Raw genomic sequence first — 288,358 nt, forward strand, 5'->3', positions numbered from 1 at the left:
GTGTCTTTGTGTGTCTGTGTGTGGCTGTGTCTCTTTGTGTCTCTTTGTGTCTGTGTGTGTGTGGCTTTGTGTCTTTGTGTCTGTGTGTGTGTGTGTGTCTGGCTGTGTCTCTTTGTGGCTGTGTGTCTTTGTGTCTTTGTGTGTGTGTGGCTGTGTGTCTGTGTGTGTGGCTGTGTCTCTTTGTGTCTTTGTGTGTGTGTGGCTGTGTGTCTGTGTCTGTGTGTGTGTGTGTGTGTGTGTGTGTGTGTGTGGCTGTGTCTCTTTGTGTCTCTTTGTGTCTGTGAGTGTGTGTGGCTGTGTCTCTTTGTGTGTGTCTCTTTGTGTCTCTTTGTGTCTGTGTGCGGCTGTGTCTCTTTGTGTCTCTTTGTGTGTGTGTGGCTGTGTCTCTTTGTGGCTGTGTGTCTTTGTGTCTCTTTGTGTCTGTGTCTCTTTGTGTCTGTGTGTGGCTGTGTGTCTCTGTGTCTGTGTGTGTGTGTGGCTGTGTCCCTTTGTGTCTCTTTGTGTGTGTGTGTGTGTGTGTGTGGCTGTGTCTCTTTGTGTCTGTGTGTGTGTGTGTGTGTGTGTGTGTGTGTGTGGCTGTGTCTCTTTGTGTCTCTTTGTGTCTGTGTGTGGCTGTGTGTCTTTGTGTCTGTGTCTGTGTGTGGCTGTGTGTGTGGCTTTGTGTCTGTGTGTCTGTGCGTCTCTTTGTGTCTGTGTGTCTTTGTGGCTCTTTGTGTCTTTGTCTGTGTGTGTGTGTGTGTGTGTGTGTGGCTGTGTCTGTGTGTGTGTGGCTGTGTCTGTGTGTGTGTGGCTGTGTCTGTGTGTGTGTGTGGCTGTGTCTCTTTGTGTCTCTTTGTGTGTCTTTGTGTGTCTTTGTGTCTCTTTGTGTGTGTGTGTGTGGCTGTGTCTCTTTGTGTGTGTGTGTGTGTGTGTGTGTGTGGCTGTGTGTCTGTGTCTGTGTGTGTGTGGCTGTGTCTCTCTGTGTCTGTGTGTGTGTCTCTTTGTGTCTGTGTGTGTGTGGCTGTGTCTCTTTGTGTCTCTTTGTGTCTGTGTGTGTGTGGCTGTGTGTCTTTGTGTCTCTTTGTGTCTGTGTGTGTGTGTGTGTGTGGCTTTGTGTCTTTGTGTCTCTTTGTGGCTGTGTGTCTTTGTGTCTGTGTGTGTGTGTCTGTGTGTGTGTCTGTGTGTGTGTCTGTGTGTGTATGTCTGTGTGTCTGTGTGTGGCTGTGTGTGTGTGTGTGTCTTTGTGTCTGCGTGTGGCTTTGTGTCTTTGTGTCTGCGTGTGGCTGTGTGTCTTTGTGTCTGTGTGTGGCTGTGTCATTGTGTCTCCTTGTGTCTGTGTGTGTGGCTGTGTGTCTTTGTGTCTCTTTGTGGCTGTGTGTCTGTCTGTGTCTGTGTCTGTGTGTCTGTGTGTGGCTGTGTGTCTTTGTGTCTGTTTGTGGCTGTGTGTCTTTGTGTTTCTTTGTGTCTGTTGGTGTGTGGCTGTGTATCTTTGTGTCTCTTTGTGTCTGTGTGTCTTTGTGTCTGTGTCTCTTTGTGTCTCTTTGTGTCTGTGCGTGGCTGTGTGTCTCTGTGTCTGTGTGTGTGTGGCTATGTTTCTTTGTGTCTGGGTGTGTGTGTGTGTGTGTGTGGCTGTGTGTCTGTGTGTGTCTGTCTGTGTGGCTGTGTCACTTTGCGTCTGTGTGTCTTTGTGTGTCTGTGTGTGGCTGTGTCTCTTTGTGTCTGTGTGTGTGTGGCTGTGTCTCTTTGTGTCTCTTTGTGTCTGTGTGTGTGTGTGTGGCTGTGTGTCTTTGTGTCTCTTTGTGGCTGTGTGTCTTTGTGTCTGTGTGTGTGTGTCTGTGTGTGTGTGTGTGTGTGTGTCTGTGTGTGTATGTCTGTGTGTCTGTGTGTGGCTGTGTGTGTGTGTCTTTGTGTCTGCGTGTGGCTGTGTGTCTTTGTGTCTGCGTGTGGCTGTGTGTCTTTGTGTCTGTGTGTGGCTGTGTCATTGTGTCTCTTTGTGTCTGTGTGTGTGGCTGTGTGTCTTTGTGTCTCTTTATGGCTGTGTGTCTTGGTGTCTGTGTGTGTGGCTGTGTCTCTTTGTGTCTTTGTGTGTGTGTGGCTGTGTGTCTGTGTCTGTGTGTGTGTGTGTGTGTGTGTGTGTGGCTGTGTCTCTTTGTGTCGCTTTGTGTCTGTGTGTGTGTGTGGCTGTGTCTCTTTGTGTCTGTGTGTATGTGTCTCTTTGTGTCTCTTTGTGTCTCTTTGTGTGTGTGTGTGGCTGTGTCTCTTTGTGTTTCTTTGTGTCTGTGTGTGGCTGTGTCTCTTTGTGTTTCTTTGTGTCTGTGTGTGGCTGTGTCTCTTTGTGTGTGGCTGTGTCTCTTTGTGGCTGTGTCTCTTTGTGGCTGTGTCTCTTTGTGGCTGTGTGTCTTTGTCGCTGTGTGTCTTTGTGTTTCTTTGTGGTTGTGTCTCTTTGTGGCTGTGTGTGTGTGTGTGTGGCTGTGTCTCTTTGTGTCTCTTTGTGTCTGTGTGTGGCTGTGTGTCTTTGTGTCTGTGTCTGTGTGTGGCTGTGTCTCTTTGTGTGTGTGTGTGTGTGTGTGTTGTCTCTTTGTGTCTCTTTGTGTCTTTGTGTGTGTGTGGCTGTGTGTCATTGTGTCTCTTTGTGTCTGTGTGTGTGTGGCTGTGTGTCTTTGTGTCTCTTTGTGTCTGTGTGTGTGTGGCTGTGTGTCTTTGTGTCTGTGTCTGTGTCTGTGTGTGTGGCTGTGTCTCTTTGTGTGTCTTTGTGTCTTTGTGGCTGTGTGTCTTTGTGTGTGTGTGGCTGTGTGTCTGTGTGTGTGTGTGTGTGTGTGTGTGTGGCTGTGTGTCTTTGTGTCTCCTTTGTGTCTGTGTGTGTGTGGCTTTGTCTCTTTGTGTCTCTGTGTGTGGCTGTGTGTCTTTGTGTCTCTTTGTGGCTGTGTGTCTTTGTGTCTGTGTGTGTGTGTGTGTCTGTGTGTCTGTGTGTGGCTGTGTGTCTGTGTGGCTGTGTGTCTTTGTGTCTGTGTGTGGCTGTGTGTCTTTGTGTTTCTTTGTGTCTGTGTGTGTGTGGCTGTGTATCTTTGTGTCTCTTGTGTCTGTGTGTGTGGGGCTGTGTGTCTTTGTGTCTCTTTGTGTCTGTATGTGGCTGTGTGTCTTTGTCTTTGTGTCTCTTTGTGTCTCTTTGTGTCTGTGTGTGGCTGTGTGTCTCTGTGTCTGTGTGTGTGTGTGTGTGTGTGCGTGTGGCTGTGTCTCTTTGTGTCTCTTTGTGTGTGTGTGTGGCTGTGTCTCTTTGTGTCTTTGTGTGTGTGTGTGTGTGTGTGTGTGGCTGTGTCTCTTTGTGTCTCTTTGTGTCTGTGTGTGGCTGTGTGTCTTTGTGTCTGTGTGTGTCTGTCTGTGTCTGTGTCTGTGTGTGTGTGTGTCTGTGTGTGGCTGTGTGTGTGTGTCTTTGTGTCTGCGTGTGGCTGTGTGTCTTTGTGTCTGTGTGTGGCTGTGTGTCTTTGTGTCTCTTTGTGTCTGTGTGTGTTTGGCTGTGTGTCTTTGTGTCTCTTTGTGTCTGTGTCTGTGTGTGTGGCTGTGTGTCTTTGTGTCTCTTTGTGTCTGTCTGTGTCTGTGTGTCTGTGTCTGTGTGTCTGTGTGTGGCTGTGTGTCTTTGTTTCTGTGTGTGGCTGTGTGTCTTTGTTTCTGTGTGTGGCTGTGTGTCTTTGTGTCTGTGTCTGTGTGTGGCTGTGTGTGTGGCTGTGTCTCTTTGTGTCTCTTTGCGTCTCTTTGTGTCTGTGTGTCTTTGCGTCTCTTTGTGTCTGTGTGAGTGTGTGTGGCTGTGTCTCTTTGTGTCTCTTTGTGTCTGTGTGTGTGTGGCTGTGTGTCTTTGTATCTGTGTCTGTGTGTGTGTGGTTGTGTGTCTTTGTGTCTCTTTGTGGCTGTGTGTCTTTGTGTCTGTGTCTGTGTGGCTGTGTGTGTGTCTGTGTGTGTGGCTGTCTGTCTTTGTGTCTGTGTGTGTGTGTGTGGCTGTGTGTCTTTGTGTCTGTGTCTGTGTGTGTCTGTGTGTGTGTGTGTGTGTGTGGCTGTCTGTCTTTGTGTCTGTGTGTGGCTGTGTGTCTTTGTGTCTCTTTGTGTCTGTGTGTGTGGCTGTGTGTCTTTGTGTTTCTTTGTGTGTGTGTGTGTCTCTTTGTGTCTCTTTGTGTCTCTTTGTGTCTCTTTGTGTCTCGTTGTGTATGTGTGTGTGGGGCTGTGTGTCTTTGTGTGTCTTTGGGTCTCTGTGTGTGTGTGTGGCTGTGTCTCTGTGTGTCTCTTTGTGTGTGTGTGTGGCTGTGTCTCTTTGTGTCACTTTGTGTGTGTGTGTGTGGCTGTGTCTCTTTGTGTCTCTTTGTGTGTGTGTTTGTGTGTGTGTGGCTGTGTGTCTTTGTGTCTCTTTGTGTCTGTGTGTGGCTGTGTGTCTTTGTGTCTGTGTCTGTGTGTGGCTGTGTGTGTGGCTGTGTCTCTTTGTGTCTCTTTGCGTCTCTTTGTGTCTGTGTGTCTTTGCGTCTCTTTGTGTCTGTGTGTCTTTGCATCTCTTTGTGTCTGTGTGAGTGTGTGTGGCTGTGTCTCTTTGTGTCTCTTTGTGTCTGTGTGTGTGTTGCTGTGTGTCTTTGTGTCTCTTTTTGGCTGTGTGTCTTTGTGTGTGTGGCTGTGTGTCTTTGTGTCTGAGTCTGTGTGTGTGTGTGTGTGTGTGTGTCTGTGTGTGTGGCTGTCTGTCTTTGTGTCTGTGTGTGTGTGTGTGTGTGTGTGTGGCTGTGTGTCTTTGTGTCTGTGTCTGTGTGTGTGTGTCTGTGTGTGTGTGTGTGTGTGTGTGTGTGTGTGGCTGTCTGTCTTTGTGTCTCTGTGTGTCTGTGTGTGTGGCTGTGTGTCTTTGTGTTTCTTTGTGTGTGTGTGTGTGTGTCTCTATGTGTCTCGTTGTGTATGTGTGTGTGGGGCTGTGTGTCTTTGTGTGTCTTTGGGTCTCTGTGTGTGTGTGTGGCTGTGTCTCTGTGTGTCTCTTTGTGTGTGTGTGTGGCTGTGTCTCATTGAGTCTCGTTGTGTATGTGTGTGTGGGGCTGTGTGTCTTTGTGTGTCTTTGGGTCTCTGTGTGTGTGTGTGTGGCTGTGTCTCTGTGTGTCTCTTTGTGTGTGTGTGTGGCTGTGTCTCTTTGTGTCTCTTTGTGTGTGTGTGTGTGGCTGTGTCTCTTTGTGTCTCTGTGTGTGTGTGTGTGTGTGTGTGTGTGTGGCTGTGTGTCTTTGTGTCTCTTTGTGGCTGTGTGTCTTTGTGTCTCTTTGTGTCTGTGTGTGGCTGTGTGTCTTTGCGTCTCTTTGTGTCTGTGTGTCTTTGTGTCTGTGTGTCTTTGCGTCTCTTTGTGTCTGTGTGTGGTTGTGTGTCTTTGTGTCTCTTTGTGTCTGTGTGTGTGTGGCTGTGTGTCTTTGTGTCTCTTTGTGTCTGTGTGTGTGTGGCTGTGTGTCTTTGTGTCTCTTTGTGTCTGTGTGTGTGGCTGTATGTCTTTGTGTCTGTGTCTGTGTGTGTGGCTGTGTGTCTTTGTGTCTCTGTGTGTGTGTGTGTGTATGGCTGTGTGTCTTTGTATCTCTTTGTGTCTGTGTGTGTCTCTTTGTGTCTGTGTGTGTCTCTTTGTGTGGCTGTGTGTCTTTGTGTGTCTGTTTGTGCGTGTGCATGTGCAAATGATTTAGCTAAGCTGGGGAAAGCTTACTAGAGACAGGTTATCTGGGAGGTTTAGGACATGAAAGGATGGAGTTGTTAGGTTTGTGCATTTGTAATATTATGGTGGTTTGAGGTACAAGTAAATAGGTTGGATCTAACATTTGCATTTTTAGATAAGTTGAAAGTTTGTTTGAACATCAAAAGGAAAGTCAGAGGTGACTAAAAACATTTTTGCATCTTACAGGAGTTCCCTGGGTAAACAGAAGAGGGTATATTACATTTTATTGACCCAAAAGCAGAGACAAAATAGAAACTGAAAGGTTTTATATTTGGGAGGATTGAGTTTCAAAGAGGTGTGAGAACAATGGAACCTGAAATGAAAGGGGGGAAAAGGTACTTTAGAGTTACTGTGGAGAGCTTAGGGGTGGTCTGTTGGCTGTGTGCGGAAGTTCTCCTGGAAACAACTCTAGACTGGGGGAATGTGCAGTTCAAATCAGCCATCTAGTCAAGTCAGAAAAGTTTTAGGTGCAAAATCCAGTCTTGTTCTGAAGTCTTGGGCTTCCACAGCAGAGTGGAAGAGAGTTTGAGGTCATGTAGTATGCCTTTATTAAAGCTACAGCAGTTTGCCTTAGGTAATATTGTTGGATTTTTATAGTTAAAAATCTATAAGTGAGTGTTGCCTCGAAGGTAATATATTGGGCCTGTCCAGTTAGGGAGTCTTTTGGGAAAATATTGTGTATGACTAATTTTAGCTGTGTAATTGTAATCTTGCATGCTAAGTTTTCTTTTCTTCTAGTTAATAAAACTTTTACCTTTAATTTTTAAAATCCCAAAAATGTTACTGGACATCTTGCTGCTGAGATCAGTATATTTTCTTCTTGTTTTCAGAATACAAAAAAAAGGTAGGACCCGTAAGCCAACTTTTCCTCTGGGATTTGGTTTGCACAGCAATGAACATCATCTGTGGTCATTGCAGCTGGAGGCAGCCTGCTGAACATTGTGGCCCTGTTGTCTCCGAAGTCTTTGGTGGGCATCCTCTGGAGGTCCGAAGCCTGGAAGGGTCTCCTGCTGTGGGACAGGTGCATCTCTTAGCCTGACCAGCTGGAGTGGATGAGGTCACAGACAGGGGGGGAGTTTGGAGTGACTGGATACCCTTGGAGTATCCTGGGTGAATGTCAGGCTGATACTCCTGCTCCCTTTGGGTGCCTGAGGGCTCCTCCCGACTCTTTGAGAGGAAGGTGCACCTGGAGGTGCCCTGGCCCCCTCTCGCCAAGCCACTGCTGAAATGCACCCATGGCTAGAGCAATGGAATGCAAGTCTGACTGCATATCTGGCAGAAACTGCTGGACCTGTGTCTCCAAGGTGGCCACCACCCTTCCACCAGACTTCAATCATTCGCATGTCGGAGACACGATATCAAAGAGCACACAGATATACTTCTCCATCTCTTGAGCAACCTGCTGAAGGCCTCTGGCAGCTCTGCATAATGTTCCCCTGTGTCTCGTTGGATCTGAGCATTTTACTAGGGCCAATTGCAGAGGCTCGTCATCTGACTCGGACTCTGCAGGGTCCTGTTCTCCAGCAGTCCTCTGAGTGCCAGAGACCTCACCTCTCACTGCCTCCACTTGCTGTGGGTACATATAAAAAGTAATAACCAGTGAGTGAGCCCGAACCTACTCTGGAACAATGACCTACTGATGTGTGTGTCTCTACATTGGTGGAGGTAGAGGTGTGCGCAGTGACAGCCCTACAGGTGAGAAAGCATCTTCTTCCTCCTCTGAAATGACCTGGGGACTGGGGCTTTCTTCCATGGAGAATGTTGGCCTCCCCTCTTCCTGCTGGTACCCAGAATGGAGAAAACAGAGAATGAGCGACTGCCTGGTTGGCTCAGACTTTACACACATCACACACACTCGTTCCCGAAATTGTCTCTACATTGCGGCTGCTTCTTCAGTGGATTGTTGGGAGAGACAAACCTCGCCACTGGTGCAGGCACGGTCTGTGGACCGCCCTGCCAAACTCTGCAGCCTGCTGCTCAAATTGTGCAAGGTTTCGCAGCCCCGGCATACCACCTCCCATCTTCTCTCTGTCCCTCCTGTCATGGGCAACATCGTCCTGCATAAAGACAGATGGATTGAGTGTGAGCATATTGGGTGAAAGAGCAGACCTGAGGCTGGTCATTGTGCAGAGACTCACCTCCTGACTCCCCAAAGCCTGTACAGCAGCTACAAGGCACAAGTCAGGAGTGTGATGGAATACTCTTCAATTGCCAGGATGAGTGCAGCTCTAACAGCAATGAAGAAGCTCAACATCATCCAGGACCAAGCATCCCGCTTGACTGGCACTCCACCCACCACCTTCACCACTGATGCACAGTGGGAGCAATGTGTACCACCTACAGGATACACTGCAGCAACTCACCAAGGATCCTTAGACAGCACCTTCCAAACCCACAAATTCTGTCACCGATAAGGACAAGGGTAGCAGATGCATGGAAGCCCCACCACCTGCAAGTTCCCCTCCAAGTCACTCACCATCCTGACTTGGAAATATATCGCTGTTCCTTCACTGTTGCTGGGTCAAAATCCGGGAACTCCCTCCCTAACAGCACTGTGGGTGTACCTACACCACATGGACTGCAGCGGTTCAAGAAGGCAGCTCACCACCACCTTCTCAAGGGCAATTAGGGATGGGCAATAAATGCTGGCCAAGCCAGCGAAGCCCACATCCCATGAAAAATGAAAGAAATGAATTGTGATGGGAATTTGGAGAATAGAAGGCTCACTTAACTGAGCAGAGTGGACGAGATCATTCATCAAATTCCTGCACTGCAGATCTGTGCTCTTTTGGACCCCACGGGCGCTGATCACCCTGGTGACCTCCTCCCAGGCCGTTTTGGTCAGACGGGTGGCTGCCTTCTCCTGTCCATTGGAAAGAGGAGCTCCTGCCTTTCCTTGATGGCCTCGAGGAGAATCTCCAAGGAGGCATCGCTGAATCATGGGGCTGGAGTTTGCAGCCTCTTTTCCACATGGTCCTGGCGCAGTGTCTGAATGGCTGCCCGGAAGCCTTTTAAAAGGGTGTCCAGACATGACACGTGATACAATGTGATCTTTGCAGCTGCATAACTAATCGGTTCAACCACCCCGCTCTCCAGCAGAAGTCATTCCGACTTCCTGCTCCCACCATCGAACTTAGTCCCGGAGCAGAAAATTCCGACCTCTGTCACTGAAGCTAATGGCTGGGAAAAACATGAAGCGTTTTTCTTCAGTTTTAACATAACAGTGATTCCTTCAAGCCAATCGCAAAACAATGAGAATTTCCTCAGGTCTTCTCCTGATTGACCACCAAAGCGGAAACCACAGAGAGAGGCGTAAATCCTGACGCAGTGTACTTCTGATCTTTCACAAAGCAGGAGAAGTTTCAAAGGAATTCTTGACAAAAGATTTAGCGACTGATTGCATTCAGAATCATTTTCCCAGGCTAAACTGATAGAAATGTTGGGAAGACAGTTGGATGTGACCTCTGAGCAGAAAGCCTGACAGAGGTCTAAGTCACAGTTTAGATAAAAATACTCCGTGATTAATTCTGTTAAGTACATGATTGAATTTTAGTAGAACACTGAAATTTAGCTGATAATTGCTCAAAACAAGAACAACAGCAACTTGTATTTATATAGCACCTTTAACAAAATGAACCATGCCAAGGTATCAGGAAGATATAGGGCTGTAACTTCCTCGGAGTGGCAATCAACGTCAGATTGAGACTCCGTGCCCACTTACCCACGCCCAATTCCTTCCGTGCCTATCTCGCCCAACCTTCCAATTCGGGCTAGGCGAGATCCAGACATTCTAAGATCTAACAAGTGTGAAACGCCTTCAGCATCTAAGGCTCAAGCTGCTGTCTACAGAGAACTGAAGTTAAGGAACCTCACTTTGAGTTGGATTGTTCAGGGTATCATGTTTCTTTGCCTGGGTCTTTTAAAATACATATCTTACTGTTGCCTTAACAAAGGTGTAATTGGGAATTAGATTAATTAGGGGATTTAGAAGTTATCATAGTAGTAATTTGTAGATCTATGTATGTATTTAAGATAATTTCTTCCATTAATAAAGGTTTAATTTAGTTTTGTAAGAAACCTATAAGACTTGGTTGTCTTATCACTACTGAATTCAAGGCATGCATCTCCGCATTTTTACGAATTGCAAAACAAGTTGTGGTAGTTGTTTCAAGTTTCCCTTTGGGATTTGAACAGCTCAGCATTTACCATCGGCTGTGCCATGACATAAGGCACTTTACAGGAGCAATTATCAAATAAGATTTGACACCGAGCCACATCCGGTGATATTGGGAGAGATGACCAAAAGCTTAGTTAAATGGCAGGTTTTAAGGAGAATCTTTAAAGCAGGAAGTAGTAGAGAAGCAGAGAAATTTAAATGGGAATTCTAGAGATTAGGGCAGCTGAAGGCACAGTCACCAGTGGTGGACTGATTAAATTTGTGAATGAACACAAATATTTTGGAGGGTTGTGGAGCTAGGAAGCTGGGCATTGATCTGCATGGTTCGTTTTCTATGGTCACAAGCACTAATATCGTTACTAAGTTGATGTCAGGTACACGAGCATCAGAAGTGTGTGTTAGGATGCGAGCACCATTTTGGTACTCAAGTTACTCATATTGGCCAAAAATTGGTGAATTCCAGAGCTTAGAGCATAGGCAGCTGAAGGCACAGCCACCAATGGTGGAGCATTTCAAATTGGGGATGCTCAAAAGACCGGAATTGAGGAGCACAGAGATCTCATTGGGAATGACTCATCTCCTGGCTGTTATTCCTTTGCTGTGAAAAAATGTATCACTTCAACTTTACACCTGTCCCACGTGGTTTTGTTAAAAACATGCTGTGGGTTAATGCTGGTGCCACATTCTGGCACTTCATGCAGAGCCCTACCAAACAACTACCTCAGCAAGACACCTGCTATAGTACAGTTCACTGTTTTCATCAGAATCAAGCAATTTCTAATTCAGAATGGTACAAATTAAGAACATAAGAACTTAAGAAATGGGAGCAGGAGTCGGACATTTTGACCCTCAAATTCATTCCATCATTCAATAACATTATGGCTGATCTGATTATGACTTTAACTCCACTTTCCTGCCCACCTCCTATATCCCTCGTAGATCAAATATCTGTATAATTCTGCCTTGAATATATCCGATCACCCAGCCTTCACCGCTGAAACTGTGCCCCCTAATTCCAGATTCCCCCATGAAAGGAAACATCTACTCGGCATCCACTCTGCCAAGCCCCCTCAGAATCTTATAGATTTCATTCTTCTAAACTCCAACGAGTACAGGCCTAGCCTGTTCAACCATTCCTCATAAGACAAACCACACATCTCAGAAATCAACCTAGTGAATATTCTCTGAACTTTCTATGATAAATGCATATCCCTCCTTAAATAAGGAGACCAGAATTGAACATAGCACTTTAGCCTCACCAAATCCCTGCTGTACAGCTGTAGCAAGATTTCCTAACTTTTACTCTGTCCCCCTTACCGTTAAGGCCAACATTCCATTGGTATTCCTAACCACTTGCTGTACTTGATGCTAACTTTTTGTGATTCATGTACCAGAACACCCAGATCCCTCTGTACCACCGATTTGCAATCTTTCTCCATTTAAATAATGCTCTGCTTTTCTATTCTTCCTGCCAAAGTGGACCTCATATTTTCCCATATTATACACCACCTGTCAAATTTTAGCCCATTTGCTAAAACTATCTATATCCCTTTGCAGACTCTTTGGGTGGTATTTAATGGAAGCAATGGGGATTCTCACCCTTTGGCTAGAGAGCCGGCAAGAGCCCTTCATCAACTCTTTTTGAGACGGTTCACTACATTAAAGTGCCAATTAGGCATGTCACTGGGCAGCAAAGGACTCCAGGGGCACAAGTCCCACCCACTGAGCTGCCAGCCAATCAGAGGCCACCAACTCTTCAGTACTTGGCAATGCCACTGGGGAGACAGTTGCTGCTGCTCGTATTATGTGCACCTGAGGCCTAGGATTGCTGAGGGACCCAGGCATGGTGCACGACAGCAGAATAGGGATCACGGGGTGGGTGCCACAGGCAAGGGGGCAAAGGGGTCAGCAGCAAGGATAGGGGGGGTGGCTCTCAGCAAGCCCCTCCCTTCCTGGGGCAGTCTCTGGGTCAGGCACTGAATGCCTGACAGCTAAGAAACTGCACCACCTCAGAAAGCCCACAACCAACCCTGAGAGGGTTTGTTTTTTGGGCACCCTGCCCACTGCTGGGTGAATACCAGCAATGAAAGCATGAGGCCCTCAAGCGGGCATTAATTGCCAACTTAAGAGTCTCAACTGACAGTGGGACCAGCAGGAGGTCCATGGTCCTTCCCACCATGGACTGAATCAGGGCAGAGGCAGGAGGACAGCAGCATCCCCACCCACCATTCTCCTGACTGATTAAATGTCACCCCCACCTCCCACACCAGAACTAAACTCATCATGGGGGAGTGTAGGAAATTCCACCCTTTGCGTCCTCCTCATAACTTGCTTCCTAACTATCTTTCTATTGTCAGCAAATTTAGCCACAATCCAGTGGTCCCTTCATCCAAGTCATTAATGTGCTGTACATGTCCACTGATCCCTGTGGCACTCCATTAGCTCGTTTGAGAACATGAAAATGATACTTTCATCCTGACTCTCTGGCTGGGGTTTTGCACGCCCGTCAGTATCAGCACTCATAATCATCAGAGACAGGCGTCTTAGACAGCAACACATCACTTTTATAGGGGGATCACAGGTAGGTCTCTACCTATGAGATCAGCCGTATGTGGGTGGATGCAGGCCAAGGTCTTGCTTGGCGAAGGGGGGGATTTGACCTCAGGCAAGGGAAGAGGCTGCAGGACGAGGACTGTACTGGGGAAGGGGGGTATCCCAGGGTGTGTGTGGGGGCACATGTTGATCTGTGCAAGTGGCCTCAAGATAGTGAGGGCTGAGCAAGCAGTCTCCAGAGGAGATGAGGCAGATGGACATGTCAGGGTATGTATGTCAGAATGGGTGGTGATGTCCCTTGAGCTGGCAATGAATGCCAGTCAAAGTGCGATGGGCCTGAGTGTGTGAGTTTAGAGTGATGAGATGGTTGCCATACCCTGGCTGCACAGATTAGATCATTCATCCTCTATCTGCATTGGGTGGCCAACCTCTTCTGTGCAGCATTGGCACTGATCGCCACTGCCATGCCTGCCATGCTGGATTGGTGGTGCCGCTGCCCATCCTATGGCCAGAGCAGGAGTAGAGCATATTGCAGCAGCCTCCACAGCAGCCAAATGGCATTCCAGTGACGCGTCACTAAACCTGGGGGCTGCAGCCTTTTTGCCTTTCATGGACATCCTCCCTGCAGTAGTTGCGGGCTGGAAGCACTGAGAGGTGTGCACGCAACTGGACTTTAAATATGGTGCCCAGCGTGGTGAAGCGGCGAGGTGATGGCGTGGTGGGGGAATGAGAGCCCGCCCGCTGTGGAATCGACGTGTTTCCCGGGAATGCATAAGCATTGCAGTGGGTTTGGGATGATACAGCATGAAAACCCACCACCGTGGCCAGCAGATAAAACGCCGTTTTCTATCTTCTATCCATGTTAATATATTACACCATGAGCCCTTACCTTGGATAGTAACCTTTTATGTAGCACCTTATCAAATGCCTTTTGGAAATCCAAATACACTAAATCTATTGATTCCCCTTTATCCACTCTGCTTGTGACATCCTCAAATAATTCTAATAAATTTTTCAAACATGATTTTTCTTTCACAAAACCATCTTAACTCTGTCTGATTGTATTATGCTGCTGCTTCTTTAATAATGGATTCTAATATTTTCCCAATGACAGATATTAGGCTAGCTGGCCTATAGTTCCCTACTTTCTGTCTCCCTAAATTCTTAAGTAGTGGTGTTACATTTGCTGTTTTCCAATCCGCTGGGAGCTTTCCAGGATCTAGGGAATTTTAGAAGATCATAATCAATGCATCTAAGATAAAAGCAAAAAACTGCGGATGCTGGAAATCCAAATCGAAAACAAAAATACCTGGAAAAACTCAGCAGGTCTGACAGCATCTGCGGAGAGGAACACAGTTAATGTTTCGCGTCTGACCCTTCAACAGAACTAAAGAAAATAGAAAAGAGGTGAAATATAAGCTGGTTTAAGGGGGGAGGTGGGACAGGTAGAGCTGAATAGAGGGCCAGTGATAGGTTGAGATAGCCAAAAGATGTCATAGACAAAAGGACAAAGAGGTGTTGAAGCTGGTGATATTATCTAAGGAATGTGATAATAAAGGTACAGATAGCCCTAGTGGGGGTGGGGTGGGGGGAAGGGATCGAAATAGGCTAAAAGGTAGAGATAAAACAATGGATGGAAATAAATTTAAAAACAATGGAAATAGGTGGGAAAAGAAAAATCTATATAAATTATTGGAAAAAAGGGGGATCGGAGAGGGGGTGGGGATGGAAGAGAGAGTTCATGATCTAAAATTGTTGAACTCAATATTCAGTCTGGAAGGCTGTAGATGCCTAGTTGGAAGATGAGGTGCTGTTCCTCCAGTTTGCGTTGAGCTTCACTGGAACAATGCAGCAGGCCAAGGACGGACATGTGGGCATGAGAGCAGGGTGGAGTGTTAAAATGGTAAGCGACAGGGAGGTCTGGGTAATGCTTGCGGACAGACCGAAGGTGTTCTGCAAAGTGGTCACCCAGTCTGCGTTTGGTCTCTCCAATGTAGAGGAAACCGCATTGGGAGCAACGAATGCAGTAGACTAAATTGAGGGAAGTGCAAGTGAAATGCTGCTTCACTTGAAAGGAGTGTTTGGACCCTTGGATGGTGAGGAGGGGGGAAGTAAAGGGGCAGGTGTTGCACCTTCTGCAGTTGCACGGGAAGGTGCCGTGGGAGGGGGTTGAGGTGTAGGGGGTGATAGAGGAGTGGACCAGGGTGTCCCGGAGGGAACGATCCCTGCGGAATGCAACCGGGGGTGGGTGAAGGGAAGATGTGCTTAGTGGTGGCATCGTGCTGGAGTTGGCGGAAATGGCAGAGGATGATCCTTTGAATGCGGAGGCTGGTGGGGTGATAAGTGAGGACAAGGGGGACACTATCATGGTTCTGGGAGGGAGAGGAAGGTGTGAGGGCGGATGCGTGGGAGATGGGCTGGACACGGTTGAGGGCCCTGTCAACCATCGTGGGTGGAAAACCTCGGTTAAGGAAGAAGGACGACATGTCAGAGGAACTGTTTTTGAAAGTGGCATCATCACAATCAATGGAATCTACTGTTTCTGCAGTCACTTCTTTTGAGATCCTGGGATGCAGGCCATAAGGTCCAGGGAACTTGTCGGCCTTTAGAACCACAGAACCACAGCAAGGTTAAAGCACAGAAGGAAGCCATTCAGCTCACCTTGTCCATGCCAGCGCAAGGACATCCAGGTGCCCTTTCTAATCCCACCTTCCTGCACCCGGCCCATAGCCCTGCAGCTTACAGCACTTAAGGTGCAGATCCAGGTACTTTAGGCCCATTACTTTTTATAGTAATTTTTCTCTAGTGAAAGTGATTGTTTTAAGTTCCTCCCTCCATTTTGCCTTTGATTTTCTATTATTCTTGGGATGGTTTTTGGGTCTTTTATTGTTACAAAATATTTGTTCAAAGTCTCCACCATTTCCTTGTTTCCCATAATTCCTCAGTCCCACCTTTGAAGGGACCAACATTTACCTTAGCTACTCTCTTCCTTTTCATATACTTGTAGAAGCTCTTACTGTCTGGTTAATATTTCTTGCTAAATTACTCTCATATTCTAACTTCTTCCTCTTTATTTTTTTTAGTAATCCTTTGCTCATTTCTAAAACTGTCCAAATCTTCTGCCAATCTTCATAGTATTGTACATTTTTTCTTTCAACTTGACACCATCCCTAACTTTATTTAGCCATAGATGGTGCATCCTTCTTGTAGAACTTTCTTTCTCAGCAGAATATATCTTTTCAAAGAGCTATGAAATATCTCCGTACATCTGCATTGCTTATATACCATCTTATTTTTTATCCAATTTTCCTAGTCCATTCTGTGTTCATAACTTTGTAATTGCTTTTATTTAAGCTTAAGGCACTAGCTTTACACCCAGGTTTCTCACCCTTAACCTGAATTTGAAACTCTATCATGTTATAATTATTTTTGTCTAGAAGAACCTTTACTGAGATCATTAATTCATTCTGTATCATTATACATTATCATGTCTAAAGTAACCTGTTCTCTGGTTGGTTCTATGATATGTTGTTCTAAAAAACTGTCCAGAGTACACTCAATGAACTCATCCTCAAAGCTACCAATGCCAATTTGATTTGTTCAATCTAAATGAATATTAAAACCACCCACTGTTATAGCAGTACCCTTCTTACAAGCCCTAATTATTTCTCGCTTTGTACTCTGTCCTATAATGTAGCTACTGTTAGGAGGTGTATATGCTACTCCCTCCAGGGAAATATTTCCCTTGATATTTCTTATCTCCACCCAAACGGATTCCACATATTAATCTTGTAAACCAAGATCATTTCTCACTACTGCACTGATCTCATCATTTATTCTCAGAGAAGGCAGGTGCTGAAATTAGACTCTTGGTAAAGATTTTTGTACTGATTTACTACATAAACAGCCCAATACAGAAAGCTATCCTTACATCTGCATAGTAGTATTATCACTGCACTAGTGTTCCAGAGATCTGTAATGCACTCAGCACCTGGGTTTGAATCCCACCATGATAGATGGTGAAATGTGAACTTAACAAAAATCTGAATTGCAAATCTGATCATGACCACAAGATACTGTGTGAATCATGGTAAAAGAGGAGGTAACACAGACCCTTGAAGGATTTAAAATTGATAAAGATATTGGATAGGCTGCCTGGACTTAAAGTTGATAAAGCACAAGGATAGGAGGTGATGCATCTATGGAAAGCGAGAGAGGCAATAGTGGAGGCAGTGACCATAATTTTTTCAGTCTTCTTGAGACCAAGGGTGGTGCCAGAGGACTGAAGAATTGCAATTGTTAAACTCTAGTTCAAAAAATGGTGTAAAGATAAGCCCAGTGACTAGAGGCCAGTCACTTTAATCTCAGTGGAGGGGAAACTTCTAGAAATGATAATTCAGGACAAATTAATAGTCACTTGGACAAATATAGGCTAATTAATGAAAGCCTGCATGGGCTTACTAAGGGCAAATTGTATTAACTAACTAATCTGCTGGAGTTGAGTGAAGAGGTAACAGAGAGGGTTGATTAGGGTAGTGCGGTTGACGTGGTATACTTGGACTTCCAAAAGCCATTTGATACAGTGCCACGCAACAGGCCTGTGAGCAAAGTTAGAGCTCATGGGATAAAAGGGACAGTAACAACAAGGATACAAAATTGGCCGAGTAATAGGAAGCAGAGGGCTGAATTTTACATTCATCAGGCCCGTGTGTGCCCGACTTGATTGGGCGTAAAATCACGCAGGATGACGTTGGGCAAGCGTCCCGATGTCTTTGTGCACTCTCACAAGCTTTAAGGTCGACAGGCGCATGTGAGAATCAGCAGCGCGTCTGCTGACAATGAAGAGGCCTTTTAAGGCCCTTAAGCAATGAATGAATGTGTATTTTTCACTGCCCATTCAACCATTCAGTTGGCCGGTGGGTGAATAGGCCAGGCAGCCTTTGCGGGATGAGGTTTCCAACTATAAATAAAAATCTATTAAATATTCCACCATCATTTTAAACATGTTCCTCTTCATGTGACTGAGTTTATATCATCTTCAAAATCTTTATTTTCTTTTCTCCATTTCTTCAGCTCCCTGAGGCAGCGCTGTGTCCTCAGGGAGTTTTCAGCATGCGCAGACTTCCACACTTGCACTGCTACCGCCCCCACCTGGCCACGCTGAGCGCTTCAGCCTGCCTTTCATGCTGGCTGCCCGGTAATTGGCCAGTCAGCAGGAATTTGCGGCTGGGGGCCGATTACAGGCAGCAGACCTTTTCCTGGCCATTCCTGCCTGCAGCACCCATCCAATGACCTCACAATTCAGTCCAGAGAGTAGTGGCTAATGAATATTTTTATTGAGGGAAGTTTGTAGTGGAGTTCCTCAGGGGTCAGTGTTTGGACCCTTGCTTTTCCTGACATATGTCAAATACTTAGGCCTTGGTGTACAGGGCATCATTTCAAAATTTGTGGATAATACAAAACTTGGAAGTATCGTGAACCATGAGAAGGATAGTGTAGAACTTCAAAAGGGCATAAGAAAGTTGATGGAATGGGTAGACACGTGACAGACAAAACTTAATGCAGGGAAGTGTGAAGTGATTCATTTTGGTAGGAAGAACATGGACAGACAATATAAAATAAGGGGAGAAAGTTTGAAGGGGGTGCAGGAGCAGAAAGACCTGGGTGTATATATGCATAGATCACTGAAGGTAGCAGGACAGGTGGAGAGAGCGGTTAATAAAGCATATCGCATTCTGGGCTTTATTAATGGGGACATAGAGTACAAGTGCAGAGAGGTTATGATGAATTTATTTAAGACACTCATTAGATCTCAGCTGGAGTATTGTGTCCAGTTCTGGGTGCTGCTTTATAGGAAGGATGTGAACACATTGGAGAGAGTGCAGGAGAGGTTTACGAGAATGGTTCCAGGGATGAGAAATTTCAGGTACGAAGATAGATTGGAGAGGTTGGAGGGACTGTTCTCCTTGGAGAGAAGAAGGCTAAGAGGAGATTTGATAGACATGTTCAAAATCATGAGGGGGCTGAACAGAGTAGACAAGGAGAAGCTATTCCCACTCATAAAAGGATCAAAAACAAGAGGGCACAGATTTAAAGTGATTTATAAAAGAAGCAAATGTGATGTGAGAAAAATCTTTTTCACACAATGAGTGGTTTGGGTCTGCAATGCACTGCCTGGGAGTGTAATGGAGACAGGTTCAATCGAGGTACGCAAGAGGGCATTGGTTGATTATTTGAATAGAAACAATGTTTAGGGGTATGAGGAACAGGCAGGGCAATGGCACCAGGTCACAATACTCGTTTGGACAGCCAGTGCAGACACAATGGCCAAGTAGCCTCCTCTGTGCCATTAAAATTCTGTGATTCTGTGATCTTAGTCTTTATAAATAGGGCATAGAGTATAAAAACAAGGAAGTTATGAAAAACCTGTATTAAACACTGTTCAGCCTCAACTAGAGTTTTGCATCCAGTTGTGGGAACCACACTTTAGGAAGGATGTGGAGGCATTGGAGAGAGTGCAGAAAAAAACTCTTGAGAACGGTTCCATGGATGTAGAACTTCAGTTACGTAGGTAGATTGGAGAAGTTGGGACTGATTTATTTGGAGAAGAGAAGGTTAAGAGGAGATGTTAAGAGGTATTCAAAATCATGAGAGGTCTGGACAGAGTAGATAGGGAGAAACTGTTCCCATTGGTGAGACTGAGAGGACACAGATTTAAGGTAATTGACAAAAGCAGCAATGCCGTTATGAGGATAAACTTTTTCATACAACGAGTGATTAAGGACCTGGAATGCACTGTTTGACAGTGTGGCGGAATCAGGTTCAACTGAGGCGTTCAAGGGGAAATTAGATTATTATCTGAAAGGAAAGAATGTGTAGGGTTATAGGGAGAAGACAGGGGAATGGCACTCAGTAAATTGATGCTGTGGAGAGGTGGCACAGACATGAAGGGCTGAATGGCTTCCTTCTGTGCTATAACCATTCTGTGATAAATGGAAGTTGTTCTTGTTGCTGTTGCTTCCCCCTGAATTGGGATCCAATGCAATGTGAAAGGAATTTCTGGCACCTTGTTTAAACTGAGTTTATTGCTTTCATATGGGGACAAACACTTAATTCAGCTTCATGAAACTTCCAGCGTCAGTCCTTTCTACCCTCCAACTTAATGGAGGGAGGTTCTCCTGCCGTCGGGAGGTTGACATGGGGCCTCTCCCATGATTAAGTGAGCTAGGTTGCCATGGTTCCCACTGTGATGGTCTGCATTAAATCCAGCCCCATGACTCTATGAAAGGGAAAGAAAGAAAGTAGATGAATGTTTGGAAAGTAATAAAAGTTTGTTGCAAAAAGTGGGTGTGCATTTTGAAAAGAGGGAAAAAGTACTTATTAGGAAGAATAAGGAATTTGAAAGGAAGATGAAAGAATGGGGAAGAGAGAAAAGAAAAGGATGAAACCAAATCTTTTTCCCCTTTCGGGTTCAGCACTGATTGGCATTAACTGTTCCCTAAAACTTCCTTTCTGTCTCTCCAAAAATGACATTTACTGAAGTACACAAAAACAAAGCTCCCTCCAGTCCCTCAGGTAATTGCTCAGTCTTCATGCAGTGAATCTGAACAATGCATAGTGACTGGCTATTCAACCATCAAATGCATCACACCAGAGCCCAATTCTGTCCTCAATGATGCCCAAGAGTGCAAGAGCCGGAACGCTGGCTGCTTTCCCCAGCCCCTAGTTTTTGTCAGTGAGGCAAATTATAATATAGTCTTTGAATACAGAGCATTGCACTGTCAGACAAACCTGATATGAAAGTCATCCATCCTGTCTCAAATCAGTTGATCCAACACAAAGTGGAGATCAAATCTTGGACTGTCTGGCTACCCACAGTTCAGTTCCATACCGAGCTGTGCATTTTGTCACTATGTTATAATGTCTTTGCCAACTATACTACGGACTATACTACTGAATAGAGACAAATTCTGCTCAGATTCTCCGATAGTGAATTGTTCTGGGTCCAATATATTGTACTGCTGTGCATTCAAAGATATCATGTTGAAAAACAAATGATGTGCTTACAATTATACAAGAAATCAATGCTGAATGTTCTTTGTATTTCAAAAATAAACACTGTTTAAGAATTATGCAGAATGCATGGTTACCAACCAACCATTCAATGCAGTACAAAATACATGATATAATCCATCTGATTCAATTCAATCTGACTGTGAAGAGAAAGATTAACTTTTGAACAAAACAAGTGGACAATCTGTATATGCATGACTAAGCAGCAGTGCTGTAGCAGTCTCATTACACATCATAAACACAGGGTGAGCAAAATTAAAGGGGACAAAATGTATCATAAATACTTTTACAATGAATTTGCTTTTTTCATAAGGATGTGTTCAAACAATTTACAAAATGGAGAAAGTTTTTCTCTAAATGCAGGAGTTGGTAATTAGACAAAAGTGAATAGTGAATGGCAAGTATAATAATAAAAACAGAGTAAATTTTCATTCACTTCATAACAAAGTGAATCTGCTTTGATTTAAAGCAAGATATTTAGCCGAACAATATGTTACTCTGAACTGGATCTTCCACCTTACTTCAAATAATTGTTCATACCAAATAATAGAAGAAGCATACAGATAACCAAGTTCCCTTCCAAGCCACACAACATCCTGACTTGGAAATATATCGCCGTTCCTTCATTGTCGCTGGGTCAAAATCTTGGAACTCCCTCCCTAACAGCACTGTGGGTGCACCCACGCCACATGGGCTGCAGTGGTTCAAGAAGGCAGCTCACCACCGCCTTCTCAAGGGCAATTAGGGATGAGCAATAAATTTTGGCCCAGCCAGCGACGCCCACATCCCATGAATGAATTTTTAAAATTATGCTGATATGAAAATGCCCTTGTTTGACCTGCTTTTTAATAGTGTTGTTTGTGAAGATAATTTAGGATTTATTAAATACAAGGTGTAGCAGTCAATTACATGTCAGGTTTCAAATATGCAGAGTAAATCTTAAAGCCTATCTCCACGTTATAACTTCAAACAATATTTTTTATTGCCATTAACATTAGAAACATTTAGTTTTTACAACACATTTCCTTGGATTAATTTTCCATTTAAACTAAACTTTTTAAGGAATTCAGTGTAATACTTTGATGACATTGCATCCTTGTAATGATTATTTTTGTGATATCTGGATTTCTAGGTAAACACATTTTAAAAGTGCAATACAGTTTGAAAGCCAAGACTCAATTCACGAAATGCAAATACAATAAAGAGTAACATCCTCACCTACATTGTTATGATCTCGGAATATAAAAGTAACCTTCATCGAAGATCTGTTATTCAGGAGAGGAAATTAAGGGCAAACAATATGCTTACCTTTTATCCTGTTGGGGAATGATTCTCAGTTTCAGTTGACTACCTTGCCAGAATCCCAACGAGAAGGTGAAAAAATCTTGTGAATAACTGGACTTGTGATGGTGCCTGAAGCTCATCAGCACCCCACACCCCACAGCTTCGCGGGATTTGTGACTCTTCACTAGAAAACAAATTTTTATCAGCAACATGTGTCATTCTAATGGCACGCTTCTGTCATCTGAGGCTTTCTAATGCTGCCTTTACATCACCGATTACCAGGTAGCATTAGTCATTTTAAAGAATATTTGCAAGACTTGAATGTGGGAGCCTTAGACGGAAATATCTGATGTGGCAGACTTTGTAACTGCATTATAAGGACATCATTAGCCAGATTCATCTGTTTGTCAGCATGTAACCATGGCAATCGATGCGTAGCTGAGTTTCTTCCTCAAAGGATGCTGCAAAGTCTGCAACTACATTTGTGTCTTGCACTGTACCATGAATTTGATTCTGCTGCTTGGTAACATTAAAGCAGTCACTTTCATCATGCAGGTATGAAAACATTACATCATTTATCACTATTAAAAGACAAGAAAATTGTCAAATTCATTTCACAATGTATTGAAATGGCGAGAACAAAGCAACAAGTTATTAATAGAGTATTCAATCTTTCCACTCCGCCCAAAACAAAAGTGCAAACTCTCATCCCTTCATTGTTCCATTTTGTAGGCATAGAGCAATTTCAAATTTCTCAAAGCACAGATAGAGAGATACAGTGATTTAGAATAATTATTTTCAGTGTCTGCAATCTGGATCAAGTACAGTCTGTAGTCTGAGACACATTTCATGTGTCTAATGAATATAAAAGGATTTCAATGAAATTACCTTGGACAGTCCCAGTGGGCCCAAATATATCTCCAAATTAACACTAAATGATCAATCTTACTCACTCCTTCCCATAGTTGTGAAGTACGGTTGCAGATTATGTCATTCAGCTTTATTGGACCAGACTGGGATCTGCAAGAAAGTATCTCTAATTTATAGAAAAATATATATTTTAATGCTCGGTAATGATAGAGGCTGGAATTTTCCGGCCCCACTGACGTTGGGTGTCATGGTGGGGGTGGGAAGGGTGGGGGAACAATGTGGCAAGAAGGCCAAAAATGGTTTTCATACCGTCATGAAACCAGTTTGCGATTGTCCACTCCACCCATCAATGGCAGGCCGCATTTCCTACCACCACGTCAGCAACCTAAATTCAATACTTTAGCATCTAATTATAAACCACATTCGCTGGAATCATCCCCCCACATCAGATTTACCACCTATGTTGGCGTGACTTCAGAATAATTTGCTTCAAGGCTGCTTTTCAAGGGCATGCACCTGGCAACCTGAACTTCGAGGGGAACTCGGAGGTGAGTGCACACAACCTTGCACAGCACTTGCAAGGATCACCCGTAGGACATCAAGGAAGAGGCGCCGCATATTCATTGGAGGCACAGGCAAGTTGCTTTTTCCCAGGTGGCTTTCAGTGCGGTGCCAGGGCCAAGGGCTGCAGAGCGGGTCAGGCTGGGTGGGGGGGAGTGGCGGGGGTGGGGGGGGGGTGGTGCAAGGCAGCACAGGCTGAAGGAAATACATTAGCACATGCAGGGAGGGTGGGGGAAGCGGCCGTGGACTTGGAAAATCTTGTCAGGAGTGAGTATTCTTCCCCAGCTGAGACCGTTCAGCTGCAGCTCCATTGACCTGCTGGGAGTCGGGCCTCTGAAGCTTTCCTGCCCACTCAAGCAACACAAAAGCATGAAAGAGCCACCAAATGCTCCAGAACGTTTCACCCCTCGGGCACAGACTGCAAATTAGTGCGAGTTTCGGGGGGCAGCAGAAAAATTGGCCGACTGGACAAGTTGGTACAATCCCCGTTCAGTCAGTGGTGGAGACGTTCAGAGTCCCTTGCAATGTCTTTGTTCAGGTTTGGACCATTCTCCCCCATGGTTCAAGCTGACAGTGCAGCCTTGCAGTGTGGGTTAGGAGAATGGCTGTGCCTGAGCTGAGAGCACAGCCTGTAGTCCAATGGGAAAAGCTGCTGCCAATCGGTCAGGTGGAGTGGGGCAGAGGTGGGTAGGGTTTCAAACAGCCATGAAACGCTCTACCACTGGCCATCCAAGTGGAGGTCAGCACCCACTGTTTGCATGAAGAGACCTTCAGGCTTAACCAAGAGAGGTTCTTGGGACACTTATGCTAACCCACACATCTTTCTCTTTGATCCTGTGGAAGGAGAACATCAGGATCATGGAGCCTGGTGATTTAGCGGTAAGCCTCATGGCTGACAGGGAGCAGAGAAGAAGAAGAAGAGAGTGGCAGAGGTGCCTGGCTTGGCAAAGGGAGGAGCACCTCCCTCAGGAAGAGGTGGCAGGACTTGCTGCACACGCAGCTGAAGACCCACAGTGAACCATCACTCATAGGTGTCTCGCTAAACCCAGCATCAATAGACGGCATTTGTCATTCCGGCAGATAACAGAGAACCAGTGTTGCTGAAGACTGCACATGTCCAAGGAACTGGTCGCTACATATGCTGCAGGATTTGGCACCACGGGGACATGGCTGACATCCACTACCAGTGGCTGTGAAAGCGACCGCAGTTTTTACGCCAGCGGCTCCTTCCAGGGCTCCACAGGTGATCTGTGCAGTAACTCGCAAGACTCCACCCACAAGTGTATCCAGGAGATCATGGACACCATCTTCATGAAGGCACAGAACTTTGTGTATTTCTGACTCCTCTCTGGCTGAGGGCAGTTTGTTTGTGCTCTGTGATCAGGGTTATATCATGGAGACGCAGCTGTGAAACTTTAAAAACATCTGATCCTTTGTCTGCCTTCAGCAGCTGGCCCTTTCAGGAGCACAGTGTCACTGTCATAGATGCTGAAGAGATGGGGTCCAGCCCCACCTTAAAGGTGCTGAGAGACACACAGAGAGAATGAGGGAACTCTGTGACGCCTGCCCACTACATTCTGGCAGCAATGACCAGCGCTATCGAGGTGCAGGCGTCAGTAATGTGTCAAGAGAGTGTGAGGCTGGACCATCTCTGTGGTCTGAAGGTTACACAGACACAGGGAAGAGGCCCTGGACTGAGACACTTGCCTTTACCTAATGCAGGAACCAAGGTTTCGCATCTGAGTGACACAAACACTGCTCATCAAAACAAGGAGCCACAGGCAGGGAGACATTCTTGGGAGTTTATTTACAATAATGAACATTATGTACAAGTGATTAATGCCCGTGCCCAGGCTGTGCAACTACATCTTCTTAACCTTCCTAACCCTGCCGCATTGTCTCTGTGCACCCCGGACATCCACAGCAGAGGTGGGGGCAGCCTGCTGACTGCTACACCCTGTCTGTGATGATCTTGTTGGGGGTCCTCTGGAGGGCCGAGACCAGGAGGGCACCGGCCTGTTTTCGGGGTCCTGCTGTGGGCCAGCTGCATCCTCCTCGGCCTGTGGAGCTGGAGCTGCGGGGGTCACAGGAAGAGGGGATTCGGATGGGCCCATCACTCCCAGAGTCCCCTGGGTGGATGGCCCGGGGTGTGTACCTGCTGATCCTCCTCCCTATGGGGGCCTGAGGGTCCCTGGCTGACTCCTTGAGGAGAAGGGGAAGCTGGGGTGAGATCAAGCTGCCCCACACCCCTCTCGTGTTGACGCAGTTGAATATCAATACGGCGTCAGTGATGGAGTTGAGCCCGCACGGCAGTGCAAGAGCAACGTCCTGGACCAAGGTCTCCACGGCGACCGCCATCCTGCCAGTGTTGACCTTGGTACATTGGCATGCCGGCGCTATCGTTTCAGACTGAAGGTGGATAGACTCCTTCATCGTTCCTTGCAGTCTGAGGAGTGCTGACATCCCTTCCTGATGTTCCCAACCTTACTTTTGCTCCTCCAACAACTGAGATATGATCGAGTCCAGAGGCTCCTCATTTGACTCAAATTTGGCAGATTTCTGACCTCTAGCAGTCCTCCGAGTGCTGAGGACCTGGGAAGTCTCTGCTGCCGTCTGCTGTGGATCAGACGGTGCGATGTGCTCACCACGTTGTGATCCCAAGGCTACTCTAGAACTAGGTCCCACCGAGGTATGTTTCTCTGTGCTGGTGGAGGGTGTGGGTGAGCGCTGTGGTTTCATTTAAGATTACATCAGATTCTTCTTCCGAGTTGTATTCAGAGCTTGAGTCGAGAATCTGGCTCATGGACCCTCTTGGCTGCTTCCCAGATGTTCCTGTGAAAGCAGAGAGAGATAATTAGTGCAAGGCAGGGGACTGCGGAACAGGGGAAGTGACTCACAGCCTGGTTGTCTGATGGATGTTGCACTGCCGGATGCTTACAAACAGCCGACTTCACCTTCAGCACAGGAATGGTCCAGATCGTTGCCGGCCAGGTGGATGACTCTATTTTCAAAGTCTGTGAGGACCTTGATGTTGGGCATTCCTGAACCAGTCTGCGAACTCTACCTTTTGTTGTGTTCTAGCTTGTCTTGCATGAAAACAGATGGAGAGAGTGTAAAGTGGATGCCTGCCAGGCCAGATGAGAAGGATGCCTGGGATGTGTGGGTGGTGAGTGGTGCCATGGACAGGATGAGGACATGATCTGCAGGACAGATGAAGGTGTGTGTGAGAGAATGAATGGTGATGTCTCTTGAACTGGCAGTGAGTGAGATTCTTGTGGATGTGGGATGGGTTGGTGACTCTGAGTTGAGAGTGATGGCAGAACAGAGGAGATCATTGATCTTGCTTAGGCAGTGGGTGGTTGTCCTTTTCTGTGGGTGTTGATGCTGATACCGCTGTCACTGCCTCCCATGCTGGATTGGTGACCTTGCTTGCTGGTCTTTGCCCAGAGTTGGGGTAGAGGACTTCGCAGTAAACCTGTACTGTGTCCAGTAGGCGCCCTAGCGAGGCATTGCTAAATTTGGGGCAGCAGGTTTCCTCCCTTTGCCAGACATGACTTTACAGCAGCTTTTGATTCCTTAAAGAGTGCTAGCTCTGAGCAGGGGCGCCCGGATTACTGAAGGCCTGAGGTGACAGCGGGCCAGGTGAATCAGAGGCCAGCGATCCAGCATGTTTCCCAGGAATGCATTATTAATGAGGCAGGAATGGGATGATATGGCATGGAAACCCGCCAAAGCGGCTGGTAGGTAAAAATTCTTCTCCCCACTCGCTACCGCACTTTGTGCAAATCTGGGGTGATTCCACCCAGAGTGCGCGTTGTCTGGGCAATTAAATAGCCACATGGAAGCAGTCGGGATTGCTCACTTCATGCTGGGATCAAATGCTTTGTAGAGGCTGTTTGGTTTTTGCTACTGATGAGCAACAATGTGTATTTATATAGTGCCTTTGCTGTAATTAAACATCCCAAAGTGAATCAGAGGAGCGTTATGAAACAAAATTCACGTTGGGCCACATAAGGATTAGCACAGGTTTACCGAAAGCTTAATGAAAGTTAGGTTTTAGGAAATGTCTTAAAGGATAAGGAAGAAATAGAGAAGCAAAGAAATTTAGTAAGGGAAATCCAGCACATAGGACCTAGTCAGCTGAAGGCATATCCATCAGTGGTGGTGCAATTAAAATCAGGGATGTGCATGAGGCCAGAATTGGGAGAGCACGATGGTCTAAGAAGGTCATGGTGTTGGAGGAGGTTACAGAGATGGTGAGGGGTGAGGCCATGGAGAAATTTGAAAACAGGGATGAGAATTTTAAAATTGAGTCATTGGCACTGCGAGCCAATGCAGGTCAGCAGCATTGAGCAGCAGAATATACACTTATACATATAGACAGTATCTACCAAAGCCACGACCACTATCATCTGGAAGGACAAGGGCAGCAGATAGATGGGAACACCACGACCTGGAAGTTCCCCTCCAAGCCACTCACCATCCTGACTTGGAACTATATATTTTTTTATTTATGGGATGTGGGCTTCACTGGCTGGGCCAGCATTTATTGCCCATCCCTAGTTGCCCTTGAGAAGGTGGTGGTGAGCTGCCTTCTTGAACCGCTGCAGTCCATGTGGTGTAGGTACACCCACAGTGCTGTTAGGAAGGGGATTCCATGATTTTGATCCAGTGACAGTGAAGGAACGGCCGATATATTTCCAAATCAGGATGGTGAATGGCTTGGAGGGGAGCTTCCAGGTGGTGGTGTTCCCATCTATCTGCTGCCCTTGTCCTTCTAGACAGTAATGGTTGTGGGTTTGGAAGGTGCTGTCGAAGAAGCCTTGGTGAGTTACTGCAGTGCATTTTATAGATGGTACACACTGCTGCTACTGTGCGTCAGTGGTGGAGGGAGTGAATGTTTGTGAATGTGGTGCCAATCAAGCGGGGCTGCTTTGTCCTGGATGGTGTTGAGCTTCTTGAGTGTTTTGGGAGCTGCACTCATCCAGGCAAGTGGGGAGTATTCCATCACACTCCTGACTTGTGCCTTGTAGATGGTGGACAGTCTTTGGGGAGTCAGGAGGTGAGTTACTCGTCACAGGATTCCCAGCCTCTGACCTGCCCTTGTAGCCACAGTATTTATATGGCTAGTCCAGTTCAGTTTCTGGTCAATGGTAACCCCCAGGATGTTGATAGTTGGGGATAGTGATGGTAATAAACATCAATGGTTAGATTTTCTCTTGTTGGAGATGGTCACGATGGAGGGTACCCTCAATGTGAAGGCGGGATCCTGTCTCCACAGTGACTGTACACTGGTCACTCCTAATAATACTGTCATGGACAGATGCATCTGCGGCAGGCAGGTTGGTGAGGTTAAGGTCAAGTATGTTTCTCCCTCTTGTTAGTTCCCTCACTACCTGCCACAGACCCAGTCTAGCAGCTATGTCCTTTAGGACTCAGTCAGCTCAGTCAGTAGTGGTGCTACCGAGCCACTCTTGGTGATGGACATTGAAGTCCCCCACCCAGAGTACATTCTGCACCCTTGCCACCCTCAGTGCTTCCTCCAGGAGCACTGATTCATCAGTTGAGGGAGGGCAGTACATGGTAATCAACAGGAGTTTTCGTTGCCCCTGTTTGACCTGATGCCATGTGACTTCATGGGGTCTGGAGTCGATGTTGAGGACTCCCAGGGCAACTCCCTCCTGAGTATATACTGCTGTGTCACTACCTCTGTTCTGCCAGTGGGACAGGACATACCCAGGGATGGTGATGGTGGTGTCTGGGACATTATCTGTAAGATATGATTCCATGAGGATGACTATGTCAGGCTGTTGCTTGACTAGTCTGTGAGACAGCTCTCCCAATTTTGGCACTAGCCCCTAGATGTTAGTAAGGAGGGTCGACAGGGCTGCGATTGCCACTGTCGGTGCTTAAGTCGATACCAGGTGGTCTGTCCAGTTTCACTCTTTTTTTGTCACTTTGTAGCAGTTTGAAACAACCAGGGGCATTTACCAGTCAACCACACTGCTGTGGGTCTGAAGTCACATGTAGGCCAGACATGTGGTTAACTGCATTTGGTCTTTACAACAATCAACAATGGTTTCATGGTCATCATTAGACTTTTAATTCCAGATTCTAATTGAGCTCCAATGTTACCATCTGCCATGGCAGGATTCGAACTTGGTTCCCCAGAGCGTTACCCTGGGTCTCTGGGTTATTAGGACAGTGACAATACCAAAACACCATCGCCTCATCGTTCTGTCACAATCCTGGAACTCCCTTCCTAACAGCATTGTGGGTGTATCTACACCACATGGACTGCAGCGGTTCAAGAACCAGCTCACCACCACCTTCTCAAGGGGCAACTAGGGATGGGCATTAAATGCTGGCCCAGCCAGTGGTGCCCACATCCCATGAATGAATTTTAAAAAATAAAAATGTGTCCATCCACAGCACAAAATGAATATGCTGGGCAATGATAGCATTTGGAGGCTGTTGCTAATGAAAATGTGCATAGACACTGGACATTCTGCCATGTTGCTCCAAGTGAACTCCCAGCCTGGGCTCCCAATGCACAGATAAGCTGGTTCAGGATCAATGCATGGCTCTCTTATCCTTCACTAAAGTCTGGCAGAATCAGGCAGGTCCGCATTATGGTAAGACCGTTTTTCTGAACAAAAGCCACCATTTTGTAAATATGTATCTTGACAATGGAAGAGTATTTTGAATAAAAAGGTCTCCCACAATGTCCTTTCCAATGCATTAATAATAGATGACTATTGAAGCAGGAATAGAGGATAGGCTGGTCGACAGAAGAATGAAACCACAGGTCTGATATTTGTGCTCCTTCAACAGTTTCCACACATCTATTATTACTATTCAATTTCAACCTCAATTGTACTTTACCGGTGTAATACAGCCCATGAAAGATCCTGTCCTGTCTCAAGCAGTATTCAAATGACCATTTTTGGACACCCTAGTTTCAAAAGGGCATTGAATTATTCAAGTAGAGGAGGGTGATTAAAATGATTGTAAGATTAAGGGATTCATCTAGGAAGATGGTTCAAAAAACTAACTTTATTTCAATGGAATAAAGATGATCTAGGCATAAAATATTTAGATTATAAACAGGCTCTTTAACTTTAAATGGCTGCTTAGAATCAATAATGATAAAATTATACTGGAAGAGGTTGCTGGAGAAAGAAATTGAAGTTGAGTTGGTTAAAATACAGTCAGGTTGCTAAGTATTTGGTTGGAAATCAGATTAAAGATAATGGGAGAGGCACCAACCAAGGTAACAAAGGCTTCACGCGTCATGACAGTGCAGGACAGGGAGAGTCCCAGTTTGAAATGAGAACTGGATGAGTATCCTGTGCTGCAAAATTGAGCTCAATGGAACCTCTGGCTTTGTGCTATGGGAGCCTAGAAGACATAAAAATGGCAGCGGATCTTCTTCTGGCAGGTCCCATGCCAGCTGCCAATCTAGAAAAGTGCTAGCACAGGCATGCAGACTGGGCAGATTGTGATGCCACTTCGCATGAGGCCTGTCAACTTGGACCTGTTACCAACCTTTATTAAACACTCTCAGCAGAATATGCATTTAGCTACACAAGGGAGAAGCTTCCTTCTAAGCTGACCAGTTGTGTGGCTATACAGAAATCCAGAAGTTCCCTAGCAGCCTGTGCAAGTGGAGGCTGTTATTATCCTAGGCTAAACTTCCCAAGTTGTTGGTGAGATCCAGTTAGGGGACCAGTAATTTTTTTTGTTTAAAGTTGATAAAGTTTGAGATCCAAGACACTTGCTAAGAGAATAAAGCCAGAAGCTTCCATGGGTTTTGAACAAACAAAAATAAACTTTCCTATGCAAGGTCAGAAAGATAAAACAACTTACAATATGTATCTTATACTCTAACATTCAGGATAAGTATGAGGTACATGTGAATTAACAGACAAACTGTGGTCGAGCACACCACATTGCAAAATAGCAACTCAGCAAGGCTCCTTCCGCAGCACCTTCCACACCCGTGACTTCTTCCACTTGGAAGGACAAGGGCAGCAGAGGCCTGGGAACACCCTGGCCTACATGTTTCCCTCCAAGCCACATACCATCCCGACTTGGAACTATGTCACCATTCCTTCACTTTTGCTGGGTGTTAGGAATCCATATCTCCAAGAACTAAATGCTTTTTAAAAATTTGGAAGAGCATTGAATTATTTGGACCCCCTCATGAGATTTTTTTCTTAAGGTTACAAGTTCACTTTGGTCTGTGAGCAAGCTGCTTTCCAAGAAATCACATGACCAGCAAGACACCTGGAGAGATAAGAATTATTTTGTTGACTTGAGTTAAAATTTAAAAACTGCTGTTGTCAGGCTGTGGGCTCCTGCTGATTGGCTGAAAAACACTTGGCCTGGGAGAAGTTCTGCCCGAACATGTTTTTGTAACTCAGTGTGTGACTTGGGAGTAAACTGTGAAGGAAGATTGCTCCTTTCTCTCTCTCTCACTCTCTCTCTCTCTCTCTCAGTCTCTCTGCTTGCAACCCAGAGTAGGTGTGCACTTACAGCCAGTAAATCCTCACCTCAGTATAACTCATCTTTCTCGAAAGCTTGCGACAAGTGAGAGTTAACAAAGACAATGGGCGGAATCATCCCAGATTTGCACTAGGTGCAGTAGTGGGCTGGAAAAGGGATGTTTTACCTGCTGCAATGGCAGCTTTTCACACTTTATCATCTCATTAACCAGGCATTCCCAGGAAAGACGCCATTTTGCTGGCGGGCACCCATCATGCTGTCACCTCACTGCTTTCTCATTCCAAATGCTGTATGTAAAATGCAGCCGCAGGCACACCTCTCAGTGCTTCCAGCCCAGGACTGCTACATACAAGAAATGGCCCCAAAAGGCAAGAGGACTACAGCCCCCAATTCAGTGACCCATCCCTGAGACACCTTCTGGGCACAGTTGGACCCCGCCCCAATGTCCTCTACCCTCCCTCTGGCTGCAGTAGACCCATCAGTCTCACCACTCCAGCTTGGCAGGCAGTGGCAGTGGTGGTCAGTGCCAACGCTGCACAGAAGAGGTCAGCATCCAGTGCAGAAAGAGGATGAATGATCCTATCCGTGCTGCCAGGGTAAGGCAACCATCTCATCACTCTAAACTCACCCACTCACAAGCCCATCACACACTCACTGGTATCTCACTCACTGCCAGCTCAAGGGACATCACCTCTCACTCTCTCACACACCCTCACATCTCCATCTGGCCTCATCTCCTCTGGAGACTGCCTCCTCAGCCCTCACCATCTTGAGGTCACTTGTTCAGATCAACATGTGCCCCCCACACACACCCTGGGATACCCTCCTTCCCCAGTACAGCCCTCACCCTGCAGCCTCTTCCCTTGCTTGAGGCCATTTCTCCCCCTTCCCCAAACAAGCCCTCACCCTGCAGCCTCTTCCCTTGCCTGAGGTCACTTCTCCCCCTTCCCCAAACAAGCCCTCGCCCTGCAGCCTCTTCCCTCGCCTGAGGTCACTTCTCCCCCTTCCCCAAACAAGCCCTAGCCCTGCAGCCATTGAAAAGCCCCCCCTGCCTTGCGGCTGGTCTGGTAGGTAGAGACCTGTCCGTGAGACCCCTAAAAGTGCTGTGGTGCCGCCTGTGAAGCCTGGTGCTGGTGACTGTGAGCGCTGCCTGAAGCAAGGTAGGTAAACAAGCCTCAAATTCTGGAACCAAGTGCAGTTTGCCAGATGTATATTGCTTATGTTCAGTGATGAAACACATATGCCGATATGCCCAGATGATCCAGCGTGGTGGGATGATTCCAGCGAGCTAGAGTGGACAATTGCAAGCTGGTTTCACACCATCATGAAACCGAATTTTGGCCTTCCCACCATATTGTCCGCTCATGCCTGGCATGACGCCCGGCGCCAGTAGGCACAGAAAATTCCGCCCATGGTTTCACTGAAGAGCCTTTGGGAAGGACTTCCAGACCACTACTGGAGCTAGTGGTGTGTGTGTGTGTGGTGCGTGTGTGTGTGGTGTGTGTGTGTGTGTGTCTATCTGTGTGTGTGTGTGTATCTGTGTGTGTGTGGGTGTGTGTTTGTGTGTGTGTCTATCTGTGTGTGTGTGTGTGTGTGTGTGTATCTGTGTGTGTGTGGGTGTGTGTTTCTGTGTGTGTCTATCTGTGTGTGTGTGTGTGTGTGTATCCGTGTGTGTGTGCGTGTGTGTGTGTATGTCTATCTGTGTGGGTGTGTGTGTTTGTGTGTGTGTGTGTGTATCTGTGTGGGTGTGTGTGTATGTGTGTGTGTGTGCGCCTGTGTGTGTGTATGTGTGTGTGTGTGTGTGTTTGTGTGTGCGTGAGTGTGTGTGTGTGTATGTGTGTGTGTGTGCGTCTGTGTGTGTGTGTGTGTTTGTGTGTGCGTGAGTGTGTGTGTGTGTATGTGTGTGTGTGTGCGTCTGTGTGTGTGTGTGTATGTGTGTGTGTGTGTTTGTGTGTGCGTGAGTGTGTGCGTTTGTGTGTGTCTAGTTTTGCAATTTGTTTTAAAAATAAAGTTTCATTTCCTAATAAATCAATCATTCTGAGTTTATTGAAAGAAGCCTGGTTAAAGTCTCTTTTATTCTGGGTCTAACAGTAGCAAACAATTGGCCATTTTGGTGAGCTCATTAAACATTTACACTTATGGTGTGACCTGTCGAGGAGTGGGGCTAGAGAAACTGTGCACCCCTCCCATCACAGTCATAACATTGATCAAAATCCTGGAACTCCCTCCCTAATAACAATGTAGGTGTACCTACACCTCATAGACTGCAGCGGTTCAAGAAGCTAGTTCATCACCACCTTCTCAAGAGCAGTTAGGGATGGGCAATAAAAGTGCTGTCCTAGCCAACAACACTCACACCGTGGGAAAGAATAAAAAATACAATTAATGCCAAATGTGACCAAAACGAATTCCATGGGTGTCTCAGAAAGCAACCCAGACGTTCACAACACTGTGAGTCAACCAATCTCACTGAAACGTCTGTCTCATGAGGGTTTCTAATCTTCACCTTCAAAGATCTTGCCCTGGAATTCTCTCCAAAAGTCACTCCAACTCAGACAGCCTCAATTATGGCCCACCTTGCAGGATTTCAACCTTGTCTTCTGAGATTCAGTCCCCCTGGATTCGCCAGTAAACTCAAACATCAACAACAAGCGCAAATTCAGCTCTTCACCACGTCAAGCAGAACACCACCATTCCAAAGGGACACCACTGGCCAAGCAGTCCACACCACACAGTCACCTAACTTTGGTTGCCTTCTTGAATCTTCAGAGCTTCTCCTAAGTCCACTTCAATTACCAAACTCAAATGGCATAAACAACGGCCCACCTCACAGGGTTTCCTGAGATTCCATTCCCCTGCATTTCCAAGTATACACGCAACCACCAAATTACAGGCATAACTTCAGATCTTCAGTTGTGCTGACAGAATGCTATTGCTTCAAAGGGGTGCCTTTACCTCAACAGCCCACTTCAAATACCAAATTCTCCTGAGCGCTCTTTATTTAAAGAGCCAGCACCACTCAGCTCCAGACCTCATTACAACCTCAATTCAAACATGAACAAAAGAGCTGAAATCCTGAGATGAGGTGACAGTGACATCAAGGCCACATTTGACCGAGTTTGGCATCAAGGAGCCCTAGCAAAACCGGAGTCAATGGGAATCAGGGGGAAAACTCTCCACTGGTTGGAGTCATACCTAGCACAAAGAAAAATGGTTGTGGTTGTTGGAGATCAATTATCTCAGCTCTAGGACCTCACTGCAGGAGTTCCTCAGGGTAGTGTCCTCGGCCCAACCATCTTCAGCTGCTTCATCAATGACCTTCGTTAAAGGTAGTAGGACAGGTTGAGAGCATGGGTAATAAAACATACAGTATCTTCATACAGTATCCTCAGTATGTTCAGTATTTTCAAAAAAGGTTGTAAGGATAAGCCCAGCAATTACAGACCTGTCAGTTTAACTTCAGTGGTGGGCAAGATTATAGAAACAATTATCTGGGATTGAATTAGTAGTCACATGGTAAAATATGGGTTGTTAAGGAACAGCCAGCGTGGATTTCTAAAGGTGAAATCATGTTTAACTTGCTGGAGTTTTTTGGAGAAGTAACAGAAAAGGTCAATGAGGAAAATGCTGTTGATATGGTGTACATGGACTTTCAAAAGGCATTTGACACAGAACAGACTTGTGAGAAATGTTGCTGCTTATGGAATAAAAGGGACAGTAGCAATGTGGATACAAAATTGGCTGAAAAATAGGAGGCAGAGAGTAATGGTCAATGGATATTTTTCGGGCTGGAGGAAGGTTTGTAGTGGAGCTCCCCGGGGTCAGTATTGGGACCCTTGCTTTTCCTGATATATATGAGTGATCTAGATCTTGGTGTGCAGGGGGCAATTTCAAAGTTTGTGGATGATACAAAGCTTGGGATTGTTGTAAACTGTGAGGAGGATGGTGTGGAACTTCAAGAGGACATAGACAAGTTGGTGAAGTGGGCAGATAGGTGGCAGATGAAGTTCAATGTGGAGAAGTGTGAGGTGATGCATTTTGGTGGGAAGCACACGGACAGACAATATAAAATAAGGGGTAAAATTTTGAAGTGGGTGCAGGAGCAGAAAGACCTGGGTGTTTTTGTGCATAGATCATTGAAGGTAGCAGGACAGGTGGAGAGAGCAGTTAATAAAGCGTATTGTATCCTGGGCTTTATTCATACAGGCATAGAATACTGGAGCAGGGAGGCAATGCTGAATTTATATAAGACACCTGTTAGACCTCAGCTGGAGTATTGTGTACAGTTCTGGGCACCACATTATAAGAAGGAGGCGAACACACTCTCCCTATAGAGAGTGCAGAAGAGGTTTACAAGAATGGTTCCAGGGATGAGAGACTTCGGCTATGAGGATAGATTGGAGAGGTTGGGAGTGTTTGCCTTGGATAGAAGAGGAGATTTGATAGAGATGTTCAAAATCATGAGGGGCTGGACAGAGTAGACAAGGAGAAGTTGTTCCTGCTCATAAAAGGATCAAGAACAAGAGGGCACAGATTTAAAGTGATTTATAAACGAAGCAAATTTGACATGGGAAAAAGCTTTTTCACACAGCGGGTGTTTCGGGTCTGGAATGCATTGCCTGGAAGTGTGGTGGAGGCAGGTTCAATCGAGGTATTCAAGTGGGTATTAGATAATTATTTGAATAGAAACAATGTGCAGGGGTACGGGGAAAAGGCAGGAGAATGGCACTAGGTCATAATGCTCATTTGGAGAGCCGGTGCAGACATGATGGGCCGAATGGCCTCCTTCTGTGCAGTTAAAATTCTGTGATTCTGTGAAACATCCTGTCCACATCCACCCTGTCAAAACCCCTCAGGATCTTAAAGGTTTCAGACAAGTTGCCTCTTACTCTTCTCAACTTCAGTGGATACAAGCCTAACCTGTCCAACATTCCTCATTAGACAACCCGCCCAATCCAGGTATTAGGCTAGTAAACATTCTCTGAACTGCTTCCAATGCATTTATATCCTTCCTTAAATAAGCAGACCAGTACTGTACACAATACTGCAGACCTCCTCGCACAACAGCCATGGTTGCCTAATTTCATGATTTGCTGAACAGTCTTCTCTTCAAAGGAACACAGCAGTTAATTGGGATATCTGATCCCAACTATCTGAACTTATCAGAAATACAATTCAAGAGTGAAAAAGCTTTCTTCCCCAATGGACTCTGAAAGTCATGTGGATTGTTAACTATCCCTTTGGTTTAATACTGTAGAAATGCACTACCTCCTTTAATTGTATCTTTCTTGAGTGTGTATAGTGTGACTGATATAGTGTTTAGATCTTTCAGGGTGAGGATTTGAATAAGTGGCCCTTTTTGTTTAAACCCACAGAAGTCTGCTGCCATACTGTTAAATTGACCTCACACTAACAGGAGTTCAGGAACACACACCTCTACCTTTTCAAACATAAATCAAGATGATTACAGACAGAAGGGAAGGGAATTGGAGGTTTCAGCTTATTGTTCCTCCCCTGTCTGTAACATGATGTTCTCTGCAGCTGGCAGAGTGAGTCTGAAGGCCGTGATGCCTGGCAGTGCCAATGACATGGACATCTCTTCAGGACTGCAGACAAACTTGGGGCTGCATTTTGTTGGAACCTGCAGGTGGTGCCAACAGCACCAGAAGCAACACTCCCCAGCCGATCGAACGTGATCATGTGTACGAGGGGGGATCTGATTGAAACTTACTGAAAAGCTTGGATAGAGTGGATGTAGGGAAGATGTTTCCATTAGTAGGAGAGACTAGGACCTGAGGGCACAGCCTCAGAGGAAAGGGAAGAGCTTTAAGAACAGAGATGAAGAGAAACTTCTTTAGCCAGAGAGTGGTGAATCTATGGAATTCATTGCCACAGAAGGCTGTGGAGGCCAGGTCATTGAGTGTATTTAAGACTGAGATAGATAGGTTCTTGATTGGTAAGGGGATCAAAGGTTACAGGGAGAAGGCGGGGAGAATGGGGTTGAGAAACTTATCAGCCATGATTGAATGGCGGAGCAGACTCGATGGGCCGAATGGCCTAATTTCTGCTCCTATGTCTTATGGTCTTATGGTATCGTGGGGGGCATGGGGCTGGTCCAATTAAAGAGTAGATATGGGTAACAAGGCACCAATGGCAGCATCAGCTGACTGATCAACGGGTGCTGCTGCCAGATTTTAAAAGGTTGCCAGTCCTTGATGCATTGTTGGCTATGTGAAAATGCCGATTTACAGTATCAAGACACCACCTACCGATTACAGTGCAGAAACCTCTCCCACCAATTGCAATGCAAAGACCCCCTCCTATCGATTTCAATGCTGAGACCCCTCCTGCCGATTACAATGCTGAGACCCCTTCTATCGATTACAATGCTGAGACCCCTCCTGCCAATTACAATGCTGAGACCCCCTCTATTGATTACAATGCTGAGACCCCTCCTGCCGATTACAATGCAGAGACCCCCTCCTATCGATTACAGTGCAGAGACCCCTCCTATCGATTACAATGCTGAGACCCCTCCTGCCGATTACAATGCTGAGACCCCTCCTATTGATTACAATGCTGAGACCCCTCCTGCCGATTACAATGCTGAGACTCCTCCTGCCGATTACAATGCTGAGACCCCTCCTGCCGATTACAGTGCAGAGACCCCCTCCTATCGATTACAGTGCAGAGATCCCTCCTGCCGATTACAATGCTGAGACCCCTCCTGCCGATTATAGTGCAGAGACCCCTCCTGCCGATTACAGTGCAGAGACCCCTCCTATTGATTACAGTGCTGAGACCCCCTCCTGCCGATTATAGTGCAGAGACCCCTCCTGCCGATTATAGTGCAGAGACCCCCTCCTGCCGATTATAGTGCAGAGACTCCTCCTGCCGATTATAGTGCAGAGACCCCTCCTGCCGATTATAGTGCAGAGACCCCCTCCTGCCGATTACAGTGCAGAGACCCTCTCCTGCCGATTACAGTGCTGAGACCCCCTCCTGCCGATTATAGTGCAGAGACCCCCTCCTGCCGATTACAGTGCAGAGACCCTCTCCTGCCGATTACAGTGCTGAGACCCCCTCCTGCCGATTACAGTGCAGAGACCCCTCCTATTGATTACAGTGCAGAGACCCCTCCTGCCGATTACAGTGCAGAGCCCCGGCTACTGACCCCTCTGTGTTAGAGAAAATTCCATGCTGCTTTGAAGAAGGCACTGAGACTAGGATGCTTTGGTGGAGACCTTTTATTACTTGCCACTGAGCCTACTTTTCCACTGTAAACCCATCCCCCAGTGCTGACTGATTCTTCTTTGTATATACATCTGAATATAATTAACTGATCAATACCCAACACCTCTTCACCTTATTACCATAAACTACTGGGTATTTGGCTTGGTCATAGAAGACAGAGGGTAGCAGTGGAAGGGTGCTTTTCTGAATGGAGAGCTGTGACTAGTGGAGTTCCGCAGGGATCAGTGCTGGGACTTTTGCTGTTTGTAGTATACATAAATGATTTGGAGGAAAATGTAACTGGGCTAATTAGTAATTTTGCAGACGACACTAAGGTTGGAGGAGTTGCAGAGAGTGAAGAGGATTGTCAAAGGATACAACGGGATATAGATTGGTTGGAGACTTGGGCGGAGAAATGGCAAATGGAGTTTAATCTGGACAAATGCGAGGTAATGCATTTTGGAAGGTCTAATACAGGCAGGAATTATACAGTAAATGGCAGAACCCTTAAATGCATCGACGGGCAGAGGGATCTGGGTGTACAGGTCCACAGGTCACTGAAAGTGGCAATGCAGGTGGATAAGGTAGTCAGGAAGACATATGGCATGCTTGTCTTCATTGGCAGGGGTATTGAGTATAAAAGCTGGGAAGTCATGCTGCAGCTGTATAGAACCTTGGTTAGGCCACACTTGGAACATTGTGTGCAATTCTAGTCACCACATTACCAGAAGGATATGGAGGCATTGGAGAGGGTGCAGAGGAGGTTTACCAGGGTGCTGCCTGGTCTGGAGGTTATTAGCTATGAGGAGAGGTTGGAGAAACTTGGATTGTTCTCACTAGAGCGACGGAGATTGAGGGGCGACTTGATAGAAGTTTACAAAATTATGAGTGGCATGGACAGAGTAGATAGTCAGAAGCTTTTTCCCAGGGTGGAAGAGTCAATTACTAGGGGACATAGATTTAAGGTGAGAGGAGAAAACTATAGAGGAGATGTGCGGGGCAAGTTTTCTCGCAGAGGGTAGTGAGTGTCTGCAATTCGCTGCCAGAGGAGGTGGTGGAAGCAGGTACAATAGTGGTGTTTAAGAGGCAACTTGACAAATACATGAATAGGATGGGAATAGAGGGATACGGACCCCGGAAGCGCAAAATGTTTTAGTTGACGGGCAATATGATCGGCGAAAGGCTTGGAGGGCCGAAGGGCCTGTTCCTGTGCTGTACTTTTCTTTGTTCGTTCTTTAACATGCATCAACAGAATCTATTAGATACTAACAGATTCTCCTCTTTTATTTAAATTGAACTGATATAGAAACAAAAAGGATTCATAAGAAAAGGTACAAAATGATAATGTTTTTCTATATTATCTTATTATACAATCTTTTAAAATACTCCATATTCCCCTCGTCTTGAGAAAAAAACATTTTAATAATGTTACAATATGAAAATTTCCCTGTTCTCATAATCCATTATAACGCAAGGTGTCCATCTTCAAGGATATCCAACAATTTCTTTGGACAAGCAGTTCTTTTTGTGAAACAATCTGACAATAAGTGACTTGCGTGGACCATTTTAATTTGGAAATCTTTCTTTCCAACATCTCTTTTCTCCATGCGAGATCAATCCTCAACCTCTTTTCTGTGACACTCTTTGTCAAATGGACATTGTCCCAGAGTGAATAATTATCTACAAAGCATCCTATAGGCACTGTTTTCCCCAGTTGCCCTTTATATGGGAGTTACTTTAAAATACTCGATAAATACATAGCCATATCTACTGCTTCCACCAGCACAAGTGTCTCCACAGCGAAGGTGTTTTTAACTATTCTTTTTTTTGATTCCCAGGCTACATTAATACGAATTAGGAGCAGGAGCAGGCCCCTCGGCCTTTCAAGCCTACTCCACCATTCAATGAGATCATGGATGACCTGATTGTAACCTCAACTCCACATTCCCACCTATCCCTGATAACCTTTCACTCCCTTGCTTATCAACAATCTATCGACCTCCAGCCTTAAAGGTATCAAAAGGCCAGGATTTTCCAGCCCTGTTGTGGCGGGATCCGACACCGGAGATTCGGAGCCCAGCCTCTGCTTCCACCACCTTTTGAGCGAAAGAGTTCCAAAGACTCACTACCCTCTGGGAGAAATAAATTCTCCTCATCTCCGTCCTAAATGAGTAACCCCTTACTTTTAAACAGTGACCCCCAGCTCTAGATTCTCCCACAAGAGGAAACATCCTCTCCATCCACCCTGTCAAGACTCCTCAGGATCTTATAGGTTTCAGTCATCACCTTTTACTCTCCTAAACTCCAGCAGCTACAGGCCTATCCTGTCCAACCTTTCCTCATCAGATAATCCGCCCAATCCAGGTATTAGTTTAGTAAACCTTTTCTGAACTGCTTTGGCATATTTACATCCTTCCTTAAATAAGGAGACCGATACCATACAGAGTACTCCAGATGTGCTCTCACCAACGTCCTCTTTAACTGAAGCATAACCTCCCTACTTTTGCATTCAATTCCCTCTCACAATAAATGATAACATTCTATTAGTTTTCCTAATTATTTGCTCTACATGCATAGTAACCTTTTGTGATACATGCACTAGGACACCCAGATCCCTCTGAATCTCAGAGCTCTGCAATCTCTCACCATTTAGATAATCAGCTTCTTTTTTTACTTTTCCTGCATTTCAGATTTTTCCACATTATACCCCATTTGCCAGATCTTTGCCCACTCACTTATCTATCTATATCCCTTTGTAGCTTCCTCGTGTCCTCTTCATATCTTACTTTCCTACCTATCTTTGTGTCTTCAACAAATTTAGCAACCATACCTTTGGTCCCTTCATCTAAGTCATTTGTATAAATTGAAAAAGGTTGAGGCCCCAACACTGATCCCTGTGGCACACCACTCATCACATCCTGCCAACCAGAAAAATACCTTTTATGCCTACCCTCTGTTTCCTGTTTGCTAGCCAATCTTCTACCAATGCCAATATGTTACCCCCTGCACCATGAGCTTTTATTTTTGGCAATAACTTTTGATGTGGCATCTTATCAAATGCTTTCTGGAAATCCATTGGTTCCCTTTTATCCACGGCATATGTTACTTCTTCAAAGAACTCCAATAAATTAGTTAAACATGATTTCCCTTTTCTAAAACCATGTTGACTCTGCCTGGTTATCCTGATTTTTTCCAAGTGCCCTGCTATAACATCTTTAATAATAGCTTCTAACATTTTCCCTATGACTTTAACTTCCCAGTTAAGCTAACTGGCATGTAGTTTCCCGCTTTCTGTCTCCCTCCCTTTTTGAATAAAGGAGTTATATTTGTTATTTTTCAAACTAATGGAACCTTCCCTGAATCTAGGGAATTTTGGAAAATTAAAACCAACACATTAATTATCTTAATTACCTGGAAAAACTCAGCAGGTCTGGCAGCATCGGCGGAGAAGAAAAGAGTTGACGTTTCGAGTCCTCATGACCCTTCGACAGTTCTGTCGAAGGGTCATGAGGACTCGAAACGTCAACTCTTTTCTTCTCCGCCGATGCTGCCAGACCTGCTGAGTTTTTCCAGGTAATTCTGTTTTTGTTTTGGATTTCCAGCATCCGCAGTTTTTTTGTTTTTATTACATTAATTATCTTACTTGCCACTTTGGTTAAGATCCTAGGATGAAATCCATCAGGACCCGGGGCCTTGTCAGCCCACAGCTCTAACAATTTGCTCAGTACCACTTCCTTGGTGATTGTTATTTTCCTGAGTTCCTCCCTCCCTTCTATTTCCTGATTTACAGCTATTTCTGGGATGTTACTTGTGTCCTCTATAATGAAGACCGATAAAAAAACCTGCTCAATTCATCTGCCATCTCCTTATTTTCATTATAAATTCCCCAGACTCCCTTTCTATGGGGCTAATATTCACTTTGTTAACTCTTCTTTTTAAAATATCTATAGGAACTCTTACTTTGTATTCTGTCTTTGTATTCCTAGCTAGCTGTCTCTCATACTCAATTTTTCCTTCCTTATTAATCTTTTAGTAATACTTTGCTCTATTTTATATTCTGTCCAATATTCTAACCTGCCACCCATCTTTGCACAATTTATGTGCTTTTTCTTTAAGTTTGATACTATCTTTATTTTTTTTAGTTAACCGCAGATGGTCAGTCCTCTCTTTGGAACTTTTTGTTTTTGGTGGAATGCATCTATTCTGTATATTCTGAAATATCCCCTTAAGTGTCCGCCACTGCATTTCTATTGATCTAGCCCTTAACATAATTTGTCAATTCGCTTTGGCTAGCTGTACTTTCATGCCCTCATAATTGCCATTATTTAAGATTAAAGTACTAGTCTTGGACCTACTCTTCTCTCCCACAAACTGAATGTAAAGTTCAATCATATTATGATCGCTGCTACCTGTGGAGCCTCCACTATGAGGTTATTAATTAATGGTATTGAGGAAGAAGATCAACCATGATCTAGTTGAATGGCTGAGCAGGCCCCAAGAGCTGAGTGGCCTACTCCTGCTCTTTTTTCCTTTGTTCCTATGATTGCATTTTCCTTATATTCCCCCTCAAACCTCCCCTCCCCCACTCCAAAGCTGCCTCCATAGTGTTGGGAAATTTCAGTCCAGGGTCTTCGACATTGCAGCTCTTCCTCAGTACTAGACTGGAACGTTTTCTTAAATTTTGTTCTCAAGTCTTTGGAATGGGATTTCAACCCATAATCTTCTGGTTCAGAGGCAAGAGTGTTATCTCCCTACCTCTTTTAAAAAGCTCCTTAAAACCTAACTCTTTGACCAGGCTTTGGGTTAGCTGCCTTAATATTTCTTTCTGTGGCCTCATGTTCAATTTTGTTTGATTATGCTCCTGTGTAGCGCCTTGGGACATTTCACTATGTTAAATATTTGATATAAGTGCAAATTGTTGCATTACTCCTGCTGAGACACAACTGATATTAAAAACCTCAAAGCATTTAGTGTGCCAGAAGGAGATTTAGGGATACCTACAGCTGCTAGAACAATGAAAATCAGGTCATAAATACATTTATAAGGACACATGACCGTAGAATCATGCATTTACTTTCACCAGCATTTGTTGAATTTAAAAGGACCTTCTATGGCTAAGTACACATCATGCAATTCATTTAATTACTAATGTATTGGCGTACTGATTCTTTTAAAATGCTCTACCTCAGGGAGCAATTATGGCATGCCTAAATACACTGAAGAGATGAACTTATCAGCCTTGCTGATAATCCCCAAGCATTGTACTTACACCCTAAAATATAGTTTAAATAACTCTCACACAAGCAAGGCTAGTAAATATTCAACTATCTTGGTACCAGCAAAATACCATAAAATTCAGTATAAAAATGACACACAAGTAACAAATCAGACATAAGTCTTTAAAGGTGAGCAGTTAAAGATAAGCAATTTAATAATCACACATATAGGTCTGCAAGCCATAAAGTTGGTCCAAGTCAAGTGAAATGCCTGAGGTGGGGGTTGTGGCTAAGGGCTAAAGTCACCAAGACGCCGCCCAGGAATGGAGGAAATCTCACAAGCAGAGCTGTTCCACTAAGTGTACAGGGGGCTGACCCAGGTGCATCCTTCCACCAGGATTTCATCCAAGGCCATGAATGATATGAATTCCTTCGTTGTCGATATTTTCGAGCGCATCACCTCTGAGGCTTCGCACCTCATTCACTACAACAAGCGCCACACCATCTTGGCCAGAGAGATCCAGAGCGCTGTCAGCCTCATGCTGCCAGAGGAACTGGCCAAACAGGCCATCTCCGAAGGCACAAAAGTAGCCATTCTAAAGATTATGAAAAGCTGAGTGAAAATGCCCTCATGCATGAGATTTGAGAGCACCAGGTAACCTGATTGAGGAATGTGGTCAGTTTATTATAAAATGACATATTAGGGAAAGCAGTTTACTTTGAAATAATTTGTCACAACTGTTGCATATAGTTATCTCAGCAAGAATCATTGTAGAACATCCAATGAGCAAATGAATGAATTTCCTTGTCCCGCCCACATTTGACACCCTGTTAATAAGATAAATGCTGAAGTATACTCTGACTGATTTCTTGCCTGAGGAGATAGGTGGTTCCTTTGAAGTATTTAAAAAAGCTCTCTGCTAAATACTGTAGTTCAAATTCAATTTTAAAAAGTTAAAGCTACTTCACCGCTTTTGTAAAGTAACTGCAGGTTCATTAAATATGGATTAGACATAGTGTTTGGAATTGAAAACACAACTTAATATAATAAAACAAAAAAGACTGCACAGAAGGAAAAAGAAGATAACTAATTAGAAGAAATGATGAAAGAATGAGACGGCATTCATTTCAGTTGGTCTGCTCATGCTTTAGACACTTGTGACCACATTTCTGATTTTGCCTCAGGTATACCACTCACAACAGAGAACGTGTCTGTGTTGACATATCTAGGTTATGCACAGATTAAAACTAAACAGACCCAAGCCTATACCAAGCTAGCTAATCTGAGTTAGGGCAGAGGCTGAGTTGTTGTAATTAGTGTTCCTGGGTTAGGGAGGGAATTTTTATGTTAAAGATTTTAGGAATAATTGCTTCAATCTTCATTTTCTGGGTGCACAGAAGTTACCTGAGAATTTTGAGGGAACCACAGGAAGAATGTAAACTAGGTGTGCAAATTATAATAGATAATCCAGCTGATAGTTTCACTGGTTGTAGCTTTAGTAGGTGATATAGATCATCATCATCATCTAGTCATAATCCCAAAGGACCATAGGCATCTCTCTCCATTAGAGAGAGGCAGTTTGACTAATCGTAGCTTGAGGGATGTCACCCTGCAAGCGTGGGGCAAGGCGAGGAAGTAGGGCCTCCATGAATTACCAAAGCCAGTACAGGAATTGAACCCATGCCATTAGCATCATTCTACATCATACTCTAGCCATCCAGCCAACTGAGATAACCAGCCCCCAAATGACAAAGATATTCTAAGGTCAGAGGTAAGGCACCCAAAGGAATGGTTCCCAATCAACAAACAGATAGACCCTTCAAATACTTCTATGTTAAAGCAAGCTGTCTTAGAAATAAACTGCTGAGAACTGCAATCCTGTTTAGCATTAGAAAACCTGGATGTTCTATGTGTTACTGAGTCAGGATTCAGGCTTGTACCATCTAATGACTTCCCCTGGATCTTCACATGTGCTAACATCAGGTCAGCAGTTTCAAGCTGGGCTGTACAACCCCCACCAACAGTTTAACAACATTCGTACAAATACCAGCCCAGGCACACAGCAAATTCAAACAGCCTCAAATTCAAATGCACAAAAATTGCAAGTCCTGGTACACAGAGAAACAATGACCTCCCACGTACACAAAAAAGACAAATTCCAATGCATACAAAAATCTAGGTCATCCCCCACATTAACATGAGCAGGAAAAAAAATTTTTTTATTAAATATTCCATTTTAGGTTTAAGATTTCATCTATAGAATGTTAATAGGTCAGCTCAGGTTTCCAAAATTCTTTAATTGTCACCATACGAGATGACTTTGTGTAGTTCTCACCTTTTAATAAAAGACTTGCATTTCTATCACACTATTCACAACCTAAGGACATCCCAAAACATGTTGCAGCCAAGGCAATGTAAGAAACGCTCTGACCAATGTCATCATGGGTGATTGGGGAGACCAAAATCAGGTGGATTTTTCCCTCTTGTTGATTCTTTCACCACTTGCCACAGGCCCAGTCTGGCATATATATCCTTCAGGCTTGGCCAGTTCGGTCAGTAGTGGTGCTATTGAACCTCACTTCGTAATAAACATTGAAGTCCCCACCCAGAATACATGCTGTGTCCTTAAATGTCACCCTAATCTAGGTGGTGTTCAACACGGAGGAGTACTGATTTACCAGCTATGAGATCACAGTAGGTGGTATCAACAGGAGGTTTCCTTGCCTATTTTGACCAGATGCCATGACACTGCATGGGTTCGGAATAAATGTTAAAGACTCCCAGGGTCATTCCCTCCTGACTGCATGCCGTTAGCCGCCACCTCTGGTGATCGACCCTGCTGATGGGATAGGACATACCCAGAGGTGGTGATGGAGGAGCCTGGAACATTGACTGTAAGGTATGATTTGGTGACAATCACAGTGTCAGATTGTTTGTTGACTAATCTGTGGGACAGCTCTCTCACTTTTAACACAGAAGAAAAAAACAGTAAAACTTGGGAAATGACAGGTACTGGTCCGAACTGGTCTTGTATATCTTAAAACGGATCTTCAACTCTGCAGGTAGGCCCCCCAGACGTTGTTGAGGAGGACTTTGCAGGGTAAGGTGTGCCATTGTCATTTCTTGTGCATAGGTTGATGCTGTCAGTCTATCCAGTTTTTTGCTGTTTAATTTTTCTGTGGTGTTTTGATACAACTGAATGCCTTGCTAGGCCATTTCAGAGAGATGTGAAGATCAGGCAACCACATTGCCGTGGGGTTGGAGTCAAATGTGGGCCAAAGCAGGTAAGAATGGTCATTTATCTTCCATAAAGGGGATCACTGAGCCTAGCTTTGAATTCCAGATTTCTTACTTGAGTTTAAATTCCACCAGTTGCCTTGATGAGATTTACACTGTGGGTGGAATTTTCCACTCTTAAGTCTAAGTTCGTTGACAGGTTTGGAATTGGGAGTGATTCCCGTTGGGGTGGGGGGGGTCAGAGGGCAGGACGGTTGAACAAGTGTGATCTTGCATTGTCCAGCTCATTGTTTATGCATCTGTGCCTTGCATGGCAAACCTCACGGTGGGGGTGGGCAGGAAGTCGCCGTCCCTGTCATTACCTCATGAGCTCATACATCCAGGTGTCATATTTAAAGGGCAGCCAGACAGGCATTCACTCACTTCAGGCCAGAAGCTCCATATTCTGCAGCAACCAGAATGTGGAAGAGAAGACAACAATGTGCAGCCCCAGGGTTCAGGTCCCTGGAGGCTCTCCTCCAGGCTGTCCAGGAAAGGCAGGAGCTGCTGTTTCCTCAGGATAGCAGCAGGAGGCCCTCATGTCTGATCACAGCAGCCTGGGAGGAGGTCGCAGTGGAGGTTATTGCCCCTGAGCTTCAGCAAAGACACCCAGCAGTGCTGAAAGAGGAAGAATAATCTGCTGAGTTCCACCAGGCTAAGTGGCAATGTCTACTCACTGCAGACCTACACTCTCATAAGGGCATCAGGCAGTCCAAGAACGTGAGCACACAAGGATGTCACACACAAGTTTGGATTGCAGCACTCAACTGCAGATGGGCCCATGTGCACTGAATGTGAGCCAGCCACTTCATGCCCTCAACCTCATAGCAGTTGCAGGACAGCCTGCTTGTTAATCATGTAATGAGGAGGGCTCAGCAGCTGGCAGAAGCATGCACGCTCCTAAACTGCTCATATACCCATTGGGATGACAATCAATCCTCTGTCTGTCTACAAGAGAACAACAGCCACAACAAGCACAAGCAATCCCAGACCAGAGAAGGAATCCCAGATATTCGAATCCTCACCCTGTATGAGAAGCAGGGCCGCCGAGCTAGCTGGGAAGGAGCAGGACTTTGTCTATGCTGAAGGCGAGACAGGTCTCCCCAGGAAGCCAGTGAGGATGCATCCAGTCTGCAGTTGTCAGCGGGAGCACTGAGCGGGAGATGTATTTAATTAAGGAACCTGCTTAGTCAATCATTAAATCTTTCTTTTCTCTCTGCCAGGTACCAGCAAGAAGCGGGGAAAGGCAGCAAACCAGACCAGCCCCACCCGCAACCCCAAACCCACCTTTGAGGAGAAATGCCTCAGAAGGTATGAGGCGTGAGTTGGCTAAAGTAGATTGGGGAACTTCATTAAAAGGCATGATGGTGGATAGGTAATGGCTAATATTTAATGAACAAATGTATGCATTGCAACAGTTATGTATTGCTTTCTGGCACATAAAGAGAACAGGAAAAGTGCCCCAACCATGGCTAACAAATGAAATTAAGGCTAGTATTAGATCCAAAGAGAAGTCATAAAGTTGCTAGAAAAAGTAGCAAGCCTGGGGATTGGGAGCAGTTTAGAATTCAGCAAAGGAGGAGCAAGAGACTGATTGAGAGAGGAAAAATAGGGTATAAGAATAAACTTGCAAGGGACATAAAAGCAGTCTGTAAAAGCTTCTATAAATACGTAAAAAGATAAGATTAGTGAAGACAAATGTAAGTCCCTTACAGTCTGAAATGGGAGAATTTATAAAAGAGAACAAGGAAATAGCAGAGCAAATTAAACAACTATTTGGTTCTGTCTTCATGGAGGAAGACGCAAACAACTTCCCAGAAATACTAGTAACCAAGGGTCTGGTGAGAAGGAGGAACTGAAGGAAATTAGTATTATTAAAACATTAGTGCTGGAGAAATTAATGGAACTGAAAACTGATAAATCCCCAGGGCCCGATAATCTACATCTCAGGGTACTAAAGCAGGTGGCCATGGAAATAGTGGATGCGTTGGTGGTCATCTTCCAAAATTCTGTAGATTCTGGAATAGTCCCGACAGATTGGAAGGTGGCAAATGTAACCCCACTATTTAAAAAAGGAGGGAGGGAGAAAACAGTGAATTATAGACCAGTTAACCTAACAGTAGAAGGGAAAATGCTAGAGTCTATTATAAAGGATGTGATAACAGGACACTTAGAAAATATCAATGGGATTAGTCAAACTCAACATGGATTTATGAAAAGGAAATCACGTTTGACAAACCTAATGGGAGTTTTTTGAGGATGTAACTAGCAGAATTGATAAGGGAGAACCAGTGGATGTGGTGTATTTGGCTTTTCAGAAAGTTTTTGATAAAGTGCCACATAAGAGGTTAGTGTGTAAAATTAAAGCACATGGGATTGGGGGTAATATATTGGCATGGGTTGAGAATTTGTTAGCAGACAGGAAACAGAGATTAGGAAAAAAGCAGGTCTTTTTTGGTGTGGCAAGTGGTGACTAGTGGGGTACCGCTGGGATCGATGCTTGGGTCCCAGATATTCACAACGAATATCAATGATTTGGATGAGGGAACCAAATGTAATATTTCCAAGTTTGCTGATGACATGAAACTTGGTGGGAATATGAGCGGTGAGGAGGGTGTTAAGAATTAGGAGTATAATGTGGATAAGCGTGAAGTTATCCACTTTGGTAGGAGAAACAGAATTGCAGAGTATTATTTAAATGTTGGTAGATTGGGAAATGTAGATGTTCAAAGGGATCTGAGTGTCCTTATATACCAATCACTGAAAGCAAGCATACAGGCACAGCAAGCAGTTAAGAAGCCAAATGTTATGTTGACCTTTATTGCTAGAGGACTTGAGTACAGGAGCAAGGATGTCTTACTGCAGCTGTACAGGGCCTTTGTGAGACCACATCTGGGGTATTGTATGCAGTTTTGATCTCCTTATCTAAGAAAGGATATACTTGCAGTGAAAGTTCACCAGATTGATTCCTGGGATGGCAAGATTGTCATATGAGGAGAGATTGGGCCTGTATTCACTGGAGTTTTAGAAGAATGAGAGGGCATCTCATTGAAATGTATAAAATTCTGACAGGGCTGGACAGACTGGATGCAGGGATGATGCTTCCTCTGGCTGTGGGGTCTAGAACAAGAGGTCACAGTCTCAGGAGATGCTGTAGACCATTCAGGTCTGAGATAAGGAGAAATTTCTTCACTCAGAGGGTGGTGAACCTGTGGAATTCTCTACCACAGAGCCTGTGGAGGCCAAGTTACTGAATATATTTAAGAAGGAAATAGATAGATTTCTGGACTCTAAAGGCATCAAGGGGTATAGGGAGAGAGTGGGAGTACGGTGTTGAGAAAGAGGATCAGCCATGATTACATTGAATGGTGGAGCAGGCTTGAAGGGCTGAATGACCTACTCCTGCTCCTACTTTCTGTTTTCTAGAAGCCTTAGAGAATGCACTGTCACAGTGTTTACCTGCACCCTACAGCAGTGCAGATACACACACCTTTGGGTCTGTATGTTCTAGACTAGGCTAGGGGTCACAATCTGGTGAACTCATTGCCGACATGGGTCCACAACTGGGGGAGGCAGTGACAGCCAAAAGTCTCTGACACTGTGAGTGTTGCTGAATATCAGACCCCTGCTCAGCCCCATGCAGATGATGAGCCCCTAAGAGACCTGTTGGAAATGCAGAGACAGGCAGGGGAACATCACGCAGAGTTGCCAGAGGCCATACACAGACTGGACTGAAGGCTGGCGGAGGCCATCCACATTCTGTCTGCTGTCATGGCTCCGGCATGCACTTGGCTGCCTCCACGAAAATGGTGGCGGCCTCCTTGGAGACCCAGGTCCAGCAGAACGCACAGTGGCTGCCAGATATGGACTCGGAGCTGCAGGTCGTCACTCTAGTCATTGGTGCACTGCAGTAGTGGCTAGTCGAATGGGGGTGGGCACCTCGACCTCCTTCCAGGTGCCCTTTCTCCTCAGGGAGTCAGGGAGGTCCCATTGCACACCAACATGGAGGAGCTCCAGCAAGGCACCGTGAGGGCCTCATCCCAGGACACTTCAAGGGGAGTTAAATCCGCTATGTGAGTGACAAGGAGCACTGTAGATGCAGCTTCAGGGATGAGAGAGTCAAGCTCTACACTGTCTTCTTAACAGTAGAAAACCAGAGGCTGCGCTACACGTGTGGAGGAAGATGTATTGGGCATGTTCAATTGTGAATGGCCTGATGATTTGTCATTTTGAGCTAATATGCAGTTGAATGAAGCAAGTAAGGAGACAATGGGCACATTAGCCTTAACTGCAGAGATTGAGTGCAGCATGCAAGAGGTGTGCGTGTATTTGGCTGAAGCCTTTGTTAGACCTCATATGGAGATTTGTGTGCCCTGCTTGTCTGCTTATCTAAGGTGACAGTAGACCTCGGATAAAGGGTTTATAACCAAAGTGCATCAACATCATTGAAGGACTGGGGTTTTAGTGCATAAAATGAGACAGTAGAATGGGCCTGTATGCTGGACTGTGAAGCTCTTCATATGAATCATCGGCAACTCTAACAGACCTCTGCAGGGTCCATGTAGGAAAGAATTCTACCTTGGCTGGGGTGTCCACAATGACGAATCATGGTTTCACACTAACATTAAGACCATTTGAGACTGAGACTTGTGGGAGTCTCTGCGATTGGAGGGTCCGGAATGGTCATTACTCAGCAACCCATAGTGCAGGTGAGGCATTCCCAGGAGGGAAAAAACACAGTTCAGACCAGTACCCTTATCTCTCTTTTTTACTGGTGTTCCAGTTTAAGGTATACAAGACCAGTTTTCTTATTTACCAGTTTTTACTATTTTTTCTTCTGGGTTCTCAGTGAGTGGACTCCAAAGTAACTCGAAACTTCTAGGCATGATAAAGATGTCAAGGGATACGGGTTTACTCCGTGTGTGTGGTGATCGGAGAAAGGAACATGATCGTCCCTGATCAATCTGCATGGAGAAGCGATCTCGAGGGGCCCAATGATGTTCTCATGCTGCTCCTCCCCGTGGACCCATCTATCTGGTTCTACCTGAAAGAGCTCCCTGCCTGGTCAGTCCCCACTGGGGGCAGGTGTGGGGTGACATGAACGCACCTTGGCAACTTTAGATTTGAAATAGTTTCCAAGCTGCATGGACTTTGTGAGGAGACGGATGAAATCATTATTCTACTTACAGGTGCCTGAGGTGACAGGAGAACAGAGCGCTGTGTGGGTTCAATGCGCTTAGTGCAAGGGCTCTGTATATTAGCAGTTTGGCACATGCAAAGGATCAAACCAACTGCAGGGCAGACGGTATCTAATGCAATTTAATACATCCATCTTAAAACAAGGTATATTCGAGAAAAAGAATATCTGTAACCAAAAAGATGCTGGGGCCATCCAGTCAGAAGAGGATAGAAAACCAAAGAGTTCAACAAGTACTCTGCCTGGAATCTGGTAGCTATCAGATTTTCACAGGCCTGTCTGCTGCATTGTACCCCTGCTTTGGCCTCTGCATTTGGCTAGGTGATATCCTGGCCCTCGTCAGCTCCATCCCCTTCATCATCCTGCTCGTCGGAGGAGATATCTCCTTCTTCCATGTCTCCCTCAGCCATGACATACCCCTTTGTAGCATGAGGTTGTGCAGGGTGATCTGGGACACTCTGTGGTGAGTATTGGAGTGCACCGCCTGAGCAGTCCAAACATCTGAACCTCATCTTTAGGAAGCCTATTGTTTGCTCAATCGTGGACATTGTGGAGATATGTGCAGCTTTGTAGCTCTTCAGCTGCATTCTGTGAGTGGTGAACTGGTGTCATCTGGGAGTATGCCTTGTCCCCAATGAGCCAGCCCTGCAATGAAGTTGTGAGAGCTCTCTGCAAGCACATATCAGCTGCATGTTCAAAGAGTGGAATCCTTTTCTATTGATGAATATGACTGGCGGTTGCCAGGAAGCTCTCAATGCCACATGTGTGCAGCCAATTTCGCCCTGAACTTGCAGAAAACCTGAGATTGCTGCAAATCCCCACGTTCATGTAGCCTGGCCTTTGGGATCCAGCCAGAATTGGACAAATTGGCATGCTCTCCTGAACAGGGTATCTGTGATCTCCAGTATGCACTTGTGTGTCACTGACTGGGAGATGCTGTCCAGGTCTCCAATGAAGCCCTGGAAAGATCCACTGGCAAAAAAGGTCAAGGCAGTGGTGACCTTTAATGCCACCGGCATGGAATTCCCTCCAAGTCCTTGTGGCCATAGCTCATCCATGGAGAAAGTGACAGACGTGAACAACCACATCCTGGGATATCCAAATATGTCTCCGGCATTGCCTTTCACTCATCTCTGGATAAGAGACTGTCTGCGATACACCCATGGTCAGGCCAATGCTCGCTGTTGCAATGCACGCTGTTCGCCAGCATCTTGACTTTCCTGAGGCCCCACTGCCTCTTGCTGCTCAGGTCCTTGCTCTTTCTGGCCCTGTGCCAACCTGCAATGGGCCCTCCTTCTTCTCAACTGGATGAAACCATCACCAAGGCAGGGTCGCCTGCAGCATCGATGCCTCAGTGGATCTGTGAACACTTCAAATCATAATTGTAGTAAGAATATGCTTTACAAGTTTCCCTCTATCTCAAAGCCACCAAGCTAGCACTAAGCTCTTCACTTAGCCCCTGTCTAGACGTGGCATCCCCACTCCACCCCTTCCAGGTAAAGGACATCCTGGAGGACCAGAGATGGGTGTCCCTGTCTTTCACACATGACTGTGTGTGAGACGTTGGTCTTTGACTGGGCTGATGAGAGCCATGTGCAGGCAGCCTCATGCTGACACTATTCAGCTTGCTTCCACTACTCTAGAGACTCTATAGAGAGACCATTGTCTTGGCAGCATAGAAAGACTAATGACAGAGCTCTTGTCAACCATGACCAGTCATCCATTCATCTGGGAGGTTGGAAACTAGAAGTTGTGAATTAGCTATCATCCAGCCGTGGCCCATGGAAGCATCATACGCCTGCCCCCACCCCCCATCTTTCATTCCTGTCTCTGCAGCCGATGGCAAATCACACAGAATGAATGGCAGCTCTACACCTTGTTAGATCTCGATGTTATGAGACCCCTGAGTCCAGAACAAACCTGCTGCCATATGGACTTCCCCATAGAGAGGAGAACACAACTCAGCATAGGTGACATCCAATTTCCTTATGATTATTAGGCTATCCCTTTAGTCAGACACTTGTGCTGATCTTGAACTTCACCCACATGAAAAGCACTCCCACTTCAAGGGAGCGCACTTACTGACCAACTGATCAAATCAAGGTCAGATTTGAAAAATGGTGCCTGTCACCCTTGAACTTCCCTCCATTCCCCTAGACTTTATGACCATCCATCTCCACAAGCCTTCCCTCCCCTCTGTGCTGACACCCATTACCGTTCCCATGCCCAACCTGACCCTGCCCCTCCCATTATTCCACCTGCCTGTGTAGTCCGCCTCTGTGACTCCCATTGAAATCTTCACTGACCAGGCCATCACCCTGGAACTGCCACCATACCACATGCCACAACTCCTTTGACTTTGACTGTTTCCTGGACCAGTACCCTGAGTTCAACCCCCAGGACCCCACAATCAACACCATTGACCCTGCCTCGAAGACACTCTCTCCCCTCCCCCAGACACTCTTTCCCCGCCATTCCCCAAACAGTCTCTCCCCGTTCTTCCTTAGACAGTCTCAAACTCCTTCCAGCCTTCACCTGCTTCCCCTGTCCAGCCTTGACTCCACCCTAAATGTCCCTCCACCCTTCGTCTGCCCCCTATCTCTAGCCCTGGTGCAGCTTGTGTGACTGGCACCCAATATGAGTGAAGTTGTACACGGTTGCCAAGAAGGCTAAAGCAGCGTCTACTAACCTCAAATTCATGGATGAAGTGAAGCTCGCCAGGTGCTCGCCACTTATAGACAGTGGTAAAAGTGAACACTCTAATTACTTGCAGACTGGGAAATTAATTCTGGCGAGGTGGCCTTTTATGAGAATGCATGACGTACTAATGTGTACAAAACGGCTTCCCCGATATTGTTCATCAGGAAGCTCAAACTGCCTTTAAAGTCCGGAGAACAAAATTCCTACAGTTCATCCCAACATCAGGAAACTGATTTTTGACCTCATGCCAAATTAAGTTCCCCTGTCCACCACACTTCCCACTGCTGGTGGGACCAGCAGATTCTGCCCTGTGCAATAACCTGCTCACTGACAGAGCTTGGGTTCCGCCAGGGTAATTCAGCTTCTGACCTCACTACCTTGGTCTAAACATGGACCAAAGAGCTGAGCCCAAGGCCAGGATGTTACACCCCGCGGTAGGCGTGCATCTGAACCAAACAGACGTGAAATGACGCGGGATGACATTGGGCTTGCAGCTTGTCATCACGCACTCATCCAATATTTTGCTTGGTGGATACGCACAAAGGTTGGAAGAGCGCCTGCCGACAATAAACATAACAATCAAGCACATTAACGGCTCAATTGTCAGGAATCTTTCGTGGCCCCTTCCACCTTACGTTTGATGGACGGGCCAATCGGCCAGGCAGGCTTTACATTTTTGATGAAACCTCATCCAAGGACAGGGTGAAATCTCCGTTAGGATTTAAAATAAAAATAAATATCCGGGGACTGCTTTTTTTTATGACACCTGCTTTCAGGGGCTTGATTGTGCTGCATTGACATTTTTTACAGCATTTTTGGGCTTTTTGTTTTACTAATGAGAGGTCTGCAGCTCCCTGGAGCAACTGTCTGCCTTCAGGGAGCTCACTGGAAGAGTTCACCAGCACCCGTGGTGACACTGGGGCCTGCTCTCTTCCCACCCCCAATGGCAGTGCTGAGCCATTCTCCGGGCGCATTTCACGCTGGCTGGCCGTTAATTGACCGGGCAGCATAAGATCGCGGTCAGGGGGCCGATCGCAGGCAGACACACATTTCACATCCGCTTCCTGACCCGCCGATCATGCATGCCCGACAAGCGCAAAACTCTGACCCTACAGGTGAAGTGAGAGTGATGTGGCCGAGACGGGAGGAGTCCGTGTATGATCCAGCCCCATTACATTAACAGTGTAATTTTCTCACCAAAATAGCCAATCATCTATTTCCCCGACTGGTGCCCAGAATAAAAGTCTTCAACCAGGCTTCTTCCAATAAACTTAGCACAATTGTGATGGCATTTTGATGGCATTACCATCACTGAATCCCCCACTATCAACTTCCTGGGTATTACCATTGACCAGAAGCTGAACTGGACCAGCCATATAAATACTGTGGCTACAAGAGCAGGTCAGAGGCTGGGAATCCTGCAGTGAGTAACTCACCTCCTCACTCCCCAAAGCCTGCCCACCATCTACAAGGCATAAGTCAGGGGTGTGATGGAATACTTCCTACTTGTCTGGATGAGTACAGCTCTGACAATACTGAAGAAGCTTGACACCATACTGGACAAAGCTGCTTCATCAATGGCCATCCCTCCATCATAAAGTCAGAAGTGGGGATGTTTGCTGATGATTGCACAATGTTCAGCACTATTCACAACTCTTCAGATACTGAAGCAGTCCACGCAGCAAGATCTGGACAACATTCAGGCTTGGGCTGATAATTGCCAAATTACATTCATGCTATACTCAGGGGTATTGAGTATAAAAGCTGGGAAGTCATGCTGCAGCTGTATAGAACCTTGGTTAGGCCACACTTGGAATATTGTGTGCAATTCTAGTCACCACATTACCAGAAGGATGTGGAGGCATTGGAGAGGGTGCAGAGGAGGTTTACCAGGATGCTGCCTGGTCTGGAGGTTATTAGCTATGAGGAGAGGTTGGAGAGACTTGGATTGTTCTCACTAGAGCGACGGAGATTGAGGGGCGACTTGATAGAAGTTTACAAAATTGTGAGTGGCATGGACAGAGTAGATAGTCAGAAGCTTTTTCCCAGGGTGGAAGAGTCAATTACTAGGGGACATAGATTTAAGGTGAGAGGAGGAAACTTTAGAGGAGATGTGCAGGGCAAGTTTTTTACGCAGAGGGTAGTGAGTGTCTGGAATTCGCTGCTAGAGGAGGTGGTGGAAGCAGGTACGATAGTGGTGTTTAAGAGGCAGCTTGACAAATACATGAATAGGATGGGAATAGAGGGATACGGACTCCGGAAGTGCAACATGTTTTAGTTTGACGGGCAATATGATCGGCGCAGGCTTGGAGGGCCGAAGGGCCTGTTCCTGTGCTGTACTTTTCTTTGAAAACAAGTACCAGGCAAGGCCCACCTCCTGCAAGAGAGAATCCAAACATTTCCCCTTGACATTCAATGGCATTATCATCACTGAATCCCCCACTATCAACATCCTGGGGGGTTACCATTGACCAGAAACTGAACTGGACTAGCCGTATAAATACTGTGGCTACAAGAGCAGGTCAGAAGCTGGAAAATAAATGGCTCATGTCCTGATTCCCCAAAGCCTGTTCACCAACTACAAGGTATAAGTCTGCAGTGTGGTGGAATATTCTCCACTTGCCTGTAGGAGTGCAGCTCCAACAACACTCAACAACATCAAGAAGCTCACCGCCATCCAGGACAAAGCAGCGTGCTTGATTGGCACCCCCTCCACCACCTAAAACAGTCACTCCCTCCACCACTTTAGAGATTGTGGGTGAAACCTTTCCTACAGCTTTTAGGGTCACGTGATTGTACTGATGAATCAGCCCTAAGCATGGGTAATCTTAGGGGTGGAGCTTTCTAGGCATGGACCTGCTTCAAGCATGTAGCCTCTACAAGTTATAAAGTAATAAAGTTATCTGCTTCAAGTAAGAAACCTGTCTGGACATCAAGTTTATTATAATTGGTGATGAGGATAAATAACCCCCATGCTGCACCTCGCCTTTTGAATGTGAGTACATTAATTCTTAGGGAAAGAAAAATATACTGAGCCAGAACATACAGTGCCTAAGTTTTTATTTCATGGCGAAAGAAATATCAGCAGAGGAGAAGCAGAAAGAAATTCTTTTAAGAGTCTGCGGGAGCAAGATATAACCTCACTCATAGTCTGATGGCCCAAATGCGCCCAATTCTAAATCTTTTAATGAGCTATTGATCTCGTGAAGAAGCATTTTCAGCCGAAGCCATCGGTAATTATGCCGAGGTTTAAGTTCAATTTCAGAGTAAGGGCCCCTTCAATCGCAATGTATATTGTAAAGTTGAAATAGTTCCCTGAGCACTGCAATTTCGGAGATACCCCCAATGACATGTTGTGGGACCAGTTGTGGCATACATGACAACACCATTCAGCGCCATTTAATTGCAGAAGTTAATATTGATTTGTAGCACACCATGAAAGTAGAGCCAGCAATGGAAAGTGCTGAGAAGGACTCACAGGCTTTGCAGTGTGCAACATGGTGCTGTCCTTCAGTTGGGGTGGGAACCTACCACTGGGCGTGGTGCGAAAACCAGAGAGGCAGCCGTGAAACTGGAGACAGTCTCTACTGCTCGAGAAATGAAAAGGCATAGTGGAAACATTTCACCAGCGATTCAGAACTTAGTTTGTTACCAATGTGAGGGTAACCATGTACCAGAAACCTGCAGATTTAAAGAGGCAGAATGTCACTACTGCCACAAAAAAGGGTATGTAATAAAGCAATGCAGGGCAAGATCGAGACAGCCACTCAGACAGCAGACCAAGATGATTGAAGTGCACAATATAACTGAAGCAGAAGCTGCTGATATTGATATCTATTCCCTACACAATGTCAAAGTAGTAAAAACTGAACTAATAACCGTCACCCTTCAAGTGAATGGGAAGGCTCCAGTCATGGGGGTAGATATGGGAGCCTTGACCACAGTGGCAGGAGAACACATGTTTAAATACCTAATGAAGGTGCCCAGCCACTGAATCTGGAGCAAACCACAGCTCAGCTGAAGATATACACTGGAGAGTCAATATAGGTGAAAGACATTGCCACAGTACCTGTGTCCTATTGGCAACAGAAAGCCCAGCTCCCAGTCATCATAGTGACAGGTGAAGGACCTAGTCTTCTCGGCTGCAATTGGTTATGAAAAATTCAGCTCAACTGGTAAGAAATTTTTCCAGTGAGAACAGGAGAAATTCCTGAACTGTTAAGGAAGTACAACAGTGTATTTCCTGATGAATTGGGAAAGATAAACAGTGTACAAGCAAAAATATATGAAGATTTGGAGGCGACACCCCAGTTCTTTAAGGCCAGACCTGTGCCTTATGCCCTAAAGGAGAAGGTGGGTGCAGAATTGTGCCACTTAGGGAAGCTGGGCATCATCCAGCCAGTCCAGTTTTTGAAATGGGCAGCACCCATAGTCCCTGCGATGAAACCAGATCAAACTATTCGCACTTGCAGAGGCTACAAATTAACTGTGAACAAGGCTGCTAAATTAGACAAATATCCTATCCTGAGGATTGAAGATTTGTACGCTAAGCTAGCTGGAGGAAAATCCTACACCAAACTGAACATGAGCCATGCAGAACAACAGCTAGAGCTGGACAGCATGTTTAGAGGGTCGGTAACAATCAACATGCACAAGGATCCGTACCAATATACACACCTACCCTTTGGTGTATCATCTGTATCTGCTGTCATGGAAATATAATAATTTTCATAACATTATAGTGATTTATTGTAAAAGTAAGATAATAGTGGGGTTTGGATTAGTTTCTCTGTGTGAGGTTGAGTGTGTGGAGGGGATTTAATTAAATTAGAGACAGCTAGTTTGGAACTTTTGAGTGTTCAGAAGAGAAGCTAGGTTTGAAATGCTAAATACGTAAACATAGCTGAAGTTTAGAATGTGAGGTGCAAGGAATATTTTCATTTTTAAATAAACCAGAATAGTGAATTTCAAAGAGATGGTGAGGTGTTACACCTAGCCATAAGAGACTAAGCCAAACAGTGTGTTTATTTTTCCCAAAGGTTACTGATAATACGAGTACTATGAAAGATTTGTATTATGGAAAAAGTAAAGTTGCAAGACATATTGGAACAATGGGATTTACATGAAAAGGGGAGAAACATGTATAAAGGAGATGAGGTTACATGTAAGATGAAGGCATTCTAAGATAACAAATGTGAAAAGCCTCCAGCCTCTAGGTATCAAGTTGCTGTCTACAGGAACCAAAGCTAAGAAAGCGCACTGTAAATATCACTGTCCAGGGTATTGTGTGCTTTGCCTGGGTCTGTTAAAATGTATTTGTTTTTACTGTTGCCTTAATGGAGGTGTAACTGGGAATCAGGTTAATTAGGGGAGCTAGGAGTAATCATAGTAGTAATTTGTAGACCTATGTATGTGCTTAAAATCATTTCTTTTATTAATAAATGTTTAATTTATTTTTGTAAAAAAACCTCTAAGACTTGGTGGACTTATTACTACTGAATTCAAGGCACATATCTCAAAATAAAAATACAAATTGCCAAACAGTTTCAGGACTGTCACTGACCTCATCTCCTCTGGAGAACTTCCCTCCACAGCTTCTAACCTCATAGTCTCCCAACCTCGGACTGCCTGCTTCTACCTCCTACCCAAACAGGTCTGTCCCGGTAGACTGATCGTGTCAGCCTGTTCCTGCCCTACGGAACTCATTTCTTGCTATCTTGACACCATTCTCCCTCCCCTTGTCCAGTCTCTTCCTACCTACATCCGCGATTCCTCTGACACCCTACATCATATCGACAATTTCCAGTTCCCTGGTCCCAACGCCTCCTCTTCACCATGGACGTCCAATCCCTCTACACCACCATCCCCCACCGGGATGATCTGAGGGCTCTCCACTTCTTCCTCGAACAGAGGCCCGAACAATCCCCAACCACCACTACTCTCCTCTGTCTGGCTGAACTTGTTCTCACACTGAACAATTTCTCCTTAAACCCGTCTCATTTCTTCCAAATAAAAGGTGTTGCTATGAGTACCCGCATGGGCCCCAGCTATGCCTGTCTCTTTATGGGGTATGTGGAACATTCCTTGTTCCAGTCCTAATCCGGCCCCCTTCCACAACTCTTTCTCCAGTACATCGATGATTGCTTCGGTGCTGCTTCATGCTCTCGTCTGGACCTGGAAAAATTTATTTATTTTACTTCCAATTTCCACCCCTCCATCATTTTCACATGGTCTATCACTGACACTTCCCTTCCCTTCCTTGACCTCACTGTCTCAATTTCTGGTGACAGATTGTCCACCAATATCCGTTACAAGTCTACCGACTCCCACAGCTACCTCGACTACAGCTCCTCACACCCCGCTTCCTGTAAGGACTCCGTCCCATTCTCTCCATTCCTTCGCCTCCTTTGCATCTGTTCTGATGATGCCACTTTCAAAAACAGTTCCTCTGACATGTCTTCCTTCTTCCTTAACCGATGTTTTCCACCCACGGTCGTTGACAGGGCCCTCAACCGTGTCTGGCCCATCTCCCGCGCATCCGCCCTCACATCTTCCTCTCCCTCTTAGAACCATGATAGGGTCCCCCTTGTCCTCACTTATCACCCCACCAGCCTCCGAATTCAAAGGATCATCCTCCGCCATTTCCACCAACTCCAGCATGATGCCACCACCAAACACATCTTCCCTTCACCCTCCCTGTTGGCATTCCATAGGGACCATTCCCTCCGGGACATCCTGGTCCATTCCTCCATCACCCCCTTACACTTCAACCCCCTCCCACGGCACCTTCCCATGCAACTTCAGAAGGTGCAACACCTGCCCCTTTACTTGCCCCCTCCTCACCGTCCAAGGGCCCAAATACTCCTATCAAGTGAAGCAGCATTTCACTTGCACTTCTCTCAATTTAGTCTACTGCATTCGTTGTTCCCAATGCAGTCTCCTCTACATTGGAGAGACCAAACGCAGACTGGGTGACCGCTTTGATGAACACCTTCGGTCTGTCCGCAAGCATGACCCAGACCTCCCTATCGCTTGCCATTTCAACACTCCGCCCTGCTCTCACGTGAAGCTCAATGTAAACTGGAGGAACAGCACCTCATCTTCTGATTAGGCACTTTACAGCCTTCCGGACTTAACATTGAGTTCAACAACTTCAGATCATGAACTCTCTCCTCCATCTCCACCCCCTTTTTGATCCCGCTTTTTTCTATTTTTTTTAATATATATTTTTTCTTTTCCTACCTATTTCTTTTATTTTTAAATTTATTTCCATCCATTGTTTTATCTCCAACTTTAAGGCTATTTCGATCCCTTCCCCCCACCCCACCCCACCCCCACTAGGGCCATCTAACATTAGCTTGTCTTGCTTGCTACCCTTAGTGTCCCCATTAGCACATTCCTTAGCTAATATCACCACCGTCAACACCTCTTTGTCCTCTTGTCTATGGCATCTTTGGCAATCTCTTCTTTGCCTCCACCTATCACTGGCCCTCTATCCAGCTCTACCTGTCCCACCCCCCTCAAACAGCTTATATTTCACCTCATTTCTATTTTTTCTTTAGTTCTAATGAAGAGTCATACGGACTCGAAATGTTAACTGTGTTCCTCTCCACAGATGCTGTCAGACCTGCTGAGTTTTTCCAGCTATTTTTGTTTATGTTTGAAACAGTTGCGATGGTTGTTTCAAGTTTCCCTCTGTGATTTGAGCAGCTCAGCATTTACCAACAGCCATAACAAATTCTTTGTGGGATATATTTGAGATTCCTTAATTGGTTTGGAATTGGTGAAGCTTAAGATTATGAGTACAAGAAGCATTTTGAATTCAGGAGTTGGTGTGAGGTATTTTTTTGAAAGTAGTGAGATTGCAATATAGCTTTGACAGTTGCTAAGGCTTGTCTGAGAGTTGACATGACTTTGGTTGCTTTACAAAAGGCAACTAAAGCTAGGTTAAGGGAATTGGCAGATAAGATACAATTAGAATTATCTGCAGGGTTAAGGAAATCAGACATTATTGAAGGTATAGCACAGCATTTGAAATTGGAAGGAATACCTAAGAGACCAAGTTCTCGAAGGGGTGGTTCATTGGATTGGGCTCAAATTCTGTTGCAAATTAAAAACTTGGAACTAGAGGCAGCAGGAAAAGAAAAGGAAATAGAAAGAGCATTTCAAAGGGAATTAAAAATGACGAGGTCAGAAAGGCAGGAAAGAGAAAACGAGAGAGAAAGAGAATTCTAGCTTAAGATGCTGGCAGTTAAACAAATGAGACATCAGAAGGTGCGGAAGAACTTACTTCCAGATCAGTGGGGAGATGTTTAAATTTGTTTGAATAAAGAGATGTGGAAGTATTCTTTCTTTTATTTGAGAAGACAGGTAAACAGATGAAATGGCCCTGGCAGCATAATCTAGGTTGTTAGGATAGAGCACATGAGGTCTATACTTCACTGTCAAATAAAATGTCAGTGAACTATGATGTGCTCAAAAAAGGGCTACTTTGAGTGCACATGAATTAGTTCCTGAGGCACACCAGAAGAAATTTAGAAATATGAGACAACAGCCTAGGCAAACTTACATTGAGTTTGAGAGAGTAAGACAAAGTCATTAGAGAAGTCATTGTTTTGGAAGAATTCAAAGATTCAATTCCTTTGGTATTGAGAACTCATGTGGAGGAACAGAGGGTTGAAATACTAAAAGAAGCAGCAGGGATACCTGATGATTATGAGTTAGTTCATAGAGCTAAATCCTTTTCTCGTCACACTTTTAAATCAGAGAAGGATAGAAAATGGGAATGTGAAAGGAAGGTAGATAGTTAGGGAAGAGGAGTAGCTGGAAATTCCCAGTAAGTTTTCTCTCAAAATAAAAAGGAGGGTGCTGAGAGTAGAAGTGACACTGAAAAATTGAGGTGTCTTCATCGTAATAAAGTTGGACACACAAAGTCAGTGTGTTGGAAATTACAGGGGAAATCTGTTGGGATTATTGGGGTGCAGAGAAGTTCTGGAAGTAAAAGTATTGTGGGTTCTGGGGATCGGAACAGGAAAAACCAGTGGTTTGTGGACAGGTAAGGCAAGAAGAATCAGTGATAGCTAAGGAACTGGGAATGTGTTCACAATTTACCCAAGGGAGTTCTGAGGAGCAGGTTGCAGAAATGTTTAAAGCTTTTGTATGTGAAGGGGAGCTCTTTCCATGTCTACAGGGTGGAGTAGCTAAAGATATTTAAATTTTAAGAGATACCAGAGCTAGTCAATCCTTAATGTTGTGGGATAGTGATATTTGTTGTTCAGAGGGAGAATTTCAGGAACAGGTGACAACAAGTGGACTTAATGGAGATGCTAAACCTATTCCATTTTGGAATTTTTTCAACATAAGTGTTGCAGAAAGCATCCTCGATTGTTTGCAGATTGTATGGTGACAAGATCATAAGCTCACAGGTTGAAACAGAAAGGAGATGAAGTTAAAAGGCAGGGAGAAGTTGTTGAAATTCAATTAGCTGACACTGTCTTTGATAAGATTGTTCAAGAAGGAAAATGGAAGGTCTTTCTGGTGAGGCATTTAGCACAAGGCAGTTGGTAGAGTTACAGAAAAAGGATCCACAAATAAAACAGTTATATCAGACAGCTTACTCAGAAACAGAGGCAGAATATATTCCAGAATGTTATTACCTTAAGGATAATGTGTTAATGAGAAAGTGGTGGCCATATCAAGTTTCAACAGATGAAAGCTGGAAGGAAGTGCATCAGATTGTTATATCATTTGGATATAGAAATGAGATCCTGAGAATAGCTCATGAAATTCCAATGAAGGGACATTTAGGAATTAGAACTACACAGGCGAAAATACAAAAACATTTTTATTGGCCTGGATGGCATAGAGATGTAGTTAAATTCTGTAGAACATGTCACACATAGGGAAACTACAAGCAATGATTAAGCCGGCACCTTTGATTCCAATTCAAGTATTTGAAGAACCTTTTACCAGGGTCATGATTGATTGTGTAGGACCTCCCCCTAAGACTAAAGTGGAAATCAGTACTTACTGACAATATTGGATGTGTCTGCAAGGTTTCCTGAAGCGATATCTTTGAGAAATATTACAACGAAGAGAATTGTGGAAGAGTTTTCTAAATTTTTTACAAGACATGGTTTTCCAAAAGAAATACAATCAGAAAAGGGTTCAGATTTCATGTCACAGCTGTTTAAGGAAGTGATGAACAGTTTGGGGATAAAACAATTTAAGTCAACAGCTTACCGTCCTGAATCACAAGGGGCTTTGGAAAGATGGCAACAGACTTTAAAAACTATGATGAGGGCGTATAGTCAGGACTGTCCACAGGATTGGGTGATGGAGTTCCATTCCTGTTATTTGCTATTAAGGAATTGTTAAATTACCTGACCCTGAACTGCCATCGTCTACGGATGTCCCTGATGCTGCAGTTCCTGATCATGTCGATCCAGTGCATTAGGGTTAGGGTTGGATCCTCCCAGCGGGAGACAATCTCAAGTCCTAGAACTACGGTGCTCTAACTGACTTAGAAAACCACTTCAGAGAATTAATCTATAGTCACGTGACCTGTGTATATTTGTATATCACGTGGATGAAGATATTCTTTGTAATTAAGAAATGTAAAAAAAAAAAACTAAAGGGGGAGGAAATGTAGTGATTATAGGTAAAACCTTTCCTATTGCCTTTTGGGAGGGGGAGGGGGGGAGGGGGAGAGGGGGAGTCATGTGATTGTCCTGATGAACCAGCCTTTCGCACGGGTAATCCTGGGGCTGGAGCTGGTTCAAGCATGTAGCTTGGAAATGAGCTCTGTAATAAAGTTATCTGTTTCAAGTAAGCGCGCCTGCCTGGTTTATGAAGTTGATTAGAACCACCAAAGCCCTCCCCTCCGAACAGCACTGTGGGTGCAGCAGCACAGGCTCCAGTGCTTCAAGACAGCGGCTGGTCAAGGGTACTTTGGGATGGGTAATAAATGTTGGCCTAGCCAGGGATGCCCACACCCCATGAAGTAACTGAAATAAGATGAGCTTGAGCCTCTGAATTGCTAATCCACCGGATCCCATTTTGTCACTGTTCACGAACTCCACCCCCCACATGGGATTGGGATCTGTCTCAGTTTCTGTCAATGTTACCTAGCCTAATATTTATTTTATTTTTCACCGGACTAACCTGGTCCCACGCGAGTCCTTTGTTTTTTTTTCAGGGTCGGCTGAAAGGAGGGGCGGAACTTCAGTTCGGGGCCGCGGAAGCAGCCCGGAGCTGAGAAAGGGAGGACGGCGGCTCCGCGCCTGCGCACTCCGCATTTCACCTTGGCGGAAAATCATGGCGACGGACTCGTGGGCGCTGGCGGTGGATCTGCAGGAATCGGCGGCCGAGTCGGTGAGTGTCCGGCCCGAGCCTCCTACCCCGAAACCCCCAACTCAACCTGGGCTCAGGCGCCAATTCAAGACCGGAGAGGAGCCCAAGGCCTTTGCGAACAACTGAAACCGGATTTCCCCTCCCCCACCCCTTCCCCCACTACCCCCCTCCCCCCACCCCCACTACCCTCCCCACCTCCACTACCCTCCACCCCCCACCCCCACTACCCTCCTCCCCCCCACTACCCTCCTCCCCCCACCCCCACTACCCTCCCCACCTCCACTACCCTCCACCCCCCACCCCCACTACCCTCCACCCCCCCCACTACCCCCCTCCCCCCACCCCCACTACCCTCCCCACCTCCACTACCCTCCACCCCCCACCCCCACTACCCTCCACCCCCCCCACTACCCCCCTCCCCCCACCCCCACTACCCTCCCCACCTCCACTACCCCCCTCCCCCCCACCCCCACTACCCTCCCCACCTCCACTACCCTCCACCCCCACTACCCTCCACCCCCACTACCCTCCACCCCCCCCACTACCCCCCCTCCCCCCACCCCCCCCCACTACCCCCCTCCCCCCACCCCCACTACCCTCCCCACCTCCACTACCCTCCACCCCCCACCCCCACTACCCTCCACCCCCCCCCACTACCCCCCTCCCCCCACCCCCACTACCCCCCTCCCCCCTCATCTCCCACCCCCCCCCCCCCCCCCCCGCACTTCTCCCTTCCCTTGCACCATCTCGTCCTTTCTAAAGTGTTCCTTTTCTTATTGCAGCTGGGCAATCTAAAACTGAAAGAAGATAGTTCAAATGCTGAACCTAAAGAAGGTATGAACTTTTCACTAATTCTTTACTATAATGTAAACACACAAATGGTCTGTCAGCACCAGTAAGTGATTATAATGTTGACCTGTTATATGCAGCAGTTGTGCAAGGATTTAACTATCACTCGCTAAGCAGGGTTGTTAACAAATGCAATAAAAGATTGCTGCCCTTTTTGACAGCTGCTCCTGACAAATGTGGAAGTAAAAGGCTTTGTTCAAACAAAATTGAATTCCTCACTTCTGAACACTATAGGCGGTAAAGGACACAGTATGGGGAATGGAGCGATTCAGTTAGGAAATCAGAGGCACCATCATAAAGGAACTTTTAGGTTTGCAAAAGCAGAGAGAGATATAATATGGAGGGAATTGAAGCAGAGAATTCAGCATTAGAAGACAAGAAATTCTACACAACAATAGTAGACATGAATGCTGAGTAGGAGGGGGGGGCACTAGAAAGATTGGAAAAGAAGGTTTGGAATTTTGGAATTGATGCCAGTGGAGCTTGGAGAGAATGGAGAGTACAGGATGTGGAACTTGGGATGTGAGCCATGGATAAGTGATGTCAGGCAGCCAGCTAGAAAAGTGTTGGATATACGAGAAGGACATTACTGGTTTAATAATAAATTACAAATTCCTTGGTCAAGGCTCACTTTTTAGAAGAAAAATTCTCAAATTTTAATGAATGAGAATATCAGTTTTTCATGCAATAGTTTACCAGATTACATCTGCAAGCTGCACACCATATGTGTTACCTATGGTTTCCAATGGGTCAGATTGTTTTTGAAGATGTAGATTTTTACCTCCAGTTTAATAGAGTTGGCTGAATCATTGTGAACAGAGCATGTGCAGTATACAAATTATTTTAGTCAGTTTGGAAGTTTTTGTTTTCATTTTACTAATTAATTGTATTTCAGCAACTGTAAAGCAGGATCAATCAGACAAACTGGACAAAACTGATAAATCCGATAAAACCGCTCAACTTGACAAAAGTGGTGATAATCTGGAAGTCAAGCAAGACGATGATGATAAAGGTACAGTTTAACTTAAATTTTAAGGCAAAATCCAATGCAAGGCTTTTTTTGTAAACTTGGCGTTAGTTGATCTATTCATGACTGGAACACACTTTGAACTCTTTGCCAATGAGAGGTTTTATGTAATAACTAGTACTTGGGCCACATAGCATGCCTTTTGCCTTACTGCCAGGTCTGCTGGAAGCAACATGAAACAAATGGTGTTTTTTTCCCTTCAAAATTCTTCCTTTGTGGAGGAAATGGGGGTGAATTTTCTTGCTGTTTTTGGTATTAACATATTCATATGAAAAGAGAGAACTTGCATTGTTTAAGGAGTTGCTCATAGTTGCAGGACATGCACTCTATATTTGGTGTTCTTTCCTTTTCAGTCTCTTCTGTCTTTTTGTGTGGATCTTGCTCATGCTGTCATGGGAAGTTTGGATCATGATCAGGAAAACTTTGTTCAGGGTTGTAAATTTAGTTCATCTTTTTGTTGGTCATAGGTAGGGAATGTGGGGGAATAATATCAAGTCAGGAGGATGCCAGACTAGTCAGGAGGACTATGAATATTTGTGGAAACTGGCTTCCGCATTGAAAACAGGGTTGTTATGTGGCATTAAAGTTTCCTCAAATTCCTGTCACATTTTTATTATTTAATTTGGCTTTGCCCTTCCATCCTCCAACTTTTGAAGTACTTTTTGGCACAAGAGCAGATCAGAGGCTAGGAATCCTGTGACAAGGAACTCACCTCCTGACTCCCCAAAGCCTGTCCACTGTCTACAAGGCACAAGTCAGGAGTGTGATGGAATACTGTCCATTTGCCTGAAGTGCAGCTCCCACAACACTCAAGCTTGACACCATCCAGGACAAAACAGCCTATTTGATTGGCACCCCATCCACAAATATTCACTCCCTCCTGCAAAGATGTACAGTGGCAGCATTGTGTACCAAACCCAAACCGCTACCATCTAGAAGGACAAGGGTAGCAGATAGATGGGAACACCACCACCTGGAAGTTCCCTTCCGAGCCACTCACCATCTTGACTTGGAAATATATTGCTGTTCCTTCAATAGAGTCAAAATCCTAGAATCCAGGGGAACTTTTTTAGCCAAAAGAAAGCCCAACAAGGGAGGAGGCAGTTCTGGATTTAATATTCAGAAATGAACCTGGGCAGGTGGGAGGCCTATCAGTAGGGGAACATTTTGGAGATAGTGACCATAACTCAGTTAGATTTAGGATAGTTATGGAAAAGGATAAGGTTGGGCCGGGAATAAAAGTTGTAAACTGGGGAAAGACTAATTTTACTAAAATGAGATGCGATTTGGCCCAGGTGGACTGCGAGCAGCTACTTGCAGACAAAACTATGTCAGTGCAGTGGAAGGCTTTCAAGGAGGAAATAGCAAGAGTACAGGGCAAATATGTTTTCCTAAAGACAAAGGGGAGGGGGACCAATTTGGAGAATCCTGGATGTCAAAGGAAATAAAAGGTTAGGATTAAGAGAAAAAGAGAAGCTTATGACAGATACCAAGCGCTCAATATGGCAGAGCCTCTGGAGGAGTATAAAAGAGCAGGGGGAACTTAAAAAGGAAATTAGGAAGCTTAAGAGTGCGCATGAGAAAGCATTGCTGGGTGGAATAAAGGGTTTTTTTTTAAATGTATAAAGAGCAAGAAAATAGCTAGAGAGAGAGTAAGGCCAATTAGGGACCATAGAGGTAATGTGTGAGGACCCGGAAGACATGGGTGCAGTCCTCAATGAATACTTTGCATTGGCCTTCACAATGGAAAAGGATGACACAGGTCTGTGGAGGACTGTGAAATTGAGGAAATTGACAGAGAGAGAGAGGAGGGACTGGTGGGTTTAGCAGCCTTAAAAGTGAATAAATCCACAGGCCCGGAAGGGATGTATCCCAGACTGTTGAGGGAGGCAAGGGAAGAGATATCAGGGGACCTGGCAGTAATTTTCAAATCCTCTATGGCCACAGGTGAGGTGCTGGAGGACTGCTAACGTTGTCCCATTATTAAAAAAGGGAGAAAGGGGTAGACCAGGAAATTTCGGGCCAGTCAGCCTAACCTTGGTGTTGGCGAAGTTACTAGAAAGAATTGAGGGGCAGAATATATCTGCACTTGCAGAGACACAGATTAATCAGGGTTAATCAGCGTGGATTTGTTAAGGGAAGGCCATGTTTGACAAATTTGATCAAAATTTTTGAGGATGTAACCAGGAGTGTTGATGAGGGTAATGCATTTGATGTGGTCTACATGGACTTTAGCAAGGCTTTTGATAAGGCCCCTCATGGCAGACTGGTCAAGAAGTAAGAGCCCATGGGATCCAAGGCAAAGTGGCATGTTGGATCCAAGATTGGCTGAGAGGCAGAAAGCAGAGGGTGATGGTAGAGGGATGTTTCTGTGACTGGAAGTCTGTTTCCAGTGGGGTTCCACAGGCTTGGTGCTGGAGCCCTTGCTGTTTGTGGTGTACATAAATGATTTGGACTTAAATGTAGAGGGTATGATCAAGAAATTTGTGGATGACACGAAAATCGTTAGGGTGGTAAATTGTGAAGAGGATAGCCGTAAACTGCAGGAGGATATCAATGGACTGGTCAGGTGGGCAGAGCAGTGGCAAATGGAACTCAAGCTGGAAAAGTGTGAGGTGATGCACTTGGGGAGAGATAACAAGGCAAGGGATTACACTATGAATAGTAGGACCCTGGAAAGTACTGAAGCTCAGAGGGACCTTGGTGTGCATATCCACAGATCCCTGAAGATAGCAGGGCAGGTAGATAAGATGGTTAAGAAGGCATATGGGAATCTTGCCTTTATTTGCCAAGGCATAGAATACAAGAACAGAGAAGTTGTGCTGGAACTGTATAAAACGCTGGTTAGGCCACAACTGGAGTATTGCGTGCAGTTCCGGTCACCACATTATAGAAAGGATGTGATTGCACTGGAGAGGGTGCAGTGGAGATTTACCAGGATGCTGCCTGGGCTGGAGAGTATGAGCTGTGAGGAAAGATTGAATAGGTTGGGGTTGTTTTCCTTGGAGCAGTGAAGGTTAAGAGGGGAGCTGGTTGAGGTGTATAAGATTATGAGGGCATGGATAGGAAGGCACTTTTTCCATTGATAGGGGGGGGTCAATAACCAGGGGGCATGGATTTAAGGTAAGAGGTAGGAGGCTAAGAGAGGAGTTGAGGAAAAATGTTTTCACCCAGAGGGTGGCGAGAGTCTGGAACTCTCTGCCTGAAAGGGTGGCTGAGTCAGAAACTCTCGTGACATTTAAGCATTTAGACATTCGCTTGTGTTGCCATAGCCTCCAGGGCTATTGGCCAAGTGCTGGAAAATGGGATTAGCGTAGTCAGACCTTTGTTGACCGGCGCGGACATGACAGGCTGAATGGCCTCATTCTGTGCTGTAAATGTCTGAGTCTACATCTGTCCATGCCATATCGGTAGAAGTGACCACCACACAGTCCTTGTGGAGACAAAATCCTGTTTTCTCACTGACGCTACCCACCATCGTGTTGTGTGGTACCACCACCGTTCTAAATGGAATAGATTTCAAGCAAATCTAGCAACTCAAGCCTGGGCAACCATGAAATGCTGTCAGCCATCAGCCGCAGCAGAATTGAACTCAACCATAATCTGTAACCTCATGGCCTGGCATCTCCCCACTCTACCATTACTGTCAAGCCAGGGGATCAACCACTGGTTCAATGAAGAGTGTAGGAGGGCATGCCAGCAGTGGCACCAGGCATACCTAGAAATGAGTTGTCAACCTGGTGAAGCTACAACACAGAACCACTAGTATGCCAAACAACATAAACAGTAAGTGATGGACCGAGCTTACCAATTCCACAGCCAACGGATCAGGTCTGAGCTCTGCAGTCCTGCCACATTGAGCCGTGAATGGCGGTGGACAATTAAACAACTCACTGGAGGAGGAGGCTCCACAAATATCCCCATCTTCAATGATGGGGGAGCCCAGCACCTCTCTTCAAAAGATAAGGCTGAAGCATTTGCAACAATTGTCAACCAGAAGTGCTGAGTGGATGATCCATCTCAGCCTCCTCTGGAGGCCCCCAGCATCACAGATGCCAGTCTTCAGCCAATTCCATTCACTCCACGTGATGCCAAGAAATGGCTGAAAGCACTGGATACTGCAAAAGTGATAGGCCCTGACAATATTCCAGCAATTGTACTGAAGGCTTGTGCTCCAGATGTAGCCACGCTCCTAGCCAAGCTTTTCCAGTTCCGCTACAACACCAGCATCTACCTGGCAATTTGGAAAATTACCCAGGTATGTCCTGTAAGCAAAAAGCAGGACAAACCCAACCTGGACAGTTACCACCCCATCATTCTACTGTCTATCATCAGTAAAGTGATGGAAGGGTCACCAACAGTGCTACCAAGCGATGCTTACTTAGCAGTAACCAGCTCACCGACGTTCAGTTTGGTTCCGTCTGGGTTCACTCAGCTCCTGACCTCATTACAGCCTTGGTTCAGACATGGGTAAAAGGGCAGAATTCCAGAGGTGAGTTGAGAGTGACTGCCCTAGACATCAAGGCAGCATTTGACTTGTGTGGCATCGAGGAGCTCTAGCAAAACTGGTCATTGGGAATCAGAGGGAAAACTCTCCAATGGTTGGAGTCATAACTAACACAAAGAAATATGGTTGTGGTTGTTGGAGGTCAATCATCTCAGCTCCAGGACACAACTGCAGGAGTTCCTCAGGGTAGTGTCCTCAGCCCAACCATCTTCAGCTGCTTCATCAATGACCTTCCTTCCATCATAAGGTTAGAAGTGGGGATGTTCACTGATGATTGCACAATGTTCACCATTCACATCTCCTCCGATATTGAAGCAGTCCATGTCCAAATGCAGCAAGACCTGTACAAGATCCAGGCTTGGGCTGACAAGTGTCAAGTAACATTCACATCACACTAGTGCCAGACAATAACCATCTGTCTTCTGAAGAAGAGTCATACGGACCCGAAACATTAACTGTTTCTCTTTCCACAGATGCTGCCAGACCTGCTGAATTTTTCCAGCATTTTGTGTTTTTATTAAAGAAAAATGTTGTCTGCTGTGGAGTTCTTGATTTCTGTAGTGGTGACTGTGATGTGAACAATGTTAAAGAAACACTGAGCACAGACAAACAAATAAATCCATGCAAAGAACAGGGCATAACCCATAAAAGCATGGATATATGGCACTGGGAAAGCCCAGATAACATGACATGCATCATATAGGAGATGGAAAAACAAGATCCCAAACTACCATCATTGCACCTGTATAAAGAAAAAGTTCTTTGCGTACAAATTTTTGATGGCAGAGGAAGCATTGCTTTTAACTTTGTTCATTGCCGCAAAATTATTGTCCACCTCTTAGGTTTCATCTTCTAATAAACAGTTCAGTTGATCCTAAGAAATGGGATTTAGTCCATCGCAACTGTTCTGCCAGTCAATAAGATTACGACTGATCTAATTGCGGCTTTAACTCCACTCCCCTGCTTTTCCCCAATAATCCTTGACTTCTTGTCAAATGGGGTTACACCAAGGCTCTACAACTGAAGCATCTCTTCCTTTGCTGTCACCTTTTGCCATTATTGTTGACAACCTCTGGCATTTGCACATGCACAGTTAAATGTACTACAGGTTCTACTATTGCAGTGTTTGCTGATGGTATCTACGCAATTCACTGTAATGGTGTAAACCTGGGCTGATTACCCACTAATAGCACACAAAGACAGATGAACAAGTTAGTGCTTGTGCAATCAGGAGTAACTGAGTTTTTAACATCATAATATGAACATAAGAAATTTGAGCAAGAGTAGCCATTCAGCCCTTTGAATCTGCTTTGCCATTCAGTAAGATCATGGCTGATCTGATTGTGGCCTTAACTCCACTTTCCTGTCTGTCCGCATAACTTGACACCCTTGCCAATCAAAAATCAGTCTAACTCAGCCTTGAATATGTTCAATAACCCACCCTTCACTGCGCTCTATGGAAGAGAATTCTAAACACTTAACGGTTCTCTGAGGGAAGAAATTCCTTCTCCTCAGTGTTAAATAGGAGACCCTTATTTTGAAATTGTGCCCCTTCGTTCTAAGTTTCCCCACAAGAGGAAACATCCCCTCAGCCTCTGCCTTGTTAAGCCCACTCAGGAGCTTTTATGTTTCAATAAGATCACCACTCGTTCTTCTAAACTCCCATTGGCACAACCTATTCAAAATTTCCTCATAAAACAAATGCCTCCTTCCATGAATCAGCCTAGTGAACCTTCTCTGAACTGCTTCCAATACAATTGTGTCCCTCCTTAAGTAAGGTAGCCAAAACTGCACACAGTACTCTAGATGTGCTCTCACAGATGCCATTGTTATGATCCACAGCTGAGGTTACCCCTGGACAAGCCTGGTCCCAGAGTAGAACCCAACTTGATGAATCCTAACTTTTTTATTTTTGTTTGTTTAGATATGTGGAGAGTAGCTACTGAAAAGAGGCACAAGAGTCAGCTGATGAATTTTTAACAAAAGAATAAAACATTTATTCAACAAGAAAAGATGAACTATATTACAATACTCCTTCACTCACAACTATGCCTTTACAGATGTATACAGATTTGTAAGGATAACACAAGTTACAAAAGCTATCTTATACTCTAATGTTCACAGTAAGTTCACATTTCATGTAAACCTATGGCACCCTGTGGCCAGACACACACCATTCTGAAACCAAGTGACAGATTCTACCTCAAACAGATGCTCTGGATCTCTTCTCAACTCCCCCCAGACACATGTCACACCCTGAACCAACCAGTCTCACTGAGTTCCGTCTTTCACATGAGCGATTCCAATCTCCACACTCCGAGGACCCCACCTTGGAATCTTCTCCCAAACTGATGTTTTCTTTCAGACACTATCCAAAAGGATTCACCTCCATGGTTTTGAACTCACCTTCTGATGTTCCTCTTCCCTGGTTGGTCACGTGCATTCAAGCTGTCTTCCATGCACTCTCTCACCAACTCAGCCTTAACAGTACAGCACTGTTTTACGTTTTTTTTAATATATATATATTCATGGGATGTAGGCTTCGCTGGCTGGGCCAGTATTTATTCCCCATCCCTAGTTGCCCTTGAGAAGGTGGTGGTGAGCAGCCTTCTTGAACCGCTGCAGTCTATGTGGTGTAGGTACACCCACAGTGCTGTTAGGAAGGGAGTTCTAGTATTTTAACCCAGACAGTTGTCAGGATGTTGAGTGATTTGGAGGGGAACTTCCAGGTGGTGGTGTTCCCATCTATCTGCTGCACTTGTCCTTCTAGACAGTAATGGTTGTGGGTTTGGAAGGTGCTGTCGAAGAAGCCTTGATGAGTTACTGCAGTGCATCTTGTAAATGGTACGTATTGCTGCCACTGTGCATCGGTGGTGGAGAGAGTGAATGTTTGTGGATGTGGTGCCAATCAAGCGGGCTGCTTTGTCTTGGATGGTATCAAGCTCCTTGAGTGTTGTGGGAGCTGCACCCATCCAGGCAAGTGGGGAGTATCCTGACTTGTGCCTTGTAGATGGTGGACAGGCTTTGGGGAGTTAAGAGGTGAGTTCCTTGTCACAGGATTCCCAGCCTCTGACCTCTTGTTTCCACAGTATTTATATGGCCAGTTCAGTTTCTGGTCAGTGGTAACCCCTAGGATGTTGATAGTGGGGGATTCAGTGACTCTGTTGCTTGGTAATTGCCAGTCTCATAGTTGCACTGGAACACATTGGCTAGGCGATTGGCAATCTATGGAGCACAAGTCTTCAGCGCTATTGCCGAAATATTGTCAAGGCCCATAGCCTTTGCAGTATCCAGTGCCTTCAGCTGTTTCCTGATATCATGTGGAGTGAATTGAATTGGCTGAAGTTTGGCACCTGTGATACTGGGGACCTCCAGAGGAGGCCAAGATGGATCATCCACTCAGCACTTGTGGCTGAAGATTGTTGCAAATGCTTCAGCCTTACTTGTTGCACTGATGTGCTGGGCTCCTTCATCTTTGAGGATGGGGATATTTGTGGAACCGTCTCCTCCAGTGAGTTCAGTTGTCCACTATTCATGACTGGATGTGGCAGGACTACAGACTTAGATCTGATCAATTGGTTGTGGTATCACTTAGCTCTATCTATTGCTTGCTGTTTATGCTGTTTGGCATGCAAGTAATCCTGTGTTGTAGCTTCACCAGTTGACACCTGAATTTTAGGTATGCCTGGTGCTGCTCCTGTCATGCCCTCCTGCACTCTATTGGACCAGGGTGGAGCCCCTGGCTTAGTGGTAATGGTAGAGTGGGGCATATGCCCGGTCATGAGGTTACACATTATGGTTGAGTGCAATTCTGCAGCTGCTGATGGCCCACAGCGTCTCTTGGTTACACAGCCTTGAGTTACCAGATCTATAAGAAATCTATCCCACTTAGCACTGTGATAGTGCCATATGTGAATGGTGGGTATCCTCAATGTGAATATAGGATTTCGCCTCCACAAGGAATGTGCAGTGGTCACTCCTACTGATACTGTCATGGGGAGATGCACCTGTGGCAGGTAGGTTGGTGAGGATGAGGTCAAGTATGGTTTTCCCTCTTGTTGACTCCCTCACCATCTGTTGCAAACCCAGTCCAGCAGCTATGTCCTTTGGGACTCAGCCAGCTTGGTCAGTCGTAGTGCTACTGAGCCACTCTTGATGATGGACATTGAAGCCCCCTTACCAGAGTATATTTAGCGCCCTTGCCACCCTCAGTGTTTCCTCCAAGTTCTGTTCAACGTGGGAGAAAGTTGAGTACTGATTTATCAGCTGAGCTGGGGGGGGGGAGAGGATGTGCTAATCAGCAGGAAGTTTCCTTGCCCATTTTTGACTTGATGCTATGAGACTTCATTGGGCCTGGAGTCGATGTTGAGGACTCCCAGGGTGTCTCCCTTAATTCCATGTGTATGTCCCAATCTTTATTTTTCTTGCTGTATGCATTGTTCACTTATATAAATGTGGTCCTTATTAAGCCCTTCATCTTCACACAAGAACCACCTTCCAAGAATATTCTCTTTTATAACTGGGAGAGAGAGACACACATTCAGAAAATCACAGGTATTTATACACACAAAGAAACCAAAAAATAGACATCTCATTTTCTGTTGTCATTTAAATAGAGATAGTTATCATCAAAGTTACTCAACTTGACAGCATTCGAAGATTTCTGTTCATTTATAGAAGTATGTTTCATATCAGTGTTTTCAACAATTCCATTTCACAGTAAGCTAGCATTCATAAGACCAACTTGAGACTGAATAATGCTTGCAGAAAAGCACTGAGTGCCTTTAAAAAAATGTGGACATCCAAAGGATGAAATTTAATGTTGGCATGGATGTAAAGTGGTCAGTAGTGGATCATTGTTTGTTCTGCACTCTACCTAGTTTCTATTCCATTCACATCAATAAAAAGTAAAATTGTGTGGATGTATGTAGGCAGTCAATCCATTCCTACCTGTCTTGCACTCTGCCAAAAATGCTGTATTTTTAATGTGTTCTTGGGATGTGGATGTCGCTGGCTAGGCCAGCATTTCCTGCCCATCCCTAATTGACGTTGAGAAGGTGGTGGTGAGCTGCTGCCTTGAATCGCTACAGTCCATGTGGTATAGGTTCAACTACAGTTGCTGTTAGGGAGTGAGTTACAGAATTTTGACCCAGCGACTGTGAAGAAATGACAATATATGTCCAAGTCAGGATGGGTATGTCTTGGAGGGAACTTCCAGGTTGTTGCATTCCCCTGTGTCTGCTGTCCTTCTCCTAGATGGTAGTGGTCGTGGGTTTGGGAGATGTTGTCTTAGGAGGCTTGGTGAGTTTTTGCAGTGCATCTTGTAGATGGCACACACTGCTGCTGCTGTGTTGGTGGCTGATGGAGTGAATATTTGTAGATTCTGCCCCTCTTACAGAAAAAGAAAAATGTAAAGAGAAATGCTCATATTGAAACTTAGAGACACATTGTTTGGACCCATCTTGAAATGCATGCATTGTTAACATCAGTGGTGTTAAACTTCATAACAATTCAGGAGTTTGATATGCTCTGTATAAAGCTCTTATCTGTATCAGTATGATTTGTATATACTGTCTTTTCTGTATAGCTGTCTCACATTTTGCATCCTTATGAAAGGGAATTCACGTTCTCCTTAAAAGGTTGCACTTTCTAAAAAGTGTTTTTTGTTTGTCTTCAAAAATTATTTCATCTTCAGTAGTGCAGCTCATTCTGTGGAGCAGCAGAGCGTTAAAATATATTGTGTGTAGCCTAGTTTTGATATGATGTAATGTACAGTCTATCTTTGTGTAAGATCGATGTACACAGTTATCATTTCTAAAGAAGCAGTAATGCAAGTATGAAAGCGAGGGATAGATATTAATATAACATAATAGAAAAATAAAGATCCTGTTGAAATGCCTGTGATTGCCACATAGCTGCAGTTTGCTGTTAACTGCGCTTTTTTTTTGCATTCTCATTGTATGAAATTCTCATTAATCTTCACACAAGGCTGAACTTTCTGAGCATATCCTCTTTCATGCCAGAAACTAATGATTCTTATTATCGCTATGTATTCCAAGCCCCTCACTTTGCTCTAAGCAATATCACAGACAAATATATCATAGATGAAAATTAATTAAGGGGGACTTGGCAGTATAGTACCAGATTGTTATTAGATACTGGCCTATGACCTCCAGAACCTGGGTTCAAATCCATTCTGGACTAAAGGGTTGGTTGCCTTTAAAGGTCCAGTTTGAAATAAGTTTGGACAGTCTCAACCCAGATTGTAATGGGCATGGACATAAAGAACATGGTCCTTGTCAATAAATTGACAATCCTACTTTGAGAACAATCTGTTTGAAAAGTAAAATGGTCTCACTGGTGGATTAAGGTTGCTTTTCTAATGTTGGGTGATGTTAACCTGTGCTTCCTACTGACAGTGGGTTCTGAGAGCAAAAAACATCCAGTCTCATGCCTAAACATTTTTGCTAAAGGAAACAGGTGGTGCATATTCTGTGTTTTTTCTCCCCCTATCCATTTTCTGTACTACTGTAGGAGATGGCTCTTCCATGGGTACATTTCCACAAATGCTGATGTTTCTCAGTATCTCAGCATATGAGTGAACTTTGAGTGTCAGAAACCTATCCGATAACGGGGACATCACAGTTGAGCCCTATTCTGTTTCCTTATCCTGTTTATCTTGTAACATCAGGGTCACTTAAGTAGCCGTCTTTGTCCCTTTCCCCAAACTAATTTGTTGTGTGTTGGGCAGTTTTAGTAGCTGTACATTTATTTCAGACACCTTCAAAAGCATTCTCCAGCTTCCTGAGACTTGTTTGTAACATTCTATGCTGAGTTTGCTCTTTGTACAAAACATTTTGCTGTTGCAGTAGTTGAAATGTGCATCTGCTTTTTCATCAATTCTTTTATGTTTAGTGCAATGTTGTGATAGATGAGCAAAGAAAAGAAAATGCTGCAATTGATTTTAGTATGCATTCAACCCATCATTGCAATAGGCATATTTATAGCATTTATAGTTTTTGTGAAAGGTAAATCGTGTTTGACTAATTTATTAGAATTATTTGAGGAAATAACAAGCAGTGTTGATAAAGGAGAACCTGTAGATGTGATGTAGTTGGATTCGCAGAAGGCATTGACAATGTGCCACTCAAAATAAGAGCTCATGGTGAAGGGGTAACGTTATCATGGTTAGACGATTGGTTAGCTAACAGGAAACAGTGTAGGAATAAATGGGTCGTTCTCAGGTTGGCAAGATGTAACAAGTGGAATGCCACAGGGATCAGTGTTGAGGTCTCATATCAATGACTTGGATGAAGAGACTGGATGTGTGGTTGCTAAATTTTCTGATTACACAAAGATAGGTAGGAGAGTAAGTTGTGAAGACATAAGGAGTCTGCAAATGGGTATAGGTTACCCTCCATATACCTAGCAGCCCACCGCCACCTCCTCGAGGGGAATTAGGGATGGGCTGTAAATGCTGGCCTAGCCAGCGATGCCCACATCCCATGAATGAATTTAAACAAGTGGTCAAAAATTTGGCAGATTGAGTATAATGTGGGAAAATGTGAACTTGTTCACTTTGGCAAGAAGAATAGAAAACGGCACATTATCTAAGTGGAGAGGGATTGCAGAGCTCTGTGGTACAGGGGGAAATCTGGGTGCCCTGGTCCATGAATCACAACAAGTTAGTATGCAGGTACAGCAAGTAATTAGAAAGGCAAATGAAATGATGTTGTTTATTGCAAGGTGAATGGAATATAAAAGTAAGGTTTTGCTATAGTTGTACAGGGTGTTGGTGAGAGCATATCTGAAGTACTGTCTACAGTTTTGGTCTCCTTATTTAAGAAAGGACATAATTGCATTAAAGGTAGAGCAAAGAATGTTCACTTGACTGAATCTTGGAAAGAAAGGGTTATCTCATGAGGAAGGGTTGGACAGGCTGGGCCTGTATCCAGTTGAGTTTAGAAGAATGAGAGGTGATCTTTTTCAAACACATAAGTTCCTGTGGGGACTTAACAGGGTGGATGCTGAAAGGATGTTTCCCCTTGTGGGAGAGACTAGAACTAGGGGACACCGTCTAAGAGTAAAGGGTCTCCCATTTAAGACAGTGATGAGGAGAATTTTTTTCTGAGGGTGGTGAGCCTGTGGAACTCTCTTTCCCCATAGAGAAGTGAAGCAGGGAGATTTTTAAGGTAGAGTTAGATTCTAGATTGACAGTGGAGTCAAAGGGTATAGTGGGTTGACAGGAAAGTAGGGGCCACAATTAGAGCAGCCATGACCTTATCGAATGTTGGCACAGGCTTGAGGGGTTGAATAGCCTATTCCTGTTCCTGATTTGTATGTTGATATTTCGCATAGTGATGATATTATTGGATTAGTAATCCAGAGACCTGGATGACTGCCCTGGAGACATGAGTTGAAATCCCACTGCAGCAGTTTGAGGAATTTAAATTTAATTAATTAATTAAATCTGGAATAAAATGCTAGTCTCATTAATAATGATTGAAACTACCAGATTATTGTAAAAAATTAATCAGATTCAGTAACGTCTTTTGGGGGTGGAAATTTGTCATCTTTACGTGCCCTGGCCTACATATGACTCCAGACCCACAGCAATGTGGTTGACTCTTAACTGCTCTCTGAAATGGCCCAGCAAGCCCTCAATTGCAGGTGGCTCACCACCACCTGCTCAAGGACAATTAGGAATGGATAAGAATTGCTGCCTGGTCAGTGATGCTCACTTCCCAAGAACATTTTTAAAAAATATATAATTGCAGGAAATTTAGTGAAATTTACCACATGCTGTTAGTATTTGTATAATTTGGATTTAAGCTTTCCATTTCTTTTTCTGTATGAAAAAGGATCTACTGCTGTAATAATTGTCCTGTGTTGATTGTGTGGTGACTGGTGTGTTTTTATTTCTGTAGAGGATAAGGCTGCCCAGTCCCTATTGAATAAATTAATCCGCAGTAACCTGGTTCAATCGACGCATCAAGTTGAAGTACTCCAGAGAGATCCAAATTCCCCTCTGTACTCTGTGAAGTCCTTTGAAGAGCTACATTTGTAAGCATTTTTCTCTTATTTTGCTGTTTAAGTTTCTGTCAGTACCATCAGATGTGGATAAAAATGCCTGTTTGATAAGCCTGCAACTCCAATGTACCAAAAACTCCCCATTCTTTCTTACTGTACTGATTGAGGTGCAGCCCTTCAATGTCTAGCTCTTATGGAAGTGTAAAATGTATTTTCCAAACAGCTGCCTTTTAAACTCTCTTGATAAGCAGTAGCACCTTTGGATGCAAGTTAAGGTTTTTTCTCCCTTGTGCTCAAGGATGAGATTGCGTAGGGGAAGATTTGAGCTCCAAAGAGCCAGACAGTTGGTCACATTTACGCTATAACTGAAAAATTCCCTCAATTTATACAGTTTAATACCATTGAAGATTTAGAGTTGGCCACACATCGCAAAAGGTACAACCTGGGAGGGCAATTACATGGAAATCCAATGAGTTGTTCAACACATCTCTTGAGACCAAATGCAACTTGCTGCTTGATCAAAAAACACCTTTTTCTTAATTAATTTGAGGATCAACGTCTTTGTTAGGTTCCCGCAGACCAAATGTCTCCTGTAAAAGCAAAATACTGTGGATGCTGGAAATCTGAAACAAAACAGAAAATGCTGGAAAAACTCAGGTCTAGCAGCGTCTGTGGAGAGAGAAACAGAGTTAATGTTTCGTGTCCATGTGACCCTTCTTCAGAGCTGAAGGGAAGTGGAAACGTGATGAAATTTATACTGTTTAAGAGGGATGGGGCAGGTGGAGCTGGATAGAACGCCTGTGATAGAGGGGGACAAATGAGTGATTGTCAAAGATGTCATGACCCAAAGGACAAACGGAGTGTAATGGTAGTGGTAAGTGCTAAAAAGGTGCTGATAGTGGCATAAAGGTAAGAAAGCAGAATGTGATAATAGCAGAACAAGGGTAGCATTGTGTAAAAGAACAACATGGAACAAGTAACAGACAGCCCTGTAGGGGAATGGGCGGGGGGGAGGGGAGCACAGTGGTGGGGAAATAAAAGATAGAAAATGGGATAGAAGGGGGGAAAGAAAAAGGGTTAAAACCATGGAAAAATGAATAAAAATATAAATAAGTGGATAAAAAATGAAAATGCATGTAGAAAAAAGGGGATTAAAAAAAAATAGGTGGGGTTGGAGGAGAGAGTTCATGGTTCTAAGTTATTGAACTCAATATTCAGTCCGGAAGGCTGTAAAGTGCCTAGTCGGAAGATGAAGTGCTGTTCCTCCAGTTTGTGTTGAACTTCACTGGAACAATGCAGCAGGCCAAGGACAGACATGTGGGCATGAGAGCAGGGTGGAGTGTTGAAATGACAAGCGACAGGGAGGTCTGGGTCATGCTTGCGGACAGACCGAAGGTGTTCTGCAAAGCAGTCACCCAATCTGCGTTTGATCTCCCCGTCCTTGGCCAGCTGCAGTGTTCCAGTGAAGCCCAATGCAAATTGGAGGAACAGCACCTCATCTTCTGACAACTTCAGACCATGAACTCTCTCCTCCATCATCACCCCCTTTTTAATCCCCTTTTTTCTACATTCATTTTCACTTTTAACCGCTTATTTTTATTTATATTTTTATTCGTTTATCTGTTGCTTCATCCCCTTTTTATCCCCCTTCTATCCCATTTTTTATTTTATTTCCCACCAGTGTGCTCCCTCCCCCCCCACCCATTCCCCTACAGGGCCGTCTGTTACTTGTTCCATGTTGTTCTTTCACACAATGCTACCCTTGTTCTGCTATTATCACATTCTGCTTTCTTACCTTTATGCCACTATCAGCACCTTTTTAGCACTAACCACTATCATTACACTCCGTTTGACCTTTAGTTCATGACATCTTTTTCAATCATTCCTTTGTTCACCCCCTATTGCTGGCCGTCTATCCAGCTCCACCTGCCCCACCCCTCTTAAACAGTATAAATTTCATCACATTTCCACTTCCCTTCAGCTCTGAAGAAGGGCCATATGGACATGAAGCATTAACTCTGTTTCTCTCTCCACAGGAAACATTAGTATGCAGAGACTGCAAGTGATTAGGAAGGCATATGAAATGTTGTCATTTATCGTAAGAGGAATGGAATTTAGAAGTAGTAAAGTGTTGCTACAGCTGCACAGGTCCTTAATGAAGCCACATCTGGAGTATGGTTTAGGTCTCCTTACTTAAAGGATATAATTACATTAGAAGCAGTTCAGAGAAGGTGCACTTGACCAATTTCTTGGGTTGTTTTATGAGGAAAGATTGGATGGATTGGGCCTGTATTGGGAGTTTAGAAGAATGAGAGGTGATCTTGAAACACGTAAGGCCCTGAGGGATCTTGACAGGATGGATGCTGGGAAGATGTTTCCCCTTAAGGAAGGGGCTAGAACCAGGAGAGACAGTTTAAAGAAAAGGAATGGTCCATTTAAGATGCAGATGGTGAGAATTTTTTTTCTGAGGGCTGAGAGTCTGCAGAATTCTCTTCCTCAGAGAGCATTAGATGTAGAGGGTCCTTACATTTTTTAAGGCTGTTTGACTCCCTTGTCAATCAAGAATCTAAGGTGAAAGTGGGTGAACAGGAAAGTAGGGTTGAGGCCACAATCAAATCAGCCATGATCTTATCAAATGGTGGAGCGGGCTCGAGAGGCTGGATGGCCTTTTCCTAATGCGTGTGTGCATATGTAGAGCTTCACTCATCTATGTAAAGCAATCAAATCTAAGTTGCAATCAAATCCAGCTCCATGAGTAAAGTCTGTTGCTACATTACAGTCGGTTAGAGAGTCAATTCAAGAGAGCTGTTTCATGCATTTGTGGTGGTAGAGACCAAGGAGTATGTTATCCAGTCAGGAGATTGGGCAGAAAATACCCTTGCGCAAAAACAAATTCCTTGTTCAGAATATATACCAGGTATAAATAATGAAAAGCAACTAATTGAAATATATATGCTGTAATTTCCTACAGAAAGAAGAGGAATAAGCAAAAATAATTCTGTTCCAGCTTGAACTGGGTTTACTGTTTTCCGAGTCATCAATAATTATATAAATCATATAACTTCACCAAAGCTTAACTCATTTAAACACATCCTAAATGCTGTGTAATTACAGAGAAATTCTAATTTTACTATTTTATCTCCCCTTTGGACAAGCTTTTGGTCATCTGGCCTAATATCTTCTTAGGTGGCCCAGTGCCTAGTTTTGTTTTGATAACAAAATTTGTACAGCACTCTGGGATGCTTTACTATGTTAAAGATGCTATTTAAATACAAGTTCTTGTTTCAAATAGAAGCTAAAAGGAATAGGAATAAAACCTAAACTTGATTTAAACATAAAGCAATTAATTTATTTGCTGAAGAAATTCTGTTGTTAAAGTTTATATCACCCGAGAATGGGGTGAAACTCAATTCCCATTATACAGTTCTGAAGAAGAATCATACGGAGCCACAATGTAAACTCTGTTGCTCTCTCCCTAGCATCTGCCAGACCTGAGTTGTTCCAGCATTTTCTGATTCTGCATCAGATTTCCAGCATCTGTAATATTTTGCTTTTATTTTAATTCCTATACATTAGGTCACTATGTGTATGTTACTAAATTTCAAAATACTTTAATGGCATTTTGTGAGCTTCCATTTTGAGCACCACTTGGAGTAAGCACTGAGGGTAGTAAGGGTGTGGAATGTACTCTGGATGGGGGACTTAAATGTCCATCACCAAGAGTGGCCCAGTTACACCCGACAGAATGAACTGGCCAAGTCCTAAAGGACATAGCTGCTAGCTTGGGTCTACAGCAGGTGGCGAGGGAACCAACAAGAGGGAGAAACCTACATGACCTTGTCGTCACCAACCTGCCTGCCAGAGATGCATCTGATCATGACAGTATTTGTAGGAATGACCACCTCACAGTCCTTGTGGAGACAAAGTTCTGCCTTCATGTACCCTCAATGGTAGTGCCATGCAACACGACTGTGATAAATGGGATAGATTTTGAACAGATCGAGCAATTCAAAACTGGGCATCCACAAAGCGCTATGTGCCATCAGCAGCAACAGAAATGCACTCAACCACAGTCTTCAACCTCATGGCCTGGCATATCCCCCACTCTATCATTACCACCAAGCCAGGGGATCAACTCTGGTTCAATGAGGAGTGCAGGAGGGCATGTGGGAGCAGCACCAGGCATACCTAAAGATGAGGTGTCAACCTGGTGAAACTATCACACAGGACTGCTTGCATGCCAAACAGCATAAGCAGCAAGCGATAGACAAAGCCAAGCGATTCCACAACCAGTGGCTTAGTTCTAAGATCTGCAGTCCTGCCACATCCAGTAATGATTGGTGGTGAACAATAAAGCAACTCACTGGCGGAGGAGGCTCTACAAATATCCCCGTCCTTGATGAAGAGGGGCCCTGCACATCACTGCAAAAGATAAGGCCGAAGCATTTGCTGCAATCTTCAGCCAGAAGTTCCAAGTGGATGATCCAGCTCAGCCTCCTCTGGAGCTCCCCAGCATCACAGATGCCAGTCTTCAGGCAATTCTATTCACTCCACATGATTTCAAGAAATGGAAGACACTGGATACTGCAAAGGCTATGGGCCCTGACAATACTCTGGCAATAATGCTGCAGACTTGTGCTCCAGAACTAGCCATACTCCGAGCCAAGCTGTTCCAGTACAGCTGCAACACTGGCATCTACCCAACAATGTACAAAATTGCCCAAGTATATTTTGTACACAGGGATCAAACCCGGCCATTTACCGTCCCATCAATCTACTCGCGATCATTAGTAAAGTGATGGAAGGGGTCATTAATGGTGCTATCACATGGCACTTGCCTAGCAATAACCTGTTCACTGATGTTCAGTTTGGGCTCTTGCCAGGGCCACTCACCACCTGACCTCATTGCAGCCTTGGTTCAAACGTGGCCAAAAAAGCAGAACTCCCTAGGTGAGGTGAGAGTGACTGCCCTTGACATCAAACCAGCATTTGACAAAGTGTGACATCAAGGAGCCCTAGCAAAACTGGAGTTAATGGGAATCGGAGCAGGTGGTGGTGGTGATGAGATCTCTGCTGGTTGCTGTCTTACCTAGTGCAAAGGAAGATGGTTGTGTTGTTGGAGGTCAGCCAGCTCAATTCCAGGACATCACTGCAGAAGTTCCTCAGGGTAGTGTCCTTGGCCCAACCATCTTTAGCTGCTTCAATGACCTTCCTTCCATTGTAAGGTCAGAAGTGGGGATGTTCGCTGATGATTGTGCAATGTTCACTATTCACGACTTCTTAGATACTGAAGCAGCCTATGTCCAAATGCAGCAAGACCTGTACAAGATCCAGGCTTGGGCTGACAAGTGGCAAGTAACATTTGCGTCACACAAGTGCTAGGCAATGACCATGTCCAACAAGAGAGAATCTAACTATCGCACCTTGACATTCAATGCATTACTAGTACTGAATCCCCCACTATCAACATTCTAGGGGTTGCCATTGACCAGAAACGTGAATTGGACTAGCCATATAAATACTGTGGCTACAAGAGCAGGTCAGGGGCTAGGAATTCTGCGGCGAGTAACTCACCAACTGACTCCCAAACCGTGCCCGCCACCTACAATCAACAAGTCAGGAGTGTGATGGAATACTCTCCACTCGCCTGGATGAGTGCAGCTCCCACAACACTTGAGAAGCTTGACACCATCCAGGACAAAGCCTGCTTCATTGGCACCCCATTCACGTTCACTTCCTCTACCATTGATGCACAGTGGCAGCTGTTTGTATCATCAACAAGATGCACTGTAGCAATTCACCAAGGCTCCTTAGCACCTTCCGAATCCATGACCACCTGCATCTAGAAGGACAAGGGCAGCAGACACATTGGAACACCACCATCTGGAAGTTCCCCTCCAAGCCACACACCATCCTGACTTGGAAATATATCGCCATTGCTTCACTGTCGCTGGGTCAAAATCCTGGAACTCCCTTCCTAACCGCACTGAGGGTGTACCTACACCAAATGGGCTGCAGCGGTTCAAGAAGGCATCTCACCATCACCTTCTCAAGGGCAACTAGGGATGGACAATAAATGCTGGCCCAGCCACCGAAGCCCATATCCCATGAATTAATGAAACAACTTAACAAATTTACTTCAGATGTTTATATTCACAATACAAATCTTCACCTCAAATATGTCTGTCTATTCCATTTTGTAGTAGAAGGTGCTTATAACTTCTTCTAAACGTCAAAGGGTTTTGAACTTCAGTACACAAAAAGCACCCAATAAATAAGAGTGCTCGGAATGAAATTTAGTTGCCAGCAGAGATTCTCAAATGCTGTTTATTAGGTGAAAAAGCAAAGAGGGGGTCTTAAGCACTCCAAAAAAAGTATGTGGGGGGGAAGAATTGGGGGAAAGATGATTGTCATGTTTTAGTTTTTTCCAAAGACTGTTCTTTCAGCCAATTTTATTGCATAAGTCTGTAAAACTTGATGCTCATTGGTGCTGAGGTTCTAGATCTCTCAAAGTCGATTTCATTCAGAAGGACAAGCTAGTCCACTTTTAACCAGGGCTGGAGGATGTCACCAAATCAAAGTTACTTAAAAAAAGAAGGGATCTGACTTTGTTCTGTTGTTGCTTTTGTGGTATTTTATGCTTTTCAAAGAAGGTAACTTGGACTTAAGTAGCTTTGATCGCATCACTGAGAACGAACAGGGTGGATTGGAATGGTTGAACATGTGAAAAGGCTGAATTAATATTGGCAAGTGGTTTGCTGATTGCCTTCCCTTCTAATCAAAACTGTTCAAGGATTTTTTTGGAAGCAGAACATGTAAATATCTAGTGCATGTTGATAGTAATATTTTGAAGGTAATTTTTAGTCCTGGGAAGATTATAATTGAACAGTAGAAATGGGATAAATGCAATGAAAGCAGCCTGTTGATCCCAGGGGTTAACAGCTGGAAAGGTAAGATTAAAAACAGTAGCTGGGCTTACTTAGCTGGGGAATTGGAGACAAGGTGTCTACACTGCTTGCAAAGAATTTCAGCCCAGAGTGTTGTTTATTTTTGGGAGTTAGAGCTACAATTAGTTTTAAAAGTATTCAGTGAGCTCTGGAAGGCTGAGTCATTGTGGAGATGGGTGGAAGTTAAGATTCTAGGGTTTTGCTGTGTCTGTGTGTTTGCTGGGGGGAATGAGTGTTCTGCAACAGGGGAAAAGGCCAGGGTGAAAAGATGCTGCTGCTAGCAGGCTCCACGCAGAAAAAAATGTTGCTGTTTACTGGCTCTGTGTAGTCGGGGCTCAGGAAAAGTCCTGGGGTGCTTGAGAAGGTGGCAGAAGGTCACTGGGTCTGTGCTGGAAAGAGAGAGTCAGAGCAAGCCCCGAGAGCTATTTATTGCTTGGTGTAGCTGGGGAGCTTGGAGAAATCCATGGGCAATGTCAGCACAGTGAAGCTAGCCAGCTATTAAAGAGCTGACATTGCACCAGTAAGTAGAGGCTGGCGTGCAGACTTGGAAACCCAGGGGAATAGAGTCTTGGGAGATGAGATTGAAACCCTGAGAGGTGTGCTGTCATTGAGGTAGCCCAAGTTGGAGTGGTTTTGAGTGAATTCAGAAGCTTGACCTTCGAGAGTGAAAAGTTTGGAGACCCTCATGAGTGAGACACAGCTTCAGTGAGATTGGTTGACTCAGTTTTTGCTGATGCTGAGAAATCCATGGGATCTGTCTTGGTCGCATTTGCCATTTATAGTGTAATGTGGTGTGTTTGACCACTGTTTGCCTGTTAATTCACATATACCTGATATTAACCCTGAATGTTTGAATATAAGAAGATAGATGTTGTAAATGGTTTCATCTTTTTGACCTGATATAGTAAAATTTATTTTTGCTCAACACCCATGGAATCCTTGTGGCTTTATTCAGTTAGTAAGTGCCTTGAATCCCAATCTTTGTCTACTTTGAACAAAATGTTATTGGTCCCTAACTGGAATGTACCAAAAGTTTGGGGGTCTGATCAAGGATCATAACAGCATCTACAATGGAGTTATTACCACATCACTTATTTTCATCTGAAATTACTGGTGCCATATTACTCTTGCATCTGTTTCTCATGGACCTGTGATAGCATCATTTTCATTCAGCCTCATGTCCACAAAGCGTCTCAGCGTCATTTCACGTGCAAGGATCTGTCAAGTCCTTGTTTTCCCCCCTTAGTGTGTTGCGAGAGAAAGTCAGTTGAATTTTTTTTGCTACAGCGTCGACAAAATGATATAATTCTACTATTTCTTTGATATAGTTAATGCCAGGGCATTTTCCAGAACAATACTAAAAGGTTTGTTGAGCTTTTTCTTTTATGAAGGCAGGGTCTTGGATTGATTAATACCCTGGCTCTATTTTCAAAGCATTAATCATGATTGTGTAATTTGTGAATCAGCATTTTTCTAACTAACGTATTTCTGAATGGCCTGAGTTCTATACACACATGACTGCATTATATCATGACTAACCTGAGGCTACACATCACTCTGTGAAGCATGATTTCTCACAGTTCGACAGCAATTTACATGTAGTTCTCCAGCACAGCATGCAGTATCCACTGCTCACGGTTCGGTCTCCTGTACATTGGGAAGATTAGCTGATCACAATATTCTGTCCACAAGTGTTCAGCACAGTGTTTGGCATAATTTGCGGTGATTGTTTCTAGTGATACTTTCATCCATAATGGTTTTCCAGTCAAAATGTTTGCATAGGAACAGGAGTAGGCCATTCAGCCCATCGAGCCTTCCACGCTATTCAGTTAGATCATGGGTAATCGCCTACTTCAACACTACTTTCCTGTGCTATCTCCATATCCCTTGATGGTATTAGTCTCCAGAAATCTGTCAATTTCTGTTTTGAACATGGTCAATGATTGAGCTTCCACTGCCCTCTGGGGTAGAGAATTCCAAAGATTCACCACCATCTGAGTGAAGAAATTCTTCCTCATCCCAGTTATAAATGGCCTACTCATAACCCTGTGGTTATGTCCCCTGGTTTTAGACACACCAGCCAGAGGAAATATCCTACCTACATCCACCCTGTCACACCCTGTAAGAATTTTAAAAGTTTCAATGAGGTCACCCCTCATTCTTTGAAACTCTAGCGAATGCAGATCCAGTCTCCCGTAATAAGACAATCCAGCCATCCCAGGGATTATTCTGGTGAACCCCCATTGCATTTGCTCTATGGCAAGTATACCCCTGCTTAGATAAAGGGGCCAAAACTATATGTAATACTTCAGGTCACATCAAGGCTCTATACAACTGCAGCAAGACCTCTTCACTCCTGTACTCAAATCCCCTTGTGATCGAGGCCATCATACCATTTGCCTTCCTAATTGCTTGCTGCACCTGCATGCTAACTATTAGTGACTCATGAATAAGGACACCCAGGTTCCTTTGGACACCTGCACTTCCCAACCTCTCACCATTTAAAAAATATTCTGCCTTTCTGGTTTTTCTACCAAAGTGAATAACTTCACACTTATTCACATTATATTCCATCTGCCATGTTCTATCCCATTCACTTAACCTGTCCAAGTTCTCTTGAAGTCTCTTTGCGTCCTCCTCGCAACTTAAGTTCCCACCCAGTTGGTGTCATCAGCAAATTTGGAAATATTACAACTGGTCCCCACATCCAAATCATTTATATAGATTGTGAACAGCTGTGGACCTAGCACTGATCCTTGTAACAACCTGCCATCCTGTGAATGATCAATTTATTCTGACTTTCTGCATGTAAATAATTCTGAATCCATGCTAGCATGTTTCCCCTGATCCCATGCGCTCTAATTTTATTTACTAACCCCCTGTGTGGGACTTTATCAAAAGCCTTTTGAAAATCTAACTACTGGTCCCCCTTTATCTATGCTACAAGTAATATCCTCAAAAGACTCCAAGTTTGTCAAACATGATTTCCCTTTCATAAATCCATGTTGACTCTCCCCAATTTTACCATTACTTTCTAAATGTCCAATTATCACATCCTTTGTAATAGATTCTAGTATTTTCCCTACTACTAACGCCAAACAAACAGGCCTGTAGTTCTCCCTTTTCTCTTTTCCCCCACTTCTTAAATAGTGAAGTCACATTTGCTACTTTCCAGTCCGCAGGAACATTTCCAAAATCTATAGAATTTTGAAAGATAACCACCAATGCATCCAGTATCTCTCCAGCCACCTCTTTCAACACTGGGGTGAAGCTTATCTGGTCCATGGGATTTATCAACTTTCAGTCCAATTAACTTTTCCGGTACTGCCTCTTTGCTAATAATTTCTTTTAGTTCCTCAGTTTCACAAATCACTTGGTCGCTTAGTATTTCTGGGAGATTTTCTATATCTTCTTTCATGAAGACAGATGCAAAGTAACTGTGTAGTTTCTCCTCCATTTCCCTGCCCCCACCTATAATGCACCCACATTTGCCTTAACTAATCTTTTCCTTTTTGACATACCTAAAGAAGTTTTTTTTACAGTCTTTTATGTTCTTCGCAAGTTTACATTCATCTTTACATTCTCTTTTCTCTTTCTTAATTAGTTTCTTGGCCCTCTGTTGGACTCTAAATTTCTCCAAACCACTTTTTCTGCATCCTTATAAGCCACTTCCTTTGATCTAATGCAATCTTTAACTTTTGTTAACCACAGTTGATTTACCTTTCCTTTTGGGTGCCTTAGAGGAATGTATATCTGTTGTAGACTATGTACTATTTCTTTAAATACTAGCCATTACCTGTCTACCGTCAAATCTTGGTATATTTTCCCAATCCACCGTAGCCAACTTGCCCCTCATATCTTCATAATTTCCTTTCTTCAGATTTAAGCCCTAATTTCAGAATTAACTATATTGCATTAAAACTGAAAGCAAAATTCAGTCATATTATGGGCACTATTTCCCAAAGGCTCCTTTACAGCGAGGTTATTAATTAGCCCTTTCTCATTACACAGCACTAAATCTAAATAGCCTGATGCCTCGTTGGCTCCTCAATGCACTGCTCCAGAAACTCATCTCATACACAATCCAGGAATTCCTTCTGCAGAGTATTCTTGCTGATTTGGTTAAGCCAATCTGTGGAAATTGAAGTTGCCCATCATTACTTGAATTTCCCGACCGATACCACGCCAACATTAGTACTATAGTTTGGCGGCCTATAAACAGCAACTACCAATGTTTGCTGCCCTTGCTGTTTCTTAGCTCCACCCAAACTGATTCTACACTTTGATCCTTCAATCGAAGATCCTCTCTTAGTAATGTACTGATCTGATCCCACATTAAGAGTGCTACCCCACCTCCTTTTTGTTTTTGACTTTTCCTCTTAAATGCCTAACATCCTTGGATATTCAGTTCCCAATCTTGGTCATCCTGTAGCCACGGCTCCATAATGGCAATTAAATCATTACTCATTTACCTCAATTTGTGCATTCAAATCATCAATCTTGTTGTGAATGCTTCGTGCATTCAGAGTGCCTTTAATTCTGTTTTTTTAACTCTATTCTTACTCTATTTGATGCTCCTGCTTTGTCTGTCTTCTATTTTTGTTCTCTATACTTTTCTACTTCCTTTTACCAGTTTTGCTTCCCTTGAATCTGAGCTCCCTCTTGTGTTCCCATCCCCTTGCCAGCCTCGTTTAAACCCTCCCCAACAGCACTAATGGATTTTCCTGTGAGGATGTTAGTCCTGATCCTGCTAAGATGCAGCCCGTCCATTTTGTACAGGCCCCGCCCGCTCCAGAACCAGTCCCAGTGTCTCAGAAATCTGATACCGTCCCTCCTACACTAGTTCTGTAGCATGTGTTCGATCGCTTGATTCTCCTATTTCTATGCTCATTAGCAAGTGGGACTGGAAGTAACTGAGATAACCACATTAGTGGTCCTGCTTTTCAGTCTCCTTCCTAGCTCCCTGAAGTCTGCTTTCAGGTCCACATTCCCCCTTCCTACCTAAGTCATTGGTACCGACATGGACCATGACCTCTGGCTGTTCACCCTCTCCCGGAGGAATGTCCTGCAGCTGTTGCAAGACATCCTCAACCCTGGCATCAGGGAGGCAACAAACTATCCTGGAGTTGCATCTGCAGCCACAAACGCCTGCCTGTTCCTCTAACTAATGAATCCCCTATCACTATTGCTCTTCCCCTCTCCTTCCTCCCCTCCTATATAGCTGAGCCACCTGTGGTGCCACGAACTTGGCTCTGACTGCACTCCTCCGAGGAACCAACGCCCTCAGTAGTATCCAAAATGGAAAACTGTTTAGCGAGCTCCTGCGATGACTTGCCTGGTTTTCCTTGGACTGCCTGGCAGTCACCCATTCCCTTTTTTGCCTCCAGACTCCTAACCTGCAGCGTGGCCACCTGTCTGAATGTGCTGGCCACATAGCTCTTAGCCTGCTGGAGGTGCCACAGTAAACACGAGTTGTCGCTCAAGCTACAAAAACTGGAGCTAAGGTTTCTGCAGCTGGTGACACTTGCTGCACATTTGGTCATCTAGGTCACCGGTAGCGTTCCTGAATTCCCACAAACTAGAGGGCACTGATTCCACACGGGCAAGCCATGCTGCCATGCCATAACTTTTCTTCACCTTCGTTAACTTTATTTTACTCTGCTTTACTAATTTTAATTTAACTTGTCCTTAACTTATTAAAACCTTCCAACTGTTGATAATTCTTACTATCACTAATAAATCCGACTAATACTTAACACACTTTACGAGTTGCAATAGATCTTATTTATAGCACCTCTTTCCTCTGTGCACCAGCTTACCATGTGAGCCTCATTCGCTACTCACTCAGTCTCTGTCCAACTTAGGCATAGTCTCCCGACTGCACGCCCCTTACTGCGTATTAAAGACATGCTGTTCCCATCACAGAGGCGCCACATCTTTATTTTTTAAGTATGATGATTTAAAACTAAGCCACCAGGCACTGAAGAAAAATTCTAATATAAAGTTTTTTTTTCTGTGCAGTATCTGTTTTACTAACTCTGTCATTTAGCTGAGCAAAACTGGAGACCATCAATATAAGATAGACACCAAGAAGTTAAAAAGGAATTCAGGAGGATATTCTTTACCCAGAGTGTGGTGAGAATGTGGAACTTGCTGCGATGTGGAGTGGTTCAGGTGAATAGAATAGATGCATTTAAGGGGAAGCTAGATAAACTGTGGGGTTTGGGGGGAGGGATTGGAGGGTTATACTCAATTAGATGTGGAAGAATGGGAGGCAGCTCGAGTGAAGCATAAATCCCGGCATGGACATATTGGACTAAATGGTCTGTTTCTGTCCTGAATGTTCTCTGTAAATGGTTTATTGTGCAATATTGATTTCAAAGGCAACGGAGTTTAGCTTTGAGGCTGAGCATTTGAATTGCAAACGTGAAAAAGGCCTTCTTAGAAACCTGTTTCCATTTCCTCATTACATGAATTGTATTAATTTGTATGGCGTGTATTGATTTTAGGTTTTTTTAATAAACAGTAGTAAGGGATGTTGAAGCTCAGTTAAATGCTATTCAATCTCTCGATGGATGATTTGGAGTGATCCTGTTTGACAGGTCATCTCATTGTTTATGTACCCTGGACGATAGGGGTGATAGCACCATTTAGTTTTGGAACTGATCTGTTAAATTTATTTTTGCGTAAGAAATTATTTGTTCATTGTAAGATATTGTTATAAAACTGTAAATGAGTGATATGAATATGATTGAACAGTATTTTGAGAGAAATGCAATTGAGGATTCATGAATGAGATACTGTCAGTTACTCAGATGAAAGGATTTGTTACACCAGGTGACAATCTTTACAACACTTAGCTGAACTATAGAAACATAAAAAACACAGAAGGAGGCCATTCAGCCCATCATGATATTGCCCCATGAAAAAGAGCTATACAGCACCTGTCCATGACCATATCAGTAAGAGTGACCATCACACAGGTCTTGTGGAGACGAAGTCCTGACTTCATATTGAGGATACCCTCCATTGTGTTGTGTGGCACTATCACAGTGCTAAATGGGATAAATTTCAAACAGCTCAAGACTGGGCACCCAGGAGGCGCTGAGGGCCATCAGCAGCAGCAGAATTGTACTCAACCACAATCTGTAACCTCATGGCCCTGCATATCCCCCACTCTACCATTACCACCAAGCTAGCTACCTTCCTGGTTCAATGAAGAGTGCAGGATGGCATGCACCAAGCGTACCTAAAAATGAGGTGTCAATCTGGTGAAGCTACAACACAGGACGACTTGCATGGTAAACAGTGTAAACAGCAGGTGATAGACAAAGTTAAGCAATCCCGAAAACAACAGATCACATCTAAGCTCTGCAGTCCTGCTGCATCCAGTGGTGGACAATTAAACAACTAACTGCAGGAGGCGGCTCCACAAATATCCCCATCCTCGATGATGGGGGAGTCCAGCACATCACTGCAAAAGGTAAGGCTGAAGCAGTTGTAACAATCTTCAGCCAGAAGTGTTGAGTGGATGATTCGTCTCAGCCTCCTCTGGAGGTCCCCAGCATCACAGATGCCAGTCTTCAGCCAATTTGATTCACTCCACATGATATCAAGTAATGGCTGAAGGCACAGGATATTGCAAAAGCTATGGGGCCTGACAAAAATCCGGCAATAGGACTGAAGACTTGTGCTGCATAACTTGCCACACCCCTAGCCAAGCTGTTCCAGTACAGCTACAACACTGACATCTACCCAACAATGTGGAAAATTGCCCAGGTGTGTTGCAGGACAAATCCAATCCGGCCAATTATCGCCCCATCATTCTACTCTCGATAATCAGTAAACGATGGAAGGGGTCATCAATGGTGCTATCAAGTGGCACTTGCTTAGCAAATAACCTGTTCACTGATGCTCAGTTTTGGCTTTGCCAGGGCCATTCAGCTGCTGACCTTATTACAGCCTGGTTCAAACATGGACAAAGCTGACCTCCACAGGTGAGGTGAGGGTAACTGCCCTTGACATCAAGGCAGCATTTGTCTAAATCTGGCATCAAGGAACCCTAGCAAGACTGGAGTCAGTGGGAATCGGGGGAAACCTACCTGTTGGGCTGGAATCATACCTAGCACAAAAGAAGATGGTTGGAGGCCGGTCATCTCAGCTCTGCAGAAACTCCTCAGGGTAGTGTCCTAGGCCCAACCGTCTTCAGCTGCTTCATCAGTGACCTTCCTTTCATCATAAGGTCAGAAGTGGGGATGTTTGCTGATTGCACAATGTTCACCATTCGCGGCAACTGGTAATGAAGTAGCCCATGTCCAAATACAACAAGACACGGACAGTATCCAGGCTTGGGCTGGCAAGTAACATTCATACCACACGAGTGATAGGCAATGACCATCTCCCTAAAGCCTGTTCATAACCTACAAGGCATTTAACCCACAAGGCATAAGTCAGGAGCGTGATGGAATACTCTCCACTTGCCTGGATGAGAGCAGCTCCAACAACACTCGAAGCTTGACACCAACCACAACAAAGCAGCCCGCTTGATTGGCACCCCATCCACAAGCATTCATTCCCTCCACCACCGACGCACAGTTTGTACCATCTACAAGGCGCACTGCAGGAACTCACCAAGCCTCTTTAGACAACACCTTCCAAACCGTGACCACTACCATCTAGAAGGACAAGGTAGCAGACACATTCATACCACACGAGTGATAGGCAATGACCATCTCCCTAAAGCCTGTTCATAACCTACAAGGCATTTAACCCACAAGGCATAAGTCAGGAGCGTGATGGAATACTCTCCACTTGCCTGGATGAGAGCAGCTCCAACAACACTCGAAGCTTGACACCAACCACCTGGTAGTGGAACGCCACCACCTGGAAGATCCTCTCCAAGCCACTCATCATCCTGACTTAGAAATATATTGCCATTCCTTCAATGTTGCTGGGTAGAAATCCTGGAACTCCCTCCCTAACAGCACTGTGGGTGTACCTACACCACATGGACTGCAGCAGTTCAGGAAGGCAGCTCATTATCACCTTCTCAAGGGCAGTAAGGGCTGGACAATAAATGCTGGCCTTGCTAATGGCGCCCACATTCCATGAAAGAATAATAAGCCTAATTTCACTTTCTAGTTCTTGGTCCATAGCCCTGTAGTTGACAGCACTTCAAGTGCTTTTTAAATACAGAGGGGGTCTGTGCCTCCTTCTGTCTTTCAGACAGTGAGTTACAGACTCTCCCACTCTCTGGATGAAAAAGTTCTCCTTAACTATCCTCTAATTCTTCCACCAATTGCTTTCAATCCATGCTCCCTGGCTATTGTCCTCTCTGCTAAGGGAAATAGGTGTTTTGTATCTGCTCTATCTTGTCTCTTCATAATTTAATGCATCTCAAATAAATCTCCCCTTCAGCCCAGCCTACGCTTTCTTTCCTCATAACTAAAATGTCATAGTCCTGGCAACATTCTTGTAAATTTCCTGTGTCCGCTATCTTGAGATCATATCCTTCCTTAATGTAACCAGAACCGTACGCAGTGCTCTAGCAGTGGCCTAACTAATGTTTTATCCTATGTTAGCTTAACCTCCCTGCTCTAATTCTATGCCTTGGCTAATAAAGGGCAGTGTCCCATCTGTCTTTTAACTACCTTATCTTACCTGCCTTGCTACCATCAATGATCATACACTCAATGTCCCTCTGTTCCTCTACACTTCTCAGTGTTTACCATTTATTGTGTATCCCTTCATCTTGTCTGCCCGCTCCAGATGCATAGCCTCACACTTCTCACGGTTTAATTTGATTTTGCTATTTTTCTGCCCACCCGACCAGTCAATTGATATCATCCTGTAGTCTACAGCTTCCTCCTTCACTATCAATCTCATTACCAAGTTTTGTATCTTCTGCAAACTTCTTAATCATGGCCCTTACATTTAAACTATATCCTTAATATGTACCATGACAAACACAGGACCCAATACCAGTCCTGCAAAACCCCACTGGAAGCAGTATTCCAGTCATAAAAACACCCATCAGCTTTCCCTTTGCCTCCTGTCAATTTTGGTTCCAACTTGCCGTTAGATTGCACCCCATGGACTTTTCCTTCTCTGACCAGTCTGCCATATGATACCTTCTCAAAAGCTTTCCTAAAATCCATATAGATTACATTAAATATGCTACCCTCAATGACCTTGCTTGTTACCTTTGTAAAAAAAATTCAATCAAGTTGGTCACACACAACCTTCCTGTAACAAATCCACATTGACTATATTCTTGATTAATCTGTACCTTTCTAAATTGCAATTAATACTGCCCCTCAGAACATTTTCCAATAATTTGCCTACCACTGAGGTTAGCTGACTGGCCTGCAATTAGTCAGTCAATTCCTTTCTCCCTTTTTAAATAACAATACAACATTAACAATCCTCCAATCTGTCATGCCTATAGCCATTGAGAATTGGAAAATGATGGTCAGATCCCCTTTTATTTCCTCTCTTCTTTCCTTAATAACCTCAGATACATTTCATCCTGCCTAAAGATTTATCTACTTCCAAAGAAGATAAAGCGAATTTTTCCCCTTTCGCTGTTTATCCAATCCAATACTTCACACTCCTCCTTAACCAGGTCTGCTTCATCTCCCTTTTTTTGTGAAGAAAGATGCAAAGTTTTCATCAAGAACCTTACCTACATCCTTTGCCTCCATGGACCGGTTATATTTTTCACCTCTAATAGGCCTCACATCCTTTAAAAAGTACCTGGATGAGCACTTGGCACGTCATAACATTCAAGGCTATGGGCCAAGTGCTGGTAAATGGGATTAGGGAGGTAGGTCAGGTGTTTCTCGTGTCGGTGCAGACTCGATGGGCCGAAGGGCCTCTTCTGCATTAGATTCTGTAATTCTGATTAAATATGTAAATTAGAAATAAAATGAAGGAAAATTGCCATCACACTGCGAATTGATCTGCCAATGTGGTATGCAAGTTAACATTGAGGGTATGCAAACAAACTTCTGTATTCTTATTACTCTGCATCATTGGAATGGTGAGATTGGAGTAATTGGGAATTGATATAATTTCGCCATAGAAGGAGGGCAATTGAGTGAGTCTTCCCATTAGTTAACCAACTTAAGTGAGAGAGAAAGCAATAGAAAAGATTTTATAAATAAACATGATTTTTCTTTTAATTTCTAGGAAAAAAGAGCTTCTGCAAGGCGTATATGGAATGGGATTTAACAGACCTTCAAAGATCCAGGAGACAGCCTTACCCATGATGCTTGCGGAACCGTATGTTTATTACACTTAATATATATTGGCCAGATATGCAGTTTGTCATGTGGAAATATTGCTGTATATTTTTCTTGATGTATGTCTTCACAACGTGATGTTTCATATTTGAATTGTCTTTCCAGCCCTCAGAATTTGATTGCACAGTCTCAGTCAGGTACTGGTAAGACAGCTGCCTTTGTTTTGGCTATGCTCAGCCGTGTAGATCTCTCCCAAAGACACCCACAGGTAAAGTGGTACAATTTGCAAAATAATCCATTCATAAACTGTAGAATTGTGTGAACGTTTTTTATTTATGCTTTTGAAATAACAGCAATTATAAATACAATGATCTGGTTTATAAAGGGGTGTACAAAGGACCTGGGTGCCCTTGTCCATAACTGTTTGAAAGCTAACATGCAGGTGCAGCAGGCAATTAGAAAAAAATGGAATGGTAGCCTTTATCACAAGAGGATTTGAGTACTGGAGTGGTGAAGTCTTGTTTCAATTGTATAGAAGCTTGGTTAGACCGCATCTGGAGTACTGTGTGCAGTTTTGGTCCCCTCAGGATATTATTGCCATAAAGGGAGTGCAATGAAGGTTCACCAGCTTTGTTCCATGGTGTCCTATGAAGAGAAATTGAGGAAACTGGGCCTGTGTTTTCTAGAGTTTCGAAAAATGAGAGGTGATCTCATTGAAACCTACAAAATCCTTAAAGGAATAGACAATGTAGATGCAGGTAAGATGTTTCCCCTGGTTGGGGAGTCTAGAATCAGGGGACACTATTTCAAAATAAGGGGGAAGCCACTTAGGACCAAGATGAGAAACTTCTTTACTCAGAGGGTTGTGAATCTTTGGAATTCTCTACCCCAAAGGGCCGTGGAAGCTCAGTTATTGAGTATATTTAAGGTTGAGATTGATAGATTTCTGATTAACAATAACGTAAAGGGTTATGGGGATAGTGTGGGTAAAAGGCATTGAAGTGTTTGATCAGCCACAGTCATATTGAATGGCGGAGCAGGCTCAATGGGCTGAATGGCCTTCTCCTGTTTCTATGTTCCTATAAAGTGAAACAGCTTTTTAAATGCACTTGAGTGCAGTTTTTCAAGGTTGTTAGCTGTTCTGTCTCATCGCTGATTACCCAATTTTCACACCTATTAAAGTAGGTTTCCTAAATATCAGTGTTAACCAGTTTTGATCTTCAAATTTCAATATTGTTTTGATGCTTTAGCGGCTGACAGAGTAATTTATGGCAATTTTACTAACTGCTCATCTGGCAGATTTGTTTCGCAGCTAGACACAACTGCAGTGTAATACCCCTATACCAAGGGTGCAACTTAGTGCACTTCCAGGGGGCGAGTTTGGTGGTGGGAGGCATCTCACCGCCTTTCTGCCTCTGCCCTGATTAAGCCTAAAGCAGGAAGGCTCTTGGACGGCTTCCTGCCCCACCACCCATTGAGGCCCTTAAGTGAGGGGGGCCCTGCTGAGAACCAACCTTTGCCCTTGTTGCTGACCTGCCATCCTGCCATCACTCATCAGTGGCCTGAGTATCTTGGCGATCCTGGGCCTTGGGTGGGTGCATTGTCGGCAGCTGCCACCACTACCCCAGTAATGCTGCTGGACAGCGCGTAGCTGCCAGGCTCTGATTGGCCGGCAGCTGTCGAAGGGCAGCTTCCTTGATCCCGGAAAGGCCTGCTACTGCCCAGCTAAGTGCCTGATTGGCACTTAATTTGGTGGGCCTTCCTGAAAGGTGGTGACACAGGGTCTCCCCAGCCAGCAGGCGAGACCCTCATCGCCTTCATCAAATACCACACAACGGATGGTGATTACATGTAAACAGGAACTGGCATATCTAGTTGACCTGTAAGAATTACCAGTTTAAATACGGCCCCACAAGTGTGCTGAAATGGAGATTGATAATAGAAATTGATCTTAATGTGAAAAGCTTTATGCTTAAAAGTAGGACTTTTCAACTTTAAATTTATGGAAATTTTGCAATTTGAAATGAGACCGAATAACCTACTTAGAAATGCAAGGCCACCTTCCAAGGTGTAGGTGGAAGAACAAACGAACCAGAGACCCATCAAAACTCGTCACTGTTTAAGAAAGGGACATTAAAATGCAAAGTGTTGAATGTTGAAACTATGGCTGCCACAGACAGACTCACCCAAAACCCCTTGAACTAACATAATGGGGGAAATATAACAGGCCAGTTAACAGACACTCCTGAAAGATTGCAAGTGACACAGTGCGTGTCAAGAAAGTTTTCAGCAGAGGAATTCGGCTGAACAGCTGCACTGTCTCCCTCTCTTTCTTTTGGAAAAAGTTCATGTCACCTGTTCAAGAAGTCAATTATCAGGAACCTACTAGTGAACCAAGATCTCATAATAATTGCAGCATCTATATCTGACAGCATCCACAAAACCAGCTAACCTAAATCGGCCACACTGTTTAACAATCTACGCCTTGAGGGCAAGCACAGGACGTTTAACCATATATTCTTTTACTGTTTTTTTTAATTGGTCTCCAACTTCCCTTCTGATAGCTGTATGTGTGAGACATCGCATTTTTTTTTTCTCTAGTTTAGTGGTTAATAAATTTGCTCATTCTTTAACTGGAGAAAACCTTGTTTCATTGGCTCATTTTTGCTCACAGCTTAAATAGTCAAATACATTCTGATTTGGAAAAGGCATATCCTTGTGAAAAAGAAACAAATCTTTGTTGTGACCAATCGCGAGGTTGAATAGAGGGGAGCCATTTCACCCCTTCTCACCTGGTAAAATTGTACAAAAGCAAAATACTGAGGATGCTGGAAATCTAGAACAAAAACAAAAATACCTGGAAAATCTCAGTGGGTCTGACAGCATCTGCGGAGAGGGATACAGTTGACATTTCGAATCCATGTGACCCTTCATCAGAACTAAGACATAGAAATGAGATGAATTATAAGCTGGTAGAGGGGGGTGGGTGGGACAGGTAGAGCTCGATAGGGGGCCAGTGATAGGTGGAGGCCAAGAAGAGACTGCCAAAGATGTCTCAGACAAAAGGACAAAGGAGTGTTGACGGTGGTGATATTATTTAAAGGATGTGCTAATGGGGACATTAAGTTGAAAGCAGGATGAGCAAGTGGGAGATGGCCCTAGTGCGGGTGGGGGGAAGGGATTGAAATGGGCTAAAAGGTGGAGATGAAACAATAGATCAAAATAAATTTAAAAATAGGAGGGAAAAGAAAAATATATTTGTAAAAAAAAATTAAAAATTATTGGAAAAGGGATCGGCGAGGGGGTGGGGATGGAGGAGAGAGTTCATGATCTGAAATTGTTGAACTCAATATTAAGGCCGGAAGGCTGTAAAGTGCCTAATCGGAAGATGAGGTGCTGTTCCTCCAGTTTGCGTTGAGCTTCACTGGAACATTGCAGCAGGCCAAGGATAGACATGTGGGCATGAGAGCAGGGTGGTGTGTTGAAATGGTAAGCGACAGGAAGGTCTGGGTCATGCTTGCGGACAGTCCAAAGGTGTTCTGCAAAGCAGTCACCCAGTCTGCGTTTGGTCTCTCCAATGTAGAGGAAACTGCATTGGGAGCAATGAATGCAGTAGACTAAATTGAGGGAAGTGCAAGTGAAGTGCTTCATTTGAAAGGAATGTTTGAGCCTTTGGACGGTGAGGAGGGGGGAAGTAAAGGGACAGGTGTTGAACCTTCTGCGGTTGCATGGGAAGGTGCCGTGGGAGGGGGTTGAGGAGTAGGGGGTGATGGAGGAGTGGACCAGGGTAACCCGGAGGGAACGATCCCTGTGGAAAGCTGAAGGGAAGATGTGTTTGGTGGTGGCATCATGCTGGATTGGCAGAAATGGCAGCGAATGATCCTTTGAATGCGAAGGCTGGTGGGGTGACAAGGGGGACACTATCATGGTTCTGGGAGGGAGACGAAGTTGTGAGGTGTAAAGTTGTATACTTCAGTAGGAGGAAGTACTGGCCAGTTCCATTATTGTGTACCAGTGGAGTTACCCCTCAGATGAGAGGTACGTCACTGTTGCTGAAATGGGCCTCTTGGCATCAATCAATAAATTGTTGCTTCCAGTTTGAGCCCAGAGCTGGATATACAGTTTGTAACTAAGCATGTTGCTATCCAAATGTTATTTCTGATTTACCCTGTTATAATTCCTAATGAATTGTTGTCCTTTTTCCTCCCCAGTGTTTATGCCTTTCTCCAACTTATGAACTGGCTTTACAGACTGGACAGGTTATTGAACAAATGGGAAAATGCTGCCCTGATATCAAGCTAGCATATGCAGTGCGAGGCAACAGACGTGAGTAATATTGTAACATTGATGCCTGCCTACAATTTTAATGAGAATATGTATGCAGCCTAGAGAACATATTGATAACATTCCTATCATTCATCAAGTCTCAAGAAAGATCTCATAGAATCATAGTTATTATAAACATGCTAGCTATCTGCAGAGCAATCCAGTCAGTGCCATTCCTCCTCCCTATCCCATTGGCCCTGTAAATTTCTCTCCCTTAAGTGCCCATTTAATCTCTGGGATGTTGTGGTAAAACTGAAAGGTAAAAAATACTAGAAGTTCTAATTATAGAGATTATTACTTTACTGTTAAAGCAGATGTATATACAAAATGTTCCCCACTGGGTGTTCTGAAAGAGTTGTTGTTCATTCCTTTACATATTTAACCATTTCATATTTTAACCTTCGCTGAAAATATTCAAGAAAGTATGGCTTGCAAAGGCAATTATCCAGTCAGAAGGGATTTGATAAGGTGTTAAATTACTAGAGCAAAACTTGTTTGGGTTATTCTAAGTATGGGTGAAATAATCTTGTAGCTTTTATAATTATTTTTAATTAAAGATACATTTATATATTACAAATATGTCAGTACATGTATATGAGACAGTTATAAACCTGCATGTTATGACAGGGCAGATGATGTGCGCCAGGAGGACCAATCCCACAAAGGAAACTTGGTCGCATTATCACAACGGTTTTGCAATTTCTATTTATTATGAGAAGATGTGTGCATTGAATTCAGAAGTAATGAGTCCATCAAGACCTTTTGAGATTTTTCAAAAAATGTCTTAAAATATTTATTAACAAACCATTTCAGGCACATACATATGATACAATTGCTTGCTACTGTAACAAATCCTAAAATTCCTAATTAACCCGATTCCTAGTTACACACCCCCTTAACCCGATTCCCAGTTACACACCCGATTAACCCGATTAACACACCTAATTAACCCGATTCCCAGTTACACACCCCCTTAACCCGATTCCCAGTTACACACCCGATTAACCCGATTAACACACCTAATTAACCCGATTCCCAGTTACACACCCCCTTAACCCGATTCCCAGTTACACACCCGATTAACCCGATTAACACACCTAATTAACCCGATTCCCAGTTACACACCCCCTTAACCCGATTCCCAGTTACACACCCGATTAACCCGATTAACACACCTAATTAACCCGATTCCCAGTTACACACCCCCTTAAGGCAACAGTCCAAAATAGATTTTAGATTTAAAACCGAACCAGCAAATTAACACAATACCCACTTGACAAGGAATTCCAAGTGGCTTTTCTCCAGCTTCAGTTCCTTTATGTAGCAAACTTGTGCACAAATGATTGCAGGCTTCTAGAAGGCTGTTTCTCACACTACTGTTAGATCTTACATGGCATTACATTCTCCTTGATATATGTTTCTCTCTTTTTAATATGTAAAGTGTCTTGTTCCATATGTCTTTGAAACTGTATCTTCCTCATAATATGAAAATTTTCATGTTCTCAATATTGTCAGTAACCTTTGGGAAAAATAAACACTCCTTAAACAAAAGCAGAAAATGCTGGAAAAACTCAGCAAGTCTGACAGCATCTGTGGAGAGAGAAACAGAGTTAACGTTTCTAGTCCGAATGACTCTTCTTCAGAGAAGTGGAAATGTGATGAAATTTATACTGTTTAAGGGGGTGGAGCAGGTGAAGCTGAATGAGGGCAAAGGAGAGATTGACAAAGATGTCCTGAATAAAAGGACAAAGGGAGTGTCAATGGAGAGGTAAGGGCTAAAAAAGGTGATGATAGTGGCTTAAAGGTAAGAAAAGCAGAATGTGAAAGCAGAACAAGATGAGCACTCTGAAAGAACAACATGGAACAAGTAACAGATGGCCCTTTTGTGGATAGGGTGGAGGGCAGAGAAAGGATAGAAAGTGGGATAAAAAGGGGGTATAATAAAGGGAATAAAATAATTTTTAAAAATGAGTGAATGAATAAAACATGGACAAAAGAGCTGAACTCTGGAGGTGAGGTGAGTGTGACTGCCCTTGACATCAAGGCAGCATTTGACCGAGTGTGGCATCATGGAGCCCTGGCAAAACTGGAGTCAATGGGAATCGGGGGAAAGCTCTCTGCTGGTTGGAGTCATACCTAGCACAAAGGAAGATGGTTGTGGTTGTTGGAGTTCGGTCATCTCAACTGCAGGAGTTCCTCAGGGTAGTGTCCTCGGCCCAACCATCTTCAGCTGCTTCAGCAATGACCTTTCTTCTATCATAAGGTCAGAAGTGGGGATGTTCGCTGATGATTGCACAATGTTCAGCACCATCCCTGCCTCCTCAGATACTGAAGTATTCAATGTCCAAATGCAGCAAGACCTGGACAAATCCAGGCTTGGTTGACAAGTGGCAAGTAACATTTGCACTACACAAGTGTCAGGCAATGACCATCTCCAACAAGAGAGAATCTAACCATCACCCCTTGATGGTCAACGGCATTACCATCACTGAATCCCAACTATCAACATCCTGGGGATTGCCATTGACCAGAAACTGAACTGGACTAAGCCATATAAATACTGTGGCTACAAGAGCAGGTCAGAGGCTAGGAATCATACGACAAATAACTCACTTCCTGACTCCCCAAAGCCTGTCCACCATCTATAAGGCACAAGTCAGGAGTGTGGTGGAATACTCCCCTCTTGCCTGGATGAGTGCAGCTTCCACAACACTCAAGAAGCTTGACACCATCCAGGACAAAGCAGCCCGCTTGATTGGCACCTAATCCACAAACATTCACTCCCTCCATCATCGACACACAGTAGCAGCAGTGTGTACCATCTACAAGATGCACTGCAGGAATTCACCAAGGCTTCTTCGACAGTACCTTTCAAACTCACGGCGACTCCCATCTAGAAGGACAATAGCATAGATAGATGGGAACACCAACACCACCTGGAAGTTCCCCCAATTCACTCACCATTGGAAATATATCTCCGTCCCTTCACTGTCACTGGTCAAAATCGTGGAACTCCCTTCCTAACAGCACTGTGGATATGCCTACACCACATGGACTGCAGTGGTTCAAGAAGGCAGCTCACCACCAATTTCTCAGGGACAACTACGGATGGACAATAAATGCTGGCCCAGCCAGCGAAGCCCATATTCCATGAATGAATTTTTAAAAAAAGAAAATAAATAAAAAATAAGTAGATAAAAAATAATGTTTTAAATTGAAAAAGGGGCGAAGATAGAGGAGAGAGTTCATGGTCTGAAGTTGTTAAACTCAACGTTAAGCCTGGAAGGCTGTAAAGTGCCTAATCGAAAGATGAGGTGCTGTCCCTCCAGTTTGTGTTGCGCTTCACTGGAACAAGGCAGCAAGCCAAGGATGGACTTGTGGTGGTGTGTTGAAATGGCAAGGAACAGGAAGGTCTGGGTCATGCTTGCAGACAGACCGAAGGTGTTCTGCAAAGCGATCACCCAGCCTGCGTTTGGTCTCCCCAGTGTAGTAGAGACCGCATTAGGAGCAACGAATGCAGTAGGCTAAATTGAAGAGGTGTAAGTGAAATGCTGCTTCACCTGAAAGGAATGTTTGGGCCCTTGGAAGGTGAGGTGTGAGGAGGTAAATGGGCAGGTGTTGTGTCCCAGAGGGAACAGTTAAGGAAGAAGGAAGACATATCAGAAGCGCCATTTTGGAAAGTGGCATCATCGGAACAGATGCGACGAAGGTGAAGGAACTGAGAGAATGGGATGGAGTCCTTACAGGAAGCGGGGTGTGAGGAGATGTAGCTGTGGGAGTCAATGGGCTTATAATGAATATTGGCGGACAGTCTATCACCAGAAATGGAGACAGAGGTCAAGGAAGGGAAGGGAAGTGTCAGAGATGGACCATATGAAGGTGTTAGAAGGGTGGAAACTGAAAGCAAAATTGATAAATTTTTCCAGGTCCAAACGGGAGCATGAAACGGCACCAAAACCATAATCGATGTACCAGAGAAAAGAGTTGTGGGAGGGGGCCTAAGTAGGACTGGAACAAGGAATGTTCCACATGCCCCATAAAGAGACAGGCATAACTGGGGCCCATGCGGGTACCCATAGCCACAGCTTTTATTTGGAGGAAGTGAGACAAGTTGAAGGAAAATTTGTTCAGTGAGAACAAGTTCAGCCAGATGGAGGAGAGTAGCGGTGGATGAGGATTGTTCAGGCCTCTGTTCGAGGAAGAAGCGGAGAGCCCTCAGACAATCCCGGTGGGGGATGGAGGTGTGGAGAAATTGGACGTCCATGCTGAAGAGCAGGCAGTTAGGACCAGGGAACTGGAAATTGTTGATATGACATAGGGCATCAGAGGAATCGTGAATATAGGTGGGTAGAGACTGGACAAGGAGAGAGAGCGGAGTCAAGATAGGAATAAATGAGTTCCGTGGGGCAGGAACAGGCTGACACGATCAGCCTACCGGGACAGTCCTGTTTGTGTATTTTGGGAAGGAGGTAGAAGCGGGCTGCCTGGGGTTGGGAGACTGAGGTTGGAAGCTGGGGAGGGAAGATCTCCAGAGGAGATGAGGCTAGTGACGGTTCTGGAAGCAATGGCTTGATGTTTGGTGGTGGGGTCATGGTCCAGGGGGAGGTAGGAGGAAGTCTGAGAATTGGCACTCAGCCTTTGTGAGATGGAGGTCTGCATGCCACTCCTTAGCCTTGCTTATCTGGCTAGTTGTAAACGGATGAAGATCCCTTTGAAATCCAAACAATCCCTTCATTATCTAAAAATGCAACTTCCCTTCATGCCTTCCATGCTAAACTAGCATCCATGTTTACTCAGCATGTCAAGCACATTTCTTCAAGCTTCATTTGATGATTTCAAGCCCGCAGTTAACTTGACTCCAAATGTAATTAAATCTGTGTGACAGTTCCAACTGTAATCACACTCATAAAGCTACTTCACAATAAATCCCCAGAAAAATATTATGAAAGTTATTATACTTTGGTCACGGTGCGACAACCTTTTTTTAGTAAGCGAAGAAAAGCTTGTTACTTCAGTTTGGATGTTTATGAGCTGGAACTAATCCTGGTGAGGGCTTTATAATTTGAAAATTCCTTGACCAAGCAAATAATCCCTGAATGACTTTAATTTGTGCTTATTTAAAGGGACACACAAGACTTAGGGAGCTTTGGGGCCTAGACAGCTGCAGCTACCAGTGATGAGGTGAAGCACATCGATCGTGCTGAAGAGATCTTAGAAGCTTGTATGACTGGAATTAGTTATAGGGATAGAGAGAGGCATGGCCATGGAGGTATTTGAACACAAGAATGAGAATTTTAAAATTCACATGTTGCTGGACTAGGAAGCACCAATCAAGTTTTGTTTGGGTAATTTATGACCTTTTCTAATCCTTTCTGATTGGATAATTGCCTTATCACCAGTTCCAGCCATTATTTTCTTGAATATTTTCAGCAACGAGCAAGGGGTAATGGGAAAACAAACAATATAGGTGTTTGCAAAAATAATAGAGGTACCATTGGGTGTTTTCTGTAGGCCACCAACTCCCAGTGGGAAAGGTACAGAGGGGAAAAATTTGCACGAAAATTTCAGAGGGGCGCAGGAGCAATGGTGTAAAGATAGATAATGGGGGACAATTATTCTTATATGGACTGGAATAGTAATAGTGTGAAGGCAGAGAGAGAAGAGTTTCCGAAGTGTGTCCAGAGAACTTCCTTCGTTCCAGTTTCAGCCCAACTTGGGAGGAGGCATGTTGGTTCTGGGAATTGGGTGGGTCTAGTGGATCAATTGTCAGTTGGGGAACATTGAGGAAACAGTGACCATAATTTCATAAGGTTTTGGTTAGCTATAGGAAAGGTCAAGAATCAATCTGGAATAAAAATTAATTGGAGTAAGGCCAATTTCAGTAGGTGGGGAATGGATCTGTCCACAGGTAAATTGGAATCAAAGATTGGTATACAAAACTGTAATCGAGTAGGCTGCCTTTAAAGAGCAGACAGTTCAGGTACAGTCAAGGTACGTTCCCACAATGGAAAAAGGTAAGGCAAAAAAATCCAGAGCTCCCTGGATGATGAGCTAGATAGAGGTCAAGATGAAGAAGAAAAGGGGTGTTAGGTTGATAATACAATTGAGAACCAAGCCGAATATAGGAAATTTAGTGTGAAAGCGTATAAGGAAATAAGAGGGGCAAAGAGAGAGTATGAGAGGAGACTGGCAGCTAACATGAAAGGGAATCCAAAACATTTTATTTACGTACAAATAGTGAAAGTGTAGTAAGAGGAGGGTGTGGGGCTGGTTAAGGATCAAAAAAAGACCTACACGTGGAAGCAGAGAGCCTGATTGAGGTACTAAATGAGCATTTTGCATCTGTGTCCTTACTAAGGAAGACCATGCAACCAAAAGCATAGTGAATGAGGCAATAGATGAAATAACAGATGGGTATGTAAATGGATAAAGTGGAACTACTGGAAAATCTGGTTGTACTTCGTTAATAAGTTACTAAGACTGATTGAGTTGCTGAAGGAACTAAAGGTGGACATTGTAGAGGTGCTGGCCACAATCTTCCTTAAATACTGAATGGTACCAGAGGACTGGAGAATTGAAAATCTTACATCACTGTTCAAAAAAAGAATAACTCCAAGCTAGTCAGTTTACCCTCGGTGACGGGAAAGCTTTTATAAATAATGATGATACACAACAAAATTAATAACCATTTGAAAAAGGTTTAGTGTGGTTTAATTAGGGAATGGTAGTATAGATTTGTTAGAGGCAAATTATGTTTAACCAACTTCATTGAGTATTGGTTGATGAGGGTAATGTGGTTTAAGTTTGATAAAATTGTAACTAGAGTGAGCTGTGAGAAGTGTAGTGATGAACTTCGAGAGCAGAGGCAGGCTGGTGGAATGATGAGATATGTGGTGAATGTAATTAGGGAAGTTATAAATGATGCGTTTTGGTGGAAAGAGCAAAGAGAGGCAATATAAAATAAAGGACACAGTTCTAAAGGAGGTGAAGGAACAGAGAGACCTGGGGGTATATGTGCACAAATGGTTGAAGTTGGCAGGGCAGGTTGAAATAGTGGTTAATAAGGCATCGGGATCCTGAGCTTTATGAATTAAGGTATAGAGTATAAAAACAAGGAAGTTGAGGTTTTATAAAACACTGGTTTGGCTTCAGTTGAAGTAGTGTGTCCAATTTTAGACGCCAGACTTTAGGAAGGATGTGACGGTTTTGGAGAGTGTGCAGGAAAGTTTTATGAGAATGGCAATAGGGATGAGAGACTTCAGTTACAAGGATGATTGGTGGAGTTGGGGTGGCCCTCTTTAAAGAAGGGGAGATTTGGTAGAGGTTTTTTCACAATCATAAGGGGTCTAGACAAAGTAAATAAAAACAGTTCCCATTAGCAGGAATGTTGAGAATCAGAGGGCAGGAATTTAGAGAGATTGGCAAAAGGTCTAAAGGCAGCACAAGGAAAACATTTTTTATACAGCAAGTGGTCGTGACCTGGAGCACACTGCCTGAAAGGCTGGTAGAGGCAAACTCAGTCATAGCTTTCAAAAGGGAATGGGATAAACACCTGGAGGGAAAGATTTGCAGGACCAGAGAATGGGTCAAGCTAAATTGTTCTTGCAGAGACCTGTATGGATTCAGTGGGCTGAATCATCACCTTCTGTGCTGTAACCATTCCATGATTCTAAGTTGGGATAAAGAAAACTTATATTTATGTAGCACCTTTCAAAGCCACCTGATGTCTCAAAGTGCTTTTCTGCTAATGAAGTATTTTTTCTTTGAAGCATATTCACTGTTATAATGTAGGAAAAATGGCAGCCAGTTTGCACACAGCAAGCTTCCACAAATTGCAATCTGATAATGACATAATTTTTTTAATGGTAATTGAGGGATGAATATTGTCCAGGACACTAGAAAGAACTCTCTGGCTTTCTTTGAGATGCTGCCACAGGATCTTTTATGTCCACCTGAGGAGGCAGGTGCTTAACACCCTGTCCAAAAGACAACACCTCCGACTGACAGCCTTGTCAGCCTTAATATTTGTGCCAAGTCCTGGGATTTGAACACACAACCATTTGGTACAGAGGCAAGAGTGCTAGTGACTGAGCGCTGGCTGATGCGACACAAGATACGGTCATGGAGTTTTGAATGAGCTCAAGTTTAATATCTCAGAAGTCAAATTCTGTAGCGAGTAACCCACTACCTGACTCCTCGAAACCTGTCTACCATCTACAAGGCACAACTCAGGACTATGAACAACAAATGCTGGCCTTGCCAGCGAGGCTCACATCCCATGAAAAAATATCTGAAATGTTTTGCTTAATGTAGTTCTTGTCAGTATTAAATCTGCCAAAGACAATACTGGATATAAGCATCTTACGCACCAGTGAATGAAGCACTGAAATGTATCCATTTGCAATCAGAATCTGGTTGTTAGCCAGTGTACTGTTAGAATCATATCTCTCAGACTGAATTTTTCTTTTACAAAATGGAAGGAAGTGTCATTCTCTGGACATTTGGATGCTAAACTGGGATTTTTTTTTAAAGAATGCCATAATTTCACCTTGGAACTGTCAGCAAACAGGCCTCTTCCAAGAAATCATCTGACCTTTATGGTACTTGAGGAAGATCTGATTGTTTTGAACTGCAATCACTTTAATTAATGGGGAATTAAAAGGGAAGATTGGTAACTTGCTGGAAATCACATGGGAGAGAGAGAAAAAGAACTTAAGTTGTGAACCTGCTGGTTTTGAAGGCAGTCTTGTTGGGGAACAAGCTGAAAAAGGAAGGCTACCCTAACTGCTTCTCTCTCTCTACCTTACCTAAAATTGTGTGTAGCTATCAACTTATAGCCAGAGAGCCCACAACTGAGTATAACTACTCTGCATTTGGGCATGCAAAGCTGAGTCCAATTGGTGAAAACTTCAGACGTCGTCCAGGACCACCAGCCCTTCTTCACACGTGAGAACTCCAGGTCAACAGCATCGAGACCCTGCAGGGTCACTGGGTTGGTATTCCAGAGACCCCTGGTACCGCTCTGGGGACCTAGGTTCGAATCCCACCATGACAGATGGTGAAATTTGAATTCAGTAAAAATAATCTGGTATTAAAAGTCTGATGGTGACCATGGAAACCATTGTTGATTGTTGTGAAAACCCATCTGATTCATGAATGTCCTTTTAGGGAAGGAAATCTGCTGACCTACATGTGACTCCAGACCCACAGCAATGTGGTTGACTCTTAACTGCCCACTGAACAAGGGTAATTAGGATGGGCAATAAATGCTGGCCATCTGCCATCTCATTATTTTCCATTATTAATTTCCCAGACACACACTATATGACAAACACTCACTACTTTAACTCTCTTATTCACATATCTGTGGAAACACTTACTGTCTTTATATTTCTAGCTAGCCTCCTCTTATACTCTAATTTTTCCTTGCTTATTAATTTTTTTGTCATTCTTTGCTGTTCTTTATATTCTGACCTGCCATCCATCTTTGCGCAATTATATGCTTTTTCTTCAAGTTTGACACTATCTTTAATTTTTTTCATTAACCACGGATGGTGGGTCCTCTTCTTGGAATTATTCTTTCGCATTGGAATGTATCTATTCTGTGTATTTTGAAATATCCCTTTAAAGGTCTGCGACTGCATCTCTGTTGACCTAGCCCTTAATCTATTTGCCAGTTCCGCTCTGCTTTCATGCCGTCATAATTGGCCTTATTTAAGTTTAAAATACTAGCCTCAATCATGTTATGATCATTGCCTTCACTATGCGGTTATCAATTAATCCTATCTCGTTGCTCAATACCAGGACTATACCAGGCCTGCTCTCTGGCTCCAGAACATGCTGTTCTAAGAAATTATCCTGAAAACATTCTGTGAACTCCTCATCTACACTACCTTCACCCATCTGATTTTTCAAGTCTATATATAGATTAAAATCCCCCATGGTTATCGCCGTACCTTTCTGACAAGCTCCCATTATCTTTTTTCTTATCCATTCATGGGATGTTGGCGTCGCTGGCTAGTTCAGCATTTATTGTCCATCCCTAATTGCCCTGGAGAACGTGGCGGTTAGCTTCTGCCTTGAACTGCTGCAGTCCATGTGGTGTATGCACACCCACAGTGCTGTTCCAGGATTTTGACCCAGCAACAGTGAAGGAACAGCAAAACATTTCTAAGTCAGGATGGTAAGAGGCTTGGAGGGGAACTTTCAGGTGGTGGTATTCCCATGTATCTGCTGCCCTTGTCCTGGTTGGTAGTGGTAATGGGTTTGCAAGAGGCGCCTTGGTGAGTTCCTGCAGCGCATCTTGTAGGTGGTAAACACCGCTGGCACTTTGTGTCAGTGGTGGGAGGGAGTGAATGTTTGTGGATGGGTTACCAATCAAGTGAGCTGCTTTCTGCTGGATGATATTGAGCTTCTTGAGTGTCGTTGAAGCTGTACTCATCCAGGCAAGTGGGGAGCATTCCATCACACCCCTGACTTGTGCCTTGTAGATGGTGGACAGGCTTTGGGGAGTCAAGAGGTGAGTTACTCGCAGCAAACTTCCTAGCCTCTGACCTGCGCTTGTAGTCACAGTATTTATATGGCTAGTCCAGTTCAGTTTCTGGTCAGTGGTAACCCCCAAGATGTTGATAGTGGGGCATTCAGCGATGGTAATGCTATTGAATGTCAAGGAGTGATGGTTAGTTTCTCTCTTGTTGGAGATGGTCATTGCTTGGCACTTGTGTAGTGTGGATGTCACTTTCCACTTGTCAGCCCAATCCTGGATATTGTCCTGGTCTTGCTGCATTTGGACATGGATTGCTTCAGTATCTGAGGAGTCGGGAATGGTGCTGAATATTGTGCAATCATCAGCGAACATCCCTACTACTGACCTTATGATGGAAGGAAGTTCATGTCTCTTCCTTTATACGTTGTCCCACCCTGTAGTTACAATTAGGAGGACTGTACACCACTCCCTCAAGTGTCTTGTTGCCTTTATCATTTATCATCTGAACCCAAAGCACTTCTAAGTTCAGGAAACCAGGATGTAGGTCACCCCCCATCTCTAATGTGCTAATATCATTAATTAACAGAGCCACCCCTTCACCTTTTCTTAACATCCTGTCCTTCCTAAATGTCACGTACCCTTCAACATTCAGGTCCCAGCCTATGTCATCCCATAGCCATGCCTTTGTAATGGCTATCAGAATATACATTATTATTTCTGTTTGTGCTAACAGTTCATCTGTTCTGTTTCGAATGCTATGTGCGTTGAGATACAGAGCCTTTAGTTTTGTCCTTTTAGTATTTTTGTAACGTCTAGCCTTATCTGCTTATTTATTCTTGGATTTGTACCCTTTGTCCCTTCTGTTATGATGCCAGCTCAGGTTACCCCTGGACGAGCCTGATCCCAGAATGGAACCCAGCTTGATAGATCCTAACTTTTACTTGTTTAGATACATGGAGAGTATCTACTGAACAGAGTCACAGGAGTCAGCTGATGAACTTTTAACAAAAGAATAAAACATTTATTCAACAAGAAAAAATGAAATATATTACATTACTCCTTCGCCCACAACTGTACCTTTACAGATAGATACATATTTGTAAGGATAACACAAGTTTTAAAAGCTGTCTTATACTCTAATGTTCTCAGTAAGTACATGCTCCATGTAACCAATAGACACCCTATGTTTAGATTCAGCACACTCTGGAACCAAGTGACAGATGCCACCTCAATCAGATGCTATGGATCTCTCATTAACTACCCCCCAGATGCTTGTCCTGCCGCAAGCCATCTGGGCTCACTGAACTCCATCTTTCACACGAGGGTTTCCGATCTCCACTCTCCAAGAACTAGCTTTGGAATCTTCTCCCAAACCAACACTTTCAATCAGACGCCTTTCACAAGTGTTCACCTTCAGGGTTTCAAACTCTCCTTCCGATGTTCCTTTTCCCTGGGTCACCACATGCATTCAAGATGTCATCCATGCACGCTGTCTCACCAACTCAGCCGACCACAGTACAACACTGTGTCACATGCCCATAGCAAAGAATTGCAGATCTTCAGTCATCTCTTTAGATCTTCTTGCCTCTTGCAAGCTGTTCTTGCTTTAAATCTGCTTTCTGCAGCTTTTGTCTCTTTAAATCTGAAGCTGGGAGCCTTTCTCTCTGCCCTTCACACTTAACTTCACATATTAGGGCCTTTTCCAGGTTCCTGTCCTTCTTTTGACTAGAAGATCTGTTTGGGGCTTCTTCCTGTTCCACTCCCCTGGAATTTTGGGTTTTTTCTTTAGCTTGGGACTAGCTCTCTGTCCCCTCTGCCCTCATTATTTAGTTTAAAACCCCCCTCTACTTCCCTAGTTATGTGGCTCGCTAGAAATCAGCCCCAGCACAGTTCAGGTATAGACTACCTCAACAGTACAGCTCCCACATTCCCCAGTACAGATGCTAGTGCCCCACAAACTGGAACCCACTTCTCCCTCACCAGTCTTTGAGCCACACATTCAATTGTCTAATCTTATTTGCCTTATACCAATTTGTTTGTGGCTCAGCTAATGATCCAGAGATGATTACTTTTGTGGTTCTGCTTCTTAATTTGGTGCTTAACTCCTCATATTGACAATGCAGAACCTCCTTCTTTGTCCTGCTTATATCATTGGTACCTAAATGGACCACGATTCCCCTCCCAATGTGAGTTTCTCTCCAAGTGTCCTGAACCCTGGCTCCGGGCAGGTAACATAGTCTTCTGGACTCTCGCTCTTTGCTACAGAGAACAGTGTCAATCCCTCCTTACTATACTGTCCCCTACTCCCACTGCATTCCTTTTTGTTCTCTTTCCCCCCCCCCACCTTCTACTTGAATGGCTTCCTGTACCACTGTGCCATGGTCATTCAGCTCATCCACCCCGCAGTCACCATTCCCTTCCAAACAAACGGAAGGAACCTCAGACCTGTTGGACAGTTGCAGGGCCTGACACTCCTATGCCCTGGATGCTCCTATCTATCCCATTTGCAATTACATCCTTCTGTCCCTGACTGCCTTCCAGATCAGAAGACCCTATCCTAAGGAGTGTGACCACTTCCTGGTACAAAGCATCCAGGTACTTTTCCCCTTCCTGATGTGTTGCTGTGTCTGCAGCTCAGCCTCCAGCTCGATGACTCTGAGCCAAAGCTCCTCAAGCCGCAGACATTTACTGCAGACATGTTTGCCCTGATAACATTGGCATTCAGGAGCTCCCACATGCTGCAGCCTTGACATATCACCTGTCCTACCATCCTTATGTTGCTTTTATTAATTATGTTCTATTATTTATTTTATGATCTATTACTCTTACCACACATTCCTGTACTATTTGAACCTTAGAATAGAGTAGACCATAACCACGTACTGGATACTCGCCAAACAGCTCGCTTCTTCTCTTTAGTAGAGCTAGAACTAATTCCTACAGAGTGGAAAAGTTAGAAAAAGCAAAGGAGTACCTCCCTCCCCCACACCAAACTCATTCCACTGAGGTCGCACTCCAGTGCTGGTCGCTTTGAGAATGTCTGGATTGAAATGTTCTGAATCAAAGGACTGAACTGAATTACAGAAGTAAACCAATTCTAGCTAGTTCCTTAATTAACTATTTCATCTGGTGTCAATGGGTAACTTCTATCTCCCTGCTTAGACCATGGATGAGACTTGGAATTTAAACAGCACTTGTAGTTAAATGTTAAATACAAACAATATTAGATTTTTAGAAAGAGATTTAAGATTTTACAGCTCACCAAACCCCCACACTCCACTGAGGTCGCATTAAGAATCCTTCCTCCTCTGCCCTTTACATTATCACTTTCCCAGTCTATTTTTGGATAATTAAAGTCTCCCATTATAACTACTCTATTATTTTTGTGCTTTTCTATCATTTCCTGGCAGATTTGTTCCTCTACACCCTCCCCACTGGTTGGTGGCCAGTGGACTACACTAAGCAATGCACCTTCTTTGATCCTTAGCTCGAGCCAAGTAAATTCTGTCCTTGACCTGTTTGGGACATCCTCTTTCTCCAGCACTGCAAAGCTCTCCTTAATCAATACTGCCACCCTCCCCCTTTTCTTCTTTTCTTATCTTTCCTGAACACCTTGTCTCCAGGAATATTTAACACCCAGTCCATCTGTTAAAACACATCGTAATTCCACATGGCAATCTATGCCTGTAACTCACCAGTCTTATTTACTACACTCCATGCATTCTTTTGTACTTGTAATCTCTGTCGGAACCTTCCAGAACAGCTAATCTTGAGTCATGTGACCTATAGTCATTCTGTGGTTCAGCGGAAGTCCATTTTAAAATAGCAAAAGGAATAAAGTTTTGATTATGCAGTTTTGATTTCTTTTCATGTCCTATTTATATAACACTTTCTTAACTAAGACCAATGGTAGAACCCACTGTTGCTCTTACAGCTGTGCACTAACCAAGCATCAACTTTAAGATCTTCATGGCCTGCATTACTCAATGGATAAACTTTTATCAACATATGTGCTTTGCCTATATATCACTAGGACTACTCAGGTAGAGGAGATTTAATTTTTATGTGCAAATTGAGAGGGGGAAATCAGAGGGGAAATGTTGGTGTTATATTGAGATTTTGTGCTGTTTGAAGAGTGAGTTTTTGGGCGGAAACTAAACCACATGTTCTTCGTATATTTGAGTCCCTATATAAAAGAGTGTATATGGTGATAGGAACTGAATTTGATAGTCTGTGACCCATGTTGTGAAATGTAATTGATTTAATGAAGTAGCCAAGAAAAGGTCCTAATTCCATAAGTACAGCAAGAGTAAAAGTGTTCTTTGGGGTAAAAGGTTCTTTGGGCTTTGCACTGTCACATAAAGGGTTAAATGCATTTTCAGCAACAAAATTGCAGTGGCTTCAGGACTGAACTCTCAAACATTTATCTTGCCAATTTAGTTTAAGTTAAAAGTACTGTAGCTACCTACTCATTATTATTAACAGTAGGTCACATTTTCTGCACTCTAATGATATTCAGTATCTTCAATGTGTTATAAAAATAAAATTGAGATACCTGAATGATGGAGTACTTTCCTTCTAACCAATGACTGAGTTCCAGACTTCACTTTCACTCTGATTTACCTGCTGTAGTTGGGGGAATTTTATCATTGCTTGTTGCTGAGACAGAGTCCAGCATTGAAGTGTGATATTTCATATGGTGAAGTTGGGAGGTACAGCAGCATTAACTGGCTTGAATTGCAGTTGCTGCCAGCGGATTAGAGAGAAGCATTGAAAGAAGATTGTGGGGAACCTACAGACTATAAACCATTCTGCCCTCTGCTGGAGGAAAGTGTATAATGGTCAGTGGCTTGCAACATAAGCAAAAAAGCCCAACCCCAAGGCAAATTAAATGTCCTTTATAGTATTCTTTTTATATCTTACATTATATCATAAAATGGGGTTTTCATTTTTTTGGCAAGGCCAGTATTTATTGCCCATCCCTAATTGCCTTTGTACTGAGTATCTTGCTTGGCCAGTTCAAAAGTCAGTTAAAAGTTGACCACATTGCTATGGGTCTGGAGACTCATGTAGGCCAGACCAGTTAAGGACGGCAGATTTCCTTCCCTAAAGGACATTAGTGAACCAGATGGGTTTTTACAACAATCGATGATAGCTGTCATGGTCACCATTACTGAGATTAGCTTTACATTCAAGATTTATTAACTGAATTCAAATTCCACCAGCTGCCCCAGAGCATAAGCCTCAGTTTCTGGATCACCAGCCTAGAGACATTAGCACTATGCCACATCCTGCCCTTATAGCATAGGTAAGAAATTATGACATCCTTTCAGAATTTGAGTGATCTATGCATTTGTTAGCTTTAATACAAAATGCAGAAGGACTTTGATTATTCAAATAAAGTTACAAATACCTCGGTGGTTGCAGTACTCCCAGGTGCTGGTGCACCATACTATTTTGCTTGTTTTATTCCCTTTTAAGTTTCTCTATATACTGAATTGAAAATATGGAAAATCTAAATAGTGCTACGTTTTACTGGTGGAGTTTGGACTTGCTCATGATGCCACAAGCTTGACAAAAGAGGGAAGATGACCTTGTCTGAGCGATGGAGTCTCACCTCGGGCTAAGCTCACGCACCTCCTTAGCATCTGATATATATGACATTGGCAGGGGCTCAAGAGACTGACCACATTACTGGTGCTTTGGAGCAAGGAGACCTAAAGAGATAGGAGAACACTGATATCAGTAGACTTCAGCAAGAGTATCACAAAGCTACAACTAGGGCACATTAACCTTTAAGAAGTGAAATGCTGAATATCTTATAAATTTAAATTTTTAAACAATTTTAAAATGATCCCTTTGAGAGGTTCTCCTCATATAATCCTCCAGGCAACTTTAGGCAGATCTGAAATCCTCCTGAATAGAATTAGCCCCTGACCCCCAACAACCCCACCTCTGTCTAAGGAGCATTGCAAGCTTGTGGCCAGTATCTCGACAATTCCCAATATTAGTTGACATTCGATAGACTAGCAGATCTGATGTACTTGAGCTTGCTACTGCTCAGATCACCTATTTTTAAAAAGAAATTCAGCACGTGCACCCTGAAATGCAGTAGTGTAGTTAATTTTAATTGCAGCTATTCATTTTACACTTCCCTGGCTTGGTCGCTTTCTTCTGTTTTATTTAGGGTGGCTATATTGTGTGGGGCTACGGTTGTATTGCTAGTAGTATGACACAATGTTAGAGTAAAGCAATTTTTCTTCCAGTGGTTGATAAAGAAAATGACAACTTGCATTTGGTGCTTTTCATGATTCTGGATGTTCCAAATCTCTTTTTGGTCAGTGAAGCACTTTTAAAGTGTGGTAATGTTGGGAAATTCAACAGCTAACTTGCACACAGCAAGACCCCACAAACAACATTGAAGTAAGTGACCAGTTAATTTGTCTATCTACTGACTGCTATCCAAAAGGATTTCAAATCTGACTAAATTTGTGTGGAGGGTAGGGCCAGGACTTTGGGAGAACCCTTCCTATTCTACAGAGCATTATGGGATCTTTTCTGTTCACCTGTATACAGTTTCAGTGCTGTCTGAAAGACTGCACCTCCAACAGTATTGCATTGAAGTCTCAGCCTAGTTTGTGTTCAAGTCTCTGGGAGTGGGTCTTGAACCCAGAATATTCTAATTCAGAAGCAAGAGTTTGATGAAATGTGTGGGAAAAGCTTGTATTTTTTAAGACAGACCTCAATTGAAAAAGGAAACTGAAAGAAGGGAATTGACTATCCCAGGTGCTAAGGAAACTAAGATTGAAACTGAGAATTGGCAACAAAATATTCTGGTTGATTCTATATGAAAGGACATGGCCCTCAGAGCTCAGCAGTAGTTGAGGAGTCCAGTGGTGCAGTACAAGCAAGCTGAAGAATTCACTAAATACAGAAGCTGAGAATAAGTTGCTACAGCTGCCTCTGTTACTTGAAGATAGCATTAATGGATCTATGCCATCCAGACCCCGAATTGAGGAGGTTCTGTGGACGTGTGCCATTTTTGAAGACTCCACATGAAACTGGGGCTGGTTGTGTGCTGCTTTCAGCTGGGAATCAGGCTACATCTTAGAAAAAGAGAAAGTGAAATTCTTTACGAGGAAAACCGAGTTTTAAAGAACTCTGTGACTGAGTTTGATGAACCATTTGCTGAATGGGCTGCTGAGCTAATTTGAAAATGTATCTTAGTTGTATCTACTATTTAATGTGTAATTTATAGTTTATAACCGACTGCAATTTGCCTGTTAATTCATGTTTAACTTGCATTGATTCTGTGTTTTAGAGTATAGGGGGTTAACTAAGATGGCATTTAGTGTTTGCTTTGTTTGATTCTTGTATAGCAAAACCTGTTTTGTTTAAACTGTGGAATCTTGTGGCTTCGTCCTTGAACCAAGGCTGACAGCACTTGAATTATACAGCAGAATTAAGCATATATTAAATAGCTATAGTATACAATTTATTAGCTGAGAAAATTAAAGTTTTATCATATACATTACATTCTGACAGCTACTGAGTATCAACCAAATATAGATAATGGCTACTGCCAGCTGATAGGTTTGCAAGTTCAGCTCATGTATATTCAAGCAGATTTGGAAATCTTGGACTTCATTATTTTTTGCAAATAAATTGCAAGCTTAATCCAAGAAATAATGGAACTTTTAGTGCAAAGACATTGTAGGGCTTTGCGCATCACCTGGCAGAGATTTGCTAAATCAGCAAAGACCAGGATTGAACCTGGGATTTTTCCAGTACTGGTACTACACACCTGAGAGAATTTCTCTCGGCTATCCTGCTAGCACTGAGTCTTGTTAAATGTGACGCTTCTCAAAGATGGCTTTAGCTATCCCAGCTCACTCACTGCTCGTGACACTTCATGCTAGCAACAGAGCCTGGTGAGATCACACCTACTGTGTTTATATATTGAATAACTGTTGGAAGAGACAATAACAATTTTACAAATTATAACTTAAATCATGAAAATATAACCTTTTTTAGGATCCCTCGGCATGCTGTCTGAATTCCCAGTGGTAGGCAGTTGTGACAATTAACAAATTAACTCATTAAATTGCTTTTGAATTGTACTCCAGTATATTGTGAACAAATGTTTTCTGCATTTCGTATTTTACCTTTAAACTCCTAAACACCTGTCCAGTAATTTTATTGATATCCTTGTTGTACTCCTGTTCAGTACTCCTCCTGTTCAGTAATAATGTCCTCTCCTCTCTCATTCATACATCTTGTTTCATTCACACTTTCCCTCCTCCTGCTATGCTAAAAGTAGTTACAACTGCTACAGTAACTCTCTGAAGTGCGATATATCAGCTTAAGCAGTGATAGTGTTGGCTAGTTATTTCAACAATGGAAACCATCATAATGTACCCCAAGAAGTCCATCCATGCACATTTTCAACAAATCTTGATGGATATTGACCAAGATCAGGAATTTATACCTCTCTACTGATTAACCTGTGGCTACTGAGATCAATTGTTATGCTGTAACTTATGCCATCACAGATCAATAGACAAATCAACATAGACCAGTGATTAAACCTGATATCTTGCTGGCCTGAATGGCACAGTGGCATTTAACAAGAATAGAGATTGAAAATAAATTTGCAGGAGTATGAATATTTGCATTGTGTAAAAAGATTTCCTACTGAAAGGCAGTGTTTTGTTGCTTGGTACATTCAACTTACTGTATTATTGTAGATTGTGTAGTTACAAGGTGGGGAAGATAGTAATCCAGAGACTGGGCTAAAAATCTACCAGTTGAAGAATAAATCTAGAATAATAACTTGTTCTCAGTCAAATTTGAATAACAAATTAGTTCACTAATGCTCTTTAAGGAAAAGAAACTTAGTGTCCTTACATAGCCTGGCCTACACAAGAATGTAGTCCCACACCAAAATGGTTGAGCCTTAACTGCCCTCTGAGTGGCTGGCTACACAATTTCACTTATTACAAGCCACTATAAACAAGAATAAGGCCATTGCCACCTTCTGAGGGCAACCAAGGATGGGCAATAAATGAGGCCTTTCCAGTGACACCCACATTCCCAGAATTAATTAAAGCATTTTTGCAGTTTTTGGAATTTGACTGAGATGATTGTAGATTTAAAATTTATAGACTCATAGATGTTTACAGCACAGAAGGAGGCCATTCGGCCTATCGTGTCCATGCTGGTCAACAAAGATCTGACTACACTAATCCCATTTTCCAGTGCTTGGCCCATAGCCCTGGAGGCTATGGCAACACAAGTGAATATCTAAATACTTTGTAAATGTTATGAGAGTTTCTGACTCAACCACCCTTTCAGGCAGTGAGTTCCAGACTCCCACCACCCTCGGGGTGAAAACGTTTCTCCTCAGCACTTCTCTTCGCCTTCTAGCTCTTACCTTAAATCTATGCTCCCAGGTTATTGACCCCTTTACTAATGGAAAAAAGTGCCTTCCTATCCACCCTATCTATGCCCCTTATAATCTTATGCACCTCTATCAGCTCCCCTCTCAATCTTCGCTGCTCCAAGGAAAACAACTCCAGCTTATCCAATTTTTCCTCATAGCTCAGACCCTCCAGCCCAGGTAGCGTCCTGGTAGGTGTCCTCCGCACCCTCTCCAGTGCAATCACATCCTTCCTATAATGTGGTGACCAGAATTGCACGCAGTGCTCCAGTTGTGGCCTAACCAGTTTTTAATACAGTTCCAGCATACGGCCTGCTCTTGTATCCTATGCCTCAGCTAATGAAAGCAGGTATCCCAAATGCCTTCTTAACCTTACCATTTAACATAAGAAATTTGAGAAATTAACCATAGTTAAGTTTATATTTTTTTGACAATCAGAACACTGAGGTAACTCTTGCATTATAGTTTTCCTTCAATATTTCTATAACTGCCCAAATTGACTATTGACAGTTAGTGGACTGGATGCAGTTTTACTAATTTGCATATTTTAGATTGTATAATATATTTTGTGTTTTCAGTTGAGAAGGGTCAGAAGATTTCAGAACAAATTGTTATTGGCACCCCTGGAACAGTTATGGACTGGTGCACAAAGCTCAGATTCATAGATACTAAGAAAATTAAAGTTTTTGTCCTAGATGAAGCTGATGTCATGATTGCAACTCAAGGACACCAAGACCAGAGCATTAGAATTCAGAGGTAGGTTATCTAATTATGGGACTAAAGCATTCTTCTGTGTGGCTTAAACTGGAAAACAAATATTATTTATAAATGGGGGACTTGCAATTACTTCCACCTTCTACTGCCCCAGTAATGTTGTTGACTGGCACCCCTGAGTGCCTGCTCTCTGTACCTGTGTAAAGTTTTGATTCTCCTTAACAACCACCTTCATGGCCTTCAATTAGTGACTAGTTATGATTAATTTTTGTTGTAGAACATATATTCAATATGAACTCTGTTAAGATTTTCCAAATCACTTTCTTATATGTATGTTAAGGAAAGATATATTTGCCATAGAGGGAGTGTGAATGTTCACTAAATTAATTCCCGGGGTGAGGGGATTGACCGCTGAGGGAAGAGTAAAAAGACTGGGCCTTTATTCTCTTGAGGTTAGAAGAATGAGAGGTGACCTCATTTAAACATAGAAAATTCTTATTGGGTTCGACAGGGTAGCTGCTGATAGGATGTTCCCCTTGGCTAGGGTTCTAGAACCATACAAGCATATGAATTAGGAGCAGGAGCGAGCCACTCAGCCTCTCGAGTCTGCTCTGCCATTAAATATGATCATGGCTGATCTGATTGTAACCACAACCCACATTCCTGCCTACCCCCAATAACCTTTCATCCCCTTGGTTATCAAGACTCCATCTACCTCTGCCTTAAAGACCCTGATCCCTTTGTTTTTTGAGGAAGAGAGTTCCAAAGGCACTCTACCCTCTGAGAGAAAAAATTCTCATCTGACTTGAATGAGCGACCCCTTATTTTTAAACAGTGACCCCGAGTTCTAGATTCTCCCACAAGAGGAAACATCCTTTCCACATCTACCCTGTCAAGACCCCAATCATAAAGGTTTCAATCAAGCTGCCTCTTAGTCTTCTCTAAGTTCCAGTGGATACAAGTCTAACCTGTCCAAACTTTCCTCATAAGATAACCTACCCATTCCTGGCATTGGTCTCATAAACTTTCTCTCAACTGCTAACGCATTTACATCTTTATTTAAATAAGGAGACCAGTACTATACACAGTACTCCAGATGTGGTCGCACCAATGCCTTGTATAACTGAAGCATAACCTCTCTACTTTTGTAATCAATTCCCCCTCACAATAAATGATAACATTCTATTAGTTTTCCTAATTACTTGCGGTACCTGCATGCTAGCCATTTCTGATTCATGCACTAGGACACCCAGATCCCTCTGCAATCTCTCACCATTTAGATAAACTTCATTTTATTCTTCATGCCAAAATAAAGAATTTCACATTTTTCCACATTATACTCCATTTGCCAGATCTTTGCACACTCACTTAATCTATGTCCCTTTGTAGCCTCCTATGTCCTCTTCAAATTTACGTTCCTACCTATCTTTGTGTCGTCAGCAAATTTACCAGCCATTCCTTCAGTCCCTTCATCCAAGATATTTGTATAAATTGTAGAAAGTTGAGGCCCCAACACTGAACCCTGTGGCACACCACTCATCGCATCCTGCCAAACAGAAAAAGAGCCATTTATGCCAACTCTGTTAGCTAACCAATCTCCTCTCCATGCCTATATGTTACTCCCTACACCATGAGCTTTTATTTTTCACAATAACTTTGATGTGACACAATATCAAATGCCTTCTGGAAATCTAAGTACAGCACATCCACCGGGTCGCCCTTTATTCACCACACATGCGACTCCTTCAAAGAATTCCAATAAATTGGTTAAACATGATTTTCCCTTTCACAAAACCATGTTGACTCTACCAGATTGCCTTGAATTTTTCTAAGTGCCCTGCCATAATATCTTTGGGGACACGGTCTCGGAATAAGGGTCAGGCCATTTAAGACTGAGATTAGGAGGAATTTCTTCACTCAGAGGATGGTGAATCTTTGGAATTCTCTGCACCCGAGACTGTGGAAGCTCTGATGTTGAGTATGTCCAAGACTGAGATCAATAGATTTCTACATATTAAAAACATCCAGGGATATGGGAATAGTGCAGGAAAATGGGGTTGAGATAGAAGATCAGTTGTGATCTCATTGGATGGCAGACTGAGCTCGAAGGGCTGAATGGCCTCATTATTAATTATCCTCATTTCTTATGTTATTATTGACACTTTAATTTCCTCTTTTGCTGCTGGGTTTGAATTAAGGTAAATATGTGGATTCTGAGAATAGTTTGATGCAAATAAGTAAGGAATGAAATTAGCCGGATTATAATATCTTCTTTCCCATTTCCAGGATGTTGCCTAAATTCTGTCAGATGCTGCTGTTCTCAGCTACATTTGAAGAATCTGTGTGGAAATTTGCCCAAAAGGTTGTTCCAGATCCTAATATTATCAAATTGAAGCGAGAGGAAGAAACCTTGGATACAATTAAACAGTATTATGTGCTGTGTGACAACAAGGAAGAGAAATACCAGGCTCTGTGCAACATTTATGGAGCAATTACCATAGCACAGGCCATGATCTTCTGTCATGTGAGTAGCTGGCAATACTAATCCTTGAACCTGCTTACCAGTCTTGTCCACAAACTCGGTGCAGTCCTCCAGTCACTTTCTGCTCTTTCTAAAAACAACTGAGATTTGTAAACTTCACCTGAGTATAGATATTCAAATCACAAGTGCCCATTAACAATGTTATTTTTTCTGACTTCTGATGGCTAGCTTGCATTAAAAAGGTTTCTTGATTTCCACACAAATTGATTGTAGCTTGCCATTTTACTTGCAGACTCGCAAGACTGCCGGTTGGCTGGCAGCAGAATTGTCTAAGGAAGGTCATCAAGTAGCACTGCTGAGTGGAGAGATGATGGTGGAGCAGCGAGCTGCTGTGATCCAGCGTTTCCGGGATGGCAAAGAAAAAGTACTTGTCACCACTAATGTTTGTGCAAGAGGTAAGTTATGAGGCACAGCTCAAACAGAATTTGAGACCTGGATGTTACTGGGAGCAGGTTACAACAGAAGGGTGTGGTCAGCATTTTGGATGAGAGTTTTAACTCCGTTGCGAGTGTCTCTGTCGACGACAGGTTCCCAGCCCAGATTGCAGCCAGGCTGACAGACTTGGCTTCCAGTCAGGTAGAGTTGAGCCTGGAGCATGCAGCAGGAGCAGATAATTCTGCTCCCTGACTCTCTGGTTGAGGGGGGACTGATTTTTGACCCTGGGGGTCTTTGGATTGGAGGGAGTTTAGGGGATATCAGGGTGGGGGAAGCATTGCTGTTGCTTCTGCCCCACAAGCATGGCTGAAAGGGCACATCTCTTATTGAACCAACCCCTGCCTTCCTTCATCACCAGGCTTTCCAGGACCTGAAAAACTTGGCCACTCGCTGTTGAATCTGCAAGACAGGTTAAATCACAGACCTGCCGTCTCATTAAAATATTTAAATTTCCACCCTGCCCCCCCGGAAGTGGATTGATTGTCTCTTCCTGCCCCACCTCCATTAAGCACAGAAATGGATAGATTCGAGCTGGCTGAGGTGTGGGGGTCAGATTTTTAAGAAGTTAACATCTGACCCGAACTCATCCAACCTGTTTCTGTCTGCTAAAGTTCAGCTCTCAGCCCTAATTAAAAACATTCTTCCTTATGCATTTTTCACACACCATAGGTTGTCGATTGCAAGGAAGATCATAAGTAGAAAAAGTTGCTGTGGCACAAAAACAGAAAATGCTGGAAAAGCTCACTCTTTTACAGAGCTGAAGAGAAGTAAAAATGTGATGAAATTTATACTGTTTAAAGGGGCATGGAGCAGGTGAAGCTGGATAGAAGGCCAGCGAGAGGTGGAGGCAAAGGAGAGATTGACAAAGATTTCATGAACAGAAGGATAAAGGGGCATTAATGTTAGTGGTAAGGGCTAAAGGAGGTGCTGATAGTGGCATTAAGGTAAGAAAGCAGAATGTGATAATAGCAGGACAAGGGTAAGTATTCTGAAAAGAACAACATGAATAAGCGACAGATGGCCTTGTTGGGGGAGGGGATGGTGGTGGGGGAAAAAAGATCGAAAATAGGATAAAAGGTGGGCATAAAACAATGAATAAAAATGAAAATAAATAAAAATAAAAAGTGGATAAAAATTTAGAAATAAAAATGAATATTTAAAAAGGGGCGAAGATAGAGGAGAGTGTTTGTGGTCTGAAGTTGTTGAACTGAAAGTTGTCTGGAAGGCTCTACAGTGCCTGATTGGAAGAAGAGGTGCTGTTCCTCCAGCTTGCGTTGAGCTTCACTGGAACAATGCAGCAGGCCGAGGACAGATGTAGGCATGAGAGCAGGGTGGAGTGTTGAAATGGCAAGCGACAGGGAGGTCTGGGTCATGCTTGCGGACAGACCAAAGGTGTTCTGCAAAGTGGTCACCAGTCTGCGTTTGGTCTCTCCAATGTAGAGGAAACCGCATTGGGAGCAGCGAGAGCAGTAGACCAAACTGTAGGAGGTACAAGTGAAGTGCTGCTTCACCTGAAAGGAGTGTTTGGGCCCTTGGGTGGTGAGGAGGTAAGGGGGCAGCACTTCTGCGATTGCATGGGAAGTGCCATGGGAGGGAAATGAGGTGCAGGGGGTGATGGAGGTGTGGACCAGGGTGTCCTGGAGAGAATGGTCCCTATGGAATTCCGACAGGGTGGGCGAAGGGAAGATGAGTTTGGTGACATCATGCTGAAGTTGGTGGAAATGGCGGAGGATGATCCTTTGAATGCGGAGGCTGGTGGGGTGAAAAGTGAGGTCAAGGGGGACCCTATCATGGTTTTGGGAGGGAAAGGAAGGTGTGAGGGCAGAGGCACGGGAGATGGGTCAGACACGGTTGAGGGCCCTGTCAACCACTGTGGGTGGGAAACTTCGGTTAAGGAAGAAGGAAAACATATCAGAAATGCCATTTTGGAAAGTGGCATCATCAGAACAGATGTGACGGAGGCGAAGGAACTGAGAGAATGGGATGGAATCCTTACTGGAAGCGGGGTGTGAAGAGCTGTAGTCGAGGTAGCTGTGGGAGTCGGGATTGTAATGAATATTGGTGGACAATCTATCACCAGAAATTGAGACGGAGGTCAAGGAAGGGAAGTGTTGGAGATGAACGATGTGAAGATGATGGAGGGGTGGAAATTGGGAGCAAAATTGATAAATTTTTCTAGGCCCAGATGAGAGCATGAAGCGGCATCGAAACAGTCATCAATGTACCGAAAAAGGAGTTGTGGTAGGATGCCTGAGTAGGACTGGAACAAGGAATGTTCCACATGCCCCATAAAGAGACAGGCATAACTGGGGCCCATGCGGGTACCCATAGCCACACCTTTTATTTGGAGGAAGTGAGGCGGTCTAAGTTGAAGGAGAAATTGTTCAGTGAAAGAACAAGTTCAGCCACATGGAGGAGAGTGGTGGTGGATGGGGATTGTTCTAGCCTCTGTTCGAAGAAGAAGCAGAGAGCCCTCAGCCCATCCTGGTGGGGGATGGAGGTGTAGAGGGATTGGATGTCTGTGGTGAAGAGGAGGCAGCTGGGGCCAGGGAACTGGAAATTGTTGATATGACGTAGGGCATCAGAGGAATCTCAGATGTAGGTGGGAAGAGACTGGACATGGGGGGAGAGAACGGAGTCAAGGTAGGAAGAAATTAGCTCCGTGGGGCAGGAACAGACTGACATGATCGGTCTACCAGGACAGACCTGTTTGGGTAGGAGGTAGAAACAGGCAGTCCGAGGTTGGGAGATTATGAGGTTGGAAGCAGTGGAGGGAAGATCTCTAGAGGAGATGAGGTCAGTGATAGCCCTGGAAACAGTGGCTTGACGGGGTCATGGTTGTGATGTTTGGTTACATCGTGCCTCCAATTCTCACTTTCACATCAGACTCCAACTCCAGGAGCTTTGTTTTTTTTCTCAGCTGATTCTTCTTTGCTACTCATATTGGCCTTTTCATCACCTATGCTTGTGACAAAAAAAAACATTTATTTTCTGTGGCTCAAAAAGCAAAAGCAGACAGTAATTAAGAATGAATGCAGCCTACTCTGCTAGCACCTTGGCAGAGTAAGGATTATTCCCATTGTACAGCTACTTCCTGGAGAACCAGTTGATAGCAAAAGTGCTGCTACCACATGTAGCATACTTACACATTTACTCAGTATTACTGCAGCCCATTGTAATGCTTTTGACAGGTAGCCCTGATAGTTTATAGCTTCTTCTCACGAGCTTCAACTTGCTAATTCTTTTTCTCTACTTTGGCATTGTGCTATATTGTGGGGCAAATTCAGAACGAATAATATATAGAATATCAATGTAGGCTCGTGTCTTGGGTTGATATGTTTCTTCCACAAGTATTCCTACCCATTCCATTTCTAATAAGATTGTGGTAAGTGGCTGGTTAGTTTCATGCCAGAGTAGTTGGTATCATGGCAGGTCCTAATTCTTTATTTGACATACATTTTGGGAAGGCGATGGCGTAGTGGTATTGTTGCTGGACTAGTAATCCAGAGACTAGTAATGCTCTGGGGACCCGGGTTCGAATCCCACCACAGCAGATAGTGGAATTTGAATTCAGTAATCCTGGAATTAACAAATTAATGATTACTATGAAATCATTATCGATTGTTGTAAAAACCCATCTAGTTCACTAATGTCCTTTAGTTCTACATATGACTCCAGACGCACAGCAATGTGATTGACTCTGAAATGCCTTCTGAACTAGGGCAATTAGGGGTGGGTAATAAACGCTGGCTGGGTCAGCAACACCTACATCCATCAACAAATTTTTAAAAAACATGATAAGAGAGAATTTGCCACAGCACGCGAGGAGTGGAGAACCCCGAGGCAGGCAGTCAGCAGCACCTAGAAGACTGGAGTGCGACTGTTAACAAGAGTATTGGGAGTTTGGTGAGTTGAGGGAGTTAGATGAAGAGGGAAAGTAGATGCTCCTTTGCTTTTTCTAATGCTTTCACCATGTAGGAAGCAGTTCTTCTACTGCAGGGGAAGAAGCTAGCTGCTTGGTGAGTAAGTGATTGAGGTCTATTCTATTCCAAAGGTTGCTTTTGCTAATTAAATAGTGTACAAACTGGTGGTAAGGTATACAAAATTTATCAAAACTGAATATAAATAATGAAATAAAATAAATTAATGGTTAATTACAATGCTTTAAGGATGGCAGGACAGGTGATGTGTCACAGCTGAAGTATGTGGAGGCTTCTGGATGCCATTGTGATCCAGGACAAATCTTCTACATCAGCTGTAGGTGTTTATGGCTCGAGGAGCTTCGGCTCAGAGTCATTGAGCTGGAGGCCAAGCTGCAGATGCTGCGATACATCAGGAAGGGGGAACGTTACCTGGGCACTTTGTACCAGGAGGTGGGCACACCCCTTAGGATAGGATCTTCTGATTTGGTCAGTGGTCAGGGACAGGAGGGTGTGACTGCAAGTGAGGCAGGTAAGGGGACCCAAAGTGCAGGAGTGTCAGCCCTTGCAATTGTCCAACAGGCTTGAGGTTCTTTCAGCTTTTTTGGATGAGAGTGGGGGCTGCAGGGTGGATGAGCTAACTGGTTATGGCACCGTAGCACAGAAAGCCATTCAAGTGGGGGGAGCAAAAGGAACATCATGGTAGTAACAAACAGTATAGTGAGGGGGATTGACACTGTTCTCTGCAGCAAAGACCAGTAGTCCAGAAGGCTGTGTTGCCTGCCCAATGCCAGGGCTCGGGACACCTGCTCAGGGCTGGAGAGGCACTTGGAATGGAAGCGAGAGGATCCTTTGTTGTGGTCCATGTAGGTACCAACAACATAGGCAGGACAAGGAGAAAGGTTCTGCATAGTCAGTGTGAGGAGCTAGACACCAAATTAAGAAGCAGAACCTCAAAGTTGATAATCTCTGGATAATTACCTGAGCCATGTGAAAATTGGCATAAAGCAAATATATATTAGAGAAATGAATGCGTGGCTCAAAGACTGGTGTGGTACAAGTGGGTTCTAGCTCATGGGGCACTGGCACCAATACTGGGGAAAGTGGGGCTTTACCATTAGGATGTTCTACACCTGAAACTGTGCTGGGACCAGTGTTCCAGTGAGTCGCATAACTAGGGAAGTAGAGAGGACTTGAAACTAAATAACGAGAGTAAGGGATCAAATTTGGGAAGATGTGGTAGATCAAAGAGTAGAACAAGGCAAGAGAGAAAGGTACTGATATGGGAAATGATAAGCAGACCATGACAGGAAGGGATAGAGAGTATAATTCCAGGAGTAAATCAGCAGGTAAGGCTGGAGGTTACAAAAATAATTTTAAAAGGACAAAACCAAAGGCTCTGAATGTATGTAGCATTTGAAATAAAACAGATGAACTGATAGCTCAAGTAGAAATGAATAAGTATCTGGTAGTCATTAACAGAGAGATGGCTGCAGGAGGACATAGATTGGGACCTGAATATTGAAGGGTACATGACATTTAGGAAGGACAGGAAGCTAGGAAAAGGTGGAGGGGTTGCTCTGTTAATTAATGATGGTATTAGTACACTGAAGAGCATGACCCAAGTTCTTTTTTTTTCTTTATTCTTTCATGGATTGTGGGTGTCACTGGCAAGGCCAGCATTTGTTGCCATCTCTAATTGCCCTTGAACTGAGTGGCTTGATAGGCCATTTCAGAGGGCAGTTGAGAGACAACCACATTGCTGAGGGTCTGGAGTCACATGTAGGCCAGACCAGGTAAGGATGGTAGATTCCTTTCCCCAAAGGGTGTTTCGTGAACCAAATGGCTTTTTACAACAATTGATAGTTTCATGGTCCAAATTTATTAATTGAATTTAAATTCCACCAGCTGCCATCATGGGATTTGAACTCATGGTCCCAGGGAATCAGCCTGAGCTGAGTAGAGTGGGTCCAAGACTAATATTTTAAACTTGAATAAGGGCAAATATGAGGGCATGAAAGCAGAGCTGGGTAAAGTGAACTGGCAAATTAGGTTAAGGGATAGATCAATAGCAATGCAATGGCGGACATATAAAGGGATACTTCAGAATACACCATAAATACATTCCAACAAAAAAGAAAAATTCCAACAGGAGAGGACCCACCATCCATGATTAACTAAAAAAGTTAAAGATAGTATCAAACTTAAAAAGCATATAAATACACAAGGATGGGTGCAGGTCAGAAGATTGGACAGAAAATAAAAACAGTAAAGAATGACTGAAAGATTAATAAGGAGGGAAAAATTATAGTACGAACTAAAGCTAGCTAAAAACATAAAAACAGTAAGAGTTCTATATATATTAAAAACAGAGTTAACAAAGTGAGCATTGGTCCTGTAGAAAGTGAGCCTAGAGAATTAAAATTGGAAAATAGGAGATGGCAGATGAATTGAACTGTTTTGCATCTGTCTTCACCATGGAGGATACAAATAACATCCCAGAAGTAGCTGCAAATCAGGAAATGGAAGGGAATGAGGAACTCTGGGAAAATGGCAATCACCAAGGAAGTGGTACTAAGCAAATTGTTGGAGTTGTGGGCTGACAAGTCCCCAGGTCTTGACAGACTTCATCCTAAGACCTTGAAAGAGATAGTTGTTACATTGGTTTTAATTTTCCAAATTTCCCTAGATTTGGGGAAGGTTCCATTAGATTGGGAGGGAGACAGAAAGCAGGAAATTACAGGACAGTTAGCTCAACATCTGTTTTAGGGAAAATGTTAGAAACTATTATTAAAGACGTTATAGCAGGGCACTTCAAAAAATTCAAGGTAATTGGAGAGAGTCACCATAATTTTGAGAGGGAGAAATCATGTTTAACCAATTTATTGGAGTTCTTTGAAATAGTAATATGTGCTGTGGGTAAAGGGGAACTGGTGGAAGTGCTGTACTTTGATTTCCACAAGGCATTTGATAAGGTGCCACATCAAAGGTTATTGCGGAAAAATTGGCTAGCTAACGGGAAACAGTAGGCATAAGTGGGTCATTTACTTGTTGGCAAGATATAACATGTGATGTACCACAGGTATCAGTGCTGGTGCCTTAGCTTCTTACAATTTATAAAAAATGACTTGGACGGATGAAGGGACAGGAGGTATGGTTGCTAAATTTGCTGATGACACAAATAGGTAGGAAGGTACGTTTTCTTAATAGTATAGAAAATAGGTAGGAAAGAAGGGGACTTGAGGCTACAAAAGGGCATAGGTTAAGTTAGTGGGCAAAGATCTGACAAATGGAGTATAATGTGGGAAATGTGAAGTCCATTTTGGCAGGAAGAATAAAAAAGCATATTCTATAAATGGTGAGAGATTGCAGAGCTCTGAGATGCAGAAGGATCTGGGTGTCCTTGTGCATGAACCTCAAAAGGTTAATATGCAGGTACATCAAGTAATTAGGGAAAGTAGTAGAACGTTATCGTTTATTGTGAGGGGAATTGAATACAAAAGTAGGGAGGTTATGCTTGTTATACAGGGCATTGGTGAGACCACATCTGGAGTACTGTGTACAGTATTGGTCTCTTTATTTAAGGAAGATGTAAGTAAATGCATTGGAAGCAGTTTAGAGAAGATTTACTGGACTGATACCTGGAATGGGCAGGTTGTCTAATGAGGAAAGGTTGGACAGGTTAGGCTTGTATCCACTGGAGTTTAGAAGAGTAAGAGGCAACTTGATTGAAACATAAGATCCTGAGGGGTCTTGACAGGGTCGATATGGAAAGGACGTTTCCTCTTTTGGGAGAATCTAGAATTGGGGTCACTGTTTTAAAAAAAAATAAGGGTTCGCCCATTTAGGACAGAGATAAGGAGAAATTTTTTCTGAGGGTCTTGAGTCTTTGGAACACTTCCTCAAAAGGCAGTGGAAGCAGAATCTTTGAATATTTTTAAGGCAGAGGTGGATAGATTCTTGATTAGCAAGGGGTAGAAAGGTTATCGGGGGTAGGTGTGAATGTGGAATTGAGATTACAATCATACTGGCCATGATCTTATTGCATGGCAGAGCAGGCTCGAGGGGCCAAATGGCCAACTCCTTCTACAAACGTACGCTTATATATACAGCAGCAGTGCCATGACAGTATCTACTTGTACCTACTCAGAACATGGCACTGCTAGAACCTAGCAAACTAAGATGTGTTATTGCATACGGAAATTACATATCATTCAAGGGTGAAGAAAACGCTACTCAATAAATAGTAATCTATGATTTCCTGATCAAACTCAATTATATTAACTATCGGCAGCATACCTAGAATTCTGTAAGTTAGAAGACGTTGATATATTTCTGGATTTTGACTTAAGCGTACTCAAGCTGCTGTGACTTTCAAATAATCTTGTCTGAAATTGTGTTGCTATTGGATGAGTCAATTTTTTTCTCCAGTTGAATAATGGGAAGACCAAAGCCATTGTATTCTGGGCCTGCTTTAAACCCTGCTTCAGTAGTTTGAATTTCATCTCTGTTCTCAACCTTTTGTTCAGGCTCAGTTTGATCATGCAAATCCTTGGCATCCTGTCCAAAGCAGAGCTGTGCTTCAAACACACTATCCATTATCAAGACCCCATATTTCTGCCTGCACAATTTTACCTGCCTTAACCTCTTTGCCCCAAGACTCTTATTCATGCCTTTGAGATCTTGGTTCCACTTTCCTAATGTCTGCTTTGCTGGTCACTCAAGTGCCAACCTACGTAAGTAAAAAGTTGCCCAAAAACTCATCTGTCCATCACCCACCCTCCCCTCTTTCCCCCCATCCTCACTAACTTGCTCTAGTTTCCCATCCCTCAATGTACCTATTTCAGTTCTATATCCCTCCTGTAATGTGTCGTCTTGACTCCAGAATCTCAGCCCCACCAAAGGTGGCCAAGCCCATAGGCCTGAAATTCCTGCCCTGAGCTTGAGCTCCTCTGCCTCCACATTTCTCCTTCACCTTTAAAAACTTTAAGACCCATTTTTTTGACCATGCTGTTAATCATTCCTTCCTGATTCTCTCCAGAACTCCTTGTCCATTTCCTTAATCTATGGATTTTTTTAAAAATGTAAAGCTACTACACAAGTGCAATTTTTTTTATGGAAGCTAATGGAGGTGGGTCCTCATTCGTTCATATGTTCACACACAATCAATTCAATAGTCTGGTATCATGACTCAAACCAGAAGGGTAGCCAGAGTACTGGCAGGCACATGGAACAGTGTCCCAGCCTGAATTGCTACCTTCAAAAAGAGAAGAGAATGGAGTGAAGAAATAAATGTTTACAGACTTCCATAATAGAGATATATTTATAAAATAATAAAGCCTTTGAGTATGAGAGAGGTGTTGGCTTATTGGTACTGTCACTTGACCAGTAATCGAGAGACACAGGTTAATGGTCTGGGGATCTGGGTCAGTGGGAATCAGGGGTGGGAGGAGGGCTAGCTCCGCTGGTTGGAGTCATACCCAGCACAAAGGAAGATGGTTGTGGTTGTTGGAGGTCAATCATCTCAGCTGCAGGACATCACTGCAGGTGTTCCTCAGGATGGTGTCCTAGGCCCAACCATCTTTTAAAAAAAAGTATATACTTAGGAAATATGTGATTTTGTTTTTCCCCTCACCACTTACATTTTATTAAATTACTTTGTAATCTCCAGATAAGCAACTGGCTGTTTGGTAAAACTTTGTGATCAATTTCAAACCAGGTATTGATGTTGAGCAGGTCTCCGTCGTCATAAACTTTGACCTTCCAGTGGATAAAGATGGTAACCCAGATTGCGAGACATACCTTCATAGAATTGGACGAACAGGTCGTTTTGGCAAACGTGGCTTGGCTATTAACATGGTAGACAGCAAATACAGCATGAATATCCTCAACCGAATCCAGGACCATTTCAGTAAGTCATTTAGGTTCTGTTATTAAGATTTCTGACACCTTGTAGCAAAGAGGAAGATAAATCACATTTTACAGAACCTGAGATGCATTAGTGGTGAATTATCCAGTTAAACTGAACAAATTCCGATTTCTCCATGTAGACTAGCTTTGGATTGTTCTATTTATTCAATTCAAATTCCATGGTCATACTCTAAACTGTGTCCTGCAATATTAGACTGTTGGACCTTTCAGATATGCATTATGTTATAAAATGATTGCTATTCCTCCCCACTTCTGTAAGTTTTCTGATCTACCAAAATGTCTTAAAAATAACATTTTTCCACAGAGTCCAGTTTGTTTGTATGCAAATTTCAGCTGCTTAAAGCTTTGTAATCCACACCTATTATTATGAGGTGTAACATATGTGAATGTTACTTGTCTGCCACATCACATTTCTCTACATCATGTTTAAACAGGAAAATTACTTGCAGCCAGTAGCTCATTCAAATTTCTTCCAGAAATCCTTTTGTAGAAATCAATGAAGAAACTCTTGATCTAGAGAAAATCAAGAGTTAAAAGTTTACCTTTTCCAACTGGATTAACACGGGTGTTAAAATAGCAGTAACCATGAAATCCAGACTGTACATATGCAGGTTATTACTTATATAAAAGAAAATCCTAGATTGGACATCCTAGGCTCAACCATCTTCAGCTGCTTCACCAATAACCTTCCCTCTATCATAATGTCAGAAATGAGGATGTTTGCTGATGAGTGCACAATGTTCAGCGTCATTCACGATTCTTCTGATACTGAAGCAGTCCATGTATAAATGCAGCAAGACCTGGACAATATCCAGGCTTGGGCTGACAAGTGGCAAGTAACATTCACGCCACACAAGTGCCAGGCAATGACCATTCCCAACAAGAGAGAATCTAACTATCACCCCTAATCTTTATTTTAAAAAAGGCCTAAGGGTATGCTGGATGATGGGATGAAGAGATGTTAAGCTGAGTAGGGATGTCAAATGCTCAGAAAGGAAAGCTACTGAGCAGCATTCTGAAGCCAGCTGAAGAGGGTAGGTGTTTGCTCTGATTAACCAATGAGGAGGAATGGAGACATTTGCAAAAAATAAGCTGCCAGGGAAAGGCAAATTGAGCTCTGAACAAGTAATCTAAATTAAATCCCAGGCTTACAACGCAGGAACAAGCCACTAGAACTTCCCTCCCACCAAGGCCCTAGATTATCATTAAAGCAGCCATTGTCCAACTTACTTAACATCACGTCACCTCTTCTGAGTTCATATTCATAAAAAGCAACAAAATAGAATTCTGCAGGTAATGTACAAGTTAAAAGCAAGCAAGGATGGCATTACCATCATTGAATTCTCCCACTATCAACATCCTGGGAGTTACCACTGACCAGAAATTGAACAGGACTAGCCATATAAATACTGTGGCTACAAGAGCAGGTAAGAGGCCAGGAATCCTGTGTCAAGTAACTCACCCCCTAACTCCCCAAAGCCTGTCCACTATCTACAAGGAACAAATCAGGAGTGTGATGGAATACTCTCCACTTGCCTGGATGAGTACAGCTCCAACAACACTCAAGAAGTGTTATGACGTGGCAGATGATGTGTGCTAGGTGGGTCAAATCCACAAGGGATTTGTGGATCCCTCACAACGGTTTTACAATTTGTATTTAATTCAAGATGCGTGCTCTAAATTCAGAAGTAATAAGACTGCCAAGACTTTAAGATTTTTTTAAAAACTAAATTAAAATATTTGTTAACAAAAGAGAAGATTTCAAGCACATATACAGAACTACAAATTACTCCTATAATAACTCTCAAAATCCCTAACTAACCTGACTCTCAGCTACACCCCCTTTAAGGCAATGGTCCAAAAATAGATTCTAGATTTTAAAACAGATCCAGCAAGTTAACACAATACCCTAGACAGTGGAATTCAAAATGACTTTCTCCAGCTTCGGTTTCTGTAGACAGCAGGCTTATGCACAAAAATTGGAAGCTTCATTAAGGCTAATCCACACATGGGAGCACCAGCACCTGCAAGCTCTCCCCAAGCTACTTACCATCCTGACTTGGAAATATATCGCCGTTCCTTCACTGTCACTGGGTCAAAATCCTGGAACTCCCTCCCTAACAGCACTGTGGGTGTACCTACACCACATGGGCTGCAACAGTTCAAGCAGGCAGCTGACCACCACCTTCTCAAGAGCAATTAGGGATGGACAATAAATGCTGGCCTAGCCAGTGATGCCCGCATCCCATCAACAAATAAAAAAAATTCCAACTTGCAGCGAGAAGAATAATTAAACTGGATTAATTTGAGATTTGATTTACCTATTAGAACTTATGGCTCTGAAGAGATAAAGCTCCACCTTCGAACCAGAATAATAATTATCCATTAAAACAGCCATCATCAAACTCAGTTAACACCACATCACATCTCCTGAGTTTCATGTTCATTAAAAGCAACAAAAGAGAACTCTGCAGGTAATAAGCAAGCAAAGAACCTTGACTGGCGGGTTTCAATCAGTGTTCACTTGATCCACACAAGGCTGGTGAAGTTAAGGCTAAGACACAGCAGCCGCCTTTGCTGGCGAGAGTTTATTGATTTAGTTCACAAGTCAACACCACTCCAATCCACCAGTGTCCCAGCTATCTCCATTTATAGGTGTACCACCAGCTGTTTAACAATGTAATTAATAAGATATTGACAGTCAGTATTGAGCATGTAGGAAGAGGAATGAGCAAAATATAAAAAGGCTCCAAACCTTGCTTGAGCTAGTATCTTGAATTGTTATTCCATCTGAAAATTTACAGTAACTAATACTTAATAGATGCAAAATCCATGCAAAATGAATTCTAAATAAAATATGGAGTATGTATGAAGCTCTGACATTCCAAGGCCTTGGTGGGAGGGAAGTTTTTGAGCAGCTTGTTCCTGTGTTGTAAGCCTGGGATTTAATTTGGATTACTTGTTCAGAGCTCAATTTGCCTTTTCCGGGCAGCTTATTTTTGCAAATCTCCGTTCCTCCTCATTGGTTAATCAGAGTAAACGCCTACCCTCTTCAGCTGGCTTCAGAATGCTGCTCAGTAGCTTTCCTTTCTGAGCATTTGACAGTCCTAACAGCTACTCTCCATCCCTACTTAGCTTAACATCTCTTCATCCCATCATCCTGCATACATTTAGGCCTTTATTTTTTAAAAATGATGAGTTAAATGAACACATTAGTAAAGAATCACATGTGGCAGCTACACAGATATTGGGGTTATGGGAAAGAAGACAGAAGGATTTATAGGAACAATAAGAACTGCTGAGACAGAACAATACAGATAGCACAGTAACAAAGCAAAAGACAGCAACAGGAAGAGATAAAAATTAAAATATAACATTTTTAAAATACTCTCAGGCATCTGTGGAGAGTTAATGGTTCAGGTTAATGACCTTTCATCAGAACTGGAAGCTTAGAGGTTAACAATTTTTAAGCAACTATAGAGGCAAGAAATGGGGGCAGGAAAGAACAATGGCAAAGGTCTGTGATAGGGTGGAAAGCAGGAGAGATTAAGTGACAAAAAGGGTGATGGTGCATGGTAAAGTGGAGTTCGAATGGGACAGGTCAAATACAAAAGATAGGTCTAGAGAAGGAGTGTTCAAGTGTGAAAGTTGCAGTGAGCCTGTTGTAGGAAGAAAGATCATTCTTTGTTTATAAACAACAGGAAATCAATGATATGATGCACAGTATTGCTCAGTATGAATGCCATAATGTTCTTGCCATTATAAAATGGTATATCTTCTGTTTCATTGTGAACATGGTCACTATACATTAATTTTAAAAATCATCCAAACTGATCAATGAGAGTTTTAGAAATCAATAGCTTACAGAAGATATAACATACCATCTTTTTGGAAATGTATGCTTGAAAGGTGAGTAAGGAAGTGTTATGATTTGTAGGTTCTGTAGGAAATATTACAAAATTGCCAGTCAGTGGTGACATTCTATCAGCATGCTCTCTCAAACTGTTGGAGCATTAATCATTCTGGAGAATGCTGTATAGCAGACTGGCTGCAGGCCTCAGAAACCCCTGCTGTGGCTCTTCGATTCACGGCAGCCCATGTTTGCTGCTGTATTTCTGTTACTGCTATTAATACTTATTCTTTATAAGAGATACGACAACTCCTTGTTTGAAAAAAGAACACCAGGTGCTTAATACTGCCTGTACATGCTCAGTTACTGGCTGATCAAAAATCGAGCCGGTTCATCCTTTTGTGCTGTGAAAATTCTATGCTTATGTCTGTTGTTCAGCAGGGGGAAATATAACATTGGTCTGATACTGTGTAAAGCATACAGGCGAAGTGTTATTGAATCAGGAGGGTAAAGGCACTTATCGAAAAAAAATGTTGTTTGTGCACCCAGGAGGGCAGTATGAAGTGGAGACCTCTGATCTCCAGGCTCTCTTGTTTGTATGACTGCTCCTCAAAAAAATACATTGAAAGGTAATAGAACCCAACAGCTTTCAGGACACACAATAATGTGCATCATGACATGACCTATCCAGAGGTTGGCAGCTGAAGATGGCAGAGCCCACACACCCACTGTCATTCTGCCATAAATACCATTAAGGGATATAATTGGCACTCGGCTTTACAAAATGTGAAACATCTGGGTAGGCAGATATAAACAGTATACAATTACTAAATGTGTTTATTGATATGTGAGTATAATTTGTTTAAAAAAAAAATTCCTTGATACGCTGGTGAATGGATGACTCACATACCAGATCCATTTATACTGAGAAGATTCCATCTTCAATCTTTGACCTGTGATTTAATGTTATCATTTCAACATTGACAGAAGATGCTTGGCAAGAATTTGCTTTCAAGTGGAATATTTTTCTTTCAGACAAAAGGATTGAAAAGCTTGATACAGATGACCTTGATGAGATTGAGAGGATCACTAACTGAAGTACAACAGGCTGAACTAGTTTAAACCCTTCTCAACCCTGTGACAACATGCACTGCCCAGCTGCAATTGGACTTTTGGACTTGGAATCCAATTGGGTTATTCTGCAGCCAATTTTGAGAATAGACTGCCAGAATCAAATTATATTCAATTTACCTCATTTAAAACTTTGCAGTTGGACTGTAAAATTTTGTATTTTTCCTTCAAGGAGTGAATAAAAAAATGCCAGGAAAATGTTTACACTTGAAACATTCAACATGCTTTCTAAAGTTTGTCTTAGTTAACCTAAAAAACAAAAAATAAAAACACAATTTGAATTGCCAAACAGTAGAGGAAGGTGGGAGTTGTAAAAATGTTAAGTAAGAATGGCCCTTTCAGTTTAGGTACACTGCATTTTTAATAGGTTACAAACAGATGTCAATCTGCTCTGAAGTGAAATGGTTACTGAAATTAATCAAAACAATTGGTCTGAAACAGAAATGTTATTACCCTTGATTATTTGGTGCTTGGATTACAAAATGTATTGGACTTGAATTGGCACCTCAACGATGGTAGTTTTGGTTTTAATTAATAGTTTATTTAATTAGGTTCAGTGTTGCTGAAAAAATCAATTTTTTTTGTCGAAGTTTTTGTCTTGCATTCATTAGGACATTTCACAAGAATACAAATCCAAGGAAAATGTCCTGATGAAAAGCTTTAACAAAAAAGTATTCTTTTCAGCAATATTGAAATTCTGTACTACCAAATAACTAATTAGGTCTATTTCAGACAGACGATTTATTGATGGCTCGTTTTCTCCTGGATCAGTAAAGTTCTTTTTTAAATCTGGTTGCCCAGGTTGTCCACACTTCTGAATAAAAGATATCTTCTGCACCATAGTTAGACTCAGCCTGATATACAGACTGATGTAAACAACAGGAAAATAAACATCCCTCTCTCTGCCACATTCACCTTTCCAAAACTTCTAACAACTCACTTTATTGTAGCAAATCAAGGAGTCACTAACAGTTATCTCAGTTTCTTAAATAAATAAAAATATCAATTGCTTACTACAGTAGTTCCTTTAATTAACATCAAAATGGTGACAGAGCAGAAATTTCTTGAAGTTTTTTAATGAATTGAGAATCTGGTTTGATTTTCACCTAATATTTCCATGGGGTTAGGGAAAGAGTAACATTGCTGGGCTGAAATAATTTATGTTGAACAGTGAGAAATTTGGAAATAAATCTGAATAAAACTTCTCTCTGAATAAGTAGTATTATATCAGCATGTAAAATGCTTCGCCCAGTTTCTTAAGAGCTAACAGGTGATTTCTGGATAACTGCACTGAATGAACATATTCTGTATAATGGGCTGTGACTATCAACTTGTATAAGTTATGTATCTGCACAAATGATATGAATCATTGTCAGCCCTTAGATTTGGATCAACTTTATGCTGAAAATGCTTGTGTGCGCTCCAATGAGTGAGTATTCACAAAATTTTATAGTTAAATATAGCTGTGCCCTTACATTAAACATGAGCTTTTTACATTCTGTGCTTAGGTATCAATTGACTTGTGAAACTATCTTTGTCATACACTATGCTACAAGGAAGGTGGCTAGAAAAATCAATGAGATTTATAGACGTATGACACAATAACCTAGTCAGACTTCTGCAGTGAACATTAACTCACCATTGTATTATTCCCCATTCATACAAGGTCCACATCTAGTGAATGGTTAGCATTCCTATCAAATACATTTACACAAAGACCAACTACTTTAAAACCATTTCACAAAAAGTAAAAAAAAATGTATTGTTCCTTAAACATGAATTGAGAAATGTACATTTTTTAATTTCAATTTGAAAGCTAGCAACCAGAGTTTGGGTCATTTCTTGTGCTTGTGAATGGAGTCCCTTCCTTGAATCTTGATGTGCTTTGTGTGTTGCATATGTTCAGTTACTTTGAGGTGGCTGCCATTGCAATATACCAGCTTTATTGGCTTTTTTTTAATTAGTGTTAAGAAATAACATGGCGATTCTATTTAAAAAGGGAATTCCTGGTGTGGCAAAAGATTATTTGCAATTTATGGCCAACTGTTGAAAATGTTACTGTTTATATTTCTCAAGTAATGTCATCAATTGGTGACTGTTACAGCTTTGCATAGAGTGAAAACTGGTTAACAATCACTCCTCACATTTGAAACTCTTAAAAATTTGTTGGGGTAAAGAACTAAAAACAGTCTGAGAAAATGAAATACTTATTCTTATGCAACATATTGGCTGTAAAATTCTGTTCAAATACAGGAACAAATTAACCTTTTACCAAGTAAAAAATGAAACTAATTTGAGATTGTACCTAAAATTTTAGGAGAATTTGACAAATGCCCTCTCTTCAAATATTTGTATAAAAGCTTTACCTTGAAATGACTGTGCAGCTTAAATTACTGTGTATTAAATTTTGTACAATAGGGTGTATGCATTTGTACGCAGTGCATTTTTATTTGGTTGTGAACTGGATTGTAATTGGAAATATTTAAACTGCAGAAGTGAATGAGTGCTTTGAGTGTCATGGATAATTTGAGAATGAAATGCCTATAATTTTACAAATTATAAAATATCTGTCAGCAGCCCTTACAATGGAGAAAACTAATGTTGCTGCAGATTGGTTTCCATATTATTCTTGCGTACTAATTGGAATAAAGAGTAAGTACGTCAACTGGTTTGTAATTTTTTTTTTAACTGTCATGAATTTATGGATTATTATCTGTCCAGAAAGTTGCCTTGAGTTTACCTTATCTCATTACTACTTCCCCGTGGGGAACATTAAGTGCTTTAATGGTATATTTTTATATTGTTTTGTATCTTACTTTAAAAATCAGCAATAATTGTTGGATTTGATTTGCAGTCCTATGCCTCAGTTTTGTTCACCTTTACCTACCTATTCAACAAGTCTCTAATAGTATGATTATATATGCATTCTCTTAATCTGTATCTTATTGAAAATCACATTTAATGAATTTCATGTCTGCAAAACTTATTTCCTGTTGTCACATTTTTGTGCCAACTTCCACCCATTATAAGCTCCTGTGTTCACATTTATAATAGAAATATCCCATGTAAACTGGCTATAGTCACTGTAATTAGAGGCTGTCCCACCAGATAATGGCCCAAATCTGTGAAGTGAAAGTTGCTATAGGACCTGGAGGACCATAGGCTGATCTCTCATTAGAGAGAGATGACTGATGCTGAGTTTAATCTGAGGGTCACCAGACCTCAGGTGAGTATGGGAAGGCTCATGGATGAACCTCAGCCAGTACAGGAATTGAACCTGTGCTGTTGGCATCACTCACCAGCCGCCCAGCCAACTGAGCTAACGGACCCCCAAATCTGTATAGGAATGGCAGTCACTGCCAGGCTGTTACCCTGCTCCAACTTTTCTGCGCCTCACCAGAGCTCCGCATTTCTGGCCAGGAATTCCGAACCTGGTTTCTCCAGTAAGGCGGAGCATACCTGAAATGGAACCTCTTCTTTGTAGCACTGGATCATCGGGGGAAGAAAAGTTTCACCTTTTACAGTACTAGCTGCCGTATTCTGGTAAGTGAAGTGTTTCAATAGCCCAAAACTACTCTGAAAAGCAATGGAGAAGAAAGAACAGGAGTAAGGGTGGGTAAGGCAGTCTGGTGGGTAAGGTAAGGGGGTAGGGTGGCAGCTGGGTAGAGTGGTAGGTGGGTCATGGAGAAGTTGGGTTGTATCGGGGTTGGGTGATGTGGGCTAGTTGGTTCGGGCTAGTCAGGTCAGGTTATGGGGGGGTCAGGGATGTAGTCAGGTTAGATCAGGGGCTAGTCAAATTGGGTCGGGGCAGATGGGGAAATCAGTGATAGGTGGTGGGTGCTAGTCAGGTTGTGTCAGGGGAGATTGAGGTCAGGTTGGGGGTTATGGGGAGCCACGTGGCTAGCAGGTTGGATTGCTGGCTAGTTCAGGGGGTCAGTTGTATAGTTACCCAGGATTTAGACTAGGTTTTTTTCTGTCTAATATTTCCTGGGTGACTATCCAGTTAAGTAACTCGGAATTGTCCAAAGTCTCTGACTCTAACTCAGAATTGGAGACTTGTTTGGAAGGTCCCGGGGAAGGGGAATTGCCCGTCAGAAGTTCAAACTTGCTGTATATTTTCCACGGAGTCCTTGTGTTGGATCCTCTGCACAGCCCCCAGCGCATTACGGGTTATGTCCAGTCTCCGACTATTCGAAGGCTGGAAGATCTGGGCCAACGTTGTATTACCTTTTCCTCACCATTTGCTCAATGTTTTCTGAAAAAATTCAGTTCCCATTTGAAACAGAATCTCAGAATTTTTACAGTACAGCAGGAAGCCATTCAGCCAATCGTGTCTGTACCAGCTGTTCACATGATATGCCACTTAGTCCAATTCCCCCAACCTCTTCCTGTAAGCCTGCACATTCTTTCTTTTGAAATAACAGTCTAATTCTTTTTGAATGCCTCAATCAAACCTGCCTCTACCACACTCAAGAAGTGCATTCCAGACCATAACCACTCGCTGCACAAAAAAAATCTTATTGTATCACTTTTGTTTCTTTTCTATATTATTCTAAAGCTGTGCACTCTCGTTCTTGATCCTTTCACAAATGGGAACAGTTTCTCCCTACTTACTCTGTCCCAACCCCTCGTAATTTTGAATACCTCGATTGAATTTCCTTCCAGTCGTCTTTTCTCCAAGGGAAATCTTGTCAAATCTATCATCATAACTGTCGGCGTGACATTAGTGTTATCAATTTCTCTGCTCGTCTCACCCACTCTAACCTGACTCTCTCTCAACTTGTTGCACTCCGTTCTCTCAGGTCCAACCCTGACATTGTCATCAAACCTGACAAGGGTGGTGCTGTTGTCGTCTGGCGCACTGACCTCTACATTGCAGAGGCTGAGTGTCAACTCGCAGGCAGTTCCTCCTACCTCTCCCTGGACCATGACCCCACCACCGAACATCAAGCCATTGTTTCCAGGACTGTTACAGATCTCATCTCATCTCTAGAGATCTTCCTTCCACAGCTTCCAACCTGATAGTCTCCCAACCTCGGACGGCCCGCTTCTACCTCCTACCCAAAATCCACAAACAGGTCTGTCCCGTCAGACCGATCGTGTCAGCCTGTTCCTGCCCCACGGAACTCATTTCTTGCTATCTTGACTCCGTTCTCTCCCCCCATGTCCAGTCCCTTCCCACCTACATCCGTGATTCCTCTGACGCCTTACATCATATCAACAATTTCCAATTCCCTGGCCCCAACCACCTCCTCTTCACCATGGACGTCCAATCCCTCTACACCTCCAACCCCCAACGGGATGGTCTGATAGCTCTTCACTTCTTCCTCGAACAGAGGCCCGAACAATCCCCATCCACCACTACTCTCCTCCGTCTGGCTGAACTTGTTCTCACACTGAACAATTTCTCCTTAAACTCCTCTCACTTCCTCCAAATAAAAGGTGTGGCTATGGGTACCCGCATGGGCCCCAGCTATGCCTGTCTCTTTATGGGGTATGTGGAACATTCCTTGTTCCAGTCCTACTCCGGCCCCCTCCCACAACTCTTTCTCTGGTACATCGCTGATTACTTCGGTGCTGCTTCATGCGCTCGTCTAGACCTGGAAAAATTTATTAATTTTGCTTCCAATTTCCACCCCTCCATCATTTTCACGTGGTCCATCTCTGACACTTACCTTCCCTTCCTTGACCTCTCTGTCTTAATCTCTGGTGATAGACTGTCCACCAATATCCATTACAAGCCTACCGACTCCCACAGCTATCTCGACTACAGCTCCTCACACCCCGCTTCCTGTAAGGACTCCATCCCATTCTCTCAGTTCCTTCGCCTCCGTCGCATCTGTTCTGATGATGCCACTTTCAAAAACAGTTCCTCTGACATGTCCTCCTCCTTCCTTAACCGAGGTTTTCCACCCACGATGGTTGACAGGGCCCTCAACCGTGTCGGCCCATCTGCGCATCAGCCCTCACACCTTCTCCCTCCCAGAAACATGATAGGGTCCCCCTTGTCCTCACTTATCACACCACTAGCCTCCGCATTCAAAGGATCATCCTCCGCCATTTCCGCCAACTCCAGCATGATGCCACCACCAAACACATCTTCCCTTCACCCCCCTGGCACCATTCTGCAGGGATCGTTCCCTCCGGGACACCCTGGTCCACTCCTCTATCACCCCCTACATCTCAACCCTCTCCCACGGCACCTTCCCATGCAACCACAGAAGGTGTAACACCTGCCCCTTTACTTCCCCCCTCCTCACCATCCAAGGGCCCAAACACTCCTTTCAAGTGAAGCAGCATTTCACTTGCGTTTCCCTCAATTTAGTCTACTGCATTTGTTGCTCCCAATGCGGTCTCCTCTACATTGGAGAGACCAAACGCAGACTGGGTGACCACTTTGCAGAACACCTTCAGTCTGTCCACAAGCATTACCCAGACCTCCGTCGCTTGCCATTTTAACACATCACCCTGCTCTCATGCCCACATGTCTGTCCTTGGATTGCTGCATTGTTCCAGTGAAGCTCAACGCAAACTGGAGGAACAGCACCTCATCTTCCGACTAGGCACTTTACAGCCTTCCGGACTGAATATTGAGTTCATCAATTTTAGATCATGAGCTCGGTCCTCCATCGCCACCCCCTTTCCGATTTTCCCCCTCCTTTTTGTTTTTTCCAATAATTTATATAGATTTTTCTTTTCCCACCTACTTCCGTTATTTTGAGTGTATTTCCATTCATTGTTTTATCTCTACCTTTTAGCCTATTTTGATTCCTTCTCCCCCACCCCACCCCCACTAGGACTATCTAGACAGAAAAAGCAGAGCACCCCTGTGGCCATTCCCATCAACAATAGGTATACCGTTTTGGATACTGTTGGTGGGGACGACCTATCAGGGACAAGTTGTAGTGGTCGTGTCTCTGTTACTGAGACTGGACCCTCATCTCAGAAAGGAGGGAGGGAAAAGAGGAGAGCAGTAGTGATAGGTGATTCGATAGTTAGGGGGACAGATAGGAGGTTCTGTGGGAGAGATAGAGAATCCCGGATGGTCTGTTACCTCCCTGGTGCCAGGGTCCGCAATATCTCGGATCGAGTTCTCAGTATTCTCAGGAGGGAGGGTGAGCAGCCAGATGTCATGGTCCATGTAGGGACCAATGAGGTGGATAGGAAGGAGGAGGAGGTCCTGCAAAGAGAGTTTAGGGAGTTAGGTGCAAAGTTGAAGGACAGGAGCTCCAGGGTTGCGATCTCAGGAGTGCTACCCGTGCCACGTGCTAGTGAGGCTAGAAATAGGAGGATAATGCAGCTAAATACGTGGCTAAGGAGATGGTGCAGGAGGGAGGGCTTCATGTTTCTTGACAATTGGGCTCTGTTCCAGGGAAGGTGGGACCTGTTCCAACGGGACGGTTTGCACCTGAACTGGAGGGGGACTAACATCCTTGTGCGTAGGTTTGCTAGTGCTGCACTGGGGCGTTGAAACTAGATTTGCAGGGGGAGCGGAACCAGAGTGTTAGAGCAGATAGTGAGTTGGAGGAGGATAAAGGTCAAGCGAGGAATGCATGTATAGACAGAAATCAAGGGTCCTTACATGATAGAAACGTTCTCAGGTGCATCAATTTCAATGCAAGGAGTATTGTCAGAAAGGCAGATGAGCTTCGAGCGTGGATTAGCACGTGGGATTACGACATTATTGCTATTAGGGAGACTTGGTTGCAGGAGGGGCAGGACTGGCAGCTCAATGTTCTGGGGTTCCGTTGTTTCAGACGTGATAGAGGGGGAGGGATGAAAGGGGGAGGAGTGGCATTACTAGTCAGGGAAACTATCACAGCTGTGTGTAGACAGGACAGCCAGGAGGGCTTGTCTACAGAGGCCATTTGGTTGGAGCTGAGGAATGGGAAAGGTGTGACCACACTATTGGGTTGTATTATAGACCACCCAGTAGTCAGAATTGGGGGAGCAAATCTGTAGAGAGATAGCAGACCGATGTAAGAAACAGAAAGTTGTGATAGTAGGAGATTTTAACTTTCCACATATTGACTGGGATTCCCATACTGTAAAAGGGCTGGATGGCTTGGAGTTTGTCAAATGTGTTCAGGAAAGTTTTCTAAATCAATATATTGAGATACCAACGAGAGAGGATGCAATACTTGATCTCTTATTAGGGAAACAGACAGGTCAGGTGACAGAAGTATGTGTAGGCGAACATTTTGGGTCCAGTGACCACAATGTCATTAGTTTTAAGCTAATTATGGATAAGGATAGGTCTGGTCCTTGAGTTGAGATTCTAAATTGGAGAAAGGCCAATTTTGTGGAAATGAGAAAGGATTTAAGAAGAGTGGATTGGGACAAGTTGTTTTCTGGCAAGGATGTGTTCAGTAAGTGGAAGGCATTCAAAGGCGGAATTTTGAGAGTGCAGAGTTTGCATGTTCCTGTCAGGATTAAAGGCAAAGTTAACAGGCATAGGGAACCTTGGTTTTCAAGGGATATTGGCAATCTGGTTAAGAAGAGGAGAGAGGTGTATAGCAGGTATAGGCAACAAGGAGCAAGTGAGGTACTTGTAGAGTATAGAAAATGTAAGAAAATACTAAAGGAAATCAGGAAGGCAAAAATAAGACATGAGGTTGCTTTGGCAGATAATGTGAAGGTAAACCTGAAGGGTTTCTACAAGTATATTAAGAGAAAAAGAATAATAATGGACACAGTTGGTCCCCTTGAAGATCAGAGTGGTTGTCTATGTGTAGAGCCTCATGAGATGGGGGAGATCTTAAACAGCTTTTTTGAGTCAGTATTTACTCAGGATACTGGCATAGTGTATAAGGAAGGAAGGGAAACAAGCAGTAGTTCCATGGAACATATAGAGATTAAAGAGGAGGAGGTGCTTGCTGCCTTACAGCGAATAAAGGTAGATAAATCCCCCAGGCCTGACATGATATTCCCTCGGACCTTGAGGGAGACTAGTGTAGAAATTGCAGGGGCCCTGGCAGAAATATTTAGCCACGGGTGAGGTGCCGGAGGATTGGAGGGTAGCTCATGTTGTTCCGTTGTTTAAAAAAGGCTCCAAAAGTAAACCAGGTAATTACAGGCCACTGAGCCTGACGTCAGTAGTAGGTAAGTTATTGGAAGGTGTTCTGAGAGATCGGATATATAATTATTTGGACAGCCAAGGGCTGATTAAGGATAGTCAGCATGGCTTTGTGCGTGGTAGGTCGTGTTTAACGAACCTTGTAAAGTTTTTTGAGGAGGTTACCAAGAAAGTAGATGAAGGAAAGGCTGTGGATGTTATCTACATGGACTTTAGTAAGGCCTTTGACAAGGTCCCACATGGGAGGTTAGTTCAGAAGGTTCAGACACTTGGTATCCATGGAGAGGTTGTAAACTGGATTTGAAATTGGCTGTGTGGGAGAAGACAGAGAGTGGTAGTGGCTGATTGCTTCTCAGACTGGAGGTCTGTGACTAGTGGTGTGCCTCAGGGATTTGTGCTGGGACCATTGTTGTTTGGCAGCATTGGCGGAGAAGAAAAGAGTTGACGTTTCGAGTCCTCATGACCCATCAACAGAACGAGTTCTGTTGATGGGTCATGAGGACTCAGTCAACTCTTTTCTTCTCCGCCGATGCTGCCAGACCTGAGTTTTTCCAGGTAATTCTGTTTTTGTTTTGGATTTCCAGCATCCGCAGTTCTTTGCTTTTATTACCATTGTTGTTTGTTGTCTATATCAATGATTTGGATGATAACGTGGTAAATTGGATCAGCAAGTTTGCTGATGACACTAAGATTGGAGGCGTTGTGGACAGCGAGGAAGGCTTTCAAAGCTTGCAGAGAGATCTGGACCAACTGGAAAAATGGGCCAGAAAATGGCAGATGGAATTTAATGCGGAAAAGTGTGAGGTGTTACATTTTGGAAGGTCAAACCAAGGTAGGACATACATAGTAAATGGTAGGGCACTGAGGAGTGCGGAGGAACAAAGGGATCTGGGAGTTCAGATACATAATTCCCTGAAAATGGCGTCACAGACAAGGTTGTAAAGAAAGCTTTTGGCATACTGGCCTTCATAAATCAAAGTATTGAGTATAGGAGTTGGGATGTTATGGGTGAGGTTGTATAAGACATTGGTGAGGCCAACTTTGGAGTACTGTGTGCAGTTCTGGTCGCCTAACTACAGGAAGGATATCAGTAAGATTGAGAGAGTGCCGAGAAGATTTACTAGGATGTTGCCAGGTCTTAAGGAGTTGAGTTACAGGGAAAGATTAAACAGGTTAGGACTTTATTCCTTGGAGCATAGAAGAATGAGGGGAGATATGATAGAAGTTTACAAAATTATGAGGGGTATAGACAGAGTAAATGCGAGTAGGCTCTTTCCACTTAGATTAAGAGAAATAAACACGAGAGGACAGGGCTTTAGGGTAGAAGGGGAAAGGTTTAGGGGGAACATTAGGGGGAACGTCTCCACTCAGAGAGTGCTGAGAGTGTGGAACGAGCTACCATCTGATGTGGTAAATGCAGAATAAATGAGATACATGGATGGGAGAGGTCTGGAGGGTTATGGACTAGGTGCAGGTCAATGGGACTAGCAGAATAATATTTCGGCACAGACTAGAAGGGCCGAATGGCCTGTTTTCTGTGCATTAGTGTTCTATGGTTCTACCTGTACCTTGCTCGTCCTGCTTTCTACCCTTAATTAGCACATTTTATATAATATCATCACCTTCAACACCTCTTTGTCCTTTTGTCTGTGACACCTTTTGGTTATCTCCACCTATCACTGGCCCTCTATCTAGCTCTTCTTGTCCCACCACCCCCCCCCCACCCCCAACCCCAAACCAACTTATATTTCACCTCTTTTCTATTTTTACTTAGTTCTGTTGATGGGTTGTTCGGACTCGAAACGTCAACTGTGTTCCTCTCCGCAGATGCTACTAGACCTGCTGAGTTTTTCCAGGTATTTTTGTTTTTGTTTTGGATTTCCAGCATCCGCAGTTTTTTGCTTTTATCATAACTGTAGTTCCTCATGCCTGGAACCATTCTCATGAATCTTTTCTACACTCTGTCCAATGCTTTCACATCTGTCCTAAAGTGCAACACCCAGAACTGGACACGAAACTCCAGCTAAGGCTGAACCTAGTGTCTTACACAAATTCAACATAACCTCTTTGCTCTTGCACTCTATGCCCCTATTAACAAAGCCTAGAATACTATACGCTGTCACCTCTTCAAAAAAGCTCGAGCAAGCTAGTTAAATCTGATTTTTGCTTAAGATATCCATGCTGGTTTTCCTTGATTAATCTATATTTGTCCATGTGACTATAGATTTTGTCTCAAATTATTGTTTCTTGAAGTTTCCCACCACTGAAGTTAAACTGACTGGCCTGTAGTTGCTAGACTTATCTTTACAACCTTTTTTGAACAAGGATATAACATTTCCAATTCTCCAGTCTTCTGGCACACCTCTGAGTCTAAGGAAGACTGCAAAATTATGGCCAATGCTTCCACACTTTCCACACTCACTTCCCTCAGTATCCTTGGATGCATCTCATCTGGTCCCTTATCAACTTTAAGTAGTGACAACCTATCCAATATCATCTCCTTACCAATTTTAAACCTTTCTAGTGTCTGAATTTCCTCCTCTTTCACCATGGCCTGGTAGACATTCTTCCTTGATAAAGACTAGATGCAAAATAATCATTTTATATCTCAACTATGCCCCTTGCCTTCATGTGTAAAACCCTTTTTGGTCTCTAATTGGCTCTACTCCTTTTGCCATCCTTTTAATATTTATATGCCTACAAAAGACTTGGGGATTCCCTTTTATGTTAGCTCCCAGTTGCTTTTCATACTTCCTCATTGCCTCTTATTTGCTTTTTCACCTCCCCTCTGAAACTTCTACATGCAACCTGGTTCTAAATTATATTTTCTACCTGACACCTATCATAAGCACACTTTCTCTTCCTAACTTAATTCCTATATCTTTGGTCATCCACGGAGCTCTGGATTTGTTTGCCTTACCTTTCCCTTTCGAAGGAACATAACCTGACTGTGTCTAGGAACATAGAAAATAGGAGTATGTCATTCTGCCCTTCGAGACTGCTCCACCATTCAATATGATTATGGCTGATCCTCTTTCTCAATGCCGTACTCCCGCTCTTTCCCCATACCCCTTGATGCCTTTACAGTCTAAAAGCCTGCCTATTTCCCAATATATTCAATGACTTGGCCTCCACAGTCTCTGTGGTAGAGAATTCCACAGGTTCACCACCCTCTGAGTGAAGAAGTTTCTCCTCATCACAGCCCTAAATGGTTTACCCCATATCCTGAGACTGTGACCCCTTGTTCTAGACCTCTCCAGCCAGAGGAAATATCATCCCTGCATCCAGTCTTCCCAGCCCTGTAAATTGTATGTTTCGATGAGATCCCCCCTCATTCTTCTAAACTCCGGTGAATACAGGCCTAATTGGCCCAATCTTTCCTCACACGACAACCCTGCCATCCCAGGAAGCAGTCTGGTGAACCTTCACTGCACTCCCTTTATGGCAAGTTTCTTCCACCTTTCTTAGGTAGGGAGACCAAAACTGCACACAGGTGTGGTCTCACCAAGGCCCCGCCATCCCTGATCCCTGTAGTACCCTACTAGTCACCACCTGCCACTCCAAGAAAGACCCATTCTTGCTCTCTGTTTCCTGTTTGTTAACCAATTCTCCATCCGTGTCAAGGCCCCCACCTGTACAGCTGCAGTAAGACACCTTGCTCCTGTACTCAAGTTGTTATTTGTTCATGGGCCAGTATTTACTGCCCAGCCCATAAGAGCCAACCACATTGTTTGGGTCTGGAGCCACATATAGGCCAGACCAAGTAAGGATGGCAGATTTCCTTCCCTAAAAGGGCATTAGTGAACCAGATGGGTTTTTACAACAATTGGCAATGGTTTTATGGTCATCATCAGATTTATAATTCCAGATTTTTATTGAATTCTCCTGTGGTGAAATTTGAACCCAGGTCCCCAGAGCATTACCCTGGGCCTCTGGAATACTAGTCCACTGACAATACCACAATGCCATTGCAATGTCCTCTCACAACAAAGGCCAATGTACTGCTTGCTGCACCAGCATGCTTGCTTTCAGTGATTTGTGTACAAGGGCACCCAGTTCCCTTTGTACATCATTTCCCAATCTATCACCATTTCAATAATACTCTGTCATTCTGTTTTTCCTACCTAAGTGGATAACATCACACCACATTAAACTGTATCTGCCATGCATTTGCCCACTCACTGAACTTGTCTAAATTGCCTTGAAGCCTCTGAACACCCTCCTCATTGCTCACATTCCCATCAAGTTTCGTGTTGTCAACAAACTTGAAAATATTACATTTGGTTCCCTCATCCAAAGCATTGATATATATTGTGAATAGCTGGGGCTCAAGCACTGATCCCTGCAGTACCCCACTAGTCACTCCAAAAAAGACCCATTTATTCTTGCTCTCTGTTTCCTGTTTGTTATCCAATTCTCCATCCATGTCAATATATTACCCCCAATCCCTCTTATGTGGAACTTTATCAGAAGCTTTCTGAAAATCCAAATACACCACATCCACTGGTTCTCCCTAATCTATTCTGCTAGTTACATCCTCAAAGAACTCCAGTAGGTTTGTCAAACATGATTTTCCTTTCATATATCCATGTTGACTTTGTCTAATCCTGTTAGTTTCTAAGTGTCCTGTTATCACGTCCTTTATAATAGACTCTAGCATTTTCCCTACTACCGATGTTAGGGTAACCAGTCTGTAATTTTCTGTTTTCTCCCTCCCTTTTTTAAATAGTAGAGTTACATTTGGCACCCTCCAATCTACTGGGACTGTTCCAAAATCTACAGAATTTTGGAAGATGACAACCAATGCATCCAGTATGTCCATGGCCGCCTCCTTTAGTACCCTGAGATGTAGATTATCAGGCCCTGGGGGTTTATTGGCTTTCAATCCTGAACTATTTTTCTTTGAAGGTAGCCCACTGTTCAGCTACGATTTTTCCTGCTAACCTTTGACTCCAGTTTATTAGCACCAGGTCCGTTCTTACCCCTTTGAAGTTTGTTTTCCCCCAGTTGAATATTTTTACACTGGATTGTTCTTTGTCCTTTTCCATAGCCAGCCTAAGCACCATCCCCCAAATCTTCTCCTATTGACACTATTCCCAAGAACCAATGTCTAACAGTACTTCTTTTCACAGATTCGAAACAAAATGCTGCAGAAAATTTACCTGAACACATTCTAAACACCTCTGCCTGAAAATATTCAAAGACTCTGCTTCCACTGGTTTTTGAGGAAGAGAGTTCCAAAGGCTCATGACCTCAAGAGAAAAAAATTCTCCTCAACTCTATCTTTCATGGGCAATCCCTTATTTTTAAACAGTGACCCCCAGTTCTAGATTCTCCCCCAAGGGAAACATTCTTTCCATGTCAACCATGTCAAGACTCCTCAGGATCTTGTGTTTCAATCAAGCCACCTCTTACTCTTCTAAACTCCAGCAGATACAAGCATAGCCTGTCAAACCTTTCCTCATGAGACAACCCCCCCATTCCAGGTATTAGTCTGGCAAACCTCCTTTGAACTGCTTCCAACACATTTACATCCTTCCTTAAATAAGAAAATCAGTACGGTACAATGTACACTAGATGTGGTCTCACCAATGGCCTCTATAAGTGAAGCATAACCCTACTTTTGTATTCAATTCCCCTAATGATAAATGGTAACATTGTATTTGCTTTCCTAATTACTTGCTGTGGCTGCATGCAGGTATTTATAAACGTATCTATATATACCGATATTCAGAGAATTAAAGTTCCCCATTATAAGTATTCTATAATTTTTGCATCTTGCTGTAAATTCCTTGCAAATTTGTTCCTCTACATCCTTCCCCTAGTTGGTGTCCTATACACCATAAGCAATGTGACTGCACTGTTTTTTATTTGAGTTCTAGCCAAATGGATTCAGTCCTTGATCCCCTGGGACATCCTCTTTCTCCAGCAATGCTCTCTTTAATTAATTCTGACAACCTGTCCCCTTTTCTTCCTTCCCTATCTTTCCTGAACACCTTGTATCCAGGAATAATTAACATCCAGTCCTGCACTTCTTTGAGCCAGGTCTATTATAGTGAGAACATCATATTTCCACGTGTCAATCTGCCTGTAACTCATCGATCTTATTAACCACCCTCCCTCCATTTACATACATGCATTGGAATACTGATTTAGGTGTTATTACTTTCTCCTCGACTCTGATCCCACCTATTATTATTCCCTACCCCAGTGCTATTTACCAGCATACTATACGCCTTGGTATTCCTTTCTGATTTTTTTGGTTCCCAAACCCCTGGCAAGTTAATTTAAATCCTCCCCAGTAGCACTGGCGAAACTCCCCACAAGAAGCTCAGTCCCAGCTCTATTTAGGTGCAATCTGTCCGGCTTGTACAGGTCCCATCTCTGGTACTGGTACCAATAGCCCAAGAATCTAAATCCCTCCCTCCAGCACCATCTTTCCATACATTCATCTGTTTTACCCTCTTATTTCTATACTCACTGGCGCATGCCACTGGGATTAATCCAGAGATTACATGGGCTGTAAATTCCGATGGAGTGGCAATTGAGTTGGATTGCCACTCTGCTCAAAGGTTCATACCTTGGAATCTAGGTGATCCCATTTTACCCAACCTTACGAATCAGACCAGATGAGACCTGGGAAGTGCAGCGCATCCCCAGGATCTAGAGTCAAGGGCTGTAGAGTCACAGGTAAGTAAGCCACGTCCCACATTTTATGGCATTAGCTGCTGTAAACCAGGTGAGTTTAAAGATCCAGCCAGGCTTAAATGTCCTTGACAAGGCAGGGAGCATGTAAGCATATAAGCTAAGTGGGTAGGATTGCTGGGTTGGAGCGAGTCTCTGATCGGGTCGGCTCAGACCTTGGGCGAGCAGTGGTGGGTGTCAGGTCAGGATGGGCCTTTGGTGGGGATGGGGTCAGACCAGGTCTTCGGGAGGGTCACATCAGGCCTTGGGGGTGACGGGGGATCAGGCTTTGAGGGACAGGGGTTAGTCAGGATGGTCCTTGGTGAGTGGGGTTGGTGTCAGGTTGGGTTGGAATCTTGGTGGTGTTGTCAGGTCAGATCAGGCTCTTTGGAGGTGTTGTCCAGGTGGGGCTCCAGGTCAGGTTGAGGCCTTGGGGGTTGGACTGTCGGGTTGGACATTGGGGCTGGGGAGGTGTCTAGTCCAGTCAATCCTTGGGAGTGTGTACAGGTCAGGTTGGGCCTCGGGGAGGGGTGGGGTTGTCGAGTTGGGCCTTGGGTGGTTGGGTGATGTCGGGTCGGGTTGGGCCTTGGAGGGACGGTGCAGACGTGATGGGCCAAATGGCCTCCTGTGCTGTTAAGATTCTGTGAACTAGTGTATAATACAAGTTCAATGTAACCACCTTGTTTTTGTGCTCTATGCCCCTATTAAAGCCTAGGATAATGTGTGTTTTATTAACTGCTCACTCAATGTGTCCTGAGACCTGGAATGAGTTTTGCACATACACACCCAGGTCCTTCTGACCCTGCACCTGCTTTAGAGTGGTACCCTTTATTTTATACTATCTTTCCATGTTCTTCCTACCAAATCCTCTCTCATCTTTGCATTGAGCTTCATCTGCCACTGGTCCATTCCACCAACTTGTCTACGTCCTTTTAAAGTTCTACACTGTCGTTCTCAGAATTTACAATGTTTCCGAGCTTTGTACCGTCTGCAAATTTTGAAATTGTTCCCTGTACACCAAGGTCTCCACTACAAACCTTTCTCCAGCCCAAAAACATCTATTAATCAATTACTCTGTTTCCAGTCACTCAGCCAATTTTGTATCCATGTTGCTACTGGCCCTTTTATTCCATGAGCTATAACTTTTCTCAAGTCTGTTGTGTGGCACAGTATCAAATGCCTTTTGGAAGCCCATGTACACCACATCGATAGCATTGCCCTTATGAACCCTCTCTGTTACCTCCTTGAAAAACTGCAGCAAGTTCGTTAAACTTAATTTTTCCTTAAATCATAACTCGAATTTGTCCATGTGACTGTTAATTGTGTCCTGAATTATAGTCTCTAAACATTTCCCTACCATTGAAGTTAAACCGACTGTTCTGTAGTTGCTGGGCTTATCCTTACCCCCTTTTTTTGAACAAGGGCAAAATGTTTGCAATTCTCCAGACCCCTTACACCACCCCTGAATCTATGGAAAACTGAAAAATTATGGCCAGTGCCTCCACAACTTCCACACTCACTTCCCTCAGTATCCTTGGATGCATCTCATCTGGTCCTGGTGCCTCAATGACATTAAGTACAGGCAGCCTTCCCAATTGGTCCTCCTCAGCAATTTTAAACCTTTCAAGTCACTGAATTTTCTCCTCTCTCATCATCGTTTTCTTTGGTACAGACAGATGCAAAGTATTCATTTAATACCTTAACCATGCTCCCTGCCAGCATGTGTAACCCCCCTTTTTGATCCCTAACTCCACACTTATATCGATTTTGAGATTCCCTTTATTAGCTGCCGGGATCTCTTCATAGCCTCTCTTTGCTTCTCTTATTTGTTTTTTTTTCACCTGCCCTCTGAACATTTTGTATTCTGATTCTCGACTGTATTTTCTACCGGACACTCTCATCTGCACACTTTTTCTTCTTTATCTTAATTTCTACCTCCTTTGTCATCCACGGAGCTCTGGATTTGTTTGTCCTATCTTTTCTCTTTTGAGGGAATATACCTTGACCGTGCAAGAATCATCTCTTCTTTGAAGGTAGCATATTGTTCAGCTCTCATTATTCCTGCCAAGCCCTGACTGCAGTTTATTCAGCCCAGATCTGTTCTTACCCCGTTGAAGGTGGTTTTCTCTCAGTTAATTATTCATATTCTGGTTTGTTCATTGGTCTTTTTCATATTCATCCTAAACCATATGATACATAGAAACTAGGAGCAGGAGTAGGCCATTCGGCTCTTTGAGTCTGCTCCGCCATTCATTGTTCTTATCTCTGTGTTTAATTGACTGCCACTCATTTGCAAGAAATGCCTACCTTGAAGAAGTACTGCTCCTCTCTCTGACAAGATTTCCGTATCTCTCTTTTGCCTTGTTCACCTTCATTGCTTTCCATTTCTCTCCTGGTGTTTGATTATCTGCTCCTATCACTGCTTGCTTGTCCCTACAACATCCCCCCACCCCACTTCTCTCCCTCCACCAACCACCCCCCACCTTAAACCAGCTTATATTTCACCCCTCTCCTAATATTACTCAGTTCTAATGAAGGGTCAGAGGACTCGAAACGTCAACTCTTATCTTCTCCGCCGATGCTGCCAGACCTGCTGAGTTTTTCCAGGTAATTCTGTTTTTGTTTTAACTATATCTAACACCTTCTTGAAAGCATACAATGTTTTGGTCTCAACTATTTTCTGTGGTAATACAATGACCATTCTCCCTGAATGGTCTCCCGCTGACACTTGAAATACTTGGCACAGGTCTAGCTGTGCCTCCTTTCTCGTTGGACACTACTGCTGCAGAAAATTCTCATGAATACACTCTGAAAACATACATATGATCTTTCAAATTAGGAGCAGGAGAAGACCACGTGATGTCTCGATCATGGGCGATCTGATTGTAACCTCCACTGCACATTGGTGCTTACCCCTGATAACCTTTCAACCCCTTGTTTATCAAGAATCTATCTTGCTCTACTTCGAAAAAATTCAAAGACTGCTTCCATTGCCTTTTGAGGAAGGGAGTTCCAAAGCTACTCATCTGTCTTAAATGGGCAACCCCTGATTTTTAAACCGTGACTTCCAGCTCTAGATTCTCCCACAGGAGGAAACATCCTCTCCACATCCACTCTGTCGAGAACCCTTAGGATCTTAAAAGTTTCAATCAAGTTGCCTCTTCCTTCTAAACTCCAGTGGATACAAGCCTAATCTGTCCAACCTTGAATTTTTCTAAGCATCCTGCTATAACATCTTTAATAATAACTTCCAACATTTTCCCTGTGGCAGATGTTAAGCTACCTGGCCTGTAGCTTCCTGCTTTCTATCTTACCCCCACACCCCATTATTGAATAAAGAAGTTATATTTGCTTTTTTCCAATCTAATGGAACCTTCTCCGAATCCAGTGAATTTAGAAAATTAAAACCAACGCATCAACTATCTCACTTCTTTCAAGACCCTTGGATGAAATCCATCAGGGTCCAGGGATTTCTCAGCCCAAAGCTCCGGCAATTTGCTCAGTACCATTTACTTCTCTAGTGATTGCGATTTTCCTGACTTCCTCCCTCCCTTCCATTTCCTGATTTACAGCTATTTCTGGGATGTTACTTATATTCTCTATAGTGAAGACCGATGTAAAATACCAGCTCAATTCATCCGTCATCTCATTATTTTCCATTATTAATTTCTCAGATTCTCTCTATATGACCAACACCCACTACTTTAACTCTTCTTATTTAAATATCTATTGAAACTCTTACTGTCTTTATATTTCTAGCTAGCCTCTTGTACTCTAATTTTTCTTTCCTTATTAATTTTTTTGTCATCCTTTGCTGTTCTTTATATTCTGACCTGCCATCCATCTTTGCACAATTATATGCTTTTTCTTCAAGTTTGACAGTATTTTTAACTTTTTTCATTAACCACGAATTAACCACGGTCCTCTCCTTGGAATTATTCTTTCTCATTGGAAAGTATCTATTCTGTGTATTCTGAAATATCCCTTTAAATGTCTGCTTCCTGTCTCCCTCCCTATTTGAATAAAATAATTACATTTGCTTTTTTCCAATCTAATGGAACCTTCCCTGAGTCCAGGGAGTTTTGGAAAATTAAAACCATTGCATCAACTGTCTCATTAGCCACTTCATTTAAGACCATAGCATGAAGTCCATCTGCACCAGGGGGTTGATAAGGTGGATTCAAAATTGGCTTAGTTGTAGGAGACAGAGGGTGATGACAGAAGGATGCTTTAGTGACTGGAAGCCAGTGTCCAGTGGTGTACCACAGGGATCTGTGCTGGGTCCCCTATTATTCGTCATTTATATAAACAACATAGTCACCTATGTGGGGGTAGGATTAGTAAGTTTGCGGATGACAAAAAGATTGGCTGGGTGGTTAACAGTGAGGTTGAGTGTCTTGGGCTACAGGAAGATATAGACGGGATGGTCAAATGGGCAGATAAGTGGCAGATGGAATTTAACCCTGAAAAGTGTGAGGTGATACACTTTGGAAGGAGTAATTTGACAAGGAAATATTCAATAAACGGCATGACACTAGGAAATTCTGAGGAACAAAGGGACCTTGGCGTGTGTGTCCATAGATCTCTGAAGGCGGAGGAGCATGTTAGTGGGGTGGTGAAAAAGGCATATGGGACACTTGCCTTTATCAATCGAGGCATAGATTACAAAAGTAGGGAGGTCATGTTGGAGTTGTATAGAACCTTGGTGAGGCCACAGCTAGAGTACCGTGTGCAGTTCTGGTCACCACATTATAGGAAGGATGTGATTGCACTGGAGGGGGTGCAGAGGAGATTCACCAGGATATTGCCTGGAATTAAACATTTAAGTTATGAAGAGAGGTTGGATAGACTTGGATTGTTTTCATTGGAGCAGAGAAGACTGAGGGGCAACCTGATCGAGGTGTACAAGATTATGAGGGGCATGGACAGGGTGGATAGGGAGCAGCTGTTCCCCTTAGTTGAAGGGTCAGTCACAAGGGGACATAAGTTCAAGGTGAGGGGCAGGAGGTTTAGGGGGGATGTGAGGAAAAACTTGTTTACCCAGAGGGTGGTGACGGTCTGGAATGCGCTGCCTGGGAGGGTGGTGGAGGCGGGTTGCCTCACATCCTTTAAAAAGTACCTGGATGAGCACTTGGCACATCATAACATTCAAGGCTATGGGCCAAGTGCTGGTAAATGGGATTAGGTAGGTAGGTCAGGTGTTTCTCATGTGTCGGTGCAGACTCGATGGGCCGAAGGGCCTCTTCTGCACTGTGATTCCGTGATTTGTCAGCCCACAGCTCCAACAGTTTACTCAGTACCACTTCCCTGGTGACTGCGATTTTCTTGAGTTCCTTCTTCCCTTCCATTCCCTGATTTACAGCTGTTTCTGGGATATTTGTATCCTCTATCATGGAGAAAGATGCAAAATACTTGTTCAATTCATCTTCCATCTCATTTCTTCCTATTATTAATTCCCCAGACTCACTTTGTTACTTCTTTTTGCTACCACTTCCACTCACTTCCTCTCCCACTTGCCCCCTCTTTCTCTCGTTGCCCCCCTCCCACTTGCCACACCTCCCACTCGTCGTTTTTCCTCTCGTTGTCTCTCCCAATTGCCGCCTCTTTCTCTTGGATCTGCCACTCCCGCTTGCAGCCCCCCTCCCCCTCACCGCCCCCTCATTCTTGCCGTCCCTCCCACTCACTGCCTCTTCCTCTTGCCCCCTCTCCCACTCACCACCTATCAGATTCGCCAGTATTCCCACCTGAAGACTTACACAGATGTTCAGTAAGGATGCAAACCAAAGAGAGAATTGCTCCTTGCTCTTTTCCAGAGCTACTTATACCATTTGATACTATTAGCACACCATAAGACTAGTAACACTGTTCCTTAAATGTTCCTCGATTAACACTGGACCCACTTGTGCTACCCTCATTTTCCTCAGAACCAGATTCAACAATGCCTCCTTCCTTCTTGGACTGGAAATGTACTAATCTAGAAAATTCTCATGAACACACTTCAGAAGCTCTTTCCCCTCTCTACCTTTACAATAGTGCTATCTCAGTGTGGTGCCCAGAACTGGGTGCAAAACTCCTGTTGAGGCTGAACCAATGTTTTATACATATGTGCACAGTAAACCCAATTTAGGCTTTATTGCATTTCCTCCTACTCTGATCCACCTAACACCTGACCATTTTTACTCTAGTACTATCTGTCTCCCCAAGTTCATTATTTTACCCCTCTAACATGAGTCATCGTGGCATCAAATTTTCCGGTACCTGCTCTGATGGAGATGAAGAGAGATTTGAGAGGGAATTGGCAATTCTCGATGGCAGAATTATCAGATTGCCATCAAGTTGAACAAGAAACCTGAACAAACAAGAGTAGCAACTCTGGTTTCAGTGATGGGGAAGAAATGCTCCAAGCTGTATTGTACCTTAGCCTTTACTGCAGCTCCACCACACAGACCTTCTGCAGACCAAATCCTGTCTTTACACTCCGTGTGTTGTGTGGCACTACCAGGCATCAGAATTGTATTGCACTATAATCTCTAACCTCATGACCCAGAATATCCCACTCTACCATTACCATGATTGATAATAGAGAACAGAGAAATGGCAGATAATTTAAGTCAATATTTTGCATCAGTCTTCATGATGGAGGGCACCATAAACATTCCAAAGATATCAGATAAGCAAGGAGCTGATGGGAGGAAAGATCTTGTAACAGTCTCTATCACAAGGGACAAAGTATTTGCGAAACCAATGGGACTAAAGACAGACAAGTCACCAGGACCTGATGACCTGCATCCAAGCGTTTTAAAGGAAGTGGCTGCAGAGATAGTAGAGGCATTGGTCGAAATATTCCAGAACTCACTGGATTCTGGGAGAGTCCCAGCAGATTGGAAAACCATTAATGTGACATCCCTGTTGGAGAAGGGAGGTAGAGAAAAAGGAAACTATAAGCCAGTCAAGCCTAATGTCTGTCATTGGAAAAATGCTAGAGTCCATTATCAAGGAAGAAATAGCAGGAAATTTAGAAAAGCTTAACACAATCAAACAGAGTCAACATGGTTTTGTGAAAGGGAAATCATGTTTTACAAATTTGCTAGAGTTCTTTGAGGATATAACAAACAGAGTTGATAAAAGGGAACCAGTAGATGTAGTGTATTTGGATTTCCAGAAGGCATTCGATAAAGTGCCACATAAAAGGTTATTGCACAAGATAGGGGCTCACGGAATTGGGGCTAATGTGTTAGCATGTATTGAGGGTTGGTTGACACAGAAGACAGAGTCGGGATTAATGGGTCTTTTTCAGGTTGGAAAGATGTAATTAGTGGAGTGCCACAAGGATCAATCCTAGGGCCTCAATTATTTACTATCTATATAATGACTTGGAGGAGGGGGCAGAGTGTAATGTATCCAAATTTGCTGATAGTACAAAAGTAGAGGCAAGGCATGTTGTGATGGGGACATAAGGAATCTGCAAGCAGATATAGACAGGTTGAGTGAGTGGGCAAAAACTTGGCAGATAGGTTCAATGTAAGAAATTGTGAGGTCATGCACTTTGTTAGGAAGAATCAAAAGGCAGACTATTATTTAAATGGAGAGAGACTCCAAAAAAGTGCAGCACAGAGGGATCTGGGTGTTCTTGTGCATGAAACATAAAAAGTTAGCATGCAAGTGCAGCAAGTAATTAAGAAGGCAAATGGAACTTTGGCCTGTATTGCTAGGTGGTTGGAGTTTAAAAATAGGGAAGTCTTGTTACAACTGTACAGGTGTTGGTGAGGTCACACCTGGAGTACTGTGTACAGTTTTGCATGTATTGACATTGGAGGCAGTGCAAAAGAGATTCACTGGGCTGATTCCTGGGATAAAGGGGTTGACTTATCATGAACGGCTAAACAGGTTAGACCTTTATTCATTAGAGTTTAGAAGAATGAGGGATGATCTTATTGAAACGTACAAGATTCTGAGGGGGCATTGACAGGGTAGATGTTGAGAAGATGTTTCCACTAGTGCGGGAATCTCGAACTAGGGACATAGTTACAGAATAAGGGGATACTCATTTAAAACTGAGATGCAAAAGAATTTCTTCTCTCAGGGTAGTGAATGTCTAGAATTCTCTACCTCAGAGAGTTATGGAGGCTCGATCACTGAAAGTACTTAAAAGAGGAAGTAGATAGATTTTTGAAATACCAGGGAGTTGAGGGCTAAGAGGGGCTGACACGAAAGAGGAGTTGAAACCCGGGGCAGATCAGCCATGATCTAATGGAATAGCGGGGCAGGTTTGAGGGGCTGAATGGCCTACTCCTGCTCCTGTTTCTTCTGTTCTTATAACCATCAAATGAGAAGATAAACTCTGTTTCAGTGAGAAGTGCAGGAGGGTATGCCAGGAGCAGCACCAGGCATACCTAAATATAAGGCACAAACCTGCTGGAGATACAACACAGGATTAGATCAAAGTTCCGCAGTTCTGTCACTTGCAGTTGTGAATGGTGGTGGACAATTAAGCAAGTAATGGGAGGACGAAGCTGTACAAATATCCCCATCCTCAATGATGGGAGAGCCCAGCACCTCAATGAAAAAGACAAGGTTGAAGCATTTGCAATCTTCAGCCAAAAGTGCTGAGTGGATGATCTATCTCGGCCTCCTCTTGAGTTCCTCAGCATCACAGATGTTAATTTCAGCCAATTTGGATGACTCCACAAGATTTGAAGAAACAGTAGAGTGGAATTGATGCACCAGAAGCTTTGGACTTTGTCAGCATCTGGGCTGTAGTACAGAAGACTTGTGCTCCAGAACTAACTGCGTCCCTAGCCAAACTGTTTCAGTCCAGCAAAATTACTGGGTCTCTACCTGACACAAGAACACGAGGATTAGGATCAGGAGAAGGCCATTTGGCCCTTCAAGCCTGCTCCATCATTTGATAAGATCATGGTTGATCTGATCATGGCCTCAACTCCACTTTCCTGTCTATCCCCTTTACCCTTTGACTCCCTTGTCAATCACAATTCTATCTAATTTAGCCCTGAATATGTTCAATGACCCAGCCTCTGTTACTGTCTGGGAAAGAGCATTCCACAAGCCAACAACCCACTGAGAAAAAACATTCTCCTTATCTCAGTCCTAAATGGGAGGCCCCTAATTTTTATATGATGTCCCTAATTCTAGACTCCCCTACAAGGGGAAACATCCTCTCAACATCCACTCTGTCAAGTCCCCTCAGGATCTTATATCTTTCAATAAGATTACCTCTCATTCTTCTAAACACCAATGGATACAGGCCTGACCTGCCCAACCCAACCTTTCCTCAACTTAGCCCCTTCATCCCAGGTATCAGTTGAGTGTACCTTGTCTGAATTGCTTTTAATGCAATTATATCCTTTCTTAAGTAAGGAGTCCAAAACTGTACAGTACTCCAGATGTTGTCTCACCTACACCCTGTACAGCTGTAGCAACCCTTCCCTAATGTTATACTCAATTCCCCATGCAATAAACACCAATGATCCATTTGCCTTCCTAAATTACTTGCTGTACCTACATACTAACTTTATGTGACTCATGTACAAGGACACTTAATGCCTCTATATGACAGAGTTCCACTGTCTCTCTCTCTCTCTCTCTTTAAATGAGATGCTGCTTTTCTATTCTTCCTGCCAGAATGGACAAGTTCACATTTTCCCACATTATACTCTATCTGCCAAATTGTTCCCACTCAGCTAATATAAGTACCTTCATAGACTCCTTATGCCCTTGACAACTTGCTTTCCACCTATCTTTTTGTCATCAGTAAATTTAACCACCATACATTATGTTGCTTCTTATAAGTCATTAACGTAGATCATAAATAGTTGAGGCCCCAGCTGTTTCAACAAGCTTAATGGATGTCTGGGCTCTCAGCCAAGTCTCATTATGTATGCTTGGCTGAGAGCCAAACATCATTGGATTACTAAAATGTCTGTGCTTCAAAGGAATTGTTGTTTGATTGACAGCTTAGGCACTCTGATCTCTGCTGTCAATTTCACACTGTTTGTTTACACAATTTAGAGGATTTCAAGGGTTTGTGATTTTTGTTACTGATACTTTAAAAGTCTGGACAATTGACACTTGTATTAGCTTCTCATGAAATTACTTTTTTCAACATAGGAGAAAGTTATGAATAAATTACTTTTTATCAAAGCTTTTTTTAAAACACATCCCACTGACACTGCAGGGATCATTGGTTCAAGGCAATGTATAGTGGGTCAATGGGTATGGAAGTGCCATAGCTTGGCATAGGGAGCATGAAGGGCCATAAGAGGTGAGTGAAAGGGCAGAGCTTTGTATAATGGGAATGAGGGGATATAGGGGGTGTTTGGGGGGGCATGAGGTGGCATGGAGGGGTTATGGAAAGTGTTTGGATGATGAGGGGTTGTGAGGGGTGAAGGCTGGATCAAGGATTGGTTGGTTAACAGGAACATAAGAACATAAGAAATAGGAACAGGAGTAGACCATTCGGCCCCTTGAGCCTCCTCCGCCATTCAATAAGATCATGGGTGATTTTCTTGTGTTTCAATTTCCACATTACTATCTACCTCTGCCTTAAAAATATTCAATGACCTCGCTCCCACAACCTTCTAAGGCAGAGAGTTCCAAAGTCCCACAACAATTTGAGAGAAAAAATTTCTACGCATCTCTGTCCTAAAAGGGCAACCCCTAATTTTAAAACAGTGCCCCCTAGAACTGGATTTACCCACAAGAGAAAAGATCCTTTCGATGTCCATCTTGTCAAGGCCATTCAGGATCTTGTATACTTCAATCAAAACACCCCGAGTGATTATCCAGTGGAAACAAGCCCAGTCTGTCCAACCTTTCCTCATAAGACAACCCACTCATTCCGGGTATCAATCTAGTGAACCCCCTTTGCATTGTTGGCCAGGGGCTGCATCCGAACTGCTGACACATAGGCAAAAGCAATTTTTGACCTGAAGTAACCTGAGTACAGTCACTGGCCTGAGCTGGCTGGAACTGGTTTGAAGTAGCTGAGTTTCATGAAGAACAAAGGGAATGTGATAAGACACAAGTCCTTATTTTAAAAAGAGGAGGTGTTAGGCATCTTGAAGAATATTAAGGTGGATAAGCCCCAGCACCAGATGGGAGCTACCCCAGAGTACTGAGGGTGGCAAGGGAGGAGATTGCTGGGGCCTTGACAGAAATCTTTGTATCCTCACTGGCTACAGGTGAGGTCCCAGAGGACTGGAGAATGTTGTTCCATTGTTTAAGAAGGGTAGCAAGGATAATCCAGGAAATTACAGGCCGCTGAGCCTTACATCAGTGGTAGGGAAATTATTGGAGAAGATTCTTCGTGAAAGGATTTACTACCATTTGGAAGCAAATGGGTGTATTAGTGAGAGGCAGCATGGTTTTGTGAAGGGGAGGTCGTGTCTCACTAACTTGATCGAGTTTTTTGGGGAAGTGACAAAGATGATCGACGATGGAAGGGCAGTGGATGTTATATACATGGATTTCAGTAAGGCCTTTGACAAGGTCCCTCATGCAGACTGGTACAGAAGGTAAAGTCGCAAGGGATCAGAGGTGAGCTAGCAAGATGGATACAGAATTGGCTTGGTCATAGAAGACAGATGGTAGCAGTGGAAGGATGCTTTTCTGAATGGAGAGCTGTGACTAGTGGAGTTCCGCAGGGATCAGTGCTGGGACTTTTGCTGTTTGTAGTATACATAAATGATTTGGAGGAAAATGTAACTGGGCTAATTAGTAAGTTTGCAGACGACACTAAGGTTGGAGGAGTTACAGAGAGTGAAGAGGATTGTCAAAGGATACAACGGGATATAGATCAGTTGGAGACTTGGGCGGAGAAATGGCAAATGGAGTTTAATCTGGACAAATGCGAGGTAATGCATTTTGGAAGGTCTAATACAGGCAGAAATTATACAGTAAATGGCAGAACCCTTAAGTGCATCGACAGGCAGAGGGATCTGGGTGTACAGGTCCACAGGTCACTGAAAGTGGCAATGCAGGTGGATAATGTAGTCAGGAAGGCATATGGCATGCTTGTCTTCATCGGCAGGGGTATTGAGTATAAAAGCTGGGAAGTCATGCTGCAGCTGTATAGAACCTTGGTTAGGCCACACTTGGAACACTGTGTGCAATTCTAGTCACCACATTACCAGAAGGATATGGAGGCATTGGAGAGGGTGCAGAGGAGGTTTACCAGGGTGCTGCCTGGTCTGGAGGTTATTAGCTATGAGGAGAGGTTGGAGAAACTTGGATTGTTCTCACTAGAGCGACGGAGATTGAGGGGCGACTTGATAGAAGTTTACAAAATTATGAGTGGCATGGACAGAGTAGATAGTCAGAAGCTTTTTCCCAGGGTAGAAGAGTCAATTACTAGGGGACATAGATTTAAGGTGAGAGGAGAAAACTATAGAGGAGATGTGCGGGGCAATTTTTTACGCAGAGGGTAGTGTGTCTGGAATTCGCTGCCAGAGGAGGTGGTGGAAGCAGGTACGATAGTGGTGTTTAAGAGGCAGCTTGACAAATACATAAATAGGATGGGAATAGAGGGATACAGACCCCGGAAGCGCAAAATGTTTTAGCTGACAGGCAATATGATCAGCGCAGGCTTGGAGGACCAAAGGGCCTGTTCCTGTGCTGTACTTTTCTTTGTTTTTTGTAATGCTACCTAAGTCCTTGAGACAGAACCAATGAGCAGACGCCACTGACTAGGCAAGCAAGCCTAAACCAACGGCAGAGAGACAGCATAGCTTGAAGAGATGAGATTCAGTATAAGAATAGAGGATCTTGGGTGTGGTCCCAGTAAAGACTCCGGAGAACAACCATTGCGGAAATGGAAGAACCTACATCAGCAACGTAGAAATCATGTCGAGAGAGAGAGAACGGAACACCTGGCCAGCATCAGCTCTCCTTTTCAGGTATTAGCTTTCATATTCTGTGACCACTCAGGGAGTGTCAGAGAAACCTAGTGGGTGTGCGTTTAGATCCTAGTTTGGGTATAAGACTGTATAACCTGGTGCAACCTGCATGTCTATATCTAACCAGACATATAAGCTATATGTATATGATCTAACAATGTGAATAAAGCGAATTTAGAGTTAAGAGAGAATTGACTCTTCTCCTCTTTGTACTAAGCCAATAACCATTACCGGTGACCTCCGGTCAACAGCATTTACATCCTTCCTTAAATAAGGAGACCAAAACTGTTCACTGTATTCAAGTCTGGTCTCACCAATGCCCTGTAGAACTGAAGCATGTTCAATCCCTTTCGTAACAAAGGGTAGCATTCAATTAGCTTTCTTAATTACTTGCTGTACCTGCATACTAACATTCTGTGACTCATGTACAAGAACACTTCAATCCCTCTGCACCTTAGAATTATGCAGCCATTCTCCATTTAAGTAATACTCTGCTTTTTTGTTCTTCCTGCCAAAGTGAACATTTTCCAACATTAAACTCCATTTGCCAGATCTTTGACCACTCACTCAACCTATCTATATCCATCTGCAACCTCCTCATGTCCTCTTCACAACATACTTTCCTACCTATCTTTGTATCATCTGCAAATGTAGCCATCATGTCTTCACTCCCCTCATCTAAGTCATTGATCTAAATCATAAATAGTTGAGGCCCCAGCACAGACCCCAGTGGGACTCCACTCATCACATCCTGCCAATCAGAAAAAGACCCATTTTTGCATACTCTCTGCTTTGTTCCAGCCACAAATCTTCTATCCATGCTAATATGTTACCACCTACACCATGCACTTTTATTTTCCGTAATAATCTTTGATGTGGCATCTTATCAAATGCCTCCTGGAAATCCAAGTACAGTACGTCTTTATCCACTGCACATGTTACTCCTGCAAAAAACTCCAATAAATTGGTTGAACATGATTTTCCCTTCACAAAACCATGCTGATTCTTTCAATTGTTTTGAGCTCTTCTAAGTGCCCAGCTATAACCTCCTTAATGATCGATTGTAACAACTTCCCCCACAACAGGCATCAAGCTAACTGGCCTAGAGTTTCCTGTTTTCTGCGTCCCTTCCTTCTTGAATAGAAGGGTTTTATTTACTATTTTCCAATCTGACTTTCCAGAATCTAGCGAATTTTGGAATATTAACACCAGCACATCGACTACCTCATTAGTCACCTCTTTTAAGACCCTAGGGTGTAGTCCATTGGGACCCGGAGACTTGCCAGCCCACAGCTCCATCAATTTGCTTAGTAGCATTTCCCTAGTGATTTCAATTTCACCAAGTTCCTTTCTCCTGTTCACCACCTGCAGCTATTACTGGAATGTTTTTTGTATCCTCTATAGTGAAGCTAGAAGCAAAATATCTGTTATTTCTTCCGCCATTTCCTTATTATCTACTATTAACTCCCCACTGTCACTCTAGCAGCTCAACATTTATTTTACTTATTTCCTTTTTAAATACCTGTAGAAACTCTTGCTATCCATTTTTATGTTTCTAGCCAGCTTCCTCTTATACTCTAATTTCTTTCTCCTGATTAACCTTTTAGTCATTCCCTACCATTTTTTATATTCTATCCAATCATCTGTCCTGCTACTCATCTTTTTGGAGTTGTATGCTTTTTCCTTAAGTTTGATGCTTTCCTTAACTTCTTTAGTTAAATACGGATGGTGGGTCCTCCCCTTATAATTTTACTTTATGATAGGAATGCACTTATTCTGAATAATCTGAAATATCCCCTTAAATGTTTGCCACTGCTCCTCTATTGATCTATCCTCTTGCCCAGTTCACTTCAGCTAGCTCAGCTTCCATCCCCGCATAGTTGCCCTTATTTAAGTTTAATATACTAGCCTTTGACCCACTCTTCTCCCTTTAAAACTGGATGTAAAATTCAATCATATTGTGGTCGCTGCTACCTAGGGGTGCCTTTATTCTGAAGTCATTAATTAATCCTGTCATGTTACACAATACCAAGTTCAATATAAACTACTCTCTGGTTCGTTCCAGAACATGCTACTCTAAGAAACTATCTTGAAAGCATTCTAAAAACTCTTCATCCAGGCTACTACTGCTAATCTGATTTTTTCAGTTTATGTGTAGATTAAAATCACCTCTGATTATTGCCATCCCTTTATCACAAGCACACAATATTTCCTCTTGAATACTTTGTCCTGCACTGTGGCTACTGTTCGTGGACCTGTACACCACTCCCAGCAATGACCTTCTCCCCCCTACTATTCCTCATATAGACCCAACTGATTCTATATCCTGATCTCCTGAGCCAAGGTCATCTCTAACTATTGCACCAATGCCCTCTTTGATTAACAGTGCTGCCCCTCTATATTTACTTAGTTTCCTATTCTTCTTGAATATCATGCACCCCTCAATATTAAGGACCCAATCTTTGTCGTCCTGCAGCCACATCTCCGTAATCGCTATCAGATCATATTTATTTACTTCAATGTGGGCCATCAATTCATTTATTTTATTATGAATGCTATGTGCATTCAGATAGAGAGCCTTCAGTTTTGTCTTTTTGTTCCCTTTGTAACATCTGGTCTTGACTGTTGATGTATTCTTAGGTTTTTTTCTCTCTGTCCCTTCCTGCCATTCTCTGGCTCTCATTTCTCATTTTACTATTTTGCTCCCCTGTCTTGACTCTACACCTTGAATTGCTACCTCTACCCAAGCTTGATCCCTCACCCCTCTTGTTTAGTTTAAAGCCCTCTCTACTTCCTAGTTATGCGATTTACACGGTTCAGGTGTAAACCGACCCAACCGTACAGCCCCCACTTTTTCTAGCACTGATGCCAGTGCCCCACAAACCAGAACCTCCTTCTCCCACACCCGTCTTTGAGCCATGCATTTGTCTCTCTAATCTTATTTGTCCTACGCCAATTTGCACGTGGCTCAGGTAATGATCCAGAGGTTATTACCTTTGAGGTTCTGCTTCTTAATTTGGTACCTAGCTCCTCATATTGGCTTTGCAGAACCTCTTTCCTAGTTCTACTTAAGTCATTGGTACCTACATGGACCACAACAACTGAAACCTCCCCCTCCCACTGCAAGTCCCTCTCCAGTCCTGAACAGATGTCCCAAACCCTGGCATTGGGCAGGCAACACATCTGTCTGGACTCTCGCTCTTTGTTGCAGAGAACAGTGTCTATCCCCCTCACAATACTATCCCCTACAACCACTACATTCCTTTTTGCTCTCCCTTGAACGGCCTCCTGTATCACAGTGCCATGGCCAGCCAGCTCATCCACCTTGCAGAATTTGCTTTCATCCACACAAGTTGTGAGCACCTCAAACCTGTTTGACAATTGCAAAGTCTGAGGCTCCTCCCCCGCTGTCTGCTCGGTCCCCTTACCTGCCTCACTGACAGTCACATCCTCCTGTCCCTCACTACTGACCAAAACAGATGACCTTCTTCCAAGAGGTGTGACTGTCTGCTGGAACAAAGTATCCAGGTATTCCTCCCTCTCCCTTATGGTGCACAGTGTCTGCATTTCAGCTCCCAGATCAATAATCCTGACCCAAAATTCCTCAAACTGCTTACACTTCCTGCAGATGTGTTTGTCGTGGATCATCTTGGCGTCCAAAAACCCCCACATCTCACAGTTGCAACATAACACCTGTCCCGTCATTCTAACTTATGTTATTTAGTTAATTTACTTTAATTACTTTCTTCCTATGTATGCTACAATTTACTGTATTTTTTGAATGCTAGTACCACTGACAACTGAAGGTTATATGCTTCTTAACTACAAGGTATTTGAGGACTCGAAACGTCAACTCTTTTCTTCTCCGCCGATGCTGCCAGACCTGCTGAGTTTTTCCAGGTAATTCTGTTTTTGTATTTGCTTTAAATGTTTGTTTCAATTATTTTTATTGCTTTTTTATATTTATTGTTTTATTTTAATTTTAAAGTTTTCAAATTTTGTTTTAAAGTATTAGTTCTTTTTATTTATAGATCCACCTGACCTCACCTGTCCTAAGCTGGTTTCTCACACACTGTCCCTTAGACTGAGCACTTACCAGCCAATCAACTTACCAGCTTCCTGTGATGTCAAGTTTTTTTTTCTCCTTTCCCCAGGCTGTAGCCTCACAGCAGCTGAAGCAGTGAAATAGCGGCTTCCTCAGATCCTGACTGTCTCCCACAGATCCACTCCACTCTGATTCCCAGCAAGCTGTGCCCAAGGTAGGAAGAGAGCAGGGAGAAATGGATCTTTTTCGGGTTGACAAGCTGTGCCAAGTGGGGTGCCACAGTGATCAGTGCTGGGGCCTCAACTATTTATCATCTGCATCAATGATTTGGACGAAGGCACAGAATGTAAGGTTGCTAAATTTGCCAATGACACCTCGATAGTAAGTTGTCAAGAGGAGGTAGAGAGTCTGCAAAGGGATATAGACAGGTTAAGTTAGTGGACAAAAATTTGGCAGATGGAGTATAATGTGGGAAAATGTGAACTTGCCTATTTTGGCAGGAAGAAGAGAAAAGCAGCAAATTATTTAAATGGAGAGAGATTATAGAACTCAGTGGTACAGAGGGATCTGGGTGTCCTGGTGCATGAATCACAAAAAGTTAGTCTGTAAGTACAGCAAATGTTTAGAAGGCAAATGGAATGTTGGCATTTATTGCAAGGGGATGGAATATAGAAACATAGAAACTAGGAGCAGGAGAAGGCCATTCAGCCCATCGATCATCCAACTCAATAGCCTGCTCCTGATTTCTCCCCATATCCTCTGATCCCTTTCACCCCAAGAGCTATATCTAACTCCTTCTAGAAAACACACAATCATAGAATCACAGAATCACACAATGCAGAAGAGGCCCTTTGGCCGATCGAGTCTGCACTGACACGTGAGAAACACCTGACCTACCTACCTAATCCCATTTACCAGCACTTGGCCCATAGCCTTGAATGTTATGATGTGCCAAGTGCTCATCCAGGTACTTTTTAAAGGATGTGAGGCAACCCGCCTCCACCACCCTCCCAGGCAGCGCATTCCAGACCGTCACCACCCTCTGGGTAAAAATGTTTTTTCTCACATCCCCCCTAAACCTCTTGCCCCTCACCTTGAACTTACGTCCCCTCGTGACTGACCTTTCAACTAAGGGGAATAGCTGCTCCCTATCCACCCTGTCCCTACCCCCATAATCTTGTACACCTCCATCAGGTCACCCCTCAGTCTTCTCTGCTCCAATGAAAACAATCCAAGTCTATCCAATCTCTCTTCATAACTTAAATGTTTCATCCCAGGCAACATCCTGGTGAATCTCCTCTGCAACTCCTCCAGTGCAATCACATCCTTCCTATAATGTGGTGACCAGAACTGCACACAGTACTCCAGCTGTGGCCTCACCAAGGTTCTATACAACTCCAACATGACCTCCCTACTTTTGTAATCTATGCCTCGATTGATAAAGGTAAGTGTCCCATATGCCTTTTTCACCACCCCACTAACATGCCCCTCCACCTTCAGAGATCTATGGACACACACGCCAAGGTCCCTTTGTTCCTCAGAACTTCCTAGTGCCATGCTGTTCATTGAATACTTCCTTGTCAAATTACTCCTTCCAAAGTGTATCACCTCACACTTTTCAGGGTTAAATTCCATCTGCCACTTATCTGCCCATTTGACCATCCCGTCTATATCTTCTTGTAGCCCAAGACACTCAACCTCACTGTTAACCACCCAGCCAATGTTTGTGTCATCCGCAAACTTACTAATCCTGCCCCTCACATAATCATCTATGTCGTTTATATAAATGACGTACATTAGGGGACCCAGCACAGATCCCTGTGGTACGCCACTGGACACTGGCGCCACTGGACACTCCTACAACTAAGCCAATTTTGAATCCACCTTATCAAATTACCCTGTATCCCATGTGCATTTGCCTTCTTTATAAGCCTCCCATGTGGGGCCTTGTCAAAGGCTTTGCTGAAAACCATATCAATGACTATGTCAGCCTGTTGCTTGACTAGTCTGTGAGACAGCTCTCCCAATGTTGACACGAGCTCCCAGATGTTAATAAGGAGGACTTTGCAGGGGTCTGCAGGACTAATTTTGCTGTTGTGTTCTCCTGTGCCTAGGTCGATGCCGGATGGTCCCTCCAGTTTATTCCTTTTTATTGACTTATTAGCAGCTTGTTACAGCTGTGTGGCTTGCACGGCCATTTCAGAGGGCATCACTTTCCTGTGGCTCTGGAGCTACATGTAGGCCAGACCAGGTAAGGATGACTGATTTCCTTCTCTAAAGGACCAAGATACCAATTGCAGCACAAGAAGCCAGGAATAATTGCATTGAGTCGTCCATGACTTACAATAGATGTTTGGATGACATGGAAGATAAAAGCCTTATCCATCGTGTACAGTAACATGCCGACTGGTGCAGTTCCATCATGTGCATACTGAATAAAGACGGCACAATCCAAGTATGCTTAGACCCAAGACATATAAATTTCACTCTAATGAGGTGCCCACACAAGATTCCAGCACTAGAGGAATTGAATCCCAAATTCAGAGGAGCAAGGTTTTGCTCCAAGTTAAACAGTAAACATGAATATTGGCCAGTTCACTTGGCAGAGGGATCTCAAAAAAATCTCAACTTTCAGGACACCATTCAGAAGATACTGCTTCCAGAGATTACCCTTTGGTTTATCCATCAGTTAGGATTTGTTCCAGCAGCACATGGACAGAATCACAGAAGATATCCCTGGATGCCAATGCATTGCTGATGATGGGCAAAAACCAAAGAAGAAGATAACTGAAATCCACACTCACTGAAGGCAGTGGCTCAGCGTGAAGGACTCGTCTTCAACAGCAAGAAATGCCAGATGAATGTGGCTCAGATTAACTTTTTCAGTTCTTACCCACTTAAGTTCCAGGATCCATCCCCTCAGCCAGGAAAACGCAAAGATGAATGAGACATGCCTACTCCCAAGGACAAAGAGGAGATGCCTCAGATTTTTCAACTTCTTAGCGCCATTGATACCCAACTTTGCTGATAAAGCATCATCACATAGAGAGCTGCTGAGGAAGGATGCTCCATATCTAAGGCAGGAGGACCATCAACACATGTTCGAGTCACTTAAACAGACATTGTCAGGAGAGACATGTGTTCTATAATACTATGACCCCAAGAAAGAAGACAATCTTAGAGGCTGATGTATCTCAAGATGGGTTAGGAGCATGCATTATGCATTTGGTCCAAAAGTCTCTCACAAGCCCAATCAACTTATTCGAGCAGAGAGAGTGAGACACTCGCTCTAGCATTTGGTATCACAAGGTCCCACACATATCTATTTGGTAAATGATTCATTGTGGAAACTGACCACAAACCACTGGAAATGATTTAGTGCAAGCCACTGACCAGTGCGCCATTCAGACTACAATGTCTTCTGATACAAACACTGAGCTATGACTTTGAAGTCCATTACAAACCCGATAACAAAATGTTTACTTCAGACACACTGAGCAGATTATCCAGTCCAAAAAAACCACTGTAGATGTCTCACTAGGCCTATCAGTAGATGGTCCAGAATCGATGTAGGGCATGTACTCAAGGTCAATCTGATGAATTTTGGTCAATACAACTGCAACCAACTTCAAGAGGGAACAGCAAATGATCCACAACAGAAGGCACTACAGACAATCATTGTACAAGGTTGGCCTGATCGGATACAAGAAGTGCCAGATACCCTCAGATGTTTTTTTGGCTGAACAGAGATGAACTAGGTATTTCGAGAGGCATGATTTTCAAAGGAAAACAGGTGCTTGTACCCGAAGCTCTTCGCCAGGATATATTGTCACAGTTACACCAGGGGCATATTGACATTGAGTGAACAAGATACTTGGCAAGGTATACTGTGTATTGGCCAGGGATCAATATCAGGAAGACAGCAAAGATGTGTGAAGCATGACAAAGCAAAGAACCTTAACACTCTCATGAAGTTCCATTGTACCCTTGGCCTAAAGTCTCAACAGATTAATTCACTATCCATGATGACTACTTCTCCTAACCAATGACTTCTTATCCAAGTTTCCAATCATAGAAGTGCGTCCGTGACAGACGCAATGAGTTCAGGTTTCAGCTTGTTCGGTATGCCTTAAAAGATCATTTCGGACAATAGGCCAAGGCATACTGGCAGAACTTTTAGGGACATGTGTGCTAAATGGGGCATAAACTACATGACATCCTTGCTACACTATCCCAGATCCGATGGTGTTGCTGAGTGAATGGTTCGCACTGATATATCATTAATCATAAAGTGCAGGGAAACAAAACAAGATCTCTGTATCGTCATGTTATATTTAAGAGCAACACTTCTAAAGGTAGGTGTTGTGACTTGTGAGTCTCAATTGCACACTTTAGTACTTTAGATAGAGTAGTTCTGCAGACACTTCTTAGGTGGAACTCATTCTGTTTATTTACAAGATACTAAGTAGATACATGTGTGTTTCTACACCAAACTCTATCTACAAACTTCTGCTACTCACTTGCAGATTACTGATTTCCAACTAACTAAAGAGTTAGCCCACGCTACTCTGCTATTGGTTACACAAGATCATGTGATCTTCCTTTATAACGTTCTTCTTAAAGGTATACTTCACACTTCTCGAGTAGAGAATGCAGGGGTGCCAGTGTTGTAGACAAATTGGGTACGAACCACCCATAATAATTGATCATTCCCAAAAATGATTTGAGCTCTGAGTCGTTCCTTGGAGCAGGTGCCTCTTTTCTGGCTCTCACTTTCTCCTCAGCCAGGTGGAGGCACTGTGAATCTACCCAGTGATCCAAATAGATTACCTCCCTTGCTTGGAAGAATTAAACACACTCCAGCCTGTAAGAAACATTTTACAACTTCTTCTAAGTTCACCAAATGCTTCTTTTCAGTGAGTCTTGTCACCAAAACAATGTGGAGCAGTTCCTGCAGTAAACTTTCCATTGTTCTCTGGGGGATGGTGCAAGCTGAGGAGATGCTGAAGGGTAATCAAGGATATTGGCACAACCTCTTGGGGCATTAATTGTGGTAAATTCCCAGGAGGTCCTTTCTAACTCTAATGGCTGATAAGCATGACTCATATCAAGCTTCATGTAGGTGGTTCCACCTGCCAGCTTGGTATACAGGTCTTTGATTTTTTGTACGGGGTATCTGACCAGTTTAGCCACTCTAAATACAGGGACTATTGGCACTGCCCACTCCGAGAACTGCACAGGTTGTATAACGACCAGTTCCTCTAATCTGTCCACTTTGGTGTCGACATTTTCCTGCAATGCATAAGATACTGGTCTTGCCTTCATGAATCGTGGGGTTGCCTCTGGGTCCATATGCATTTTTGCTTGCAGCCACTGGATCTTCCCAAGTTCATCCTTGAATACTGAGGCATATGTTTGTAGCAGCTCTGGTATCCCCAATGCTCTTAGCTGGAAAATTTCAGCCCACTCTAGCTTAATCTCCTTGATCCAGTTTCATCCAGGAGACTTGGCCCTTCACCTGCTACCACCATCAAGGGTAGCTTTGCTAATTGGTTTCTGTAATAGACAGTTACTCTACTTATACCTTTGACTTGGATGTCTTCACCCGTGTAAGGTTTTAATTCAGTTTCTTCCAAATTTAATTTATGTTCACCATAATTCAGGTATTTGAAGGTGTGTTCACTAATCACTGTAGTGAAAGCTCCTGTGCCCATTTCCATCCGAATAGGTCTGCCTTTCACTTTTACTGTTACATAAGTTGGTTCTGTTTTCCTTATCTTCAAATTCAATAATGAATAAATATCTGAATTTGTTGCTTCAGGTTCTTCTACATTGTAAATCTCACGGGGTTTTCTCTTTTGTTTGAAAGTCTGCCTGATTCTTTCTTTGCTCTGTCTCATTTTGTGTTCATTTTGATGACAATAAAAACATTCAACTTTTTTAAACTACTAATTGTTACTAGTCTGCTTATTTCCACCTCTGTTGCCATTAATCCTCATATTTTGCTACTGAGTCAATTCTTTTTATTTTTCTGCTAGCGATGGCTGTTTCCAGCTTCTTGGCAGTCTTGCATTGTTGCGCTCTTTTTGTCTGGGGCTTCCTGCCCAATGTGGATGATGATGCCATTTTGCACTCCCTGTATGGCTTATGAATCCCTTATTGCACTTTCCATGGCCAGTGCTGTCTCTAGCGCCTTCTTAAAATCCAGAGTTGTTTCAGACAGCAATCTCTTCTGAATCATGTCCTCATTCACACTGCACACTAAATGAACTCTGAGCATATTGTTTAAAGATGCACCAAACTCGCAATGTTCTGTTAACTGTTTCAAACTTGCCATAAAACAAGCAATTGTCTCCCTGGGGGATCTATTCCTTGGATTAAACTTGAAACCTTGCATCATTACCGAGGGTTTTGGCTGGTAATCACTCTTCACGAGGCCTACCAATTCATCAATAGTTTTTGAATCTGGGGCACTGAGTGCCATCAGACTTCGAATTAAGCTGTAGGTTTTATTCCCACGTGTAGATAAGAGGATCACCTGCCTCTTCTCTTTCCCGATAATGTTGTTCGCTTGGAAATAGAACATTCAATATAATGAGACCAATCACCCATGGTTGGAGCGAATGGATCAATTCTCCCGAATTGTGACATGTTTTATAGGTATTGCGCCAACAATTTGAATGAAAACTTTTTACCCGGACTGTGTGAGGTATAGCCCGATTTGGATTCTTTTGATTTCCTCCATGATTTTACTCTCGACGTTAGTCTGTTGTATGTTTCTTCTAGTTTTGCTTTTTCCTTGTTGCCGGTTTGTTGGGTCTCTGCTTCATCCTCATTTTATCCTCGCCTTATCCTTGTCGCCAGTTAGTTGTGTCTTGTGAGTCCCAATTGCCTGCTTGTGCAGGGTGACTGAGTTGGTACTTTAGATAGAGTAATTCAGCAGACACTCCTTAGGTGGAGCACATTCTGTTTGTTTACAAGGAACTCAGCAGCTAAACGCAATCTACAAACTTTTGCTGTTCACTTGCAGACAACTGACTTCCAACTAGCTACTAACTACAGTTAGCCTGTGCTACTCCACTACTGGTTACACAAGATCATATGATCTTCCTTTATAACATTCTTCATAAAAGGTATACTACTACATTAGATAAAACCATAGTTACCACAGTGGGCTTACCGTCACTAACAGAAATCATGTTTGGAAAGTAGATTAGTACAACCTTGCGAAGCTATCACCTGTCCTATTTCTCAGAAGTACACGAACAACTTCTTGAAAAACAAAGGAGAAGGAAGTGGTGTATGACTGACATGCAGGTACAGAACTGCCTAGACTGCATGTAGGGCAAAAGGTTTGAGTCATACATCCTACCCAGAAAACTTGGTTACATACAGCAGTATTCAAAGTGCACCATGAGCCTCGGTCCTATGAAGTCACAACACGAAATGGAGTAATGTGAAGAAGGAACAGAAGCTAGCTAAGGGAATTGGAAAACTGTATAACATCTAACAATCCAATAATGTGTCTTTGACACATCCAAAAAGGACTTGCAGAGATGACCACCATGAAAACAATCAGCACTCCGACAATGCACAAGATACCAACACACCTAGAAGTCAAGAACACCCAAATGATAAATCTAGATCTCAGGAAAGTCATACCATCACGAGAACCACCTATACATTACACAGACTCTTACATTCTTAACTTCTTAAACGCTTGAACAGAGATTTATTTTTATTGTAAATAGTTTTCACAACAATCCTAGTGTATATGTATTTTTACTCTTAAGGCATGGAATGCTATCTTGGAAAAAAAGGATGTTGTGATATCGCTTTAAGATAATGTGTAATGAATAAGTAGCCAGGATATAAACCATGTGACTAGCAGACATTGTACAGAGTAACTTTTAGTTTAGTTAGCAGCATCTGGTGAGAAGGAATTGAAGGAGTACTTTCCTGTTAACAATAGCTGTTGAATCTTTATAGTAAACCTGTCTGCTGAGCAATCTTTTACTATTTCATCAAATAAACTGAACCTAGGTTTAGTTTACAAGTCCTGTGTGAGATTGGTAATTCTGTACTAAGCAAACATAGAACTACAACAGTGGCCATGACACGATTGTCATAAAAACCCATCTGGTTCACTAATGTCCTTCAGGGAAGGAAATCTGCTGTCCTTACATGGACTGGCCTACATGTGACTCCAGACCCGCAGCAATGTGGTTGACTCTTAAATGCCCTCTGAAATGGCCTAGTTGTACCAGTTGCTATGAAGCCAAAAAGGAATGGAAGTTCCTCCCTAACAGCACTGTGGGTGTACCAACATCTTGTTGACTGCAGCAGTTCAAGATGGCAGCTCACCAAGAGCAATTAGGGATGGGCAACACGCTGGCCTAGCCAGTGAGGGTCATATCCTGAGAAAGAATTTTTAAAAATTAACTGACCTAATGGATTTCACATTGGACTCTTGGCAAGTAGAGGAAAGAGAATTTTATCCTATTACTTGGCAGAAAGAAGTCATAGAGTTTTGCCTGTTGTGCCTTTTGGTGCAATCACTTTGTTTTTAGAAATTTTACCATTTTATTTCATTTCTTTGGCTGATACATTGAAACAGATCCCAAAAATAAAATTAAAAAATTATGCATGCTGTAATGCATGGTTCCTGAACAGTGAATTTTAAAGGTAAGACAGAAAAAGTCAAATCATGTGTGCTTTTATTTTTTTGAAAAATGATTGGTTAAACCACAAACATCATTAAACCACTAGAAAAATAGCTGTACCAAATAGAAGTGTATCAGTTGAAACATGAGCTTAATTCTCAGTGACTTTTAGTTAGATTTCAATAAAATTTGACGATTAATAAACAGGTGCTCAGATAATGGAGAATTCCTCTTGTTTTAGTAAATAAACTATATTACACAAATATGCAAATACAGCAGAAAGAAATTAAATGCAAAGCAACCAGGAAAGTTGCAGTAGATGCAGCATTAATCTTTAGTGTAATATTAAAAAAAAAAAGGTGATTTGCTGTCAAAACTGTTTCTCTAATGCAAATACAATGAGAGAGAGAGCCACGAGGAATAAATGGTTCTAATTAGCACTCCTGAGACCTTTTTTATTAAACAGGAGTTGAACTTAGCCAGAAATTATGGCTTGTCCACTCATATTTTGCCATCCCTAAGGACACAAATGCACAGATCATGAAGTGAGTGTGCTGATCTCCACTGCAAATCCCAATAAACATTTGTGATGTAAATCTCAGCAGTGGGATGTTAAATTGTAAAACCTAGATCTGTGATACAGCCTCTGACTTGTGTTTGTTTTGTTAAAATCTTAAGGCAAAGCTCGTCCATACAAGTGTATTCATAGAGGCTAATGCTGAAACACACGTGCCTAACTATAGGCAAGCTGGGGTTGGCTACCCTTGGCAAGAAAATAAAGCAGTGTAATCATAACCACTGCTTCAATTTTTCGACAGCACATGCTGGTAACTGTTCTATTGTTCCAAATTACAGCTTCTCTGGACCCATCTTTTGTTTTCTTATCTCAGTTACAACCCCAACTCCACATTTGCTTCATCGCTTTTGGTCAATAAATCTCTCTGGTCTTCCATACTATCACAGACCTACACTTTCTTCCCTTTGCTTCCACTGCCCCCTGCCCCCTCACCCCCTCTCCCATTCCCCTTTCTCTGTACTTGCTTAAAACCACATACCTGTCTAAATTTTTCCAGTTCCGATGAACGTTATCAATTTGGAACATTAACTCTATTTCTCTTGCTGCTGTCTGACCTGCAGAGTACTTCCAATACGTTACTGTTTATATTTCAATGTGATAAGTAAATTGGTTTCATTGTATACAGTTAGTCAGTATTTTATATGCATGCATAGTGCCTACATTAATGAAATCCAGAACCAGTATTCTGAATGGATCAACATTTTCAGTGGTATCACTATTTCTTGAGATGATACAACAGCTTCTAAAAATAGCTGCATACAAAAACATCACAAATAAAAATACCATAAAAGTGGAAAATAACTTTTAGTTCAATCAGGAGCAGACATGGAGAGTTTAATGAAAGTCTCTGAATTCAGGAAGTAGAAGGTCAAGATCTCACTTGGTAAACATATCATTCGCTATGCTAGTGAGTGAAGGGTTTTAAAAGCTATTATGGGTTTGACCAGAAACTCCATCTAAATCAACACAACAAATGGAATTATTCAAAGTACAACCATTTTCCTAGTTCTGTTGTGTATTATGTATAACTCAGTGTTACTAGTAACACAAGCCATGGAAACGTGAAGAGGTCACAATATAACCATGCTGTCACCGTATGATGAGTAGATTCAAAATATTGGCCAGGGTTTTCCAGCCCTGACGAGGTGGGTCATGCGGCAGTGGATGTGACAAGTCATTCAAATGTCCATTCACTGTGGCAGCACCAGAAGATCCTGCTGGCAACAGGGGCTGGAAAATTCTGGCCATAGTCTTCTTTCCTTCATTAAAAAATGTATTTTAAAAATCTATAAATATTTAATTTGAAAGAATTAGAAATGCCATCCTTTAATTGTATACTTTTATAGTTTAAAAGCATTAAATACTCATTTGTCCATCTACATACTGACAAGGCCGAAGAAAAACCTTAAAACAATGAGGCACAGTCACCTGTCTGCATTAAATTAAAATCTACCTTTTTATTAATGCTGGTCCCTTTAAATGATGGTGGGTGGGGGAATCGGGCATGTGAGGTTGGGGGATTGGTGGGGAAAGAAGCAAGTGAGCCTATCCCAAAGTTTAAATGCCCCCCTCTGTCACAGACCCTTGCTGCAGCTGATCAAATCACATGTTTTGATCACGATTTCATTTAGTACCAATAATATGATCAGGTTGGACTTTAACTGCACCGCGATTTGGTTAGAGCAAACATCAAAAATAATAAAAAGGGAGTAGCTAATAAAATCATTGGTCCCTTAGAGGATTTGGGCTGAGGAATTAATAATGGAAACAAGGAATAAGCAGAGACTTTGAACAAGTATTTTGCATCTGTCTTCACAGAAGAAGATTAATCCCATTAATGGTAGAAGTTCAAGGAGCAAAAGGAAGGGAGGAACTTAAAGCAATCACTATCACTAGAAATAAAGTACTAGGAAAACTAATGGGACTAAAGGTTGACAAATCCCCTGCACCTAATGGCCTGTATCCTAGGGTCTCTAAACAAGTGGTTAAGGAAACAGTGGACATATTGGTTATAATCTTCCAAAATTCCCTAGATTCTGGAAAGATTCCAGTGGATTAGAAAACAAATTTAACCTCTCTTTTCAAGAAAAGAGGGAGACAGAAATCAGGAAACTATAGGCCAGTTAGCCTAACATCTGACATTGGGAAATCCTGGAATCCAGTATTAAGGAAGTAGTAGCAGGACATTTAGAAAATCACAATCAGGCAGAGTCAATATGGCTTTGTGAAAGGGAAATGGTGTTTGAGAAAATTATTAGACTCCTTTAAGGATGCAACAAGCAGGATGGATAAAGGTCAACCTGTAGATGTAGTGTCTTTGGATTTCCAAAAGGCAATCGATAAGATGTCACACAAAAGGTTTCTATACAAGATAATAGCTCATGTTGTTGGGGTAACACTGTGACTTAGTATGGATACAGGATTGGCTAACGAACACCTTGAATGACAAGGGAGTCAAAGGGTATAGAGGGTTGACAAAAAAATGGAGTTGAGGCCACAATCAATGGGAGGCTATGGGGTAGTGGTATTGTTGCTAGGCTAGTAATTCAGAGACCCAGGGTAATACTCTGGTGGACCTGGGTTCAAATCCTGCCATGGCAGATGATGAAATTTGAATTCAATAAAAATCTGGAATTAAAAGTCTAATGATGACCATGAAACCATTGTTGTTGTAAAATCCCATCTGATTCACTAATGTCATCTGCTGTCTTCTGGCCGACATGTGACTCCAGATCCACAGCAATGAAGTTGACTCTTAAATGTCGCCACAACTAGCGATGGGTAATAAGGAGGACATGAACAAATAAAAAAAAAATCAGATCAGCCCTGATCTCATCAAATGACGGAGAAAGCTCAAGGGGCCTACTCCTACTCCTATCTTGTATGTTTGTAACAGAAATTTGGGATAATGGTTCATTTTCAAGGTGACAAACAGCAACTAGTGGGGTGCTGGGGCCTTAACTATTTACTGTTTACAATCCATGTTTATGACTTGGATGTGAATTTAGCCAAATTTGCTGATGATACAAAATAGGTGGGAAACCAAGTTGTGAGGAGGACACAAAGTCTGCAAAAGGATAGAGACAGGTTAAATGAGTAGGCAAAAATTTGGCACTCGGCATATAATGTGGGAACATGTGTGGTTATGCATTTTGGTAGGAAGAATGGAAAAGCAAAATGTTATTTACATGGAGAGAAACTACAGAATGCTGCCATACATAGGGATTTGGATGCCTTTGTACATAAATCACAAATTATTAGTATGCAGATACAGCAAGTCATTATGAAAGCAAAAGGAAGATTGGTGTTGCAAGCCAATGGAGTATAAAAGTAGGGAACTCTTGCTACAGTTGTACAGGGCATTGGTGAGAGCACACCTAGACTATATATAGTCTTGGTCTCTTATTTAAGGAGGTATATACTTGCATTGCAGGTAGTTCAGAAAATGTATGCTAGGTTGATTCCTGGTGGTGTAGTAGTATTGTCACTGGACTAGTAATTCAAAGACCCAGAGTAATGCTCTGGGGATCCAGGTTCAAATCCCATCATGGCAGATAGTGAAATTTGAATTCAATAAAGAAAATCTGCTGTTTAAAAAGTCCATCTGGTTCACTAATGCCCTTTAGGGAAGGAAATCTGCTGTCCTTACCTGGTCTGGCCTACATGTGACTTCAGACCCACAGCAATGTGGCTAACTCTTAAATGCCCTCTGAAATGGCCTAGCAAGCACTCAGTCCTAGCCAGTGATGCCCCATCCCATGCATACATTTTAGAAAAAGGTACTGTCTTATGAGGCAAGTTTGAGCAGGTTCAACCTGTACTCATTGGAGTTTTGAAGAGGTGATCTTATTGAAACATAAGATTCTGAGAGGTCTTGATGGGAGATGCTGAGGAGATTCTTCCAATCATGTGGAATGGGGGCAAAGTTTCTGGATAAGGGGTTGCCTGTTCAAGACAGAGATGAGGAGGAATTCTTTTCTCAGAAGATTATGCATTTTTTTACCCAAAAAAAGCTGTGGATTCTGAATAATTGAATATGTGTTAAATATATATTTATAAGGCTGAGTTAGACAGTTTTATTTAACTTTGGAGGAATCAAGGGGCTACTCTGAAGCTCTCCATTACGTTCATATTCAGCATTTGGGGTTGTAAATTATCTATGAGTTTTTCTTTTATTTGGGATTTCTTCACTCTCTCAATGAGTGTATAATTATTTTGCACCTATTGCACCTAAACACAAGTTATTAGGAAAGATTCAGGTTATAATCCTGTGTGTTATGTAACTCTTAACTATCCTTTTCTTTAGAATGTAAGAAAAGGCCATTTAAATCATTTAGCTTGGGTTCCTGCTCAGGAATCTTTAGTAATTAAACTGGAATTTTGAGAAAAATGTGCAGTGGAATATATTTTTGACATCCTTTTTCGCTTCGCAATAGAGAAAAAGGATGAGTTGCTAACATGCATTAAGTACTAATCATCATCTTGTAGGATACAAAGAACTGATTTATTTTGAATTCCACATTCCTCCAATGTCTTTGACAGGTCACTAAAGCTTCTCCTAGGCACATCCATGGTTTCAACCACGGAGTTAGCATAGTTGGCATTGCTCTTCCATTCAGCCACTGACAGGATTGTTTGTAGTGTGTCTGAAGGCCTGAAGCAGCGTTCAAATCTCTGGCCTGACGGGTACCTCACAGCAAGTTGCAATCTTGGCTCGGATTCTGATGGTTCATCAGGTAAAGTGGTTGCTCGACTCTGGGACAATTGTATTTTTAAGGTTGCAGCGCTGGATTTAGAGAGTGGCGGCTTCTGCTGCTTGCTTGATTTGAATTTTTGTTGAAGGTCAGTTTGCAGATTAAGTTTATTGGTTTGTTGTGCTATAGTCCTTATTCCACCATCACTGGATTCTCTCCTTCCAATGGATGGTAGAACTCTGTACCTATTTAAGGATGAGGATGGCCGAGATGGAATTTGATGGAGAAGTTCTGGAACATTCTCATTAGTCACTCGAGTGATCCTGGTGGGTGGATGTAACATAGAAGGTGAAGATGGAGGACTGTTGCCTGGGTTACTAAAAGCAGATGGAACTGGAATGGAATATGAACAAGTCTCTGGACTGTGAATATAAGCAGAGTTGGGACGGCTACGACCTTTTGCAGATTTAGGCCTTGGAATATTCATGGTGCTTGTGTTGGGCTCTACAATGGGATGTACAGGAAGTTCAAAAGAAGAAATGCTTTTGAATCCTGAGGATGGCCGACTAGTTGGTTCTGCAGCTGCCATTTCATCCTTTTGTAACTGTAAAAAAATGCAAGAATGGATTAAGTATGGTACTTGCAACTATTCAGTACTTTATCATATTCAAATGAACATGTAGATAAAATTCAAACCAATTAAATATAAAGTGAAACATTTTTGTAGGAAAAATAGGGAGAGATATTACATCCTAATTGGTACAATTTTAAAGGGATGCGAAAAGCAACAGCCAAGCCGGCCAGCAGAGCAAGCATGCCAATGCTGTGGAGCGAAGAGCCCCCACAGGTGAGATCTGTGTACTGCAATTTCAGCCCAATGCTTTCAGTGCAACAGGATTGAACACTGGCAAACTGCGCAAGACAAATACTCTGAAATACACAGAAGGCTCAAAGATCATCCACACAGTCAAGACTGCAAGCCTGGATGACACACACCCATGTTTCTTGGGTGAGGTCAGTGATCTTGGTTTCTCATTTTGGAATGTGGACATTTCAGTCAATGGCCAATTAACAAATTTTAAATTAGACACAGGAGCCAGCGTAACAGTCCTGTCGGACAACCTCTGCTGGCCAGTTCGAGTGTTTGGGCTAAAATCTTTGTATGTGGAAGCAGGTTACAAAGCAGATAGAATGTTAAGCTTTATAAATAGAGGCATAGATTTGATGAGCTGACAGGTCTCCATCTGTGCTGTACCATTCCATCATTGCAAAGCACTTCACTCAAATGTAATTATGTTTAGAATAATGACAATCGTTATTTAAGCAAAGCCCCATAAATGTTCTGAAAATGGTTTAAATGAAGTTTTAATGTCAAATTTGAAAAATGGCATTTTTAACTACAAGACACTCCCTCAGTATTGAGGCTGAACTGATCACAACCTTGGTGTCATGCTTGATCTAGCAAGAAGCCTCTAACCACATATCTGCACCATCACTAAGACTGCCTATTTCCACCTCCATAACATTGCGTGATTCCAACGCTGCCTCAGCTCAACCATTGTTGAGACCCTCATCTTTGCATCTGTTATTTCTTGACTGTTCCAGTGCATTCCTGGTTAGACACCCATTTCCATCCTCCATAAACTCTGCTGATCATCTATGCTTATCCAAAACTCTGCTTTCCATATCCTAACTCACACCAAACTTTGTTCATCTATCATCCCTCACTAGCTAACTAACATTGGTTCCCAGTTAAGCAATGCTTCAATTTTAATATTTTCTTTCTTGTTTTCAAATCCCTCCATGACCCTTCCCTATCTTTGTAAACTTCCCCAGCTCCACAACCCTTTCAGATAACTGCACTCCCCTAATGCTGGCCTCCTGCACGTTCCCAGTTTTTATCATTCTACCCATTGATGGCTGTGCCTTCAGCTGTCAAGGACCTAAGATCTTGGAATTCCCTTCCTCAGCCCCTCCACTTCTCCATTCCTCTTTCCTCTTTTAAGACACTCAAAAAAATCTACCCCATTCATCCACCCTAAATCTTCCTTATATGGCTCTATGTTAAATTTTGACAACGCTCCTGTGAAATGCCTTAGGGTGTTTTACTAGTTTAAAGGTGTTGCATAAATGCAAGTTGTTATTGCATTTGAATGTCAACCAGTGTACTCAAGTATACATCCTTCCAAAGTTAAACTATGATCCTAATTGAGGCAGTGATACTCTAACAGTAAACAGGAACAACCCAAACTACACTCCGCCTCAATGAAAAAGGGAAGTATCTGTTAGATTATTATTTAATGTGTATGATGTTGTAGGCTGTTAGTTACAGTTCAGTAGGTCTGAAGAAGCCTTTGCAGTCGTACTTGAGAAAAACGTAGGTTTAATAAGTAGTTTGTAGTATGCCTATTGTAATGGTCAAGTAATTGAAATATATTAATCAACTAACTCAACATGATAATTTGCTGAGTACAAAGCTTGTCAATATAGGACACTAGTATGTCACATGACTAGGCCCCTGTTAAAATTGTGTAAAGTAAAACAACTACAAGATTTTATACAATTAGTCAGAACTTAGCTTAGTCTTTTTAACTTATACTATTGTAAATACATAACCACCTTTGAGAGTTCTGTCATCAGTTTTCATAACTATATAGCTTTTGTGACTTGTATTCTTTATCTGTAAAGTATTATTTTATATCTTGTATCTGTGGCTTGTCACCTTAGATTTAACATACCAGTCATCTCTAGGCACTGATTTTTATATTTATTTAGGTAGGCTTTATATAGCCTCTGTAAGTTTGTAATTTTTGTAAGACTATGCACCACTCTGTACTCCTTTACTATATTCTAATTAACTTGTACAAAGCACAGGCAGACAAGAATTCTACAAGACACAAGAAATCAATTAAACATTTGGGTTACGCCTAAATGTTAAACAGTAGTGCTAGACACCATATTCTCTTATCTCAAATAAGCAAACATCGGGTCGCAGTTTGGAAAGAGTCAAAAAGCACCAGCTTTGAACTATCAGGTATGCCAAATTTGAAGTTTGAACTGAAGACTGCTTTCCAGCTGGGAGCAGAAGCTCAGAAGACTACACAACTTGAGAGACAGAGAAAGTGAGAACACCACGAGTTGCTTCGAACCCTAGGCTGAATTGGGAAGCAAGAACCACGTTAAGCCAGTAAAGTCACTGCATAGGCTTTGCTATGTATTAATTTTGTTGCTTAATAAATGTTTCCTGAGTTACATCACTAGATTGTCCCCCCTTTGCCCGAATGGTCAAAGTCTTAAAAGAATAAATTAATATTAAGTAGATTTGGAGGTTAAGCATCCCCAAAAACTTACAATACCTAGGGGCTTAGAAACAATTATACATGGCCTGGTTTAGGTTTCATACTCATGCCTTAAAAGAATAATATTTTAAGGAAAATAATCACAATCGTAAATGACTGGATCCTGTTCAGAACTCTTATGTAGCTAAGGACAGGGTGAAGACACTGTCTGACTTGGTCTGCTATAAATTTTTATAACATATATAAATAGGCAATGAAACAATACTACTATATTGTGCTCAGGGTGACTTTAACAGGCACAATATTAAAATACTTTTGCTGTTTCACAATGACATGCTACACTGGTTAGTTATCTGTCTAAACAGAGGTTTCAAACTAATATACTGACAGCACTGGGTGGGAAGAGTTAATATATTTCATATCTGATAAAGGATTACACCCAAAAAGTGAACTTGTCTTTCTCCTTTGCAGATGCTGACTAATTTGCTTGTGTTAAATATTCTTGGTGTCCCACTATAAAGCATTATTGTTAATTAGCTGCAACAAAAACAAATACAAAATCTTGGCCTTCTGTCAAGCCTGTGAGCTGAACTATGGAGACATCTGATATATAAAGCACATCTGATAAGCCAGCAGTCAGCATGTACGTGCAAGCCCCAACAATAAAAATTTCAGTGAAAGAGGAAAAAGAGTACTTGGACAATAATGGTTAACCATCCCATTGAAAAATGCTAAGAATAAGGTGGTGCATTAAAAGTGAAAAAACAAAAACAGAATTACCTGGAAAAACTCAGCAGGTCTGGCAGCATCGGCAGAGAAGAAAAGAGTTGACGTTTCGAGTCCTCATGACCCTTCAACAGAAGTTCTGTTGAAGGGTCATGAGGACTCGAAACGTCAACTCTTTTCTTCTCCGCCGATGCTGCCAGACCTGCTGAGTTTTTCCAGATAATTCTGTTTTTGTTTTGGATTTCCAGCATCCGCAGTTTTTTGTTTTTATCTCTTTCATTAAAAGTGAATACTGGTCAAGATGAAGACTGGGCTAGTTGCAATGTTTCTTCCCATCAGTCAATAAACAAAGAAAATAAGTAAATTACAAAACTGAAAAATTACTTTTAAATAAAATTCTTTTTGTGAGAAATTGTTTATAATAAACAAATGTTATAAAAACAAAAATTGGTTAAACAATAGCAAAGACAAAGGTGGATTTAGATATGGCAGAAACATGGCTTGAAGAGGGCCAGGAATGTCAGCTCAACATTCCTAAATACAGGTTTTCAGGTAAGATAGAGAGGGGGCTGAAAGTGGAGGGGGTGGCAATTTTGATCAAAAAAAATTACAGCTATGCAGAGGGATGATATTTTGGAAGGATCATCAGTTGAGGTCATATGGATTAAGCTAAGGAACAAAAAAGGGACAAACACACTGCTAGGGATGTACTATAGACCCCAAACCGCCAGAAGGAGATAGAAGAGAAAATATGTGGGTGAATCTCTCAGAAATGCAAAATCAATAGCACAGTAGTAGTAGGGGATTTTAACTACCCTAATATTAACTGGAATAGTTTTAGTTTGAAAGGAATAGAGGGAATAGAATTATTGCATTGCATTAAGGAGGACTTTCTTGCAAGTATGTAGCAAGTCCAATGAGAGAGGGCTGGAAAGAGTGGTAGTGGGGGAGTATTTTGGTGGTAGTGATCATAACTCAGTTAGTTTTAACATAATTCTGGAAAAGAACAAAGATAAAACAGGAGTTAAAATTATAAATTAGGATAAGGGCAATTTTATTAAACAGGGTTGTAGTTTAGCAGAAGTGGACTGCAAACAGCTATTTGAAGGTAAATCAGTGTTAGGTGGGAGGTAATCAAAGGGAGATCCAAGGAGTTCAGAGGAAACATTCCCACAAAGAATGAATGAGATGGCCAAATCTAGAGCCTCCTGGAGATCAAGGAGCATATAGGGCAGAAAAGGAAAGATGTGTCAGATACTCGGAACTCAATACTACAGAAAGCAAAGAGGAGTATAGAAAGTGTGGGGTAAAATCTAAAAGAAAATTAAGAAAACAAAGAGCGGGCATGAAAGAGTATTGGCACGTAACATCAAGGAAAACCCAAAGATGTTTTATCAATACGTTATGAGGGACTAAGACCTCGCACTGCATATTTTTATAAAATGCATATAGATATGCTCATTGTCATTTCTAAAATTTTAAAACTGAATGAAGTCCTTTAAAATGGCTAAAACTGTGTTTGTGATTCCTGAGCAATAGAAGCCATGTTGCAGTGTCAGGGAAATTCACATCTTGTTATCTCTGAGGAGCTACTAATGACCACCTGCAGACTGCACAGCCCAACTTCAAAGGGAGCTGCACGAAGGTCATTTGTATTTGACAACCCCGGCTGGCCGGTGGAGATGGAACGTCTACTAGGACAATGACCTCTCAAATATTCCTTTTAACCTATAATGGTTGAGACATTTTCAAACTGGAGCACAAAGCCAACTTCCAAACACTGGATTAACATCATTGTTGAAGACCTTATGGAGAGGTAAAGCCATATGACATGGGCCTATGGCTTGCGGAATAAGTAATATTGCTATGCTGAACAAAAAAGTTCAGTCTGCTGTTTAACATCTGACTAGCAAGTCACAGAGAAGGAGCTCTGGCCCAGGTTTGACACCTGGTCTCATTATCCTGCTTCTGCTGGAAGTCTGTACCATTGCTTACAAGACTGATTCATCGTATGAAGTCAACACCAACAGAAAGTGAATTATCCGGTATCGATTAGCAGCTCACTGACTCAGTAAAGGACAAAACAAAAACAGAAATACCTGGAAAAACTCAGCAGGTCTGGCAGCATCGAAAAAATTTTCACCCCTTTCCTATTTCTACTTAGTTCTGTTGCAGGGTCATGAGGACTTGAAACATCAACTTTGCTCTTCTCCGCCGATGCTGCCAGACCTGCTGAGTTTTTCCAGGTATTTGTTTTTGTTTTGGATTTCCAGCATCCGCAGTTTTTTGTTTTTAACTCCATAAAGGACTTTGATTCTGGCCTCTGGAACACACGTGAAACAATATTTCTTTTCTCAGTGGTCTCTGTACTGTAAATCTTTTCTTTATCCCTTTTTTATTATCTGAATATGAGGGGCCTTTGTGAACCTTCTTCCACGATTTGAGTGTGTGTAAATAAACTAATCTTTTGAGTTCATCCTATCTTGCGTTTTCAGTGGGATTATTAATATAAAATTGGATCACACAAAAATCAAGGGGTTGGGAAATACGCCACCACTAATAAAGAGAGAACAAAATCAAAACACCTTTCTGTTTACGGATGGGTGGTGAGAGGAGAAACTAGTGCTGTTTAAATTAACCACACACCTCCCCTAATCACAGCCCCCCCCACACCCAGCTGTCTGTAGCAACATTAAGAGGATAACTAAGGAAAGCATAGGGCCCATAAAAGGCCTATAAGGTAACCTATGTGTAGAGGTGGAAGATGTTGGTAAGGATCTTAATGAATGCTTTGCCTCTGTCTTCACAAATGAGGGCAATAATGCAGACATTGTCATTAAGGGAGAGGAGTGTGGAATATTGGAGGTGTTAAACATAGGAAGAGAGGAAATATTAAGAGGAATAGCGTCCTTGAAAGTAGATAAGTCACCAAGTCAGGATGAAATGTACCCCAGGCTATTAAAAGAAGCCAGGGAGGAAACAGTGGCTGCTCTGACCATCAGTTTCTAATCCGCATTGGATGCAGGGGTGGTGTTGTAGGGTTTGGAGGACTGCTAACATCATACCTTTGTTTAAAACTGGAGCAAACACAGATAGTCAGAACAATTATAGGCCAGTCAGTCTAACCTCAGTAGTGGGCAAATTATTGGCATCAATTCTGAGAGACAGGAAAACCACGGTTTTTGTGTGATCCAATTTTCTATTAATAATCCCACAGAAAACTCGAGATAGGATGGACTCAAAAGGTTAGTTTATTTGCACACACTCAAAACATGGAAAAGAGTTCACAGCGGTACCCTTATATTCAGATAGTAAAGGGAAAGATAAAGAAAAGAAAGATTTACAGTACAGAGACCACAGAGAAAAGAAATATTGTTTCATGTGTGTTCCAGAGGCCAGAATCAAAGTCCTTTATGGAGTTCAATGAGCTGCAAACTGATGCTGGATAATTCACTTTCCATTGGTGCTTACTTCATACAATGAATCAGTCTTGTAGTCACTTAGAAAGGCACGGATTAATCAAGAACAGTCAGTATGGATTTGTTTAGGAAAGATTGTGTCAAACTTGATTGAATTTTTTGAGGCAATAACGAGGAGAATACTTTTTATTCTTTCACAGGATGTGGGCGTCGCTGACTAGGCATTTTATGGCCTACCTCTAATTTCCCTCGAGAAGGTGGCAATGAGCTGTCTTCTAGAACCGCTGCAGCCCATGTGGTGTAGGTGCACCCACAGTTCTATTAGAGAGGGAATTCCAGGATTTTGACCCAGTGACAGTGAAGGAATGGCGATATATTTCCAAGTCAGGATGACGAGTGGCTTAGAGGGGAGCTTGCAGGTGGTGATGTTCCCACACATCTGCTCTCCTTATCCTTCTACGTGGTACAGTTCACAAGTTTGCTATTGAAGGAGCCTTGGTGAGTTACAGCAGTGCGTCTTGTAGATGGTACACACTGCTGCTACTGTGCGTTGGCGGTGGAAAGAGTGGATGTTGGAGATGGTGAATGGGATGCCAATAAAGTGGGCTGCTTTGTCCTGAATGGTGTCAAACTTCTTGAGTGTTGTTGGAGCTGTATTCATCTAGGCAAATTGACAGTATTCCATCACAGTTCTGACTTGTGCATTGTGGATGGTGAGCAGGCTTTGGGGAGTCAGGAGGTGAGTCACTCCCCACAGGATTCACAGCTTCTGACCTGCTCTTGCAGCTACAATATTTATATCCCTGGTCCAGTTCAGTTTCTGATCAATGGTAAACCCCAGGATGTTGATAGTAGGGGATTCAGTGATGGTAATGCCATTGAATGTCAAGGGGTGCTAGTTGAATTCTTTCTTGTTGGTCATTTGTGTGGCGTAAATGTTACTTGCCACTTAATCAGCCCAAACCTGACGGTTGTTCAGATCTTGCTTCGTATGGGCACAGACTGCTTCAGTATCTGAGTCTTGAATGGTGCTGAACATTGTGCAATCATCAGCAAACATCCCCACTTCTGACATTAGGATGGAGGGAAGGTCATTAGTGAAGCAGCTGAAGATGATTGGGCCTAGGACACTTCTCAGGAACTCCTGCAGTGATGTCCTGGGACTGAGATGAACAATGACCCTTGTACTAGGTATGACTCCAACCAGTGGAGAGTTTTCCACCAGATTCCCATTGATGCCAGTTTCGCTAGGGCTCCTTGATGCTACACTTGGTCAGATGCTGCCTTGATGTCAAGGACAGTCACTCTCACCTCACCGTCTGAATTCAACTCTTTTGTCCATGTATGGACCAAGGCTGTAATGAGTTCAGGAGCTGAATGGCACTTGTGCAGTTGATGTGGTCTACATGGATTTTAACAAGGCTATTGGCAAGGTCCCATATGGCTGACTGGCTAAAAAAATAAAAGCCCATGGGGTCCAGGGGAATGTAGCAAGCTTGATACAAAATTGGCTCAGTGACAGGAAACAAAAGGTAATTGTTGATGGGTGTTTTTGTGTCTGGAAGACTGTTTCCAGTAGAGTTCCATTGGCATTCCACAAGGTTCAATACTAGGTCCCCTGCTTTTCTGGTATATAACAGAATCTTTACAGTGCAAAAAGAAGCCATTCGGCCCATCGAGTCTGCACTGGCTCACTGAACGAGCATTCTACCTAATCCCACTCCCCTGCCTTATCCCTGTAACCTTGCACAATCTTTCTTTTCAGATAGCAATCCATTTCCCTTTTGAATACTTTGATCAAACCTGCCTCCATCACCCTCTCAGGAAGGGAACTCTAACCCAACCTCTCCAATCTATCCATATAGTTATAGTTGTTTATCCCAGGAATAATTCTTGCAAATCTCCTCTGTACTCTCTCCAATGCCTTCATATCCTTCCTCAAGTATGGTGCCCAGAACTGGATGCAGCACTCCAGATGAAGCCTAATTAGTGTCTTATACAAGTTTAACATGATCTCCTTAGTTTTGTACTCAATGCCCCTATTAATAAAACCTAGGATACCATATGCTTTATTAATTGCTCTCTCAACATGCCCTGCCACCTTCAATGAGTTATGTACATATACACCAACGTCCCTTTGTTCCTGTACCTCAGTTAGAGTTTCTTCCTTTATTTTATACTGTCTCACCATATTCTTCCCACCAAAATGAATCACCTCACACTTCTCTGCACTGAACCTCATTTGCCATTTGTTTGCCCAATCCACCAATATGGGCATATGGGCAGAATTTAGCCCTTGTCGTGTGGGCTGGCCAGGGAAGGTCAGGAAGCCGATGTCCACCCATGATCGAGGCCGGAAGGTGATTTCACGCTGGCGAGCCAATTGAGGGCCCACCCAGCGTGATACGTGAGCAGCAGCGCTCAGCGCTGCCCGTGTGGGCTGATGGGGGTGGAGGGGGGGAGGAGTGTGAGTGGGGTGAACGCAAAATTTGTGCATACGTGCAAACATGCACTTGAGAATCTCCTTGATGTACAGAGCTGCCTCTGGCGGATGAAGAGTTTTAAAAAAAAATAATAATGAATAGAAAAATGTTTTAAAACATGTCTCCTCATGAGTAGGGACATGTTATAAGTGAAATCTGAAAAAAAATATTTCTTTTTTATTTGATGTTGGAAACCTCATCCCATCTGTGGATGACGTTTCCAAAAAAATGCAAAGGCCGCTTGGCCTTTTTGCCTGCCCGCCAACTGTAGGGTTGAATGCGCAGCGAGAATTTCCATTTTCATTGATCCTTTAAAGACTTTAATAGGCCTTTTAATTGTTGGCGGGCATGCTGCCGACTCCAGTGCGCGCCTGCCGAAATATTGCACAACTGCGCGTTGACATTGGGACGATCGCCTGACATCAACTTGCGTCATTTTCCGTTTGAGTGGGTCCGCGTCCGCCTGTTGAGGTAAAAATTTTGCCCTATGTCTATGTCCTTTTAAAATTCAAGACTATCCTCATCACAGAATCACAGAATTTTAACAGCACTGGAGGCCATTCAGCCCATCATGTCGGCACCAGTTCTCCAAATGAACATCATGACCTAGAGCCAATGCCCTGTCTTTTCCCTGTACCCCTGCACATTGTTTCTAACTAAATAATCATTTTATGCTCTCTTCAATGCCTCAATTGCACCTGCCTCCACCACACTTCTAGGCAGTGCATTGTAGACCTGAACCATTCGTTGTGTGAAAAAGTTTTTTCTCGTGTCACATTTGCTTCTTTTGCATGTCACTTTAAATCTGTGCCCTCTCGTTCTTGATCCTTTTACGAGTGGGAAAAGCTTCTCCCTATCTACTCTGTCCAACCCCCTCATGATTCTGAACATCTCTATCAAATCTCCTCTTAGCCTCCTTCTCTCCAAGGAGAACAGTCCCAATCTCTCCAACCTTAGTTTTTATTCATCCATGGGATGTGGGCTTTGCTGGCTGGGCCAGCATTTATTGCCCATCCCTACTTGCCCTTGAGAAGGTGGTGGTGAGCTGCCTTCTTGAACCGCTGCAGTTCATGTGGTGTAGGTACGCCCACAGTGCTGTTAGGGAGGGAGTTCCAGGATTTTGACCCAGCGACAGTGAAGGAACGGCGATATATTTCCAAGTCAGGATGGTGAGTGACTTGGGGGGAACTTCAAGGCGGTGGTGTTCCCATCTATCTGCTGCCCTTGTCCTTCTAAATGGTAGTGGTCGTGGGTTTGGAAGGTGCTGTCAAAGGAGCCTTGGTGAATTCCTGCAGTGCATCTTGTAGATGGTACACATTGCTACTACTGTGTATTGGTAGTGGAGGAAATGAATGTTTGTGGATTTGATGCCAATCAAGTGGACGGCTTTGTCCTGAATGGTGTCAAGCTTCTTGAGTGTTGTGAGAGCTGCACTCATCCAGGCAAGTGGGGAGTATTGCATTGCACTCCTGACTTGTGCCTTGTAGATGGTGGACAGGCTTTGGGGAGTCAGGAGATGGGTTACTCGTCATACTATTCCGAGCCTCTGACTTGCTCTTGAATCCACAGTATTTATATGGTTAGTCCAGTTCAGTTTCTGGTCAATGGTAACCCCCAGGATGTTGATAGTGGGGGATTCAGTGATGGTAATGCAATTGAATGTCAAGGGGTGATGGTTGGATTCGCTCTTGTTGGAAATGGTCATTGCCTGACAACTGTGTGGTGTGAATGTTACTTGCCACTTGTCAGCCCAAGGCTGGATATTGTCCAGGTCTTGCTGCATTTAGACATGGATTTGAAAATGGTGCTGAACATTGTGCAATCATCAGCGAACATCCCCACCTTATGTTGGAAGGAAGGTCATTGATGAAGCAGCTGAAGATGGTTGGGCCGAGGACACTACCCTGAGGAACTCCTGCAGTGATGTCCTGGAGCTGAGATGACTGGCCTCCAACAACCACAACCATCTTCCTTTGTGCTAGGTATGACTCTGCCACACTCTGTCAAATGCTGTCTTGATGTCAAGGCAGTTACTCTCACTCCACCTCCGGTGTTCAGCTCTTTTGTCCATGTTTTAACCAAGGCTGTAATGAGGTCAGGAGCTGAGTGGCCCTGGCGGAACCCAAACTGGATGTCAGTGAGCAGGTTATTGCTAAGCAAATGCCACTTAATAGCACTGTTGATGACCCCTTTCATTACTTGGCTGATAATCGAGAGTAGACTGATGGGGTAGTAATTGGCCGGATTGGATTAGTTGTGCTTTGTGTGTACAGGAAGTACCTGGGCAATTTTCCACATTGCTGGGTAGATGCCAGTGTTGTGCTATACTGGAACAGCTTGGCTAGTGGTGTGGCAAGTTCTGGAGCACAAGTCTTCAGTTCTATTGCCAGAATATTGTCAGGGCCCATAGCCTTTGCAGTATCCAGTGCCTTCAGCCATTTCTTGATATCACGTGGAGTGAAGGCTGCCATCTGTGATGCTGGGGACCTCCGGAGGAGGCCGAGATGAATCATCCAGTCAGCACTTGTGGCTGAAGATTATAGCAAATGCTTTTGCACTGATGTGCTGGGCTCCTTCAGGATTGAGGATTGGGATATTTGTGGAGCCTCCTCCTCCAGTGAGCTGTTTAATTGTCCACCGCCATTCACGACTGGATGTGGCAGGACTGTAGAGCTTAGATCTGATCCGTTGGTTGTGGGATCGCTTAGCCTCATCTATCACTTGCTGCTTATGCTGTTTGGCATGCAAGTAATCCTGTGTTATAATTTAACCAGGCTGATTCCTCATTTTCAGGTATCCTTGGTGCTGCTCCTGGTATGCCCTCTTGCACTCTTCATTGAGCCAGGGTTGATTCCCTGACTTGATGCTAATGGTAGAGTGGGCCATAAGGTTACAGATTGTGTTCAAGTACAATTCTGCTGCTGCTGATAGTCTGCAGCGCCTCATGGATGCCCAATTTCTGTTCGAAATCTATCCCAAATCGATGGAGGGTATCCTCAACATGAAGGTGTGACTTTGTCTCCACAATGACTATGCGGTAGTCACTCCTCCTCATGGAGGGATGCATTTGTAGGTTGGTGAGGATGAGGTCAAGTATGTTTTTCCCTCTTGTTGGTTCCCTCACCATCTGCCCAGGCTATCAGCTATGTCCTTTAGGACACGGCCAGCTTGGTCATTGAAGAGAGTACATTCTGTGCCCTTGCCACCTTCAGTGCTTCCTCCAAGTGATGTTCACCTTGGAGGAGCACCGATTCATCAGCTGAGGGAGGGCGGTATGTGGTAATCAGCAGGAGGTTTCCTTGCCCATGTTTGACCTGATGCCATGAAACTTCATGGGGTCCAGAGTCGATGTTGAGGACTCCCAGGTCAACTCCCTCCCAGCTGTGTACTATTGTGTCACCACCTCTGCCGGGTCTGTCCTGCCAATGGGACAGGTGATGATGGTGTCTGGGGCATTATCTGTAAGGTATGATTCCATGGGGATGACTATTGGGCTGTTGTTTCACTAGTATGTGAGACAGCCCTCCCAATTCTAGCCCAGATGTTAGTAAGGAGGACTTTGTTGAGGTTGCCATTCTTTCCAGTCGATGCCAGGTGGTCCATCCAGTTTCATTCCTTTTTTTTGTGACTTTGTAGCGGTTTGTTACAACTGAGTGTCTTGCTAGACCATTTCAGAGTTAACCACATTGCTGTGGGGGTCTGGTGTCATGTGTAGGCCAGAGAAGGATGACAGGTTTCCTTTTTAGGACAATCGACAATGGTTTCAGGGTCATCATTAGACTTTTAATTCAAATCCCACCATCTGGCGTGACAGGATTTGAAGCCGAGTCCCCCACGGATTATTTGGATCTGGGTCACCAGCCCAGCGACAATACCACTACACTATCACCTCACTCCCATCTATCCTCATAGCTGAAGTTTCTCAACCCTGGAACCATTCTTGTAAACCGCTTCTGCACTCTCTCCAATATGTTCACATCCTTCCTATAATGTAGCACCCAGAACTGGACACAATACTCCAGCTGAGTTCTTATATAAATTCAGCATAAACTTCCTGCTCCAGTATTCTATGCCCCTATTAATAAAGCCCAGGATACAATACGCTTTATTAATTACTCTCTCCACCTGTCCTGCCACCTTCAATGATCTATGCACATATACACCCAAATCTTTCTGGTCCTGCAGCCCCTTCAAAATTTTACCCCTTATTTTATATTGTCTGTTAATGTTCTTCCGACCAAAATGCATCACCTCACACTTCTCCGCATTGAACTTCATCTGCCACCTATCTACCCACTCCACGAACTTGTCGATATCCTCTTGAAGTCCTACACTATCCTCCTCACAGTTCACAATACTCCCAAGCTTTGTATCATCTGCAAACTTTGAAATTGTCCCCTGCACACCAAGATCTAGATCATTAATATATATCAGGAAAAGTAAGGGTCCCAATACTGACCCCTGGGGAACTCCACTACAAACCTTCCTTCAGCCCGAAAAATATCCATTGACCATTACTCTCTGCTTCCTATTTTTCAGCCAATTTTGTATCCATGTTGCTACTGTCCCTTTTATTCCATGAGCAATAACTTTTCTCACAAGTCTGTTGTGAGGCACTATGTCAAGTGCCTTTTGAAAGTCCATGTACACCACATCAACAGCATTACCCTATACAACCTTTTCTGTTACCGCTTCAAAAGACTCCAGCAAGTTAGTTAAACATGATTTCCCCTTTATAAATCCAGACTGGCTCTTCCTTATCAACCTGCATTTTTCCATGTCACTACTAATTCTATCCCAAATAATTGTTTCTAGAATCCTCCCTACCACTGAAGTTATACTGACTGGTCAGTATTTGCTGGGCTTATCCTTACAACCTTTTTTGAACAAGGGCATAATGTTTGCAATTCTCCAGTCCTCTGGCACCTTCCCTGAGTTGCGGGAAGACTGAAAGATTATGGCCAGTGCCCCTGCAATTTCTACTCTCACTTCCTTCAACATCCTTGGACACGTCTCATCCGGTCCCAGTGCCTTGTCAATTTTAAATACCAACAGTCTATTCAACACTTCCTCCTCATCAATTTCGAACCCTTCCAGTGACAGGGTTTCGTCGTTTGTCACCATGGCCTGGGTAGTATCTAACTCCTTGGTAAAGATGGAAGCAAAGTATTCATTTAATACCTCAGATATGGCCCCTTTCTTCATTTGTAGATTCCCTTTTAGGTCCCTAATCGGCCCTACTCCTTTTATCACCCTTTTGCTATTTATATGTCTATAGAAGACTTTGGGATTCCCCTTTACGCTGGCTGCCAGTCTTTTGTCATAATCCTTCTTTGCTACTCTAATATGCTTTTTCATGTCCCCTCTGAACCTTCTGTATTCCTCCTGGTTCTCAATTGTATTTTCTACCTGACACCTGTCATAAGCACACTTTTTCTTCTTTATCTTAATTTCAATCTCCTTTTTCATCCACGGAGCTCTGGGTTTGTTTGCCCTACATTTCCCTTTTGATAGAATGTACCTTGGTTGTGCCCAAACTAATTCTTTTTTGAAGGCAGCCCATTGTTCAGCTATAGTTTTTCCTGCCAATGTTTCGTTCTACCCAGCTATGTCCTGCCCCATGAAAGTTGGCTCTTTTCCAGCTAATTATTCTTACTCTGGATGCCTATCGTCCTTTTCTATCATCATCCTAAAACATACAATACTATGATTGCTGCCTTCTAAATGTTCCCCCATTGACACTTCATCAACTCGGCCTACCTCATTTCCAAGAACCAGGTCAATTGGACACATACTCTGTGGAAAATTCTCCTGAACACAATCTAGGAACTTTGGCCTCTCTCCACCCTTAATTAAAGTCCCCCATTATAACTACTCTATAATACTTGCATCTCTCCGTAATTCCCCTGCAGATTGGTTCTTCAACCATTTGGCAACCTATAGACTACACTGAGCAATGTAATCACAGTTGACAGTGTTTCCAATCTTCATATCATCCAGAAATTTTGAAATCATGCCCGGCACACGACAGTCAAGATCATTAATACATATCAAGAAGACCAAGGGTCCCAACACTGACTTCTGGGGAACTCCACTACAGATCTTCCTCCAATCTTTATCATTACTCTCTGTTTCCTGTCACTCAGCCAATTTCTTATCCAAGTGCCTACTTTCCCTTTTATTCCACGAGCTAGAATTTTGCTCACAAGTCTATTGTGTGGCACTGTATCAAATGCCTTTTGAAAATCCATATACAGCATCAGCATTGCCCTGATCAACCTTCTCTGTTACCTCCTCAAAAACCTCCAGCAAGTTAGTTAAATGAATCCATGCTGGCTTTCCTTAATTATCTGGCACCTGTCTAAGTGACTATTGATTTTGTCCAGAACTATAGTTTCCAGGTCAGAATTTTTCCCTCGTCAGGCGGGCTCGGCAGGGGCAAGTTGGAGCGGTCAGGAAGCCAACCACCACCCGTGACCCTGGTTTCGTGCTGGCAGGCCAATTAAGGCCTGCCCAGCTCTGCAGTGCTCAGTGCTGCCTTTGTGGGGGCAGGAGGAGGGCGAGTGGGGAAGTTCACACATATGCGCAGGTGCACACAAAGAAAGCTCCCCGAGGCACAGAGCTGTCTCAAGGAGCTGAAGATTTAAAAAATTAAAAATGAAGAATTTTGAAATGTTAAAAAACATGTCCCCTCATGTGACTCTGTCCCATGAGCAAAGGCATGATATGAATGAAATTTAAACATTTTTATTTGCTGTTGGAAACCTCATCCTGCCCTGTGGATGAGGTTTCCTAAAAAATCCAAAGGCCGCAGAACGAAATATCGTGCGATTGTGTGATGATGTCAATGCGCTCACCTGATGTCATCATGCGTCATTTTACGCACATTCGGGCCTGATGAGTGAAAAATTCTGACCCAGAAGTTTCCCTACTACTGAAGTGAAACCGAGTGGTCTGTAGTTGCTGGCATTATCCTTGCAGCCCTTTTTGAACGTAGGTGTAATATTTGCAATTCTCCAGTCCTCCAGCACCACCCCGTGTCTAAGGAAGACTGGAAGATTATCACCAGTGCCTCTGAAATTTCCACTCTCACCTCCCTCAGTATCCTTGGAAGCATCTCATCCAGTCCTGGTACCTTATCAATTTTAAGCAAAGATAGCCTTTCTAATACCCCCTTCTTCTCAATTGCAAATTCCTTCACTGTACCAGTTACCTTCTCTCTCACCTTGGCCTGGGTAGCATTTTCTTCCTTTGTAAAGACAGATACAAAGTATTAGTTTAATATTTCCACTGCTTCTCTTGGGCTGCAGGAAGATATTAATGGACTGGTCAAGTTGGCAGAAAAGTGGCAAATGGAATTCAGCCTAGAGAAGTGTGAGTTTTGCATTTGGGAAGGTAAAACAAGGCTGTTGAATACACAATAAATGGGAGGATGCAGAAAGGTGTAAAGGAAGTGAGGGACCTTGGGCTACAAGTCCTGAAATAAGCAAAACAATTAAGAAGGCATGTGGAATATTTTCCTTCATTGGCTGAGGCAAGGAGGTTTTGCTGGAATGATACAAAACACTAGTTAGGCCACAACTTGAGTAGTGTGTGCAGTTCTGGTTACCTCATTAAAGGAAGGAGGTAATTGAAGGAGGAGATTTACGAGGATGTTGCTAGGACTGGAAAAATTGCATCATTAAGCTTGGAACATAGGAGTCTGAGGGGAGATTTGATTGAGCTGTACAAGGTTGTGAGGGGCCTGGATAGGGCCCTAGCAGAGTGTTTCCCCTAGCAGAGTGGTCAGTGACTAGAGGGCATTGATTTAAAGTGATTGGTGGAAGTTTTAGAGGGGAGATGATGAAAACTTTTTTCACCGGGAGGGTGGTAGAGGTCTGGAACTCACTGCCTGAAAGGGTAGTAGTGGCAGAAGCCCTCAACTCATTTAAAAGATGTCTGAATGTGCATCCGAAGTCCTGCAATCTCCAGATATAGATCAAGTACTGCAAAATGGGATTAGGTTGGGTGGTTTTTTTTTTTCAGTTGGTGCAGACATGATGAGCAGGGTGGCCTTCTTATCTACTGTAAATTTTTCTACCTTTTCTGAATTTTCTAAATATCTGAAAGGGAGGAATGTGCCATAATCTCACTTGTGATCCAATATGCATTGCAAGTAAAAACAAAAAATCCTGGAAATACTCAGAATACATTAGATAGATCATCAGTCTGAAACAATAATTGTTTCTCTTGCCAAAGATGCTGCATAGCAGCTGAATATTTTCAGCATTTCCTGTTTTTATTTCAGGTTTCCAACATTCACGTATTTTGCTTTTACATTGCAATTATGTTGGAGGATGACAGATTGTCTTTGCTTGTTCTGTAATTTTTCATTACAAAATGGTTGCATGCAATAATTCCATTCCTTCTACAGATCATGTACACCCTACCCCAGCAAGAACTCTATTCCACTTTTTTAACATTGAGTGCAAGTTTTACAATTTTTTTGTCACATGAAGATGAACAAAATTTCTGAATACCCTTTATCTCCGTTATTCAAGCCTGATTGTTTACCATCGATAACAAATATTTGATTGCATTTTCCATGCCTCTCTATATTTAGAACTTAGTCGTGTAACCTGCCAAAAAATTATTTTCTCTAAATACAAAGGAGTTCAACAGTGAGTGTTTATTTTCCAATAGCTTGAACTTGATTGCCTGCAATCATCATTGTTCCTGGAATGAATGACAGTGAGGTCTGAACACAATTCAAAATGTCTCCAAAGTCCTTAAGAATATTTTATAATGTGCTTTATTAATGTTGTCCCAAATATTTATTTCAACTTTACAACATATTACATTTCCTCACTATATTTGGCAAACTGTAGCTTGTGCCATATGAATCAGCCCTATAAAGAATTATGGTGGCATTTTCCTTCTCCAGGCCTCCAAACTGAATTGCACCAAAAAAAGGAAAAGGAAAAGGAATCAACAAAATGCTCTCTTTTCTTCTCCTGATAGCTAATGAGAGAACCTCAAGAAATGTTACCAATCAAGCACTACAGATTTGAAAGAGTATAGCTCATAGTCGCATCTGTTCCGATGATGCCACCTTCAAAAACAGTTCCTCTGACATGTCCTCCTTCTTCCTTAACCGAGGTTTTCCACCCACGGTGGTTAACAGGGCCCTCAACCGTGTCCGGCCCATCTCCCGCGCATCCGCCCTCACGCCTTCTCCTCCCTCCCAGAACCATGATAGGGTCCCCCTTGTCCTCACTTATCACCCCACCAGCCTCCGCATTCAAAGGATCATCCTCCGCCATTTCCGCCAACTCCAGCATGATGCCACCACCAAACACATCTTCCCTTCACCCCCCCTATCGGCATTCCATAGGGATCGCTCCCTCCGAGACACCCTGGTTCATTCCTTCATCATCTCCTCCTCCTCAACTCCCTCCTATGGCACCTCCCCATGTCCACGCGAAAGATGCAACACCTGCTCCTTCACTTCCTCTCTCCTCACCGTCCAAGGGCCCAAACACTCCTTTCAAGTGAAGCAGCATTTCACTTGCATTTCCCTCAACTTAGTCTACTGCATTCGTTGCTCCTAATGTGGTCTCCTCTACATTGGAGACACCAAACGTAAACTGGGCGACCGCTTTGCAGAACACCTGTGGTCTGACCGCAAGAATGACCCAAACCTCCCTGTCGCTTGCCATTTCAACACTCCACCCTGCTCTCTTGCCCACGTCTGTCCTTGGCTTGCTGCATTGTTCCAGTGAAGCCCAACGCAAACTGGAGGAACAACACCTCATCTTCCGACTAGGCACTTTACAGCCTTCCGGACTGAATATTGAATTCAACAACTTTAGGTCGTGAGCTCCCTCCCCCATCCCCAACCCCTTTCTGTTTCCCCCTTCCTTTTTTTTCCAATAAATTATATAGATTTTTCTTTTCCCACCAATTTCCATTATTTTTAAATATCTTAAAATCTTTTATGCTCTCCCCACCCCCACTACAGCTATACCTTGAGTGCCCTACCATCCATTCTTAATTAGCACATTCGTTTAGATAATATCACCAACTTTAACACCTATGTGTTCTTTTGTTCTATTGTTGTTGACATCTTTTGATGATCTGCTTCTATTACTGCTTGTTTGTCCCTACAACCACACCCCCCCTCCACTTCTCTCTCTCTCTCCGCCCCCCCACCCCCCACACACCTTAAACCAGCTTATATTTCAACTCTTTCTTGGACTCGAACTCAAGTTCTGTCGAAGGGTCATGAGGACTCGAAACGTCAACTCTTTTCTTCTCTGCCGATGCTGCCAGACCTGCTGAGTTTTTCCATATAATTCTGTTTTTGTTTTGGATTTCCAGCATCTGCAGTTTTTTTGTTTTTAGCTCATAGAATATTGTTTCAGCAATGACTGACATTGAATGAAAAACATATGAATCCATTTACCTTGGTTGATCAGCACATATTTATTAAAAATAGCCCCCGGCTGAAATGTTATGTCTTTACTACTAGTTTCAGAGACACCATTCATCACACTTCTGCTTGATTGGTTCTTTCTGTACAAATATTTACTCATTTCATACTGTTTACAAATCCAAGTTGCATATTGATACAAACCTGAGCTATTTATTCATTCTGCTCCATTGTTCTAAATGGCAAACACAACAGCCTGAATCCTGGAAACGCTTATTAAACATTCTTTTGTGTCACCAGTGATTGAGTGCCTCTTGTTTAATGCTGTAAATGTATTGCAGCATGCATTATTTAATTTTAAAATCTTAGTTTTACTACTTGATGACCTTTCTGCTGCTTGCCTTCCGTCCCACCTCAAGTTGATAAAAAAGAGGTGGATAGGAGTTGTAGATTTAGCGATAGTCCTCATTTGCACCACTTTTCAGTGGCCAATAAAAGATGTTTTCATACAGGCCCATCAAGGTCCAGATAGAGTCTGTTGGAGCAGCAGTGGGTGTGGAGCGGAGTGAACCTTGGGGCGAACAGCGCCAGCAGAGCTTCTTGATAAAAGCCTGAGGATCGAGGTCCAGATAGAGTCAGTCAGAGCATCAGCGGAGGTGGAGCAGTGAGAACCTGGGGGTGAACGGCGCCGGCAGAGCTTCTTGATAAAAGCCTGAGGATTGAAGTCCAGATGGAGCTAATCGGGGCAGTAGCTAACTCCAACAGGAACCTCACCAGAATTCGAAAAAGCTGATGAAAGTGTCATCAGCGCAAAGCAGAGAGTTGATTGCTAGGTAGCGGCTAAGTTGTTTTTCTCCACTTTAAAGCTACATTAAGGAAAGGTAAGAGTTCTAGCTTTTTTTTAAAAACTTGGCTTAAATTTAGGGTAAGAACATTTTAACGAAAGGTATGGCAGGGGAACTCAGTCCCATGTGTTGCACAGCCTGAAGTATGTGGGGAGTCTTAGATGCTCTTGGCAGTCTGGATGACTACATCTGCAGGAAGTGCCACCAGTTTGACCAGCTGCAGTGTCAGCTGCAGGCACAGCAGTGTATCTGCGAGGCTGAGAGTTACAAGGATAGCACGTTCTTAGACATGGTCACCCCACAGCTTAAGGGGGTACAGTCAGAGAGGGAATGGGTGACCACCAGTCAGATGAAGGGTGGCAGGCAGGCAGTCAGGAGAGCCCCACAGTGCATCTCACTCAAGAACAATTTTTCTGTGTTGGAAAATGGTGAGATTGATGGTTCCTCTGGGGAGTGCAGTCAGGACCCAGCTGCACAAGGCTGGAGGAGAAAGAGAGGAAGTGCAATAGTGATAGGAGACTCAACAGTGAGAGGTACAGACAGGTGTTTCTGAGGCTGTAGATGTGACTCCAGGGTGGTGTGTTGTCTCTCTGGGGCCAAGGTCAAGGATGTCACTGAATGGCTGCAGGACATTCTGAAGGGGGAAGGCAAACAGTCAGAGATCGTGATTCACATTGGTACCAACAACATCGGCAGAAAGAGGGACGAGGTCCTGCAAGAAGAATTTAGGGAGCTAGGTAGCAGATTGAAAATCAGGACCTCAAAGGATGTAATCTCTGGGGCTGAATCTTTGGCTTGGTGAGTGGGGGGTGGGACCCGCTTGCCGAGGCGTAAAATGATGGGGGATGACGTTGGGCATGTGTCCTGACGTCACCCCGCGTCATTTAGATTTTCAGTTTGGCATGTGTGCAGCTGAATCGGCTGTGCGCCGCCAAACTGTCAAAGGCCTGTTAAGGCCATTAATGAACTAACTAAGCTGAGTGAGAAAGCTGCCCATCTAACCTTATGGATGGTAGCAGCTGAAGAGCCTGGTGGCCTTCACATTTTTCATGGAGCCTCATCCACGGGTGGGATGAGGTTTCATGAAGTGTTTATAAATGAAATAATTTTTTTCATTAAAGTTCATTGACATGTCCCAGCTTATATGACACTTTCACATGAGGGGACATGTCTTAAATTTTTTTTTTTCTTTATTAACAGTTTTGGAACTTAAACTAATTAGCTGCCTCAGGGAAATTTCTGCGCTTTTTCATGAGCATGTGTGAAAGAGCACAGGCCCTGATTCAGGGAACCCCACCACCCCACCCCGCCCACACAGGGAGCACACAGTATTTCTGAGTGCACGTCATGCTGGGCAGGCTTTAATTGGCCCACCCATGTAAAATGGCAGCGTGGACCTGATCAGGGGTGCCAATTGGGTCCACGCCCACCCCCACACAACCCCCCCAACAGGGGAAAATTCTATCCATGGATTGCCACGTGTTAGTGAGTATAGGAATTGATGGGTGGAGCAGATGAATGTGTGGCTGAAGAGTTGGTGAGGGGGGAGGGCTTTAGATTTCTGGATTACTGGGTCCATTTCTGGGGAAATGGATTGCACCTGAACTGGAAGTGGACCAACATCCTTACGGGAGGGGGTTTGAACGAATATGGCAGGGTGATGGGGTGATGAGGTATAGCGGGTGTGATGTGCAGACAAGGATAGAAGAAAAACCACGTCAGTCTGGAAAGCGGACTATATATAGTGTTATGACACAACAGTTTGTAAAGGTGGAGTTATTTAAAATCACAGGGGGAAACTTTAAACAATTGTCATAACCTAGATTTTCAACTGGTATGTTCTGAGTTGCAGCTCTAAATTCAGGAATAAGACCACCAGTTCTCAAGAGGTTTTTATATAAGACTAAGTGAAACATTTATTAAATTATAACAAATTAAACACATACACATGGCTACAAATGACTATCATAACTTTTTAACAAATTCCCAAATTAATCTCCATTAAGACAACAATAACCAATAGACTTAACCAGACACCAGGCAAAGCATTTTCACCTTACAAATTCAAAATGAGTTTCTTTTTAATTTGGTTCCTTTGCAGGCAGTTATAGGTGTCTGGGCTTTGATCTTACATGCCTCTGTTGCACACACACAAACTCCCTTCTGTTATACCCAGCACTCCCCTTTGAATGTAAATTTTTATTATATCACCAGGCCCTTTAGTACCAATTTCATTAGTAATATAAACATTGCTTGGAGTCTCCTAGCTAGGTGCAAGATTTCACCCCCAGTCTTGAATTCTTTATTCAACAAAATGCAAATGTCCCCTCTACCTACTGTTTATATCTCAAAACTACTATACCTCAAAGCACCCAGGCTAGCTGGCTTTAATCCAATTAACACACACAGAGACTAAACCTCTATTTAAAAAAGTCAATAACATTATATATATTAATATCTCTTCCTGACAATAGTCAAGTTAAGGCACAAGGGAGCATGGTAAGGCTGGATGGCATTTATTTTAATGCAAGGGCTCTTGTGAGCAAGGCAAGATGAGTTGAGGGTGTTGATTAACACATGAGGATATGATATCATTGCTATCATGAAGACATGGTTGTGGGAGGGGCAGGACTGGCAGCTTAATATTCTGGGGTATAGAATGTGCAGGGGGAGTTGGGAGTGTGTAAAAGAGGAGGTGGTGTTGCAATATTGATCAAGGAATCAATTACTGCAATAAGGAGGGTGGTATCTTTGAAAGATCCTCAAATGAGGCCATATGGATAGAACTTAAAAACAAAAAGGGGGCAATCACATTGCTGGGAGTGTACTAAAGGTCCCCAAACAGTCAGGGAGAGATAGGGGGCAGATATGTAGGCAAATCTCAGAGAAGTGTAAAAGTAATAGGGTAATAATTGTAGGGGATTTCAACTTCCCCAATATTAACTGGGATAGACAAAGTGTGAAAGACTTAGAGGGAGGCTGGGATTCTTAAAGTGTTTCCAGGAGAGCTTTTTAAGCAAGCACGTAGAAAGTCCTACAAGAGAAGGAGCAGTGCTGGACCTAGTTTTAGGAAACAAAGCTGGGCAAGTGATAGAAGTGTCAGTGGGGGAGCATTTCAGTGATAGTGACCATAACTCAGTAAGATTTTAGGTAATTATGGAAAAGGACAAAGATGGACTAGAAATGAAGGTTCTGAATTGAGGGAAGGTGGATTTTAATATGATAATACATGATCTGGCCAAAGTGGACTGGGAGCAGCTACACGTAGGAAAATCTACATCAGAGCTGTGGGAGTCATTCAAAAAGGAAATAGCAAGAGTGCAGAGCCAACATATTCCCGTAAAGGTGAAGGGTGGGGCCAACAAGTTCAGAGAACCCTGGATGTCAAGGAATGTACAGGATTGGATAAGGAAAAAAAGGGAAGCTTATGGTAGATACTGAGGGCTCAAAACAGCAGAAGCCCGACAGGAGTACAGAAAGTGCAGGGGGTTACTTGAAAAAGAAATTAGGAGAGCAAAGAGGGGGCATAAAAAACACTGGCAGGTAAAATAAGGGTAAATCCAAAGGCCTTTTCTAAGTGTATTAGGGGCAAGAGGATAACCAGGGTAAGTGTAGGGCCCGTTAGAGACCAGAGTGGCAATCTGTGTGAGGAGCCAGAAGACGTAGGTAAGGTTTTAAAAGACTACTTTGCATCTGTATTCACGATAGAGAAGGATGATGTAGCTATAGAAATCAGGGTTGGGGACTGTGATATACTTGAACAAATTAGCATTGAGAGGGAGGAGCTATTAGCAATTTTTAGCAGGCTTAAAAGTGGAGAAATCCCCAGGCCCAGATGTGATGTATCCCAGGCAAACGAGGAGATTGCAGGGGCCCTGGCATTAATTTTCAAATCCTCTCTGGCCACAGGAGAGGTGCAAGAGGACTGGAGGACAGCTAATGTGGTACCATTATTCAAGAAGGGTGGTAGGGATAAACAAGGGCACCATAGGCCAGTAGGTCTAACATCAGTGGTAGGGAAACTTTTGGAAAAAATTCTGAGGGACAGGATTAACCTCCATTTGGAGAGGCAAGGATTGATCAAGGATAGACAGCATGGCTTTGTCAGGGGGAGATCATGTTTAACAAAATTTGATTAAATTTTTCGAAGAGGTGACTAGGCATGTAGATGAGGGTAGTGTAGTTGATGTAGTCTACATGGACTTCTGCAAGGCTTTTGACAAGGTCTCACATGGGAGACTGGTCAAGAAGGTAAGAGTCCATGGGATCCAGGGCAATTTGGCAAACTGGATCCAAAATTGGCTTAGTGGCAGGAAGCAGAGGGTGATGGTCGAAGGTTGTTTTTGTGACTGGAAGCCTCTGTCCAGTTGTGTATTGCAAGATTTGGTGCTGCATCCCTTGCTGTTTGTAGTGCACGTTAATGATCTAGACTTAAATGTAGGAGGTATGATCAGTAAGTTCACAGATGACACAAAAATTGGTGGTGTGGTAAAAAGCGAGTGTTATGACCGAGCAGTTGGTAAAGCTGAGTTATTTTAAAATTCCAGAGAGAATCTTTAAACAACTGTCATAACCTAGTTTTTAAGTGTTATGTTTGAGATGCAGCTCTAAATTCAAGAATCAGACTACCAGTTCTCGGGAGGATTTATATGAAACTAAATGAAACATTTTATTAAGTTACAACACATTAACCACATATATATGGCTACAAACTACTACTACTATAACTTTTAACAAATTCCCAACATAATCTCCATAAAGGCAACAGCAACCCATAGACTTAACCAAACACCAGGCAAAGCATTTTCACCTTACAAATTCAAAATGAGGTTCTTTTTACTTTGGTTCCTGTACAGACAGTGGTAGGTTCACAGCTGCTTTGATCTTACATTGCCTCTGCTCTGCACACACAAAATTGCTGAAGTTATACCTAGCACCACTCACTGAATGCAAATTCTCATTGATTCACCAGCATCTTTGAATGCCACCTTTTAATAATAAAACCCCGCTCATAGTACCAATTTTATCAGTAATATAAACATATTACTTGGTATCTGCTAGGTAGGTGTCAGTTTTCATCCTACTTCTTGAATGTTCCAAACAAAAAATGCAAATACACTCTCTCTCTCTTACATATCAAAACTAGTACACATCAAAGCACCCAGACTAGATAGCTTTAATCCAAGTAAGACACACCCACAGGCTAAACCTCTATTTTAAAAGAAAAAATATTTTCCCATAATATTATATACATTCATAGCTGTACGGAGGAAAGCCTTAGACTACAGGATCAAAAACAAAAATAGCTGGAAAAACTCAGCAGGTTTGACAGCATCTGCGAAGAGGAACACAGTGAACATTTCGAGTCTGTACGACTCTTCATCAGAACTAAGAAATATAGAAATGAGGTGAAATATAAGCTGGTTGAGGGGGGTGGGACAGGTAGAGCTGGATAGAGGGTGAGTGATAGGTGGAGGCAAAGAAGAGATTGCCAAAGTTGTCATAGACAAAAGGACAAAGAGGTGTTGACGGTGGTGATATTAGCTGAGGAATGTGCCAATATCACCACCGTTAACACCCCTTTGTCCTTTTGTCTATGACAACTTTGGCAATCTCTTCTTTGCCTCCACCTATCACTCACCCTCTATCCAGCTCTACCTGTCCCACCCACCTCAAACAGCTTATATTTCAAGAGCAAAAAACTGCGGATGCTGGAAATCCAAAACAAAAATAAAAATACCTGGAAAAACTCAGCAGGTCTGAAAACAGAACTGTTGAAGAGTCATACAGATTCGAAATGTTCACTGTGTTCCTCTCCGCAGATGCTGTCAGACCTGCTGAGTTTTTCCAGGTATTTTTATTTTTGTTTCAGCTTATATTTCACCTAATTTCTATATTAGTTCTGATGAAGAGTCATACGGACTCGAAACATTAACTGTATTCCTCTCCGCAGATGCTGTCAGACCTGCTGAGTTTTTCCAGCTATTTTTGTTTTTGTTTCAGATCTCCAGCATCCACAGTATTTTGCTTTTATCTTAGACTTCAGGATTATATAGACAGGCTGGTCAGACAGGCAGAACAGTGGTAAATGGAATTAATCCTGAAAAGTGTGAGGTGATGCACTTTGAGAGGATGAACAAGGCAAGGGAGTACACGGTGAATGGTAGGACCCAAGGAAGTACAGACGATCAGAGGGACCTTGGTGTGCATGTCCATAGATCCTTGAAGGCAGCGGGATAGGTAGATAAGGTTAAGAAGGCATATGGGATATTTGCCTTTATTAGTTGAGGCACAGAATATAAGAGCAGGGAGGTTATGTTGGAGCTGTATAAAGCACTACTTAGGCCAAATCTGGAGTACTATGTGCATTTCTGGTTACCACACTATAAGAATAATGTGATTGCAATAGAGAGGGTGCAGAGGAGATTCACCAGGATGTTGACTGGACTGGAGCGTTTCAGCTATGAAGAGAGACTAGATAGGCTGGGGTTGTTTTCCTTAGAGCAGAAAAGACTGAGGGGGGACCTGATTGAGGTGTTCAAAATTATGAGGGGTGTAGATAGGAAAAACCTTTTCCCCTTAGTGGAGGGGTCAATAACTAGGAGGCATAGATTTAAGGTAGGGGGCAGGAGGTTTAGAGGGGGTTTGAGGAAAACCTTTTTCACCCTGAGGGTGGAAATCACTGCCTGAAAGGGTGGTAGAGGCAGGAACCCTCACAAAATTTCAGAATTATTTAGATGGACATTTGAAACGTCATAGCATACAAGGCCACGGGCTAAGTGCAGAAGAATGGGATTAGAGTAGATAGGGGCTTGATGACCAGCCCAGACACGATGGGCTGAAGGGCCTCTTTCCATGCTGTAAAACTTTATGACTACAGGAACATACGACTTAGGAGCAAGGGTAGGCCATTCATCCCTTCAAGCCTGCTCTACCATTCATTAAGATCATGGCTGATCTGGTTGTGGTCTCAAGTCCAATTTCCTGTCTGCTTCCCATAACCCTTGACTCCCTTGTCTATCCAAATTTTATCTAATTCTGCTTCGAATAAATTCAATTACCCAGCCTCCACTGCTTTCTACGGAAGAGAATTCGACAAAATAATGATCCTGAGAGATAAACAAAATTCTGTTCATCTCAAGGGAGACCTCTTATTCTTAACCTTTGTGTCCTCGCTCTAGTTTCCCTCACAAGTGGAAACGTCCTCCCGGTATCTATGTCATCATGTCGCCTCAGGATCAGCTCTCATTCTTCTAAGCTCCAGTGGGTATAGGCCCAAACTGTTCAACCAGTCTTCATTAGGTAAGCCCCTCTTCCCAGGAATTACTGGAGCAAACCATTGCTGAGCTGCTTCTAATGCAATTATATCTTTATTCACGTAAGGAGACCAAAACTGTACACATTATTCCAGATGTGGTCTCACCAAGGTAAAACTTCCCTACTTTTATATTTTGTTCCTCTTCAACATTCCATTTACTTTCCTAATCACTTGCTGTACCTGCATAGTAACTTTTTGTGATTCATGTACCAGTACACCTAGATCCCTCTGTACCACTGAATTCTGCAAGCTTTCTCCATTTAAGCAGTATATTGCTTTCTATTCTTCTTGCCAAAGGGACAAGTTCACATTTCCCACATTATACTCCATCTGCCGATTTTTGCCCACTCATTTAACATTTCTATATCCCTTTGCAGACTCTCTACTTCCTCTTGACAACTTCGTTTCCAATCTAAGTGTCATCAACAAATTTAGCTACCATATCTTCGGACACTTCATCCATTCATTCATGTAAATAGCTGAGGCCTCAGAACTGATCTCTGTGGCATTCCACTAGTTACAGCTTGCCAACCTGAAAAAGACCCATTTATCCCTAATCTCAGCTTCCTGTTAGCTAACCACTCTTTTAGTAATAAAAACAAAAAAACTGCGGATGCTGGAAATCCAAAACAAAAACAGAATTACCTGGAAAAACTCAGCAGGTCTGGCAGCATCGGCGGAGAAGAAAAGAGTTGACGTTTCGAGTCCTCATGACCCTTCGACAGAACTTGCGTTCGAGTCCAAGAAAGAGTTGAAATATAAGCTGGTTTAAGGTGTGTGTGTGGGGGGCGGAGAGATAGAGAGACAAAGAGGTGGAGGGGGGGGTGGGGGTGTGTGGTTGTAGGGACAAACAAGCAGTGATAGAAGCAGATCATCAAAAGATGTCAACGACAATAGTACAATAGAACACATAGGTGTTAAAATTAAAGTTGGTGATATTATCTAAACGAATGTGCTAATTAAGAATGGATGGTAGGGCACTCAAGGTATAGCTCTAGTGGGTTTTTTTTTATATATAATGGAAATAGGTGGGAAAAGGAAAATCTTTATAATTTATTGGAAAAAAAAAGGGAAGGGGGAAACAGAAAGGGGGTGGGGATGGGGGAGGGAGCTTACGACCTAAAGTTGTTGAATTCAATATTCAGTCCAGAAGGCTGTAAAGTCCCTAGTCGGAAGATGAGGTGTTGTTCCTCCAGTTTGCGTTGGGCTTCACTGGAACAATGCAGCAAGCCAAGGACAGACATGTGGGCAAGAGAGCAGGGTGGAGTGTTGAAATGGCAAGCGACAGGGAGGTTTGGGTCATTCTTGCGGACAGACCGCAGGTGTTCTGCAAAGCGGTCACCCAGTTTACGTTTGGTCTCTCCAATGTAGAGGAGACCACATTGGGAGCAACGGATGCAGTAGACTAAGTTGGGGGAAATGCAAGTGAAATGCTGCTTCACTTGAAAGGAGTGTTTGGGTCCTTGGACGGTGAGGAGAGAGGAAGTGAAGGGGCAGGTATTGCATTTTTTGCGTGGGCATGGGGTGGTGCCATAGGAGGGGGTTGAGGAGTAGGGGGTGATGGAGGAGTGGACCAGGGTGTCCCGGAGGGAGCGATCCCTACGGAATGCCGATAAGGGGGGTGAAGGGAAGATGTGTTTGGTGGTGGCATCATGCTGGAGTTGGCGGAAATGGCGGAGGATGATCCTTTGAATGCGGAGGCTGGTGGGGTGATAAGTGAGGACAAGGGGGACCCTACCATGTTTCTGGGAGGGAGGAGAAGGCGTGAGGGCGGATGCGCGGGAGATGGGCCGGACACGGTTGAGGGCCCTGTCAACGACCGTGGGTGGAAAACCTCGGTTAAGGAAGAAGGAGGACATGTCAGAGGAACTGTTTTTGAATGTAGCATCATCGGAACAGATGCGACGGAGGCGAAGGAATTGAGAGAATGGGATGGAGTCCTTACAGGAAGCAGGGTGTGAGGAGCTGTAGTCGAGATAGCTGTGGGAGTCGGTGGGTTTGTAATGGATATTGGTGGACAGTCTATCATCAGAGATTGAGACAGAGAGGTCAAGGAAGGGAAGGGAAGTGTCAGAGATGGACCACGTGAAAATGATGGAGGGGTGGAGATTGGAAGCAAAATTAATAAATTTTTCCAAGTCCTGACGAGAGCATGAAGCGGCACCGAAATAATCATCGATGTACCGGAGAAAGAGTTGTTTCTCCGGTACATCGATGATTACTTCGGTGCCGCTTCATGCTCTCGTCAGGACTTGGAAAAATTTATTAATTTTGCTTCCAATCTCCACCCCTCCATCATTTTCACGTGGTCCATCTCTGACACTTCCCTTCCCTTCCTTGACCTCTCTGTCTCAATCTCTGATGATAGACTGTCCACCAATATCCATTACAAACCCACCGACTCCCACAGCTATCTCGACTACAGCTCCTCACACCCTGCTTCCTGTAAGGACTCCATCCCATTCTCTCAATTCCTTCGCCTCCGTCGCATCTGTTCCGATGATGCTACATTCAAAAACAGTTCCTCTGACATGTCCTCCTTCTTCCTTAACCGAGGTTTTCCACCCACGGTCGTTGACAGGGCCCTCAACCGTGTCCGGCCCATCTCCCGCGCATCCGCCCTCACGCCTTCTCCTCCCTCCCAGAAACATGATAGGGTCCCCCTTGCCCTCACTTATCACCCCACCAGCCTCCGCATTCAAAGGATCATCCTCCGCCATTTCCGCCAACTCCAGCATGATGCCACCACCAAACACATCTTCCCTTCACCCCCCTTATCGGCATTCCGTAGGGATCGCTCCCTCCGGGACACCCTGGTCCACTCCTCCATCACCCCCTACTCCTCAACCCCCTCCTATGGCACCACCCCATGCCCACGCAAAAAATGCAATACCTGCCCCTTCACTTCCTCTCTCCTCACCGTCCAAGGACCCAAACACTCCTTTCAACTGAAGCAGCATTTCACTTGCATTTCCCCCAACTTAGTCTACTGCATCCGTTGCTCCCAATGTGGTCTCCTCTACATTGGAGAGACCAAACGTAAACTGGGTGACCGCTTTGCAGAACACCTGCGGTCTGTCCGCAAGAATGACCCAAACCTCCCTGTTGCTTGCCATTTCAACACTCCACCCTGCTCTCTTGCCCACATGTCTGTCCTTGGCTTGCTGCATTGTTCCAGTGAAGCCCAACGCAAACTGGAGGAACAGCACCTCATCTTCCGACTAGGCACTTTACAGCCTTCCGGACTGAATATTGAATTCAACAACTTTAGGTCGTAAGCTCCCTCCCCCATCCCCACCCCCTTTCTGTTTCCCCCTTCCCTTTTTTTTTCCAATAAATTATAAAGATTTTCCTTTTCCCACCTATTTCCATTATATATAAAAAAAACCCACTAGAGCTATACCTTGAGTGCCCTACCATCCATTCTTAATTAGCACATTCGTTTAGATAATATCACCAACTTTAATTTTAACACCTATGTGTTCTATTGTACTATTGTCGTTGACATCTTTTGATGATCTGCTTCTATCACTGCTTGTTTGTCCCTACAACCACACACCCCCACCCCCCCCTCCACCTCTTTGTCTCTCTATCTCTCCGCCCCCCACACACACACCTTAAACCAGCTTATATTTCAACTCTTTCTTGGACTCGAACGCAAGTTCTGTCGAAGGGTCATGAGGACTCGAAACGTCAACTCTTTTCTTCTCCGCCGATGCTGCCACTCTTTTAGTAATGCTGATATGTTATGCATGACACCATGTTGTCTGAAACAAAAACGAAAATACCTGGAGAAACTCAGCAGGTCTGGCAGCATCTGCGGAGAGGAACACAGTTAACGTTTCAAGTCCGAATGACCCTTCAACAGAACCCTTCGGACTCGAAACGTTAACTGTGTTCCTCTCCGCAGATGCTGCCAGACCTGCTGAGTTTTTCCAGGTATTTTCGTTTTTGTTTTGGATTTCCAGTATCCGCAGTTTTTTGCTTTTATCACCATGTTGTCTGATCTTGTGTAATAATCTTCAATGTGGCGCCTTATCAAATGCCTTTTGGAAATCCAAATACACCACATCTGCAGGCTCCCACCTTGTTTGTTACTTCCTCAAAGATCTCCAATAAGTTTGTCAAACACAATTTCCCTTTCACACATTGACTCTGCCTGATCATATTATGGTTTTCTAAATATCCTGCTATAACCACCTTAATAATAGATTCCAGCATTTTTCCTATGACAGATGATAAGCTAACTGGCCTGCAGTTTCCTGCTTTCTGTCTCCCCCCTTTCTTGAATAAAGTTTTTACATTTGCTATTTTCCAATCCACTGGGACACTTCCAGAACCTAAGGAGTTTTAGAAGATTATAGCTAATGTATTTACCGTCTGATCCTAGGATGCAGGTCATGTGGTCCTCGGGAATTATCAGGCTTTAGGGCTAATAGTTTTCCCAGCACCTATGCTCTAGTGATGGTGATTGTTTTAAGTTCATTCCACCCCTTCACATCTTGATTTTCAAGTATCTTTGGAAAGTTTCCTAAGTCTTCTACAGTGAAGACAGCCAACTGTTCAACGCCTCTTCTATTTCCTTGTTTTTCATTATCAGTTCCCCAGACTCACCTTCGAAAGGGCCAATGCTTTAGTTACTATTTCTTCCTGTGTACTCCATCCTACAATGTAACTACTGTTAAGGGCCAATAAACTACTACCACAAGTGACATCTCTACTCCAATTGATTTTACCTCTTGTGTGAGAATGGATTTTGAAAAAAATATTTTTGGGGAATAATGTGTTATTCTGTAAAGAAGGCTGAGTGTCTGTGTATGTGACTTAATTAAGCTAAGCAAGAAATTTATAGGACTCAGGGTGTCTGGGTGGTTTAAAACATAAAGAGGATAGAAGTGTTAAGGTTTTAGGTATAAATAAGTAAGTTACATCTAACATTTACATTTTTAGATAAGTTGAAAGTTTGTTGAATATCAAAGGGAGTCAGAGGTAACAAGAAACATGCTTGCATCTTGCAGGAGTTCCATAGGTAAACAAGTAGTGGGGATATTATAGTTTATTGACCTGAAAGCAAAGACAAGATAAAGACATAAAAGATTTTATATTTGGAAGGATTTGAATTTCAAGGAGGTGTGAGAACAATGGAACAGGAGATGAAAGGAAAAATGTATTTTAAAGTTGCTGGGGAGAGCTCAGCGAGAGATAGTTAGCGTTCTTTGAGCTGTTGAGCTATTGTTGGAGCTCTGGGATGGGCGAGAATGCGATTTGAACCAGTCATCCAGTCAAGCCAGAAAAGTCTTGGGCTGCAACAAGCAGTTTTATTCTGAAATAGATTCCACCACAGAGTGGAAGAGGATAGAAATCACGTGGTATGCCTTTATTGCAGCTACAGCAGTTTGCCTTGTGCAATATTACTTAATTTTAGTTATAGCTAACATCTATAAGGGCGTATTGCCTGGAGATGTTACTTGTGGGTCTGAGCAAGTAGAGTGTCTTTTTGGGGAATGTTTTGTAAGACTAACCTTAATTGTGCAACTGTAATCTTGTGTGCTTAAGTCTTCTTTTATTCTGGTTAATAAAACTTTTACTTTTAATTTTTAAAATCCCAAGTGCTACTGGACCTCTTACTTCTGAGATCGGTACATCGTCTTCTCGTTTCCAAAATACAAAAGAAAGGGTACAGCCTGTAAGCCAAGTTACCCTCTGGGATTTGGTTTGCACAGAAATTAACACTGGTTATGGTCATAACATGTGCTTTCTCGAGGTAAGGTCATCTCTCACTACTGTACTAATGGCATCCTTACAACAGAGCTACCCTACCTCCTTTCCAAGCTTCCCACCTTTTGAAAATGTTAAATACCCTTCAATATTCAGGTCCCAGCCTTGGTCACCATACACCCATGTTTCTGTGGTGGCTATCAGGTCATACATATTTGTTTCTACCTGTGTTAACAATTTATCCATTTCATTACGAATGTTGCGTACATTCAGATACAAAGCATTTAACTCTGTCTTTTTACAATTTTTGGCCTTATCTGCTGGTGTAATCTTAAGTTTGCATTTTCTGTCCCTTCCTGAAACACTCTGGTTATCATTACCTAAATTGCTACCCAGCTCTACTACCTTGTTGTTTCCCTTTGGTTTACTACATCTCCTCTTGCATGATCCCTTCTCCCCACTCTCTTCCACCCTCTCTTAGAGACATAAAAGATTTTATATTTGGAAGGATCTGAATTTCAAAGAGGTGTGAGAACAATGGAACAGGAGATAAAAGGAAAAATGTATTTTAAAGTTGCTGGGGAGAGCTCAGCGAGAGATAGTTAGCGTTCTTTGAGCTGTTGAGCTATTGTTGGAGCTCTGGGATGGGCGAGAATGCGATTTGAACCAGTCTCTTCCACCCTAGTTACACAACTGGATAGAACACTGGTTCCAGCACGGTTCGGGTGAAGCCCATTCCAAAGGTACAGCTCCTACTTTCCCCAGTACTGCTACCAATGCCCCATGAATCAAAACCCATTTCTCCCACAGCAGTCTTTGAGCCATGTATTCATCTCTCTATTTTATTTACCTATGCCAATTTGCTCATGGCTCAGGGAATAATCCAGAGGTTATGACCTATGAGGTTCTGCTTTTTAATTTAGCCCTTAGCTGCTCATAATCCACAAGCAGAGCCACTTTCCTGGTCCTGCAATAATTGGATCCGCTCCCTCCCACTGCAAGTTCTTCCCCAACCCTGAGCATATGTCCCAAACCCTGGCACCGGGCAGGCAATACAGCTGGCTGGACTCATGCTCTCAGCTGCTTTGTCTATTTCGCTGACTATATTGTCTGCTACTACCACTACATTCCTTTTTTACTCTCCCTGTTTGAATGGTGTCCTGTACCATGGTGCCATGGTCAATTTTCTCATCCAACTTGCAGCCCCTGCTTTCATCCACACAAGCTGCAAGAACCTTGCTGGATAAATGCAAAGGCTGAGGCTCCTCCATTTCTACATTCTTGATCCCCTTACCTGCCTCACTTGCAGTCACACCCGCCTGTCTCTGACCCATGGATGAAGTCAGATGACACTAGCATAAGAGGTGTGGCCGCCTCTCAATAAAGTGTCCTAACAACTTCCCCACTACCCCCCACCCCCCCACCGCCCCCAATACATTGTAGTGTCCACAGCTCAGCTACCTGCTCAATGAATCTGAGCCACAGCTCCTTACTGCAGACGTGTTTGTCCTGGATCATACTGGCATCCAGAGCACCCACATTCTGCAGTCGCAACACATCAAATGCCCTGCCATCTTTGTTATGTATTAATTAATTTATTATTCTTAATTTGCAATGAATAAACCCAGCAACTAATAGCTTTACTGCAAATAGGAGCCCTCTACCACTAATAAAGCTTTACAATTAGTTCAGGAAGCAGCAGCAGCAGCAGGGCTTTAGGAGCAGGAAGTGAGAGTTTACCACGGGATCAGCGAGAGCTGCAGGGCTTCAAAAGGAGGAGCAGAGAGCGAGAGTTCACCTTGAGAAACAGTGAGAGCAGCAGGGCTATTGCAACTAGTTTTTAGTCAGAACCAGCATTTAAAAAGAAAAATTGAGGTGTGATACCAGAAGGAGGCAGGTGGGTGATTGATTGGTAAGTATACATTGGGTTTATTCATTTATCTTTCAAAACTGGTAAGTTATTAGTCATTGAAAGATTTTATTAGTGGTAGTAAGGATAACAAATAGTAGTAAAGGTTATTGAGAACAGTGGAGCTCATTAATAATAAATTGATTAAGGTAAATAATAGCAATAACAAGGTTATTAATCAATAAATATCAGAATACCAGGGTTGCTTCAGCCTCAAGTGTGCACATACTGTGCAAAGTGGGAACTCCAAGTCATTTCCCATGTCCTGGATAACCATTTGTACAGCAAGTGTCATCAGTTGCAACAGCTGGAGCTCCAGGTTTCAGAGCTTGAGCAGCAGCTATTGGCACTCCGTGAGGTTGCGAGCTTTGTGGATAGCACATTTATAGATGTGGTCACCTCGCAGTTTAAGAGTACACAGGGTGACAGGGAAGGGTCACCACGTGATAGTCAAAAAAGAACAGGTAGGAGAGTACAGGTGTCCTGAGTGCATCCCACTCTCTGCCCAGTATTCAGTTATAAATACTGATAAGAGTGATGGTTTCTCTTGGCAAGTGCAGCCAGGGGCCAAGTCCATGGCACCAAAGGTGGCTCAACTGTACAGGGAGGGGTATAAGGATGTCTGGAAGAGTAATAATGTGATTTGATGGTTAGGGGAATAGATTGGCTTTTCTGTGGCCATTGACGTGAATCTAGAATGGTGGGTTGCCTCCCTGATGCCAAGGTCAAGGATGTCACTGAGCAGCTGCAAAGCACCCTGAGAGGGGAATGTGAACAGCCAGCAGTCTTGGCCCATATTGGTACGAATGACATAAGTAGAACGAGGGATGTGGTCCTACAGTCAGAATTTAGGAAGCTAGGTTTGGAATTAGCAAGCAGGGCCTCAAAGCTAGTCATTTCTGGATTACTCCCAGTGCCATGCACTAGTGAGCATAGAAATAGCAGGTTGGAGCAGATGAATATGTGGCTGGAGAGATGGTGCAGGAAGGAGGGTTCCTGGGGTATTGGAACCAGTTCTGGGGGAGGTGTGGTCTGTACAAGCCAGATGGTTTGCACCTCAAAAGGAATAGGAGGCATGTTCTTGCTAGGGGGTTTGTTAGTGCTGTTGGGCAGGGCTTAAGCTAGTTTGGCTGGGGGGTGGGGTGGGGGGGGTAGTGGTAGGATGAGGGTGAATTCAGATGAGACAAAATCAGAAGTGGAAATGGAAGGCAGAAGGTAAGTGAATGAGTCTGGAAGGCAGAGGGAACAAAGGTTAGAAAACTTAAAAGAAAGCTTGGCAACGCTCAAGGATATATGCTTCAATGCAACGAGTATAGCAAATAAAACAGATGAGCTGAGAGCACAGATGGAAATGTGGCAGTATGGTATCATGGCTTAAAGAGTTATGGAGAGGAGAGTTACAGTGATTCACTAGAACAGATCAGATCTAAGTTCAGCAGTCCTGCCACATACAGCTATGAATGGTGGTGGACAATTAAACAACTCACTGAAGGAGGTGGCTCCACAAATATTCCATTCCTAAATGATGGAGGAGCCCAGCATATTAGTGCAAAAGATAAGGCTGAAGCATTCACAACAATCTTCAGCCAGAAGTGCTGAGTGGATGATCCATCTCGGCCTCCTCCGGAGGTCCTCAGTATCACAGATGCCAGTCTTCAGCCAGTTCAACTCACTTCACATGATATCAAGAAAAGGCTGAGGGCCCTGACAATATTCTGACAATAGTGCTGAAGACGTGCTCCAGAGCTTGCTGTGCCTCTAGCCAAGCTGTTCCAGTACAGCTACAACACTGGCATCTACCGGCTATGTGGAAAATTGCCCAGGTATGTCCTGTACACAAAAAGCAGGACAAGTTCAACATGGCCAGTTATTGTCCCATTGATCTACTCTTAATCATCAGTAAAATGATAGAAAGGGTCATCAACAGTGCTATCAAGCGGCACTTGTTTAGCAATAACCTGCTCACTGATGCACAGTTTGGGTTTCATCTGGGTCACTCAGCTCCTGACCGCATTACAGCCTTGGTTCAAAAATGGACAAAAGAGCTGAACTCCAGAGGCGAGATGAGAATTACTGCCCTTGACATCAAGGCAGCATTTGACCGAGTGTGGCATCAAGGAGCCCTAGCAAAACTGGAGTCAATGGGAGTCAGGTGGAAAACTCTCCACTGGTTAGAGTCATATCTAGCACAAAGGAAGACAGTTGTGGTTGGAGGTCAATCATCTCAGCTCCAGGACATTACTGCTGGTGTTCCTCAGGGTAATGTGCGTGGCCCAACCATATTCAGCTGTTTCATTATGACCTTCCTTCCATCATAAGGTCAGAAGTGGAGATATTCGCCGCTGATTGCAGTGCTCAGCCACATTCATGACTCCTCAGATACTGCAGCAGTCCATATCCAAATGCAGCAAGACATGGACCATATCCAGGTTTGGGCTGACAAACGGCAAGTAACACTCATGCCACACAAGTGTCAGGCAATGACCATCTCCAAGAAGAGAGAAACCAACCATTGCCCCTTGATGTTCAATGGCATTACCATCACTGAATACCCCACTATCAACATCCTGAGGGTTACCATTGACCAGAAACTGAACTGGACTAGCCATATAAGTACTGTGGCTACAAAAGCAGGTCAGAGGCTAGGGATCCTGCGGCAAGTAACTCATCTCCTGACCCCCCAAAGCCTGTCCGCCATCTACAAGTCACAAGTCAGGAGTGTGATGGAATATGAGGGTTTCTCATACAAACCTATAAAATTCTAACAGGACTAGACAAGGTAGATGCAGGAAGGATGTTCCCGATGGTGGGGGAGTTCAGAACCAGGGGTCACAGTCTGAGGATATGGGGTAGACTATTTAGGATTGAGATGAAGAGAAATTTCTTCACCCAGTGGTGAGCCTGTGGAATTCGTTACTACAGAAAATAGTTGAGACCAAAACATTGTATGTTTTCAAGAAGGAGTTAGATATAGCTCTTGGCGTGAAAGAGATCAAAGGATGTGGGGAGAAAGCGGGAGCAGGCTACTGAGTTGGATGATCAGCCATGATCATAATGAATGGAGGAGTAGGCTCGAAGGCCTACACCTGCTCCTAGTTTCTATGTTTCTAATGTACTCCACCTGCCTGGATGAGTGCAGCTCCAACAACACCCAAGAAGCTTGACACCATCCAGGACAAAGCAGCTGCTTGATTGGCATCCCTTGCACAAGCATTCACTCCCTGCACCACTGACTCACAGTAGCTGCAGTGTGTACTATCTACAAGGTGCACTGCAGGAACTCACCAAGGTTCTATGTCAGCATCTTCCAAACCCAAGACCGCCTGCACCTAGAAGGACAAGGCAGTAGATACATAGGGACACCATCACCTGAAAGTTGTCCTTTAAGGCACTCACCACCCTGACTTGGAAATATATCACCGTTCCTTCACTGTCGCTGGGTCAAAATCCTGGAACTCCCTCCCTAACAGCACTGTGGGTGTACCTACACCACATGGACTGCAGCGGTTCAAGAAGGCAGCTCACCACCACCTTCTCAAGGGCAACTAGGGATGGGCAATAAATGCTGGCCCAGCCAGCAAAACCACATCACATAAAATAATTTAAAAAACATCCGCAAACGCACATTTTCTGCTTTATCTTACTCTCTTTGTTTCAACTTCCAGTCAACTCCAGCTGTGATGTATCGTGTCAATATTTTTTTCATACTCGCTCTTTGCTTTCCTAATTTCCTTTTTAATTCCACCTCTGCGCTTTAAATACTCCTGTTGGCTCTCTGCACTATTGAGTTCTCTGACATTAGCTTGCCTTCTTTGACTTACTCTACTCTATATGCTTTTTGAGATCCTGATTTGGGTGTTCCATACTTGGGAGCATATTTGTTCTGAACTCTTCCTATTCTTTCTTTGAATTTCTCCCATTGCTCTGACATTGGCTATGGAAATAGTGATGTAATGGTTGTCATCTTCCAAAATTCTGTAGATTTTGGAACAGTCCCGACAGATTGGAGGGTGGCAAATGTAACCCCACTATTTAAAAAAGGAGGGAGGGAGGAAACAGCGAATGACAGACTGGTTAGCCTAACATCAGTAGTAGGAAAAATGCTAGAGCCTATTATAAAGGATGTGATAACAGGACACTGAGAAAATATCACTGGGATTAGACAAAGTCAACATGGATATATGAAAGGGAAACCATGTTTGACAAACCTAATAGAGTTTTTTTGAGGACGTAACTAGCAGAATAGATAAGAGAGAACCAGTGGATGAGGTGTATTTCGATTTTCAGAAAGTTTTTGATAAAGTCCACATTAGAGCTTAGTGTGTAAAATTAAAGCACATGGGATTGGGGGTAATATATTGGCATGGATTGAGAATTGGTTAGCAGACAGGAAACAGAGAGTAGGAATAAATAGGTCTATTTCAGAGTGGCAGGGACTAGTGAGGTACATCAGAGATCAGTACTTGGGTCCCAGTTATTTACAATATATATCAATGATTTGGATGAAGGAACCAAATGTAATATTTCCAAGTTTTCTGGTGACAGCAAACTTGAAGGAAATGTGAACGATGGGGAGGACATTAAGCGGCTGAAGGCGACTTAGACAAGTTGAGCGAGTGGGCAAATACATGGCAGATGCAGAATAATGTGGATAAGTGTGAAGTTATCCACTTTGGTAGAAAAAACAGAACGGCAGTGTATTATTTAAATGGTGATAGATTGGGAAATGTTGATGTACAAAGGGACCTGCGTGTCCTTGTACAGCAATCACTAAAAGCAAGTATGCAGATGCAACAAGCAGTTAAGGTGGCAAATGTTGGCCTTAATTGCAAGAGGACTTGATTACAGGAGCAAGGACGTCTTACTGCAGCTGTACAGGGCCTTGGTGACACCATACCTGGAGTATGGTGTGCAGTTTAGGTCTCCTTACCTCAAAAAGGATATACTTGCCATAGAGGGAGTGCAGCGAAGGTTCACCAGACTGTGTCATTGGATGGCAAGTTTGTCGTAAAAGGAGAGATTGGGTTGACGAGGCCTGTATTCATTGTAGTTTAGAAAAATGAAAGGGGATCTCATTGAAACATATAAAATTCTGACAGGGCTGGATTGGCTGGATGCAGGAGTGATGTTTCGTCTGGCTGGGGGATCTAGAACAAGGGATCACAGTCTGAAGATACAGGGTAGGCCATTTAGGAGAGATGAGGACAAACCTTTTTACTCAGAGGTGGTGAATCTGTGGAATTCTCTACCAGAAGGCTGTGGAGGCCAAGTCACTGAATATATTAAAGAAGGAAATAGATAGATTTCTAAACTCTAAAGGGTTACGGAGAGAGAGAGGGAGTATGACGTTGAGATAGCGGATCAGCCATGATCACATTGAATGGTGGTGCAGGATCGAAGGGCCGAATGGCCTACTCCTGCTCAAATTTTTTATGTTTCTATCTTTTGTTGGGATTGGTACGTAGCAGCTAAAAAACATTCTCGCCAATGCATTCTAAGAATTTTGCAGACTTTATACCTTTTCCACTGATTTTATTCCAGCTAATATTAGGTCGTTGAAATCCCCTACTATTGCATTCCTTTTGTTTCCCCATTTCTGTCTCCCTTTCACTGTTTGGGTGTCTTTTGTACACTCTCAGCAATGACTGCCCCCTCTTTATTCCTTAGTTCGACACATTTGGTTGGTTCAAATGAAATATTAACTCTGCTTCTTCTTCCAGAGATACTGCCACACCTGCTGAGTATTTCCAGCATTTTCTACTTGTATTTCAACCCTTATAGCCGCACTTGATAATCCTTCTAGTAAATTGTTCACCCTCAACTGTGACTGTTACACTGCACAAAGAGCTGCACTTCGACCCATGAGACTGCGATGGACATCCATAACATAGCTGCCCCAGCTGCTGGATTTAGTAGAAAGATCATCACCTTGTCTGCTGAGGGAGGGGGAGAGGGGGCTGACCCTCACTCTGTCCACTCAGGGGATGGGGCTGACACTCACTCTGTCTACTCAAAGGATCAGGGCTGACCCTCACGCTGTCCATTCAGAAGAAGGGGGTTAACCCTCAATCAGTCCACTCAAAGGATGGGGGCTGATCCTCACTCTGTCCACTCAGGGGATGGGGGCTGACCCACACTCTATCAACTCAGGGGATGGGGGCTGACCCTCACTCTGTCCACTCAGCGGATGGGGGCTGACTCTCACTTTGTCCACTCAGCGGATGGGTGTTGATCCTGACTCTGTCCACTCAGGGGATGGGGGCTGACCCTCACTGTGTCCACTCAGGGAATGGGGACTGACCCTCACTGTGTCCAAGCAGGGGATGGGGGCTGACCCTCACTGTGTCCACTCAGGGAATGGGGGCTGACCCTCACTGTGTCCACTCAGAGGATGGGCTCTGACACTCACTCTGTCCATGCAGGGGATGAGGCTGATCCTCAGTCTGTCCACTCAGGGGATGAGGCTGACCCTCACCATGTCCACTCACAGGATGGGGGCTGACCATCACTCTGTCCACTCAGGGGATGGGGGCTGACCCTCACTCTGTCCAATCAGGGGATGGGGGCTGACCCTCACTCTGTCCACTAAGAGAATGGGGTATGACTCTCACTCTGTCCACTCAGGAGATGGGGACTGACCATCACTCTGTCCACTTAAGGGATGGGGGCTGACCCTTACTGTGTCCACTCAGGGGATGGGGTTTGAACCTCACTCTGTCCACTCAGGGGAAGAGGTCAGACCCTCACTCTGTCCACTCAGGGGATGGGGGATGACCCTTACTCAGTCCACCCAAAGGTTGGGGGCTGACTCTCACTCTGTCCACTCAGGGGATGGGGGCTGACATTTACTGTGTCCACTCAGGGGATGGGAGCTGACCCTCATGCTGTCCACTCAGGGGATGAGTGCTGACTCACACTCTGTCCACTGTGGGGAAGGGTGCTGACCCTCACTCTGTCCACTCAGGGGAAGGGGCTGACCCTCACTCTGTCCACTCAGGGGAAGGGGGCTGACCCTCACTCTGTCCACTCAAAGGATGGGGGTGACTCTCACTCTGTCCACTCAGGGGATGGGGGCTGACATTTACTGTGTCCACTCAGGGGATGGGTGCTGACCCTCACTCTGTCCACTCAGAGGATGGGGCTGACCCTCACTCTGTCCACTCAGGGGATGGGGCTGACCCTCACTCTGTCCACTCAGGGGATGGGGCTGACCCTCACTCTGTCCACTATGGGGAAGGGGCTGACCCTCACTATGTCCACTAAGGGGATGGGGGCTGACCCTCACTCTGTCCACTCAGGCGATGGGGGCTGACTCTAACTCTGTCCACTCAGGGGTGGGGGCTGACCATCACTGTGTCCACTCAGGGGTTGGGGGCTGACCCCCACTGTGTCCACTCAGGGGATGGGGCTGACCCGTACTCTGTCCACTCAAGGGATGGGGGTGACGCTCGCTCTGTCCAGTCAAGGGATGGTGGTGATCCTCACTCTGTCCACCCAGGGGATGGGGTGACCCTCACTCTGTCTACCCAGGGGATGGGGGTGACCCTCACTCTGTTTACCCAGGGGATTGGGGTGACCCTTACTCTTCCCACTCAGGGGATGGGGGCTGACCCTCACTCTTTCCACTCAGGGGATGGGGGCTGACCCCCACTCAGTCCACTCAGGGGATGGGGGCTGACTCTCAATTTGTCCACTCAGGGGATGGGGGCTGACCCTCACTCTGTCTACTCAGGGGATGGGGGCTGACCCTCACTCTGTCCACTCAGGGTATGGGGCTGACCCTCACTCTGTCAACTCAGGGGATGGGTGCTGACCCTCACTCTGTCAACTCAGGGGATGGGTGCTGACCCTCACTCTGTCCACTCAGGGGATGGGGGCTGACCCTCAATCTGTGCACTCAGGGGATGGTGGCTGACCCTCACTCTGTCTACTCAGGGGATGGGGGCTGACCCTCACTCTATCCACCCAGGGGATGGGGCTGACCCTCACTCTGTCCACCCAGGGGATGGGGGCTGACCCTCACTCTGTCCACTCAGGGGATGGTGACTGACCCTCACTCTGTCCACTCAGGGGATGGTGACTGACCCTCACTCTGTCCACTCAGTGGATGGAATTGACTCTCATTCTGTCCAATCAGGGGATGAGGGCTGACCCTCATTCTGTCCATGCATGGATCGGGGCTGGCCCTCACTCTGTCCACGCAGGGGGATGAGGGCTGGCGCTCACTCTGTCCACTCAATGGATGGGGGCTGACCCTCATTCTGTCCACGCAGGGAATGGGGTGATCCTCACTCTGCCCACGCAGGGTTCGGGGTCTGACTCTCACCCTGTCCACTCAGGGGATGTGGGCTGACTCACACTCTGTCCACTCAGGGGATGGGAGGTGACCCTCACTCTGTCCACTCAGTGGATGAGGGCTGACCCTGACTCTGTCCATTCAGGGGATGGTGACTGACCATCATTCTGTCCACTCAGGGGATGGGGGCTGACCCTCAATCTGTCCACCCAGGAGATGGGACAGACTTCAATCTGTCCATCCAGGGGATGGGGGCTGACCCTCACTCTGTCCATGCAGGGGATGGTGACTGACCCTCACTCGGTCCACTCAGGGGATGGGGGCTGATCCTCACTCTGGTAACTCAGGGGATGGGGGTTGACCCTCACTCTGCCCACTCAGGGGATGGGGGCTGACCCTCACTCTGGTAACTCAGGGGATGGGGGTTGACCCACACTCTGTCCACCCAGGGGATGGGGGCTGACCCTCACTCTGCCAACTCAGGGGATGGTGACTGACCCTCACATTGTCCACTCAGGGGATGGGGGCTGACTCTCACTCTGTCCACCCAAGGGATGGTCACTGACCATCACTCTGTCAACCCAGGGGATGGAGCTGACCCTCACTCTGTGCCCCCAGGGGATGGAGCTGACCCTCACTCTGTGCCCCCAGGGGATGGGGGTTGACCCTCACTCTGTCCACCCAGCGGATGGGGGTTGACCCTAACTCTGTCCACCCAGGGGATGGGGGTTGACCCGCACTCTGTCCACCCAGGGGATGGGGGTTGACCCGCACTCTGTCCACCCAGGGGATGGGAGTTGACACTCACTCTGTCCACCCAGGGGATGGGGGTTGACACTCACTCAGTTCACCCAGGGGATGGGGGTTGACACTCACTCTGTCCACCCAGGGGATGGGGGTGACCCTCACTCTGTCCACCCAGGGGATGGGGGTGAGCCTCATTCTGTCCACCCCGGGGATAGGGGTGATCCTCACTCTGTCCACCCAGGGGATGGGGGTGACCCTCACTCTGTCTACCCAGGGGATGGGGGTGACCCTCACTCTGTCCACCCAGGGGATGGGGCTGACCCTCACCCTGTCCACTCAGGGGATGGGGGCTGACCCGCACTCTGTCCAATCAGGGGATGTGGGCTGACCCGCACTCTGTCCACTCAGGGGATGGGGGCTGACCCTCACTCTGTCAACTAAGGGGATGGGGGCTGACCCTCACTCTGTCAACTAAGGGGATGGGTCTGACCTTCACTCTGTCCACTCAGGGGATGGGTGCTGACCCTCACTCTGTCCACTCAGGGGATGGAGGCTGACCCTCACTCTGTCCACTCAGGGGATGGGGCTGACCCTCAATCTGTCCACTCAGGGGATGGGGGCTGACCCACACTCTGTCCACTCAGGGGATTGGGGCAGAACCTCACTCTGTCCACTCAGGGGATGGGGGCTGACCCACACTCTGTCCACTCAAGGGATGGTGACTGACACTCACTCTGCCCAGTCAAGGGATGGTGGTGACCCTCACTCTGTCCACTCAGGGATCGGGATCTGACCCTCACACTGTCCACTCAGGGGATGGTGACTGACCCTCACACTGTCCACTCAGGGGATGGTGACTGACCCTCACACTGTCCACTCAGGGGATGGGGGCTGACCCTCACTCTGTCCACTAAGGGGATGGGGCTGACCCTCACTCTGTCCACTCAGGGGATGGGGGCTGACCCTCACTCTGTCCACTCAGGGGATGGGGCTGAAACTCACTCTGTCCACTAAGGGGATGGGGTCTGACCCTCTATCCACTCAGGGGATGGGGGCTGACCCTCACTCTGTCATCTCAGGGGATGGGGTCTGACCCTCACTCTGTCATCTCAGGGGATGGGGGCTGACCCTCACTCTGTCATCTCAGGGGATGGGGTCTGACCCTCACTCTGTCATCTCAGGGGATGGGGTCTGACCCTCACTCTATCCACTCAGGGGATGGGGGCTGACCATCACTCTGTCCACTCAGGGGATGGGGGCTGACCCTCACTATGTCCACTCAAGGGATGGGGTTGACCCTCACTCTGTCCAGTCAAGAGATGTGGCTGACCCTCACTCTGTCCACTCAGGGTTCGGGATCTGACCCTCACACTGTCCACTCATGGGATGGGACTGACCCTCACTCTGTCCACTCAGGGGATGGGGGCTGACCCTCATGCTGTCCACTATGGGAATGGGGGCTGACCCTCACTCTGTACACCCAGGGGATGGGGCTGACCGTCACTCTGTACACCCAGGAGATCGGGCTGACCCTCACTTTGTCCACCCAGGGGATGGGGCTGATCCTCATTCTGTCCACCCAGGGGATGGGGCTGACCCTCACTCTATCCACCCAGGGGATGGGGCTGACCGTCACTCTGTCCACCCAGGGGATGGGGGCTGACCCTCACTCTGTCCACTCAGGGGATGGTGACTGACCCTCACTCTGTCCACTCAGGGGATGGTGACTGACCCTCACTCTGTCCACTCAGTGGATGGAATTGACTCTCATTCTGTCCAATCAGGGGATGAGGGCTGACCCTCATTCTGTCCATGCATGGATCGGGGCTGGCCCTCACTCTGTCCACGCAGGGGGATGAGGGCTGGCGCTCACTCTGTCCACTCAATGGATGGGGGCTGACCCTCATTCTGTCCACTCAGGGAATGGGGTGATCCTCACTCTGCCCACGCAGGGTTCGGGGTCTGACTCTCACCCTGTCCACTCAGGGGATGTGGGCTGACTCACACTCTGTCCACTCAGGGGATGGGAGGTGACCCTCACTCTGTCCACTCAGTGGATGAGGGCTGACCCTGACTCTGTCCATTCAGGGGATGGTGACTGACCATCATTCGGTCCACTCAGGGGATGGGGGCTGACCCTCAATCTGTCCACCCAGGAGATGGGACAGACTTCAATCTGTCCATCCAGGGGATGGGGGCTGACCCTCACTCTGTCCATGCAGGGGATGGTGACTGACCCTCACTCGGTCCACTCAGGGGATGGGGGCTGATCCTCACTCTGGTAACTCAGGGGATGGGGGTTGACCCTCACTCTGCCCACTCAGGGGATGGGGGCTGACCCTCACTCTGGTAACTCAGGGGATGGGGGCTGACCCTCACTCTGCCAACTCAGGGGATGGTGACTGACCCTCACATTGTCCACTCAGGGGATGGGGGCTGACTCTCACTCTGTCCACCCAAGGGATGGTCACTGACCATCACTCTGTCAACCCAGGGGATGGAGCTGACCCTCACTCTGTGCCCCCAGGGGATGGAGCTGACCCTCACTCTGTGCCCCCAGGGGATGGGGGTTGACCCTCACTCTGTCCACCCAGCGGATGGGGGTTGACCCTAACTCTGTCCACCCAGGGGATGGGGGTTGACCCGCACTCTGTCCACCCAGGGGATGGGGGTTGACCCGCACTCTGTCCACCCAGGGGATGGGAGTTGACACTCACTCTGTCCACCCAGGGGATGGGGGTTGACACTCACTCAGTTCACCCAGGGGATGGGGGTTGACACTCACTCTGTCCACCCAGGGGATGGGGGTGACCCTCACTCTGTCCACTCAGGGGATGGGGGTGAGCCTCATTCTGTCCACCCCGGGGATAGGGGTGATCCTCACTCTGTCCACCCAGGGGATGGGGGTGACCCTCACTCTGTCTACCCAGGGGATGGGGGTGACCCTCACTCTGTCCACCCAGGGGATGGGGCTGACCATCACCCTGTCCACTCAGGGGATGGGGGCTGACCCGCACTCTGTCCAATCAGGGGATGTGGGCTGACCCGCACTCTGTCCACTCAGGGGATGGGGGCTGACCCTCACTCTGTCAACTAAGGGGATGGGGGCTGACCCTCACTCTGTCAACTAAGGGGATGGGTCTGACCTTCACTCTGTCCACTCAGGGGATGGGTGCTGACCCTCACTCTGTCCACTCAGGGGATGGAGGCTGACCCTCACTCTGTCCACTCAGGGGATGGGGGCTGACCCTCAATCTGTCCACTCAGGGGATGGGGGCTGACCCACACTCTGTCCACTCAGGGGATTGGGGCAGAACCTCACTCTGTCCACTCAGGGGATGGGGGCTGACCCACACTCTGTCCACTCAAGGGATGGTGACTGACACTCACTCTGCCCAGTCAAGGGATGGTGGTGACCCTCACTCTGTCCACTCAGGGATCGGGATCTGACCCTCACACTGTCCACTCAGGGGATGGTGACTGACCCTCACACTGTCGACTCAGGGGATGGTGACTGACCCTCACACTGTCCACTCAGGGGATGGGGGCTGACTCTCACTCTGTCCACCCTGGGGATGTGGGCTGACTCACACTCTGTCCACTCAGAGGACAGGTCTGACCCTCACTGTGTCCACTCAGGGGACGATGGCTGACCCTTACTCTGTCCACTCAGGGTTCGGGATCTGATCCTTACACTGTCCACTCAGGGGATGGTGACTGACCCTCACCCTGTCCACTCAGGGGATGGGGGCTGACCCTCACTCTGTCCACTCAGGGGATGGGGGCTGACCCTCACTCTGTCCACCCTGGGGATGTGGGCTGACTCACACTCTGTCCACTCAGAGGACAGGTCTGACCCTCACTGTGTCCACTCAGGGGATGAGGGCTGACCCTTTGTCCACTCAGGGTTCGGGATCTGATCCTTACACTGTCCACTCAGGGGATGGTGACTGACCCTCACCCTGTCCACTCAGGGGATGGGGTTGACCCTCACTATGTCCACCCAGGGGATGGGGGTGACCCTCACTCTGTCCACCCAGGGAATGGGGGTGACCCTCATTCTGTCCACCCAGGGGATGGGGGTGATCCTCACTCTGTCCACCCAGGGGATGGGGTGACCCTCACTCTGTCTACCCAGGGGATGGGGGTGACCCTCACTCTGTTTACCCAGGGGATTGGGGTGACCCTTACTCTTCCCACTCAGGGGATGGGGGCTGACCCTCACTCTGTCCACTCAGGGGATGGGGGCTGACCCCCACTCAGTCCACTCAGGGGATGGGGGCTGACTCTCAATTTGTCCACTCAGGGGATGGGGGCTGACCCTCACTCTGTCTACTCAGGGGATGGGGGCTGACCCTCACTCTGTCCACTCAGGGTATGGGGCTGACCCTCACTCTGTCAACTCAGGGGATGGGTGCTGACCCTCACTCTGTCCACTCAGGGGATGGGGGCTGACCCTCACTCTGTGCACTCAGGGGATGGGGGCTGACCCTCACTCTGTCTACTCAGGGGATGGGGGCTGACCCTCACTCTGTCCACTCAGGGTATGGGGCTGACCCTCACTCTGTCAACTCAGGGGATGGGTGCTGACCCTCACTCTGTCCACTCAGGGGATGGGGGCTGACCCTCAATCTGTGCACTCAGGGGATGGGGGCTGACCCTCACTCTGTCCACTCAGGGGATGGGGGCTGACCCTCACTCTGTCCACTCAGGGGACGGGGGCTGACCCACACTCTCTCCACTAAGGGGATGGGGGCTGACCCTCACTCTCTCCACTCAGGGGATGGCGGCTCACCCACACTCTGTCCACTCAAGGGATGGGGTGAACCTCACTCTGTCCAGTCAAGGGATGGTGGTGACCCTCACTCTGTCCACTCAGGGGATGGGGGCTGACCCACACTCTGTCCACTCAAGGGATGGTGACTGACACTCACTCTGCTCAGTCAAGGGATGGTGGTGACCCTCACACTGTCCACTCAGGGATCGGGATCTGACCCTCACACTGTCCACTCAGGGGATGGTGACTGACCCTCACACTGTCGACTCAGAGGATGGTGACTGACCCTCACACTGTCCACTCAGGGGATGGGGGCTGACTCTCACTCTGTCCACCCTGGGGATGTGGGCTGACTCACACTCTGTCCACTCAGAGGACAGGTCTGACCCTCACTGTGTCCACTCAGGGGACGAGGGCTGACCCTTACTCTGTCCACTCAGGGTTCGGGATCTGATCCTTACACTGTCCACTCAGGGGATGGTGTCTGACCCTCACCCTGTCCACTCAGGGGATGGGGGCTGACCCTCACTCTGTCCACTCAGGGGATGGGGGCTGACCCTCACTCTGTCCACCCTGGGGATGTGGGCTGACTCACACTCTGTCCACTCAGAGGACAGGTCTGACCCTCACTGTGTCCACTCAGGGGATGAGGGCTGACCCTTTGTCCACTCAGGGTTCGGGATCTGATCCTTACACTGTCCACTCAGGGGATGGTGACTGACCCTCACCCTGTCCACTCAGGGGATGGGGTTGACCCTCACTATGTCCACCCAGGGGATGGGGGTGACCCTCACTCTGTCCACCCAGGGAATGGGGGTGACCCTCATTCTGTCCACCCAGGGGATGGGGGTGATCCTCACTCTGTCCACCCAGGGGATGGGGTGACCCTCACTCTGTCTACCCAGGGGATGGGGGTGACCCTCACTCTGTTTACCCAGGGGATTGGGGTGACCCTTACTCTTCCCACTCAGGGGATGGGGGCTGACCCTCACTCTTTCCACTCAGGGGATGGGGGCTGACCCCCACTCAGTCCACTCAGGGGATGGGGGCTGACTCTCAATGTGTCCACTCAGGGGATGGGGGCTGACCCTCACTCTGTCTACTCAGGGGATGGGGGCTGACCCTCACTCTGTCCACTCAGGGTATGGGGCTGACCCTCACTCTGTCAACTCAGGGGATGGGTGCTGACCCTCACTCTGTCCACTCAGGGGATGGGGGCTGACCCTCAATCTGTGCACTCAGGGGATGGGGGCTGACCCTCACTCTGTCTACTCAGGGGATGGGGGCTGACCCTCACTCTGTCCACTCAGGGTATGGGGCTGACCCTCACTCTGTCAACTCAGGGGATGGGTGCTGACCCTCACTCTGTCCACTCAGGGGATGGGGGCTGACCCTCAATCTGTGCACTCAGGGGATGGGGGCTGACCCTCACTCTGTCCACTCAGGGGATGGGGGCTGACCCTCACTCTGTCCACTCAGGGGACGGGGGCTGACCCACACTCTCTCCACTAAGGGGATGGGGGCTGACCCTCACTCTCTCCACTCAGGGGATGGCGGCTCACCCACACTCTGTCCACTCAAGGGATGGGGTGAACCTCACTCTGTCCAATCAAGGGATGGTGATGACCCTCACTCTGTCCACTCAGGGGATGGGGGCTGACCCGCACTCTGTCCACTCAGGGGATGTGGGCTGAATCTCACTCTGTCCACTCAGGGGATGGGGGCTGACACTCACTGTCCACTCAGGGGATGTGGGCTGACTCACACTCTGTCCACTCAGGAGAAGGGGGCTGACCCTCACTCTGTCCACCCAGGGGATGGTGGCTGACCCTCACTCTGTCCACCCAGGGGATGGGTCTGACCTTACTCTGTCCACTCAGCGGACGGTGACTGACCCTCACTCTGTCCACCCAGGGGATGGGGGCTGACCCTCACTCTGTCCACCCAGGGGATGGGGGTGAACCTTCACTCTGTCCTCCCAGGGGATGGGGGTGACCCTCACTCTGTCCACTCAGGGTTCGGGGTCTGACTCTCACTCTGTCCACTCAGAGGATGTGGGCTGACTCACACTCTGTCCACTCAGAGGATGGGGGCTGACTCTCACTCTGTCCCCACAGGGGATGGGGGCTGATCCTCACTCTGTCCAATCAGGGGATGGGGGCTGACCCTCACTCTGCCACTCAGGGGATGGGGGCTGACCGTCACTCTGTCCACTCAAGGGATGGGGGTGACTCTCACTCTGTCCAGTCAGGGGATGGTGGCTGACCCTCACTCTGTCTACTCAGGGGATGGGGGCTGACCCTCACTCTATCCACCCAGGGGATGGGGCTGACCCTCACTCTGTCCACCCAGGGGATGGGGGCTGACCCTCACTCTGTCCACTCAGGGGATGGTGACTGACCCTCACTCTGTCCACTCAGGGGATGGTGACTGACCCTCACTCTGTCCACTCAGTGGATGGAATTGACTCTCATTCTGTCCAATCAGGGGATGAGGGCTGACCCTCATTCTGTCCATGCATGGATCGGGGCTGGCCCTCACTCTGTCCACGCAGGGGGATGAGGGCTGGCGCTCACTCTGTCCACTCAATGGATGGGGGCTGACCCTCATTCTGTCCACTCAGGGAATGGGGTGATCCTCACTCTGCCCACGCAGGGTTCGGGGTCTGACTCTCACCCTGTCCACTCAGGGGATGTGGGCTGACTCACACTCTGTCCACTCAGGGGATGGGAGGTGACCCTCACTCTGTCCACTCAGTGGATGAGGGCTGACCCTGACTCTGTCCATTCAGGGGATGGTGACTGACCATCATTCTGTCCACTCAGGGGATGGGGGCTGACCCTCAATCTGTCCACCCAGGAGATGGGACAGACTTCAATCTGTCCATCCAGGGGATGGGGGCTGACCCTCACTCTGTCCATGCAGGGGATGGTGGCTGACCCTCACTCTGTCTACTCAGGGGATGGGGGCTGACCCTCACTCTATCCACCCAGGGGATGGGGCTGACCCTCACTCTGTCCACCCAGGGGATGGGGGCTGACCCTCACTCTGTCCACTCAGGGGATGGTGACTGACCCTCACTCTGTCCACTCAGGGGATGGTGACTGACCCTCACTCTGTCCACTCAGGGGATGGTGACTGACCATCATTCTGTCCACTCAGGGGATGGGGGCTGACCCTCAATCTGTCCACCCAGGAGATGGGACAGACTTCAATCTGTCCATCCAGGGGATGGGGGCTGACCCTCACTCTGTCCATGCAGGGGATGGTGACTGACCCTCACTCGGTCCACTCAGGGGATGGGGGCTGATCCTCACTCTGGTAACTCAGGGGATGGGGGTTGACCCTCACTCTGCCCACTCAGGGGATGGGGGCTGACCCTCACTCTGGTAACTCAGGGGATGGGGGTTGACCCACACTCTGTCCACCCAGGGGATGGGGGCTGACCCTCACTCTGCCAACTCAGGGGATGGTGACTGACCCTCACATTGTCCACTCAGGGGATGGGGGCTGACTCTCACTCTGTCCACCCAAGGGATGGTCACTGACCATCACTCTGTCAACCCAGGGGATGGAGCTGACCCTCACTCTGTGCCCCCAGGGGATGGAGCTGACCCTCACTCTGTGCCCCCAGGGGATGGGGGTTGACCCTCACTCTGTCCACCCAGCGGATGGGGGTTGACCCTAACTCTGTCCACCCAGGGGATGGGGGTTGACCCGCACTCTGTCCACCCAGGGGATGGGGGTTGACCCGCACTCTGTCCACCCAGGGGATGGGGGTTGACCCGCACTCTGTCCACCCAGGGGATGGGAGTTGACACTCACTCTGTCCACCCAGGGGATGGGGGTTGACACTCACTCAGTTCACCCAGGGGATGGGGGTTGACACTCACTCTGTCCACCCAGGGGATGGGGGTGACCCTCACTCTGTCCACCCAGGGGATGGGGGTGAGCCTCATTCTGTCCACCCCGGGGATAGGGGTGATCCTCACTCTGTCCACCCAGGGGATGGGGGTGACCCTCACTCTGTCTACCCAGGGGATGGGGGTGACCCTCACTCTGTCCACCCAGGGGATGGGGCTGACCCTCACCCTGTCCACTCAGGGGATGGGGGCTGACCCGCACTCTGTCCAATCAGGGGATGTGGGCTGACCCGCACTCTGTCCACTCAGGGGATGGGGGCTGACCCTCACTCTGTCAACTAAGGGGATGGGGGCTGACCCTCACTCTGTCAACTAAGGGGATGGGTCTGACCTTCACTCTGTCCACTCAGGGGATGGGTGCTGACCCTCACTCTGTCCACTCAGGGGATGGAGGCTGACCCTCACTCTGTCCACTCAGGGGATGGGGCTGACCCTCAATCTGTCCACTCAGGGGATGGGGGCTGACCCACACTCTGTCCACTCAGGGGATTGGGGCAGAACCTCACTCTGTCCACTCAGGGGATGGGGGTTGACCCTAACTCTGTCCACCCAGGGGATGGGGGTTGACCCGCACTCTGTCATCTCAGGGGATGGGGTCTGACCCTCACTCTATCCACTCAGGGGATGGGGGCTGACCATCACTCTGTCCACTCAGGGGATGGGGGCTGACCCTCACTATGTCCACTCAAGGGATGGGGTTGACCCTCACTCTGTCCAGTCAAGAGATGTGGCTGACCCTCACTCTGTCCACTCAGGGTTCGGGATCTGACCCTCACACTGTCCACTCATGGGATGGGACTGACCCTCACTCTGTCCACTCAGGGGATGGGGGCTGACCCTCATGCTGTCCACTATGGGAATGGGGGCTGACCCTCACTCTGTACACCCAGGGGATGGGGCTGACCGTCACTCTGTACACCCAGGAGATCGGGCTGACCCTCACTTTGTCCACCCAGGGGATGGGGCTGATCCTCATTCTGTCCACCCAGGGGATGGGGCTGACCCTCACTCTATCCACCCAGGGGATGGGGCTGACCGTCACTCTGTCCACCCAGGGGATGGGGGCTGACCCTCACTCTGTCCACTCAGGGGATGGTGACTGACCCTCACTCTGTCCACTCAGGGGATGGTGACTGACCCTCACTCTGTCCACTCAGTGGATGGAATTGACTCTCATTCTGTCCAATCAGGGGATGAGGGCTGACCCTCATTCTGTCCATGCATGGATCGGGGCTGGCCCTCACTCTGTCCACGCAGGGGGATGAGGGCTGGCGCTCACTCTGTCCACTCAATGGATGGGGGCTGACCCTCATTCTGTCCACTCAGGGAATGGGGTGATCCTCACTCTGCCCACGCAGGGTTCGGGGTCTGACTCTCACCCTGTCCACTCAGGGGATGTGGGCTGACTCACACTCTGTCCACTCAGGGGATGGGAGGTGACCCTCACTCTGTCCACTCAGTGGATGAGGGCTGACCCTGACTCTGTCCATTCAGGGGATGGTGACTGACCATCATTCGGTCCACTCAGGGGATGGGGGCTGACCCTCAATCTGTCCACCCAGGAGATGGGACAGACTTCAATCTGTCCATCCAGGGGATGGGGGCTGACCCTCACTCTGTCCATGCAGGGGATGGTGACTGACCCTCACTCGGTCCACTCAGGGGATGGGGGCTGATCCTCACTCTGGTAACTCAGGGGATGGGGGTTGACCCTCACTCTGCCCACTCAGGGGATGGGGGCTGACCCTCACTCTGGTAACTCAGGGGATGGGGGCTGACCCTCACTCTGCCAACTCAGGGGATGGTGACTGACCCTCACATTGTCCACTCAGGGGATGGGGGCTGACTCTCACTCTGTCCACCCAAGGGATGGTCACTGACCATCACTCTGTCAACCCAGGGGATGGAGCTGACCCTCACTCTGTGCCCCCAGGGGATGGAGCTGACCCTCACTCTGTGCCCCCAGGGGATGGGGGTTGACCCTCACTCTGTCCACCCAGCGGATGGGGGTTGACCCTAACTCTGTCCACCCAGGGGATGGGGGTTGACCCGCACTCTGTCCACCCAGGGGATGGGGGTTGACCCGCACTCTGTCCACCCAGGGGATGGGAGTTGACACTCACTCTGTCCACCCAGGGGATGGGGGTTGACACTCACTCAGTTCACCCAGGGGATGGGGGTTGACACTCACTCTGTCCACCCAGGGGATGGGGGTGACCCTCACTCTGTCCACTCAGGGGATGGGGGTGAGCCTCATTCTGTCCACCCCGGGGATAGGGGTGATCCTCACTCTGTCCACCCAGGGGATGGGGGTGACCCTCACTCTGTCTACCCAGGGGATGGGGGTGACCCTCACTCTGTCCACCCAGGGGATGGGGCTGACCATCACCCTGTCCACTCAGGGGATGGGGGCTGACCCGCACTCTGTCCAATCAGGGGATGTGGGCTGACCCGCACTCTGTCCACTCAGGGGATGGGGGCTGACCCTCACTCTGTCAACTAAGGGGATGGGGGCTGACCCTCACTCTGTCAACTAAGGGGATGGGTCTGACCTTCACTCTGTCCACTCAGGGGATGGGTGCTGACCCTCACTCTGTCCACTCAGGGGATGGAGGCTGACCCTCACTCTGTCCACTCAGGGGATGGGGGCTGACCCTCAATCTGTCCACTCAGGGGATGGGGGCTGACCCACACTCTGTCCACTCAGGGGATTGGGGCAGAACCTCACTCTGTCCACTCAGGGGATGGGGGCTGACCCACACTCTGTCCACTCAAGGGATGGTGACTGACACTCACTCTGCCCAGTCAAGGGATGGTGGTGACCCTCACTCTGTCCACTCAGGGATCGGGATCTGACCCTCACACTGTCCACTCAGGGGATGGTGACTGACCCTCACACTGTCGACTCAGGGGATGGTGACTGACCCTCACACTGTCCACTCAGGGGATGGGGGCTGACTCTCACTCTGTCCACCCTGGGGATGTGGGCTGACTCACACTCTGTCCACTCAGAGGACAGGTCTGACCCTCACTGTGTCCACTCAGGGGACGATGGCTGACCCTTACTCTGTCCACTCAGGGTTCGGGATCTGATCCTTACACTGTCCACTCAGGGGATGGTGACTGACCCTCACCCTGTCCACTCAGGGGATGGGGGCTGACCCTCACTCTGTCCACTCAGGGGATGGGGGCTGACCCTCACTCTGTCCACCCTGGGGATGTGGGCTGACTCACACTCTGTCCACTCAGAGGACAGGTCTGACCCTCACTGTGTCCACTCAGGGGATGAGGGCTGACCCTTTGTCCACTCAGGGTTCGGGATCTGATCCTTACACTGTCCACTCAGGGGATGGTGACTGACCCTCACCCTGTCCACTCAGGGGATGGGGTTGACCCTCACTATGTCCACCCAGGGGATGGGGGTGACCCTCACTCTGTCCACCCAGGGAATGGGGGTGACCCTCATTCTGTCCACCCAGGGGATGGGGGTGATCCTCACTCTGTCCACCCAGGGGATGGGGTGACCCTCACTCTGTCTACCCAGGGGATGGGGGTGACCCTCACTCTGTTTACCCAGGGGATTGGGGTGACCCTTACTCTTCCCACTCAGGGGATGGGGGCTGACCCTCACTCTTTCCACTCAGGGGATGGGGGCTGACCCCCACTCAGTCCACTCAGGGGATGGGGGCTGACTCTCAATTTGTCCACTCAGGGGATGGGGGCTGACCCTCACTCTGTCTACTCAGGGGATGGGGGCTGACCCTCACTCTGTCCACTCAGGGTATGGGGCTGACCCTCACTCTGTCAACTCAGGGGATGGGTGCTGACCCTCACTCTGTCCACTCAGGGGATGGGGGCTGACCCTCAATCTGTGCACTCAGGGGATGGGGGCTGACCCTCACTCTGTCTACTCAGGGGATGGGGGCTGACCCTCACTCTGTCCACTCAGGGTATGGGGCTGACCCTCACTCTGTCAACTCAGGGGATGGGTGCTGACCCTCACTCTGTCCACTCAGGGGATGGGGGCTGACCCTCAATCTGTGCACTCAGGGGATGGGGGCTGACCCTCACTCTGTCCACTCAGGGGATGGGGGCTGACCCTCACTCTGTCCACTCAGGGGACGGGGGCTGACCCACACTCTCTCCACTAAGGGGATGGGGGCTGACCCTCACTCTCTCCACTCAGGGGATGGCGGCTCACCCACACTCTGTCCACTCAAGGGATGGGGTGAACCTCACTCTGTCCAGTCAAGGGATGGTGGTGACCCTCACTCTGTCCACTCAGGGGATGGGGGCTGACCCACACTCTGTCCACTCAAGGGATGGTGACTGACACTCACTCTGCCCAGTCAAGGGATGGTGGTGACCCTCACTCTGTCCACTCAGGGATCGGGATCTGACCCTCACACTGTCCACTCAGGGGATGGTGACTGACCCTCACACTGTCGACTCAGAGGATGGTGACTGACCCTCACACTGTCCACTCAGGGGATGGGGGCTGACTCTCACTCTGTCCACCCTGGGGATGTGGGCTGACTCACACTCTGTCCACTCAGAGGACAGGTCTGACCCTCACTGTGTCCACTCAGGGGACGAGGGCTGACCCTTACTCTGTCCACTCAGGGTTCGGGATCTGATCCTTACACTGTCCACTCAGGGGATGGTGACTGACCCTCACCCTGTCCACTCAGGGGATGGGGGCTGACCCTCACTCTGTCCACTCAGGGGATGGGGGCTGACCCTCACTCTGTCCACCCTGGGGATGTGGGCTGACTCACACTCTGTCCACTCAGAGGACAGGTCTGACCCTCACTGTGTCCACTCAGGGGATGAGGGCTGACCCTTTGTCCACTCAGGGTTCGGGATCTGATCCTTACACTGTCCACTCAGGGGATGGTGACTGACCCTCACCCTGTCCACTCAGGGGATGGGGTTGACCCTCACTATGTCCACCCAGGGGATGGGGGTGACCCTCACTCTGTCCACCCAGGGAATGGGGGTGACCCTCATTCTGTCCACCCAGGGGATGGGGGTGATCCTCACTCTGTCCACCCAGGGGATGGGGTGACCCTCACTCTGTCTACCCAGGGGATGGGGGTGACCCTCACTCTGTTTACCCAGGGGATTGGGGTGACCCTTACTCTTCCCACTCAGGGGATGGGGGCTGACCCTCACTCTTTCCACTCAGGGGATGGGGGCTGACCCCCACTCAGTCCACTCAGGGGATGGGGGCTGACTCTCAATTTGTCCACTCAGGGGATGGGGGCTGACCCTCACTCTGTCTACTCAGGGGATGGGGGCTGACCCTCACTCTGTCCACTCAGGGTATGGGGCTGACCCTCACTCTGTCAACTCAGGGGATGGGTGCTGACCCTCACTCTGTCCACTCAGGGGATGGGGGCTGACCCTCAATCTGTGCACTCAGGGGATGGGGGCTGACCCTCACTCTGTCTACTCAGGGGATGGGGGCTGACCCTCACTCTGTCCACTCAGGGTATGGGGCTGACCCTCACTCTGTCAACTCAGGGGATGGGTGCTGACCCTCACTCTGTCCACTCAGGGGATGGGGGCTGACCCTCAATCTGTGCACTCAGGGGATGGGGGCTGACCCTCACTCTGTCCACTCAGGGGATGGGGGCTGACCCTCACTCTGTCCACTCAGGGGACGGGGGCTGACCCACACTCTCTCCACTAAGGGGATGGGGGCTGACCCTCACTCTCTCCACTCAGGGGATGGCGGCTCACCCACACTCTGTCCACTCAAGGGATGGGGTGAACCTCACTCTGTCCAATCAAGGGATGGTGATGACCCCCACTCAGTCCACTCAGGGGATGGGGGCTGACTCTCAATTTGTCCACTCAGGGGATGGGGGCTGACCCTCACTCTGTCTACTCAGGGGATGGGGGCTGACCCTCACTCTCTCCACTCAGGGTATGGGGCTGACCCTCACTCTGTCAACTCAGGGGATGGGTGCTGACCCTCACTCTGTCCACTCAGGGGATGGGGGCTGACCCTCAATCTGTGCACTCAGGGGATGGGGGCTGACCCTCACTCTGTCTACTCAGGGGATGGGGGCTGACCCTCACTCTGTCCACTCAGGGTATGGGGGCTGACCCTCACTCTGTCAACTCAGGGGATGGGTGCTGACCCTCACTCTGTCCACTCAGGGGATGGGGGGCTGACCCTCAATCTGTGCACTCAGGGGATGGGGGCTGACCCTCACTCTGTCCACTCAGGGATGGGGGCTGACCCTCACTCTGTCCACTCAGGGGACGGGGGCTGACCCACACTCTCTCCACTAAGGGGATGGGGGCTGACCCTCACTCTCTCCACTCAGGGGATGGCGGGCTCACCCTCACTCTGTCCACTCAAGGGATGGGTGAACCTCACTCTGTCCAATCAAGGGATGGTGATGACCCTCACTCTGTCCACTCAGGGGATGGGGGCTGACCCGCACTCTGTCCACTCAGGGGATGGGGCTGACCCTCACCCTGTCCACTCAGGGGATGGGGTTGACCCTCACTATGTCCACTCATGGGATGGTGATTGACTCTCACTCTGTCCACTCAGGGGATGGGGCTGACCCTCACTCTGTCCACCCAGGGGATGGGGCTGACCCTCACTCTGTCCACCCAGGGGATGGGGGCTGACCCTCACTCTGTCCACTCAGAGGACGGGTCTGACCCTCACTCTGTCCACCTCAGGGGATGGGGGCTGACCCTCACTCTGTCCCCTATGGGGATGGGGGCTGACCCTCACTCTGTCCACTCAGGGGAAGGGGGCTGACCCTCACTCTGTCCACTCAGGGGATGGGGGCTGACCCTCACTCTGTCCACTCAGGGGATGGGGGCTGACCCTCACTCTGTCCACTCAGAGGATGGGGGCTGACCCTCACTCTGTCCACTCAGGGGATGGGGCTGACCCTCACTCTGTCCACTCAGGGGATGGGGCTGACCCTCACTCTGTCCACTCAGGGGATGGGTCTGACCCTCACTCTGTCCACTCAGGGGATAGGGCTGAGCCTCACTCTGTCCAATAAGGGGATGGGGGTGACCCTCACTCTGTCCACTAAGGGGATGGGGGCTGACCCACACTCTGTCCACTCAGGGGATGGGGGTTGACCCTCACTCTGTCCACCCAGGTGATGGGGGATGACCCTCACTCTGTCCACTCAGGGGTGGGGGTTGACCCTCACTCTGTCCCAGGAGATGGGGGTTGACACACACTCTGTCCACCCAGGGGATGGGGGCTGACCCTCACTCTGTCGACCCAGGCGATGGGGGTGAACCTCACTCTGTCGACCCAGGGGATGGGGGTGACCCTCACTATGTCCACCCAGGGGATGGGGGTGACCCTCACTATGTCCACCCAGGGGATGGGGGTGACCCTCACTCTGTCCACCCAGGGAATGGGGGTGACCCTCATTCTGTCCACCCAGGGGATGGGGTGACCCTCACTCTGTCCACCCAGGTGATGGGGGTGACCCTCACTCTGTCCACTCAGGGTTCGGTGTCTGACTCTCACTCTGTCCACTCAGGGGATGGGGGCTGACCCTCACTCTTTCCACTCAGGGGATGGGGGCTGACCCTCAATTTGTCCACTCAGGGGATGGGGGCTGACCCTCACTCTGTCCACCCAGGGGATGGGGGTGACCCTCACTCTGTCCACTCAGGGTTCGGGGTCTGACTCTCACTCTGTCCACTCAGGGGATGGGGGCTGACCCTCACTCTTTCCACTCAGGGGATGGGGGCTGACCCCCACTCAGTCCACTCAGGGGATGGGGGCTGACTCTCAATTTGTCCACTCAGGGGATGGGGGCTGACCCTCACTCTGTGCACTCAGGGTATGGGGCTGACCCTCACTCTGTCGACTCAGGGGATGGGTGCTGACCCTCACTCTGTCCACTCAGGGGATGGGGGCTGACCCTCAATCTGTGCACTCAGGGGATGGGGGCTGACCCTCACTCTGTCCACTCAGGGGATGGGGGCTGACACTCACTCTGTCCACCCAGGGGATGGGGGCTGACCCTCACTCTGTCCACTCAGGGGATGGGGGCTGACCCACACTCTCTCCACTCAGGGGATGGGGGTGACCCTCACTCTGTCCACCCAGGGGATGGGGGTGAGCCTCATTCTGTACACCCCGGGGATAGGGGTGATCCTCACTCTGTCCACCCAGGGGATGGGGGTGACCCTCACTCTGTCTACCCAGGGGATGGGGGTGACCCTCACTCTGTCCACCCAGGGGATGGGGGTGACCCTCACTCTGTCCCACTCAGGGGATGGGGGGCTGACCCGCACTCTGTCCAATCAGGGGATGTGGGCTGACCCGCACTCTGTCCACTCAGGGGATGGGGGCTGACCCTCACTCTGTCCACTCAGGGGATGGGGTCTGACCCTCACTCTGTCAACTAAGGGGATGGGTCTGACCTTCACTCTGTCCACTCAGGGGATGGTGCTGACCCTCACTTTGGCCACTCAGGGGATGGGGCTGACCCTCACTCTGTCAACTAAGGTGATGGGGGCTGACCCGCAGTCTGTCCACTCAGGGGATGGGGCTGACCCGCACTCTGTCCACTCAGGGGATGGGGGCTGACCCTCACTCTGTCCACTCAGGGGATGGGGTCTGACCCTCACTCTGTCAACTAAGGGGATGAGGGCTGTCCCTCACTCTGTCAACTAAGGGGATGGGTCTGACCTTCACTCTGTCCACTCGGGATGGGTGCTGACCCTCACTCTGTCCACTCAGGGATGGAGGCTGACCCTCACTCTGTCCACTCAGGGGATGGGGCTGACCCTCAATCTGTCCACTCAGGGGATGGGGGCTGACCCTCACTCTGTCCACTCAGGGGATGGGGGCTGACCTCACTCTGTCCACTCAGGGGATGGGGCTGACCCTCACTCTGTCCACTCAGGGATGGGGGCTGACCCTCACTCTGTCCACTCAAGGGGATGGGGCTGAACCTCACTCTGTCCACTCAGGGGATGGGGGCTGACCCTCACTCTGTCCACTCAGGGGATGGGGGCTGACCCTCACTCTGTCCACTCAGGGGATGGGGGCTGACCCTCACTCTGTCCACTCAGGGGATGGGGGCTGACCCTCACTCTGTCCACTCAGGGGATGGGGCTGACCCTCACTCTGTCCACTCAGGGGATGGGGGCTGACCCTCACTCTGTCCACTCAGGGGATGGGGGCTGACCCTCACTCTGTCCACTCAGGGGATGGGGCTGACCCTCACTCTGTCCACTCAGGGGATGGGGCTGACCCTCACTCTGTCCACTCAGGGGATGGGTCTGACCCTCACTCTGTCTACTCAGGGGATGGGGTCTGACCCTCACTCTGTCCACTCAGGGATGGGGGCTGACCCTCACTCTGTCCACTCAGGGGATGGGGGCTGACCCTCACTCTGTCCACTCAGGGGATGGGGCTGACCCTCACTCTGTCCACTCAGGGGATGGGGCTGACCCTCACTCTGTCCACTCAGGGGATGGGGCTGACCCTCACTCTGTCCACTCAGGGGATGGGGCTGACCCTCACTCTGTCCACTCAGGGGATGGGGCTGACCCTCACTCTGTCCACTCAGGGGATGGGGCTGACCCTCACTCTGTCCACTCAGGGGATGGGGGCTGACCCTCACTCTGTCCACTCAGGGGATGGGGGCTGACCCTCACTCTGTCCACTCAGGGGATGGGGGCTGACCCTCACTCTGTCCACTCAGGGGATGGGGCTGACCCTCACTCTGTCCACTCAGGGGATGGGGCTGACCCTCACTCTGTCCACTCAGGGGATGGGGCTGACCCTCACTCTGTCCACTCAGGGGATGGGGCTGACCCTCACTCTGTCCACTCAGGGGATGGGGCTGACCCTCACTCTGTCCACTCAGGGGATGGGGGCTGACCCTCACTCTGTCCACTCAGGGGATGGGGGCTGACCCTCACTCTGTCCACTCAGGGATGGGGGCTGACCCTCACTCTGTCCACTCAGGGGATGGGGGCTGACCCTCACTCTGTCCACTCAGGGATGGGGCTGACCCTCACTCTGTCCACTCAGGGATGAGGGCTGACACTCACTCTGGTCCACGTCAGGGGATGGAGGGCTGACCCTTACGCTGTCACTCAGGGGATGGGGTCTGACCCTCACTCTGTCCACTCAGGGGATGGGTTGACCCTCACTATGTCCACTCATGGGATGGGGGTGACCCTCACTTATGTCCACTCAGGGGATGGGGGCTGACCCTCACTCTGTCCACTCAGGGATGGGGCTGACCCTCACTCTGTCCACCCAGGGGATGGGGCTGACCCTCACTCTGTCCACTCAGGGGTGGGGGCTGACCCTCACTCTGTCCACTCAGGGACGGGTCTGACTCTCACTCTGTCCCCCAGGGGGATGGGGCTGACCCTCACTCTGTCCACTCAGGGGATGGGGGCTGACCCTCACTCTGTCCACTCAGGGATGGGGCTGACCCTCACTCTGTCCACTCAGGGGATGGGGGCTGACCCTCACTCTGTCCACTCAGGGGATGGGGGCTGACCCTCACTCTGTCCACTCAGGGGATGGGGGCTGACCCTCACTCTGTCCACTCAGGGAATGTGGGCTGACTCACACTCTGTCCACTCAGAGGACGGGTCTGACCCTCACTCTGTCCACCCAGGGGATGGGGGCTGACCCTCACTCTGTCCACTCAGGGGATGGGGGCTGACCCTCACTCTGTCCACTCAGGGGATGGGGGCTGACCCTCACTCTGTCCACTCAGGGGATGGGGGCTGACCCTCACTCTGTCCACTCAGGGGATGGGGGCTGACCCTCACTCTGTCCACTCAGGGGATGGGGGCTGACCCTCACTCTGTCCACTCAGGGATGGGGGCTGACCCTCACTCTGTCCACTCAGGGGATGGGGGTGACCCTCACTCTGTCCACCCAGGGGATGGGGGTGATCCTCACTCTGTCCACCCAGGGGATGGGGGTGACCCTCACTCTGTCCACCCAGGGGATGGGGGTGACCCTCACTCTGTCCACCCAGGGGATGGGGGTGACCCTCACTCTGTCCACCCAGGGGATGGGGGTGACCCTCACTCTGTCCACCCAGGGGATGGGGTGACCCTCACTCTGTCCACCCAGGGGATGGGGGTGACCCTCACTCTGTCACCTCAGGGGATGGGGGTGACCCTCACTCTGTCCACTCAGGGGATGGGGGCTGACCCTCACTCTGTCCACTCAGGGGATGGGGGCTGACCCTCACTCTGTCCACTCAGGGGATGGGGGCTGACCCTCACTCTGTCCACTCAGGGGATGGGGGCTGACCCTCACTCTGTCCACTCAGGGGATGGGGGCTGACCCTCACTCTGTCAACTCAGGGGATGGGGGCTGACCCTCACTCTGTCCACTCAGGGGATGGGGGCTGACCCTCACTCTGTCCACTCAGGGGATGGGGGCTGACCCTCACTCTGTCCACTCAGGGGATGGGGGCTGACCCTCACTCTGTCCACTCAGGGGGATGGGGGCTGACCCTCACTCTGTCCACTCAGGGGACGGTGGCTGACCCTCACTCAGTCCACTCAGGGGACGGTGGCTGACTCCTCACTCTGTCCACTCAGGGGATGGGGGGCTGACCCTCACTCTGTCCTACTCAGGGGATGGGGGCTGACCCTCACTCTGTCCACTCAGGGGATGGGGCTGACCCTCACTCTGTCCACTCAGGGATGGGGGCTGACCCTCACTCTGTCCACTCAGGGGATGGGGGCTGACCCTCACTCTCTGTCACTCAGGGGATGGGGGGCTGACCCTCACTCTGTCCACTCAGGGGATGGGGGCTGACCTCACTCTGTCCACTCAGGGATGGGGGCTGACCCTCACTCTGTCCACTCAGGGGATGGGGGCTGACCCTCACTCTGTCCACTCAGGGGATGGGGGCTGACCCTCACTCTGTCCACTCAGGGGATGGGGCTGACCCTCACTCTGTCCACTCAGGGGATCGGGGGCTGACCCACACTCTGTCCACTCAGGGATGGGGACGACCTCACTCTGTCCACTCAGGGGATGGGGCTGACCCTCACTCTGTACACTCAGAGGATGGGGCTGACCCTCACTCTGTCCAACCCAGGGATGTGGCTGACCCTCACTCTGTCCACCAGGGATTGGGGCTGACCTACTGTCCACTCAGGGGATGGGGCTGACCCTCACACTGTCCACTCAGGGGTTGGTGCTGACCCTCACTCTGTCCAACCAGGGGATGGGGCTGACCTCACTCTGTCCACTCAGTGGATGGGGCTGACCTCACTCTGTCACTCAGGGGATGGGGGCTGACCCTCACTCTGTCCACTCAGGGGATGGGGGCTGACCCTCACTCTGTCCACCAGGGGATGGCGGCTGACCCTCACACTGTCCACTCAGGGGATGGGGTTGACCCTCACTCTGTCCACCTAGGGGATGGGGGCTGACCCTCACTCTGTCTACTCAGGGATGGGGGCTGACCCTCACTCTGTCCACTCAGGGGATGGGGGCTGACCCTCACTCTGTCCACTCAGGGGATGGGGGCTGACCCTCACTCTGTCCACTCAGGGGATGGGGGCTGACCCTCACTCTGTCCACTCAGGGGATGGGGGCTGACCCTCACTCTGTCCACTCAGGGGATGGGGGCTGACCCTCACTCTGTCCACTCAGGGGATGGGGCTGACCCTCACTCTGTCCACTCAGGGATGGGGGCTGACCCTCACTCTGTCCACTCAGGGGATGGGGCTGACCCTCACTCTGTCCACTCAGGGGATGGGGGCTGACCCTCACTCTGTCCACTCAGGGGATGGGGCTGACCCTCACTCTGTCCACTCAGGGGATGGGGGCTGACCCTCACTCTGTCCACTCAGGGGATGGGGGCTGACCCTCACTCTGTCCACTCAGGGGATGGGGGCTGACCCTCACTCTGTCCACTCAGGGGATGGGGGCTGACCCTCACTCTGTCCACTCAGGGGACTGGGGGCTGACCCTCACTCTGTCCACTCAGGGGATGGGGCTGACCCTCACTCTGTCCACTCAGGGGATGGGGCTGACCCTCACTCTGTCCACTCAGGGATGGGGCTGACCCTCACTCTGTCCACTCAGGGGATGGGGGCTGACCCTCACTCTGTCCACTCAGGGGATGGGGGCTGACCCTCACTCTGTCCACTCAGGGGATGGGGGCTGACCCTCACTCTGTCCACTCAGGGATGGGGGCTGACCCTCACTCTGTCCACTCAGGGGATGGGGGCTGACCCTCACTCTGTCCACTCAGGGATGGGGGCTGACCCTCACTCTGTCCACTCAGGGGATGGGGGTGACCCTCACTCTGTCCACTCAGGGGATGGGGGCTGACCCTCACTCTGTCCACTCAGGGGATGGGGGCTGACCCTCACTCTGTCCACTCAGGGGATGGGGGCTGAACCTCACTCTGTCCACTCAGGGGATGGGGGCTGACCCTCACTCTGTCCACTCAGAGGATGGGGGCTGACCCTCACTCTGTCCACTCAGGGGATGAGGGCTGACCCTCACTTTGTCCACTCAGGGGATGAGGGCTGACCCTCACTCTGTCCACTCAGGGGATGGGTCTGACCCTCACTCTGTCCACTCAGGGGATAGGGCTGAGCCTCACTCTGTCCAATAAGGGGATGGGGGTGACCCTCACTCTGTCCACTAAGGGGATGGGGGCTGACCCACACTCTGTCCACTCAGGGGATGGGGGTTGACCCTCACTCTGTCCACCCAGGTGATGGGGGATGACCCTCACTCTGTCCACTCAGGGGTGGGGGTTGACCCTCACTCTGTCCCAGGAGATGGGGGTTGACACACACTCTGTCCACCCAGGGGATGGGGGCTGACCCTCACTCTGTCGACCCAGGCGATGGGGGTGAACCTCACTCTGTCGACCCAGGGGATGGGGGTGACCCACACTATGTCCACCCAGGGGATGGGGGTGACCCTCACTATGTCCACCCAGGGATGGGGGCTGACCCTCACTCTGTCCACCCAGGGGATGGGGGTGACCCTCACTCTGTCCACCCAGGGATGGGGGTGACCCTCACTCTGTCCACTCAGGGGATGGGGGTGACCCTCACTCTGTCCACTCAGGGGATGGGGGTGACCCTCACTCTGTCCACTCAGGGGATGGGGGCTGACCCTCACTCTGTCCACTCAGGGGATGGGGGCTGACCCTCACTCTGTCCACTCAGGGGATGGGGGCTGACCCTCACTCTGTCCACTCAGGGGATGGGGGCTGACCCTCACTATGTCCACTCAGGAGATGGGGGCTGACCCTCACACTGTCCACTCAGGGGATGGGGGCTGACCTCACTCTGTCCACTCAGGGGATGGGGGCTGAACCGCACTCTGTCCACTCAGGGGATGGGGGCGGGCCCTCACTCTGTCCACTCAGGGGATGGGGGCTGACCCTCACTCTGTCCACTCAGGGGATGGGGGCTGACCCTCACTCTGTGCACTCAGGGTATGGGGCTGACCCTCACTCTGTCGACTCAGGGGATGGGTGCTGACCCTCACTCTGTCCACTCAGGGGATGGGGGCTGACCCTCACTCTGTGCACTCAGGGGATGGGGGCTGACCCTCACTCTGTCCACTCAGGGGATGGGGGCTGACCCTCACTCTGTCCACTCAGGGGATGGGGGCTGACCCACACTCTCTCCACTCAGGGGATGGGGGCTGACCCTCACTCTCTCCACTCAGGGGATGGCGGCTCACCCACACTCTGTTCACTCAAGGGATGGGGTGAACCTCACTCTGTCCAGTCAAGGGATGGTGGTGACCCTCACTCTGTCCACTCAGGGGATGGGGGCTGACCCGCACTCTGTCCACTCAGAGGATGTGGGCTGAACCTCACTCTGTCCACTCAGGGGATGGGGGCTGACACTCACTGTCCACTCAGGGGATGTGGGCTGACTCACACTCTGTCCACTCAGGAGAAGGGGGCTGACCCTCACTCTGTCCACCCAGGGGATGGTGGCTGACCCTCACTCTGTCCACCCAGGGGATGGGTCTGACCTTACTCTGTCCACTCAGCGGATGGTGACTGACCATCACTCTGTCCACCCAGGGGATGGGGGTGAACCTTCACTCTGTCCTCCCAGGGGATGGGGGTGACCCTCACTCTGTCCACTCAGGGTTCGGGGTCTGACTCTCACTCTGTCCACTCAGAGGATGTGGGCTGACTCACACTCTGTCCACTCAGAGGATGGGGGCTGACTCTCATTCCGTCCTGTCAGGGGATGGGGGCTGACCCTCACTCTGTCCAATCAGGGGATGGGGGCTGACCCTCACTCTGTCCACTCAGGGGATGGGGGCTGACCCTCACTCTGTCCACTCAAGGGACGGGGGTGACCCTCACTCTGTCCAGTCAGGGGATGGGGGCTGACCCTCACTCTGTCCACTCAGGGTTCGGGATCTGACCCTCACACTGTCCACTCAGGGGATGGGGCTGATCCGCTCTCTGTCCACTCAGGGGATGGGGCTGACCCTCACTCTGTCCACTCAGGGGATTTGGGCAGACCCTCACTCTGTCCACCCTGGGGTGGGTGTTGACCCTCACTCTGTCCACCCAGGGGATGGGGGTTGACACTCACTCTGTCCACCCTGGGAATGGGGGTTGACACTCACTCTGTCCACCCAGGGGATGGGGGTTGACACTCACTCTGTCCACCCAGGGGATGGGGCTGACCCTCACTCTGTCCACCCAGGGGATGGTGGTGACCCTCACTCTGTCCACTCAGGGGATGGGGGTGGACCCTCACTCTGTCCACTCAGGGGATGGGGGCTGACCCTCTCTCTGTCCACTCAGGGGATGGGGGCTGACCCCCACTCTGTCCACTCAGGGGATGGGGGCTGACCCTCAATTTGTCAACTCAGGGGAGGGGGGCTGGCCCTCACTCTGTCCACTCAGGGGATGGGGGCTGACACTCACTGTCCACTCAGGGGATGTGGGCTGACTCACACTCTGTCCACTCAGAGGACAGGACTGACCCTCACTCTGTCCACTCAGGGGAAGGGGGCTGACCCTCACTCTGTCCACCCAGGGGATGGGGGCTGACCCTCACTCTGTCCACCCAGGGGATGGGGCTGACCTTACTCTGTCCACTCAGGGGATGGTGACTGACACTCACTCTGTCCACCCAGGGGATGGGGGTGAACCTTCACTCTGTCCTCCCAGGGGATGGGGGCTGACCCTCACACTGTCCACTCAGGGGATGGGGCTGATCCGCTCTCTGTCCACTCAGGGGATGTGGCTGACCCTCACTCTGTCCACTCAGGGGATGGGGGCAGACCCTCACTCTGTCCACTCAGGGGATGGGGGCTGACCTTCACACTGTCCACTCAGGGGATGGTTGGCTGACCCTCACTCTGTCCACTCAGGGTTCGGGGTCTGACTCTCACTGTCCACTCAGGGGTTGCGGGCTGACACTCACTCTGTCCACTCAGAGGATGGGTCTGACCCTCACTCTGTCCACTCCGGGGAAGGGGGCTGATCCTCACTCTGTCCACTCAGGGGATAGGGGGCTGACCCTCACTCTGTCCACTCAGGGGATGTTGACTGACACTCACCCTGTCCACTCAGGGGATGTGGTTGACCCTCATACTGTCCACTCAGGGGATGGTGACTGACCATCACTCTGTCCACTCAGGGGATGGGGGCTGACCCTCACTCGGTCCACTCGGGATGGTGAATGACTCTCACGCTGTCCACGCATGGGATGGGGGCTGACCCTCACTTTGTCCATCCAAGGGATGGGGCTCACCCTCACTCTGTCCACCCAGGGGATGGGGCTGACCCTCAATCTGTCCACCCGGGGATGGGGGCTGACCCTCTCTCTGTCCACTCAGGGGATGTGGGCTGACCCTCACTCTGTCCACTCAGGGGATGGGGGATGACCCTCACTCTGTCCACTCAGGGGATGGGGGCTGACCCTCACTCTGTCCACTCAGGGGATGGGTGCTGAACCTCACTCTGTACACTCCAGGGATGGAGGCTGACCCTCACTCTGTCCACTCAGGGGATCGGGGCTGACCCTCACTCTGTCCACTCAGAGGGATGGGGGCTGACCCTCACTTGTCCACTCAAGGGATGGGGGCTGACCCTCACTCTGTCCACTCAGGGGATGGTGGCTGACCCTCACTCTGTCCACTCAGGGGATGGGGGCTGACCCTCACTCTGTCCACTCAGGGGATGGGGGCTGACCCTCACTCTGTCCACTCAGGGGATGGGGGCTGACCCTCACCCTGTCCACTCAGGGGATGGGGTTGACCCTCACTATGTCCACTCATGGGATGGTGATTGACTCTCATGCTGTCCACTCAGGGGATGGTGGCTGACCCTCACTCTGTCCACCCAGGGGATGGGGCTGACCATCACTCTGTCCACCCAGGGGATGGGGGCTGACCCTCACTCTGTCCACTCAGAGGACGGGTCTGACCCTCACTCTGTCCCCTCAGGGGAAGGGGTCGGCCCCTCACTCTGTCCACTCAGGGGATGGGGCTGACCCTCAATCTGTCCACCCAGGGATGGGGCTGACCTCACTCTGTCCACCTCAGGGGAGGTGGCTGACCCTCACTCTGTCACCCAGAGGGACGGGGCCTGACCATCACTCTGTCCCCCAGGGAAGGGGGGCTGACCCTCACTCCTGTCCCCTATGGGGACGGGGTCTGACTCTCACTCTGTCCACTCAGGGAATGGGGCTGACCCTCACTCTGTCCACTCTGGGGATGGGGGTGACCCCACTCTGTCCACTCAGGGGCTGGGGGCTGACCCTCACTCTGTCCACTCAGAGGGAGGGGCTGACCCGCACTCTGTCCACTCAGGGGGATTGAGGGGTGACACTCACTTTGTCCACTCAGGGATGAGGGCTGACACTCACTCTGTCCACTCAGGGGATGGGGGCTGACCCTCACTCCTGTCCCTCTCGGGGATGGGCTGACCCTCACTCAGTCCAGTCAGGGTTCGGGATCTGACCCTCACTCTGTCCACTCAGGGGATGAGTGCTGACTCTCACTCTGTCCATCCAGGGGATGGGTCTGACTCTCACTCTGTCCATCCAGGGGATGGGTCTGACCCTCACTCTGTCCACTCAAGGGATGGGGGTGATCCTCACTCTGTCGACTCAGGGTTCGGGATCTGACCCTCACACTGTCCACTCAGGGGATGGGGCTGAACGGCTCTCTGTCCACTCAGGGGATGGGGCTGACCCTCACTCTGTCCACTCAGGGGATGGGGGCAGACCCTCACTCTGTCCACTCAGAGGACGGGTCTGACCCTCACTGTCCAATCAGGGGAAGGGGGCTGACCCTCACTCTGTCCACTCAGGGGATGGTGACTGACCATCACTCTGTCCACTCAGGGGATGGGGGCTGACTCTCACGCTGTCCACGCAGGGGATGGGGGCTGACCCTCACTCTGTCCACCCAGGGGATGGGGGCTGACCCTCACTCTGTCCACCCAGGGGATGGGGGCTGACCCTCACTCTGTCCACCCAGGGGATGGTGGCTGACCCTCACTCTGTCCACTCAGGGGATGGTGGCTGAACCTCACTCTGTCCACTCAGGGGATGGGGGCTGACCCTCACTCTATCCACTCAGGGGATGGGGGCTGACCCTCACTCTGTCCACTCAGGGGATGGGGCTGACCCTCACTCTGTCCACTCAGGGGATGGGGCTGAACCTCACTCTGTCCACTCAGGGGATGGTGGCTGAACCTCACTCTGTCCACTCAGGGGATGGGGGCTGACCCTCACTCTGTCCACTCAGGGGATGGGGGATGACCCTCACTCTGTCCACTCAGGGGATGGGGGCTGACCCTCACTCTGTCCACTCAGGGGATGGGGGCTGACCCTCACTCTGTCCACTCAGGGGATGGGGGCTGACCCACACTCTGTCCACTCAAGGGATGGGGGTGACCCTCACTCTGTCCACTCAAGGGATGGGGGTGACCCTCACTCTGTCCACTCAAGGGATGGGTGACCCTCACACTGTCCACTTCAGGGATGGGGCTGACCCTTACTCTGCCAGTCAGGGGATGGGGGCTGACCCTCACTCTGTCCACTCAGGGGATGGGGCTGACCCTCACTCTGACCACTCAGGGGATGGGGGCTGACCCTCACTCTGTCCACTCAGGGGATGGGGGCTGACCCTCACTCTGTCCACTCAGGGGATGGGGGCTGACCCTCACTCTGTCCACTCAGGGGATGGGGCTGACCCTCACTCTGTCCACACAGGGGATGGGGCTGACGCTCACTCTGTCCACACAGGGGATGGGGGCTGACCCTCACTCTGTCCACCCAGGGGATGGGGGCTGAACCTCACTCTGTCCACTCAGGGGATGTGGGCTGAACCTCACTCTGTCCACTCAGGGGATGGGGGCTGACCCTCACTCTGTCCACTCAGGGGATGGGGGATGACCCTCACTCTGTCCACTCAGGGGATGGGGGCTGACCCTCACTCTGTCCACTCAGGGGATGGGGGCTGAACCTCACTCTGTACACTCCAGGGATGGGGGCTGACCCACACTCAGTCCATTCAAGGGATGGGGGTGTACCTCACACTGTCCAGTCAATGGATGGGGGTGACCCTCACTCTGTCCATTCAGGGTTCGGGATCTGACCCTCACACTGTCCACTCAGGCTTCAGGATCTGACCCTCACTCTGTCCACCCAGGGGATGGGGCTGACCTTACTCTGTCCACTCAGGGGATGGTGACTGACACTCACTCTGTCCACCCAGGGGATGGGGGTGAACCTTCACTCTGTCCTCCCAGGGGATGGGGGCTGACCCTCACACTGTCCACTCAGGGGATGGGGCTGATCCGCTCTCTGTCCACTCAGGGGATGTGGCTGACCCTCACTCTGTCCACTCAGGGGATGGGGGCAGACCCTCACTCTGTCCACTCAGGGGATGGGGGCTGACCTTCACACTGTCCACTCAGGGGATGGTTGGCTGACCCTCACTCTGTCCACTCAGGGTTCGGGGTCTGACTCTCACTGTCCACTCAGGGGTTGTGGGCTGACTCACACTCTGTCCAATCAGAAGACGGGTCTGACCCTCACTATGTCCACTCCGGGGAAGGGGGCTGATCCTCACTCTGTCCACTCAGGGGATAGGGGCTGACACTCACTCTGTCCACTCAGGGGATGTTGACTGACACTCACCCTGTCCACTCAGGGGATGTGGTTGACCCTCATACTGTCCACTCAGGGGATGGTGACTGACCATCACTCTGTCCACTCAGGGGATGGGGGCTGACCCTCACTCGGTCCACTCGGGATGGTGACTGACTCTCACGCTGTCCACGCAGGGGATGGGGGCTGACCCTCACTCTGTCCATCCAAGGGATGGGGCTCACCCTCACTCTGTCCACCCAGGGGATGGGGCTGACCCTCAATCTGTCCACCCGGGGATGGGGGCTGACCCTCTCTCTGTCCACTCAGGGGATGTGGGCTGACCCTCACTCTGTCCACTCAGGGGATGGGGGATGACCCTCACTATGTCCACTCAGGGGATGGGGGATGACCCTCACTCTGTCCACTCAGGGGATGGGGGCTGACCCTCACTCTGTCCACACAGGGGATGGGGGCTGAACCTCACTCTGTACACTCCAGGGATGGAGGCTGAGCCACACTCTGTCCACTCAAGGGATGGGGGTGTCCCTCACTCTGTCCAGTCAATGGATGGGGGTGACCCTCACTCTGTCCACTCAGGGTTCGGGATCTGACCCTCACACTGTCCACTCAGGGTTCAGGATCTGACACTCACACTGTCCACTCAGGGGATGGGGCTGACCCTTACTCAGTCCACTCAGGGGATGGGGGCTGACCCTCACTCTGTCCACTCAGGGCATGGGGCTGACCCTCATTCTGTACACCGAGAGAATGGGGCTGACCCTCTGTCCACCCAGGGGATCGGGCTGACCCACACTCTGTCCACCCAGGGGATGGGGCTGACCCTCACTCTGTCCACCCAGGGAATGGGGCTGACCCTCACTCTGTCCACCCAGGGAATGGGGCTGACCCTCACTCTGTCCACCCAGGGGATGGGGCTGACCCTCACTCTGTCCACTCAGGGGATGGGGCTGACCCTCACTCTGTCCACCCAGGGGATGGGGCTGACCCTCACTCTGTCCACCCAGGGGATGGGGGCTGACCCTCACTCTGTCCACCCAGGGGATGGGCGTTGACCCTCACCCGGTCCACTCAGGGGATGGTGCTGACACTCACTCTTTCCACCCAGGGGATGGGGGTTCACACTCACTCTGTCCACCCAGGGGATGGGGTTTGACCCTCACTCTGTCCACCAAGGGGATGGGTGGTGACCCTCAATCTGTCTACTCAGGGGATGGGGGCTGACCCTCACTCTGTCCACTCAGGGGATGGGTGCTGACCCTCACTCTGTCCACTCAGGGGACAGGGGCTGACCCTCACACTGTCCACTGAGAGGATGGGGGCTGACCCTCACTCAGTCCAGTCAGGGTTCGGGATCTGACCCTCACTCTGTCCACTCAGGGGATGAGTGCTGACTCTCACTCTGTCCATCCAGGGGATGGGTCTGACTCTCACTCTGTCCATCCAGGGGATGGGGGAGACCCTCACTCTGTCCACCCAGGGGATGGGGGCTTACACTCACTCTGTCCACCCAGGGGATGGGGCTGACTCACACTCTGTCCACTCAGGGGATGGGGGCTGACCCTCACTCTGTACACTCAGGGGATGGGGGCTGACCCTCACACTGTCCACTCAGGGAATGGGGGCCGACCCTCACTCTGTCCACTCAGGGGATGGGGGCTGACCCTCACTCTGTCCACTCAGGGGATGGGGGCTGACCCTCACTCTGTCCACTCAAGGGATGGGGGTGATCCTCACTCTGTCGACTCAGGGTTCGGGATCTGACCCTCACACTGTCCACTCAGGGGATGGGGCTGACCCTCACTCTGTCCACTCAGGGGATGGGGGCAGACCCTCACTCTGTCCACTCAGAGGACGGGTCTGACCCTCACTCTGTCCAATCAGGGGAAGGGGGCTGACCCTCACTCTGTCCACTCAGGGGATGGTGACTGACCATCACTCTGTCCACTCAGGGGATGGGGGCTGACCCTCACTCTGTCCACTCAGGGGATGGCGACTGACTCTCACGCTGTCCACGCAGGGGATGGGGGCTGACCCTCACTCTGTCCACCCAGGGGATGGGGGCTGACCCTCACTCTGTCCACCCAGGGGATGGTGGCTGAACCTCACTCTGTCCACTCAGGGGATGGTGGCTGAACCTCACTCTGTCCACCCAGGGGATGGGGGCTGACCCTCACTCTGTCCACTCAGGGGATGGGGGCTGACCCTCACTCTGTCCACTCAGGGGATGGGGGCTGACCCTCACTCTGTCCACTCAGGGGATGTGGGCTGAACCTCACTCTGTCCACTCAGGGGATGGTGGCTGAACCTCACTCTGTCCACTCAGAGGATGGGGGCTGACCCTCACTCTGTCCACTCAGGGGATGGGGGATGACCCTCACTCTGTCCACTCAGGGAATGGGGGCTGACCCTCACTCTGTCCACTCAGGGGATGGGGGCTGAACCTCACTCTGTACACTCCAGGGATGGGGGCTGACCCACACTCAGTCCACTCAAGGGATAGGGGTGTACCTCACTCTGTCCAGTCAATGGATGAGGGTGACCCTCACTCTGTCCACTCAGGGTTCGGGATCTGACGCTCACACTGCCCACTCAGGGTTCAGGATCTGACCCTCAAACTGTCCACTTAGGGGATGGGGCTGACCCTTACTCTGCCAGTCAGGGGATGGGGGCTGACCCTCACTCTGTCCACTCAGGGGATGGGGGCTGACCCTCACTCTGACCACTCAGGGGATGGGGGCTGACCCTCACTCTGTCCACTCAGGGGATGGGGGCTGACCCCCACTCTGTCCACTCAGGGGATGGGGGCTGACTCTCACGCTGTCCACGCAGGGGATGGGGGCTGACCCTCACTCTGTCCATCCAAGGGATGGGGCTGACCCTCACTCTGTCCACCCATGGAATGGGGCTGATCCTCACTCTGTCCACACAGGGGATGGGGGCTGACCCTCACTCTGTCCACCCAGGGGATGGGTGCTGAACCTCACTCTGTCCACTCAGGGGATGTGGGCTGAACCTCACTCTGTCCACTCAGGGGATGGGGGCTGACCCTCACTCTGTCAACTCAGGGGATGGGGGATGACCCTCACTCTGTCCACTCAGGGGATGGGGGCTGAACCTCACTCTGTACACTCCAGGGATGGGGGCTGACCCACACTCAGTCCATTCAAGGGATGGGGGTGTACCTCACTCTGTCCAGTCAATGGATGGGGGTGACCCTCACTCTGTCCATTCAGGGTTCGGGATCTGACCCTCACACTGTCCACTCAGGGTTCAGGATCTGACCCTCACACTGTCCACTCAGGGGATGGGGCTGACCCTCACAGTGTCCACTCAGGGGATGGGAACTGAATCCCACCCTGTCCACTCAGGGGATGGGGGCTGACCCTCACTCTGTCCACTCAGGGGATGGGGGCTGACCCTCACTCTGTCCACTCAGGGGATGGGGGCTGACACACTCTGTCCACTCAGGGGATGGCGGCTGACCCACACTCTGTCCACTCAGGGGATGGCGGCTGACCCACACTCTGTCCACGCAGGGGATGGCGGCTGACCCACACTCTGTCCACGCAGGGGATGGCGGCTGACCCTCACTCTGTCCACTCAGGGGATGGGGGCTGACCCTCACTCTGTCCACACAGGAGGATGGGGGCTGACCCTCACTCTGTCCACAGAGGGATGGGGGCTGACCCTCACTCTGTCCACTCAGGGGATGGGGGTTGACCCTCACTCTGTCCACTCAGGGGATGGGGGCTGACCCTCACTCTGTCCACTCAGGGGATGGGGGCTGACCCTCACTCTGTCCACTCAGGGGATGTGGGCTGACCCCTCACTCTGTCCACTCAGGGGATGGGGGACTGACTCTCACTCTGTCCACTCAGGGGATGGCGACTGACTCTCACGCTGTCCACTCAGTGGATGGGGGCTGACCCTCACTCTGTACACTCAGGGGATGAGGCTGACCCTCACTTTGTCCACCCAGGGGATGTGGCTGACCCTCATTCTGTCCACCGAGGGAATGGGGCTGAACCTCTGTCCACCCAGGGGATGGGGCTGACCCTCACTCTGTCCACCCAGGGGATGGGGCTGAACATCACTCTGTCCACCCAGGGGATGGGGCTGAACCTCACTCTGTCCACCCAGGGGATGGGGCTGAACCTCACTCTGTCCACCCAGGGGATGGGGGTTGACCATCACTCTGTCCACCCAGGGGATGGGGGTCGAACCTCACTCTGTCCACCAAGGGGATGGCGGTTGACACTCACTCTGTCCACCCAGGGGATGGGGTTTGACCCTCACTCTGTCCACTCAGGGGATGGTGGTTGACCCTCAATCTGTCTACTCAGGGGATGGGGGCTGACTCTCACCCTGTCCACTCAGGGGATGGGTGCTGACCCTCTCCCTATCCACTCAGCGGACAGGGGCTGACCCTCACACTGTCCACTCAGAGGATGTGGGCTGACTCTTACTCTGTCCACCCAGGCGATGGGGCTGACCCTCACTGTGTCCACTGAGAGGATGGGGGCTGACCCTTACTCAGTCCTCCAAAAGGATGGGGGCTGACTCTCACTCTGTCCACTCCGGGATGGGGGGCTGACCCTCACAGTGTCCACTCAGGGGATGGGAACTGAATCCACCCTGTCCACTCAGGGGATGGGGGCTGACCCTCACTCTGTCCACTCAGGGGATGGGGGCTGACACACACTCTGTCCACTCAGGGGATGGCGGCTGACCCCACACTCTGTCCACTCAGGGGATGGCGGCTGACCCACACTCTGTCCACTCAGGGGTTGGCGGCTGACCCACACTCTGTCCACGCAGGGGATGGCGGCTGACCCACACTCTGTCCAGTCAAGGGATGGAGGTGACCCTCACTCTGTCCACTCAGGCGGTGGGGGCTGACCCTAACTCAGTCCACACAGAGGATGGGGGCTGACCCTCACTCTGTCCACACAGGGGATGGGGGTTGACCCTCACTCTGTCCACTCAGGGGATGGTGGTTGACCCTCACTCTGTCCACTCAGGGGATGGGGTTTGACCCTCACTCTGTCCACCCAGGGGATGGGGTTTGACCCTCACTCTGTCCACTCAGGGGATGGGGGCTGACGCACACTCTGTCCACTCAGGGGATGGGGGCTGACCCTCACTCTGTACACTCAGGGGATGGGGGCTGACCCTCACTCTGTCCACTCAGGGGATGGGGGCCGACCCTCAATCTGTCCACTCAGGGGATGGGGGCTGACCCTCACTCTGTCCACTCAGGGGATGGGGGCTGACCCTCATTCAGTCCACGCAGGGGGATGAGGGCTGGCGCTCACTCTGTCCACTCAAGGGATGGGAGCTGACCCTCATTCTGTCCACTCAGGGAATGGGGGTGACCCTCACTCTGTCCACTCAGGGTTCGGGGTCTGAATCTCACTCCGTCCACTTAAGGGATGTGGGCTGACTCACACTTTGTCCACTCAGAGGAAGGGCCTGAATCTCACTCTGTCCACTCAGGGGATGGTGACTGACCCTCAGTCTGTCCACTCAGGGGATGGGAGCTGAACCTCACTCTGTCCACTCGGGGATGGGGGCAGACCCTCATTCTGTCTACTCAGGGGATGGGGGCAGACCCTCACTCTGTCCATTCAGGGGATGGGGGCTGACCCTCACTCTGTCCACTCAGGGAATGGGGGCTGACCCTCACTCTGTCCACTAAGGTGATGGTGGCTGACCCTCACTCTGTCCACTCAGGGGATGGGGGCTGACCCGCACTCTGTCCACTCAGGGGATGGGGGCTGACCCTCACACTGTCCACTCAGGGGATGGGGGCTGACCCTCACTCTGTCCACTCAGAGGATGGGGGATGACCAACACTCTGTCCACTCAGGGGATGGGGGCTGACCAACACTCTGTCCACTCAGGAGATGGGGGCTGACACACACTCTGTCCACTCAAGGGATGGGGTGACCCTCACTCTGTCCAGTCAAGGGATGGGGAACAGACACTCACATTGTCCACTCAGGGGATGGTGACTGACCCTCAATCTGTCCACTCATGGGATGGGGGCTGACCCGCACTCTGTCCACCCAGGGGATAGGGCTGACCATCACTCTGTCCACTCATGGGATGGTGACTGAACCTCACTCTGTCCACTCAGGGGATGGGGGCTGACCCTCACTCTGTCCACTCAGGGGATGGGGGCTGACCCTCACTCTGTCCACTCAGGGGATGGGGGCTGACCCTCACTCTGTCCACCCAGGGGATGGGGGCTGACCACACTCTGTCCACTCAGGGGATGGGGGCTGACCAACACTCAGTCCACTCAGGGGATGGGGGCTGACCCTCACTCTGTCCAGTCAAGGGATGGGGGCGACCCTCACTCTGTCCATTCAGGGGATGGGGGCTGACCCTCACTCTGTCCACTCAGGGGATGGGGGCTGACCCTCACTCTGTCCACTCAGGGGATGGGGGCTGATCCTCACTCTGTCCACTCAGGGGATCGGGAGCTGACCCTCACTCTGTCCACTCAGGGGATGGGGGCTGACCCTCACTCTGTCCACTCAGGGGATGGGGGCAGACCCTCACTCTGTCCACTCAGAGGGACTGGGGTCTGACCCTCACTCTGTCCACTCAGGGGATGGGGGCTGACCCTCATTCTGTCCACTCAGGGGATGGGGACTGACCCTCTCCCTGTCCACTCGGGGGATGGGGTTGACCCTCACTCTGTCCACTCAGAGGATGGTCACTGACCCTCACTCTGTCCACTCAGGGGATGGGGGCTGACCCTCACTCAGTCCACTCAGGGGATGGGGGCTGACCCACACTCTGTCCACTCATGGGATGGTGGCTGACCCTCACTCTGTCCACTCAGGGGATGGTGGCTGACCCTCACTCTGTCCACCCAGGGGATGGGGCTGACCATCCTCTGTCCACTCAGGGGATGGGGCTGACCCTCACTCTGTCCACTCAGGGATGTGGGCTGAACCTCACTCTGTCCACTCAGGGGATGGTGGCTGAACCTCACTCTGTCCACTCAGGGATGGGGGCTGACCCTCACTCTGTCCACTCAGGGGATGGGGGATGACCCTCACTCTGTCCACTCAGGGAATGGGGGCTGACCCTCACTCTGTCCACTCAGGGGATGGGGGCTGAACCTCACTCTGTACACTCCAGGGATGGGGGCTGACCCACACTCAGTCCACTCAAGGGATGGGGGTGTACCTCACTCTGTCACGTCAATGGATGAGGGTGACCCTCACTCTGTCCACTCATGGTTCAGGATCTGACGCTCACACTGCCCACTCAGGGTTCAGGATCTGACCCTCAAACTGTCCACTTAGGGGATGGGGCTGACCCTTACTCTGCCAGTCAGGGATGGGGGCTGACCCTCACTTTGTCCACCCAGGGGATGGGGCTGACCCTCACTCTGTCCACTCAGGGGATGGGGGCTGACCCTCACTCTGTCCACTCAGGGGATGGGGGCTGACGCACACTCTGTCCACTCAGGGGATGGGGGCTGACCCTCTGTCCACTCAGGGGATGGGGGCTGACCCTCACTCTGTCCACTCAGGGGATGGGGGCTGACCCTCACTCTGTTCATCCAAGGGATGGGGCTGACCCTCACTCTGTCCACCCAGGGGATGGGGCTGACCCTCACTCTGCCTACCCAGGGGATGGGGGCTGACCCTCACTCTGTCCACTCAGGGGATGGGGGCTGACCCACACTCTGTCCACTCAGGGGATGGGGGCTGACCCTCACTCTGTCCACTCAGGGGATGGGGGCTGACCCTCACTCTGTCCACTCAGGGGATGGGGGCTGACCCTCACTCTGTCCACTCAGGGGATGGGGGCTGACCCTCACTCTGTCCACTCAGGGATGGGGGCTGACCCTCACTCTGTCCACTCAGGGGATGGTGGCTGACCCTCACTCTGTCCACTCAGGGGATGGGGTTTGACCCTCACTCTGTCCACCCAGGGGATGGGGGTTGACCCTCACTCTGTCCACTCAGGGATGGGGGCTGACGCACACTCTGTCCACTCAGGGGATGGGGGCTGACCCTCACTCTGTACACTCAGGGGATGGGGGCTGACCCTCACTCTGTCCACTCAGGGGATGGGGGCCGACCCTCAATCTGTCCACTCAGGGGATGGGGGCTGACCCTCACTCTGTCCACTCAGGGGATGGGGGCTGACCCTCATTCAGTCCACGCAGGGGATGAGGGCTGGCGCTCACTCTGTCCACTCAAGGGATGGGAGCTGACCCTCATTCTGTCCACTCAGGGAATGGGGGTGACCCTCACTCTGTCCACTCAGGGTTCGGGGTCTGAATCTCACTCCGTCCACTTAAGGGATGTGGGCTGACTCACACTTTGTCCACTCAGAGGAAGGGCCTGAATCTCACTCTGTCCACTCAGGGGATGGTGACTGACCCTCAGTCTGTCCACTCAGGGGATGGGGTTTGACCCTCACTCTGTCCACTCGGGGATGGGGGCAGACCCTCATTCTGTCTACTCAGGGGATGGGGGCTGACGCACACTCTGTCCACTCAGGGGATGGGGGCTGACCCTCACTCTGTACACTCAGGGGATGGGGGCTGACCCTCACTCTGTCCACTCAGGGGATTGGGGCCGACCCTCAATCTGTCCACTCAGGGGATGGGGGCTGACCCTCACTCTGTCCACTCAGGGGATGGGGGCTGACCCTCATTCAGTCCACGCAGGGGGATGAGGGCTGGCGCTCACTCTGTCCACTCAAGGGATGGGAGCTGACCCTCACTCTGTCCACTCAGGGTTCGGGGTCTGAATCTCACTCCGTCCACTTAAGGGATGTGGGCTGACTCACACTTTGTCCACTCAGAGGAAGGGCCTGAATCTCACTCTGTCCACTCAGGGGATGGTGACTGACCCTCAGTCTGTCCACTCAGGGGATGGGGCTGACCTCACTCTGTCCACTCAGGGATGGGGCTGACCCTCACTCTGTCCACTCAGGGGATGGGGGCTGACCCTCACTCTGTCCACTCAGGGGATGGGGGCTGACCCTCACTCTGTCCACTCAGGGATGGGGGCTGACCCTCACTCTGTCCACTCAGGGGATGGGGGCTGACCCTCACTCTGTCCACTCAGGGGATGGGGGCTGACCCTCACTCTGTCCACTCAGGGGATGTGGCTGACCCTCACTCTGTCCACTCAGGGGATGGGGGCTGACCCTCACTCTGTCCACTCAGGGGATGGGGGCTGACCCTCACTCTGTCCACTCAGGGATGGGGGCTGACCCTCACTCTGTCCACTCAGGGGATGGGGGTGACCCTCACTCTGTCCACTCAGGGGATGGGGCTGACCCTCACTCTGTCCACTCAGGGGATGGCGACTGACCCTCTCCCTGTCCACTCAGGGGATGGGGCTGACCCTCACTCTGTCCACTCAGGGGATGGGGGCTGACCCTCACTCTGTCCACTCAGGAGATGGGGCTGACCCTCACTCTGTCCACTCAGGGGATGGGGCTGACCTCACTCTGTCCACTCAGGGGATGGGGCTGACCCTCACTCTGTCTACCCAGGGGATGGGGGCTGACCCTCACTCTGTCCACTCAGGGGATGGGGGCTGACCCTCACTCTGTCTACCCAGGGGATGGGGGCTGACCCTCACTCTGTCCACTCAGGGATGGGGGCTGACCCTCACTCTGTCCACTCAGGGGATGGGGGCTGACCCTCACTCTGTCCACTCAGGGGATGGGGGCTGACCCTCACTCTGTCTACCCAGGGGATGGGGGCTGACGCACACTCTGTCCACTCAGGGGATGGGGGCTGACCCTCTGTCCACTCAGGGGATGTGGGCTGACTCACACTCTGTCCACTCAGGGGATGGGGGCTGACCCTCACTCTGTCCACTCAGGGGATGGGGCTGACCCTCACTTTGTCCAACCAGGGGATGGGGCTGACCCTCACTCTGTCCACCCAGGGGATGGGGCTGACCCTCACTCTGTCCACTCAGGGGATGGGGGCTGACCCTCACTCTGTCCACTCAGGGGATGGGGCTGACCCTCACTCTGTCCACCCAGGGGATGGGGGCTGACCCTCACTCTGTCCACTCAGGGGATGGGGGCTGACCCTCACTCTGTCCACTCAGGGGATGGGGGCTGACCCTCACTCTGTCCACTCAGGGGATGGGGCTGACCCTCACTCTGTCCACTCAGGGGATGGGGGCTGACCCTCACTCTGTCCACTCAGGGGATGGGGGCTGACCCTCACTCTGTCCACTCAGGGGATGGGGGCTGACCCTCACTCTGTCCACTCAGGGGATGGGGGCTGACCCTCACTCTGTCCACTCAGGGGATGGGGGCTGACCCTCACTCTGTCCACTCAGGGATGGGGGCTGACCCTCACTCTGTCCACTCAGGGGATGGGGGCTGACCCTCACTCTGTCCACTCAGGGGATGGGGGCTGACCCTCACTCTGTCCACTCAGGGGATGGGGACTGACCCTCACTCTGTCCACTCAAGGGATGGGGTGACCCTCACTCTGTCCACTCAAGGGATGGGGACTGACCATCACTCTGTCCACTCAGGGGATGGCGGCTGACCCTCACTCTGTCCACTCAGGGGATGGGGGCTGACCCTCACTCTGTCCACTCAGGGGATGGGGGCTGACCCTCACTCTGTCCACTCAGGGGATGGGGGCTGACCCTCACTCTGTCCACTCAGGGGATGGGGGCTGACCCTCACACTATCCACTCAGGGGATGGGGGCTGACCCTCACTCTGTCCACTCAGGGGATGGGGGCTGACCCTCACACTGTCCACTCAGGGATGGGGGCTGATCCTCACTCTGTCCACTCAGGGGATGGGGGTGACCCTCACTCTGTCCACTCAGGGGATTGGGGCTGACCCTCACTCTGTCCACTCAGGGGATGGTGACTGACCATCACTCTGTCCACTCAGGGGATGGGGCTGACCCTCACTCTGTCCACTCAGGGGATGGTGACTGACTCTCACGCTGTCCACGCAGGGGATGGGGGCTGACCCTCACTCTGTCCACCCAGGGGATGGGGGCTGACCCTCACTCTGTCCACCCAGGGGATGGTGGCTGAACCTCACTCTGTCCACTCAGGGGATGGTGGCTGAACCTCACTCAGTCCACTCAGGGGATGGGGGCTGACCCTCACTCTGTCCACTCAGGGGATGGGGGCTGACCGTCACTCTGTCCACTCAGGGGATGGGGGCTGACCCTCACTCTGTCCACTCAGGGGATGTGGGCTGAACCTCACTCTGTCCACTCAGGGGATGGTGGCTGAACCTCACTCTGTCCACTCAGGGGATGGGGGCTGACCCTCACTCTGTCCACTCAGTGGATGGGGGATGACCCTCACTCTTTCCACTCATGGGATGGTGACTCACTCTCACGCTGTCCACCCAGGGGATAATGGTTGACCCTCACTCTGTCCATACAAGGGATGTGGCTAACCCTCAGTCTGTCCATCCAAGGGATGGGGCTGAGCCTCACTGTGTCCACACAGGGGATGGGGGCTGACCCACACCCTGTCCACCAAGGGGATGGGGCTGACCCTCACTCTGTCAACTCAGGGGATGGGGGCTGACCCGCACTCTGTCCACTCAGGGGATGTGACTGACTCTCACGCTGTCCACTCAGGGGATGGGGCTGACTCACACTCTGTCCACTCAGTGGACGGATCTGACCCTCAATCTGTCCACTCAGGGGAAGGGGGCTGACCCTCACTCTGTCCACTCAGGGGATGGGGGCTGACCCTCACTCTGTCCACTCAGGGGATGGGGGCTGACACTCATTCTGTCCACCCAGGGGATGAGGCTGACTCACACTCTGTCCACTCAGGGGATGGGGGCTGACCCTCACTCTGTCCACTCAGGGGATGGGGGCTGACCCTCACACTGTCCACTCAGGGGATGGGGGCTGACCCTCACTCTGTCCACTCAGGGGATGGGGGCTGACCCTCACTCTGTCTACTCAGGGGATGGGGGTGATCCTCACTCTGTCGACTCAGGGTTCGGGATCTGACCCTCACACTGTCCACTCAGGGGATGGGGGCTGACCCTCACTCTGTCCACTCAGGGGATGGTGACTGACACTGACCCTGTCCACTCAGGGGATGGGGTTGACCCTCATACTGTCCACTCAGGGGATGGTGACTGACCATCACTCTGTCCACTGAGGGGATGGCGGCTGACCCTCAATCTGTCCACTCAGGGGATGGGGGCTGACCCTCACTCTGTCCACTCAGGGGAAGGGGGCTGACCCTCACTCTGTCCACTCAGGGGATGGGGGCTGACCCTCACTCTGTCCACTCAGGGGATGGGGGCTGACCCTCACTCTATCCACTCAGGGGATGGGGGCTGATCCTCACTCTGTCCACTCAGGGGATGGGGGCTGACCCTCACTCTGTCCACTCAAGGGATGGGGGTGATCCTCACTCTGTCGACTCAGGGTTCGGGATCTGACCCTCACTCTGTCCACTCAGGGGATGGGGTTGACCCTCATACTGTCCACTCAGGGGATGGTGACTGACCATCATTCTGTCCACTCAGGGGATGGGGGCTGACCCTCACTCTGTCCACTCAGGGGATGGTGACTGACTCTCACGCTGTCCACGCAGGGGATGGGGGCTGACCCTCACTCTGTCCACCCAGGGGATGGGGGCTGACCCTCACTCTGTCCACCCAGGGGATGGTGGCTGAACCTCACTCTGTCCACTCAGGGGATGGTGGCTGAACCTCACTCAGTCCACTCAGGGGATGGGGGCTGACCCTCACTCTGTCCACTCAGGGGATGGGGGCTGACCTTCACTCTGTCCACTTAGGGGATGGGGGCTGACCCTCACTCTGTCCACTCAGGGGATGTGGGCTGAACCTCACTCTGTCCACTCAGGGGATGGTGGCTGAACCTCACTCTGTCCACTCAGGGGATGGGGGCTGACACACACTCTGTCCACTCAGGGGATGGCGGCTGACCCACACTCTGTCCACTCAGGGGATGGCGGCTGACCCACACTCTGTCCACTCAGGGGATGGCGGCTGACCCACACTCTGTCCACGCAGGGGATGGCGGCTGACCCACACTCTGTCCAGTCAAGGGATGGAGGTGACCCTCACTCTGTCCACTCAGGCAGTGGGGGCTGACCCTAACTCAGTCCACACAGAGGATGGGGGCTGACCCTCACTCTGTCCACACAGGGGATGGGGGTTGACCCTCACTCTGTCCACTCAGGGGATGGGGTTTGACCCTCACTCTGTCCACCCAGGGGATGGGGTTTGACCCTCACTCTGTCCACTCAGGGGATGGGGGCTGACGCACACTCTGTCCACTCAGGGGATGGGGGCTGACCCTCACTCTGTACACTCAGGGGATGGGGGCTGACCCTCACTCTGTCCACTCAGGGGATGGGGGCCGACCCTCAATCTGTCCACTCAGGGGATGGGGGCTGACCCTCACTCTGTCCACTCAGGGGATGGGGGCTGACCCTCATTCAGTCCACGCAGGGGGATGAGGGCTGGCGCTCACTCTGTCCACTCAAGGGATGGGAGCTGACCCTCATTCTGTCCACTCAGGGAATGGGGGTGACCCTCACTCTGTCCACTCAGGGTTCGGGGTCTGAATCTCACTCCGTCCACTTAAGGGATGTGGGCTGACTCACACTTTGTCCACTCAGAGGAAGGGCCTGAATCTCACTCTGTCCACTCAGGGGATGGTGACTGACCCTCAGTCTGTCCACTCAGGGGATGGGAGCTGAACCTCACTCTGTCCACTCGGGGATGGGGGCAGACCCTCATTCTGTCTACTCAGGGGATGGGGGCAGACCCTCACTCTGTCCATTCAGGGGATGGGGGCTGACCCTCAATCTGTCCACTCAGGGAATGGGGGCTGACCCTCACTCTGTCCACTAAGGTGATGGTGGCTGACCCTCACTCTGTCCACTCAGGGGATGGGGGCTGACCCGCACTCTGTCCACTCAGGGGATGGGGGCTGACCCTCACACTGTCCACTCAGGGGATGGGGGATGACCAACACTCTGTCCACTCAGGGGATGGGGGCTGACCAACACTCTGTCCACTCAGGGGATGGGGGCTGACCAACACTCTGTCCACTCAGGAGATGGGGGCTGACACACACTCTGTCCACTCAAGGGATGGGGTGACCCTCACTCTGTCCAGTCAAGGGATGGGGAACAGACACTCACATTGTCCACTCAGGGGATGGTGACTGACCCTCAATCTGTCCACTCATGGGATGGGGGCTGACCCGCACTCTGTCCACCCAGGGGATAGGGCTGACCATCACTCTGTCCACTCATGGGATGGTGACTGAACCTCACTCTGTCCACTCAGGGGATGGGGGCTGACCCTCACTCTGTCCACTCAGGGGATGGGGGCTGACCCTCACTCTGTCCACTCAGGGGATGGGGGCTGACCCTCACTCTGTCCACTCAGGGGATGGGGGCTGACCAACACTCTGTCCACTCAGGGGATGGGGGCTGACCAACACTCAGTCCACTCAAGGGATGGGGGTGTACCTCACTCTGTCCAGTCAATGGATGGGGGTGACCCTCACTCTGTCCATTCAGGGTTCGGGATCTGACCCTCACACTGTCCACTCAGGGTTCAGGATCTGACCCTCACACTGTCCACTTAGGGGATGGGGCTGACCCTTACTCTGCCAGTCAGGGGATGGGGGCTGACCCTCAATCTGTCCACTCAGGGGATGGGGGCTGACCCTAACTCAGTCCACACAGAGGATGGGGGCTGACCCTCACTCTGTCCACAGAGGGGATGGGGGTTGACCCTCACTCTGTCCACTCAGGGGATGGTGGTTGACCCTCACTCTGTCCACTCAGGGGATGGGGGCTGACCCTCACTCTGTCCACTCAGGGGATGGGGGCTGACCCTCACTCTGTCCACTCAGGGGATGGGGGCTGAGCCTCACTCTGTCCACTCAGGGGATGGCGACTGACTCTCACGCTGTCCACTCAGTGGATGGGGGCTGACCCTCACTCTGTACACTCAGGGGATGAGGCTGACCCTCACCTTGTCCACCCAGGGGATGTGGCTGACCCTCATTCTGTCCACCGAGGGAATGGGGCTGAACCTCTGTCCACCCAGGGGATGGGGCTGACCCTCACTCTGTCCACCCAGGGGATGGGGCTGAACCTCACTCTGTCCACCCAGGGGATGGGGCTGAACCTCACTCTGTCCACCCAGGGGATGGGGCTGAACCTCACTCTGTCCACCCAGGGGATGGGGCTGAACCTCACTCTGTCCACCCAGGGGATGGGGGTTGACCATCACTCTGTCCACCCAGGGGATGGGGGTCGACCCTCACTCTGTCCACCAAGGGGATGGCGGTTGACACTCACTCTGTCCACCCAGGGGATGGGGTTTGACCCTCACTCTGTCCACCGAGGGGATGGGGGGTGACCCTCAATCTGTCTACTCAGGGGATGGGGGCTGACCCTCACCCTGTCCACTCAGGGGATGGGTGCTGAGCCTGACTCTGTCCACTCAGGCCATGGGGGCTGACCCTCTCCCTATCCACTCAGCGGACAGGGGCTGACCCTCACACTGTCCACTCAGAGGATGTGGGCTGACTCTCACTCTGTCCACCCAGGTGATGGGGCTGACCCTCACTGTGTCCACAGAGAGGATGGTGGCTGACCCTTACTCAGTCCTCCAAAAGGATGGGGGCTGACTCTCACTCTGTCCACTCCGGGAAAGGGGGCTGACCCTCACAGTGTCCACTCAGGGGATGGGAACTGAATCCCACCCTGTCCACTCAGGGGATGGGGGCTGACCCTCACTCTGTCCACTCAGGGGATGGGGGCCGACACACACTCTGTCCACTCAGGGGATGGCGGCTGACCCACACTCTGTCCACTCAGGGGATGGCGGCTGACCCACACTCTGTCCACTCAGGGGATGGCGGCTGACCCACACTCTGTCCACGCAGGGGATGGCGGCTGACCCACACTCTGTCCAGTCAAGGGATGGAGGTGACCCTCACTCTGTCCACTCAGGCGGTGGGGGCTGACCCTAACTCAGTCCACACAGAGGATGGGGGCTGACCCTCACTCTGTCCACACAGGGGATGGGGGTTGACCCTCACTCTGTCCACTCAGGGGATGGTGGTTGACCCTCACTCTGTCCACTCAGGGGATGGGGTTTGACCCTCACTCTGTCCACCCAGGGGATGGGGTTTGACCCTCACTCTGTCCACTCAGGGGATGGGGGCTGACGCACACTCTGTCCACTCAGGGGATGGGGGCTGACCCTCACTCTGTACACTCAGGGGATGGGGGCTGACCCTCACTCTGTCCACTCAGGGGATGGGGGCCGACCCTCAATCTGTCCACTCAGGGGATGGGGGCTGACCCTCACTCTGTCCACTCAGGGGATGGGGGCTGACCCTCATTCAGTCCACGCAGGGGGATGAGGGCTGGCGCTCACTCTGTCCACTCAAGGGATGGGAGCTGACCCTCATTCTGTCCACTCAGGGAATGGGGGTGACCCTCACTCTGTCCACTCAGGGTTCGGGGTCTGAATCTCACTCCGTCCACTTAAGGGATGTGGGCTGACTCACACTTTGTCCACTCAGAGGAAGGGCCTGAATCTCACTCTGTCCACTCAGGGGATGGTGACTGACCCTCAGTCTGTCCACTCAGGGGATGGGAGCTGAACCTCACTCTGTCCACTCGGGGATGGGGGCAGACCCTCATTCTGTCTACTCAGGGGATGGGGGCAGACCCTCACTCTGTCCATTCAGGGGATGGGGGCTGACCCTCACTCTGTCCACTCAGGGAATGGGGGCTGACCCTCACTCTGTCCACTAAGGTGATGGTGGCTGACCCTCACTCTGTCCACTCAGGGGATGGGGGCTGACCCGCACTCTGTCCACTCAGGGGATGGGGGCTGACCCTCACACTGTCCACTCAGGGGATGGGGGCTGACGCTCACTCTGTCCACTCAGAGGATGGGGGATGACCAACACTCTGTCCACTCAGGGGATGGGGGCTGACCAACACTCTGTCCACTCAGGAGATGGGGGCTGACACACACTCTGTCCACTCAAGGGATGGGGTGACCCTCACTCTGTCCAGTCAAGGGATGGGGAACAGACACTCACATTGTCCACTCAGGGGATGGTGACTGACCCTCAATCTGTCCACTCATGGGATGGGGGCTGACCCGCACTCTGTCCACCCAGGGGATAGGGCTGACCATCACTCTGTCCACTCATGGGATGGTGACTGAACCTCACTCTGTCCACTCAGGGGATGGGGGCTGACCCTCACTCTGTCCACTCAGGGGATGGGGGCTGACCCTCACTCTGTCCACTCAGGGGATGGGGGCTGACCCTCACTCTGTCCACTCAGGGGATGGGGGCTGACCAACACTCTGTCCACTCAGGGGATGGGGGCTGACCAACACTCTGTCCACTCAGGGGATGGGGGCTGACCCTCACTCTTTCCACTCATGGGATGGTGACTCACTCTCACGCTGTCCACCCAGGGGATAATGGTTTACCCTCACTCTGTCCATACAAGGGATGTGGCTAACCCTCAGTCTGTCCATCCAAGGGATGGGGCTGAGCCTCACTGTGTCCACACAGGGGATGGGGGCTGACCCACACCCTGTCCACCCAGGGGATGGGGCTGACCCTCACTCTGTCAACTCAGGGGATGGGGGCTGACCCGCACTCTGTCCACTCAGGGGATGTGACTGACTCTCACGCTGTCCACTCAGGGGATGGGGCTGACTCACACTCTGTCCACTCAGTGGACGGATCTGACCCTCAATCTGTCCACTCAGGGGAAGGGGGCTGACCCTCACTCTGTCCACTCAGGGGATGGGGGCTGACCCTCACTCTGTCCACTCAGGGGATGGGGGCTGACACTCATTCTGTCCACCCAGGGGATGAGGCTGACTCACACTCTGTCCACTCAGGGGATGGGGGCTGACCCTCACTCTGTCCACTCAGGGGATGGGGGCTGACCCTCACACTGTCCACTCAGGGGATGGGGGCTGACCCTCACTCTGTCCACTCAGGGGATGGGGGCTGACCCTCACTCTGTCCACTCAGGGGATGGGGGCTGACCCTCACTCTGTCCACTCAGGGGATGGGGGTGATCCTCACTCTGTCCACTCAGGGTTCGGGATCTGACCCTCACACTGTCCACTCAGGGGATGGGGGCTGACCCTCACTCTGTCCACTCAGGGGATGGTGACTGACACTGACCCTGTCCACTCAGGGGATGGGGTTGACCCTCATACTGTCCACTCAGGGGATGGTGACTGACCATCACTCTGTCCACTGAGGGGATGGCGGCTGACCCTCAATCTGTCCACTCAGGGGATGGGGGCTGACCCTCACTCTGTCCACTCAGGGGAAGGGGGCTGACCCTCACTCTGTCCACTCAGGGGATGGGGGCTGACCCTCACTCTGTCCACTCAGGGGATGGGGGCTGACCCTCACTCTATCCACTCAGGGGATGGGGGCTGATCCTCACTCTGTCCACTCAGGGAATGGGGGCTGACCCTCACTCTGTCCACTCAAGGGATGGGGGTGATCCTCACTCTGTCGACTCAGGGTTCGGGATCTGACCCTCACTCTGTCCACTCAGGGGATGGGGTTGACCCTCATACTGTCCACTCAGGGGATGGTGACTGACCATCACTCTGTCCACTCAGGGGATGGGGGCTGACCCTCACTCTGTCCACTCAGGGGATGGTGACTGACTCTCACGCTGTCCACGCAGGGGATGGGGGCTGACCCTCACTCTGTCCACCCAGGGGATGGGGGCTGACCCTCACTCTGTCCACCCAGGGGATGGTGGCTGAACCTCACTCTGTCCACTCAGGGGATGGTGGCTGAACCTCACTCAGTCCACTCAGGGGATGGGGGCTGACCCTCACTCTGTCCACTCAGGGGATGGGGGCTGACCTTCACTCTGTCCACTTAGGGGATGGGGGCTGACCCTCACTCTGTCCACTCAGGGGATGTGGGCTGAACCTCACTCTGTCCACTCAGGGGATGGTGGCTGAACCTCACTCTGTCCACTCAGGGGATGGGGGCTGACCCTCACTCTGTCCACTCAGTGGATGGGGGATGACCCTCACTCTTTCCACTCATGGGATGGTGACTCACTCTCACGCTGTCCACCCAGGGGATAATGGTTGACCCTTACTCTGTCCATACAAGGGATGTGGCTAACCCTCAGTCTGTCCATCCAAGGGATGGGGCTGAGCCTCACTGTGTCCACACAGGGGATGGGGGCTGACCCACACCCTGTCCACCCAGGGGATGGGGCTGACCCTCACTCTGTCAACTCAGGGGATGGGGGCTGACCCGCACTCTGTCCACTCAGGGGATGTGACTGACTCTCACGCTGTCCACTCAGGGGATGGGGCTGACTCACACTCTGTCCACTCAGTGGACGGATCTGCCCCTCAATCTGTCCACTCAGGGGAAGGGGGCTGACCCTCACTCTGTCCACTCAGGGGATGGGGGCTGACCCTCAATCTGTCCACTCAGGGGATGGGGGCTGACACTCATTCTGTCCACCCAGGGGATGAGGCTGACTCACACTCTGTCCACTCAGGGGATGGGGGCTGACCCTCACTCTGTCCACTCAGGGGATGGGGGCTGACCCTCACACTGTCCACTCAGGGGATGGGGGCTGACCCTCACTCTGTCCACTCAGGGGATGGGGGCTGACCCTCACTCTGTCTACTCAGGGGATGGGGGTGATCCTCACTCTGTCGACTCAGGGTTCGGGATCTGACCCTCACACTGTCCACTCAGGGGATGGGGGCTGACCCTCACTCTGTCCACTCAGGGGATGGTGACTGACACTGACCCTGTCCACTCAGGGGATGGGGTTGACCCTCATACTGTCCACTCAGGGGATGGTGACTGACCATCACTCTGTCCACTGAGGGGATGGCGGCTGACCCTCAATCTGTCCACTCAGGGGAAGGGGGCTGACCCTCACTCTGTCCACTCAGGGGATGGGGGCTGACCCTCACTCTGTCCACTCAGGGGATGGGGGCTGACCCTCACTCTATCCACTCAGGGGATGGGGGCTGATCCTCACTCTGTCCACTCAGGGGATGGGGGCTGACCCTCACTCTGTCCACTCAAGGGATGGGGGTGATCCTCACTCTGTCGACTCAGGGTTCGGGATCTGACCCTCACTCTGTCCACTCAGGGGATGGGGTTGACCCTCATACTGTCCACTCAGGGGATGGTGACTGACCATCACTCTGTCCACTCAGGGGATGGGGGCTGACCCTCACTCTGTCCACTCAGGGGATGGTGACTGACTCTCACGCTGTCCACGCAGGGGATGGGGGCTGACCCTCACTCTGTCCACCCAGGGGATGGGGGCTGACCCTCACTCTGTCCACCCAGGGGATGGTGGCTGAACCTCACTCTGTCCACTCAGGGGATGGTGGCTGAACCTCACTCAGTCCACTCAGGGGATGGGGGCTGACCCTCACTCTGTCCACTCAGGGGATGGGGGCTGACCTTCACTCTGTCCACTTAGGGGATGGGGGCTGACCCTCACTCTGTCCACTCAGGGGATGTGGGCTGAACCTCACTCTGTCCACTCAGGGGATGGTGGCTGAACCTCACTCTGTCCACTCAGGGGATGGGGGCTGACCCTCACTCTGTCCACTCAGTGGATGGGGGATGACCCTCACTCTTTCCACTCAGGGGATGGGGGCTGACCCTCACTCTGTCCACTCAGGGGATGGGGGCTGACCCTCACTCTGACCACTCAGGGGATGGGGGCTGACTCTCACTCTGTCCACTCAGGGGATGGGGGCTGACCCTCACTCTGTCCACTCAGGGGTTGGTGACTGACTCTCACGCTGTCCACGCAGGGGATGGGGGCTGACCCTCACTCTGTCCATCGAAGGGATGGGGCTGACCCTCACTCTGTCCACCCATGGGATGGGGCTGACCCTCACTCTGTCCACACAGGGGATGGGGGCTGACCCTCACTCTGTCCACTCAGGGGATGGGGGCTGACCCTCACTCTGTCCACTCAGGGGATGGGGGCTGACCCTCACTCTGTCCACTCAGGGGATGTGGGCTGAAACTCACTCTGTCCACTCAGGGGATGGGGGATGACCCTCACTCTGTCCACTCAAGGGATGGGGGCTGACCCTCACTCTGTCCACTCAGGGGATGGGGGCTGAACCTCACTCTGTACACTCCAGAGATGGGGGCTGACCCACACTCAGTCCACTCAAGGGATGGGGGTGTACCTCACTCTGTCCAGTCAATGGATGGGGGTGACCCTCACTCTGTCCATTCAGGGTTCGGGATCTGACCCTCACACTGTCCACTCAGGGTTCAGGATCTGACCCTCACACTGTCCACTTAGGGGATGGGGCTGACCCTTACTCTGCCAGTCAGGGGATGGGGGCTGACCCTCAATCTGTCCACTCAGGGGATGGGGGCTGACCCTCACTCTGTCCACTCAGGGGATGGGGGCTGAGCCTCACTCTGTCCACTCAGGGGATGGGGGCTGAGCCTCACTCTGTCCACTCAGGGGATGGTGACTGACTCTCACGCTGTCCACCCAGGGGATAATGGTTGACCCTCACTCTGTCCATCCAAGGGATGTGGCTAACCCTCAATCTGTCCATCCAAGGGATGGGGCTGAGCCTCACTGTGTCCACACAGGGGATGGGGGCTGACCCACACCCTGTCCACCCAGGGGATGGGGCTGACCCTCACTCTGTCCACTCAGGGGATGTGACTGACTCTCACGCTGTCCACTCAGGGGATGGGGCTGACTCACACTCTGTCCACTCAGTGGACGGATCTGACCCTCAATCTGTCCACTCAGAGGAAGGGGGCTGACCCTCACTCTGTCCACTCAGGGGATGGGGGCTGACCCTCACTCTGTCCACTCAGGGGATGGGGCTGACACTCACTCGGTCCACCCAGGGGATGGGGCTGAATCACACTCTGTCCACTCAGGGGATGGGGGCTGACCCTCACTCTGTCCACGCAGGGGATGGGGGCTGACCCTCACACTGTCCACTCAGGGGATGGGGGCTGACCCTCACTCTGTCGACTCAGGGGATGGGGGCTGACCCTCACTCTGTCCACTCAAGGGATGGGGGTGATCCTCACTCTGTCGACTCAGGGTTCGGGATCTGACCCTCACACTGTCCACTCAGGGGATGGGGGCTGACCCTCACTCTGTCCACTCAGGGGATGGGGTTGACCCTCATACTGTCCACTCAGGGGATGGTGACTGACCATCACTCTGTCCACTCAGGGGATGGGGGCTGACCCTCACTCTGTCCACTCAGGGGATGGTGACTGACTCTCACGCTGTCCACGCAGGGGATGGGGGCTGACCCTCACTCTGTCCACCCAGGGGATGGGGGCTGACCCTCACTCTGTCCACCCAGGGGATGGTGGCTGAACCTCACTCTGTCCACTCAGGGGATGGTGGCTGAACCTCACTCAGTCCACTCAGGGGATGGGGGCTGACCCTCACTCTGTCCACTCAGGGGATGGGGGCTGACCCTCACTCTGTCCACTCAGGGGATGGGGGCTGACCCTCACTCTGTCCACTCAGAGGATGTGGGCTGAACCTCACTCTGTCCACTCAGGGGATGGTGGCTGAACCTCACTCTGTCCACTCAGGGGATGGGGGCTGACCCTCACTCTGTCCACTCAGTGGATGGGGGATGACCCTCACTCTGTCCACTCAGGGGATGGGGGCTGACCCTCACTCTGTCCACTCAGGGGATGGGGGCTGAACCTCACTCTGTACACTCCAGGGATGGGGGCTGACCCACACTCAGTCCACTCAAGGGATGGGGGTGTACCTCACTCTGTCCACTCAATGGATGAGGGTGACCCTCACTCGGTCCACTCAGGGTTCGGGATCTGACCCTCACACTGCCCACTCAGTGTTCAGGATCTGACCCTCACACTGTCCACTTAGGGGATGGGGCTGACCCTTACTCTGCCAGTCAGGGGAAGGGGGCTGACCCTCACTCTGTCCACTCAGGGGATGGGGGCTGACCCTCACTCTGACCACTCAGGGGATGGGGGCTGACTCTCACTCTGTCCACTCAGGGGATGGGGGCTGACCCTCACTCTGTCCACTCAGGGGATGGTGACTGACTCTCACGCTGTCCACGCAGGGGATGGGGGCTGACCCTCACTCTGTCCATCGAAGGGATGGGGCTGACCCTCACTCTGTCCACCCATGGGATGGGGCTGACCCTCACTCTGTCCACACAGGGGATGGGGGCTGACCCTCACTCTGTCCACCCAGGGGATGGGGGCTGACCCTCACTCTGTCCACTCAGGGGATGTGGGCTGAACCTCACTCTGTCCACTCAGGGGATGGTGGCTGACCCTCACTCTGTCCACTCAGGGGATGGGGACCGACCCTCACTCTGTCCACTCAGGGTATGGGGGATGACCCTCACTCTGTCCACTCAGGGGATGGGGGATGACCCTTACTCTGTCCACTCAGGGGATGGGGGCTGACCCACACTCAGTCCACTCAGGGGATGGGGGCTGAACCTCACTCTGTCCAGTCAATGGATGGGGGTGACCCTCACTCTGTCCATCCAGGGTTCGGGATCTGACCCTCACACTGTCCACTCAGGGTACAGGATCTGACCCTCACACTGTCCACTTAGGGGATGGGGCTGACCCTTACTCTGCCAGGAAGGGGATGGGGGCTGACCCTCAATCTGTCCACTCAGGGGATGGGGGCTGACCCTCACTCTGTCCACTCAGGGGATGGGGGCTGACCCTCACTCTGTCCACTCAGGGGATGGGGGCTGAGCCTCACTCTGTCCACTCAGGGGATGGTGACTGACTCTCACGCTGTCCACTCAGTGGATGGGGGCTGACCCTCACTCTGTACACCCAGGGGCTGGGGCTGACCCTCACTCTGTACACTCAGGGGATGAGGCTGACCCTCACTTTGTCCACCCAGGGGATGGGGCTGACCCTCACTCTGTCCACCCAGGGGATGGGGCTGAACCTCACTCTGTCCACCCAGGGGATGGGGCTGAACCTCACTCTGTCCACCCAGGGGATGGGGCTGAACCTCACTCTGTCCACCCAGGGGATGGGGCTGAACCTCACTCTGTCCACCCAGGGGATGGGGGTTGACCCTCACTCTGTCCACCCAGGGGATGGGGGTCGACCCTCACACTGTCCACCCAGGGGATGGCGGTTGACACTCACTCTGTCCACCCAGGGGATGGGGTTTGACCCTCAATCTGTCCACCGAGGGAATGGGGGGTGACCCTCAATCTGTCTACTCAAGGGATGGGGGCTGACCCTCACCCTGTACACTTAGGGGATGGGTGCTGAGCCTGACTCTGTCCACTCAGGCCATGGGGGCTGACCCTCTCCCTATCCACTCAGCGGACAGGGGCTGACCCTTACACTGTCCACTCAGAGGATGTGGGCTGACTCTCACTCTGTCCACCCAGGTGATGGGGCTGACCCGCACTGTGTCCACAGAGAGGATGGTGGCTGACCCTTACTCAGTCCTCCAAAAGGATGTGGGCTGACTCTCACTCTGTCCACTCCGGGAATGGGGGCTGACCCTCACAGTGTCCACTCAGGGGAT

The 288,358-nt window shown here is 47.0% G+C and overlaps 2 protein-coding genes and 1 long non-coding RNA gene across 3 annotated transcripts; 1 reads left to right on the top strand and 2 right to left on the bottom strand.

Annotated features, from left to right (window-relative positions):
• Positions 1-19,480: 19,480 nt before the first annotated feature.
• LOC121288017 lies at positions 19,481-66,564 on the bottom strand. Its single transcript, XR_005945294.1, has 3 exons — positions 66,496-66,564; positions 21,795-21,954; positions 19,481-19,692 (listed from the first exon to the last, which is right to left on the bottom strand). It is a non-coding gene; the product is annotated as an uncharacterized LOC121288017 (long non-coding RNA).
• LOC121288016 (ATP-dependent RNA helicase DDX19A-like) lies at positions 66,550-145,726 on the top strand. The gene is made up of 12 exons (XM_041206230.1): positions 66,550-66,705; positions 67,467-67,518; positions 68,429-68,545; positions 81,995-82,130; positions 100,235-100,327; positions 100,453-100,555; positions 104,499-104,613; positions 125,117-125,294; positions 127,539-127,776; positions 128,027-128,189; positions 137,869-138,060; positions 142,966-145,726. Exons 1-12 carry the CDS (start codon positions 66,649-66,651, stop codon positions 143,025-143,027), a joined length of 1,506 nt encoding a protein of 501 aa, XP_041062164.1. The 5' UTR covers positions 66,550-66,648; the 3' UTR covers positions 143,028-145,726.
• Positions 145,727-189,490: 43,764 nt separating this feature from the next.
• Positions 189,491-190,300, bottom strand: ubxn10 (UBX domain protein 10). Its single transcript, XM_041207439.1, has one exon. It carries the CDS (start codon positions 190,199-190,201, stop codon positions 189,491-189,493), a length of 711 nt encoding a protein of 236 aa, XP_041063373.1. The 5' UTR covers positions 190,202-190,300.
• Positions 190,301-288,358: the final 98,058 nt, after the last annotated feature.

Source organism: Carcharodon carcharias, chromosome 15 (assembly GCF_017639515.1).
Source record: "Carcharodon carcharias isolate sCarCar2 chromosome 15, sCarCar2.pri, whole genome shotgun sequence".
Taxonomy (NCBI): Eukaryota; Metazoa; Chordata; class Chondrichthyes; order Lamniformes; family Lamnidae; genus Carcharodon; species Carcharodon carcharias.

Excerpts from the sequence above, each read along its gene's own strand:
- ubxn10 (XM_041207439.1), bottom strand. The coding sequence starts at position 190,201 with ATGAATATTCCAAGGCCTAAATCTGCAAAAGGTCGTAGCCGTCCCAAC.
- LOC121288016 (XM_041206230.1), top strand. The coding sequence starts at position 66,649 with ATGGCGACGGACTCGTGGGCGCTGGCGGTGGATCTGCAGGAATCGGCG. Across the intron at positions 68,546-81,994 it reads GCAAGACGATGATGATAAAG|AGGATAAGGCTGCCCAGTCC; the intron begins GTACAGTTTAAC and ends TTATTTCTGTAG. Across the intron at positions 100,556-104,498 it reads TCTCCCAAAGACACCCACAG|TGTTTATGCCTTTCTCCAAC; the intron begins GTAAAGTGGTAC and ends TTTCCTCCCCAG.